Source organism: Pararge aegeria, chromosome 22 (assembly GCF_905163445.1).
Source record: "Pararge aegeria chromosome 22, ilParAegt1.1, whole genome shotgun sequence".
NCBI classification, from domain to species: domain Eukaryota; kingdom Metazoa; phylum Arthropoda; class Insecta; order Lepidoptera; family Nymphalidae; genus Pararge; species Pararge aegeria.
The window spans coordinates 8,672,897-8,961,254 of record NC_053201.1 but is presented as its reverse complement, the minus strand read 5'-3'; the positions used below and the strand labels follow the sequence as shown (position 1 = coordinate 8,961,254).

The following is a 288,358-nucleotide window of genomic DNA, read 5'->3' as shown; positions in this document are numbered from 1 at the left end:
AAATTCGATGTGGTGGAACCCACATCTGCGACGCGATATTATTTGCCAATTACCGTAAACATTTTTGTTCGGCAAATTAATTCTGTATTTATTGGTATTATAACATTATCTTCTGGTCTGAACCAACCTTTACGATGTTTATTAGAAATTTATCATCCTGTTAACCACAGATAGAGACTTGTACCCTTCAAATGCATAGTGTCGGTTTCGCTTTGTGTATTAATACACAACGTACTATAGGTGATGTCGCCAAGTTGTTGCCATTAGCTTTGTAATCCACCATTATCATAATCACTCACAGTTTCGTACGGTGACTCTCTCAATCACGATGAAAATATGAACCAGAGCGATAACAATCTCAATCAAGATTGCAATACCAATGTAGTGAATCGCACAAAGGCTACAACGCATAAATCATGGATATTTTTCAGGCTATCCGAGATCTGGCCAATTTATTTCTGCAGTCCGCCTTTTGAACATCATAATAGCACTTGTCAGCCTAAAGGACGGAATAAATATTGTATTTACTTTCAGTTTTCTATACGATATATTTTTATATCGACGCTCTAGGCTACTGAGCTAACGAGCCAGGCCGATAGCCCAGTGGGTAGGACCTCGGCTTCACTTTCCGGGGGCCGAGTTCGTATCCGCACCGCTTACTTTTCAAAGTTATGTGCGTTTTTAGCAATTTAAATATCACTTGCTTCAACGGTAAAGGAAAGCATTGTGAGGAAACCTACATGCCTGAAAGTTCTCCATAATTTTCTCAAAGGTGTCCAGTCCACAAAACCAGTCCGCAAAAGGCCAGTTTGGTGGACTACGGCCTTCACCCCTTTTTATTGTGGAAGGAGTCCCGTGCACACTACAGGGCATGGGACTCCTCCAGGGCACGGACGGACTCTATAATGATAAAAATCTTTCTTACACACCAAAAGTAAACATAAGAATTTAAAAGCCTATTCCCTAACTTAGGGTCAGTGGCGTGCATAGAGGGTATGCATAGGGTATATGCATAGGGTATGCAGATGATATAAAATAAAGAATATCTCCTGTCCGAGTTTTAAAAAAACATAACTATAGACATTATAAGAGTTATTAAACGCCTACCCTTAAGTATTTATGACTCGTACTGGAGATTTTCTTCATTTTATTCCATTTGCATACCCTGTGCATACCCTCTATGAACGCCACTGCTAAGGGTGTAAAGGCCGCCCTGTCACTGATGACATCTCTTCCAGACAACCTCTAACTTTTTTATTAGTTACAATTGACTTAACAAACGCCCAACTGATAGTAAGTAGATTTAAGATCTTAGGAAGTAGAGCTGTTTATAAGTATAGTAGGAGTATCACTTCAAGACACTTCAAGCAAACCTGCAAACAAGCAGCCCTGTGTCCATCAACCGGCATGTGTGCTAAGCCATGCAACCAAAGGTGTAAAAGGAAAAAAACATACGAAAGAGGTAGGTGGTGCATTCAATAAGATTTAAAAATTATATAAATACAATATATATATATTCTAGTATAAGATAAATAACAAAAGAAGTATTTATATACAATATCTATCTATGTATATATATATATATATATATATAAAAGAGAAAGTCTATGGGTATGTTCCGTATAGGCTCCGAAATGGCTGGACCGATTTCAATGAAACTTTCAAGGAATCGCCGGATTGACCTGGCGAGTAATCCTGTATAGTTTGGTGACGATCGGAGCACTCCTATTTTTGAACTGTCAAACTGTCAAATACAGCTTTAATTTACTATGTTAATATTCTATTGTTGGGTGTACATGGGTGTAGATAATGATCTTCACCCGCTCGAGAAGAGAATAGAAGAGAATGAATACGGAGAGAAATAAATGATTTAATATATTATGAGACTTAAATTAAAAAAATTAATAATGTAAGTTTATTGTTTAAATAAAATAAAGCAAAATCTAGCTCGGCGAAGCGGGCTGGGTACGCTAGTATATTATAAACTATACAAAATCCATTTAAGATTTAAATAACTCTGCGCAAAGCTTAGAAGAGCAACCTTAGTTGAAAAGCTTAGTTTTAAAATACCACAATCATTAGTCTACAGGTAGAGGTGATTCACGGGACGACGTTGACCCTTGTAAGCTGCGTTATTTTTCACCCTCAATCACCACGCTTTATCACTGAGACCCATCTTTGGGGCATGCAGATATCTATTTTCAGTTCGGATATGTTAGACCTATATTAGCGACCTCTATTTACTCACCAGTACGAAAGTACTTCAAGAATTATCAACTTTATTTATATATCAAAACCAAAAGCTTTTACGATTAGTATTACGTATCCTACGTCTACTTATGTTATATTAAACTTGATTGATTGATTTCAAAAATCCTTTATTATTGTGCGGTTGCGTCATAACAGAAATCTACTGTCAAAATTCCAAGAATCTAACCCCAGCTATTTAGGATATGCGTTAAATCTCTGTCAGTCAGGACTTTGAATTTTATATATGTAGAAGAAACACTTTAAGAAGAAGAGACAGTAAGAAATGTACAGGAAAACACATAGTAGGCATGCAAAGGCGGCCTTATTGCTGCAAATAATCTCTTACAGGCTCTTTGATATAAATGCGAAGGTTTGTAAAAATTGATGGATGTTTTAAACTCTCGCGCGCAAAAAAAAATTAACAGATTTGGATACAACTGTACAATTATATAGGTTATTTATACATAAGGTTATCACATTCATAAAAATATTGTGTAAATTGGTCATAATATAACAATAACTTTCATGTAAAAAATCGAAAGGAAATTATTTCGCTTTTCAAACAAAAAAAAACAGAATCAAAATTGTTACATCAGTTCGGCAAATACAATGCTATAGACAGACACATACATACAGCCGCGTCAAACTTATAAAACCCGACGTTTTTGCTCTAAGAGCTATCTTTGCGTGCGCATGCGTGCATGAATCGTTTAAGTTTGTACAAAATAATGTATGTTAGGATTGTACTCTTGAACAATCCTAAAAAAAATAGGATATACACTCTTGAATAGTTCTAAAAAAAATACCGCAACTGCATTTATCTTACATGTTTAAGCTATAACATGCTCTCCGAGGTACGGAGATGGAATCCGCTAACTTTCTAACTCAAGGTTAGAATTCCTCAGCAATGAACAAAAATATTTTTGGTCCGACCTGGGAGTCTGGGAGTTTGGGAATTCTTAGGGCCTCGTGAACCGAATAACGATCATAAGTAGATACAATTAGAGGGCATTTCTAACTTTATTTATCTGTAAAATCCTTGTAACATCCATCAAGCGATACAGGCGGTTATAAATCCCGTAACATTTTTCAGACTCGACCCAACTGTGCCACTTTATCACACCGGGCCCGCCTTTTCAACATACAGATTCCTGTTTACAGCCTGAAGGATATGTTACGTCCAAGGCCTTTGTGATGGAATACATAAATCACAAGCGGATATTTATTTTCACGATATCTGTACCTAGTTTTATACTAGATGTAATGGGGATTCTATGTTACAAAAAGGCAGTGGCGTGCATAGAGGGTATGCACAGGGTATGCAGATGATATGAACTGAAGAAAGTCTCCAGTACGAGTTATAAATACTTAAAAGGGTAGCCTTTTTGTAACACTAAAAATGCCTGTCCTTAGGTTTTTTAAAACTCGTACTCTTACTTCTGTGAACGTAAACGTGTGTGGGGTCCACCACACTGGCCCAGTGCTGATTGGTGGACTCAACACACGTTTTAGAACATTATTTATTTATGTATTTATATTCTTTATTTGTGCATCACATTATTCAGAAAAAAAAGAATAAACACTTCAAGAATGTAGTAGAATACAAAAGGCGTCCTTATCGCTAAGTAGCGATTTCTGCCAGGCTACCTTAGGATTAGGAAAACTAAAAAGAAAGACGAAAATCAGGCATTATGTCTCAGGCAGGTTTCGTTACGAAGGTTTCTTCCACCGTTGTAGCATGTTATATTTTAATTACTTAAAACGCACATAACTTTAAAATTATAGGTGTGCGCTGGGATTCAAACTCGGCCCGCCGAAAGCGAAGTCAAGCTCCTACCCAATGTGCTATCACCGCTTCAAGGCAAGTAACGCCTAATAAAAGAAAATTGCTAGGATTCCTAGAATTTACCTTTTACCAATCGATTTTTACTAAGCAAATCATGTAGCCTAACTTGTCTATGATTCTTGCCACAGGGTGTGGTATTTTGAGATTATAATATTTATCATCTTTCGTATGAATTTAAAAAAATAAAACAAATTTATATATTTTTTTATCTGTCAAGTTTTAGTTTACAAGTTCCCTTAACATTACGCACCGATTCGGTGTCGTAAATTTAAATGGCGTTCATAATCTAAGAGTACAAAATAACGTTATAGTATTTATTAGTTTATTATTATTATTATTTTTAATATTTAAATATTATGTATTATTTTATTTGTGTAATCTAGTTTAAGTATTAGTATGTATTTTTTTTTTAATATGCACAACCTGCAGTATGTTATCCTTTTGTTTTCCTTATCATAAGGTTGCCTGGAAGAGATCGCTACAAAGCGATAATGCCGCCTTTTGTATACTTCTTCTGTCTGTGTTTTCTTTTATTCTTCTTCTGTATTTTTATTTGTGTGCAAATAAAGAGTATATAAATAAAAAATAAGAGTTTTTTTTTGTCCACGCATCACCCGAATCATTAGGCATCCGATTTAAGGGTTTTCTTGTTTTAGTGAAAAAGGGCATAAATGTCTCTTATTTTTTTTTTGGCTGAAGATAATTAATTATCTTCAGGCAAAAAAAAAAATAACTTAAGAGGCGTAGATGCTAATAAAAAAAAAGAATATGAGAGTAAGGGAACTTTTATATATTACTAGATATGCCCTGCGGCTTCACCCGCGTAAATTTTCGGACGCAGCGTACTGCTACATAGTCTACACCTATAGTCATACATGAGATTTTTGACAAACATTTTTTTAACTTTCATAAAAAATATGTACTTATATATTTTTCAATAAAAAGTATCCTCTGTTACTTTCGATACCTCCAAGAATACGTATACAATGTTTCATGATGATCGGTTTAGTAGTTTTCGCGCGAAAGCGTAACCAAACAAACTTACATTCACATTTATAATATTAGGATTATTATAATATTAGGATAATAGCTCCAGCGTAATCTTTGCCACGTAATTGATGGGCAGTGCAAAACTTACGCGTAAACGACGAAAAAAGACTTTTACTAAACTGACAATTTTGCAATTTACGTTTCACTCACATACTCTCATCGATCGATAAGCAAGTTAAGCCCTACAAAAAAAGTCGTGCCACTAAGCGATTTACCCCAATAAGTTAGCACCTTAGACTGCACCATCACATAACATTAGATATGATTAGTCAAGGGCTATTTTTTAAAGTCAATGCCATATTAATCCATGACCAAGTAATGAGGTCATGTATTAATATGGCAACAGAAAATATATAATATTAAAACAATTTTCGCAATACGTCCACACGCACACACATACACTTGTTAATGTGAACACAATAAGTTTGAAGATTAATAGTAGAACATGCTGACCACTACACCAACGAGGCAGTAGTTAAATTATGTATTTAAAAAAATACTGTTAGCACAACATAAATTGCTTTAATGAAGCACAAACAACAAACAGAAAATAAACGCTAAATCTTCACTTTTAAAAGGTCTGCATTTTTATCGCACACCAAGTTAGAATAACACTTTATAGCCAGTTTACACGATACGGACGAATTTTTCTATTCATTCTTTAATAAGCCATATAATACGAAGTATTTCATAATTGAAGCGGTGATAGCGCATTGGTTAGGAGCTCGACTTCACTTTCCGGTAGTCGAGTTCGAATTCCAGCACGCACCTCTAACTTTTCTAACATATGTGCGTTTTAAGTAATTAAAATATTAATTGCCTCAACGGTGAAGGAAAACATCGTGAAACCTGCATGCCTGAGAGTTCTATATAATGTTCTCAAAGGTGTATGGAGTCCACCAATCCGCTCTGGGCCAGCGTAGTGGACTACGGCCTTAGCCCCTTCTCGTTGTGGGAGGAGACCCGTGCTCTGTACTGGGCCGGTAATTGATAGATGATGATGATGATTTCATCATTATCATCATTATTTGATCATAAACCCATTAAATGGTTTAGGCTGGTCAAGTGCGGATTGGTGGACTTCACATGATTTTGAGAACATTATGGAGAACTCTCAAGCATCCAGGTTTCTCACGCTGTTATTCGTCACTTTAAAGTAAGATTTATGTAATCGTTAGAAACACATACTTTTATTATTTAAGTATTTATTTATTTATTGGGTCTACCAGCGATTTTACATAAATAAAAATAATATTACTTATCATATAAAAAATATCACTATCTATATATTTTATTGTAAGTTTGTTATATGTACATATTATATTTGTATATATAGGGTTTATGCATGTTTATTTGCAACACAGTACAGTTAAATGCACCACCTACCTCTCTTCTTGAGCTGTTTTTAACGCCTTTGGTTGCCTGGAAGAGATCGCTATGTAGCGATAAGGCCGCCAAATTGTATACCTTTTGTTAAATGTATTCAATACAAGTGTATTCATTCATTCATTCATATAAACATTACACAGAGTATGCAGAACCATTTAAAGGTAAACACTACATGCTAATTTCGCTTATGAATACCGCCAATAGTCTATAACAGTCCACTGCTGGGCCCAAGGTCTCTCCCAAGGGTTTGTCCATAATCAGCACGCTGGGCAGACGGGTTGGTTATCGCAGTAGATGGTAGTAGTAGCACGGAGCAGATCACTGCTGCCCGTTCTCTGGTATATTCCCTGAATAGTTTCGTACGACACTAGTATGTAGAGGAGAGAAGGTGACAACTGTATTTTGATCTGCCTTCACACACACACACAACTTTAAACGCACATAACTACGAAAGGTGAGAGTTGCGTGCCGGATGTTGAACTCGGTCTCTACGAAAGTGATGCCAAAGCCTTATCCTTAGGGTATCACCACCACTTTGTGTTGACTTGTTAATTGTACTGGCAGATGAATTACAATGAACATACATCTTTTTTTGAGAATACTCTTAATCCCACCCAACTCCGACACCTAGTGGGGGTCTACAATTGCTGCGTTTTAGTGTTTTCACCATACATTCTTCAGGCATCATGCCATATTATATTGCGAGGCAAGTAGCACGGATCCCGCTAAGTGGGCAGATCACTTTAATACGTTCCCTGTCCCAAAGAAACCAGGCCTACAACGCCATGAGGTTTTGCTGGCTACTCCAATTTTATGGCGTCCTGGTACCTCCAACCCAATAACAGCACGCTCCGTCTTATATGTTAAAAGTCAATTATTAAATATGTTGCGATCGCATACAAGCTATTATAAAGCCTGGGTAGGTATACGTAAACGTGCGTTATCGAGTCGAATATGTAGGAAGTAGGAATGGACAGTAAACGTGTTAAGCAAGTCGTAGAGAAAAGCTGGACCTATGCGGGAAAAAACTGTGGAGTGTGAAATTACTTATAAAATAACTAACTCAAGCAGTAGACGTCTTATAACAATCATGAAGATGATAATTTCTAAATTTAATTCGCAATTCTTCAAACTATATGGGAATCTCTATTACAGCTACGATTTCTCATTTCTGATTCGTTGACATTGATAAACTCTAAATATAGCTCTCTTCATTGCCCGCTGAGTAATACTGAGTTTGCTTATCAATCTCATAGTAAGCGGCCGTATTTCAACGCAATAATTATCGCTGTATGAATTCACTCAAATAAGCAATTCACAAATTACTGAAACGTGTAAAGCAGATAATAAATTGTACATGTAAATGCAGATTAAAATAAAATAAATTGTTATTGGTAGACACAAGACCATGACCACCATCTACATTAATAAATCAAATTGTAGTGACTGTTTCTGTTTTCTTCACTAAAAGTATGACAAAATAGTAAATTGTACAAAGCGTTCTATTCATCAGCGACTCGACACGTTTTTATTTCGTTAATTTGGAGGAAACGTTTTGAGCTATCAATAATAACAAAAATTAATCTTTGTATTGCTTATACTTTTTCCAGAACCGGAAAATATATCCTAATTAAACTAAATAACGCAGTACAAATATATCTAACAATGTACCAAATGGCAAAGTTCTAGGGCAGTTGTGCGCTTATTTTCCGTTAAGTACATTCCTTAGTCGACCCATTGCGCCTTTCCTCACACTTAGCTTAACTATTGTGCTACCAGCCAATATGTCCTCTCTTATTTTATCTTGCCTTGTGATCTTGCGGTAAACTGTCAGTTTCGGCGACCTATGCTGAACTCATTTTTTATGATATTGTTGAGTTTATTGATCTTCAAGAATTACAGGTACTAGGAAGAAAAAACGACCAACGAATCTTGGGCGGAGTAAGCGAATTTAATTCAAATTTTGGTATTAAAACTTTTGATCATCAACAATATAGAATAATAGACTTAGGCAGTTTCACATTATCTAGTCACAAACATAGTTAGTCAAAACTATCAGCTTAATCGTGCTGCTGTCATTGGCGCTGTCAGTTGTCCTTCTGTTAACCTGCCTACACATAAATTTCATTTAACTTGACTACTCTATAGATATATGGATATTAAGTCTATGGATATTAAATCAAAAGATCGTTCCTCAAAAACATTTCATGCATCCAAATATCTCAAGAAAACCGTTAAAGCTACCTTGAATTCCATTTAACAATACCCTTACACAAGAACAGATAAAGATTGTCTTAAAACACCACTTTTACAATTCCTTAGTTTATCCGGATCCGGGTGCTGCGAATGCAAGATTTTCCGGACCGTGTAAACCGGCGATTATTTCCTATCGCTACAAGCTTAACCATTGTCGAGATGTTATCTACCGGCCATGATGTATCAATTTATCTTGCCGCGAACCGACAGCTTCCGGCGGGCGACGCTGAAAAATTAATGTGCAGCGCTGCGAAACGTTCAGGCTTCAGTGGTATCGAGTAAAACTTGGTATGTTATAAGATAGAACCCTTTTAAACCCCTCCAACTAACTAGGGTTGTACTCAGTTTAACAAATTTGTCTAACTGTCTCATGAACTTAAAGTTTCATCATCATCTTCTCAAATCTATTAATGCCTTAAACGCAGCCATTTTTTCTGGTAGGCTTACTTATAACCACTTTAAACGTGAAGTCCGTTTGTTTATACTGATCTGGTAGACTCTTAATAAATGATCTGTTACATTCAGTACAACCACTCGGAGTTAGGAAATGTTCGAGCGATCGAGACGATGCCCACCAAACATAATTTTGGGCCAAGATGTTGGTCAAAGCTTTGAATTCCACTCTTTTACGAAAACCAAACAGTTTCTCGTCCACGTTTATTACGGTTTTTTAGAAATCCCGTGGGAACCATTTATTTTCCAGAGATAAAAAGTAGCCTATGTTATTCTCCGTCCTTTCAACTTAGCCAAAACTCAAAATGATTGATTGCTTAGTTAGGGCATGAAGGTTGAACAAACAAACAAACAAAGACACTTTCGCATTTATGATATCAGTAATAACTAGCTGTTGCCCGCGCTGCTTTTTTTTTTTAGTCCCAGAAAACAAACGGTTCCCACGGGATTTGTTTATAGCCGTAATAAACGCAAGTAGCGTATGTAACGTCCTTTCGACTAACTTTAGGCAAAAAGTCTTGAATAACCAACCAAGTACTTGGTTGGTTATTTACTTTGAGTAGGAAGACTTCCAGAAATCCTCGCTTAGGTAGGGCATGAAGGAAGGACAAAAAACGAACAAACTTTCGCATTTGTAGTATTAGTATCTAAGGATATAAACAATTCTTGTATGAGGAAACGTCAGTAAAGATGTCACAAAATAAATGCATATCAGTTAATTTAGTTTTTTTTTTTATTTATTTATTTTACGGCTATGGATTCAAGTCCTCGTTGCTTAGTTGATGGTTAAATATCATAGAAAAACAAGCTTCTGTTCAACCTCGACACAAGCAATCATAGCCAGGGAATCATAATATGACACGCCAGCATCTATTAGAGTGCGAGGCGACTGACACTTTGGTGCGAAAACATTTCAGCCAATGATGAGTATGTGCTGCGTTTGAACCAATTTAGCCATTTCTTTTACCCGCTGCCATAGGGTTTTGTTTTTCGGATGTATGTATGTATGTATACTCTTATTTTCTTACATGTTTTAAATTAATGTTAACAATCATTAACATAAGGAAGGTAAAGTGTGCATTACTGACTACGTATTTAAGTGTTTAGCGTAGTCAGTAAAATACTGACTACGCTTTATTTGTGTCTTGGAGTAAAGTATGAGTCTATGCTATATAACACTTTCCTATAATCTCTCATACCTGTGCCTAGCAGTGCATATTTTATAGGCTAAACATGATGATAATAATAAAAACAAATAGTTTCGTTTAGGTGTGGTAGCTAACAGGCTAGCTAACGAGGGGGTTAGCGTAAGGGAATTCACACTTCCCTTACGAGGGGACCAAGTTTGATCCCCGGCACGCGCTCATTTCGGAGTTATGTGCGTTCAAGCAATTAAATACCACTTACTTTAACGGGGTAAGAAAACATCGTAAGGAAATTGGCATGTCTGAGACTCCTCCATATATTCTCAAAGATGTGTGAAATCCATAAATCACTATGGCTTAAGCCCTTTTCATTCTGAGAGAGAACCTTGCCGTGTGGTGAGCCGGTAATAGGTTGTTAGTAATGATTAAATATTAGTGCAAAAAATCTCCTTGCTTTAGAGTGTCATTAACATAAGATTATTAACCGTGTCACTGTTGTGGGTGGTATTAGTAAAATTGTTGCTCGGATTACTAGGCACCTTGTTTATTCGTGGGAGATATGGAGCACTCACATTACAAGTCGGTGTTTTAGCGCCAGCTAACTCGCCCGCTGGGACGGGGCACGAGATAGTATGTGCGAACTGTGAAAGCACTTAGTGTATTTCCCCGGGGCGGCCACTGTCACACTGACTGATTGACGGGTCGAAAGGATTTGCCTTCACGGTACAACACACAAATTTCATCACACTACCACAGACTTGCAGAAAGATAGACAAGTAATGCATGCTTTTGCTTCCAAGCAGAATTGCAGTGTTCCGTGATGAAGAGCATGGTTGCCAGTTTAATTATAAGACTTTACGCTTACGCCTCAGGTAAACTAACACTGGACGGCACTTTGTACGACGCTTCGATTTTAGGCCATCGCCTATAAACAAACCTATACATTTTTTGCATAGGTTTGTTTATAGGCGATGGTTTTGGGTTGATATGACGATGATAATGATGATCATGATTGGTTTTAATTTTTTTAAACTGATGGTAGAAATTGGATTAGGTTTGACTATTTCATATATACGAGGGGGTCGACCGGACTTTGTTAGCGAGATCTAAATAAAGCGGCACTTGATAGAGAGACTTTTCGATTGTTGACCGCCAAACTTCAATTTAAAGAAGATGGCACCCGATGAAATTACACGAAATATATGCTATGTTCTCCAATAAAGCCCGGCTCTATCTATAACGTATAAAAAATATTTAGGTTATACAGTGTGTCTATACATGTATAAAGTACACACAAATCAGCAGGGATTATAAACAGCGTCTTCTGTCTATTTTTATCCTAGTCTTTGCACACGATATACTTTGGATAATTTAAGCCGGAAAAAGGTAACATGCTTTGCGCTGACATAAAAGTTATAAAACTTTCAGGAAAGTTAAAAAATTTCATCAGAATACGAAATTTTTCATTTCATTTAGAATATGCAATGAATAAATTGCAGTGGCAACATTTGTTGATGAAACTACGCTTGACATTTATTTTCGAAACATATTAATTAAACTAGCATAAATATTTATTTGGTCTACGGGTTAAATCTATGGTTTTTTAAGTCAGAACAGTGTATGTTTACGACTCTCAAATCAATGCATGACTTTAGGCTTCAGGCTAAACAATCTTAGACTATATTATAGTTACGACCGTAGTGGGACTAACAATAACACCTGAAGCAGTGTCGTGCATATATGTTATGCACAGGTTATGCAGATGATATAAAGTAGAGAAATTCATCTGCATTCCCTATTCGATTTTGTGACAGTTAACTGCGATTAAATATGAAAAAAAGAGCGCCATCTACAACAATAGTGGGAAACCGTATTGGAACTAGATGGCGCTAGATGTAAATCGATTTCCTACATGAGTGGTCAGAGTGCCTCGTGTGAGATTTTCTACAAAAGTTTACGTATTCGATCGCGTAAAGAAATGTGAAATTTAAAGGAGTACAACGCTACAATAAATTACCCACGGAAGTGAAAAATGCGAAGTCGTTTACAATTTACAAACGCAAACTAAAAAATCTACTATCTCAGTTGTAATGTTGTAATACCGCTTATGACTACACTATGGCAACGACTTCGCATTTCGCAACATACGGTTATCGAAGTTTCTGAGGGTAGATCTTTAATAATTTAAGTTTAATATAAATGATTGCTAATCAAATAAAATAAGTTCAATATGATTTCTCTGTAAGTGAATATGTAAATTTCTCTGTAAGTGAATATGTAAATTTAAGAGAAATTAATGATTCTTTAACCTGGAAAGTAACTTACGATATATAGGGAATCGAAAGAGCGGCAACTCAACAGTATTTTATTGGAAAACAGTATTTAACTAGATGGCGATGGATAAACGTCTAAATCCTAGAGTCGTCAGGGTGCCTAATGTAAGATTTTCTACCTACGTCTACCTTTTTGATTGCATGAAAGTTAAGTTACAAAACTGGGAAATATTGCTACTACGATCACGACTAATCGTGACGAAATCGAATATGTAAACGTTGGTAGAAAATCTAAAACTAGCTAGCAATCTAATCTAACACTCGGATGTTCTTATTCCGATTTCAAAAATCTAGAACGCTAGCACGTAATAACACTTCAAAGTTTGTTTTGATTTTTTTCTTTTCCAATCTTGTTATAATGAATTGTCATTAAAGTCAGTGGGTCGACCCGACCTCACGCATGAATAGGACACGCAGCGGTCAAAGGTTGCTTAATGAAATGGCCTTTAATAAATGTTTTAGCGATACAACCGAAGGGATATACGATATGAATAATTTAATCCGTGTTGTATGCTCGATTTAATTGCTTACACCGTTTTTGAAGCTATTATTTATTCATGAATCTATCCTTACTAGTACTTACGGCTATCAATTAAATTCGCATCTTTATATGGTGCCGTGTGGTGACGGCAGATCAGAATATGGTCGTCACCACCCCTTCTCTTCACGTGGTAGTCGTACGAGGCCACTAGAGGTATATAACGGAGATTGGCAGCGTCTTCTGTGCTACTACCACCTACAGCGATCACAATCAAAAACCCTTCTGACCAGCGGCGTGGTGATTCTAAGTTCAAAAAATTCTGTTATAGGTTATTGATGATAAAAAAATAATGTTCACTAACCTCCACTAACGTAATACGAGGAGGTTTTCCATTAAGAATAAAATTATATTATAGCAGCCTCGAATATGCGAGTACTATTTGGAATCCTGCTTACAGCGTGCACTCGCAGCGCCTTAAAAGTATACAGAGCGATTATACTCGGCACCAGGCTTTTCATGTCAGTGGCCTTTCACACAGGCATGAGGCAGCCATATAATCAGCGATTGGCAGTGTTTAAAATGACATCACTTCGAAACAGGCGGGATATTCTTGATCTGTGTTTTTAACATAAAACCTTCTCAATCATGTATCTCTGACTGTCCCGCACCGGTACACCAGAAGTTGTAAATCCACAAAAAAAATTCATATACCGTTAACTAAATCCCATCTCGGAAAACAAGCGCCTATTATACGCATATGTGCGAAATACAACGAGTTATCTAAACCGATACCTGGCATCGATATCTTCCATAACTCACCCACAGCTTTTAGGAAAAACTCACCGTGCACTTATCGGTGAGTTGATTTTTTTGTCAAATTAAGTTCACATGACGCTTTATCAATGCTTTGTGCACTTGTAGTTGACGTGCATATCAGTCCATGTTTTTGTGTGTGCTATATTTCAAATTGTGTATATAAAAATATGCATGTTGTCACTGCTCTTAATAAATAAATCAATACCTCCACTAAATGATTTATACATGTTTTAATTAACCCATAAAGTAGGTTCCCAGACCATATCCCAGGCATATTTAGCGGAACACAAAAAAAGGTTTGATATCAGTATCATATAAGGTGTCTGGCTGGTTTATACGTCAGTTAATTTAAAAAGAAATATTTTCAAATTAAGAAAACAACTGAACATAAAATTTTATGCAATTGTTTTAATTTTATTCAAATACATTTTATCTGGAGCGAACTTCGAGTATTTCTTCCTTCTGAGTTTGATTTAAAATTTCATTGAAATACTGTTTTTTGTTAGTTTTTTTTAATAGCGTATCTTTCTGGAATTATGCCTGACTTAGCCCCAACGGAGATTGCCAGGACTCGAAATGCGAAGAAATGGGCAAACCTACAGAGTGATATCCAGAGATCTTCGTCGATTAGTTTCAACGGTCCTAGTACTACATGATACGCTTATGTTAGTTTCTAGAATAAATATAAATTCAACAAATCTTCAAACAGCGAAAACTGATGAAGTAATAAATATAGTCATACCAGCTAATATAATAAATAACTTTTATTTAATGTCAAAAAATATGAATAAATCAGTTTTATTTTAAACATCCAGGCAACCTCGTCAACGTTGGGTCCGGCTGCTACTAGGGCCGAGCGGGCCAGAACCGCAAATATGAAAACCCTGAAAGCAGTTTAATTACTGTGATTTTGGGACCGTGGGGAGAGGGGGCTCGAGAGTCTAGCGGTGATCTTAATATGGGCTTTATTATATGAATAAAACATCTGTGAAAAATCATGTAAATGATGGTTGAACCCGCTTCAAAATCTGTTGCAAAACGCCTTAAAAACTAACAGATGTTGATATTAGCAAGAAAATAAATGGCATTCTAAGGAAGGGTACTTTTAGATCGGGAATACTGAAAATTCTAGTGGGATTTATATAATACGTAAAACAGCTTGTTAAGTTAATTATAATAAAAGAGTTCTGACGTTAGTTGCGGGAAGCTCAAATTTCTTCAGTTGCTGAATGCTGCCAAATGAGGAAGAAAGTTAATATAATCTATGTACATTTATGATAATCGTTCAGCTTAAAAATAACAAAGCCCTATATAATAATAGTACAGACACGGTAGAACAAATCGAAGATATTAAAATTGTGTCTCATTTTCAAAATCGTTTAGTGAAAGCATAACAGCTAGCCTGCAATGAGCTACAATTTTTACGTTATGCTCTTTTCTAAGGAGCCCTTTTGAAATTAATTTTCTAATCAAATCGTGAAGTTCTTAACAAAAATCGAAATACTAAGAATCTAAATTTTATTTTTATTACCGAAGAACGGGTTTAATTAAAATTCTCTTCAGAAAGTTCACCACACACTGACGCAAGAGCCGCGAGAAGCTACAAAAATCACAGAAACCATAAGCAGGCTTCTATCACTCCGAGCGTATATTTAACTACCAACAATGTTTTCTACTTCGAAGCACATAAGGTTACCATTTGCAAGTTTTTTTTGGACAATTTACACATTACCTAATCCAGGTTTACTATGTTTTGACTTGTATTTTGCTAGTTATTCAAACTGATTGGATTAGTTTTGTATTTTGAACACCTTTGAAGGTGAAAATGTCAGGCTACTAAAAATATACGAGTATCATGAGAAAGAGCCCATGAGTTGCATTAGTTACTATGTGCAGATGAACGAGAAACGCAGCAATTTCTCTAAACAAATCATCTGAGTATACTCTAAGAATACATCTGAAGAGTTAGTTTTTGTTAAATGCTCTAATTTCATGAACTACCTATCAAATTCCATAAATAGTATTAATATGAGATATCCCTAAACACTACGAAACCAAATAAAAAGGTAAAAAAACAGAAGTACCGCTTACCGCTAATAAAATAATATTAAAATTCATACGGTTAAATATACTCTTACGAAATGTTTTGCGGGAACTGTTATATGCAAATCGATTTGTTGCCCCTATTCAAATCTCGCTTTAATTACGAATCTTTAAACTCTTGCAAATCTTGCACTTTGCAGCAGTCTGTGATCAAATTAATTTTACCTCAGCTTCATTTCAGTGCCCGGGAAGGACATTAAATTTTCATCAAACCGACGGCTAATAAAACGTTTTCCGAATATGATAATAATATTTAACTAATGAATTCTCTTCCGTTGAATTATTTTATAAAACTAGTAACTTGGGAAATAGAGTACCGACTGTACTGTAAAATTCTTGATTAAATAAAACGTTTTCTGAAAATTGTAATAAAATCCTACGAACTAATCCTCTTCTATTGAATTTCTATTAACACTTATAATAAACGTGATAGTGTTTTTGTTGGTTTGTCCTGAATGACACTTGGGGACGTCTCTCTACAAATTAAAACTTTTAATAAAGTCCTATAGAGATATTACAACTAATAGGATCAAAAAGCTTAAAGCTGCTCTATAGTCTTTGGTGATGCTGTTACATGGTGTCCGACACCCCAACCCCCTCGTGGTCGAGGCGTCACTTATACCCCCGTCCCCGACGTCGAGCTAAAGCGGCGATGTTCGAAGCATGATAAAATAACTACTGACAACGTGTCCCAACAACACACACACACGCAACAAACACAGCGGCGAAGACGAGGGCCCCGATTTCTGACGTCATCCGGACGTGGACCCTCACCACGGTCACGGGGGCGTTCGGACTAAACAATGATTAGTCCAAAAGTCCACCAACAGTCAGACTAACGTCGAACCGAGCCGAGGTCCGAGTCCTCGCAAGAAGCACCCTCGGGTCGACGTCTCCCACCTTCCACCCGATGTCGTCGAGCCCTGGGGCTCTTCTCATGGCGAGCTCTAGCGCTCGCCCCACTCCCCGGTGACGCCGTAGCAACCCCTCAGGTGGTTAGCGGCAAGTGTCCTTGCGAAAAAGTAAAAGTGTTACATGGTTATAACTAAGACAATTTGTTTTGGATTTCTTCCCAATCCAGGCGCATTTGGAACCCCATCATCATCATTAAACTACAGGACTACTCACTACAGGACACGGGTCTCCTCACAGAATGAATAGGGATTAGGCCGTAGTCCACGCTGGCCCAGTGCGGATTGGTGAACTCCACACACCTTCGAGACCATTATGGAGAACTTTCAGGCATGCAGGTTTCTTCACGATGTTTTCCTTTACCGTCGATGCAGTGATATTTTTTATTACTTAAAACGAACATAACCTACAAATGTTAGAGGTGCGTGCTGAGAATCGAACTCAGCCCCCAAAAAGTGAAGTCGAGCTCCTATCCACCATTCTATCACCGCTTCATACCCTTTACCTACTTAACTTTAAGCTATCGTACCTTAATTACAAGTATCTTAGTCCTAATTTCTAAGGAATATTGCCAAGGTTGGAAAACAAACATGTTTCAATAATTTCTTGCTTGTAATATGTACTAGATAATTTGGATTCGATTTGATTGAATTTGTAACTGGCTGGCTCGAAATTAAATGAGGTATGTAAGTATATTGGTAATATTGTGTTCAATAAACATTTTCTCTTATGAAAACACCCATCAATTCATTATTTGGTAAATACGATATCCTATTTAACATTTGTCACCTGTTTTCACAAAATGTTATTCTGGACGAACTTGTCTAAACAAGTCCAGTTTATCGAATGGGCAAGTTTAATTAATATTCAGTGGAACTCGTTATTGCAAGGACCACAATGTTTATATTATTTTAGAATCTAAACGCGTTCGTTCCAATTCCATTATACAGTTTATTTACTAAACTTACACGTTTTTTAACATATAAAATGTAACGTATTTTTTTATTTGTAATTATAAATAACTAGCCTTACCCGTGGCCTCCGTGGATTTTAATTTAATTTTTGTCTGTCTGTACGTTTATCTGTCTCTCTGTCTGGATGTCCAGGCATCACGTGAAAACTACTGAACGGGTTTAAATAAAATTTGGTATAGTGGTAGCTGATATTCGGGGTCAACATATAGGCCACTTTATATCCCGATAAACAATAAGTTTCCTCTGGGAAATGGGATGAAATTTTTTAACAAATTTACTTCATAGCTCCGTTATATTTGAACCGATTTTAATAATTCTTTTTTTATTGAAAGTATATACTATCAAGCATGTTTTGTCTTATTTTAATAAGGATCTGAGAAATATTCTAGGAGATAAAGGACATAACTCTTCACAAATAACAGCAAGTGCCAAGGCATATGGAACAGCGATCGAATGCATGATTACCATCCTACTAATAATATAAATGCGAAAGTTTGTGAGTATGGATGTATAATGACAACTAACCAACTCAGTATACATCGTAAAATAATAGTAGGTACATAATAGTAGGTACATAGCTAGCCACGATTATGATGTTAGCATCAGATCTATTCTAGCTTATCGATTGACTCATATGCGACGAAGTCGCGAGGGTCCGCTAGTCATGATATAAAATACTATCTACGCTTTTTGTTCATGACACGATCTATAGCTACATTGAGTTAATTGTAGCAGCGTAGCGGAGTGCTACGCGGAATCATACAAAACAGAATTGATTCGATGATCATTCCTATTTTGATCTATTTGCAATTCAGCTTTAATTTGACTCCCAATATGGCACTAATTTTGAATTAACATTTTAATTTTTGCTCAGTTTTGAATCTCATCGTAATAATCACTTTCATTGAAAACAATCAGATATCACATTTGGCCTTAATTAAGTAGATCGCGTATGCCCAACCAATTTTGAACCCGTTCGGAATTCTTCTGAAGCTAAACAAAGAAGCATGACATTTGGTGGGGGATACGCCGACCAAAACTCCCGCTAGCAAAACAAACTTTTTTGTAAATTATGAAAGCCATTGCATACCAGCTGCTGCCCGTCATTTTGTCCTCTATAGCTTCGGTTGCTTTTTAAAATCTCGCGGAAAGCCCTTTTTTGGCTTAAAAGTCTCGTCGGTCTCCAAGGAGCAAGATATCTCTGTGCTTAACTTAACCCCGCCCAGTTTCGCTTCTAAGCTAACAAAACAAATACATAAGACATTTGTTTACATTGCACGGCACGGGTCTCAAAATGAGAAGGGTTTAGGCCGTAGTCTGTCACGGTTCCCAAGAATCCGCATCGTGGACTTCACACGCGTTTGAGAACATTATGGATAACTCTAGGACACGCTGGAGTAGTTACGATGTTTTCCTTCACCGTCCGTTAAATCCAATTAAGAAAGCACACAGCTCTGAAAAGTTAATGGTGTATGCCGGGAATCGGACTTGGTCCCTTTGACCTTTCAAAGGCAAAGCTCTAACTAATGAGCTATCACCACTTTTACATATAAACTACTCATAATAATAAGTATGGATTGTAAGAATTAAACAATGAGCCTTTAAAGTTGACCCACTATAAGTATATTTCGCCAAACGTAGTCAAGCCGAAGTACAAGCGAAGAAATGCTATATTTATTGCATCATATTAAAACGTTAAAATATAAATTCCTTTTTGTCTTTTCTTTGCTGCATAATAACTTGTTGAATAAACGTACGCAAGAATAAAACTGTATTTATCTGCGAGACAAAGGCAGTTTATAGAGTGTACACTCGGAAACATAATTGCTTACGCGCTTGGAGTGGCTAGCTTGCACTGGGCAGCCTGGTAGGGTTACCATGATACTGTTAATACTTATACTCGTATATATACATACTCTCAGATATAAGTTTTTTTTTCGACAGTCCACACATCCTTACCTAGCCCCAAAGTAAGCGTAGCTTGTGTTATGGGTACTAAGATGACTGGTTAATATTTTTATAAATAATATACATAAATACTTATAAAATACAGATAAACACCCAGGCAATGAAAAACATGTTGCAGTTGTGAGAATCGAACCCTTGGTCTCGTAAAGCAAGGCCGCTGCCCACTGCTCCAATCGGCCTTTAACAATCCTTTTAATACTAAGTACTAATGAGAACATAAATGAGAGTAGATACATTTTGGCAATGAGAACTTAGCTCGACGTCCCAACCGCGAAATCTCTAATATGACCACGATTCAGGCCATTACCGAGACTACAATAAAAGTTATTTTTCGAATCTGTAGTGACTTTGGTTGTGGCTACGAGTATAATGTATGAACAAGGTTATTAAAACGATACCGCTTAGGAACCGATTAGGGGTATATCAATTTAATTAGTGTAATTGGTGTTACCCATACAAATTGAATTAAAATAAATAAAAATAGCCCTGATAGGTTAGCCTACTACAATCTTCAATTGCATTTTTACTAACCACAAGCTGAGGTTGTAAGTGATGATTCAATCTACAATGATAACGGGCTAACCTGTTATAGTATATGACAGTGTTAATATTAAAACGGGGATCGAACCCCTGATGTTCGCTTATAGGAAAACAGCGCTTAGCGCTTCGCCAAGAGGCGTAAAAGTGGAATAATACATTTTTTTTTTATTATTCCACACATTGTCAATCTTAAAAACTGCAATTAGTTGTATATATGCTCTTTATTAAGATATTCACATGTCGGTAGGTAATGGCTGCAAGATTTTTTTTCTTTCATCTCAAAACTGCTCAGTTTACAGCACCCGCGTAATTTTACATGTTAATTGCTTTATTACAGAAAGTACGGCGAGTTTACTTGGTGTCTACACAAACTCGTTTCCGTGACACCATTCTACCACAGCACAAGATGCCGTAATTGGTGCAATCTGAATTATTATATTTATTTGAGATCCAATAAAAGTCTTTTGGGTCTGAATTTTATACACAACGTACGAAACGTCAAACTTATAAAACTTCTTCGTTTTTGCGTCAGGATTTAAAAAAGGTAACATCATCATAGTCTTATTTTAAAAAAGGTCGTGGTAACCCTACTTATAACAATACTGCATGCGTGGTGTTTTCAAACAGCATTCAAATGGTTTGCTTAGATGACAGCTGGATTTATGGGCGTAGTGCATTCATAAACGTTTTGGTAGAGTGTAACTAGGAAGCTACAAATTTTATAGAATGTTTCAGTTGAAATATACATTTTATTTTTAAAAAATCTATTAGAAATCTTTATCGGTTTCGGTCACTTTTATAGTGACTACCTAATTAAAATGGTTGGCGTAAAAAGTACGAGTTTGTTCTAGCTACATTTCCGTACTTTGGGTTTACAAAAGTTTTATATCCTTTAAAAAAAAAAAACTGAGCAGAACATAGCTACGTAAAAAAATATCTTTTTTATCTTTTTTAAAATTTATCTTTTGTACTATTGTCCACCTTGTTTAGACAAGTTGTTCTCAAAGGTGCGTGGAGTCCACCAATCCGCACTGGGCTAGCGTGGCGGTCTATTTCCTAATCCCTTTTCATTTTGGGAGGAGACCCGTGTCTTGTAGTGGGCCGCTGATACCTTGTAATTTACCTAACATCCTCTAAGTGGACATAGGTACGCACGTAGCCACGGGTAACCATTAGTGCGAATGAAGCCCGTATAAACATTGAACACATTCCCAAATTTAGCATTGCCATTAAAAACATACATGTAAAAATTGCAAGCCATTTCGCTAAAATACGAGAATCATTAATAGGTACATGCACCACCGGGAAATCAGAATACATGCTTGATGAGCTGGCATCAAAATAATATAAAAAATGCACACAGAAAAATTCATACAATCATGCAAATTGTGAAACAATAAAACTCGATTCTAATTGCGCGGCGATAAAATAATTTTCAGGTTGATTTCGTTTCTTTTGAATTCTATTATACTTTTTTATTCATGTGTAGGTATTTTCAGCTAGTTTCAGCATAAAACCGGATATAAATTCTCTACGATTTTCAAATATATTTTATATGGGTGGTGGTGGTATTTCAAATATATTCATATGCCATAGGTATAAACCCTGACTGAAACTGCTTTTATAGGCTCTTGTGCACAAAACTATTTTTATTAAAACCAGAACCTCATGGCAATTTTTTTTTAAATGAATTTCTTTGTGGCGTTTGCGGTAAATTAAATGGAGGTCTCCCTAACGTTTAGCTCAGGTAGATAGAAGTGTCGAACGAGAAGGCTTCGCTCTTGTAAAATCTATTTAAAAGAAGAAGAAAGAGGAAGAATAAGAAATAATTTATTGCAGAAAAACATCAAAATATACATAAAATAAAGAATAAACAGAAGAAAAAGAATTGTAGGCATGCAAAGGCGGCCTTATTGCTGCAAGCAACCTTACAGGCAACCTCTGGCAGAAGGTAAAACTGCAAGAGAGCGGGATAGTGCAGTTATATATACACACTAGATGTGCCCTGCGTCTTCGCCCGCGTAATTTTGGGAGGCAGCGTACTGCTACATAGTCTACACCTATAGTCATATCTTTTTTTTTTTATACAGAGAAAATGCCTGACGCATACCACTCCGTTGGGGGTAACGGAGTAGTTATGTGGGACTTGCACCCACTAAAAACTCTGTGTGTCCCGCGATAGCCATATAAGTGAGAGCACGGGGTTCACTTGCGTATTCACCGCACTCACCTATAGTCATATCTGAGATTTTGAGATTTTTTCACAAACTTTTTTTTTTCTTACTTAATTTTTTTTTTCAATGAAAAATATGCTATATTATTTCTAATACCTCCAAGATTGAGAAGAGTTTCATAAAGATCGGTTCAGTAGTTTTCGCGTGAAAGCGTAACAGACAAACTTACATTCACATTTATAATATTAGTATTCGAAAATAAATAAACATTAATAGGTATAAAATAAATATAGATTTAAGAATTGTGGGATTTGTCACTATACATACGATAAATATCGACTTGTCTGGTCGGAAGTCACGTATTGATGTTACAAGTGCGTTGCGATTACCACAAGAGGGCAATAGATACTGACATCTTTAATAATAATCGTCATTGGCCATAGAAAATACGGGCGTTAATTTGTATGGGAGATTATTTTGTCGCCGCTCAGCATCCTGGCAGCCGCTAGGTCATCTACGGCTATCTTACTCTTAAAAAAAGATTTATTTTAATGTTACTTCACCATTTATTTTAAAGAGTTTGCCTTAGATTAAATACTGTAGCCCTGCTTTTGAATTATACTTAGTACCTTTGTACCTTTGTATAACTACGGATGAAGTTTCCCACGATCACACCAAAATTAAAACATTATAAAAATGATATTTATTATGTATACATATAAGACATTTATTAAATTTATATGTTAATTGTATCTTTTCTAACCATTCGATCTACGAAAAAACATTTGTATAGTAAAGCCGCCGCCGTCTTAAATAAGTTTTAGGTGAAATTCAAATTGCTGGTATATTTAAAGTAAACTCAGTGCTCAGTATGTTAACATAGTAGCCATTCAGTATTCAAGCTTTCTAATATACCCATTGTTAGGATTCAAATGTTATAATTGGCATCACTGGATCGCCATTGTAATCATCCAATTATATCCTACTATTTACTCAAGTTAGAATCTTGGAATGTGAATTTGGTTGCACATAAATCACTGCAACTGCCAGTCAGTAGCGAAATGATCGAATAAAAAGTGTATCAGCCACTGCTGACTAGAAGCAATTCATTACATGACGGACGTGGTTAGAATATCGAGACGTGAGAACCTCTGTCCACAAGTCTCTACCGTACATCCAACCAAATGAATTAATTAGCAATCGCATTATTTTTAGCATGTGAAATCTGTAGCATTTAATTATTGCATATTTATTTGCAATTAATTTAGTTAAATTAATTGAAGTTATGAAATCAGTATCTACTAATATGGTTGAATGGTTGGTTTTTTTGTTTGAACTGTGGGATATTTAAAGGGTTACAATTATTTTACTATTTGATTACATAATTCTTGAGAAAAGTTATAAACTATGTACATCTACGCTTCGACCCTTGAGATCCAAGCAAGACGAAAAAGACAGAATGATTGCGAAACGAAAACGAAGCTCGAGTGCGTTAATGGAAACGGTAGTTCAAGGGCAAATGTTGTTAATAAGACAGTTATTTATTTATTCTAAACAAGCAAAAAATTACATAAATTAGAACAATAGTTCTACTTTTTGACACAATTTTCGAGATTATAATATTGTTGCTGCGGTAAAGTTAGTTTGTAATAATATATTGCTTCGTAAATTAGTGCGTGGTACGTCACGTCGCCGCATGCGCTGCGCTCTGGGTTATAACATCATAGTAATTTAAATTGCTCCATGATGCGACATCAGCTCACGTTTATCGCCACTAAGTTAAATTGCTTCACGCCATGGTATTCACTGTGTGCTCATCATAGCTACGAACTTCGAATCTTCTTGTGAGAAAATTACACGTAAATCGGAAATTAGCATAGCAATAGCAAATCATATGCTAAAGCACGATAGTAAACCAAATGAATTATACATTTTTTTATGCGTTTTCGGCGTTCCTTTGTTACCTGACTGCCAAGGAAATGTTATGAAAATTAAGCTTAATTTGCTATACTCCGCGAACAGCCTCAGGAGATGTTGACTTTACAATGAATAATTATTAGGTCATTGCAAAGTCAACATCTCCTGAGGATGCTCCGGTTTCAGAGCGAAACTTGCGTAGAGGGTAGGTACATTGCCGAGTGTTCTGTGGTGATCTGTTTGGTGTGGAGTATACGGATTGAATAAATTATAGATTACACCATACAGATTCTCCTGCTATTCGGGGAGTATAGCAAATTAAGCTTAATTTTCATAACATATTATGGATTTCCGCAAATTAAAAGGAAGTTTTATATTAAGTTCCCTGCTTCTACTCAAGTAGGTGTTATATTTTTCGTGCATATCTTGTATTTCTGTTGATTTGTTGGTTTAGTAATGAAGCTTAAGTAAATGAGTAAATATACTCTGCAACGGATAGAAATAACACTCAGAAGAATTCGCAGATAACTAGTCTCTATCTACACGTCTATACAGTTTAAAAACGAAGCACATTGTTTTTAAATATGAACAACGCTATAACGTAGCGAAAGCCAATCATGCCGGTAACAACCAGGAAGCCGATTTCCTATTTTTAGCGAGGTAATATTTGACAGCATGAATAGTTAAGCCCCGCTGTGGAAAGGTGAGTTACTGAACCTCGCTAAGTTATGAATTTTGTATGCGATCCCGTATCCGCACCTTGATGCGACTTCGTATTAGGAAACTATCTTCAGTTACAGTTACTGGTCTGACGACCCGGTGCAGTGGTGAGGGCTCTGGTTTTATGTTAGAGGTTAGGGTTCGAATCCGTGCAGGGGCCATTTAGGAAATTTTGATTTCTAAATTTTCTCTGGTCGGGCTGGAACTCCGCCTCGTTTATTTCTTCGGGAAGCCGAGTTTGAGTTCGAATCCCTGCACGCACCTCTAATTTTTCTAAGTGACGCGCGTATTCAGCAATTGAAATAACACCTGCTTTAAGGGTGAAAGAAAACTTCATGAGGAAACCTGCATGCTTGAGAGTTCTCCACAATATTCTCAATGGTGAATGGAGTCCAACATACCGCACTGGGCCAGCGTGGTGGAGCACGGCCTTAACCCCTACTCATTCTGGGAGGACTCCCACGACTTGTAGTGGGCAGGTAATGGGTCGATATGAAGATAAAGTAATGATGCAGTCTAAGGTAAGGAGCAGGTTGTTGTTCTGCGGGTATGGCAGTTATATTAAACCTTATCGGTTTCCTAGCATCATCGTCACGTAACGCGGCTCGTTTTAATGGGTTGTGATAACTTCCGAATTGAATGCCGATTAAATTCCGATTGGAATGAATTCTGAAGTATTTATAAATAAATGATGATAAAATTATTTATTTGAATAAGAATGAGTTCTTCGATACTTATGCAACTTATTTTTGTTTCTACCGACGATCCAATAATGAGTACTTTTATCATGTAATACATTATTTTAATAACAATAACTCGGGTCTTGTGGTTAAAATTCCGGAACTTTAAAAAACTTATTGCCGTAATCCATATTCAAATATACTCACTAACTAGTTACTAATTATTAGTTTACGAAGCAGTTGTAAATATACAAATCCATATCGTCATATAAAAAAGCCCAAAAAATAACGTATTATTACAAAAAAAATTAAATGATCTAAATCAAAATAAATCCACAACAATAAAGTGGTATCTTATGTTAGAAAGCAGTGGCCAGTTTAGATAAATACTCACTTCGAGTCTTCGTTATCTAGTAGTGCAAAGAGTGTAAATCCGCTTCCAGATCGATTAAATCTGCATATAAATCGCGGTGGCTGGCAGTGAGAGGCGACAGGATCGAATTGAAAGTAGATTGGCACCAGATGTGGAGCGTTTCGTTGCTAACTGACAGCGAAGAGGCGATGAGTGCTCGATATGTGTCGCCTGATGCAAATCACTCATTAACTTTGTTAGATAATTCAAAATATGTACAAAACAGCTACTTAACTAAATACAGAATCTAAAAGGCTTCTGATTTTGCTTGTTGCTAAGATTAATACAGATTAACAGTTCAAAGAATAGAAAGAAGAAGATGTGGAGCGTATCATTGTTGACTGAGAGCGAAGAGGCTTGTTATGTATCACCTGATGCAAATCACTCATTAATTTTTTGAGATAATTTCCAAAATTCTCAGTACCACATTAGAATTAGTAAATTTTTGCACGATGAGCGGGACACGGAAAGCACGATTGGTCCCGTCGGTCCCATAACAGAATTAAAAGTCGATTGGCACCACACATTGGCATTAGCATAGACCACGTAATTTTTAATTTTAAGTGAAGGAAGCATACATTCGCAATACGTTCTGCCTGATGTAAATCACTCATTAACTAATGATTAATGAGTGATTCATATAACAATTCTTCAATGGTTTATATGTTAAACAATTCCTCTTCAAGTTATTTTATGTACAAAATGGGGGTTCACTTTATTCGCAATTTATTGAAACTAATCGTAAAACGAATAATCATACTGCTCTAATTTTAATTAAAGTCCGTTGATAGGTCACCAAAATACAGCTTAGGGCCAGCTGGCCCCAATAAGTCAAGCCAGTTCATGATATAATTGATGACGCAAGAAATTATCATTTATTTGATTCCTCCGGTATTCTGGATGGAGTAGATAATATATGATAGGACAGAATACAATATACCTCACTCATAAATTACGACGTCGAGTATATTAGAACCGGAGGTTTTAGAATAACGTTACTCCGGCAAACCCACTATAAGCTTAAATAAATGATCTACTGTACCCCGCGATCTGTGTCCCATAATCCCTATGTACATTATTTACTTACATTTCAACGATTAACAGTGGATTGTTGCACATCTGCTGTTAATCTATTCGCTCTATACAGTCTCTGCCACACACAATTTATATGCAGATTTCCACTTTGTAGTTTTAGACACAATTAAGGTTCTAAAGTATGCACTTATTTAAATTAACTATACCACACTATCCTATGACCTCTCCAGTGTCCTTAACATAACGAAAACTATAACGGTTTCAGTTAGTATATAGTTTGTTTATATACGCTTTTTTTAGCTTCACCTGTATGTTTGTAACCGATTGCTTTGGACTTGATTTTGACCCTCTTCAAACGGTCTTATTTCGTTCAAACTTTGTAGGTATATCGAGGACCGATGACAATATACTAATTTGAAGAGATCATTAAATAAGATTTTAGTTAATATATATAATTTTTATCTATAGTCGAAAAGGCAGGAATAATGTTAATTTTAATTTCCACCCATATCATTACCCAATAACCCATTCATTTTTTCTCTAATAAAAATAATAGTTTAAGAAAAACTAATAATCACGCTTTTATGAATAAACTAAACTTAAAGTTAGAAATTAGTTTGGTTTTTTAAACCGAGCGTGCTTTTAGTTTTTTTCAATTTTAAATTTTTTTAATTCATTATTCAACTACAAGTTAGCGCTGTTGGAATCTCACCTGGTGGAATGTTATGATACAATCTTAAATGGTTCCTGACTCCTGTCGAGGGGAAAGCCGTTAGTGAATCCCACATTAAAATATTTTACACGCAAAATGAATATTACCAACTAACTCGCCCGGGGGAAATCAGATTGCAGATTGTGCATGCTGAGGAAACTGAAAACTACTGAAAACAATAGAAAAAAGAAATGTAGATAAACGTGTAGTGCAGTCTATACATCTATATCTATACTAATATTATAAAGAGAAAAGATTTGTTTGTTTGTTTGGACATAGGCGTACCCATACAATTTGTACATAGGCTCCGAAAGTTCTAGGCCGATTTCTACCAATTTTTTGCCAAAAGAAAGCTTAACTATCACGAATAAGCTATAATGTAGTTCTAAAAAATTGGATATCCTCTAGAAAATTGCAAAACTGTAACCCAAAGTAGCAATATCTTTCCTATAAAATCAATTATTTGGCGTGCGCTGAGAAATCTATTGATAATGAATAACTATTGATATGAGTATATAAATGATTTATTACATCATTTAAGTAGTCATTATTAACTTCAAAAAAATTGCGAGGGAATATGTTTAATTTGTAATAACAGCTTTTGTGTTTTTAAAATTTTTTTAGATCGCAGGTAAAACAAAAGTGTGTTACATTAGTATCGCAGTATTAATCAATTCTTCTTTAAATACATAGCTTTATTATCAAGGGCATTTATACAGTAGTAAAATTATTTTTAATTTATTTTAAACGTGCATTTAATGTAGAAGTTATCTGGAGTTTAAAAAAGAATTTAAAAAAAGAACTACCAAAACAAAACTTTATTGAAAAAGATTTTTTTTTTAAAAAACTATACCTCATTTTTTTATAAAAAAAAAACAAACGCCGTCGATTGATCGCCGCCTTGTTTACAGCTAGTGTAGTATAAGCGACAGAGCCATCGCTGTCATTTATTTTGTGCCCATAAACCTATTGGAACATCGATACGTACCTACTCTAGTTTTAGCTGTCGCCCTGGTCTGTGCGAATTTATTTTTGCTAAATTTTTCTCTGATCTGTTCTCGTGGGCAGGCTTTGGCGATGGCTAATTACCTCTAACTTAAAATATCACTTGCTTCATCTGTGAAGGAAAACATCATGAGTAAACCTGCATGCCTAAGAGCCTTCTATGTTCTCAAAGGTGTGTAGAGTCCACCGATCCGCACTGGACCAGCGTGGTGGACTACTGCCTTAACCTAACCCCTTCTCATTGTGGCAGGAGACCCGTGCCCTGTAGTAGGTCGGATATTGATATGACAATGATGAATTTTATACAATAATAGTAAACGAATGAACAAAGAAAACTAATCTCGTCATTAATTCAAAACTGTCAACGCCTCTACGAAATTCCATCAGAAATAATACTTTTGAATGGGATTAAAGCGTCAGTAACGATTATGTTAAATGGGGTATCAAAATATTACTCTCAATTAGTCGGATGTCGTTGGGCACACATTCAGAGCCGCTATTCCAGCTATTACCGCCTGAAATTATAATTGTAACCTTCTGCCGGCTCTTTGTGCTATTTAAGTACCCACGCTTTTGAATGTTATACCAGTTTTAACCGTTTACATCTTTAACACTAGCTTTAATACACAGCTTTGCCGGTGTTTAACTGATTTGAACTTACTTAATTTAAATTTACTTTTGACGACCTACCTGGCGCAATGACGAGCCCTGTGGTCTGTAAGTGAAATCTCCAGAATGTAAGCTTATATGGCTTGCATTCTGGAGCTATCCCATTGGGTAGAAGCTCGACTTCACTTTCGGGATGCTGAGATCGAATCCCAGCACGCACGCAACTTTTCTAAGTTATGTGCGTTTTAAGTAATTAAAATGTAAGTAGCTTCAACGGTGAAGGAAAACATCGTGAGGAAAACTGCATGCTGAGAGTTCTACATAATGTTTTCAAAGGTGTCTGGAGTCCACCAATCCGGTAGTGGGCCGGTAATGGGTGGATGTGATGATTCTGGAGCTAGACTAGCTATGTGGTTGAACCAAAAGTACCAAAAAAATAGACAAAGTCAAAGTCAAAGTCAAAAATATCTTTATTCAAGTAGGCCCATAGGTAGCACTTTTGATGCGTACATTACATGAGAATTACACGGTAGTGAGATGATGGCGAAAACCATTTTCGTAAATTTAAAACTAAAGCTACGAGGATTCCAAACGCGTCCTGGTCTAAGAAGACGGCCACAACAAACTTAGCCGGGTGTTTTTTTTTTGGTTATCACCATATCATTTAAAATTATTAGAAAAGCAATAATTCACACACAAGCTTTTTTATCGATTACGTAGTCCTTTATACTATAATATGACTTTTCTATAAGCTTACTTTTAATACAAACTTTGCACTTTTTAAGAGACATCTCCAAGATGTCAATGGGTAGTTTATAGTAGAATTGTATGAAATTTCCTTTAAGCGAATTATGAATTTTATGTTACCTAGTGTATTATTGCACTGTAAGTTTATTCTTGCTTCTAATGTTTAAACTATTGCAGTCACATTTTTTCTTAAATTTAGAAATGTTTTTATGAACATACATTAAATTTTCAAATATGTACTCGTAATATAGAATAAACAGTAGGTTGAATTTCTCGTGTAGTGTCACGTATAAAAATTAAAAAAAAATATTGTAAAGCCGGAGCTTTTCAAACGAAATGCATATATTTTAAGCATTCATTATTGCAATGATAGGATCTCATTGATTCAGTTCAGCGCTTTCAGATATTTTATCAGCAAATTTCGAATGAGCTGCGTTCACGATAAATTACAATTGGTTGGGTTATGTAATATGGCTAAAAATTAGCACCGCATTAATATAATTATTACATTCGTCATGTTTTATCGTTTGTAAAGAACGCGTAAATGAAATAAGAAAACCTAGAGGCCGGTCACCAATATATGACCAGTGGAAAGCGTCATCGTGAAATTCGTGCCGATTCAATACAATCCCCAAAATGGCCTCCAACGGAATCCGATGCTGACAATTCACCTACTCGAAGCTGTGATCTCACCACGATCTTCAGTAATGAAGGAACGACCATTGAGCGAGGGAGAGTGAGAGATTGAAGAAATCAATATAAGATTAGAGAGTCACATATTTCTTACTGCAAAAGACTGGTAGCTTAACGTGCTATCCCAGGTAGGTACGGGGATGAATGCCATCTTCCAAACTCCGGGGTGGTACTAAGAACTTTTTGACAGAAAAGGCTACCATTTATTAATTAGCCCGGCTCGGGGCTCGAACCCAAGACCTCGTAATCTGCAGTCAAACATGTTCACCACTAAATCAACGAGGCAGGTAGTAAGTTAGGTAACTTAGTAACAGTAGGTAAGTAATGTAAAGCAATAACGTATATGAAATGTACCAGAAAGTTAAACCAACAGTGAAATTCTTTTCAAGTTCATATTAAATTCAATATTTCGCGACCGACTTTAAAAGTCTCGAGACCAGAAAATTTAATGGCAACCTTTATAAAATCGTAAACACATATTTTGGATGTGAAAAGATAAATCCTAGTTTCGCAAACACGGTAATATCCCGAGGGGTAGACTTTGCAGAAAATTCATTTGATTCTTGGAATTTGGTTGAGTCTGAGAAAATATTAAAACTTACGGAACTCCGAAATAGAGCAAAAATTTAGATAAATCTAACAGTATTTTCCATATTTGATAACCATGGGGAAAGCCACATTTTTATTAACAACATTCTTGATTTGAAAGTAAATAAAAATTAATAAATATACTACGACAATACACACATCGCCATCTAGTCCCAAAGTAAGCGTAGCTTGTGTTATGGGTACTAAGATAACTTATGAATATTTTTTATGAATAATATACATAAATAATTATAATAAACCCAGACACTGAAAAACATTCATGTTCATCACACAAATATTGTCCAGTTGTGGGAATCGAACCCACGGCCTTGGACTCAGAAAGCAGGGTCGCTGCCCACTGCGCCAATCGGCCGTCATAAGTAAGTACTCATATAATAGCACGTTGGGAAAATGGATACTGGAAGGGCATTCCAGATCTTTGTGGTGCTAATAAGAAATGAGGATGCAAAGCGCTTCGTACGCGTCAATGGTATATCAACAACGTAGGGGGTGCAGATCTTTACGGTTGCACGCGGTTTGATAGTAAAATGATTTGACTATCAAACGTGAATGGTCAATGAAAATACCACTTTTAAAACGTTCAGTAGTTACAGAATGAAGTCAATTGCCTTGGTACAAAATGTATAAAACTATTGAATTCCTTAATGTCAAGTATTCGCAGAAAAAGCGGCTCCGCTTTCGTCTGCATACAAAACTGTAGTTGTCGTGAATTTAATTGCAAAACATTTAACAGAAATACAAAATCTTTCAGAGGAAAGTTCAAAGTATGTGAGCCACTTAGATTATATCAATCAATATATTTGTATGTTTAAAATTGAATTTTTTTGTCATTACATCCTGAATAAAAACGTACGATATTTTTTTTTAATTTATCCCAGGGATAACTTAATCCGAATACCGCGAACGCAATGCGGGCCTATTCATAGTGCCAATTTTTAATTGATGAAACTTCTTCATATAAAGAATGTTTATATTTGTATGCAAAAAACAATCTAAACCTAAAACATGAAAATTGGACAAAACCTCCAAATCCGCTGCGAATAACAAAGTTTTTGTGGCGCGCCAAAAATCTAATATTATTGTGTTCAGTTGCAATGGGTGCAGATTACATTGCGTGACACGGATTGGAGCGTGGAATTGCGGGTCACCTGCCAGCGGCGGCCATTCGGTTTTTTGATCTGACAGCTCACGCCCTGTGATGTTATATTCACGCGTAATAACGAGTAATCCGACACTGACCTCGAACAGGGCGCGGTGTCACTGCAAACGACTAATTTTATTCTGAGGTGGGGTGTCACACATTGACAATACGCTCTTGTTCTTAGACAAGAGCGTATTGTCAATGTGTGCGTGCTCCCACCATCCACCCATTCGAATTTGTAAATTGTTGAGCATGGACCAGATGGCATAGTGAGGGGTTGTCTTGAGGCGTCTTTCTACTGTCTATAAAGTAGCACAGTCTAGAAAAGATTTTCCTTACAAAAAAATGAAAGCGTCGCTGTTAACCATGAATATAAAGCAAAAAATCTAATATTATTGTGTTCAGTTTCAATGGGTGCAGATTGCATTGCGTGACATGGACTGGAGCGTGGAATTGCGGGGCACCTGCCAGCGGCGGCCATTCGGTTTTTTGATCTGACAGCTGCACGCCCTGTGACGTTATATTCACGCGTAATAACGACTTATCCGACACTGACCTCGAACAGGGTGTGGTGTCACTGCAAACGACTAATTCCATTCTGAGGTGAGGTGTCATTCATTGACAATACGCTCTCAGAGTGCTCTCACCATCCAACCATTCGAATTTGTATCTTTTTGACCATTGACGGTGAAGGGTTGCTTGAGGTGTCTCTCTACAGTCTATGAAGAAGCACATTCTAGAAAAGATGCAGATTCTTATAAAAAAGCGTCAGCGTCGTAGTTACACGTGAATATTAAGCATGTTGCTAACGTAACAACGACTACACAGATACATTTATTTCCATTATTTCTTATCGCGGCTTAAACCGATTAACTGAGGCTTAATTGAATGCTTAAAATTATTTTAGTAACACTAAGCAAAATATACCGATAATTTAAAACCAATTAGTTAGAGCCTTGGGTATCAGACTTGTCTTAAGGTGTGTTGGTTTTTCCTTTAGCTTGAAAATAACGAAGTCGCTGTTTTCCTCGTAAAAACGCCTAGGCCACAGTGCACTTTTGTGCTCCAACGAGCTACCAAAAATACCAAGCTTCATTCATATAAATTTAAAAGTTTATATTCATAATATCATTCCTCGCTAGAAGACGCGCTGCGTCCTATGGGAATTACTGGCTTTTGTCCGTGACGTGAGATTTCGGTACAGTGTCTATGAATGCATTATAAGCCATGCATAATGCACCATAGACTAAAGAGTAATAATGCATTTACTATGTACCAGCACCGTTGGTCTATTGGTTAGCACAAAGTAACTTATTTTTACGCTGTGGAGAACTTCGTGTAGATTTATTACTTAATAGTTTTTGAATATTATGTTTTAATTTTGGTTTAATATTTTTTAATTATCTTTTAGTTTGGCGAAATGTGTGATACATTTATTAATTCATTTTTTACTAGCTTCTGCCCGCGACTTCGTCTACGTAGACTTCAGATTTGGGTCTTGATCTTACCATAGAAACTATTTGATAGATTGGTATAGAAAGTACATGTCTGACATGCATACCAATTATCAAAGCGTTCTACCCGCGGCTTAGCTCGTAAACAATTTTCAATAAGGAATCGGGATAAAAGGTAGCTTATGTTATTTTCCATATCAAAGGTCAAAATTTCATCTAAATCCATTCAGCCGTTTTTGCGTGATTGAGTTACAAACATCCACACTATTTTAGCTATTAACACTTAATACTTAACTTTACTTTTTTAATTAACTTATTATTAAACACTTTTTTAGTTATTAAGTTTAGGTTTAATGTTGTAATGTTGTAATGGAGCCAGAGAAAGTTGTGTTCAAGGAGAAGCGAATGGAATCCCTCGGCGACGGACCCGTGGAGTTTAAGAAGAGAAAGTTTAATAATCCTAAACGAAATACGAGACAAAAAGTAGATGATGATTATTCGATAAGTACCATTTACTCAAACCTATTCCATTTATGTCCTTAAATCTTATTATATATATATATATACATATAGTATTTATGTATATATATGTTCATTTATATGCACCACCTACCTCTTTTCTTGATCTGTGTTTTACGCCATTGGTTGCCTGGAAGAGATCGCTATGTATAAGGACGCCAAATTATATACTTTTCGTTAAATTTTTATTTACAATTTGTCTACATGTTTATGTGGTTACAATATAAGTGTATTCATTCATTCATTCATCTTTTCTAATAAATGTTGTAGAGCAGTTGCATAGTAACGCAATGTTTTGTCTTCTTTTTGCTTATGTCAAATTACTGATGATAAGTAGAGAGCTAACATTGTATCACATATCAACAGCTTTACCAATTTTATAGGTAACAGGCGATTTTATTGATACAAATTACAGACCTAAGAATAACAGTGATCAGTTCATTGTTTCATTATTTATTTATAATATAACGTTAGTTTTGCATACACTAAAAAAAACATTAATTAATGTAATCGCAGCATTGGCAGACAATTGTAAAAATGGATTTACTGCGCTGGTCGGTCGGCGGAGAGATTTCTATACTGGACCTAGGAGATGCGATCTACATAACAAAGACGCACGACGAATTTTAACGGCCGACTGGCGCAGTGGGCAACGACCCTGCTTTCCGAGACCTAAGTAAAACACCGCACCAACCATGCCCTTTGCAATCATCATTAGTCATCGATGGACTATACCAGACCACTGCTGGGCTACAGGACCGCCGAAGGGAGCGTTTTCTTTCAATGTAATAGAAAAGGAGTGCCAGACTATACATTAATACTATTTAAAAATCCTTTTATTCATCATCATCTTTGTCATCATCTGGTCTCCTCTCAGAATAAGAACTATTTAGGTCGTACTATTCAGTGGAGGACATAGCTCGGAGAACCGATGGACGTTGGGGTCTTAAGGTGCTGGAATGGCGACCCCGCACCGGTAAACGCAGCGTAGGTCGGCCCCAAACGAGGTGGACAGATGACATCAGGCGAGTAGCTGGGAGCCGTTGGAGGCAAGCGGCCCAGGACCGTGCATTGTGGAACTCCCTACAAAAGACCTATGTCCAGCAGTGGACGTCAATTGGTTGAGATGATGATGATGATGATGATACAGTGGAGAACAATGAGAGATCTCTCAGACATGCCGGTTTCCTCACGATATTTTTATTCAAAAAGCAAGTGATATTTTTATTTCTTAAATTAAAAACTTTTTTGGTGTATGTGTATGGGAATTTCTTAGTGACAGCTAAACTAATAAACTCTTATACACGCTGTGTATATATACACGCTAATAAATTAATCACCACGCTATACAGACGGGTTAATAATCGCGTGCCGTGTAGCGCAAGCCTATCTGGAGGATTTGGCAGCGATCAGGCCATTGATGATAGGACCCGCCATGAACTGGGGGCCAAAACCTTGGCGAGAGTGCGGTGAATACGCAAGTACTCTCACTTATAGGTCTATCGGGAACACACAGAGTTTTTAGTGGGTGCAAGTCCCACATAACTTCTCCATTTCCCCCAACGGAGTGCTATGCGTCAGGCATTTTCTCTGTATAAAAAAAAGAAAGAAAAATACGGTAGTAGTAGCACAAAGGATGCTGCTGCCATTTCTGTTCAATTTTAATTCAAATTCAAAAATTATTTAATCATGTAGGCCACTTATGCAGCGTTTATGCATATATGTTTACATAATTGTAAGGGGATAGTGATAACTTCGTTCGCCAACTTTAACCTAAAGCTACGTTTAGGGTTCCAAACGCGCCCTGGTCTAACAAAGAGGCCACAACAAACTTAACCGGGTTATTTTTTGTTATCACCATCTCACTAATAATATTAAGCTATGAAGTTAGAGCAATTAATTTATATTCCCTGTATCACGAAAAGAGGAAGGGTGGTGGTAACAGTATTCATTGGAGTGCACGGGGTTTCTTACCAGGGTATGCATACAGCAGGGAAAATTGCGTAAAACGGCAAAAAACCTTCTCCTATACAAGTTATTTATCAATTTTAGGGTAGGCAGTGCTTTTGTGCATGTATGAAGTGCATGCCACTAAGTGTATTTTTATCTGCCGTCAATACACGGCAGACAAATGCTTTTCAGACCGGATCACAGCAATGCTGCTTGGCGGCAGAAAAAAATATGGTAGTACCTACTTCCCCAAACAAGCTCTGTCACAAAAAACCTCTACTACTACAAAGTCAAATCTATAATACTCAGTTTGCGTGGTATTCTATTCATGGTAATCTTTATATATATAAAAGAGAAAGGACACAGGAGACAGGACCGATTTCAATGAAACTTTCAAGGAATCTCCGTATTGACCTGGCGAGTAATCCTATAAAGTTTGGTGACGATCGGTATTCGGTGCACTCCTATTTTTGAACTGTCGAACTGTCAAATACAGCTTTTATTTACTATGATGATATTTTATTGTTGGATGTACATGAGTGATAATGATCTTCACCCGCTCGAGAAGAGAATAGAAGAGAATGAATACGGAGAGAAATAAATGATTTCATATATTATGAGACTTAAATATAATGATGTAAGTTTTTTGTTTAAATAAATTAATGCAAAATCTAGCCCGGCGAAGCGGGCTGGGTGCGCTAGTATCTTCTAAATTTAAATTCCTCTTTGTGACCCGCGTTATTTATCTGTGACTAATAACTACTTGTCTAGCGCCAAATTTGAAATAAGTAGCGCATTGTTTGTATTAAAAACCGAAAATCCGGTCTACCAAACACCGCGATATCCCCCGAGGCAGACTTTTCGCGCTAGTTTGATTTGATTCTTCGGATTTGATGCCGGCGGAGAAAATATTGCAAATTCAGTTTGGCGGCGAATAGTGCCGAATCAGACATAGTAAATCGAGTTGTAACAATATTGAGACTTCTGGTTCAACTGGCTTTTCTTTTCTTTCAAAGTAATAGAAAAGGATTGCCAGACTATACATTAATACTATTTAAAAATCCTTTTATTCATAATCATCTTTATCATCAACTGGTCTCCTCTACGAACAAGAACTGTTTAGGTCGTACTATACAGTGGAGAACCATAGGGAGATCTCTCAGACATGCCGGTTTCCTCACGATATTTTAATTCAAAAAGCAAGTGATATTTAATTTCTTAAATTAAAAACTTTTTCTTGTTCTTCTAGTGCCATCTCCTATTAGATGTTGGCGACCTTAGCAGCTGCTGTAAACAGTGAGTTAACAGTGACAGTCAAAGTCGAATTTCCAGGCTGATAAATACTTGCCCGACGCCGAATATTTTTAACCTAAAGACAAAGCAATTAATTAAAATGAATGTATGTGTATGGGAATTTCTCAGTGACAGCAAACTAAATATCCAACAATATATATTTGTGTGAGCATAGGTTCCAATGTTATATCTCGTAAACATTATAGCAGAACAAAGTTATATTATCTTCCCCAAAACTATAATTCCTTGCAATACACAATCTCATAAGTGTGATGCCTTTAATGATGCCTAACCCAGAAATTGAAAATAATAACACACCATTTAACATAACTGTTTTCAGAAACTCGCTTCTCTATAATGCGAAGTCATAAAAGACTCCATTTTGTCGAAATGTCATTATGCTTATGGCTTTTAAAATGGACGAAGTATTCAAAACTTTTGAAATTTCAAAAAAGGATGACATTCTCAATTCAACTGGTTTTTTCGTGTTTCGTGGTATAATAGGCAGTTATAAACTCAAATGTCAATAGTAGTTCCATCAAAGCTTTTATTAAAAAATACGACCCCTGTGGGTGGACAATTGGGGACGACATTTCATATTGGCTATGTTAGGGGTATTTTGTCCGAACATTCATAAAGTGCGTTATTTCGTATCGTAGCACTAGAGCATTTTTGAATATTTCTTACTCCGTACTACCACCAAAAATAAATGAATGAATGAATACTTTTTTATTGTAAACCAAAGAAAAAGTAGGTACAGAGATATAAATACAGAGCAAGAGAGTACAATTTGGTGGCCTTATCGCTACATAGCGATTTCTTTCAGGCAACCAAAGGCGTAAAAGGAAAAAAAACATAGAAAAGAGGTAGGTGGTGCAATCAATAAGATTTAAAATTATACAAATATATAAATAAAATATATAACTATAAAATATATATTTATAAACTTATCCATAATTAATGTAAACTACTAAAAATCATATACAACATGTATAAATATGTAAATATATAACATATTACATCCTCAATGTATATGAAATACATAAATAATTAGAGTTACACACTTAAAATGATCCGCTTCAGCGATGTTCGGCTGATAGCTTGCTTATTTCTGTACAAAACAGTATCAAAACTTCAGATTAAAACTAACAAACAAACAATGACTAAATAGAATAGAATCTATATATGTCCAAAATCCTATTATATCTATGGAACACTAACTGGATTTGAATTTTGATGTCAATTAAAACTATGGCATGCATACAAAATAACAAAACCCATATTCAAATATGCCTTCATATTTTTGAGCTAAATCAAAATAACGTGTGTGATTCAACCGTATTTATCAAAAAAAGATATTGGAGCGTGCCAAAAGAAATTCCATCCGTGGGGATGGCAGGAGGCCTTCAAATGTTTGGCTACAGAAAACTCGAAAATGTCTCGACGAATAAGGTTTTTTTTGCTGTTTTGTAAAGGGTCTACAAAACAAGTCTTACACACACACACGTACACACACACACACGCACCCACACGCACACCAAATAATTCATCGAACAGACACTGAAAACGGCGTTAAGAAAACTCGTCATCTATGATAGCATTATGCCCTACGACATTTTATTGTATTATGGGATAATGCTGCCGATATTGTTCATATATTGCTACTGCAGAAGAGGGCTGTTCGTGCAATATATACAATGGGCCCAAGAGAGTCATTAAGGGATACATTTAAAGAAGTTAAAATAATACGGTGCATAGTCAGTAAATTTATTTTCTGGCCATAAAAATATACCAAAGTTTCTAAAAATAAATGGACTGTTACAATATGAATATTAGAAGTAAAAATAAACTCTTTGTGCAGTTTACTAGGCTACAAAAAATTGGTAATTCATCCAGTTGAAATTCGTATATTATTTTATAACAAATTACCTACCGAATATAATTTGTCTCTATATTATATAGTATATAATTGATGCCTGTGATAGGCCAACATGAATAAATATTTTTGATTTTGAATTTGGGTAAAAGTTACCCGAGAGATTAATTAAATGCCATTATTAACCTACCTATGTTTCGCTTTACTGCGTAACTTATCATATATTGCATGTGTATGTCACTGAACTCATCCTAAACGGCTGGGCTGATTTGAATGAATTTTTGGTATGAGTTTGGGTGGCACCCTGGATGGTTTAGATTCATAAGTCAGCCCGACAGATGGCGCTGGGGTCCGCTATTATTAATATATACTTGTATAATCTTACTACAATCACTGAATACATCATCATGATTAATCTATTGCAAGGCCACTACATCTCCTTTTAGAATAAGGAGACCTGACAAAGACTTGGCCGTAGGCCACCACGCTGGCCTATTGCGGATTGGTAGACTTCTGACAAGTTTGAAAACGTAATGGACAACTCTGTGGTATGCAGGTTTTCTCGCGATTTTTTCCCACACCATTAAAGCAAGCGATATTTTAATTTTTTTAAATTAAAAACGCACATAACTCCGAAAACTGTACTGTACTTAATATATGGTATAGTTTAAAAGGTTTACGAACAGATCAGTGAACAAATCCAGATTAACTTTTTAGCAATTTAAATTATTTGAATAAAACCGGAATACATTAACTTCGGTAGTTTCGTACGTAAATGAACAGTAAAAAAGAAACAAAGTATATTAAAAGCAGATTAAATATAAAATTGGCCACTGATTAATCTCCTATATAGAAAGCAGCCCGTTCCGATTTCAAAATAAAAATAAATTGTAGAATGATGTTTGAATGATGATTCATTTAGCTTTACGAAGGTGGTAGAATTACTACAAACAGCAAAAATATATAGCATAAGAATATAAATTATATAATATATATTTTGTTATTTAATTTATCTTTTTATATTCTAATAACTGGGTTTATACCTTTCAATAAAGATTATTATTATTATTATTATTATTATTATTATAAAGCTTATAACCTTATAAATTACTTTTGAATTTAAACATGCATTATTTCACTCTTCCACGAAAAAACTTCATTTTTGAATTCATCATATTGACCACCTCTTACTGTCATCACGAGTTATTTCTGTCTTTCTATTGTATACTAGCTATAATGAAAATTAAGCTTAATTCGCTATACCTACGCCGCCAAAAGCAGGAGAATCTGTATGGTGTAATTTATAATTTCTTCAATCTTTATACTCCACACCAAAGAGATCTTTGACAAAGTAACCTCTTCGCACGTTTCGCTACAAAACCGGAGCATCCTCAGGACATTTTGACTCTACAATGAATAATTGTTAAGTCAACAACTTATTAATTATTCACTGCGAAATCAATACGATAAAAATTTAAGCTTAATTTTCAGAATTTATTTCGGAATTCCGCAAAGTAACGCCTGCTTTTATGCAATGTATACTAGCTGACGCCCAAGACTTCCTGTGTGTGGAATATATGTTTTTAATAACGTAGTTGCATACTATCTTCCTCATATGAAGGCTAAAATCATTCAGCGAGGAGAGCGAGAAGAGAGCTTAGCTAGGAGTATCTCTACGTGATCAAATTTAACGGCCGAGTGGTGCAGTGGGCAGCGACGCTGCTTTCTGAGTCCAAGGCCGTGGGTTCGATTCCCACAACTGGAGAGTGTTTGTGTGATGAACATGAATGTTTTTCAGTGTCTGGGTGTTTATCTGTATATTATAAGTATTTATCTGTATTATATTAACAAAGAAATATTCATCAGCTATCTCAGTACCCATAACACAAGCTACGCTTACTTTGGGGCTAGATGGCGATGTGTGTATTGTCGTAGTAGTATTAAAAAAAAAAACAGAAATGTGGAGATCCGTAGAAAAATTAGAGTTACCGATATAGCTCAGCGAGTCGCGAAGTTCAAATAGATTGTCACTTCAGCTTCGCGACTCACAGGGCGGGGCACATAGCTCGGAGAACCCATAGACGTTGGGGTCTTAAGGTGCTGGAATGATAACCAGACACCAGTAAACGCAGCGTAGGTCGGCCCCCAACGAGGGGGGCAGACGACATAAAGCGAGTCGCTGAGAGCCTGGGTCGCAAGCGGCCCAGGATCGTGGATTTTGGAACTCCCTACGAAAGATTATGTCCAACAGTGGGCGTCAATCGGTTGAATGATTGATGATGAATAATCTATTAGGCACTGTTTAATTTACATCTTCGCTATTTATAATAACACTAGCTGTTGCCTGCGACTTCGTCTGCGTTTGTTTTTGTTTTTTGAGACACATGGTGAGATAAATTTAGGTGTAGTTGTACTGAAATTTGTATGTTGTGTATTCTTATAAAAAAAATCTATTCGAATAAACAATATCTGAAAGAACTAACTGTCTTCACCTCTCCCAAAGGAACTGAGCTTAATTTCGGGATAAAAAGTATCCTATATTACTTCTATTACCTCCAAGAATATGTTTCCAAAGTTTCATATTGATCGGTTCAGTAGTTTTTGAGTGAAAGCGTAACAAACAAACTTACATTCACATTTATAATATTAGTAGGTATGCGCCTAATACCAATAGTTAATGTTGGTTTATTTTACAATTTATTGCGTTCTACTTTATAAATTTAGAGTGCAAAGATATAAGGCTGTATATTTTCTAAGTCTGACATATACGGCGCTGCTTTTATATATACGACATACGGAAAAATTAAAGTATTTTTAGCGGTAACCAAAAAGACAAATGGTCAATGCGATTTTTAGCAATGTTACTCCATATTCCTATCAAATCTATACTTATTTTTGTGGTTACACTTCTACGATCTTGATTCTGTGCGGAACGCTAGATGATTTGGTTGCACGTATTTTTTTGTCTTAACCTTTGAGTTGTTTGACCAATAATGTTGCGGAGGAAAGATCACACAGCATTTACCGTTATAACCCAAAAAAACTTTACAAAGTTGGTCTACACTTTAAGAGCGAATTAAGGTGTAGCTTATCTACTCACATTATACAACGTGAAAATTTAAACCGACATAATACTTTACAGGCTTTAGAGGTACATTATGTAATGTCTCTGAGGCTTATCTGTACCGACTGAAAACGTAATAGTTTTTGAGTAAGCCACTGCCATAGCTTTTACTGAAAGAAATCAGATACAGCCCTAACATCACATGCAAAATTAAAATCAAGTGACTCCTGCCACTTTATTAGGTACGCGTCGCGTAGCGCAGGTACTATGCGCGTATTGGTCTTTTATCTTCAATAGAGTTGTCTTAAGTAAACAATACGTTTGTATGGAAAACTAAATGTACTTCTTTTGATTAATATACTACGACAATACACATTCGCCATCTAGCCCCAAAGTAAGCGAATCTTGTGTTATGAGTACTAAGATGACTGATGATTTATTTTATGAATAATATACATAGGAAATACTTATAAAATACAGGATAAACACACTGAAAAACATTAATGTTCATCGCAGAAACATTTTCCAGTTGTGGGAATCGTACCCACGGCCTTGGAGTCAGAAAGCAGTGTCGATGCCCACTGCGCCAATCGGCCGTCAAACACAGGATGTTACAGTTTAGTTTTGTTTAGGTTACAGTTACAGGATGATTCCTTATGAAATATACTTATGCACCCTTCAATATTATTTGGTAATTTTGTTACACATTGTATAGTTCATTCACTCCAGTACCGCCATTTGGTTATTTTCAAAACTATGTGCAAATAAATAAATACCATATTTTTAATCAAACTCTTTTACTACTGTTTAATGAAACAACGAAAAATCTTAATATTCCTATTCCTATAGCTTACTTTTGTAAACTTTATTTAACTAGATAGCTTTCACATTTGTTTTATAAATATAACCTAAAATAAACTGTAAAACTGTGTAAAACTAAATGAAATGTAAAACGTCTTCGAAACCAACGCAGCGAGGCACAGTTCCTAAGATGCTGGCACCATTGCCCCTTTGGATGGTCAAACCAAATCGTTGGCCAAGAAACTGCCCGCTCTAGGATCACCGGTAGACTTGATTATTGATAACCCTTTTCAATAATTCTTTAAAAAGAGCTCGTGCCTCCGGACCCCACGTTCCCAAAATCTCTACTCCAAAGGCACAAAAATGAAGGTATCCAGGTTTTCAAATTTACGCCTGGCCTGCTTGGCACTGGTAGCAGCCGCACCCACTATTGACGAGGTGGCCTGGATGTGTTATGCAGCTAGGGTATCGACACAAGTTGCATCCCACACAAGTGACCTTCCCAGCCTCCAAGGAATGAGCGTCATAGCTTACCTACAATTGCTATTTGCCATTATTTATTTAAAAGGACTAATAAAAGATTTTGTTACTTAATAAACCACTTAGCCGATCGTGATTAAATAAAGCACAACTGAGGACCAAATGGTTTTTTTAATCATATAGGTATTTGTGTAGTTAATGTGTAAATGTAGTTTGTATATTCATGTAAGTTGATTTTATTTTTTTGTAATATACTTTATGCACCATCCACTTTCCACTTTTTTATCGGCCTCGGACACTCAGGTTGCCTTTAAAAGATCACTTTTAGTGATAAGGCCGCCTTTGCACCCTAGCACTAAGTACTATTACTGTTTTCCTTGTATTTTTCCTATTGTGTTGTGTTGCAATAAAGTTTTTTTATTCTATTCTATCACCAACACAAACGATAGGAATTCGGGGGTAACAGTTCTGACAAAACATTATGCATTAACCAGATCAGAGCTCTAAAACAATGTTTTTATTAAACAGAAGCTAGGGAAATAAACAGTTCAAATTGACAATATACTGTCATATTTACATCGATGTCGATGTGATGTCGATGTGGCCGTGCCCACGCCTCTTCCCTTGAGGGCGTCACTTGAAAAAAAAACTGGAAATAAAATTAAAATAAAATTTAATTTTCTTTGTACATAAACTAATGTCTACTATTACTAGGAACACTGACATTACAATAAAAAAGGGTTCTTATAAAAGCGGTGATAGCCTAGTGGGTAAGGCTTGTGCTTTTCATTCGTGGAGACCGATTTCGAGCCCGTGCACGCACCACTAACTTTTCGGAGTTATGTGCGTTTTTCATTTAAGCAATTTAAAATATCACTTACATTAAACGTCGCGAGGAAACCTGCATCGCGAGCATGCCTGAGAGTTCTCCATAAGATTCTTAAAGGCGTTTGAAGTCTACCAATCCGCACCTGGCCACCGTGGTACCATCCACCCTACGATACGACGGCCACCATACGACGGCCTAAGCCCTTCTCATTCTAATGGTGCTGATAGGGCCGGTACTGGGTAAATAGTGAAGGTTGTTTGTTTATTTGTTTGTTACCCATGTGCAACAAAAACAGGCTATGATAGTGGGTAATACTTTAACTTCTTTTTCAGGGAGACAGAATTCGATCCCCTGCATCCTACTCTAACTTCTCGGAGTTACGTTTGTTTTGAAGCTGTTTTTATAGATAGGTATATATCCGTAATATATAATTTTCTGAACTAGCAATGCAGTTATTGTCAGAATATAATACAATTTTTAACAAATATAAACTTGGCTAAACAACTTATAAACAGATTATAGATAAATAGCATATAGAAACTTGACGGTAATCAATCAAATCAAATTTGCTTAGAAATAGTTTGCATCCTAAAGAAAGGAGTACGCATACATGGGACTCACGAAAATAAAAGTTGCGCCGTTATAATATGATGTCTAGAACTGCACATAAATTGTGCAACTCTCCCAGCAGAATTGCTCCACAGTACACAAGTAGGTACAAGCTAGTCTTGTAGAGGTAACGGGCGTGAGGCATCACAGGTTATTTATTTGACAGTTGTAATATCATTCAGATTTACAACGGGCCCCGACTCTGCTATAGATCATCTGAATAATTCGCCAATTACAAACGGCACGATTCGGCCATTATTCATTTGTGGATTAATAATTAACAATAACAAATGATTGTGTTTGTCACGAGGCCCGATTGCCGTGTCAATTGGTAACGGTAATTGGTATTGTTTGATAGCAAATGAACTAATCCTCATTATGAGGGTGGATACACGTTGTAATTTTTGAAGTTATACTTCTTTATGCGCGTTGGGGAAAAATGATTTGAGTAAATTTATACGATGCGCGCGCACACCGTCTCAACACCGGCACCGTGAAGCTTGACAGTGTACACTTTCAATTGTCTAAGTCTGCGGGCGCATTAAATAGGATAATATTTATTATCCTATTTAATCCTTAATATATATAAATCTCCTGTCACGATGTTTGTCCGCGATGGACTCCTAAACTACATAACCGATTTTAAATTAATTTGTCACACCATGAGCAGTCTGGTCCAACTTAAGAGATAGGATAGCTTAGATCTTTAATTATAGTCGAAATTATTTTATTGCAAATTATTTGTCTTTAATTAATTGACAGTTACATGTAATATATATACTATACTCATTTCAGGCTTAGCGATACTGAATACTTTAAAAACAAAATCAAACGCAGACGAAGTCGCGGGCAACAGCTAGTAAAATATATATTCCAACCAAGTCCAACTGTTAAAGTGCTTTATTGAAATACTTGAGTTTTTTTCTTATAAGTAGTTCCATAATCAAAGACAATAGCTTCACTCTTATTTTCTAACGTAATAAGTACTAGAGTTGCTGGTTAAAAATAAATGTAACCCATTAAGACCGAGCAAGTATTAAAAATCCGCTTACAGCCAAACGATTACAAAGCTTCGGGCGATTAGCAGCGTTTCCCGCGTGGGCCAGCAATAAACACGGGTTTTATCGGTAAAAAAGTTTCAGCTTCACATCGCACACGTACAAGCAGAGCTTGCAGTAATGTCTTTATTTGTCTACTTATTCGCTGTTGCTATATAAAAATAATACCACCGCCGGACTGGAGAATAATATTTTTAGATTTGCAAAAAAATCTGATCCTTAAAATATATCGTGTTCTATTACGAGCTCCTACTGAATTGTACTGAGTTCGAGCACCTGCGAACCTATACTCAAAGTTATGTGCGTTATAAACAATTAAATGTGGCATTAACAGTGTAGGAAAACGCGAGGAAACGTGCTATCCCATGGGCGTATTTACCTGAGGGCCGTAAGGGCCAAACACTGGGGGCGGCAGGCTGCGAGGCGCGGCGCTAGAAAAAGTTAGAGTGAATACCCTTTTACTCCCGGGAAAAGACATAGTTCCTCAGGATAGTGGTAAAGCGTGATCCAGACGTAAACGCTTTTGCATTTATAACATTAGGTGGGCAAATAAGGATACAATACTGTTGTACACGTACTAAATGTAAATATTACATCGGACGAAGAACTTCTAGTATTGAATAAATGTTTTAGTTTCTTTCTTTATAGCTTGTTTGGTTTCATCATTAAAATCAAAAAACTGTTGGATACTTTTTTTTGATTTATGATTAATGATTCAGTCAATCTTGACAGCCGGTTGGCGCAGGAGCGACCCTGCTTTCTGCGTCCAAGGCCGTGGGCTCACTTCCCACAACTGGTAAAATGTTTGTGTGATGAACAAGAAAGTTTCTAGGTATCTATATATTATAAGTATTTATGTGTATTATATTTATAAAAATATTCATCAGTTATCTTAGAATCATAAGACGCTTACTTTAGGGCTAGATGGCGATGTGTGTATTGTCCTAGTATATTTATTTATTTTTTGGCTCTGGGCGCTGAATCTTTAAATACGCCATAATGCATGCCTTAGAGACGAGAGTTGTACGTTTGTTACGTCTCAGAGGCGTCTGAAGTCCACCAACCGCACAGCCAATATAAAACTCATTTTGGAGGAGGTATGATGATAAATGTCATGAATATGAGTGTAAACTCTTTTCTTTCTTTCGCTAGAATCGTCGCACAGGCTAGTGGCGTTGTTACGTAGGGTGGTCTGGCCGTAGCATAAGGTTACAAAGGCATGCGAACTTTTTCAATAAAATGCTGGTCATAATAGCACAGCGCACGCTTAAACAGCTTTATTGGTTGCCATCGGGCTTTATTGCAACAATCGCAATCAAAATAATCACCCATCCGATTTCTCGGATGTGTACGCTATTCTCGCGCCTACCCTTTGTAAATCGTGATCTGCCTTGATGGTCTAGTGATTAACATATTCGAATATATATTGTGAGATGACGAGATCCTTAGGTAGATTCCCAACACTACATTTCTTACCAAAATTTGCGAAAACTTCTTTCAAATTAGTAATCGATGCGTTAACGAATCTATTAATATACACTAGCTGACCCGTGCAACTTCGTCTGCACCAAATCGTTATTACCGGAAAACACGAATAAAATACATTATATTATATTTTGTAAAAATACATCCAGCTAGATCGATTTATCGCCCCCGAAACCCCCTGTATACTAAATTTCATGAAAATCGTTGGAGCCGATTCCGAGATTCCAATTATATATATATAATATATATATATATATATATATATATATATATATATATATATATATATATATATATATATATATAGAATATATATATATATATATATACAAGAATTGCTCCTTTAAAGATAAAATATAGAAGTCAAAGTTTGTAAGGCCTATCCTACTGATGTTAAGAATTTGAAATTTTGTAAGGATGGATGGATAGATGGATACTTGTTACTCTTTCACGCAAAAACTACTAAACGGATTTCATTACAACTTTTCAGTAATATAGGTTATACATCAGAGGAACACATAATGGTTTAAGATATTGTGTCTCTGTCTCTGGTCGTTCCTTCATCACTGATTATCGTGGTCCTGGTGAGATCTCAACTTCGAGTGGGTAAACTGTCTACATCGGCTTCTGTCAGAGGCCATTCGCCATTCCATTTAGGCGATTTGTTAAAAGCGGCACGAATTTGACTCTTTCAACTGTCCAGCCCATCTCGTTGGGGACCGGCCTCTAGGTCTTTTGCCTTCTGATGCGTTCATTGATATTGTGTAAATTGGCTAAAATGAGTAAAGAAAATAAATTATCAAGTTTCTCTGTGATAACAGAATGCCCTTAAAGACCAAATTCAAATTCAAAATTCATTTATTTCAAGTAGACCTAATTTATAAGCACTTTTGAAACGTCAAGTCAGTCTATTTGTAGTGACTCTAACACCGGTTCCGAACGCAGATTCCACTGAGAAGAGCCGGCAAGGAACCAAGCAGATTGCTCTGTTCCAACATCATTTTATAGTTTAAGGGAAAGAAAAGGCCAAGGGAAAGGTGTATAAAACCGCAGTTCGCCCTGTTTTGTTGTACGGCGCGGAGTGCTGGGCGACAAAAAGGACTCATGAGCAAAACTGCACGTTAACGAGATGAAGATGTTGAGATGGGCAGCAGGTGTAACAAGACTCGATAAAGTGCCTCTGAATACATCAGAGGCACTTTATAAGGTCGCCCCCATAACCGACAAAATGACGGAAGGCAGACTACGGTGGAACGGGCACGTTTTAAGGCGGTGACGATCAAGCCGTGCAAAAAGCCTTGGCACTACCAGAAAATAAAAGAAAAAGAGGACGCCCTGCTTCAAAGTGTTGGACGACGGTGGCCAAAGATATTAAAAAAGCATACCTGATTGACGTGACAACCCAAGACAGAGAGTCCTGGCGCAGAAAGATGAGGAGCCGACCCCAAATGATGGGATAAGGCTAGGGCAAAGAAGAAGTAAAGTTTCAAGTAAGTCGGAAAAATAACTGCCATCGTAAAACCACCTTGGTGCACTGCATAAACCTATCGGTATAGTATATGTTAGTACTATATGTTTATAATTTTTTTATTAGTGTTTTTACCTACACTTGGGGGGATTATCAATTTTATAAATTTTAAAATGCATATAAAAATAATCGGAAACGACAGGATTTGAACCTGCGACTCTCGGGCAATCGCGGCCTGAGCGCTTCCACGAATTAAGCTACGGCTCTCCTACCATCGATGCCGAAATTAGTATATGCCTTTCACATCAGTCTTATAGCGACTGTAGCGTCATCTAGTAGGAAACGTTGCAGTTTCGATCTCCTTTTTCAAAGGTCCATATTACAATGAGACACGTTTGAAACAAGAGATGACACATTGCTTTTTTAAATGTTTATAATTTTTTTTTATTAGTGTTTTTACCTACACTTGGAGGAATTATCAATTTTATAAATTTTTATGTTAGTATTGTTAGGCGATGATTATAATGTAAAGATAAACATATCTTTAACAGTTAGTCTCAAGTTCCTTAGTCTCAAGGGAAATCAAAAATTCTAACCAGACGTGAGCATCTTTCATCACTCTTTATCATACTAACATCTTAGGGTGACTGGAAGCGGTATGTTAAGAGACAGGCTTTTATTTCTTTAAATAAATAACAAAAGTAATAAAATACAGCGAACCCTTTTTATGAAGTCGGTTAAATATGTTATCATACGAAAATGTTATAACTTAAAAATTCGTACCTGCAGTTCCTACAGAATTGAATTTTCATACGTTACATGAGCTATTTTGGAGAACGGCTCTGTATGCCAGTTGGGAAATCTTTAACAGAAATTGTTTTGAAATTGCCCGCTCGAACTTGACTGTCCTCCAGAGGCGGTGTAATGTAATGTAGATGCTAAAAGCTTCTCTTTTGTGCTCTACTTACATCACTCCTTTATCCTTAGTATAAACTCCCTCGTCATCTTCTTTAGTAGTAGTTCATAATTTCTGAATATGTCTGATCTTGTGGGAGGCGTCTTCCGTGTCTAGTTCCCACCCTACCGAGAAAGACCTTGTAGAAGAAATTGTATACGCTGAGTTGAGATATTTTTTTCTGTTTTATTTACTTTTTGTTTACAATATAAGTATACTCATTCATTCATTCGTAGACATGCCGGACTTGAACATAGGACACGGAAGAAGCCACGTTCACGATTCGTCATGCTAACCACGAAGTTATCGGATGGTCCTCGCCGAAGAGTATTTTGTACAGATCAATTCTTTTGCTATTTATGTCTGTAACTCTTTTAGTGTTATCTTAGATCCATCTATATATAAAAATTCATAATAATAATGCAAAATCTATCAACCGATAGACGTCCACTCCTGGACATATGTATTTTGTTGGCACTTCCAAATTTTTCGTGCCGCTTGTGTCCAGCGCTTGATATCTGTCCACCTCTTTGGGGGTTGACCAACGCTGCGTTTACCTGACTGGGGATGCTATTCCAGCGCCTTAGGTCACCAACGTCGATCTGTTGGTTAAAAAAGTAGAACCCCTTAATATACAGACAGACGAACCGAGGGCGGTATCGACAGATATTTTGAAAGTACAAAGGTTCCTAGTACGAAACCTTAAAAAATATAAAAACCGATATCAAGACCTACTCGAAACTTCGCTGATCCGAGAGCATCGAAGGAATAAAGAGGAAGTTTCATACTTCGCGAGAAGCTAACGATGTGCGGACAAACTTCCAACTGAACACGAAGTTACAAGTTAATCAATTCCCAACAATCATAACTTTCCGCAACTTAAAATTACTCACAAAGGGCCCCCCTACACGAGCGCGGCAGCGGCATGACATCAGGCAGCTTTATTATGACATTACGGCATGTCATTGCCATCGGTGGATTGTGCATGGCCTCAGTCATCATCATCATGCCAATATTGGATAGAAACAGGCATTACTCTGAATTCCATAATATACTATGAAAATTTAATTTAACTAGCGAAAAGCAGGAGAATCTGAACGCAATTTATAATTTCTTCAATCTTTATACTCACTACTGGAGATACCCCGAATGTATGTATGTTATGAATTCAGCCGAATATTGGGTCCAAAATTTACCGAACCGAATGATTCGGCCGAATTAGTTTCGGAAAAAAGTTGTTACTCAAAGCAGTATTCGTTAAAATTGACAATTTCGTAGAAATTTAATTTCTCAAGTATAGTTCAACGGGTACATACCACGATAATATTGCGGTTCATATAACAGTTCGTGAAAAACCGACAAAAAGAACAAGAAAGCGGGTAGTCAGATTCTGCCCGTGACATCCAACTTGACATCTACGCAGTCCTGTCGTGACCGCGACCCATGCAACTGGATCGAAATATCGACAAATCCAAAAATATTATCGTGGTAGGTACTCGTATGTACCCGTTGAAATTTATTTAAGAAATGTTGATTAACCACAAAAACCTAAGTTTAAAATCTTTAAATTTAATTTAGTTTAATTGAGATTTACGTTTTAGATTTAATTTATCATTTGTAAAAAAAAAGCAGTTTAATTGTTTAAAATTTTATTTAAATTGATTGTCAAAAAAATCTCTTAAATTGGTACAAAAAGTGGTGTTTCTTTCATTTACAAAAAACTATTTACAACCTTCGGAATACAGTTCCACCACACTTCTTTAGAAATAAGTTAACCTTACTGTTTAATAAAATGTTATTACATTAGTGACTGATCGTTTGTTCGAGAAACCATTCTAAAGTGGAGTGGTTTTTGATAATTCAATATTAGCCGCAAACACGGTTTCTGTATGTTCTTAATTCTGTGTATTCATCATATCAACCCTTTACCAGCCACATGGCAAGGCTCCAGAATGAGAAGGGCTTAGGTCGTATTCCACCACGTTGGCCCAATGCGGAATGGTGGTCTCCACACGCCTTTGAGAACATTCAGGAGAGCTCTCAGGCATGCAGGTTTCCTCATGATGTTTTCCTTCACCGTTGAAGCAAGGGATATCATAATTGCTTAAAACAAATATAACTTTATTTTGTGAAAATACCCTATGTACGCAGCACGCATTAACATTAGGTACAGTAGTAGACAATGAAGACAAAACTCCAGTTCAAACTCAAAATTTCTTGTCGTAAGAAAGCGAACATAAATAATAAATAATAATAAATCGCAATCGCCATCTAGCCCCAAAATAAGGGTAACTTGTGTCATGTGGCAGGTACTTTGACGATTGATGAATATTTTTATGAATATACCTACATAAATACATATAATTATAATATAATACTTATAAACACCCAGACACTGAAAAACATTCATGTTCATCACAAAAGCATTTTCCAGTTAATCGAACCTACGGTTTTGGATTCAGAAATTAGGGTCACTGCCCACTTCGCCAATCGTCCGTCAAATAAAATAACAAGTTAATCAAATCGCAGCAATCATAACTTTCCGGAACTTAAAATTACTCCCAAAGGAATAAATAATAATAATAAATAATAATTACTCCCCGCACGTGCGCGGCAGCCGCATGTGTAGCCCTGTGACGTCATGCGGTTTCATTATGACATGTCATGGCCACCGGTTTATTATACATATTATACGTGACATTAATTAATTACATGTAACTGCCTCGTCTAGTGGTAATCATATTCGACTGCAAAACATGAAGTCCTGATTCGAACCCCGAATCCGAACGTATAAGTAGTGTTTGATGTGAAAGGTATTTTCACATCAAACACTACTTATACGTTTAACACACTTTAAACATAAAACTTTATTTTACACGCTTACATCTGCATAAAAATATGGTACAATAGGCGGAATAATCGCAGAAGAGCGATCACTATCGTGCTCATGTTTATGTTCTATAATTTATTTGGCATATCACGTAGTGTTCATATTTTCATTGGCCTTATCTTTAAAGGTATTCGCTTCATAGCCCAATCGTAGGTACTATTTTTCATTGAAGATCTCCTTCGTGCTCCTAAATAGGATGTAGTAACAGACACTATGGTAATTTCCTATTTTTTTTTTAACTTGCCATCAGATTCTAGCAATTTATCCACTTTTAAGCAAAAGACCATAAAAAGCTTTTTTAGTCCACCTACACTAAGCACAAACGAGATTTCATTATAAAGAACATGAAAGGAGAAAATATCACTATTAGTCACATGATCACGGCAAGCATGGTCATTAATACACAATCTTAGTATTAATAGCGAGACAATCTCCGACCCGTCAGCATGTTCCATAACCCGAACAAAACTACTAAAGCTTACCGCACGTTCCATCCCCCAGTAACCGCGACTTGACGTACGAACTAACTTTGGAATTAACACTACACTAGGAATTAATCAACTCCGTCGGAACTATGTCTATGTGCTCCGACGTGGCATGCGATTTTGTAACTTTTGCGAGATTCTCTTCGCTCTTCGGCGTTATACTTTCAACTCAACTTGTACACTGTTGTGTACTTGTATGCAATATTTTGCACAACATGAATGTAGATTGCTACCTAGTTATGTACTCTTGTTTTGCCATGATAAACTAGTGAAAAGAAATAAATCCTATACGGCTGCAGCCTGCATTGTTGACCCAGTACGTATCATGAGATCCGAGGGTTTGATTTCTCAAAAATAGGTTTCTGTCCAGCCCAGGATAAGTTTAAAGATGTTAAATGTTTTGTTTTATGATGACCTGTTGGTTTCGATATTTAACACTCCTTCTTTTTGAAGTGAACCTTCTTTAGAATCAGTAATGACGTTGGCGACAGCGATATTGAATTCCACAATCAGAATATGACAATCTGTCGAATAATATAAATGCCCCAACCAGCTCTGCCACAAAACGACAACTACTAGCTTATAGCTTCCTCACTCAAACTGATTTACTATTATATTGAAAATCTATTCTTTTATACAAGAAAATAATAACAAACACAGTAGCCATTTATTATTGCAAAAGTGCTCCATAAGTAGATACACAATAAAACCCCAAACACAAATGATATGTAACTTAGCTCGACGTAAATCAAATCGTAAGATCTACGCCAAAAACGAGCGCAGTCATTGAATTATGATTAATTGGTCGGAAGAAAACGTGAGGATACGTCATGGTGCTGGCGGCCATCCAAGTAGAAATAATGCTCCTGTTTGAATTTGGCGTATACCGCACTCGCCTGACGGATTAATTTTACTGCCCAAATTTTTTTTTCTCACATTATGATATATTTTCTTACATTTTATATGCTTATAATTATTATTTCGTAAGATACAAATTTTTTTAAAAGAACAGCAGATCTGTGATTTGATGCATCGGCCGCGCTGTTCTTCCTTAGATACACATAGATAAACAAAAACTAAAAAATTTAGAGACATAATAATTATAACTAAAAATTGATAATCTACTATGCATTGTTAAATCGCTTGAGGCCACTTAGGATGGAATTTCAAGTTCAATTTAATTTTTTTTATTTGCATGGCATGCAAAAATGATTTCTTAAAAACTATGTCTTTATTTGCTCATTCAATTAAATTCTTATCAAGTTTTTAAATCAAATAATAATAATATACAACAAATCTATTCATAAATATATGTCAAAGTTACATAAAATGTCACATAAATATTCTTTAATATCATAATATCGCTTTTTAAGTAAGAACTCTTTAATTTTACGCTTAAATGATATAACATTCATGTTTCTGTCCGCCAAGCGTCATTATAAATAATAGGTGCCATATTAAAGATGTTTTTGCCCAAAAATTTTGTATAATGATGGGTATGACATAGTTTATTCTTTCTACGTTCGCTGTTAGAATATCTAAATAGTTGATCATTTGTTTTAACAAATATAAGCACCAAAAATATAAACATGGATCTGAGTTTATCATGTCGGTGAGCTTCGCATCAGAGACCGCAGCTCGTAGGGGAGCGGGGCGCCCCGAGGAGCCTTCAAAGGAACTGATGGTCCAGGCCGAGTCTTCCGAAGCGGGGACATAAAGAGGCAAACAAAAAAACAACAAAACAAAAACAAAAAACATTTCAATCTATCATTATAGCAGACGAGCAGGGCAAATACCTCGAATACGACTCCATATAATAATGCTCGTTACAGTAACAACCGTGTATCTGCTGCCAAAGCTACCGGAAATATGAAAATTATCCAATTTTATTAACAAAAATCAAAATTCTGTACGTCTGTTTATTTTATTTCAATCATATCCCATTGTGCTGTTTTCCATTGTTTATTTTCTTTCTTGGTATTGTTATGTGCCTGCAGAGTAAAACAGATATCATTATATATTAATCTATTCTCGGCCCACTACAGGGCACGGGTCTCCTCCCACAATGAGAAGGGGTTAAGGCCGTAGCCGACCAAGCCGTAGCTAGTTGACTCTGTTCCGTTTCTCCTTTGTGGTCATAGCTTCTAAGAAGCGAGCAAAATTTATAACTATTTTGTAGGGTTGGCACACAATTTAATAAACAATAGTTATTTGTTCAACAAGATGGCAAAGTTTGTTTTTCTTATGATTGCCTAGTTTAAATCCGAGCTAGTGATTCGAGCTAGGAAGAATTAGGTAAATTAGAATCCGGAGTATAGTGAGGCATTCCAAGGCACAAGGAACAAAAAACTTTGCTATCGCGTGATACATAAAACTTTTCACTTCAATAACATGAAAATACAAGATGTAAAAAATATTTATTGAAATATTAAGGTATTTTTACATTTAGGTACATACTTACTCATTTAATATTACCTAATAATTTAAATTTGGAAGGTTTTTATGCGTACACTATATTGATAAATATTTACAGTTTATAATATCTAAATAAAGTGCATATCATTAATAAAAAAAACAAGTAAGTAATAAAAAACCAGCGCCATTTGGAAATTCTTTGGTTAATTGACCGATTTCGTTAAAAATCGATATTTAGGGCTCCCTGGGATCACAAAGCAGAAAACTGTTACCAAAAAACGTCGGCGCCACTTAAACTTTCTTTGTTGTTGTACCGATTTCGTTCAAAATCGATATCTGAGGATTTCTAGATTACGAAACAGGAAACTGTTACCAAAATTAAAAGTCCGCGCCATTTTAAAATTCTTTGTTAAGTAACAGATTTCGTTCAAAATCGATATTTAGGGCTCCCTCGGATCACAAAATAGGAAACTGTTACCAAAATTTTAAAAAGTCGGCGCTGTTCTAAAATTCTTTGTTAGTGTGCCGATTTCGTTCAAAATCGATATTAAGGGCTCCAACAGGAAACAGGAAACTTTTATATTATATTTTAAAAATGATGATTATTCTTCCTATTATTGTTCATACACACTGTACAGTAAACCATATTGACACTTTTATATTAAAACGATAGGTATTATAAAATTAAATTTAAACACTACTTAAAATATTAAATTATTATCATAAACATTACATACAAATGAAAACACGACGGCGACGGCGACGGCGACAGCGACAGCGAATGTGGTGATAGTGATTGTGACTGCACGTCGAAACTACCCCGATGCGCTGAAAGTTAAAATGCAAGGGCTAGCTGAAATGTAAGTATATGATAGCTGCAAGACTATTATGAATAATGCCAGCTCGATATCGAAGATCACTCAAGTGACAAAGATCACTTCGAAAGCGATCTCACATAACCTTGATATGATATTCTCTAAACACCTCATTCATGACCCAGCATCTGTTCCCAAGTGCTTTTCATACAAGTGTGTAAAACATAACATAAGTTTGAAATTTAAAGAACCCCCCCCCCCCCCCCCCCTCCCCCCCAACTTTCAATATATTGTATACTACTAGTCAAGTTCCTGCATTTGATACCCGCATTGGGTGAGTTGTGAAAAAATTGGTAATCCGCCATTTTGTAGCGGCGGGGCGGCCAACTTGGACCGATTTTCCGACCGATCAAACATAGTTAGAAACCCCGACTAATTTACCTATAAATCAAAATCGAAGCAGATTCATCTGGTCGTGAGCTACGTTGCCATAGGCAGACAAACAAAAACACACAGACGCGTCAGACTTAAAACAAACACAACGTTGCGTCGCGTCGTTGTGTCGGCGGTTAAAAATTATTTATTTAGTTAGATTAATACATATCGCATTGTCATTTTATTGTAAGTGTGTAGTTAAGTTACAAATTAGTTTTTAAAAGTGTTGTAAACTTCTTCTTCACAAGAAGAAGCTTTAGTTTTACAAACTAGTTAATATTTTTTTCAAAGCTCGTCCTTGAGAACCCCACTTAAGCCGACAGAACCCGCAGTTCCCAGGAGCCCAATCAAATTAACATCTCAATTACGGTCGCATACTCTCCATCCAATCTTGATTTAACGTTGTTTGGATCAGTCGCCTGTCCCACTCGGTGCTTTTAAGAACAAGATTAACGACAAACTGTCCAACGACGTTCCGGACGCTGTCGGAATTAGACTGCCGTAACTGCTGTATTACATTAGGTACCTACGTTGGTGTTAATCTGAATTGGATTAATGCTGAAGTGTCTTGTTAGTCGTTACAAGAAGACGTTTTTACTAAGCATTGAAGATGTACCTAGTTGTAGAATTAAGGACGTGTGCTTGTGTGTTGCAATGTAGTTGTAGAATAAAGGATGTGTGTGATACCTAGATTGTTTAGCAACTAGAATAAATACTTGTTGTTAAAATATGGAAGAATAGCTGCGCCACGCGGCACCACCCGCGTTAATTGACGGAAAACCCTACTGAAATACATTACAATACTTTCAAGAGGTTTTTTTTTATTTAGCTCGCAAAACTGACAATCTGCTGCTTACTCTAATATAAACTATAGCACTATTTGGCATGTGTATACAATTGTGCCTTCCCGATGCGAACATGCAAATCCTTGGGGTACATAAGGCTGCAGCAAACAGCTAAAAAAAACATTAAAATAATACAAAAAAAATTAAATTACTAAGAAAAGAAAAAAAACTGAGATAAATAGGATAGTAAGATATTCATTGAAATCCAATGATGCCAAGATCAATTTAGTTCAAAATTAAATACTTAGGATGGATAAGGATTAATATCTTTATAATAAATACATCTTCGGAAATAATGCAGACGACTACCTTAACATGCTCGCTGCAGACGGTATGCTTCCCGCACACCATATTCCCACTAGACTTAACAATTGCCTTGACCATATCATTTACAGATCTCCTATCCTTTTTTATTGTGAAACGAAAGTTAGAATACCAATGTCTAATCGGACATCCCTAAAATTAGCTATCCGAGGCATTGTCCGGTGTTTGGAACAAGAAAATTTCTCTCCCATTTTAACTTCTTCTGACCCCAATATTGCGGCCAGTACCCTGATTAAAAAAATTTCAGAGGCAATAAAAAACAACAGTCACATTCTTAACATGCCTAATAAAAAACGAATAATTAAACCCTGGATTACTCCTGGTCTTCTTAGATGCATACGTCATAGAGATAATTTATATAGAAAATCCAAAAAAAACAACACGATAATTTAATTCTGAAAGCTGTCTTTATTCGTTACCGCAATTATGGCAATAACCTTCTTAAAAAATTAAAACGCGAATATAAACAGGGTGATTTTCAGAAGTTCAGAAATGATCCAGGAAAAACCTGGAACCTAATCAAAAAGGTGGCTAACCTCAATCAAAAAGAATCAAGCCCTTCGGAGTTGTTAAGATTATGTAGTGATCCACATGATTCTGTTGCTACCGTGAACAACTTTTTCACCAGTGTGGGTAAAAGTCTTGCAGAAAATATTACTCCACTACCTCAGGGTCTGACTACAGATATTTCTTCTCCCAGCCGTGGTGGGATTAATGCATGCAATGCAATGGCTTTACCTGAAGTAGAATTCGGGGAAATAGAAGAAGCAATTCGCAAGCTTACAATACATGTGCCAAGGGTTGGGATGGCATTCCTGCTTCTATCATACAAGCTAGTGCGCATGTTCTTATTCCTATCCTACATTATCTTTTTAATCTTTGCATAAATCTTGGTATTTTCCTCCGTGTTTTTAAGAAAGCTGTTGTGCACCCTATCTATAAAAGTGGAGACAGATGTAGGCCTATAGATATGATGTCAAACTATAGGCCTATTTCTGTTCTTAATACCTTATCCAAAATCTTTGAGAAGATGCTAAATAAGAGGCTCCTTAGTTACATAAATCAAAATAATTTATATCAGAAAATCAATTTGGATGCCGAAATTGCAAATCAACCGAGGATGCAGTTTTAAGAGTATCGGAAAATATTATTAAGAACATTTATAATAAGTTAAAGTCCATTGCCATTTTATTAGATATTTCAAAAGCCTTGACACTGTCTCTGTCCCCAAATTGCTAACTAAGCTTGAACAAATTGGTGTTAGAGGTTTCGCTCTTATATATTTAAAAGCTATTTGACTGAACGTACTTAGTATGTTCGGATCGATAACTTTCAGAGTGATGAGACTTCCATTAATTATGGTGTTCCTCAGAGTAGTGTACTCGGCCCTACCCTTTTCCTTATTTATATAAACGCTATATGCTTGCACTTCCAAATTGTAAAATAATTACTTATGCAGATGATACCGTACTTCTTATTCAGGGTAAAAACTGGAAAGAAGTCCAATATTTCTCCGAATCTTCATTAAAATCGATCTTGAGATGGCTTCAGCTGAATCTACTTAATTTAAACGTATCTTAAACAAAATTCGTTTCATTTGCTTCTTCTTTACCATCCCAAGCACCGCCTACCTTCACCATTCGGACCCACTCCTGTTTTAATGACAATTATTATATTTGCAAGTGTGAACCAATTGAACGCTTTGTGAGCACCAAGTACTTAGGTGTAACAATTTATGGTTCTATGACCTGGAGGCAACATATTGACTCTATTGTTCCTTGGTTCACGAAACTTATCTTTGTGTTTCGGCGACTAAAAATTTAAATGCGAAATTAGAGCCAAATCAATGTTATAAATATGTTCTGGGGCGAGGCATTTCTCGAAAGAATCTGAAAGGAATTGTCATGACTATTCCTTTTCGTTCCAAGTGCAATGGTGGAACGAATTGGTGGGATAACGAGGAGGAAGCGTGCAAAATGCCTTCCAGTATTATATAATTATAATCTATGTTTCTGGCTTCAAGCCTTACAGGTTGAACTTACCACGAATAGACAATAGTCTAGTGTCACTGTCACATTTCAGTTCGTTTGCCAATCAATTGTCAGCTGTTAATTAATATAACCTCAACAGTCAACTGAAATGTAAAAAACATTAAATAAAAAGATTTACTACTTAATTATGTAAAGAAAAAACTGACAAACGATTAGAATAAAAAGTCTTACAGTGCATTAACCATGACTTTAAATTTGAAAACGCGCTATATTAGATATCTGTATCCAACCTGCCGCAGTTATTGCAATAACAAATCAATTTACGAACGTGATGAAGCTGGCCCGCAGCCGCGTAAAGTCCACGGTAATCTATACCCAGAATGGCGCCGGCCTTGGATTCAACGCGACGGGGAATGGAGCAGCAAACTGTCAGTTTTTGTGGAAAAAAGCCCAAGTATGCACGTACTTAATGCCATGCAAAAAATCCCCGATTTAACGGTGCAAGATGTAAAGGAATGGTGGGGACAGATGAAATTGATACAGGAGATCGAAAACCAAAGGTATTTGCCAGAAAGAGTTGCAGCTTTGGGTGTAAATTTAGGAGCAGTGCACTTTTTCACATATCGTCAGTGTGCAGTCAGGTAATTCAAATTCTATTACATGGAATCTCATATGTTCCAACACTAGGAATATTTTATGGTTATTCTTATTCCACTACATTGGTTAGCCCTAAACTGAAATGATGCAGTCTAAGATGGTAGCAGGCTGTCCTGTTAGGGTCAAAGCAGGGAATATGGCAGTAATATTAAACCCATACCCTAATCTGTTTCTACGCAACATTGTACCAGAATGCAAAATTGCTTAGCAACACATCTTTGTGGATAGGGTTGTAACTAGCCACAGTCAGTCAGTTTAGCAGTTTACAACTGCTAAATATTAAAACTCTGCAGATTGGATAGGTGAGGGTGACCAAAGTCAGGACTCTGAAATAATATTTTGTTAAGTCTGTTGGTTGTTCATACACACAATAAATACACCAATAATTTTGACAGCCGATTGGCGCAGTGAGCAGCGACCCTGCTTTCTGAGTCCAACGCCATGGGTTGATTCCCACAACTGGAAAATGTTTGTGTGATCAATGTGAATGTTTTTCAGTGTGTGGCTGTTCATATGTATATATTATGCATAAATATATTCATCAGTCATTTTAGTTCCCATAACACAAACTAAGCTTAATTTGGGGCTGTGTGTATTGTACAAAAAAAAAAAAGTAATAGTTCTCATAACCATCTAAAACATTCCCATTCAGTTTCCTTAGGGTCGGGAAAGTTATGCCTTTAGTTCCTCTAAAATTCTAGATTATCTTAACAAATAAAACAGGCTGTTTTGATCTAGGTTATAATACTTCAAATTAATTGGTGACAAGCAGGTGTAAACTTGCAAAACTCTATGTTATACAATTAAGATTAAGCTTAATTTGCTTTATAATTCACATATTTGCCTGGTCTTTGCTCGCAGATCTATGAGATAACTGTATACATTATAGCTAGGTGTATTAATACACTTAACTATACTGTTAGTACACTGTATAATATTTTTTCTTATGGATATTAGTATTTAATCTGGTATAATTTAATTTCATATGTATTCAATTAGTGTTATTGGTGTTCACTGTAGGTGATTAAAATAAATTAAATAAATAACAAATGAAGCTTAATGTTAATTGTTCATTCAACTAAGACAAGGAATAACTTAATACTAGTAGTCAACTGCGACTTTGTCTGCACCCACATTACAGTCCATGTGCAGTCCTTTTGCAATCAAACTGAAAAAAATACCATTAAAAACAGTTCAGTCTTCCTAGAGGTAAGAAGTTCTAAGTCTACTCTCATGAGAACTCCCTTATCTGCCTGTGAAAAACACAATAGACACATCAATAATATTTGTATGTACTGATTTACATAAATATCGTGCTAAAAGCTCCCATCCTTTACCTTTTGTAATTGTAATTTTCAGAGTCAAGGGACAGACCGAATGGATTGAAGGTGACATAACATCATTAAATCTCCCAGATTCATTCAGAGATGGTTATTATGTTGAATCTATTGACTGCACTAAATTTCATCACAATGGCATAAGATATGAAGGTCTACAAAACCTGTTAGGCTTAAGTTTCCTTAAATGGCTATCCTTGAAGAATAACAGAAATGTTGATGTTTGGTGTTTAGATAGAATAGCTGGACAAAATGGAAATAGCTTGGAATTTTTGAATATTGAAGGGTGCAACTTGTGCCCCGGTGGAGTACATGCAATTGCTAGAATGGAAGCGCTCAAAATTTTGGAAGTTAGTGATCCAGGTGACAATATTCAACTACAAGCAGCGCTGTCAATCCTTGAGCAGGAAAGGCCTCATCTGTTAATCAATGCAAGTACTGCAACTGAAGATAACGCAGAGTAATGAAATTAAGTTTACTGTTATAGATTAGTCTTGAAAGATTTATATAAGGACTGTACATAGTTAACATATTAAATTGATTCAAAAGTATATTTGTTGTTAAATTTTCATTACTAATTAATATCTTTCATATGACAACTCTAATAATAGTGCTTTCATGACATGTCATAATAATCATCAAATGAATTCACTGACATCATCAATGCTCTAAAAGTTATTAACTGGTATACAAACCTAATACCAGTTATATTTGTAACAGTTTGCAGAAAGTAGGATGTAGAGGCGATATCTTACATTATTATTTTTATTGCATACCATGTACTTCAGGTGATGCCTAACCTCGTTGGTCTAATGGTTAGTTTGTTAACTACGGATCACGAGGTCCTTTCGAATCGGGCCTATTATGGTAAGGTATCGTGTATTTTTAGTAACAGCCCTGAGTTCGGAACTTGGCGGAGGCCCCGTGCCTCGGACGTAAAGACTTTGGTCCTGGTGATTATATCTTACTGTAATAATAATTGTTAAAGCCCACCAATCCGCATTTGACCAGCGTGGTGGGTCTATGCACTAAAACCATCTCTCCAAAGAGAGAGACACCTGTGCCCAGCAATGTGAGATTAATAGGTTGCGGATGATGATCTAACCTGATAAGCTCAACGGAATAAAGGAGGACCCAAGTAGGATAAAAAAAACAAAAGACGATAAATGTTTTCGAGGTTTTTATGTTTTAACATAAGTTCGTACAATGATCCAATATGCTTGAACAAACTGTCCACATTTGTATGGGTTGGTTGTCTACCAGCACAAGGTGAGTTTCATCTTAGTGTATTTGATTACAATCACTAAATTGCTATTTATTGGTCCATTCAGTTGGATTCATAAACATTTAAAAAAAAATCTTCTCCTAGGTCAGTTACGAGTGATTACTGTTTCAGATATTTCTCTTAAGGTCATTTTGTCTAATTCAATCTAGTATACATTAAAATTGAACACTTAAATCTAAATAAACTGTCTAAACAAGATATTTACATGTATGCCATTTGACTAAAACAATTAGACTAATGCCTTATTTAGAAAGAAATAAATAACGAATATGAAATGCTTCATTTAAAATGTCCTTTTGAAATAATAGCAAATATTCTTAAAATACAACATTATATAACTTGTTATAAGCAACAAAGGTTATTCAGTCTAAAATAAACTGCCTATTACACTCTTTATTGACTGACAAAGCCTAGACTTCTGATGTTAATAGTATAATTTTAAACTTAATTCTGATATATTACAGAATAAACCATATTATACAGAATTAGCACTATTTCATAAATAATTTGATATTAGTTCTGAATATACAGAGTCAACACCATATTATAGACAAACAAACAATATATTATGGAGAGTGAGTGAACACCAAATTATAAAGTCTACAGTAAGATCTGAGAGTCAATAAGGCACTAGTAATATGCAGCAATAAGGTTTTCATATTTGTTATTATGCTAACACACTGAAAGACGTCCATTCAATTCAACATAACATACTAATAGAGACAAACTTAAAGGTATGGGACAATATTAAAGCAAATTGAAACATCAAACAAACAATCACAAGCAAAATATTAACTGTTAAATCATGTCATATTGAAATATTGCAACTAAAAGTTGATTATAATAATATAATTATTTATCAAATTAGAAATTAATGTTTATAACTTAGTAGTGACAGTAATAAATACTATTTACTGTCACTTTATAGAATATTTAAAAGAAGTGATTTATTTATTTAGTAAAATTGTTAAAAATCATGCCACAATATAAACAGAAATACTTGTAATATAAAATAAATCATCAGATGATAATTTTGCAGTGTGTGTTTAAATCATGTATTATTAAGGTATAGATGTTGCGTTAAAATACATATTAATAACATATTACCAGATAAAAATATTTTAAAATTTATTTTATATTAGGAAATTAATCAATTTAATATAATGTAAAAATTGTAAGATAAAACGGAATTAATAATGCCTATATAGAGTTGATAAGCACGTACAAGCACATCAAAAACGGAATTTTTAATTCTAAAGAATGTCTTCTCGTGAATTAGTTTACCAAAGTCAAAAAAAGGAACATTCAAATGGCATGTAATTTTATTCTACAGTTCGGTTAAACATAAAACTTTCATATGAGTACAACGGCTGCAGTAGTCCTACCTACAGAAATCCTTTCTAGAGTTGCGTACATACGCTTTTGTAAAATAATCAGAAAGGTAATTTTGGACCTGCCAATTGGATGAATTCAAACTACGCAATAAAACACAATCAAAAGGTACACACAACTGATGATTTTTTTAATTTTTTGAAAGCAATCGACTCAGTTTTCCACTTTACAGAAGACGTTTTATTTTTAAGTTATTAGATAGCGGATTATTAAATGTTGATTTTGGAAAATGGCAACTGCAGAGATTCTTACCGGTTTATCCTCAGTGGAATTTGAGTTTCCTATCGGTGGTAGAGCCATTACAGACAAATTTAACGATTTTAAATAGTCAGTTATGTGGACGTGCTTGAAGCAACTGACTTCTATATTTTAACTAAAGTTTAGATAACAATTTGAGGGATTTATCATATATACAAATTCTTGCCGGGTCCGAAATTCACAAAGCTTTTTTAAATATATATGTTTCATTCTGTATAAGTTGTAATAATCAAAGGATAATTAAAAGTTACTAGATGTATATAACATATTCAATATTAACTATATTCTGGTGTGTATGACAAAATTACATATACAGCAGTCAAAATGACCCAACAATAAGATTCTCCGATAGACCGTAATATTTCACAATGATCGTTTTTTTCCATATAGAAAAATTCGTACACTATTAAGTTCGCTCGAATCGAAATATAGCTATAACTATTAAAATAGAACTAATGGATTTAACCATGAGACATTATTAATTCGATTTATAAAATGTACATGAACTAGGCCCTCCCCAATGAGCCGTAATTATATCAGTATCCCCATGATACTTGAACGGTCGCAAGTATTGTATGTAGTACTGTTTTCCGTTATAGAAACACTTATGACATATGACATAATGAAGTTAAACCACCTTGCTTAAGTTCGTCATAACTTTCGTTTTTTAATCCCAGATAGTTGTTTAGCATTTCAAATGTTGTATGTTTTCCATTTTATAAATAAACCTACCAAAAGATATTATAATATAATAGTTAAACAACTTCATACTTTTAATAAATTTAATTAAAATTTCATCAATTCACATCAAATTAGAGCGCACAGAAAAATAAATATTACCGTTACCAAGTAACGATCCAATAATTAAAGGTTCCGATGTTACAAATATCTGAAAAACAATAAAAAAAAGAACTAGCAACATATTTTTGAAGTTAGATATTTGCTCCTGTCATCGGGAATTAAAAAACGCAATTTAGGGGAACGTTAGTAAAAAATGACCAGAGGTTCAAATTTCTAACAATAATTAAAGGTTCCGGTATTAAAAATATCTGAATAAAAAAAAAAAAATAGCAACATATTTTTGAAGTTTGATATTTGCACATTTTTTAATTGCATCCGGAATTAAAAAACGACGCCGGACGGACAAATTTTTGTCTGATCTGTCTCGATACTCAAAAGCGAGTCTACAGCGGCAAACATCAAAATACCTTCCAAGGACACATCAGTATATCATAATTATGTGTCTCTTGCTCGCTCAAAGTACTTATTAACCAAGAACGAGAAAGCGATACCGGAACAATACGATAGTCGGGATTCGGTCATCTATTTAACTGTATATGTATGTGTAGATATACTATATTATGGTAACAATAATAATAGTTGCAATATGTGCCAGCAATAATATTAACCAATTGACTATACAAAACATTGATGTCAATTCATGTGTACCAAAACTAAACCAAATTTAAGTTATATCTGTTTGAAGTGGCGTGCATAGAGATGCACAGGGTATGCAGATGATATAAACTGAAGAAAAGCTCCAGTAAGAGCTATAAAAACTGAAGGGTAGACTTTTTATAACTCTTTCAATGCATATCCTTAAGTTTTTTTGTAACTCGTACTGGAGATTCTTTTCATTTTATACCATCTTCCCGCTTAGTGCATACCCTATATGCACGCCACTGTCTGTTCGTAACTATCAGAAACCAATCATGAGTACATAAACTCAGGTTTATTGGGATCGCTCTATAACATATCGTCCCCTAGCTAACAATTCCGCGCAAGTCTAATTACAAAAGTTTTCGTGACACCAAAAAAAAAACATTTTATTCAAAAATCAAACAGATAATGAGCCCATTGATATTGCTGAGAAAAACTTTCATGTATATAATGAGATTTTTGTTTGAAATTATAAGTCATCTGTTTGTCTGTATTGTAACTTCTAAAAACTACGCTTTTATTTAACATGCGCGGTATTCTTAGTTAAGCGACGATATCATAAACTTACTCGAGCCATTTACTCTATAAATATGTATGAATTAATATCAGTTTATTTTAAACACCTGAATCAACATCATTATTTATTTTACGGATAAACGCCGAAAATTTCAAAAACAACATCCAAAAATTTAGTTTTAATTTTGTCAATACCAAACTACGCTATCAAAGATAGATTTAACAGTGCGAAAATATCTCTTACGTTATAGACATTAAATATTATTATTTTACTTTTTATTAATAAATTCTCTTCACTTCCGGACTCCTAAAGCAATTACCTATACGTAAATATATTAGTAGAAATATAATACATAATACGCCAGGACGAGATCATTTAAACAAAAATACAATTTTGTAACGGTTGCACAAAAAAATGGAAAGGTAGAGATCCCCATAAATTCCCCCCCAGGAATTTCCTTTAAACTTAATGTTTTTCATACAGTCACAGTGGAAAAACCTTTACGATTCAATGGCGAATAAATTATACAACTTAAAATACGCGTAGGCACATATAAACACTTGCATGGCCGAAATGTGTAGAGTACTTTTTAAAAAAATGCATTATTTCCGTTAGCACTGCCTACATAAAAGAATACCCTAATTACTTTGAGAGCCAGGAAAGCTTACAACTATAGATAATAATATAAACTCTAAATTATTTACATTGAGATTGTTAATGTATAAATATTGATTTATCTAATGTCGTTTAATGATTTGAGCTGATTTTCGTGAATCACGATCGCTTGATATAATATTATGTTTGAAAATCACTACAACTTACAGTTAGAAAAGACATATTAAGGCTTTGTATTTATTTAAAAAAAAAAAAAAAACTATCGTAACTTTTATTTCTTTAAAGTTCGTAATACAATAAAGTCGTATTCAGCCTGACGGATTTTTACGTGCGATTATCCATATTATCACTATTATGTAACTCTGCGACAGTGGGCTGGGTAAAGATTGCAAACTTTTAGCAACTCTAAAAAGAGATCTTACCTCACAATAAATTAATAGTACGCAACCGTACTGTAAGGAAATTGCGCGATACTGTGCGGGCACATTATATTGTAAACCAATCTAACCAGTTAAAAGTAGGGCAATTCTTTTCTTTGTAGAGAAGGCTAGCACCATATTTAGGACTTGTCAGGGTCTCTGTGAGTGTGAAAACTGAGTTTCAAAATTCTTCATACGAAATCTGCTGGAGCTTACGTCATACGGTTTTATATAGCCTTATGGATTGTGACGTAAGACACGTAAGCTTGCTGCATATCGGTCGAGGCCTACCTATTATATCATACAAATCATGTTGACAAACAATCGCCCCTGTGATCAAATAAACACAATAATTTTGTGGTGTATAATGGCGTTATATCTCAAGTTATACAGCATAAACATCAATAGTGTCATAATGATCCGAAACAGTTTATCGACGGTATTTTGTAATACTAACGTAAAAAATGAAGCAGTACATCAGTCGTCCAGTTAATTCTTCTCTGCGTACAAATACCCAAACTCTTATCAAAATCCGTCAACCCAAATATGACCTAACCGAACGGATATGGTATAAAAAAAATTCAAACCACTCCACTTAACTTAAATCACTGTACACAATAAGATGTTAAATTAAATAAGTAGATATCCATTTATAAAAATGTTTTTTTTTAAACATGTGGAAGACCAACATCACAACATAAATAGAAAAACGATACAATTCAATGACTTAAACAATAATCAATATGTCTGCACCAAAGTTATAATCACATAACTTACATTTTAATAATCTTTAATCGACCACGATATTGCTTATAATTTTGAAAAGCTTTATTTAAAGAAAAAAATAAGGAAAATAATTTTTTGATTCTTATTGCAAACCCCATCTTAAAAGTATAAAACAGTACGTAATGTTATTGCTTTAGCATTTGGTACTGTAAATGCAACGGTTTAAGGCTGTAATCTTTATAGCAAAACTAAACGCACCCCTTTTCACACTGATATTTCACCAAAATTAATAAATATTTATTACTCGATGCAACATAATAAAATATTTAATGAAATACTCCATCCATAAGTCCACTCGCATAAATACTAAAAATGAAAATCTTATATATCGACAATAAAATATTACATACAATTAAATGTATTGAGATCGTGCCCATATGAGTCATGTGCTAGCTATATTGAAGAAAGTAGAATGAATATCTATATCTTTTGGAATTTAAAACTTTCGTGAGTCACATTCTTATTGAAAAATATTATAGCAGCAATACCCATTGCGTGGAACTAAGAATCGCTCGACTTTTTAGACGTTACTGAATAAATACTGCTGACAGTTCTGCACCCTAGATCACCCATTATGCTAAACACGAAGTTGCCGGTAGTAAGCCGAACATACCTACCACCATACATACCATTTGGCCACGCTGAAAATAAGTCACGATTGGCTATCATTTTGGCAAATTAAATGGTGATATTGTACGTTATATATGCGCGACTCCGAAAGCAGTGGCGTGCATAGAGGGTATGCACAGGGTATGCAGATGACATAAAATCAAGAAAATCAACAGTAGGAGTTATAAATACTTAAGGATAGGCTTTTTATACTTAACTCACTTTACCTCTTACAATGCATACCCTTAAGTTTTTTATATCTCTTCCTGGAGATTTTTTTTTTTTATCATCTGCATACCCTGCGCATACCCTCTATGAACACCACTGTCAGAGAGCAAACTTCAGGATGGCCAAAGAGCAAAGGTATTTTATGCAACATCGCTTCACTTCGGTTCGAGACTTGCACCATTCCGTATCGGATTTATTCGTCGAGTTCGAACGAAGAACTTCTCGAGACTCGACTCGAATCGGCTGTGTGACTAGTTTCTCTCAGACGAATGGGATTAGTGCGTTTCTTCGCCGAGAGTGTAGTTTGAGTTATTCAAGGTCATCGCTCGCTCATAGTTCAAACACTCGTCATAAACCGACATAAAAGCTCTAATTCTAGTGTAGTTGGTGAAGAGTCGAAGTCGAGTCGATATGGTCGCAGGCCTTTAAGCTGCTATTCCACGAGTAAAGTGCGACTGGTGTGTGAAAATTCTACCAGAATCGCAGAATCGCTTAACGTTTGTAGCTTAGATTTTTACCAGATTCCAATAGCAGTCAGCAAAAGTCGAGCGAAATTTTACAACCACATTGAAAGTGACAAGAAATATAGTGAAATCTTAAACGCGGATTACAACTACCAAACCTAAAATGTGTCAATTGAAAAATACATAATGTGCATTATTGTAGTATGTATAAAATATGAAATTCATACAAGGTTAAGTGCGTTGGACCGATTTTGGAACCGAAGTTTTTAGAAATCAGAATATTTCTATTACAGTTGAGGAATTAAATAAGCCGAAATATGTCATAATATTGTTACGTTTTGAAATATCACAGCACGGAAAACGATTCTGTTTTTCGTTTCATTTTCTTCGGGCTTTGCATAAATCGGGGATTAGCCTAGTCAGTCACGAAGACCTATTTCTTAATCGGACAATTGCAAAATCGGTCGCACGCCCCAAATCTAAGTCCATCTCACATCGCAAACACATTCGCACTCAATCCAACAATTTTTATTTATTTTTTCTCGTTTTATATTTCTTAAATGTAGTTTTTATTTTTAATATTTAACATTATAACCAATTAGCGCGTTAAAATACGCTTCATTTAAATGCATCTAGGCATTTTTCACATTGAAATCTCACATAATTTTCTCAAAGAGATGCTGAACGAAACTTTTTTGTACTCATTTCGATCAACCATTCTTTGTTATTTTAAATAACTATGTCATATTAGGTACTCGTGTTTGAATATTTGTACCTTTACAACTCCATTGCGTAATTTTGATTATTTTGTATACACAGTTGGCTAAACCGAAGCCAGTATTACCCCCTTATTCACAAACATTACTATAAAGTATTGCCGTGTAGGTCATATACTACTGGCCAAAAATATTGTAAAGTTTGCTTTATTTCTCATAACAAAAAGATGACATCCCAATGCTTTAATTTCAGCAGTCTGTGCGAAGGCGGATTAACACACTATTTTACAATAAGCAGATAGTTGAATCCTTCACTGTGCGCTCGGGTCCACAGTGAGACATCATAGTAATGTATGTGCAAACAGGTGTTTATAGCAGCAAAAATCTTGATAATATTATACTATTGGACATTAGCTAATTTAAAATTCATTCTTAGCCCATATCACATAATAATGAGAATTGATATTGAATAATTTGTAATTGCACTTTGATTTACGAATCTATTAACACGAAAAAATTCAGTATTACATCAGTTTGTTACAATAGAACAAGAGTGACATACATGTCTAACAAGTCCATTTTATAAACAGACCGATTCCTAAAATCGGTTATGTTACAGCCCAATACCAAAAAGTTATGAATTGCCATCTCAATGGTGTGAATGTGATGACAAGGAGGTAATGCCAAAAACACGACAAATAAAACGCAAAGCATCCTTAACTTTTACAATTCTAGTCAGTAGTATTTCGGGCTGTATGTTTTCAAGTTAACTAACGTGTCAGTAACCTTATGGCTATCTGAAAAGTAAGTATCAAGTTTGGTTACAAATGTTAAATTACAGATACAGGTAAGACCAAACAAAGGCGCCCTAAACAAGCCGCAAACAGTGGCGTTCAAATTCACGAATCACAGGGCACGCTGATATGAACAAGACCTACCGATTGGTCGCAAACAGAACGCAAATTTCTATGCAGCAGCGGACGTGATTCGACTTAGTTCGGCAGTGCTTTAACGCAGACGCCGTTGTGACGTTAATTAACTGCAAAATATTAACGCTAAGGGCACATATGTAGTTTTTGTTTAAAGTTGTCTACTCTCGCACCATAATGGAGATGACGTATCCGTATCGCTAACTGGCCGTCGAAGTCGGTTGCAACGCAGCCGACACTATCGGAGAATTTACATCTGTGAACAGAACTCTCTTTCAAATTACCAGCCTTCTGGAAGGATTGTTTACATGCAAACTGAAAATCAGTAGAAATTCCTACTTTATTTTATTAAGTTCTAAAACGGCTTTTTTTTTCACTTTTTTATGTTTAAATCCTGGGGCAAAGCGTTTTTCTTTATGATAATTGAGTATCCTTTATCCTACAGGATGCAAGCTATATATTTGCCCAATTTACAATGGAACAAGCACTCGCATTTGTAATGCAAGTATTGAGAATGAAAGTTTTTCGGAAGTCTAGGTTATATAATTAACATTAATTAATTGCACATAGGTGCGTCGTAAAGTCAACATCACCGTGTCCTGGATAATGGTACCTAATTTCACAATTGCATTAGTAGGATTTTGGGGACAAAATGCGTCCTGTGTATTTTTTCTAGAGTGCTTTCAAAGGGAATTCGAAAGGGAAACTAACGTTTTTATAAAACCATAAAATAAATTTTTTTTTGGTTTTATAAAAACGTTAAAAACGACAAAAAAAACGACTTTGTTATACAACTAAAAAGCAAAAAATTCGTATTCCTTTTTATATTAAGTAGCAAGGAAAATAGTTCGTAGTTTTCTAAATTAAAAAAAAAACTCGTTCTTAATAATATATCAAAAAGAATGCTCCGTCTCGTTCACATATATTTATGTGATGTGTCAATCACTAGACTGCAACCGTCCACTGCTGGACCAAAGGCCTCCAATAAACGGTAGGGTTTGATCGCAGTAGATGTTAAAAGCGGCACCGACTTGAAAATTAGGTAGAAAATATTTATTTCTTGCTTTTTAGTTGTATAACAAAGTCGGTTCTTTATTATCAAAAAGATTTTTTCACGCTTCGACGGTGGCCATCGCCTATAAACAAAGCGACACTTCGCGAGGCATGTAAGGAACATTCCCCCGAGTGCCGCCCTGTGTCCATCAACCTGAGGCGTAGGTGTTAAGCCTCTTGTGCCCGTAATTACACCGGCAAACGCGCTCGACCGATTTCGATAAAATTTAAATGGGACCATCTGGAAAGTATGCCCTTTAAAACAAAAAAATAATTTTTCAAATCGGTCCAGGCGTCTTCGAGTAATCGGGTAACATACATAAAAAAAAAGATTACGATGAATCGAGAACCTTCTCTTTTTTGAAGTCGGTTAAAAATTAACCGACAAAAGCTAATATGATAGTAAATAATTTTCATTAGCTGTAGTTATCAAATCAACCGATTAACGTCCACTGTTGGACATAGGTCTTTTGTAAGAAGTTGCAAACTCCACTCCGTTTCATATAGTCTGACCACCAAATAAAGGGCTGAATTCACCGTATGGATACGGCTACGGCTACGTATGGATACGGCGGATACGGCTTTTGAAATAAAGAATTAGTGAGGAGGGCTTGAAGCCAGGCAGTCATTCGGACGTAAAAATATGCCAAAATCAAACAACACTGTCTGTCTTACAGTCGAAGAAGACATATTGTGTCCACCCGACATAACTTGGAATGTAGGCAAGAAGAAGATCGAAGAAGTAGTTACTCACTGGTAGGTGTGTTGACCTCAGAGTGCGGTGTCAGATTGGATTGCGCCATCAACTTTTGACGTACCTCGCGAATCTTGAGTTGCAAGGACGTCTTTGTTGGGAATATGTCTGTATGAGCCGCCTGTTAAAAAAAACTCGTTCTTAATAATATAGCAAAAAGAATGCTCCGTCTCGTTCACATATATTTATGTGATGTCTCAATCACTAGAATGCAATCTTTCGGAACCGACAGGATTTGAACCTGCGACTCTCGGGCAAATTTTTTTATATGCATTTTAAATTTATAAAATTGATAATTCCTCCAAGTGTAGGTAAAAACGCTAATAAAATTAGAAAATGTAAAAAAAAGCAATGTGTCATCTCTTGTTTCAAACGTGTAATATGGACCTTTGAAAAATTAGATTGAAACTGCAACGTTTCCTACTAGATGACGCTATAGTCGCTATAAGTCTGATGTGAAAGGCATATAGTAATTTCGGCATCGTCGGTAGGAGAGCCGTATCTTAATTGGTGAAAGCGCTTAGGCCGCGATTGCCCGAGAGACGCAGGTTCAAATACTGTCGGTTCCGAAATTTTGTATTTGCATTTTAAATTTATTATTATTGTATTATTATATTATTATGAACCTCATACAAACCTGGAAATGCGTGGTGGCCTGAGTGGTGGGGAACATGCCGTGGTCTTGGAACAGCTTCATGACGAGGTGTCGCCTCTGCTCCAGCACGCGCCGGTGGCCCGCCTCTCCCCGCGCGCCCGCACTACCCCCCGCCGCGGAGCACGGCGTGCGCGGGGACATGTCCTCCATGCTCTCAGCCACTGCGGGCACCGTAGTGGGAATGGACTTTGATAAATACTGTTGCGGAATTATTTTTAAAACTTCGTCAAAGGATTTTTACTAATTCCCTAGGAAAAGTTTTCCAGGGATAAAAAGTAACCTATGTTACTCCGTCATGCCAAAAATCGAATATCTACCCATTGCCGGCCAACTACAGGGCACTTCTTCTTCTCCTCCCACAAGAGAAAGGGTTAAGGCCGTAGTCCACCACGCTGGCCCAGTGCGGATTGGTGGACTCCACACACCTTTGAGTAATAGCGTAGTGTAACTCGAGATTACGAAACTATATAGTTTATGGGTCGAATAACGAAATTCTGAGATTAGACTATTTGATCATTTGCACTATGAATGTACGAAATTGCAAAAAATTACCGGCCCACTACAGGGCACGGGTCTCTTCTCACAATGAGAAGGGATTAAGGCCGTAGTCCATAACGCTGGCCCAGTGCGGATTGGTGGACTCCGCACACCTTTGAGAACATTATGGAGAACTCTCAGGCATGCAGGTTTCCTCACGATGTTTTCCTTCACCATTGAAGCAATTTAAATTTTAATTACTTAAAACGCACATAACTTTAAAAAGTTATAGGTGCGTGCTAGGATTCGATCTCGGCCCCCCGAATATTAAAAGGCTTAATAGGCTAGGGCTAATAAATAAAAAAAATAAGGCTGCCTAGTTAGGGCGTGAAAGAAGAACAAGCAAACAGTTTCGCATTTAGAATATTAGTTAGTATTTTAAATACACTTATACTATGGAGGGTAGAGGTAAGGAGAGTCATCTGTGTATATGAAAAAGTGTCGTCAAAATATATTAAATTAGGATGCCAGGACGCCACATTTGCATCAGGGTAACTCTTAAAAGAAGCGCCAATTATAAATACCGTACTATTTATTGTTTACGAAATAAAATCACTCTAAACGCACGTTTGATTATAATAAATCTGTAAGGTTATATTTACCACAATATTTTGTACAACGTAAGTTGTTGAAATTCTCAATGATTAACTACTTTAGTCGATAATGACATTAAATTTTTTAACTCGGCATACTTCAATTCATCTACGATTGCTACATTCATACCATACCCTGTGCATCCACCAGCGCCATTGTGGAGGATTTTTGAACTGTTATTTAGCGCAACAACTGGACACTTTTTCAACTTTTCTCCCATATAAGATGACTCTCCTTACCTCTACCCTCCATAACTTATACTCATAGTTCCTGTACCCAGTGGCGTGCATACAGGGTGTGCACAGGGTATATCCCGCATACAGATGATATAAAATGATCTCCAGTATGAGTTTTGAGCTTGAGGGTGGGCATTGTATGAGTTATATAAAGCCTACCGTTAATTTCTTATAACTCGGACTGGAGATTTCTCCATTTTATATCAACTGCTCGCTTAGTCCCAAAGATAGGTACCGACAAAAAGCTTCGTTCTAGTTTCCATACTACTTTAATATATTTACAGTGGCTGCAATTTCAAAAGAATTTTTCTAAACCGTAACCGAAATTTCCGAAAAACTCGTACATGCGTAGCTTAAATGAGACACGTTATGTAAGATTTTAGCCTGTTCATCGTTGGGCCATTAATTGGTAAACATTAATTGAAAGTGCCTTTTGTTATATTATAATTTCAACTTTAGATTCAGTTTGGCAATCTTTAGTTAAATCAAGATATACCGGCACGAAGCTATCAATAAAGCATGCTCGGTTTTATGTTTCTTTCGGTGACGCCACAATGAATTCATATTATGTTTTGGGATTTTGATTTATAACTCAGAAAAACCGCGGAAAAAGTCGACATGCTCCATCTAGTAAAGTAACTCACCTCTAAAGCTGTCGATATTGAAGTCCGGTCCGAAGAAAGTGTTGCCCACCAGTTTATGCGGGGTACCGTATGAGTGCGGCGTAGGCATTCCATTCCCGTTTATCACTTCCGCTTCGATTTGCGGCGTTACTACAGTCGCATCCTCATCTGTCAAAAGGTATCAAAGTAATAAAAAATACTTCAATTAACACCTACAATTTTCAAGGTCAAAATAGAAACTCCTTATTTATTTATTTATTTGCATTCATGTACATGTCTTAATACTGTCATGAGGTCCTTTCAGGGCGTAGCAATAATAAGTTTCTCCTCTTATTCGGATATCAACATCAACAACTCATGACCGGCCCACAATAAGGCCGGTCATGAGTTGTTGAGTTGTCCTCTCAGAATGAGAAAGGTTTTAAGCCTTAGTCCACCACACTGGCCATGTGCAAATTGGAGACTTCACCGTGAGAACATTATGGACAACTCTCAGGCTTGCAGATATCCTCACGCTATTTTTCTTCACTGTTGAAACAGGTGATATTGAATTGCTTAAAATGACTATTAGTCCAAAAAGGTGCCCCCGAAAGGTAAGCAAAAGTCTCTCCTACAAGGCTATCGCCACTTCATGTTCAGATATACAAGGCGCAATTAACGAAGTTCTAAAATTCCACTTACCCATAGCAGTTTTGTGTTTCTTTCTTACGTAAAGCTGTGGACTTCGTGGCACTACGCAGGCGCTTGGACTGCACGCCTCCGGCTTGAACTGAGGCAAGGTGCTGAACTTCTGCTCGAAGTTCACAGTCTCTAGCACCCTGATGGAAAAAATATTATTTATTAAGATTGGGAAGGTTACATAAATTCGTCCACTTTTATTACGGTTTTTTTAGAAATCCCGTGGAAACCATTTGTTTTCTTGGTATAAAGAGTAGCGTATGTTACTCTCCTTTCAAGTAACGAAAAACTTATGGATTCGCGTTACCGATGGCCTCGACATGCTCGTGACGTATATTATAATAAATATAGTTAAGTATGTACATATATGCATACGTATAGTATATATATATGCACTGCATATTATAATAAATCTATATATATATATATATAAAAGAAAGTCGTGTTAGTTACACCATTTATAACTTGAGAACGGATGGACCGATTTTCATTATTTTTGATTTGTTTGATTCCTGTTAGTCCGGAATAGGATAATAAGTATTAAAATATATAAGTAATTTCATTAGTAATAAAACACAACTGACAGCGCACGTAATGTTGTCTATGAACGTAGAACAATTGATGTGTGTGATGTGTTAGAGAGTTACATTAATCCGGAGTAAGATGAGTTTTACGTATTGTACTTTACAAATACATTGTGATGTAAAAAATATAAAGGCGAAATGAAATTCGCGGGGACAGCTAGTTGTATATACAATAATTTATCATAATCGTGTTTGACTTTTTGTATGGACAAAATGATGATATTTAGCGTCACCGATATTCTCGTAGCTGTGCATCTTCATCTACAGGTTAGCCTTTGACTGCAATCTCACCTTATGCAGTTTAAGATAGTGGCAGGTTAACCTGTCAGAGGTATGGCGTATTGCTTCCTAAAAATATATGTGATTGTAGAAGGCAAAAAACCACGTCATAGATCAATGGTGCCGATCGACTGAGGAGAAACTGTCACCTGTACCTGTTCCAATAATAATAATTGTATTTATTGAAAGTTATAAACACAGTAATTAAAATCCAAAGAAATAAATACAAATTTAATCTATAGAAATTGTCAGGTACAGGATTACTAGCCAAAGATCACGATCTTCAGCTTATTATGAGAGACCGACAAAAGATTATTCAATGCCCGCAGATCCTCCAAGGTACAAGCTATTGTTCTGCATGCAACACAGCACCGATGCAACTGAAACCTAGATAGGGAGGGAACTGGATTTTGAACGCGACCATCTTAAAACAAGATGGTACCTTAACTTGTGTTCACTGCCCTAGATCTTTTAGCGCAAAGAAAGTGAACTACGTTCATATGAGGGCGCCCTTTTAACAATACCGAAGTCTAAATCGGCATGGGATTATTGTCCTATGCACAAGATTATTTTTATTAGATGTATTTCTGGTGTAAAAGGTATCCTTCGTCCATCTACAGGATATTTGCCTTTGATAATCAAAGTCGGTGCAATTGTCGAGCTAATTATAGGTACAATTTTTTTTGCATCAAACGTACGTTTGATATAGACTGATGCAAAATAACATTTATAAAAGTTTATAGAGTACGCTTACTTGTCCCGACCGTCCTCGTTACCCTTCTTGAAGAGGCACTTCTTCGACAAGGGACTCGGCAGGTTTTCCATCTTCTTGGGTGATTGAAGCGGTTCTGGAATCTCATGCGGTGTGGTCGGTCCACTCTCAGAACGCGGGATGTTGGGTTCGCAACTGCCGGCCGAGCCAGTTGATGTACCTTTACAGAGTTTAATAACCATTAACTACTAAATATAATTAAATATGACATGACATTTTATTAACTATGACAAGTTTTTTTTCGAGCTCAATGTTTTGGCAATATTAAGTCAATTTTTTTTTTCAATAGCTTTAGGTACATAGATATGGGCGCAAATCGCCACCTGTCGGCAATAATTGGCGACTATTGATATTTACGTTTTAGTTTATCGTTAAAGTGAATATTTTATTATAAAAATATCTGAAATATATCGGATTTAAATTCAAATAGTTATTTGTAAACATGAAACCGCTACTTATTAGGGCCTGATATTTAATAGACACTGTTTTGACTGTTTGAATGTTTTAAAGATGTTTGATGTTCCATTTATTGTTAAACTACTTTATTTACTGTGGAAATGTTCAAATTAATATCTTATAGAATTAATATCATTATTCTGTATCAAACTTTATTATTTTATGCAATAAGTCTTTCTTTAATTCATTTTAAATCTGGCCTGCAGCGCCATCTTTAGACTGACTAATGTTTGTTGCAATTAAATGAACAAATCTCTGTATTATATAAATGATTAATCATTTTAAGTAATTTAAATTGATTAAACATTTATTATAAATATTAAGGAATATTTTAAGAATTATTTTGCAGTACCTAATTTTATTTGTTTGTTTCAAAAGAAGTTGTATTTGCTATATCCGTTTTAGCCATTGTAAGGAAACTATAAAAGCGTTTAATTTATGTAAATCGTCTCTGTTCTATACTAGCAATTGTGCGAAAATAAACTACGTGATATTTTGTGAGTTATTTTATTATAATGGACACCGAGCGTGAAAACCCTGGCGTATCGCCGACATAGACTTAATATGACAGCCACAGATTTATTATGATACTGCGTGTGGACCAGCCACAGTGGCTACACCGCTTTATCTTTAGGACATAAACATTATTACCTTAAAGTTTTCGTTAAACTTTCAAGATATAAAACTTACGTACCTCGACTGAGTCTCTTCTGTAAAGGTGCTCTGCCAAGTTGAGCTGGAGTAGGTGCGAGAGGGAATGGACGGGCCTCTTCTATCGGCGTGTCCCATTGCCTGCGAAAACATTAAAGAGTTATATTCTGTTAATTGTACAAAAAAACGTAGTTCGTAACATTCATATTTAAAAAAGTGCGTGCAGTTACCTACTATACGTAATAGAAGTGAAACTCCTTAAATAATCTTTATTTAAAATCATATGATTTAATGACGTGTTATCTCTATTTCTGCGTGTGATGGTGACAATGCGGACTATAGCTATATTTCTCCTCTCTACTATATTTTCTCTCATGTACTAACGAAATTTGCCTAAATGTGACCTTGCGATATCTTTTATTGAGAGTGTAATTTCAAGGTCACATTTATTCTCGTCTATAAAAAGCCCAATCGCCGTCTAGAAAACTTTACTTTAAAATCAAGTACATAATTTGGTTATAAACCTTGTTTTAGAATTTTACAGTACAGTACTCACGTCGTATTTGTCTTTGGCACTGTGTGGTTATTACTTTGCGACACTATCACAGATTGTCCACTTTGTACGTTTTGACTGTTCTTATTAATATCAGCCTCTGAAAAAAATAAAAAAAATCATCGTTAAAAAACCTGATATGAAGAGAACATTGTGGCAACTTTAGACTATATCACTCTCCAGTGTCTATATTGGATCTCTATGAAAATAAAAACCCATTCTGTTGCTCAGTGGCATCTTATTTGCAGAACAAACCAAGGAACTTATGGTAGTATGCCTAATATATTATTAAACTACCGGACCCGGCCGACATCGTCCTACCAGTTAAAGCAACGCCCCGTACCCGGTCCAATTGTTTACAAGCCATCCAGCAACCCATTTAAATATACACACAACAAAATCGGTCCAGCCGTTTAGGAAGAGTTTTTTTCTATTTCCATATATTCCAATCTATGCAGCTGTTATTATTTAAGAAGAACCAGTCTAAGAGTATTAAAAATAAAAAATAAAAATGGAAGAAATCGGCCAAGTTGTTGTCAAGTTGTGGCGTGGTTCATTCTGAGAATTCCGTACACAAGAATAAAACGGGACCCTATTACTGAGACTCCACTGTCCGTCCGTCTGTCACCAGGGGTTATCTCCAGAAACGTGATGCTTGACAGTTGAAATTTTCACAGATGATGAATTTCTGTTGCCGCTATATATAACAAATATTAAAAACAATACAACAGACATAATTTTTCTGAAGTACGGGACCCTTCGTTCGCCAGTCGGCCTCGCATTTAGTCGGTATATTATATATCTAGATTAAAGATTACTAACCTGTGGCAAAAGGCACGTAGAGCCTCTGTAACTGGACGCAGTGTAGTGGCTGAGAGTCACTTGGCTGGCTGTCTGCTTGGCTGGTCTTTATTACAAGATTACCAGATGCGTCCAACGATAAGGTGATTGGGCCTGTGGACACAAAATTTAACTTTGATTAAACTACATATTAGAAGCACTGGGGATCGGAAACTTTGGAAGATATTTGGAAGTATTTTATTGTACACCACAAAAAATACAGAAAATAAAGTTGAAACAATCTTTCACAATGCATACAATTTGGCAGCCTTATCGCTAAATAGATATTTCTTCCAGGCAACTAATGCCGTAAGAATCGGAATGTCGTTCAGAATTTGTTTAGGAATTACTTAATAGCTCGGATAAATTACCCAATTTATCATCCTCATCAACCCATTACCGACCCACTACAGGGCACGGGTCTCCTCTTAGAATGAGAAGGATTTAGGCCGTAGACTGCTACGCCGGCCAAGTGCGGTTTGGTAGACTTCTAACACCATTAAGAACATTATGGAGAACTCTCAGGCATGCTGGTTTCCTGGTGATGTTTTCCTTCACCGTTTAAAGCCAACGATATGTAAATTGCTTAAATTAAAACGCACATAACTCCGTGAAGTCAGTGGTGCGGGCTGGGCTTGAACTCGGTCGCCACGCAAGGAAAGCCGAAGCCTTACCCACTCGGCTATCATCGCAATTAATAAAAATACTTTAAGATATAATTTATTGAAATATAAATAATTATAATACACACACAGACAATATTATGTCAATACAACCCGTATTGACATAATATTGTCTGTAATACCGAATATTGTCTATAATATGACTATAACCGAAAACGTATACAAAGAGTCAATTACCTGTAGAATTGTCCCCAATATTTCTCTTGACCAACGTGACGCTTTTCAGAAGTGTGTTATTTAGTGATGTTGTCGTTGGAGTGCTCGACATCGATGCGCCGGGCATCGAAAGCGAGCTCGCCAACACTTGCACACCACTAGTGGTGGGGCTTATTATCGATGCTATGGCGTTATCAAGTGCTTCTTGCGTCGTAAGATTCGGCGTGCTTAGCGATATACCCTGGACACTATTGGTGAGACTCTGCGTGTTTGCCGATAGAGATTGGCTTGGATGGGGCGAACTTGGTACGTGGTTCATAGTTGGCTTGTTGAGTGACGTAAACGCAGTCCATTGTCTATGGTTATCACCTGTAAACAAACGTAAATTGAGACGTCAAGTGTCGTTTGAATGATGTCGGATAGAATATCGAAACTATTTAACTTAGCTTACAAAATAAATTACCAGTATCAGCGTGTGTTGATTTAAACGCACCGCCAGTGGGTTGGAACACTTTTGAACCACCAGGACTCGACGCTGTGATTCCTCCAAGTAGATTATCGGATGATCCAGCCCTAAACAAATTGTTGATATTAGTATACAACGTGTAACAGAATTATGAAGTAATATTGAATAATACTTAAATATATTTCATAAGTAATTACCCTGTAAAAATGTTAAATCAAAAGAAGCATTTTCCATCAATTTTTTATTTTTCCATACAAACAATTTCAAAATATTTTAAGTGTTTATTTATGACAACCCTATTATTGAAGATAAAAGACCGACACGCGCATAGTACCTGCTATAGCCTACTACCTAGTAATTTAGCATGTGATGCTTTTTTTAAAACTATAGCAGTTATTTACTCAAAAACTATTAGGTTTTCGGTTTCACAAATGTCCCAGAGACGATACATAATGTACTTCTAAAGTCTGTAAAGCTAAAGTCTGTCTATATTATTTTGGTTTTAATTTACACGTTGTATACAAAAAAAAGGTTTCAACTTTAGGCAATTTCATAAAATACGTGTATCTATCAAATAAAACAATATTATAATGCGATGAAGAGGAATAAACAATATGCAACCGCTGACCTTGCTTTGATGGCTTTAGGACGTCTCGTGTGGTCGTGGTGGGTCATGTAGTCGCGGGCGTCCAAACCTTCGGAGTCTGAATCCGTGACTTTTTCGCCGCATTTGAGATCTATCTCTATGTTCGGAAGTGGTACAGCCGGCTCGTCTATCGTTTGGCTTATCTGCTGCAAATGTGAATGAAATTCGTTATGCTACTGTTGTTGTGGCATGGCCATACACTAAGGGGATTTTTAAATAAATTAAAAGAAAATAAAAAATAAATAATGATTTTATGACCATGAACACATCGCCATCTAGACCCAAAGTAAGCGTAGCTTGTGTGTTATGGGTACTAAGATAGCTGATGAATATTTTAAGAATGTAATACACAAATACTTATAATACACATATAACCACCCAGACACTAGAAAACATTCGCATTCATCACACAAACATTTTCCAGTTGTGGGAATCGAATCCACAGCCATGAACTCAAAGCAGGGTCGCTGCCCACTGCGCCAATCGGCTATCAAAATATTGTCCTATGCCGAGGAGAAAAATGTTTCCTGCCGATGCTAGCCGTGTTAGTATGGTATAGCTATTGACAACTTTTTTTTATTGTAATAATTGACGGACCAACCATATGACCCACCTGATGGTAAGTGGGATACCATCGCCTATAAACAGAGCACACTTGCACAGGACACGCAAGGAGCACGTCCTGCAACATGCCACTCCATCAATTTGAGGCGTAGGCGATAAGCCTAATATGCCTGTAATTACACCGGCAACCACGCCCTTCAGACCGGAACAAAGCATTGCAATAATGCTGCTTGGTGGCAGAAATAAACATACTTCCCGGACAAGCTCTGTCCAACAAAACCTCCTTCCACCTTGAACTTCCTATATATATTCCCTCAATTGCTTTATTTAAGCTATAATCAAATTATTTAGCATTATTCCACATAACTTTAGGCATTATAAATTACAGCTTTATAGATTATATTATATATTGCGGTCGCGGTATCATTCAATTCATTCAATCAATTGCGGTGTGTAATTCAATTGCCGCTGCCGAATTTCTAAATGCAAAAAAGGTAATAACTAAAAAAAGGAACACATTATGTATATATATACATAGATATATATTTACATATACATATTATTTATGTTTCTTTTTTTTAGTTATTACCTGTTTTGTGTACCTAACAACAATAAATAAATGAATAAATATAAAAAGTATTATTTTTCTATCATTCACATTAAGCCTTACCATTGGTTCATCATCGCTGAGCTGCGGTGATCCTACGTGGTTATATTGTGGTGCATTAATAGACATTTCTGCACCGCTTGTTGGTATACAAGGGTTCGGGCCTTCTGACGGTGTGCGAGGGCTCTGCAATAATTTTATTATTGGATTAAAGCAGGCGTTACTTTGCGGAAATCCATAATATATTATGAAAATCAAGCTTAATTTGCTATACTCCGCTAACAGCAGGAGAATCTGTATGGTGTAATTTATAATTTATTCAATCCTTATACTCCACACCAAACAGATCTTCGGCAATGTACCCTCTACGCACGTAAGACAAGTCTTAACAATTATTCATTGTAAAGTCAAAATCTCCTGAAGATGCACCGGTTTCGGAGCGAAACATGCGTAGAGGGTACATTGCCGAAGATATGTTTGGTGTGCCCGGTTACTTTTTTCGGGCAACAGTTAATGTATCCAATTTCTAATATTCATTAGTAAAAAATATATAGTAAGAAAATTGAATTAACAGCTTGGTGTTTAAAAAGCATCTTATATCGAGAGTCAGCGGCGCGGTGCGGTTGCGTTATCATTCAATCAATTGCGATTGTATACTTCAATTGCCGCTTCCAGATTATTAAATGCAGAAATTAATGTTTTAATTTTTCTGACTGGAAGGTAACTTTTTTGCTTAGAGTTACTGTAGATCGGATAGTTGCATGGTGTATTTATATCAGACTAATGATACAGTACAAGTACTAATATTGTTTATATCAAGTTAGCATGCGAAAGAAGTTACCTGCGAAACATTCGCTAACACTACAGCAAAACTGTCGGAATTTAGCGAAACCTGCGAACTATTCCCGCGGTATTTTCAAAATACCGAAACAAACGCGAGCGAAGTCGCTGACAACAACTAATATATGATAAATGACTTTCAAATAAAAAAAAAGTGTTATGTGATATTCATTAGAAATTACCTGTGGCACAGATCCTGTAGGATCTCTACTACTGGATGACTTGCGTCGATCTTTATTGCACCATTTCCATTCCGGATGTGCCTTGAAGTGGGCTTCTTTCACCTGTTGATAAATAATAGTAATGAATTTCAACCCATTACCTCCAATAAACAGTTTTGCTGATACTTAAATCTTTGTCTACGATCAATTTAATTATAGTAAGAACTCTGCCGTGTGCCATTTGCTGACGGCAGTTAAGAATTATTATTATTATTCTTATTCATGGTATTCGTTTAATTTTAATAACACCTTACACTGTACAACTGTAATCTTATTAATAAAGGAATTATGATTAGTAATATAAAATAAACTAACCTCACTGGCCAGCTCGTTGTACTTCTGTTTCTCCTCGGGTTTGAGGGAATACCACCATTCGCCTAATATCTTGCTGACTGTGCGGTTGTCTTGATTGGGATGTAACTGATGCACCACTTGACGGTGCCGTTTTGAGAATATCATGAAAGCATTCATCGGACGTCTTATGCGACGCTCCTTCTGCGAAAAATTTAAGAAAACCTTTTTCACCAAACTGTCTACGTAGTTATAGTTGTTGCATAGTTATTATAATGACACAATCATCATCATCACATCAACCCATTAGAGGCCCACTACAGACGGGTCTATTCCCACAATTAAAAGGTTATGTCCGTCGTAGTCCACCACGCTGGTCCAGTGCGGATTGATGGACTCCACACACCTTTGAGAACATTATGCAGAACTCTCAGGCATGCACGTTTCCTTACGATGTTTTCCTTCACCGTTGAATTGATATTGATCGTGATATTTTAATTGATACAACGTTTATAAAAGTTCGTGGTGGACTAAGGCCTTAACCTCTTCTGTAAGTTCTGTGTTCTCTTGCCTACAAAGGTTGCTTGTAAGAGATTTCCTGCAGCAATAAGACCGCCTTTGCATGTCTACATTGTTCACTGAAAACTCATTACTGTTTCTTTTCCTGTATGTCATACGTGCAGTAGTGTTTTTTCTTCTATTCTTATTGTAGGAGATGGATCTCATGGTCTGTAGGGGGTTGATATGATGATGATGACTAGAAAAACTGTTGAAAAGGCTGTCAACTCACCTTCTCCTGGCCGGCTGATTGCTGGTTGATTGAAGACAGACATTGCGACCGCCTGTTGTTATCGCCAGCGGTACCGCTGTCTTCACACTCGAACACCTCGTCGTCTTCGTCCGTACACATCGCCGTGGTGCCATCTAAAAATCGAAGTTACTACACAGCTTGTCTATGACAATGATGATACGTCTCAAAATGTAAAACTTGATAGGAGAGCATTTTTTCACTTTGATTTAAAGTCTTGCATACATACATGAAAACTCCCACACACTTAAAAGCCTTTATCTTACATATTCGGGAAATATCCTTGTATTGTAGCTGAAACATGATTTTTTTATATAAACTTTTATAATAAACTAACCTAATCGCCTTTTTTAGTTATTTCAAAATTTGTCGCAAATGAGAAATTGCGAAAAAATTTGTTGTAAAAAAAAAACAAAGAATTATTAATTTTAAAAAGGTGTTATTTTTTCTAATAAGGAATAGAGATATAATTAACAGTGTTGCCCACGTTCTTCGTCCGCGTTTATTACGTCTTTTTTCGTGGTGTAAAAAGTAGCCTATATTACTCTCCGTCTTTACAAGAAACTCTTTGCACAAATCAAGGCGCTTAGATACTTAGTTGGCAAGTTAGGACAAACAAACAAACAACCACTCTTTTGCATTTATAATATTAGTATGGATTTATTAACTTTTCTTACCTTCAGTCTTGATCTGATCCTCAGTCTTGATGTGCGGTGTGTGCGGCGTGTGCGGCGTGTGAGGCGTGTGCGGGGTGTGCGGCGTGCGCGGGGTGCGCGGCGAGGGGGGTGCGGGCGCCGGCGCCGCGGGAGGGGAGCTCGCGCGGAACAGCGGCACCAGCGACTGCCACGGAAACACCGCGTTGGAAACACCACTTGTTGATACTGTGGATAAAGTTGTTATTTTTTAATTATCATAATAATATTTACTGCGTTATACTTTATAAAAATAACAATCTATATATAAGCAAAATTGGATATGGAATGTTTACCAACAAAACGTTGCTTAGCAGTAATGTGGAGATATAAATAAATCATTTATTCATTCAATGACACGCAGATGTTATGAACCTAATGACAAATTTAGACATTATTTTTAATAATACTTCATATAAATTAATCAGCACGTTATAATATTATATATAATTATCTATATGTTTTAAATTTCATGACAATTAAAACAGTTTTAAGACGAATAAATCGCAGATTTCCGGGCTCGCTCTATTTGTATGCCAAGGAAATTTCACTACCAAGTTCAAAAAGGTAAGCGAGAAAAAAAAAATTGACGTATGATCAACAAAAGACCAAATGTTACTAATAAGCGAAATTCTATGATGAGTACTACTAGATAATATAGAGCTGTTAGACATGAAGTAATAATTAAAAATTTGTAAATTTGTGTTAGGCTTTTTTTCTTAGGTATTATGAACGCCCAGTGCTGTTCGTTCATTACTGGGCTTTTATCTTTCAGAAAACGGTGTTATACTAACAATTTAATGTCTACTAAAAAATGGTGATAAAATTAGAAGTTTTGATTATCAAAAGTGTTAACACCCTATACATGGTGGTGTTTGATTTATTTATATAAATTCCACATCGAGTTCCACACTATAGCACTTAATAATAAATTTTTATAACCTCAACTTATATTTTAATTAATATCTAAGAATTAGTAGGACGAATAACTTACCATAGTTGTCATACAATATTTCTAAATCTATAAATTCATACAATAAAACTTAATTTTGTGGCATCAAAAATACTTATTAAAAACCATTAATAAAATTAAGCTTTACTACGACTCATTATTAGATTGCATCCTAAAGGATTAATTGTTCTCGCAGAACTTAAAAAAACGAGAACTGCTATTACCAAAATAAAATGTTGAACAAACTAAAACAAAATTCCAAAATAGTATCAAAAAAATTTTTTTTTTTTTTTTTAATAAAGATGCAACTCACCAATAATAGCTGTATGAGAAGTGGGCGGAGGCAATACCGGCAGCAACTGACTCGGATGAACTATCACTGCACTGCTGTTTATGTTGTTGACCTAATAGAAAAGCGATGTTTAATAAATACACACTGCACATAAAGCTTATACCCAGCATGCTACCCCAGAGTGGGTTGGCGGAACTTTGGTAATTAAATGCAATTATAAATACCTATGTGACGATTATATATTATAGGTGGCAGGTGGTTATATATAGGTGGTAGAGTAGGTGACAGTCATGTTTCATAAGAAAACAAAGAATCCATTTTTTGTTCATTTTTATTTATGACCAGACAGTGTGGATGGATGGATTATGTAAACAAAGAGTAAGGGAGTGAATAATGAGTTAGTGACTGACTGAAATAAGTGGAAGAAGAGCAGGCAAAAAGAGTGGAGAACAGACAGTGTGCTGCAGGTTAAAAACTGGGAAAGCATAAAGCGGGAAGATAAGGCGTGCACAGAGTTTTAGCTAGGTATGAATAAAGCAGGAAGATAGCAGAAAGTGGAATAATCCTCTTTCGTTACGATTTACACATTTTTTAGGGTAGGCCGTGTTTTTGTGCATGTATGATATTCACTCCACTTAATGGATAGGGGGAAAGGCTCAAAAAGTGTCCAAAGATACAAACTTTACTTATAATATTAGTATATTACTATCTGATGAATTGTTTGAGTAACATACATGATCGCCGTTGTCCATACTGCGTTGTTCGGCTGGTGCGTGGTCGGGTTCATTGTTGTTCAACTGTTGAGGCATCTGGTGCTGTTTATGCTCTATCTAAAGAACAAAATAATTTTATTATAGTATGATTGGCGAACACAGCAGATGTTCCACAAATTCCTATAAACTGAGCAAAACTTTGCTGGGTGTGCAAGGAACCCGTCCTACAAGGGCCGCCCTTTGTGCATTGATCTGAGGCGTAGGTTTGAAGTCTCATGTGCTGGTAATAACACGGACAACCACGCCGTTCCAAATAAGAAATAAGCATGGAAATAGTATTTCCTCGGACGACCAATGTCACAAAAAGCTCTACTAGTGTCCCTGAGTATTTATCGGTTCACATCAACACCCCACTACAGAAGAGAAGAAGGAGTTAAGGCCGTAGTCTACAGACCAGTACGGATTGTCGGACTTCACACAACTTTGAACATTATGGAGAACTCTCAAGCATGCAGGTTTCCACACAATGTAACTCTCAAGCATGCAGGTTTCCTTCAACGTTGAAGCAAGTGATATTTTACTTGCACATCATTTAGAAAAGTTAGAGGTGCGTGCTGGGCTTCGAACTCGGCCCCCCGAAAGTGAAGTCGAAGTCCTACCCACTGGTATATCATCGCTTCTATTTACCATTTATTATACTATAATACCGCCCCAAAAAAATGAACAGGTTGGGGATCGCAGTAGATGGTAGTGATCGCACAGAGGTCACTATTGCCTGTTTTCCGTTGCAATCCCTCAGTAGCTGAGTACGAGCTAAACAGTAACTCGGCTGGGTGATAACAAAAAAAAACCTGGCTCAGTTTGTTGTGGGCTCTTCTTAGACCAGGGCGCGTTTGTCATAGCTTTAGTTTTAAGTTAACGAATGCATTTATCACAATCACCTAACATTAGTGTTAACATGTTAAATGTGTGAACTCTTCATAAGTGCCTGTGATAAGGTCTGACATTAATAAAATATTTTTTTAATTTGAATTTGTTATTTGAATATTTGACACCCACGGGAAGAGAAAGGTGGTGACAACTGAATCCCGATCTGCTTTGAACCATGCTACACGGTACTGTACGGTCTCAACTTACTTGAACGGCGTCAGGCGGTTCGTTTTTTATGAACACGATCTTCTTATCGAGCGTGTTCGACGGTAGCACATAGAACCTCTTCATCGGCTCCTTAACATCTGTCTCCACGAGCGACACTAGCCGGGCCTGAAGCGGTGCTGGCTTGATGATCCTCTTGTCCTCCAACAATCGAGCCTCGGAAAGCTCTAAAGGCCGCGGATCCAAACGGCCGATGTGTTCGGTCTGAGGCACGGAATGGTCCTCATCCTCATACTCCGAGACTCGTCTATTCACAAAATTTTCATGATTGTTCAACGGCGACGAGACCTCCGTCTCGCGTCTGTACTGATCCTGTATGCCGTTTCGTCGCAGCGGATTTCTGTATATGTGTTCAAGGTCGAAGCCGTTCGTCGTCGGCATACGATGCACGACCAAGTTGTGGGGAATGTCGTCTACTTTATTGCTACGTATCGACGCGATACTAGTCTGTAGATTCTGGCTGTTGATACTGTTTATTATGGAGATGCTCGATGGAAGGTTAAGCGATGATTGCATCGTTGTGGGAGCGTTTAAATTGCTCTGTATCGTGCTCTGGATGTTGAGAGACGGCTGGAGTCCTATCGTACTCGTCTGTGTGGACTGGAGCCCGGTGGGACCGTTGCGATTGTCTACCTGCAAACGGAGATTTACTTCTTGGTATTATTCTGTACTTTCAAGTGTATGACGCGGATTTTCAGCGATAAATACCTGATAGTGGTATGTCGGCGCCGGGGATACTCGTATAACGCTAGTCGCAACACTGCTCACGGGTGATCGGACTCTGTTCGGCCGCACTAATTCTGGCCTGTGTGGAAGCAAGAAAGTTTATAAGCCAAACTATGTATCACAAATCATGAAATGTTTATTTTATGGGTATATGTGCACCACCAAACTATATTCTGTATTTGGTTTTTCACCATTGGTTGCCTGGAAGAAATATCACTATGAACGGATAAGGCCGCCAAATTGTTATACTTTTCTTACTATAATATCTGTATATCTATACGTTGTTTTATTATACTTTTCTTTTTTATGTACTTTTTGTGGTGTGCAATAAAAGTAAATTCATTACATCATACCTCCTCCAGTCCATTTTCTTACTTAAAAGTCTTTTCATTACTCTTAAGTGTAAGGTGCGTTTAGTTTATCAAAATAAAAAATACTGTAAAGAAAATTCATTTTAAATTTATGTTTTTTCTATTTTAAAGCTTTTTAGTGTATATAACATATACTCAATAAAAAGTTATGAAAATATTAAATATAAGAAAAAACAGAGTATAACATACTAGAAGCATTTTGTATTAAAAAATTTGGAATTTCTCTTTTTAGTAAACAATAAAAGTGTAATTATTAGTTCATTTCTATTTGTTCTGATAATAATGGTTATAAAAGTGACAGCGTAGAAAATGCCCAGATCAACAGACTAAAGTTAAAATAATTTTTAACAATGCAAAAAAGCATCATACGATTTTCAATACATTTAAGTAAACCAGCATTTCAAACTTTGACGGCCGAGTGGCGCAGTGGGCGGTGACCCAGCTTTCTGAGTCCGAGGCCGTGGGTTCGATTCCCACAACTGGAAAAATGTTTGTGTGATGAAGATGAATGTTTTTCAGTGTCTGGGTGTTTATCTGTATATTATAAGTATTTATGTGTATTATATTCATAAAAAAATATTCATCAGCTATCTCAGTACCCATAACACAAGCTACGCTTACTTTGGGGCTAGATGGCGATGTGTGTATTGTCGTAATATATTTATTTATATTTATTTAAACTGCTAAAACGAATCCATATGGTCAGAGCACACTAAGGGCATTTTAATCTGGACTCAACGTAAATTCATACTTAACTTAAAGTATAACAAGATACATATTCCTGTGTTACAGATAGCGATCGACGTCGTCTGCAGCTGTCTTTAAATTCTACTCATACATAAAATGTCTAAACTTCCGGACTATATATATACATACTAGCTTCTGCACACGACTTTGTCTGCGTGGACTTCAGAATTGGGTCTAAAGCTTTGCTCGTTAACAATTTTTAATCCTGCCAAAGGAACTTTTCGAGTCTGTATAGAAAGTACATGTCCTTTTCCATAGCAAAGGTGAAATGCATACCAAATTCCAAAGCGCGGCTTAGCTGGTAAATATATTTAAATGTTTCCTCGGGAACTACTTAAGGAATCTGGATAAAAGGTAGCTTATGTTCTTTTCCATGTCAAAGACTACATGCATGCCAAATTATATCCAAATCCGTTCAGCCGTTTTTGCGTGTTTGAGCAACAAACATACACACTTTCACATTTATAATACTAGTAGGATATACTAATGTATTATTGTATATACCTGATGAGATGATGATAAGTTGGTGCGTGCGGCGGTTGGGGAGAAGAGATCGGCACGAATACGTTTCCGCGCAGCACTGGGGACCCGCCAACTGGAGAGGCTCCCGGGCTACCCGACCGCGAACTGCCCAGCGATACTGGATACACAGACGTACATACAGTTTAAACTAATTGCAAGGCTAGTTGGAAAGGTGGTGGCCATGGAGGAAAACATCGGAGTACACCTGCGTACCTGAGAGTGCATATTTTTTGTATAATATTAGTTTCATCATATCAACCCTTTACCGGCCCACTAAAGGACGCTGGTCTCCTCACACATTGAGAAGGGGTTAAGGCCGTAATCCACCACGATGGCCCAGTGCGGACTGACGGACATCACACACCTTTAAGAATTTTATGGAGAACTCTCAGGTATGCAGGTTTCCTCACGGTGTTTACCTTCACCGTTGAAGCAAGTTATATTTTGATTGCTTAGAGGCATGTGAAGTCTACCAATCTGTATACTGCCATTCTTTTAAAGAATTAAAGTATTGATAAAAAATATTTTCAATGTTAATTATAATGTTTAAAAAATTTACTATGAGATTGTAGACTGGTAATTTAAGTATTAACACAGAAATAACTAACCCAGCATATTAGCGGCTTCTGTCTCGTCGGGATCGAACCTGCCCGTGACCCGGTAGTTCGGTGGTGTGGTATCAGACTCCCGGGACGTCTCATCCCCTTCCACGCCCGTGCCGCTCGACGACAACGACTTGCTGCTGCTTCTAGAACAAATGTGGTTTACAACAGGGAAAATAGTATTTCTTTTAATAGTAATAATTGACGACCTACGCATTGTGTCCACCTAATCATAAAAAAAAATTACTATTACTATTGGAAGGTAATAAGAAATGTGGCTAATACAAAAATTTATTTTTCTTGTTGTTTCTGTAAACAAGTGATTGTTCTTTTTGATAAATACCAGAAGTTCATAAATATACAAAGAAGGACAGGTAAGTTTTTTCAATTTCTCAAAATACGGTATACATGTATCTGTGGGAAAATGTTGCTTAGCTGCAGAAATGAGTGGTGGTAATACTTCTCCGGACGAAATGACATTGAAGCTCAACTACAGTTTTTTATCCTAAACGAATAAAGCAATAAGCCTTGTATTTATTAGGGGATAAATGTCCTGCACACGTTTCTAAACATTTCAGCTTGACATAAAAAAAAACTCCGGGACATATCTCTCTTATTTGACACCAGGCTATGATCTTATAACCACATCGACTTTATCGAACCGAGATTTTAACACTACAATCTTTTCAAATGTACCAGGCCACTATAAAGCAAAGGCTAACGAAAAGTATAAAAATATAAAAACTATGACGTTAGTGGCATACGTGAAAATAAAAGAAATACAATCTGTCCTTCTCTCTCTCTCTCTCTCTCTGTCACGCAATAAAAGGTGAGGTTAGTTCTAATATCTGGATTGATCCTATTTTGGACTTTGTTTAGTTGGCAATATATAATGATTGTGACAAACACAATCATCAGCATTCATTAAAACCAAGAAATCAGCTTACCTTTGCTGCGGCGTATGACCAGATCCTTGCGCCAATGGAGTGTTAGAAGAGCGAGTGACTCCCCTGAGGGAAAGGTGTCGCGAACAAAAGCCTCTCCTTTGACTTTCCTTCGTGCAGCCATCCTTAGAGCAAAGTCGTCGCCATTGCTTGCCGTTAAACTTCTTCCGTATACCAGTGGGCGTTGATACCACGTCGCCTTTCTTGTATTTGTGCGGTGTTGCCGCTTGAGATCTAGAAACGTTCAATGGTAGGTACATTTAAATCCAATGAAGACTAAATCGGCCTATAAAATATATAACTCGTTCTTTTCAGTAACCGAAAAAGAGCTCTTTTTGCAAAAGTAGGACAAATCTGAACCTTAGTTTTAGAAAATGGTTTATTTTTTGTTAATAATTGAAAGACCTTTTTAGAAGAGATTAATTGAAGACGTTTTTTAAGTAATTAAAATATCACTTGCTGAGAGTTCTACATAATGTTTTCAAAGGTGTGTGTAGAGGTAACCAATCTGCACTGGGCCAGCGTGGTGGGCTACTGCCTTTACCCCTTCTCATTGTAGGAGGGGACCCGTGCTCTGTAGTGGGCTGATAATGGGTTGATGTGATGATGTTGATGATGAATTGAAAGACCAAGCGGATAGCCCACCTAAAACTATCGCCTATAAATAAAACAAGACTTCAAAGGGCATAGAAGACGAAGAAGAACACTTTACTCCACGCAAACCATAAAGGAAAAGAGACAGTAAGAGGTTTGCAGTAAAGAACATATTAGGCATGCAAAGGCAGCCTTATTACTGCGAGTTATCTCTTACTGGCAATTTTGTAGATAGGACTTTAAATACAGCTACAGAACGGAATAGTGCCAAGAGCAAACTAATATACATCCATAATATACTGCTAAATGTATACATACACAATAAAAATTAGCATGTAAAAAGAGAGTCCATTGTAGGTGACTTACCTAGGAGTGGGGGGTTGAGATCGTGGTGTGAGACTGCCTTCTATTAGACTGGACGTACTGCCTCGGCTTTGCAAACTACTTCGTTTGCTGTTATTGCAATCTGTACAACAATTTTGGCTTAATTTTAACATACAATAAATGGGGTAAATACTACAAAAGTAGCTGCGGCCCCGTGAAGTCGTTCGGTTCCTTTGTTATGACTTGAATGAAGGAAGATATTTGGTGTAAACATACAATAATGTGCCTGTGAACCGTGAATTTTATGTTTTATCCAAAAGAAGTCTATGTTACTTTCGTTCTACTCTCTCTCTATGCCAACAATTGAGTTTATTGTTTGCGTAGTTAGGGCGTAAACTTAGCACAAGCAAAGTAAGGACCATAGTACATGGTCTGCCTGCCCACAATCGAATAGTCGTTTTCGAGTATTAAACCGGATCGCCAAAGTAAAATGGACATAATGACAATAGTTTTAGAGTCGCAAATTCTTCTATGAACGTTCTGTCAAAAGCCCGAGCCATGGTATTGTAGGCAAATTTGAGTTTTAAATCAAGAAACAGAAGATCCATATTACTCCGATGTTCAAGTATTTCCACGCTCGAAAACGACTCCACGCTTGCGAGCGAGCAAATCTCGTACTGGTTATCTACATTCACTTAATTTGTTTTTCTTTTCTAAATGTAACGAGTGTAACCTATTTTCTGTCACGAAACTTACCCATATGTGAGTCTGTCGGAAACATGATATTTTCACTGGGCAGATCGTCATCACTCTCGCCGTAGTCGTCGAAAGGTCGGGAGCCGTTGGACAGAGCTCCAACGGTCACCATCTGGGAGCTAGGCATGGGCGATGACGTAACAAAATGGTCTCCGCCCAACGTGTACTGAAATGCAATATTTGAAAGAGTTTTGGAACATAAAATCTACACTGTTCGTACATCTATGTGTCAAAAAAAGATGTTTTCATCTCCCATCGTCATTAACTCTACAGTATCATCGTAAGCTCAGAAAACAACAAATGAAACAAGTGCTGAAGTTAGATACGTAGTGACATTTCTGATTTTTTCGGCTACCATTCTATTTTTCTTTGTTATATACTTCAACTAGTTATTCTACTACGATTAACCTGCAATTGGGACTTGGGAGTGCGTTCTAGACCTTGGACTGAAAGTTGATTGAAGTCATAACAGAGTCTTTAATTAATCGTTCTAAAAAACTAAACAAACACGCTCGGTGTAAAAAGAACAAACTAATTTCTATCTTTTAGTTTAGTTTATTCATAAAAGCGTAATTTATGAACCGTCCGAAATTTATAAACTATTATTTTTATAACAGAAAAAATAATCGGTTACCCATTCATCATCAAATTTGTTATTATTAGAGAAATCGGCTTAAGATAATAGTCAGAAAATAAAATTAACATTATTCCTATACATAAAGATTATATGAATTAAAAAAAATCTTATTTTGCAAATTGAAAAATGGAATAATCTTATTAAATTTTTTGTACTGTCATCGATTCTCAATATATCTCCACTAAGTTTGAACGAAACCACAAACGTTTGAAGATGGTCAAAATCAAGTCCAAAGGAGAATGTTACAAACATACAGATGAAGCTAATACAAAGCGTGTGAAAACTAATTTTCAACTTACCGGCACAGAAGACATATGCTGCACCCTCATATTGTGCTGCGTCAACAAGGCGGGCGAGGGGTGCGACCCTGCGTCCTCAAGCTCGTCCACCCAAGGGGGCTGTAGGAGACGAATGTCCGGTCGCTTTACTTCCACCATCTCCTTGCAAATGTTGTCACCGTCTGTCACCTGCTTGCAACGGTTATTTGTTTTGTTAAAATAATGAAATGGCATTCGAACAAATCATGATTGGTGTACAGTGGCGTGCATCGAGGGTATGCAGATGATATAAAATGAAGAAAATCTCCAGTGCGAGTTATAAAAAACTTAAGGATAGGCTTTGTAAGAGTTACAAAAGGCCTACCCTTAAGTTATAAAGTACTGGAGACTTTCTTCATTTTATATCATCTGCATACCCTGTACATACCCTCTTTGCACACCACTGATGGTGGACCACCTTGGGTTGGCAAGGCCTTCAAAGTACAAGTTTTACTCGCTCGCAAACGAAGAGTCGTTTTCCAGCATGGAAAACTCGAACAACGGATTAAATAGGACCTTATTAATATATCTTTGAAGCTCAAATTTGGCTAAAATTCTTTAGCTCTGACTTTTTACAGAACGTTTGTAAAACAAAACACAGAAGTACCGGATTTGCGACTGTAAGATGAGTTACATAAGGTTAATTTTAGTTTGATATGCGTAAACGACTCCTGGATTACGAGCGAGCAAATCTTTGTATTACCAAATATTTTAATTGCTTGTTATTGATTGATTATTTCTGATCAATAATAGGTAATGTAATGTATTAGGTCAAGGGCAACAGATCAAAATCGAAGCGTTACGAGGGGCTACTATCATAAGTAACACACCGCCTTCATTAATCATTTATTAACAACAAATTGAAATCAACGCTCTAATAATATTAACGAAAAGAATACCTCACGAATTTGAACAAAAAAAAAGCCTTTCAAAATCTAGAAGGCGGAATACTTTTTGCGCTTCACAAGGTCATTTGTACAAACAGCTCTTTGATGCGTTCCGGCTAAGCGCCTAAGAGTCAGTTTTCACCGAAAGCCTTTAGACTTAGTACAAGAATTTGCTCGCTCGCAATCTGGGAGTCGTTTTTGGCATATCAAACTCTGTATCGTCAAATTAAAATGGACCTAATGTCACTCTTTCTAGAGTCGCAAATCATGTACTTAGGATTTTTGTTTTGCAACCGTTCGCTCAAAAGCCCGAGTTAGGTAGAGGCCGCACTACGGTTTTTTCCAGCGAGCGGTTAGCCGCTATAACCGCAAAACCGCCCGAGAATCACACACTACGATTAAAAACCGAGAAATTGCTTCCAATTTTCGCAGTATTGAAGATGGATTTCAAGAGAGCAGTATGTATTGTTGCTCTAATACTAAGAAATAGAAAAAGAAGACGTCAGCGTAAATTTCGCAAATATTGGGTCCAAAGTTTATTTTTCTCGTTTCTATCACTATACTGACGCAAAGTAGTATCATACAAAGCTGGTCTTTTTTGTACTTCCACTATGATTTTTTGGGATAAACTTTCATATTGTGGATCGTGTGAAACAGACTCTGACTCGGTCGACGACATAGTTACAATAGCGTAACCATACAACCACTCTTCACGGCGGTCTGCCGAATACTGGCAAAAACCGCCCGCGGTTAACGAGATAGTGCGTGCGCGCTAAGTAAGTTCTATGGATTACAAATTATAGCACGGTTTTTACCCGCGAGCATTTTGTAACATTCCACGGTTTTAAAATCAGTCGCGGGAAAAAACCGCAAGTGAGGCCGTAATGCGGCCTAGCACTTAAAGCGTTGTAAGTATATTTGAGCTTTAAAGCAATTTAAATAGGATCCATTTTTTCCGATGTTCAAGTATTTCCGTACACGAAAACGACTCCTCGATTGCGAGCGAGCAAATCTTGTACTAAGGCTACTTAGGGCATGGTGAGATGGCAGGAGTTAGCCGCGTTAGGTTTATACACGGTGATTTATTTTAATAAAATCATTGAATAAACTTAACTAAAATTATATTTGTTTGAGAATAATGACTAATGGCCCTGGAAATGTGTCTATTTTAGGGAAAAATTTAAGGAAAATTGTAGCGCAAATAAAGTAACTGTGGTCTAATCTGTTTATTTTAATATAATTGATTGGTTTTCATTGATGTAGACAAAAATTGATTTTCGTTCCATTTTCGAATATTGGAGAAGCAGGCGTTACTTCCATATCACGTTCTTAAAGTAATTTTCTACTTTACAAAGACTAAGCTAAAAACCATGCCATTTCCTTTTAAATTTTTTAAGTCTGAAAATTTTTAAATTATTTTAAGAACGTGACATGAGCGGCCAGTATTAACTAGTTTTTTTAAATAACCAAAATTATGAGTAGTGTGCGTTTATGGTATTTTTTATTTACTTCCAAGTTTTTAATAACTTCTTGAAATTTAATAAAAGCGTACCTACATCAAATAAGATAAAATCTCTCAATTTCATTTAGCAGCACACTCAGAATTTTAAGATCATGCCCTGCCTCTTCTGGATAGTTAAGCTATAAAAGATCATTTCAGAATTTACACAAGAAAAAGTTATCGGGAGTCTAGCTATTACCCACATGCGCCTTAACACTATGTACTGTCTCTTTCTTTGTATTGTGTCTTTGTGTTTTGTTGCAATAAAGTTTTCTATCAATTTATCTTTTTTAATATCGGATCGAAAAGCACCTGCAAAAGTGCTTTTCTCATGTAACAGAGTGGAGGGAATACGTCGAGTTATTACTCCACCAATAAGATCAAGAGATGATCATTTTACACGCCACCTTTAGATAGTTGGGTGTGTATTTTACTAGACTTTTCCATCTTCTCAACTTTATTATTTATTAATTTTTATTATTTGTCACATTCACCATATTGGATACACCATACACCACTACATACCATACATTAGACCTCATTATATAAAACTTATAATTAATTTGAAAGTTTAATGAGAAATTAATTAAAATATTAAAATAATTAATTAAATTAATTGAAATGTTAAATTAATTAATTAAATTAATTGAAATATTAAATTAAATAAATAAATACGAATTGTGTCGCCAACTCACCTTAACCCTGATCCTAATAGGCGAACTGAGCACTTCAAACACAAGTCCTTCAACAAACACATTTTGCACACTTTCCCGGCTCTGGTCGGTAGGTCCGGTAGTAGTCCTAATAACACACGGGGACCCTATCAAAAGATGACTGAGCTGTGGACTCGCGTCACTAATCACATCGTACTTGTTCCCACCAAATATGTCACTGTACTCTATCACCTCGTTTTCCTGACCGTCCAGTTCCACAACAACTTTGCAGCCTTCAGCTTGGCGTATCACCCCTGGTACGTACAGCCCGCGTTGCTTGGCCAATATCCGGTGGTCCCGCCATTCGGATAAGTTAATGTTTGGATAGTGGAAGTCGTGAGGCGACGAGCGTTGGACGATTGGCGATGGTTGGAGTATCGTCGTTTGGTATATTGGCGGCGCGTACTCTATCGGCGGCGGTGCTGATACGGAAACTGTAATACAAGTTCTCTCGGGTATACTGGACATGCAGTTCCGTTCGATTTCCTCTAGTTCTGACGGATCGAACTTCCTCTTCTTGGGTAGATTCCGCACAGGTGCCTGTGGTGGTGTGTGCTGCGTTTGGCTGTTGCTACTGCTCCCATTTCCTGCGTTAGTTGGATTTGCCATGGCTATGTTTGGCGTGAGGTTGGTCGTGGATTGTGACAAGCTCACCGTCCCGACACTGCTGATTACAGATGCTGGTATCTAAAAAAAAAAAAGTTTTAATTTATAACGTTAAGTCAAGGTTGTTAGTTATAATTATGTAGAGCGATTCGGATGGAAATTTTAATATGTATTCCTATTTTATTCTCTGATTCCTGATCTAATAGGAAAAAAAAACATGTCGATCTATTGCTCTGTGAAAAAATAAACACAAATGTGACCCACGGGAACCGTTCATTGTCTGGAATATAGGCAATTTTTTTTTTTTTAATAATTATACTACGACAATACACACATCGCCATCTAGCCCCAAAGTAAAGTAATCTAAGCTTGGGCCTAAGATAACTGATAAATATGTTTATGAATAATATACATGAATACTTATAAACACTGAAAAACATTCATGTTCATCACACAAACATTTTCCAGTTGTGGGAGTCGAACCCACTTCAGCTTCAGACCCAGAAAGCAGAGTCGCTACCCACTGCGCCAATCGGCCGTCATCTTTTGTCAATACACTATTGATTAAAGACAGATTTAGCTGTCCTAACTTTTATGAGGAACCATCCATCCAAACTTTTCCATTAATAGTAATAATTAATAGTTAATGAGCATAGTATACATAGACTTCTAAGTTTTTTATATTTTCAATATAGAACGGAATGTTGCGGTATTGCTTTAAAAACTCTGTATTGATCGCCGTAATTACAAAGTTAATGCAGACTAAGGAAACGCCAGCTCGTCTATCGAAGATAGAAAAAAAAACCTATCAAGTCCTTGGCAAAGGTGTGCAGCATTAATATTGAATAGAAATCGATGCATTACTTAGCATTTATGGTACCGCACTGCGATAGCATCATTCACGTTGAAGACAGAGTTTAACAAAATAATAATCAGTTGGTACTTTCTTACTAGGTACGAAAACGTAGCGTAAATGTAATCCCTAGAAAATGTAGACTCTATAAGGAGGCTGCGGAGATGCCGCTGCATTTAATCTGTTCCTGCCCCTCGTTGATGCATAAACCTGGGTTTATGCATCAACGCGGGGCAGTCTTTTGGGGCACTCTTTTGGGGAAGCATATAATACAACCAGAGGATGCTAAATTTCTTCCAGCAAGAAAAGTGCTGCTTCCTTACGGCGACCAATGCTTGCTGGGAGATCTAGACAGCGGCGTCACAAATAGATCATAGCCAATCGACGTGACACCAGGAACCAGGCGAACCTGAGCCGCAAGCAGAAGAAGAAGAATCCCTAAAAAAGACCTACATGTCCAAGAAAGGCGGTCGTTTCGTTGGATAATGATGATGATATGATCATGATGACTTCCTTACTGCTCTAGAGGGTGGCATGGCCCAGTGCTGGTTTAGTAACGTTGCTCCAAGTCTGTTTTCGCATTGTTGAGATTTAAGAAGTTATATGGCATTTTTCTTTTCTCCGTGCACGTTGGTCTCAGATAACCTTTAGCAAGAGTCGCAGTTCATTACCTACGTCCAGTTGCAGTTCATCACCGTGCCGATACCAAGCGTCGCTCAAAAATTGTAAGTTGAAGCATCAATGGTCATAGTAGCTGCTTATGTAGGGTAGAGTTGTTGCGAGCGTTAGTTTGGTAATCGCCTGGGGATGCGCTAAACAAACGTTGCGAGCCCGCTACATCGCCTCGCCGGTACCACGCGTCACTTAATGCTCGCGAGGTGAAACATCAATGGTCATCAAAATTACCTGCTCATCGATGTCAGGGTACAGGTGTTGCGAGCGGTAGAGCGGCCGAGGTGCGGTCGGCTGCGGCTGCAAAGCGCCGCCCGCGTGAGCCCGCTGCATCACCCTGCCGCTACCACGGGTCGCTCATTGCTCGTGAGTAGAAGCCTGAAAAAAAAAATAAGTTAAGTCACTCATTCCAAAGCATAAAATTGCTTACCGAACAGGCCAAAATGGCGGAACGGATGTGGATAAAATTTAGCACACAGTTAGATCATAGTCTGAAATTGCAGAAAGGCTACTTTTTGTCTTGGTAAAAATTACGGTACCCGTGGGATAGATTTGTGTTTATTTTTCACACAGCCAGAGATCAATACGTTTTTTGGTTAGTTCAGTGGTCAGCGAGAGTTAATTCAGTAGGTATTATTAGGGTTTTATACGAGGTACAATGCAGTTAGATGGGCAGTTGTTAAATACGATTTGTATGGAATCGATAGAACGCCATCTAGCTACAATATTGGAAAACCGACAGAAAAAATGCAAAACCAAGTCAACCCGGGCAGCTTGCTTTGCTACATGACAATATACACAAAAAAATATAATAAAATTTCAATTCTGAGAAAGAGGAAAACCGATGACTAACCTTATTTAATAATCGTATATAAAATAAAATAAATTAGACAGTAGATGCAATGATTCAGCTCAATTGTTAACGATAATTGAACGGTATGGAATCGTTTAATAACAAGTTAAATAACCAGAAAATGTTTTTTTTTTTTTTTATAAAAAGGGTTTGTTCAACTCTGAACATGTCACCCTCATAGGTTTACACTTTGTTGTATCTACATGTACTTCTAACTACTCTCTACGCCGCATTGTTATATAAATCATTTTGTATAGCATTCTAGCCTCTCGTGATAACGGAGAAGCTAGAATGCTATTACAAATACCAATATTCATACGTTCTAAATTAAACTTATTAAATAAATTTGTTCTTTCCACCTCGTTACGTACACTCGTTAATGGAGGAAAAGTTTTTTCTTTTATTCCCCGTAGTCTAGACTGATGGATGTAAAATTAGATAGTTAATATCTCAAGGTCTCGATAATCTAAGGGATCGCCCCAGGTATGATCGAGACCGTCGCCTCGCAACCGATAAATCCTAAATGTTTCCCTGACCAATATTCAAAGTGTTACTAAACTCTTTGAATAAATCACACAGGAGATCATTAAGATCTCATCCTGGAGATTGTGCGCCGTTTACAGCAAATGGGCTGTGAGCCCCGCTCTTGGCATCACCAGGCCCAAAGTTTGTGCACCACTGCAATGCTGTCAGTCTAATGGCCACTTTTGGTCCGGTAATAACCAGTGGGGGCTTTTTGACGAGGCAAAGCCTATTGGGAAGTCGTGATAGCCAAGTTGGTAAGATTTCGTCTTCACTTTCGTGGGGCCGAGTTCGAATCCCATCGAGTTTTAAAGATGTTAAAATATCACTTGCTTAAACGGTGAAGGAAAACATCGTAAGGAAACCTGCCTGAGAGTTCTCCATAACGTTCTTATGGGTGTGTGAAAATAGGAAAGGCAATGGGCCACTGGGCCAGCGTGTTGGACTACGGCCTTAGCCCTATTCTCATTATGGGAGGAAACTCGTGTCCTATAGTGGGCCTATTTATTGTTATTGTGTTGGTAGAGTCACTGCACACAGACAGACTTGACGTTTCAAAAGTGCTTTTATTAGGCCTACTTTAAATAAATGAATTTTGAATTTTTTTGCATTTATTATTGATATTATTATTATTTATTGTTTTAAGTTTAAAGAAAAAGTTCAAATTGTAATTTTAGGTTATGTATTTACAAAAACATACTTTACAATATAAAGACGTCATATGAAACCATGTTATCCATATAATAATATCTAATCAAAACAAATTTGGCACCTTTCTGAATGACGCTTATCAGGTACGAGTTTACAAACGTAAATACCTAACTACCTTATTTAGCATTCACATCAAAATACTAAACGTCTGATAAAGCTATCTACATAGTATCAACATTACTATAGATATAAAGCAACGACTTACTATATAGAACCTGACATAAATTAACATCGTCTTATTGCCTGTGGAAAGTACAGAAATCCTTTGTGGAGTTGACTGCTTAGAATTGAGATTTAGATGGTACGTAATTATAGACTTGCCAAAGCAATGTGTTATAAGCTAATTAAAATGAGATTACTCTATATAATAATAATGAGTAATTAATTTCCTAATTATGAAAAAGTATACAAGCAATCAGCTCAGCTTTCATCTGCTCTCAAGACTAAAATCATTTTTAGTCAGCAGATGAAGCGAGGGAGTTAATATTCTAATAAAAAGAGACAAGAGTTGTCGTTTCCAACGTGCCTGTAAAGTAGGCATAATACGTACATTGTGTAGATATTTAAACACAGGCGTATATGAAAATTTTCCAGTAGTTGCTCTTAGATGTGAGATAGCTATTCTGGTTTAATTCGAAATAGATTGAGCCTGGATCAATAACCTGAGATAAACGGATGGCCCTTTTAACAAGAATGACATTCCCAACCACATTTTGCTAACTGTTACCTAATACTGTCCAGGAGGTCATAAAACTTTACTTTTATTAATCAGACAGTAACCCCTTAGGAGGCCTTAAAAATTAAATTAACATAACGTCGGAATATATTTACTTTTTCACGCTCTGTCATTCGAAAGGTGCTGTCCGGAAGGAAGTGGTGATAATATAAGCCCAGTGGTTAGAATGTCAGCTTCACTTTCGGGGACCGAATTCGAAATTCGGAAAGTGAAGCTGACATTCCCCACCAGCCCGCCCGCTTTTCTAGGTTTACTAAGTTATGTGCGTTTTGAGCAATTAAAATATATTACTTGCTGGGAGTTCTTGAGCCCAGTGCGTGGTGGGATTCAAACTCGGCCCTCTAAAAGTGAAGTCGAGGTCCTACCCACTGGGCTATCACCGCCTCCATGAACGCATATTACTAATTATTTATTTTTATACAACTCATATTGATTATTTATTTATTTATTTATTTATAATGGACAACCAACAGTAGATACATTATTACTTGCTTTTTTTTAATCAGTCACATAGTATATGTTCAACTATTTACAGGTTATTACAGCATGCATTAAAATATAAAAAGTCATTCCTATAAATTATTTACAGTTAAATCTTAGTCTGTTAATATAAACCTTTAAAAGTATAAACATAAAAATATTTAAAGCTAAGTTACAATTAATAATTTCATTAGTTTCATACGATTGTAATATATAATAGTACTTGTGTTGTACAAATAGCATAGCAATGGCATTTATCATAAGAGAATTCACAGGCGAATGGAATCAACGTTAAACAGCAATTAATACCAGCTAATAACTACAGGTACCTAGGTACATAAAGCTAGTAATTTATTTTTATGAAACACGAAACGAAAGGCTTGCCTTGCTTAGCAACGAAAGGGTGGGACCGTTCTTTTGTGGTTTTTTTTGCAGACTTTTTTGCAAAAGGGGCGGCGGAGACTGGAGTATTCTTGTATGCCTAATGATAATCAAATCGATATAACTAGGATTGCACGTGCTATTTGTAGAATGGAATTCCTTTGTCTATACTTTATATCTTTAGTATGTTAACAGGTGATTTTCAATCGTCATTGGGCATGGAACATTTATCCTTACAAAAATTTATCATCAAGACTATTTAGAGAAACTTTACCCTTTTTATCATATATTGGACACATAGGTAGTTCGGGGGATAATTTAAAATTAAAATATCGCGCGCCTTTCCGGGGAAGTGTAATTTGGTAGTAAATAGATTACCTATGTTTCTGCGTTGCTATCGCTGAATAGCTATGCTACATGAAGTGTTGATGGAGCTAAAATCGTTATTTTAGCCCAGAATTCTTTCTTTCTTTCTAATATTAAACCTAATGATGCAATTAACGATCAATCTACCTATTATATATATTATATAAAACGAATAGGTTACATTGCATAGCCATAAACCACAGGATATATCAGACTAAAAGGCATACAAATACCTTATGTCCTAGGGCTTTTAAAATATGTATAAAATTAAAGCTTACCAAAGCAAACATAACATAAAATCGGACCCCTTTTCTCCTTACTACGTAGTAAGTAGGTGATCTCTTTTAATTCTAGATAGGTAATTTCATAATACACAATTGAATTGGAATTAGTTATTCGCAGAACATAAAGAGCTAAGGCAAGTTCCAACATGTCCATTACACACTAAACTGACCACAATCTTTGTATTGGAATAGGACTTGCGGCGGCTACAAAGAATTTTGAATTTAATTGTGATTTTCTGGAAGACTATTTCAAACAATGATTTAATATGTTACTACCGGTTTGAATTAGGCGATATTATAACAATAACTTGTTTTGTTTTCGTTTCATTTACACTAGAAAGAAAAATGGGAAAATAAATATCAGATTGGAAAAAGATGATATAAATAACGACAGCATAACCACTTATCCTATGACCTATTGACGTAAAGTTACGAATAGAGAAAATTAGGTCTTTAGTATTTTGTATATTGTGTTAGCGCAATCTACTCGTAAGAAAGAACAAGAAACTTTCTGTCTAAAAATAACTAATGTGTGCGAAAAATATAATAGGTTATGTGTGCAAAACCACTATTCTGTTCAGGTTTATTTGACACAAATACATTTATTGTGGCTGCAGCCTACCTACTATTAAAAATACTAATCTTATATACATGAAGCTAGAGTCAACGGGAGCTTTTAATAGATTGTGAGCGATTTTTACTGTCACATGCACTCTAATCACAAACCTAATATAAAACCATATATAGACGGTTACATCTTTGTGCGAGGCAGAAAATATAAGTACTATATTGCACGCGGATATAAGCAAACCTATAAACTTTATTGACGGACGAAGCAGGATGGTAAGTTGAAAACCATCGCCGATAAAACAAGGCAACACTTCGCAGGGCATGTACCTAACATGCCCTGAGAACTCCTACATATGCCGCTGTGTCCATGAACCTGAGGCGTAAGTATTAATTGACAATCGTCATGTGCCTGTTTACAGCGGAAAACTTGCCCTTGAGACCCTTGAGACCGGTACACAGCAATACTGCTAGGCGGCAGAAATAAGCATGGCGGAAGAACTCCCTCCAACGAACACTGTCACAAAAATCTCTACTACTACCTAACAAGCCTTCGAACAAACGTGATCAGTCAAGATAAGATAAATATATATATATATATATATTTTTTTTTTAATAAATTACATTTGAAGTATTTTTCATAGCATAGCATAATTTGTAAAATATTCAAACTTTTCAACCATAATAAATAATAGTTTAGACAGTGGTGAAAATGGGACAATCTAGAGCAAATATTAGAGCAAGTTAAAAAGGCCTTGATAATGTGCTAGCATGTTTATAAATCCTCACTTAGTCATTGGTCAAGGATAATTTACGAGATAACATACTCATCTAAATATTAGTTTGCGGTTTTGTCTATAGGCAAAAAATATTTATCAAGAATGTAGAACTTTTGTTACTGTTTGAGGTACGAAGTCTCGGGCAAGCACCTCTGGTTTTTTAAAACATTATTTGCTCTTTAAAGGCTCTTGTGATTTGTTCAAGGTTTTATATTAAAAGTATATGTGCATACCGATGATAGTCATAGTAGCGTTTATGTCTATTTTTGTCAATTGGATAAACAAATTTCAGTTGTTTTCTCATAAAACGCACTACCGGGCATATTACCGGCCCACGACAGGGCATGGGTCTCCTGTCTCCGAAGACAAGGGTTTACGCCGTAGTTGACCACGCTGGCCAAGTGCGGATTGGTAGAAATCACACGCCCTTAAGAATATTGTGAAGAACCGCACCGTTTTCCGTCATCGCTCAAAAAAGGCACATTACTCGGTAAAGTAGAGTTGCGTGCCGAAGACCGAAATCGTTCGCAGTGAAAGAGTAACCGAAGCCATACCCACTATCGCTTTACGATATTATTATATCAAGCACACAAGTAATCAAGAAAAGAAAAACTTTATAGTTTGTATAATAGTTTTCCAACAGTACCTACACATCGTAATCCGACCTCTCATAATCTCTACCATATACTAGCAACTTCATCTGCGTAGTAATTAGATAAAAGCCCAACTACTTTCTAAACTATTCGGGGCTTTTAGTCATAATAAAAACGATACAAGTTTGCGCGTATGAAATCCCGGGCAAAACTTGTCTTAAATTATAAGTAAAGTTTAAATCCTCAAAGATATTTAAGTCCCCACAAAAGATAAAGCTTGAATAAACTACTGACGGATAAAGAATGTGAAGCCATCTAAGTATTACTTACAAGGATGCTCAAATCCGGGAAACCCGAAACGTCGAACATATGGCAGGCATAATTTTACCGGTAACGTGACGTGCCTCGATTTTCCATATTAATCCTAAATAATCCAAATCCTATTTATTATAAATGCAATTTTGGACTCATTTGTTACAATTTTAAGCCATAAGTTGCAAACTAAAACGCGACCTAAAAGCAGTAGCAGACGTGGTAGCTCCATGCACTTTCAATTTTACATATTTTATGTCATATTTTATGGTACCTATCTATTTTTTTATTTTGTACCAAAATTTGAATAAATAACTAAGAAAATCTTACGGATCATTTTTCCTGTTTTAATAACCAGATTATGGTCTAGAATATAAAATCTTTTCATATTGTGAGATTGTATTAATGGATAATAATACACTCAGAATACATACTCTTATTACTTACTCAGTATCTAAACTACTTAACCAATCATCATGAAATTTTGCATCCACGTTGTTAGGGTACACAAGAGAACATAGGGCATCTTTAATCCAAAAAAGGTCTGGCAGACAGACCATGTCATGTCATGGAGATGATGTCATTAGTTAGTGTCTCTATCTCCATGACATGGAAAAATAACTTTTATAAAAGGACAACCGGAATTAATAGACAAAATCTCCGCCGAATAAAAGCCGCAGGCAAAAACAAGTTATTATTTTATAAAGGGATTCCAGATAATTATAATTTCAAAAAAAAAATCTTGACTTACAAATAGATCAATTAAAAACATTGACTTTATGATGGGAATTGGGTTAAGGGGCCTTCTCGTGACGAATGAAAATCACTGGTACGGGCAGCTGTACCAGTGATTTCTGCAGTAGTTACTTAATTATATTTCGCAAAGCCCAGCTATCAACAATCCGAAACTTTACAGGAGAATAATTCAGTGTCTAATCTAATCTGCAAAATTGCGACTTGGATGCAGTTTTGCACGGTTAACTGCATGAAAACAGCCGACTGCTCAGTCTGTTTGCAGTTCTATCGACGGCACGTTAACCGCATGCCAACTGCATGATTTTTAAGCAGTTAAATCAACTGTAATAGAACTTGAGTTGGTGGGTAGATACTTGACGGTTCACCATAGATATGCAGTGCTATTGCAGTTGATTCAACTGCATTAGGACTGCATATTAACCATGCAGCAGGCATGCAATGCGTGCAAGCCAAATCAGTCGGTCAGATTGCAGTTTTGATGCAGTGATGCCAACCGCACTAGAACGGCATCCGAACAGCAATTTTACAGCTATTCTAATGCAGTTTATGTGTGTAGTCTTAAAGTTAAAAACCGATTAAGTGCAATATGAACTAGCTCACGGAGTGTTCCGCGGTGGAATAATAGTCACCACACAATTTTGGTATTATTAAGAGCGACATCGACAGACATAGCTAGTGCAAAATTTAATAGATAACAAACTAGGTAGTTACTGTTACGTGTGCCAAGGAAGGGCTTGAGAAAAATGCTAATTGCAACGTATGTCAATAGTTATAACTACCGTTAAAAGACAACCGTTTCTAACGGAACTGCTGAACAATAACTAAACTGTGATAAAAGTTACTTCACACACGCACATTACAAATCTTTTAATTACTTGGCTTTTCTCTACTACAGTGAACTACATGTAAACCTTCCGCTTCAAAAAATCTATCGATTGTTAAAAAGTGCAATAAAGTCCGCTGAGTAATATACAAAATCTAAGCGTACAAACAGCGGAAGCGATTTCGTTTTATCTATACTAATACTAAAAAGAGGTGAGTACTCCGTCAGTAGTAAAGCTTGTGAGTTTGTGACACTGTCGGAAGTAATCTCTGGAACTAAAGAAGTGAGTGAGTGAGTGCCATAGGCTAAATATTAAGCTGAAAACTGAAAAGAACTTTTCGTGGAACTTACAAAGTAAGTCAAAAAACTGTCGAACGGAAACGCTGCCTTAAGGACGAGAGATATATGATTGAGTTCTATAGAAAAGTTGTAGAGCTTGAAAAATGCTAAAATGCTAAAAAAAAAATGTCTCTTTAAAAAGTGTAAACTGCCTTTATTTGCACATTAATTATATATGAAATGAAAATACACTTCCTTATACACCTAACATAATTAAATTAAAAACAAAAACACTAAATATAACACACAGGTACAATGGGCGAATATACGAACAATAACTTCGTATATACTATATGTATTATATATACACGAAGTTATTGTGGTATAAAACCATATCAATGTAGCTTGTTTATGTTTATGTGATAAAAAAAAACTATAATATGTGTAAAAGTACCGTTTGTTTCCATAGAAAAGATAAAATTATCACACAAATCAGACTAGATATTCATCATCATCATGTAAAAACATTACGGGGCCACTACAGGGCAGGGTCTTCTCCCTCAATGTGAAGGGTTTAGGCCGTAGTCCAACACGCAGTGGCGTGCACTTCATACATGCAGAAAAGCACTGCCTACCCTAAAATTTATATATAACTGGTGTTAGAGGAGGAACTTTGACGTTTCATGCCATTTTCATGCTGTATGCATACCCTGGTAAGAAACCCAATGCACGCCACTGCCAACACGCTGGCCCAGTGCAAATCTCTTTACTCGGCGGACTCTAGAGGCAGGAGGACTTAATTGAGATTAATTCATTTCTTAAATCAGGTAAGTAGGTATCTAGATTTAGGTACCTGCCTACGTGTACAATGACGTAAGTTAGCGTGCCTAAAAAATATCACCTCGCAATAATAATTATTATGCCAAAGAACATTGAAAGAGGATTCCAAGAAGTTAAATCACTTCCGGACGAACTGTACCTATAGTGAGAACAAATAGCTAGCTATTTGCCTAGTCAATTTATAAGAACTGGATTAGTTAGTTATACCTATTCGATATTTTGCATGAGATTTTCCGTAGGTATAATGTAAGACTACATAAGAACGCGACTGGAACGAAATCAAAACATCTAGTGTAGCTTACTCTAGTCACTGAGTGATAGCTATACTTTTTATTCAGTACTCTTAATTATCGTCAGCCTAATGCGCCACTCTCAATAGGGTTAACCGGACTTGGGAACATAGACTCTGTATGCGGCTTTAAGTACAAAATTAAAATTCTCAAATAAACCATTGTGGTTTTACTTATTTTTTTTAATGTTTAGTTTCCGAAAGGTAACTAAGGTACCCGGACGGATGGACATACTGACAGCTGAGGCTTGTTAAATAAACAAGCCTCAGCTGTCAGTATGTCCATCCGTCTTTCAGAGAACTTTATAGGGTTAATTTATAAATAGTATGTACATATATATATACATTTGAAACCCATACAAATAATCAAGAATCAAAGCCTGATTTGCCAAAAGGTTCTCGTAAAAACGATGCGTTTTCATCATTCTTTCAGCGACTATATTTAGAACAAAACTTTTTATTGTTTATAGCGTATATTTAAAAAGCCTTGGCTTTTATCGCCATTATCATTATCAACCCTTTACCGTTCCCTTACAGGGCAAGGGTCTCCTTTCAGTAAGAAAAGGGCCGCCTCGTTGGCCCCGTGCGGATTCCAGGTTTCCTCAGCATGTATTGCTTCATCGTTAAAGCAAGTGTTATTTTGATTTGCTTAAATAGTACTTTTCGAAGTTATGTGCGTATTAAACGCACATAACTTCGAAAAGTACTCGGTCCCTCCGAAAGGGAGGCCGAAGCTATAACAAATAGGCTATTGCCGCTTTTATAGGTAACTACTTAAAAAACATTTTTATTAACAGATCTACATTTAGTGCTTTTAATTCAAATATCAAAGGTCGTAGTTTTCAATAGTGGTTTAGAACTATTAGCAAATCGAAAAGTTTCGGCAATGTATGTGATTTATAGATGAAAAAGCGCAGTTGTTTTAAATCCTAGGCATTGCTTATCAGATATTGATTATGATATTCGGTGCACAGTCCATTATGTACTTGGTATATTATTTTTTTGGTTAGTACCAAAATAATATATATATTGCATAGAGATGTGGATAAGGAAACACCTATCAAGTTATCATTATATAAGATTTCTACCAGACTAGATCTCTAGTTAGTGGGAGATGGAAAGAGAGAAGCAGAGTATTTACAAATATAAAAAGTGGGACAAGCAAATACTGATAAAAATATAGATTTAGTTGGAAGTATAAAGACCTGAACGACAACAAACGGTAATGTGTTGATCATCAACACATTCCCGGCCCACTACAGGGCAGAGGTCTCTTCTCAGAATGATAAGGTTTTAGGTTATTGTGTGCATTAAATGATTTCACACATTGTTCAGAACATTATGGAGAACTCTCAGGTAAGCAGGTTTCCTCATGAGGTTTTCCTTCACTGTGCACTGTTAAAGCAAGTGATAAAAATTTTCAATTAAAAATGCAGTTAAATTGTATATTATGTTCATAATAGCTGACCCCAGCGCCATCTGTCGGGCTGATTTGTGAATCTAAACAATCCAGGGTGCCACCCAAATACATACCGAAAAATTCATTCAAATCGGTCAAGCTGTCTAGGAGGAGTTCAGTGACATAAACAAGCAGACAAGAAATATATATATGAAGATAAACAGACATTATTTAGTATTATTTAAAAATTGCATAACATTTTACTTTATCTTCAACAGTTTACATCCACAAATATTATTTGATATGATAGTTAATTGTTTTTGAAATAATTATCTGTGACTTGTTATGTTGAGATTTTTTACTTCAACTTAATTTTTAAACAAGTGTGTATACATAAATACTTAAGTTGGTAACTAATATTTGCTTGTTTAATATTTGTTTATTATTGCACTCTGGAGGTGAGTTAAGATAAACCTAACATTAGTTGTGACTTGTACTTAAGAACTTGAGATCTACCAAAGTCCTAACGTTTTTATTTTTATTTGAAATTAACAACAAACAAAAAAAAAAAAAAGGATGTTGGTGCAGACTGGAGCGTCATGGTCCAACAGCCTTTAAGAACATATACAGGAATGTGCCCAAATATCAAAGCACAAATAAGTTGAAAGAGTAAGGACAGCCCAGCAAAAAATAATAAATAGTAGGACCTTTCAGATTCCACAATGTTTATTTTACAAACATTTTTCCAACATCATTTGGATCTGAGAGGTTAATTTTTTTTATGTGTAACAATTGTAGTAAAGTTTTATGTATCTAACACATTTCTCAGGGTTAAACTAGCTACTTGTCAATCTCTCCATCTTTGTAAGGAAAAAATATCTAATACCTATATTTATCAATGGGTTCTGGAAGAATTCTCTTTAGAGATAAGTTGTCCTTGCGCACACTCTGTCCTTTTACATGGTAATTTTAATATTTTGTACTAAATATATAAATAAACTGCTAATAAAGAACTTACTTGTTTGGAGGGTACATCCCTAGTCACAACAAAAAGGTTTTAAAAACGAAAGGATCAAACACTTACAGTGTAAGTAGTATAGCCGTCTCCAACTCCACAGTCAGTGCATGATTATTTATAAACATTTCATGTTGCAAGGCTGCCAGTGCATTTATGTAGTGTAATCAGCTGATAAGCGCGATATGGCCGCCGCGGGCGGTGGGCGCATGCTTAGATTCTAGTCGAAATCAATTTTACTCGGCCGGAGTTCGCGATACGTCGAGTTGGCGTTTGCACCACTATGACTAATGACTATTAGCGTGAAGACATCGCCCTGGGCACCGTGGTCTGTACACCACGACTGCGCCGCTGCACAAAATCGAATACTATTACTTATTCAGATGCAAGATTGTCGTGTGCGGTCTAGTGCATAGAGCTACATGCGCACGCCTCGCTATGTTCTACACTCCCGCGGATCAACTCACCGTCGCTTTCCATTGTCGTAAGCACAACGCAGTGTAAACAACCAAACCACATAATAAAACAAAATGGATGTCAGTCTCTCCCGCACTGAGATGAGAAATTTTATGAGCGCCCCGAACTCGAACGACACCTCTATAGTTGTAAAACGTTGTTACTATCCTATCCTATCGTAGTATTTCAGCAGCCCCCCACCAATTTATTATCTGCCTTCACTGCACATCAACCGTTCACCACCACAAAGAAATAAGTCCACTCGAATCTAGAAATACTGCGTTTAGAGTAAATAGCGTTTTACACCAACTTTACGTCCACTTGAAAATAATAATCACTGAAGCGTTTGACAAATCGAGACAAAACACCCACAGTCCCACACCAAAAAATTCTACATGGCGACTGGCCTGGCCATAATTTCCACAGTCCACTAGAATGTATTCCTATTTCGCTCGTTCACCATTCATTTAATTATTTCTCAATACGAGTGACAGAGATGGAAATATATAAATATTTCCTAAGTATGAATAGAATCGGTGTTGTGAAGTGTCCCTCCCCGGCGCTGCCCGAAACCGAGTTGAATGGACCCGAGACGCGCTCAACCATTGGATCGATGACGGTCACGTGATAAAAATATGTCGCGCGGCACTTACGCCCCGCGATTTTTAAACAAAATGTGCCTCGTTGCCTTAAAAGTATTTAACTAGTTACTACTAATAATAATTACATTGCCTTTTTTTTATTAATGAACCTTTTTTATTATAATTAAGTATTAGCTAAACTATTATCATACTATTCAAGGAGTCCAAATTTGCACAGTATAATAAATCAGCTATAAGTAGATATTCTGCGCAGCAAGAAACTTATCTTTTTATATGATTACAATACGTACATTAAAAAATCAAGCGTATGTTTATGGTTTCGATCGCAGTCTTTACGAGTATATAACATTATTTCGTCCGAGTCATAATTTAAATGGGCAGATACTTTTGTAAAAAGTATAAATTATAAAAATGCAACGTGTCGTCGGTTTCTAAAATCCTAGAATGAGATTCTATTTTTTTTCTAAGTTGTGCGAAGTGACAATGTTTTCTTCTAGATGGCACTACATCTAAATATAATATATATAAAAGGATATAAAAGGCATCACATTTATAGCGCTCAGCGATTGCCAGAGAGTCGCAGGTTCGAATCCTATTGGTTCCAAAATTTTACATGGATTTTTTTAAATTTATAAATGTATTACTTTGTATATGTCTGCATAGCAAACAGTACCTATCTAATTACCTATTACATGTTTGAATTTATTCCATCGACACAAGCTGAATATTATGCATTGGCAGATTGTGTTACCTACAAACAGTGAGTTTACAAATAGTAACATTTTAAATCAATGGTTACGGATAGTTACATACGTGGTTGAGAAGCGTTTCCAGTAATAAGTGTGCTAAATTATTTAAATGTTTATAACAACAGAAATTCTGTACTCGTTAGTTTACAAATTCGAAATTCAAAAATATTTTATTTATGTAGATCTTATCACAGGCACTTATGAAGCGTTTGTACATTTAACATGTTAACACTAATGTCAAGGGCGGATCCAGCTTTGGCGCCAGGAGGGGGTCACATAGTCGTGGTCAAGTCGAGAACTTATAATTTAATTTAATTTTAGAACAATTTAATAACTTGGCTCCCGGCATCAAAGTTTTAAATGATAAATCACTTCGTCTCCTAGGGGCACCTATACTGGAAACGTCAGTCCCACAGTTTATTGACGATTTAATTTCCAAATTTAGCAACACTTCCGATCGTCTATTCGAAATTAATCCACATGGCTTTAACTATTATTCGCTTTTGTTTATTTGTTCCAAAATTTACGTATTTTCTTAGAGTCTCACCTCTTTGGAAATTTCATTTTTTAATGGAAAAATTGGATACTTTTATAAAAAATATTCTTGTTAATATTATAAATTGTCCCATAAGTAATCAGGCATGGACCCAGAACTCACTTCCGATAGGGTATGGCGGTCTTGGAATTCGCAAAATTTCGAGTGTTTCGCTGCCAGCATTTCTTTCCTCAGTGTACAGTACACTCTCTTTTTCAAAAAATTATTTCCAATTCTTTGGGTTTCATAGAAGTGTCGTACTTTTCAGAGGCAAGAAATAGTTGGTCTGCTCTTAGTCCCAGTATTTTGCCGGTTTCTTTTTCTTCACAGAGACAGTGGGACGACATTATTTGCAAAAAAACTTTTGACACACTTTTAGACCAAATGCCATCTAAAAGAGACCGTGCTCGTCTTCTCGCTCTCTCTGCTAAGGAGTCCGGCTACTGGCTACATGCTCTCCCTTCAGCTAACCTGGGCACTATGTTAGACCACACCACTCTGTCGGTGGTGATTGGTCTTAGGCTTGGCGCCTCTATAATTCAGCCTCATCGATGCCACTGGGGTGACAGCGTTGACACCTACGGTCACCATGGACTCTCCTGTTCAAGAAGCGCTGGTCGCTTTTCTCGCCATAGCACCATCAACGACATCATCCGACGATCTCTTGCTACCACAAACGTACCAGCTGTATTAGAACCTATTGGTTTGGCGCGGAGCGATGGCAAGAGACCTGATGGTATGACGCTCATACCTTGGAGGCTTGGAAGGTCACTTCTGTGGGATGCAACTTGTGTTGATACCCTAGCTGCATCACACATCCAGGCCACCTCGTCAATGGTAGGTGCGGCTGCTTCCAGTGCCGAGCAGGCCAAGAGGCGTAAATATGAAAACCTGGATAGCAGCTTCATTTTTGTGCCTTTTGGAGTAGAGACTTTGGGACCGTGGGGTCCGGAGGCAAGAGCCCTTTTCAAAGAATTATCGAAAAGGGTTATCGAGTCTACCGGTGATCCTAGAGCGGGCAGTTACCTTGGCCAACGAATTAGTTTGGCCATCCAAAGGAGCAATGCTGCCAGCATCTTAGGAACTGTGCCTCGCTGCGGTGGTTTCGAGGACGTTTTAGATTTTATTTGGTTTTAAATAGTTTGTTTTAGGTTATATTTATATTTTAAAGAAACAATATTACTATAATAATAAAGAGTATAAATAATTTGATGACAATAGATAGAAGTAAAAAGTAGGTATTTTATTAATGTACCTAAGTAAGTACTGTACTTAAATTTTTTTCATTCTTTTTTGTAATGCACGATGCACTTTAAAAGACACAAAAGCTGCACTGTACAAGCATTCTAGAGTTCCGATGCAGCGCCAATTTATTTGAGATTGCTGTAGGAACTCCAGAACGGCACAGCTTTCGATGGTGTCCAACCCTTTTTTGTAATCCACAAATGTGAGACACACAGGCTCGTTCTACTCGTTGGTTGGTGCTGTAGCAGCTCCAATCCCATACATCCACCCATCCTGCTCTGGCGGCTGGAGAAATTGAAGTTTTCGTGACAATCAGTTCTTTAAGACCATTGGAAACCACTTAGATGTGGCTTCGGACGATTGTCTTTTAAGAGACACGCAATGTTGCCTGTTTATCGGTTTTTTACCGGAAATATTTCGGTGAGTGGGCTCAGGAACTTCACAATCTTGTTCCTCCTTTCCCGTTCTACCACAGAACAGCGAGATACCGTGAGCGGTGGCATCCTTATGTGGTTGATATTCCATCAACACGCACGAAACGTTTTTTATCCACGTTTCTGATACGTGCCGCTATGTTGTGGAATGTGTGGAGTACCTTCAAGGCTAGAGTGAATAGGCTTTTTCTAGGCAAGCGTTATCCAACCTAGATCTCATCATTGCTTTCTAACGGGCATGATGGTCGTCAAGCGCTGGCCTATCGTTAATATATATAAAAAAAAGACTACTTCTGAAGAACTCTTAGGTTATCCCATCTTCAACAAAAGACCAAAACGATCTCACCCACACTTACTTCAAGAAGATCATCTTCGATTTACAAATCTTCATTATTACCGTATATATAGGTGACTGCACAGTTGTGATAGCCCAGTAGGTAGCACTTCATCTTCACTTTCGTGGTGCCGATTCCGAATACAAGCAGGCACCTCAAATTTTTCTAGGTTTTCATAACTAAGTAAACTATCACTTGCTTCGACGGTGAAGGAAAACATCGTCAGGAAACCTGCATGCCCGAGAGTTTTTAATGTTCTCAAAACCAATCCGCACTGGGCTAGCGCGGTAGACTCAGTGGCGTGCACTTCATACATGCGCAAAAGCACTGCTTACCCTTAAATTGATTATAACTCGAGGATTTTTGCCATTTTCCTGCCTTATGCATACCCTGGTAAGAAACCCAGTGCACGCCACTAGGTAGACTACTATCTTAACCCCTTCTCATTGTGGGACGAGCCCTGTAATCGGCTGATAATGGGTTGATATGATATTGATGATTATGATAGGTATACTAACATATAAACTAGTGTCTTAAGGGAGCTTTCAAGTGTCACTGTTTTAGTCTTCATTTGATTTGGTTATTCAAATCAAGTATAAAATATTGTCTAAGACAAGAGTTCAGTTGTCATTTGTTTACATAATTGTAACGGGATGGTTATAACCTCGTTCGCCAACTTAAATCTAAAGCTACGAGGGTTCCAAACGCGCCCTGGTCTAAGAAGAGCCCACAACAAACTTAGTCGGGTAAATTTATTTTTTTGTTATCACCATCTTCCAGTAAATTTAAATTAAGCTATGAAGCGAGAGCAATTCATACCCAAGCTTTTTTATCGTTTAAATAATCCTTAATATTATAATAGGATTTTTCTGTAAGCTTACGTTTTATATAAACTTTGAACTTATTGAGAGACATCTCAAAGATTTCATTTGGTAATTTGTTATAAAATAATGTACAATTGCCCTTGAATGAATTTGCAATTTTATGTAGCCTAGTAAACTGCACAACGATTTTATTTTTGCTTCTAGTGACAATGACAACAATGGGCATGATATTCTTCTTCTATTACCTGGGCTTGTCTCCACACATGGTTTGCCGGAACAGTCTGTTGTACGTTGTGCCACTGGTAATAATAGAGGCCAGTGCTAAACTTGCAAACCGCAAGTTCGTGTACACGGACAGGGGCCTATCTTCACAGCATCGCTCCAGCTCTATTGCGGCCTATGTTCTACCTCGGAAGCTCTCTAGCTTTTGACAGAACTTTTATAAATAAAAATCTAGCAGGTGCTCCTTGAATGCGCTGGTAACGTCGCCCTACTTATAGGCATTACCATCAGGCGAGCCATTTTCTTGGTCCGTAAAGTATTACCAACAAAAGACTTGTTCCAATGTGCTAAAGGACGTCAAAATAAATTAAAGGTAAAAAAGAAAACATGCCACAGGTTTTTCATTATTATGTTTATTGTGTACGAAAATATATTATCCTACTTACTTAACATTAAGTAATAACTTAATTTCGATTGATAATGTAAGACATTTCAGTTTATTTTGTAAATGCGGTCAATTTTTAAGAAATACTGGAAGTGTTATTAATGATTATTATTAATATTAATCAATTTTAATGAAATTTTTAAATGGTATGTTTTAAAGCGCACTATTGTAATCACATAGTGTTTGCATTAATGCTTTAAAAAAAACCTATATTTTTATACCATTATATAACAATTTTTAATTGTGATTTAAATTTAATTTATAGTCATTACAATTAGGAGTTCAGTATAAAGCAATATTATACTATTGCATTTAACATGAAAATAAGTACTAATTTCAAAGCATGCTTTAAAACTAAATAATTTGTATAGTGTGCATTGACAATGTTTAACAGAACATAAAAAAAATTCGAGCAATTTTATATAATGTAGATGTTTTATATGTTTTATAAGATGTATTATATGCCAAGGCCAAACACAGAGACAATGCAGTACATGGTTTTGTTCTCCCAGCGGACTGTGCAGGAGCCGTCGGTGGTGTTGTCCCAGAAACAGGAAGAAGCTGTATGTAAGCCTGCACCATTTTTCTGCATTATTGTGCATGTCACTGCAATCGCAAAAGGAAGATTATCATTAACTGGGCTTCATACATAAATGGCTTTAAGGAAATAAAAACACTCAAAAAAGCGGAGTTTGAAGTTCTATACAGAACTACAGTGTACTAGAACTGCACTCATCTGCAAAATTGCAGTTTTTTTGTTGTTGCAAAATTTCTGCATGCTAACTGCATGTTTGTCCTAGTGTTTATGCGACTAGAATGTAGTTGGTTGATGATTCGCAGTTTCAATTCAGTATTACTACCTTTCCTGGTAAAATAATAAATAAAAAGTTAAATTACTCTACAAATTGTTTTAATTTTCCTTTCTCTCATTTGTCTATCGGAGATCAGCCTCTGGACTGTAATCAGATGTGAGGTGTTTATTTATTGGATTATTAGATTTTTTTTTTTTATAGATTGTTCCTTACTGTGGGTTCCAACCAGTAGTAACAGTAGTTTTTATAACAAAAAAAACTGTAAATTTTACATTATTTAATACTATTGATGAAGGAAGGTAGTTACAAAAAAAATAACAAATGTTTTATTCAAGAGTTTTCCCAACTTATGAGAGAAAGCCGATTTTTACGTAACAAATCTGATTTATTTAGAAAGACCTCTTTTTATGTTTGTCAGATAAAATGTTATCCTTAACTGTAAGTATAAATTATAGACAATACCAACAAGTTTAAGTCTCATCTTTAGAACTAAGTTCTACCAAATATCGGAATTCGGATGAATAACATAACGAACTTTATTAGCGGTTGCTTGCCTGTATTGTGCTACTTACCGATATATTTATAAGGTTTTTGCAACTTTGTAAGTTGACTTAAACACGATTCCACAACAGCGGAAGTCCACTGATTTACTTTATTATGTTGATATGCTGTACCCCCAATGGAATTTTCGATCGCTTCTTTAATTATTTTACTCACATCGTCCACTATAAATTGATTCTGAAACATGGAATGTCGGGTAAACAATCAATAACTTTTTGTTAAAATGTTAAAAGTAAATTTTAACTTACTTCTTCTGTTAAATCACTACATTCCTTCACTTCCATTATTATATTTTGTAATTAGCTTGAGAGTTCTAGAAAATATGAAAACAACAAAATTTGACGCTATTGCAGGATCTCAAATTGGCATTCACAAATTGACATAACAGTAGACAGCTCACAGCACTATGTACCTATAATATTTTTAGACCAAGTTATTTTAAAAACCAACACTTCGACCACAGACACGATTCTGTATAATTATACTTTACTATTCCAATGCCTTATTGCATTGACTATACGCACTACATTTTATTGTGTTGTTAATCGACTTCCTTAGAAAGCGCATAATTCGACTACAATAGTATTAAACTCATCGCAAAGGTACCTACATATCCACAGATCAGTATTTTATTCTCTTGGTAATACGTTTTAAATATCTGACAGATTTACCTGAAGTTACTTGTGTTGTAGAAAGATAAAATAAGAAACTATGGAAATAAAAGTAGTGGATACTTTTAAATATGATGCGTACTATGCGAGCTACCGCGCCGCGACAGCCGCATCAGACGTTGTTCTAGGTGCCAGGTTCGACAATGAAGTAACCGTGTTGATAAAACCCAATTCACAGATAACCATCCAGAGTCTCAATTGTTTTTAGGGTCACGGCTTATTTCTTATTTCCCGAGGTATTAGTAACTTTTTCTGCGAATTGCACACGATTCCAATAATATAGTTTCCACCACAGTCACACACCAGGTATATTTCAAAGGTACTCGTTAATATTCGAAAGGAAGAAAATACCACGAAGAATAATAGTATTTCTTTTGATTCCTTCTAAATAACATTTGTTATTTAGTAAATATATATACAATTGATATTTAATATATACATATGTATGGCTAATATGGCAATTAATGCTGCCTTTAAAAAAGGCATTTTTGATGTGGTAAATTATACATCTGTGGTATATCGTATACTTTTTTTTTCTGGTCAGTGCTTTATAGCCTGTGCTTCCAACAGCCAATTGTTTTATCTTTGGCTTATTTTCAGTCTGTGGTAAGAGGCGAGGTCTATGTTCTTAGTTCTGTTGTCTGCTGTACAGTCTGTGTTTTGTGGTTCAAGTGGAGTATGGATATTTTCATAATAAATTAACATTTAACATTAAATGGCTTCATCGATGCAAAATAATAGAGCCTCGCATCCGGGATATTGCGTATGTTGCAGAACTTGCAACATGTGGTGCTGGAGAGCCTTTAAATGGCTCCCAGTACTGTTAATAGTGGCTATTGTGACATGGTCATACTATGCCTACGTTATCCAGTTGTGCATTTGTAAGTTACTGAATCACCAGCTTAAGTTGATTGTGTATCAAGCTCATATCAATTAGAATATTCTTTTTTTCAGTTACCATTGAGAGTACAATTGAGCAAATTATATATCTCATACTTTATCACATACTCCTGATTATGTTTGCTTGGTCGTATTGGCGAACTATTTTCGCTGATATCAAACCAATTCCAGACAAGGTAAGATTGAACATTTAAATATGGTCCTATAACTTCTGTCGACTGCTTCTGTGTGTCTGAAATGCCTTTTATGACAATAAAATTTAGGTTAATTTTATGACACTATGGGTATACTATGCTAAATCAATGCACAAATTATTAAGAACTAGCGAGTTTCTTTCAGTTTTAATAAAACTTCATGGTAATGATCGTTAGCCCTTGACTGTGGTCTCATCTGACGCTAAGTGATGATTCAGTCTAAGATGGTAGAAGGCAGTTATATTAAACGTATATCCCAAATCGTTTCTTGCGCAGAAATGCTCAATTGCTTGGTGGTAAATCTATGTCAGTAAAGTGGTATTTAGCCACAACCAGAGGTTAGGTGTTTGAGATTGCTTTAGTAAATAAACACACAGATACATTTCAATTGTTTACATTGATTATGTGTTGTGTGTCCTACATCCTATCCTTCTAATAATATAAAAGTGAAAGTATGTGAGGATGTATGGATGTTTATTAATCTTTAACACAAAAACTACTCGACAGATTTAACTGATATTTAGAATGGAGATAGTTTATACCCTAGACTACTTTTTACCTGGTGAAAATCCACAGTTCTTGCACAATTTGTGAAAAACTTATTTTTATGTTCATGAGCTATAACTCTCTACTATTGTTAGCATACCTCATCGAAATTAGATTGATACTAGCTGCACCATGCAGTGTTCCATCAGAGAAAAAATCAATAATTTTTAGTGAAAAAAAATAAAGTGTACAGACTTATTCATCATAGAGCACAACTAGCCTATTATACAATTACTTTGCATATAAGGCTTTGCATAATATTAAAAAGGGAATGTAGTCAAAAAGACATATAAGTTGTAAGCCATATCGATATTAGAAAGTCTACAAGTATTGAATAAATTCTTGAACCCCATACTTCTGCTTGTGGCTCAGGTTTGCCTGGTTCCTGGTGTCACGTCGACCTATTGTGACGCTGCTGTCTTAATCACCCAGCAAGCATTGGTCGTCAACAAGAACAGCAACACTTTCCTTGCTAGAAGAAATTTAGCATCTTGTGGTTCTATTTATTATATACTTCTCCAAAAGAATGCTGCGATTATGCATATACAGCGGTGCCTCCGTAGCCTCTTTTCAGAGTCTGCATAGGTCTGTGGCCTGCAACCTTAGGTTGTACATAAGTGTTAAGCCCACATTCATAGGTTTTCTCTATTGAGAAACAAATGCCTCAAACGGGGCCCTTCCGTTGAATGGTTTTATTTGCACTCAAGATTGGTTTATTCCTGGGAGTTGTCTCCAGCAAATGATTGTATGGTAGTTGCAATAGGTTTGTAGGGTGAGGCGTGCCTGGCTTTTGGGTATTCACATATTGTCTGAAAATTGTGTGAGTAGAATCTACTTACAATGCTTTAAGGCACTTACTTTTAAAGTTATACTTTTGTTTTCTTAATGGCACCTTTATTGAGCTCTAGTTCTACCAGTCAGCTCTCGCGGTTTATGTATTGAGGTTAACTGTGAGAAGGTTCATTGTCACCTTCCAAGAGAGGAGAAGCCATAATAAAATAATATTAAACCAGCAATAATCACTCGGCAATATGAAATGAAGAGACGCCATGAAAAGTAAAAGGTCACATGTGTTGTGTTCTAAAGGAACCAAATATACTAGAAGTCCATATAGATTACTATAAGTCTACAATATATATATATAATATATATATATAATATATATATAATATATATATATATATATATGAATGCATTCCTGCAAGTGATTGGGTATATAAGACAGCACTATTACTTTATTTTCTAAGTTTCTTCTGTATTTGTGTTTAATTTATATAAAACTAGCTGTTGCCCGCGACTTCGTCTGCGTTTGATTTTGTTTTTGGATGTGGCATTCAATTTAAATGTAGTTCTAAAAAAATTTGAAGTATTCAGTATTGCTAAGCCAAATTAAATGAGGGGTTTGCTGCTGTCCGCTGAGGAGTTCTGTCCTCTATTTCCAACCACATTCATCAGATCTACACAAAGTTTGGGCAAAATTAAACACATATTATAACCTCTATAGTACAAAAATAATTATTTAAATCGGTTATAATTTGTCGGAGTTAAGGTGTAAAATCGTCAAACACTTTCACCTCCTCTCCAAAGGAACTGAGCTTAATGTCGGAATAAAAAGTATCCTATATTACTTCTAACACTTCCAAGAATATGTGTACAAAGTTTCATGTGGATCGATTAAGTAGTTTTTGCTTGAAAGCGTAACAAACAAACTTACATTGACATTTATAATATTAAGTAGGAATGTGTGTGCAATAAAGACTTCAAACAAACAACAAACAAACACTATACACTGGTTTGCCACATGCCATTTTCTTTGGCTTTGTAACCTCAGGTTTATTACAAATTCAAATTTAAAATTAAGTAGGCCTACTTTACAAGCACTTTTGAAAGGTCAAGTAAATCTGTTTGAAGTGGCTCTACCATCGATTCGGATAGCGTATTCTACCGACAAGAGCCGGTAAGAAACTCAGTAGTTACTCTTTTCCGACATCAACATTTACAATCATTTTTCTATCTTGCGGGAGCTGAGAGCGAAGCTGGCTGCTTCAAATCTACGTTGTCATTAAAAATTCATCAAATGTATAGTAACCTGGCTGTGTTAGATGTGTTTTTACACATTTTTTAAATGTATGCATTGGTAGGTCCGAAATTACCTTAGGAATCATGTTGTAAATGCGTATACTCAAAGTAGAGTTCTGCACCTTTCGCAGACGATATGCAGATATCACTAATTTATGTCCGTTTCTGGTAAGTCGATTGTTAATATCAGCTTCTTGTTTAGAAAGAGTAATATTTTGTCTCACTAAAATTATATTATTACAAATATATTGCGAAGCTACTGTAAGTATACTTATTTGTTTAAATTTTTCACGAAGCGATTCGAGGGATCCAAGTCGTCTACGTCTCTGATGTTAAGTTGAAGGATCACAATCTATTGTGACACCACCATCTGCATTTCCCAGCAACTTCCAGTTGCCGCCATTACATAACAATCTTAAAAACAGATGGACCAATTGCATTTGCATTTACAACATTATACAGTGGGTGTAACTGTAAAATACTTCTTATACTTATTTCTTATTAACTAATGATAAATCAAATTAAAGTATTATTTTGTTGCAGTATAAATTGCCTGAGGCAGAATTGGAAAAGTTGCTTAGTGCAGAAACAGAGGATGCACAAAGGACAATTTTAGAGAACTTTGCAAAAGATCTCCCCATAGTTACAAGGTATTAACTTTTTTGCTACTTAGCTACTTTAAAGCTTGAATATATAGACGGACGGTTTCTCGTAAATAATTACAATCTTTTAGCTTTTCCAAGGCCAATGAAAAGTTTCATAATAAACAAAAAGCATTCAAAATCCCTTTCCCCCTTCCCTTCTCATTGTGGGAAGGGACCCGTGCTCTATAGTGGGCCGGTAATGGATTGATGTGATGATGATGATGATGATACAAAATGTAAAAATAATTCTGACAGATTCACTGCATTTATTTTGTAAAAATGCAGTGAATCTGTATAATAAACAATATTGTTTATTATAACGATTGTTTTATTATAACATGTTAGTTTAATAATTATAACACTAAATTAAAAAGAAATACTAAAACCGATTAATTATATGATGTCCAAATGCCTCTTCAGGCATTCCCTCAATAATAAATAGGTATTTTTAGTAGTACAAGTCCATGATATATAAAAGCTATAATACATTAGCACTAACTCTCATCCATTTTTAAAAACTATCTACCGTCCAGATGGATAATCTTCAAAGAGTTATTTTTACTCGACGTAAGCTACCTCTATCTTAAAAGCTTATTAAGAGTATTGTTTAGATATATCGAGAGGATACTACTCTATTTAAGTATATTTATTGCTGGATGGTAGCCTGCAAAGTCTCATCTGAATGATTTGCCAACTTAGACAGCTTGGCGACTGGCTTCCCTGGAAGTGGGTGATCCCCAATATATATTGGAGATCACCCACCTCGTATAAGCAGTGGCTTGCACTGGGTGTCTTACCAGGGTATGCATACGGCAGTAAAATTGCATGGCTATTTGCCATTTCCTTCCTCCTCCTATAAGAGTTCCATCCATTTTAGGGTAGGCAGTGCTTTTGCACGTGTATGATGTGCGCGCCACTACAAGTATTTATGTTTATTATTAATAAAATTATCCATCAGTCATTTTAGTAAACACAACACAAACTTAGCTTACTTAGGGGCTAGACGGCGATGTGTGTATTGTCGTAGTATATTTATTTATTCTTCAGATATATATTATTGGAAAAAAAATCTTATTCTTCATCATCATCATAATCATCATCAGCCAGGCCTCCTCTCTCATAGGAGCATAGTCCCGTCATGCTGACATGTGACTATAACCAGGCCTGACGGCTTATAATGCTCTTTGTGTCACGGGTGGACGGACACCGCCAACTTCTTAAACTCACGCTGGTACCGAGAGTAAATATTTTAAGCGTTTCTTTATTTATACTGGTTAATTTTCTCAATCCTAGACTCAAAATAGCGATACGAAAATTCAGCGAATGTTTCTTTAAGATTGAAACCAAAAAAGAAATATTAGAAAATTTTGCTAAGTCTATACCAGTTTTAACCAGGTATGTGTTTTGTAGCTACAATTTAGAAAATATTAAGAGACTATTCTCATTGTAGAGGGGAACCAGTGCTCTGGAGTAGGCCGGTAAAAGGTTAACAGGATGATAATGATGATGATGGACTGTGTTATTGGAAAAAACACACACTACAGAGCTTGGGTCTTTTCTCAAAATGCTTAGGTAGGCTTAGGTAGTGCTTCACCACGCTGGCCAAATGCCGATTGGCGAACTTCGAGAATAATATGGGAAACTCTCAGGCATTCAGATTTCCTCACGATGTTTTCCTTCACTGTTAAAGCACGCACATATTTAATATTTAATTGATTAATCCTCAAACAATAAAAAGATTTGTGGCATGTTCGTATTCGTGATCAGAAATAGTTCACAAGTATTCTTAGAGATGGCACTGATTTATTTGTTAATGTTTGCTAATGTTTGATGTACCTATGAAATGTTGAAGATATATATATATGATGTAGATCATTACAATAGTTTTTATCCATTTGTGTAAAGGGAACGTCTAATAATAATTGAATTCTAAGCAAGTGATATTTAATTGCTTTAAACATAAAGTCAGAAAAAGCTAAAAGTGCGTGCTGCAAAGGACTGAACTCGACTTATGTCTAAATCTAGAATCTAATGAGAGCCTCAACTCCTTATTAGGATATAACCGCTTCATGTACCGCCATTCCTTAAGTCACGCTATTAACACCACCAATTACGTTAAGACCGCCACTCCGTATCTCTCTCTTATAACAGAAGATCCAAACTTGCTGGTGCTGGTGCTTAGATGGTAGCGGGCTACCTGTAAGGGTTATGGTAGTTATTTTAAAATTTAAAACCCATACTCCAAATCGGTTTTGTTTTGGGGAAAACCAAGGGGGGTTTTAGGGGCCAAATTGCCTCCCACAAGGTCAGACCAGAGAACATATAGAAATTATACATTACAATACAATATTTCTGTCTTTTAATAATTTATCATAAATTTATCATATTGCGTATATATAACAAATTGCCAAATCGCCGGAAACCAAGAACCTCCACGTTCGAGAAGTCAAAACGATGATGGTGATGAAGCGTTTTTGTTGTCAGGACAATGTCCGGGTCGGTGCGCTACTGCAACCGTTGTGTGCTAGTCAAACCTGACAGAGCCCACCACTGCAGTATCTGTGCTCGCTGTGTGCTCAAGATGGACCACCACTGCCCCTGGGTCAACAACTGTGTGTGCTTCCACAACTACAAGTTCTTCATGCTCTTCCTAGGCTACGCGCTGCTCTACTGTCTCTTCATCATGTCCACGTGCTTGCCTTACTTCATAAGATTCTGGAAGGTAGATTCATTATACTCTACTACTTCTTTTATTTTTGTGTTTTTTGTGTTCTTGCTTTGTCGTTCATTGCGTGCGAGAGAAAAGGAAGGATGACGGTGACTTATTTATATCGTACAGCTGTGACCCAGTTAATCTGTTCAATGTCTACTATTAATTGGTAAAAAAAGTAAACAAAAAAAAATTTAATGTTAAGAAGCATCCTATATCGAGTGTAAACCTCCATCAAATCTAATTGATAATTGAAGCATAATTTCATCAGCTGCTTCCTTTCTAAATGCAGAAATTAATGTTCTGTGGCTCGGATAGATTAAAAGGCTATAGACGTTCGATGGAGTTTTCTCTGCCACGCAATGATCGTCAAAGTTTGTTTACATTCTATCACGCGTCTCACTGGCTTTGTTTGAGTAACTAATGACGATCCGACTTTTTCGTTATAACAAAATGCAATTTTATTAATTCTTCATTATTGTAGGTATATCTTGGGCGCAATATAACAACAAATACTAAAACGCAGAATTAAACAAAAATTTTAGGGGGTACCCATACAAGAAACGTGATATTTTCCTTGTTTTTGCTCGACTTTGGCAAGGTAAACGCTTCAAATATTCACAGATTATTCAATTAAAAAATAAATAAAAATAAAATTTCAGGGGGCTCCTATGCGACTGACATAATTTTTTGCCCTTTTTATAGATAATGGCACGGAAATCTTAGTGCCCAAGTCCGACTCGCACTTGGCCGGTTTTTTATTTTATATTTTTATAATATGCCTCATTAAAGCGTTATTTAACGCACATATGTTGCATATTTGAGACCCTTAGAGATAAAGAACTTTATTTTCCTCTATTATGTATTGGGATAGTTTTAGTTAATACTGATGGTATCTTACAGATTTATAAGGCATACCAGCATGCCCACTGCGATCGTATGATTGACTCCCGAATATTTTCTAAACAATGCATGGACATACAGAATGTAACTCTTCCTAACTCTCTTTATTCACGCTTAGAGAATTCGCATAAGGCGATTTTTTTCGTGCAGTTGACGACGCGTTAGTCACGACTAAAACGCGTTACAATCGCTTTAGTACCAAACTTAAAAACCTCGCAAGCGTCGATCACCAAAAGATTTTAACGTAAGAGTAAAATGAGCGTAATGCTCCTAATTATAAAGTGGTATTTTGCGTACGCTGTATGAACCAACTCTAACTTTAAAATAAGTAGCATTAGGTTTATTGTACTTTGACGTTATTGTATTTTGGTACAGTACTCTGTTGTTCACAAATATCAAAACTAAACAAAAATTACAAGTCCAAAAACATTGCTTGGTTCTTACTGCCGCCAAGTTTTCCGATCTGAAGGGCGTGATTGCAGATATAATTGCAGGCGCATAAGGGTTATAACTTACGCATCAGGTGGATGGTCTCAGGGCGCCACGTAGCAGGACGTGTTTATTACATGAATTGTATAAATTTAAAGATGTTAAGAAAATGACACTCTATAGCCAATTAATATTTGAAAATTTTATGTATGTTCACAAAAATATATCAAAATTTAAAAGAAAATCTGACTGCAATAATTTGAACGTTAGAAGCAAAAATAAACTTGCAGTGCAGTACACTAGACTACACAAAATAAGCAATTCATTTAAAGGAAATTGTATACAATTTTACAATAAATTACCGGTTGATATCTTGGGGATGTCACTAAAGAAGTTCAAAGTTTGTATTAAGCGAAAGCTTATAGAAAAGTCCTATTATAGTATAAAGGATTACGTAAACGATAAAAAAGCTTGGGTGTAAACAATTGCTCTAACCAGGTTGCTTCTTAAATATTTTCTAATGACAATGTGAGATGGTGATAACAAAAAGAACACCCGGCTAAGTTTGTTGTGGGCTTCTTCTTAGACCAGGGCGCGATTGGAACCCTCGTAGCTTTAGTTTTAAGTTTACGATTGTAGTTATCGCCATCACTACTCACTGCTATGTACACATTTTGTTTATAATAACGCATCAAACGTGCCATCTATGTGCCTATTTGAATAAAGAAATATTTGACTTGACTTGACTTGACTTGACATGCCCCTCAAAATTTTGCTCTGTTTAGAGGAGATGGTTTACCAGTTAAAATCAGATGGGCCATCAGTTTGGTCTCTAAATATTACTGAAATCGTTATTGTGGAAAGGACATCCCTAATTTTAGATTCAGTTTAGAGATTTGTGTACATCAGCATCGGTGCCAAAAACCTATGATGCTTCCGAGTTTTGCAGTCCAGTTTTTAGGGGTATTTAAAGTTTACCGTTTATAGCAGAATGCAGCGTCGTTGACGCGCGGAAATGTCGCCATGTGCAAAGGCGCTTAGACATCATTTAATATAACTATAATAAATATATAGTATCACTAGGTCTATGATCGCGGTAGATTGTTTAGATTCCCGTTGGTCAAAGTACGAAAGTACAGGATCCAAGTCTGCTATTACAATTGTTGTATGTCAGTGGTCGATAAATGACAAAAAATACTAATTGAACACAAAAAAAAATCAAGAATATCGAACCATTTGACAATGCATAAAATTTCCGTGAGTACCCACACTAAGTAAAACTAATTATACGTCATAATCCTAGTTGCGTTTTCTTTTCGCTCGGTTAACGTATGTATTTTCGAAATTAACTATTAAAACGAATGCGTGCATTGCCCGTTTAAATATTTGTTTCACATGAAATTTTAATGATAAAAAAGTTTTTGAGTTATACTTCTTTTGACGCGTCAGGGAAAAATGGTGAGAGTAATTTTTTACGATGCGCGCGCACACCGTCGAAAAAAACCGACACCATGAAGTTAGCTATAGTCAACATTTTAGTTTTTCTAAAAAAGGTGTGACAGTTGACTTTCTATAATTCAAACAATACCTTTTTCTATTGATATAATTTTTGAAAACATTTTTTATCTTGTTACGCAAAAGAAATATAACTTCTAACGCGTGTACGTAAGTACACACACGTTTTTTTTATTTTTTTTATTAGTACCTTTTGTCTTTGATTGACCACTGAGACACAATTGCATTAGCAGACTCGGACAGTATTCTTATGTAATATGCATTCACATTTTATTCATTTTTCATTGCTTGGTAAATAAATCGCAGTAGTATTGAAACAAAAAAAATCCACATTGTTTGAATTATAGACTGGGAGTTATCGCAGTGGGAATGCCTTTTGACAAGCCAACATGCAATTTATTTTTTTCATTATTTAAACAGTGTGGAAAAAATAAGCTGTTCGAAATTATTCCGACATAGGACAGTGGCCCAGATCTTACCAGGAAGAGTATAAAGTCAATGAATGTATAAAGTCCTTTATTGCTCACCAGGAAGAGTATAAAGTCAATGAATGTATAAAGTCCTTTATTGCTCAAGTGATTCGTTCAGTAAATGTTTAAAAATAGTATTTTTAAACCACTTCCTCTTACATACGTATTACATACCAATCGAGTTTGGGCTCATTGAATCGGATTATTATCCATGCTATTTTACTCTTATGCATTAAATTTAATTAAAAAGAGTGTTTTTGTGGTCCACTGGCCAGCCGGCAAAGATTAACCCCGTTACTTACGTTTCTTCTTTCTTTTCTCTTTCTCTCGTTATAAATTACAATAGTAGCCAATTAAGAGTTGTTATAACTTACATTTGGGATAGTTATCAGACCTGCAATTAATAGTAGAATCTTCCTATAATAGATCATGCTGAGTTATTCCTAAGCCTTTCATTTGAAATGAGAAGCCTAGATTTAGTGGTCCGCTGGCCAGACGGACTCTATAACGTGCCACCCGGGTTACGCTTTGTTTCTTTCATTACAGCAAGAATAGTGATTTTTGGTTCTTGATGGTTATAAGTTATAATAGTAACCAACTAAGAGTTACAATAATTTGCACTTGGCATATAAACCTTAGTAACAAGCAGCAATTAATAGTCGAATCTTCCTATAATAGTCCATGCTGAGTTACTCTTAAGCCTTGCATTCGGAATGAGAAGACTGATTTCGAGGTCCGCTGGCCTGACCAGACGGACTGTTTTACTCTCGATGGTTATAATAGTGTCCAAGTAAGAGTTTAAATAGCCACCATTAAAGTTCATTATTTATCCGACCCTAGTTACAAACCGCAATGAGTAGAACCCGTCGGGTCGTTTCGAATAAACCCAAGTATGTTGGAAAGGTATGCAATAATACAACTAACGAAGTGAGTTCAAGCGCATTTGATAATATTATAAAAGCTCTTGGCATGCCCGTTTCTAAACGATTTTTTCCTTAACCGTTTTACGGTGTAATAACATATAACAAGTTAAAACGCACGTTAATTGTTTAAAACTCACAAAAAAAGTAAGAGGTGCGCGTGTTTGAACTCCATCCCACTCAAAGTCAAGCCAAGTTCTAAGAACGAGGACGTCACCTCTTGCAATATTAACACATTTATTTTTTAAATTTTGAAAATCTCACTATTTATATTCTGCCTCACAGTAGTTATCCGTAAACCCATTATACATTTGATGTAAACACAGCTGACATAATGGTTGTCATCGCGTATTTTTATTATAAGTCCTTGTAATATTAATCCTAGGAACGTGAGTTTATCATGATCAACAATACTGCAATCCCTATAGTACCTTTTCTGACTAGTCTTTTATACAACTGTATCATCAACATCTTCATCACTAAGAATCAATGCATTTCTGATTAGTTCTACATACTATTAAATTAGTTTTCCAAAGCTTTATGTATCTCACAAAAGTAAAGATATCCTCTAATTAGAGCGAGTAGTAGTAGACAAATTGTGAGTGTTTATGTACTGTCTCTGAGAGTTATTTGTGAAACCGAAAACCTAAAAGTTTTTGAGTAAACCACTGCCATAGTTTATACTGAAGGAAATCAGATAGAGCCCTAACATCACATGCAAAATTGAAATCATGTGACTCCTGTCACTTTGTTAGGTATGCGTCGCGTAGCGTAGGTACTATGCGCGTGTCGGTCTTTTATCTCCAATAGGGTTCTCATAAGTAAACACTCAGAATGTTTTGAATTGATTTGTATAGAAAAATAAATATGCTTCTTTGATATCATATTTTTACAGGGTGATTCCTTATGAAGTACACTTATGCAACTTTCAACATTATTTCGTAATTAGGTTACACGTTCTATATTATTATGTATTAAAATTGTCTGTTTTAAAGAAATATTTTTGTTGGTGTACAGGGTGACTTTGGACCATCGGGTAGCGCCGGGCGCTACCACATAGTGTTCGCGTTCTTCGTGGCACTAATGTTCGCGATCTCGCTTGGCTCCCTCTTCGGATACCATTGTTACCTCGTCGCACATAACAGAACAACTTTGGGTATGGTGGTCTTAATTTGTACTCCTTACTTGTTCCTGACCGCGTTTAGGATTTTTTTTAAATCCGTTTGTTTTCTTGCGAAAAAAGTAACCTATGTTACTCCCCGAAAATCAAGTCCATTAGTTGCTAAGTTAGGGCGTGAAGTATGGACAAACAAAAAAACAAACTCACTTTCGCATTTATGATAGTAGTATGAATATACATAGTTGAGGTAACTGCACAGCTGACGAATTTCCTAAAGCAGGCCGCTCCGCTTTCATCCCTCACAAGTAGAAAAAAATATTGTTAAACTGTAAAATAATTTTGTTAAGAAAGAAAGAGCTCTGCTGAGGTTTTTGTCACTTTCTCCTCGCAGCATCTGCCTTCCGACTCGGTGGTAGAGTCACTTCAAACAGACTGACTCGAGGCCGATAAAGTAGGCCTACTCTTTCATAAATGAATTTTTAATTTGAATCCATTTTATTATAACGAAAACTCCAAGAAATTACTAGTTTTTCTTTCACTACAAACAGAGTCTACGATCGTAGCGGTTTAACCTGTTAGGGGTAAAGCAGGTAAACCCATATCCGTTATCGGTGTCTACGCGGCATCATGCCAGAACGCAAAATCGCCATGGCAAAAGCAGGACTTCCACTAGGACAGACAAGAACGTTTAGAAAGCAAAAAATTCTAAATTGTTCTTGCCCCGGAGATTTAACACGAGACCTTACATAGAAGAGGTCTCGTGTTAAATCATAAAAGAGACCTACATCAAAATCAATGATTAAGTATTTATTAAAACTTTTTGCAATGTTATTTTCTTACCAAACTACAGTCATTGGACATATTAGTTGAGTAAAACCGTAAAGAGAATGTAAAGTGACTGCAATTACTATCAATATAAATGATAATTTAGGTATTTTGGGTTCCGAATCTTGTTAGGATTATCAGATTTGAACTAGGAAGGTATTAATTTAGGACTGCAGATCTTTGAAACCGCAAAAAACTTCGTTTTCGGTCATTAATTAAGCCTGATATTGCAATCGTTCCGTTAAGGTTTCTGTAAAAGTGCAAAACCGTAAGAATTATATTCCGCTCATTAGCAAAAATAAACCGGTAACCCTATAATCCCAACTCTTTTTGTGACATATCACTTGGAGAAATCAGCAGTCATATTTTAGATCACTTGTTTGGCACTATTAATTAATACACGCACGTTTATTAAACGTTTCGTAATCGTTTGCTTAACTATCGGTTACCAATCTATCGGTTTCTTAAATATCGTTCAATCAATTAACCGGTTAAGCGCAGAAAAATATTTTACCGATTCTGAGCCCAGCTCAAAAGAGGTGTATAAGGTTCGCACCCATACTTTTTTTGGTTTATTAATCTTGAAATATCTTGAAATCAATTAACCGGTAAAACGATAAACAATATTTCAATGATTCCGGGCCCACCCCAGATCGCTTGCAATTTGCCTCAACCTCGAGTTGAGTAGAATCAACAGCTATAATGCAAGTTTGTTTTTCAGATATGCTGGTAATATATCGCCGGGAGGGCAGCCCGACCGGTCAGATTATAAACAATATGATTAGAACCATGTTCAGTGGTAAATGCGGTCACTTTACCAAATTGTAGAGTTGATGTTTTAGGGTCGTACTTTTTCGTAGATTAAAAGTAGGCATAGTTGTTGTAGGTATACTTCTGGTATATAGTTTATACTTGTTAATTCTTCCTACTTTCATAGTTTTTGTAATGAACCATTTCAAGCAAGCTTGCAGAACGATACCCTGATGTTATGTGGTTACCACTACCAGCGGCGTGCACTTCATACATGCACAAGAGCACTGCCTACCCTTAAACTGATATATAACTCGTATAGGAGATGGATTTTTGCGATGTATGTAATTTTCCTGTTTTATGCATATCCTGGTAAGAAATCCAGTGCACGTCACTGACCAGAAAACCGCGTGAAATAAATTTAATGGATATATAAGTACTGTGATGAACTACATTCTCGTCCACAAACAAAACTCCTACATTTTGACTTTACAGAAGCGTTCCGAGCGCCGATGTTTCGCGGCGGCGCAGACAAGAATGGCTTTTCCATGGGCGCCTTCAGCAACTTCAAGGAAGTTTTTGGCGTCAGTCCCAACCTGTGGATAGTGCCAGTGTTCACCAGGTAAATGATAACTATTACTTTTTAACCTCGAACTGACTTGGGAAACGTAAAATCTCTATTAATAACCCACCTATAAAAAGTAATAGTAAATTTATGAAATAAATGGCCAAAAGTGACATGATTTTTTGCAATCTAGTAGTTCATCAACTAGTTCGGTATCCCTCCGGTGGGGTTTTTCATCATCGTAAGCCTTTAATATCCCACAGATCTCTTTTAATATGCGAATGAGATATAAAGCTTACCCACCTCGTAGCTCCAATGCAAGATAGAGGGCTTTTGTTACTTTTTGAGACTATTAGTTTATGATTGTTATCAGATATGAATAATTATTATCAAAAGTAAATGAAAGTCCAACTGATGCGTTTCCTGTGAGCCTCTTCGGAATAGAATAAGTATTTGGAACCTATTGTTGAGTCGTACTGGTTGAGGAACTGATTGACATACTGACTGACTGGTTGACTGATCTATCAACATACAGGTATACACTTAACGGATTAGGCTGAAGCATACATACATGCGTAGGCTTCTACTAAGAAATAATTTTTTAAATAAATTTTATTATTATTAAATATTTTATATTTAAGGCGACAAAACGAATTATTCCTGTCTGTCCCCCTGCTCTGTCTCCTCATGGAGTCGAATTGGAATAAAAAGTGCGGTTTGTCCCCCTGCTCGCGACAAGGTGACAGATAAAACTGGTTTGAATATGATATGATATGATATTTGTATATGCTGGCTTAATGTGCTCTTAGAGACTATTAGGGAAAGTAAATTCCAAGCCAGAACCTTACAAATCATACACACACCGACTTTAAGCCGTTTATTTATAATTTTTACTATTTATATGTTTACTGTTACTTATATTATGTGTAATATATTGTTGCTAGATACTATTATCGTTTGAATTATTTGCTGTCTAAGGTTCTTCGGCTAAACAAAAGCTCGGACTGTGGTTCTAGCTTTGATACGGATATTTCTACGAAAAAGACTGTTGAAAAAAAAAATTTAACAGTTACCACATTTTTTTATTAATCGACTAAAAAACATCGATTCGTCGCCGAATACACTAAGGTGACATATATTAAGTAACTTAATACATGTATTAAGTTGTCAAGTACGAAAAAATAACTGACTTAGTTTTAAGTAAGTGTTTACAATATTTTGATTAGTCCGACCAAGATTGGAACTCAATGTTAAAATTGGTATTCAGTGATATTTTGGATGAAGTAAACAACTTAATAGTTGGAGAAGCGACGACACCTACCTAAAGTACTGTGTAATTTCAATTGTATTACAAATTCGCCCCGCCTAACTCATGCATTTGTTGACTAAGTAATTTATGTCCAAAAGCGAACAGCGATTAGTCAGTCCCACTATTTCTGAATTTTAACGTGCAATTACTTTTATGCATTATGTTACTTTACAACAATCTAGTAAATTGACTACTTAATACGTGTATATCGAGCTTAAGACAAAGTAACTGTAATTTCCATATTACCAATTTAAAAAAAAAACATTCTTTCGAGCGTTTCATCGAATCCAGTTTCTGAAAATATTGCTCATTGCCCTGCGCGCTTCGTATGACATAATATCTTACACATAATGGGTGTCTAGGGGTGTTCATATTCTATGGGTGTCATTTCATTGTCCATGTTGTGTTTTAGAATGTTATTAAAATATATGTGTACATTGTTTATAATTTAGATGTTAGTTTAATATTAAAATTTTAGGCATAAATTTCTTCGTGTTATATTTCTTATGATTTTCTAATGTAAGGATTTTTGAACGTTTGCGATTTTACGAGATGCAAGAATTGTGCCTCTCGGTATTAAAAAAATAATACAAATAACAAATAACGCATTTACGCATGTGATATTTCACACGCATGTGTGTGTGTTAAACGGACTTTGGGCGTGTATGATCATAGACATTTGTGTGTTAACATGTGCATGTACAAATGTATGAAAAAAGAAGTGAATGACATATCTTAACCGACTCGATTTTGTAGATTTAGATCATGGATTTGAGGATGCAAACGCAATACTAACTAGGCATGTCTGATGATACAGAAACTGTTATTATATATTAAAAGTGGTGTATTTAGTTTTTATCTAGGCTCCTCAGAAAATGTTATATCTATTTTAACTCTGTCATAAGTTATTGGTGCATATATTTAGGTCATTTAAACTTAATTGATAAGACTGGTGTTGTTTAAATCAAACTAGCAATATTATTGCATATAACGGTGAACTAATTATCTAATGTAGCATAAGTGGCATCCAATGCCGATAAGAACTTCACCTAAGATGGTAATGAATAATGGCACAGACTACAACCAGCGATTTTGGGGAATCCCCGACCTAACTATTGAGGCATTAACTATCAGAATTTGGTACTTCTTGAGATAAAAAAGTGTTCGTAAAAAAATATCACATAAACGTGATTATTTGTAGACAAAAAATAAAATGTTAATGTTGATGCTCTACCAATAATGTCTACGTCAAGCCACTTTTAGCTTAACTTGCTAGAACATTGTTTTTGTACAAGTTAAACCTTAACAACACCTAGGTTATTCTAACGCTTCACAAAGCTATTTTTACTTTTTACCCGGCTCTAAGAACTAATCCAATTAAAACAATCGCACGGTTAACATTTTAGGTCACCGCCATAAATAAATTGCATTTGCAGTTGAAAGATATTCTCATTCATTCATTCACTCATTTTATATTCATTAGATACAACGCGGAGGCTGAATAATCATTGTAATGTGTAGTTCATAATAGTCGGTATGACATAATCAACGCCTTTCGATCCGGTTATGAAGAGTCTATAAGATCTATGTAGTGGGCGATGTACGTACTTACTTGTTAAGAATTGTAATAAAAAACACATTTATGGGTACAGAGGGACGAATGTGTAGATAATCGCATTTATTTGACAGCTTATAGTTTAAAATGTGTAACAGCTGAGGACATTGGGTCAAAAAACTTGACGCAAAGCGCAGAAGGGAATTGAAGCGCATCGAAGCAACAATATTTTTAAAAGTGCTATGAGAATATTCACTTAATTTATCCATATTATAATGCTTATGAGGATGGAAAGAGGGGACGAGGACATCGGAGACTGGCTTTTGTGGGACAAATAAAACGAAAGGTTGGAGTGACTTAAAGAGGTAAAAGAGAGGACCATGGATAGAGAAGGTTGGAAAAGGCATCGACAAGAAATTAGCTCTTAAGTTTAAGAAGATAATGCTTATATTGGCTGCCATGCTTATTTCTTCCGCCAAAAAGGCTGTGTTCCGGTCTGAAAAGCGTTCTTGCTGGTGTAATAGATGCATTTGGGGCTTAACACCTAAGCCTTAGGTTGACGGGCACACAGCGGCATTTTGCAGGAAGTGTTCCTTGCATGCCCTGCGAAGTGTGGAAAACTCCTAGTATCTTTTATCTTTGTTATCTCAGTTAATTTGAAGCAATGTGTTGTGCCATTGACATAGTATGCTACGTTAAATCATATATTGTCGCTTCGATGCACTTCGTTTCTGTCAATTCAAATTGACTCTAAGGAACAAACCTAGAGTTTATCTCTGTCAAGCTAGTGTATTTTGCACGAACAGTTAAATAGAGTTGCGTATAGTTTGTACTATTTAAGACACATTCATTCTATTAGCAACTCTATTTGAATTATATAAGGTTGATATTAGGTTCTACGTGTGAGAAGTGCTCGGTTATGCTGTCTTTTGCAATTGAATCTGCTCGGAGTTGAGTGATTTTTTAAACTAACCAAACTTCTAGTGCAAGAAAGAGCGTTTTTGTTAACTAATCTCCTTTCTGCTATTCTAAAGAGTTTGCCCTGTAAAAGTGTTTTTGTAATTAATAAGTCATAGTTCTGGTAATTTATCATGGCATAATGATGCCTTATCATTATTTCACGGCACCACAATCATGAATCACGCTATAAACAAACATTTACATAATTTGTATCCAGCTAGGATATTATAATTATTAGACACTATTAAAATAGTTCTTACTGTATTATCGTATATATATATATATTTTGTTTATATGTTTACCAGCTTTCTTTAAGATATAGTTAAAAAAAAGTGGTGCGGAATATTAATAGGATGAATAATTATAGGATGAATTACGTGCAATCGAAAATATGTTTCTAATTTTGCTTAAGTGCAGCTTCGATAATTATAACAATGAACAATAACATTTTTTGTTCCACTTCAGAGCACAGGAATTCTCTCTTATATTAGGAGAGAGGTACAAAGAGCTAAGACCTACTGGACTAGATTAACTTCTTTCCGAAAAAAAAAATATATCAACCGCTAAACTTTATTTAATTAGTTGTTTGCAATTTTTAAAACAATAGAGTGAAATCTTTGCCTTTAACATGGCAGGAAGAAGAGGATTAAAAAGACCAAAACCAACGAAAAATAACAGCTTTATTCCGCACTACTTAGCCTAGAGACTAACTTACGCAGAACCGCGTCGAAATAGCACGTGCCTACAAGTGCATTTCGATTTTAAAAAACGCCATATCTGAGCAAAAAAATCTTTTTCCGTTTGTCCGCGAGATCGTTTCAGCAACGCATAAACTGAACTTTTTTGTCTTGCTGAGTTCTACTCCTTTATCAAAGCAACCGAAGCGGTATTTGTAATTGCTACGCTTCGATTTGTTGACTGGTAGTTGAAGCGAAAATCAAATCATGTAATTGCTCTTTCGGAGTTTCGCTGGGTTCGTCTCTAGTCCAATGGCCAGCGCTACATTACCTAGGAATTTCGTCGCCACTGTTCCGCGGTGTAACGCCAATGTAATTTACTGATATCGGGTACCAAAGACGGAGAAGATCGTTTGTTTATCTGTTTTACGAACCGTCGCTGGAAACGTCCGATCTTTCCTTGGTGCATTGAGGTGACAGTAGTGGATCCAGCGCGGTGGTTTAAGGGCTTATTATACCCCAGAAGCATCTAAGAGTCCTCCCTGTAGAATCCTAGTTTAGCAGAATACAAACGTACCTTCATGAGACAATCGCAGAAGACAGGTTGAAATTTCTAGCTGTACTATGTATCTGGCATCTTAAAATATAAGTCATCGAAGAACTAGCAAAAAGTAATTCCAGCATACAGTGATAATTTTGCAAAAGCTTACCCACTACTAAATCAGGCCACTTCGTCCTGAGTGTTGATCCAGATTTTTGGATCCGCCACTATACCGAAAGTATCAGATCGACAATGACGCTTTATAGCTTATCAATGCGTCGCGTCGCATTCTACGGCTATTTTGATGGTTTACACGGAATTCTTGGTACTCATTAATTATTTATCTGCCACGGAATATTGAATGTGGCTAAATGATCGGGTGCGGATTCATGGTGACGTAAGTTCGGTGACGGAATTTAGTGGCAACGTAGTGCTGGCCTAAATGGTAATGAATTAACCGTGGTGTTGTCAGCGCGGGGGACGGATGCGATTTCCCCGTACGCCGCGAGCACCAGCTGCAGACGTTCATCGCGCCACCTGACCACAGCTACGACGCCATGGGCACAACACGCTCCAGGTCAGAGCAGGACGGCGATACACCCGCCACCCTCCTACCCACGCTAGCGCCCTCCTCCCGGCACATACCTTGAGATATATCTGGGGTTCTACTCGCGGTTTACCGTTATACCGGATTTTATAATACAGTTTATCTAGCGCATAGACCATCGATCAATAAACGCATAAACGAAGTTCATAGAAAAGGGATAATAAATGTAAGCAAACTTTGACATTATTTGCATAAGCAATAAATGGAAGTTAATATCTGTATCCTTTTCTCTAGCACGTCACTATCGTCAAAATTTGTTTACATTAATTGTTATCTCCTTTCGAAATACCTTTGTGTAGATAAAATATCAACGCGTCAAAAACGGTGCGAACATTTGACGCTTTGCAATACCTACATACGGAAATTGAGTCTTAACACTAAAGCATATGGTCGGTTTTTGTGAAATGGTTGTAGTGGCAATGTTAATTTTATTATGTATACCACTATAGCTGTAGATGTTTAATCTAGTATTAGTTGCTCAATTGCATAGAGCTTTTAGTCTCAAACTTTAAAAATTCTATTGATGCTATTTAGACATTTCCATACAAATATAAAGATTAGTTTTGGCCAATTAGCCAATATTCAATTTAGTAGTTTTCACATTTCGATGTTTTCACTCATGCACCTAGCGTGAAAATCCCGCATTTTCATTAACTACTTCAGTAGTACTGCACATTGCGTAACATTCCGCTACTAAGCCGTTATATTACACAGAGCTCCGAATAGCGTAGCGTAGCTGAATGTTACGCAATGTGCAGTACTACTGAAGTAGTTGCTGAGTGCGGATTGGTATACTTCAAACGCGTTTTGACAACTTTATGGATTACTCTCAGGCATGCAGATTTCGTCACGTTGTTTTCCTTCACCAAGAGTTCACACTTTAAAACAAGTGATATTATGTAATGCCTGCAGTGATATTTAGAGTCACAAATTATCACTTGATTATTTTGATGATCATTGCAACATTTTAATTACCTTACCTAATATAATAGTTACAGATATATCTACAGAATTTTACTACAGGTGGAAACCTAAATATACAAAATTATTTTATAGAATAGTATAAATTGATAGAAATATATATACCACAATAATATGTTAAAGGAATCGTAATTTCTTACAATTTAATTGGTGCGTTATTAATATTAAAAAAAATAATTTTCAATATTTGTTTAAAATAACGAATATATAACAACACAAAATATAAATGTTCAGTCATATTAAAATACATTAACTTTTTCTAAAACAAATGTTTTATTAAACAACAAAATTATTTAAGACTCCGATTTGCCTTTACTCACCGAACTTGCCTTTCTGTGCCAAATTGAACTTGTTGCGTCCAGTAAAATACTTAAATATATTTTGGATAATTTACAATATACTTAGTCAATATTTTTATGATAATATAATACTTTTTAAAATATTTTTATTGGACAATTTCACTTAGATATTTAAAGTTCTTAATTTTTTTTTAATGATAATATTCAATAAACTACTCGAATTTATTATTGTAATAACATTCAGTAGATAACTTTTAATATATTAGGATGTATTTTTTATCATAATTTATTGTGTAAAACCGGCTTTAACAGTGATGATTATTTTATTGTATCTAATCTAGGTTATTCTACATATAAATATAGTACGACTATTGTGCAGTATCGTCAGCAGGATGAATGTAACTATTTTATGAATACCCTGAAAATAAGTTGTATAAAAAAATCCACAATATTTATTTCAAACTTGAAGTACTTTTGACATTTATTTCATTTCTCCGATATCGCTCAAGTATGTGTGGGGTACGAGGATGACATTTTTGTAACTACAAATAATGAATTTATTTAAATTTACATTTCGAATCCATCGTTATAGTCAGATTGCTTGTTAAATGCATTTATTTTTGGAGCTATTATACAACACACAAGACTGATGAAGTTAGAATGAGTTCTGTTTGTATTTTGTATGTATTTTTGCACAATAAACTTGTTTTGTTGTTTATTTTTGGTTCTTTTATTTTTTTTTAACGTTTAAGCGTTATCTTGTTCACAAATGAGCGTAGCCAGGTCTTGGGCTACACGGGGAGTATAAAAAATGCAGTTTAATTCTTGTGCCAAATTTTTAAACGAAATTATTGCCTTCGCTCAAAATGCAAAAAATATGTAATTTGTATAAAAGCGTCGACGTAATAAATTGGATGTTTGCGGGTTTCTCGAAAATGTAAGTTCTTAAACACCATTTTTGGGTTGGATAGGAATTACCCCACTGGCTACGTCCATTACAACACAAACAATACAAACTCCGCACACGCAAGTTGGCACGCAAATGGATACAGTTTTTCTTTTTACTACATATCTGCGGTCTGTGTGATGTATAACACATTGATTTATTTTGCTCTTAGTTGGCTGCTTCGTTTTTAATTTCTTTACTTTAATTAATAAAACTTGTCAGGTTAACATTGTTCCATTTAAATAAAAATAAACCCTCAAATAGAGTCTCAATATAAGCATTAATGAAAATTATAGTATAATTAATTAAGGATGTCACAAAATTAATAAAAAAAAATATGTGTATGAATTCAATAAAAGATTGTGTATTATTATAACTTAAGCATTGCGTATTTTATAGTTTAAGGCTTTTTAAAATAAGTAATCAAATATAATAAGTATAGTAACAAATACTTCCAACGCTTTTGACAAGTACGAATTTAGTAAAGCTTCATGCCTTACTTTAGTTTGCAGGTAAAGGATAATTTTTCAATTTTTTTTATTTGAATTAGCTTTTTGGCACGATCAGCCGATTAAGAGCAAGCCGATTATTTGCGCAAAAGTCAACAAAAGTTTTTTTCCATACTTTTTTCTCATTCTCTCTCACTCTTCTATTTTTCTTTCATCTTTTAAATCTTATGGTGCTTCTCTTATTTAACACTTTTAAAACTGGCTGACGTACTAGATTAACAATTAAGGCACGCGCACGAAGCAGAATTTTGTTCATTGTCACGTATATTTGTATTTCTTTTGCACATTTACTCCTTTTTTTCTGAGAGCGAGAAAAAAATATAAGTAAGCGTGCAATAGAAATTAAAAAACTGATCGACGAGGATAATATTTCAATAGGGGAAGAAGGGTTAGGACCCCCAATCCCGATGTCTAGTTACGCTCCTGGAATTACTCTACTGTTTGTTTTATACGTGACAGTGAAGCGTCAGCCGTCTGAACGCACTCATGAGTATTTTATATTTACGGAAGCACCTTGAGTTTAGGTATATTTCTTTTCCAAATTTTATTCCTAATTATTACTTTACGCACAATGCAATAAAGTACAATTTCGAATGAGCTTTTTAATATTTTAGCGTGGAGATGGCACACGAGAGTGAGAGATGGAGACTTTGCCCCAGAAGGGGCCGGACCGTCCCGCAAATAGTATAAGGAAAAAAATCGTATTTCATATATAATAATTAATTAATTCTTCTATTCACAATATTTTTACAACAGTATATTTAAATAAAACCATAAAAACAAATAAACATGCTTTTCATTCATTGGCAAACATCCGAGAACCAAAATTTTTTCTCAATAAAGTCATTCACTTCTTTTGTCGTACTCGGTTGGGATTTGTTTTTTAAACATAAGAGTTGTGTCCTTTTGCATGCTAATTTTGTTTAGCATATGCGTTCATTAATTATAATACTCATAGCCGAGGCCTTAGAGCTACTTTAGTAATATAGCTAGCAAATTGTATTAGTTTTTCAGAAAAATTCAAGAGTTAACTCTGAGCTAAGCATTCGGTGCAATACTGTCACTTTTGTAAAGAAACAAGCAAAATTTAGAATGTTTATAATTTGTAATTTTTTTTATCCAATTTATGTTTACTTTAATTTATGTAATGTTGTTATCAGTTAATTTAATAAGTTTAATCATGCTCTGTCCTTTCTAGTTAAATAACTATAAATGAACTAATGATGTCACTTCATAAACTAATATATACGCATCTAAATGATAATGTGACTTAAGATAATATTATAACCATCTCGCCTAAATCGCGTAAGACAAGTGACATCATTAAATATATTAAGATATTTTGCAAATGCGGCAGTGTTTCTCCGAGGGCTAGAAAGTTATGATTTGGTAAAAAAAATTCTGTGATCGCTTTTATACATGAATTTAGAAAATCGTGGATTTTCACCTTGTTTTAATAATTCATAAAAGCAAAGTGATCATAAAAGTAGGTTTGCTTCGATTGAGGATAATTAGGCATTTGTGCCCGCACTGTAGTTAAGTAGATTAAAATAGCATTAGGTATAGCACATACGAGTATATAGATGAGATATAGACAATCATATCAAGTGAAAAGTTATTATTGTAGGTATCACGTAAAAAGTACGCTAACACATGCAGTGGTTTCATTATAAAATTGCATGCTACGCGTTCAATTTTAGTAGTTTTATGAGGGATACTAAAAACAAGATGTATGGAAAAGGAGCTTGCTCAATTGAGCTGTACACAATAGCACTGGTTTTCAGCCACTCTTTGTTCATCAACAAAGGACAAAAATCATTTATTCATTTTGATTTGTTTATTTCCCAATATCAGTGAACGTCAGTGCACTTTTTTCTTGAAACCTACTAGTACCATGACATAAATTATGCATTCCCTAAAACGCTTTATAACACTTCTGAAATTCGTTAAAATAATTAAATGAAACTCATTACCAAATTTATAAATAGATTTATAGTATAAAATTAATGTAGAATTTCATATAAACAATAAGTCGATTAATATCCATTTATTTGTACTGTACAAAACACTAGTTTCATTATAGATAAATTAGTACCATCTATTATTTAACCTAATCTATGTTGTAGGTACTCGGAATTAATGAATGTCGTTTATCGAATTTTAATAGTTATAAGTATATAATAGGTAGATATAGAAAAAAATATGGTTTCAGTGATTGGTTAAAAGTTTAGTTAGTTAGTTAAAGGTTAGTACTTTAAAAAAACACTTACACAGTTGTAATTATTTTAAGTCTTAAACATTCGATTAGCTCAGTTTGGGTTCTGCCAATCAAAGCAATGAAAAATTACTTCTAGTCATATTTTAATAATTTTTGGCTTTAGGGCCTTTGTACATGGTGCATTTTTTACGCGCCGACGACGCGCGTTTTGTCACTGTAGAGGGCGTTTTCGAGTATCAAAACACTTTAATGCCACGGTGAAATGGACCTTATTTCCATATTTACTTTCGACACTTCCAATGTTTACCCATACTCTATATTTTCTTCTTACCTATCTCATTGTGTGAACAATCCTTTTATTTATTTATACTTCGTTTTGAAAAAATAAAATGGAAATAAATAAGTGTGTTAATGTGATTTTTTAAATATTTTAGAAACATACTTTAAAAATAAGAAAAAATAAACCATACTTTCTACTTGGAATTCGTTAGAAGCGCTCTAACGTGCGTCGTCAGGGCGTAGAAAATACTTCGTGTGCATAGGCTTTAAAGGACACTATGTGATTGAAGTGCCCTGTTAGTGTGAAGTCGAACGCGTGAGTTTTTTTTTTATTTTGTCGTAGACTTAACGGTCAATATGATATACAAAATTTTAGAATGGATTTGTACTCTTTGTTTCAATAGATGAATTGAATACTGCTATATAAATGCAAATGATACAGACATTATCAATAACAATGGGGAAAATTGCTCTAAAGAAGTCATAGATAGAATGATTTTGTCATTGTACAGTTACTTCATCGTTTTACTTCGTTTTACAAATTGATATTCATTTGAGTCACATAAATATTTAATAGAATGAAAATAGTTATATTTTTGTTAACGCTTGGATATATATATTTAGTGCGTAGAAAGTAGTACATTTTCTTTAACTATTGTTAAGATTACCTAATTTACACTTGGAATGTAGCTGCGGTGACGGCATCATCTATCCCCTGCCAACACAAGACGAAGACACGGAATCCTTGCTCAGTTCGGAGCGATGGGACCGCTGGGGCGAACGTGCAAGGCCCTTCGACGAACGCGCAAGTTCCTCCTTCGACGAGCTATGAGTATACAAGGCTACTCGATGCAGGCATATGCTCAGTGATTATGTTCTCCTGGTATCATTGCATTTGAAAATATTTAACAGTTTATGTATAATTTACGCTACATGATAGATTTTATACCGTACGCATGTACGATGTTGTAATTTGTTAAGATTTTCTTAGTTTTATTATGCAATATTAAAGCAATTTTAGGAACGATTCTAAAAGCTCTTCTAATTTCTCTTATGATCTTATCATTACATAACAGAATAAAGAACAGGTAATCTATTTATTCAAACTTTTGTTACTATTCTGTTGTAAGCATTAGAAATTGTTGTTCTGTTACAATCCTTTCCTAAGTATCTCAGATTAAGTTTATTAACAAATATAATATCTATGATTATTCGAAAATGCATTATTTACAGGTAGAAAGAAATATTTATAACAGTTCCATATTTCTGTATTTATGACTGTGTATAACAATCCCTTAAATGTTTATGCCAATATTGCGGATGAGAGACAAAAGAGAATATTAAAGTACTGTAATTAGTTTGTACGCTTTCCTTTTTATTTAATCAAGCACTTTTGTGCTACTTTGGAAAATGTGTTCGTGTCAAATTGTTACGATATTTTTAATTACTTGATGTTTTAAACTTTTTCAACCAAGTAGTAGTACTACTGCAAGGCTGCGTTGTTAATATGTGGCCGTTAGGTGTTTAAGCCAATTGGAGACCATTCATCAATTACGTCACAAAAATTTGACTCCCTCCCTCCACAATACCACAAACACTCCCTCCGTCATTTAGTTTAAAAAATTCAAAAATAAAACGTTTTTTTTGTACTTAACTACTGTGTAGTATATGATATTGATGTAAATTTGACTTAAATCACATAGGTTTCTGAGACTCAATAATATGAAGTGAAAGTAAAAAGCTTTCTATAATCAAAACGATTTACAGAAGGCATTTTTGACACGCAAAATACATGCAAATTTTCAGTTATAGTGACGCAGTTATTGTGAAATCCATTCGTTACATGAACCATTGCTTAAAGCAAGCAGTATTAGTTTAATATTTTTGACGTTTTGTTAGAGAGTTATAATCCTAAAAACATAGTTTAAGGATGTCAGGATATGTCAGAAAACTGTCATTTTAAGATGATACTTTTACTCAATAGTAAAGAAGCCCATTTTTTGTAACCTCAATCATACTGAGCACTAATAAGTAATATTTTCTTAAGTCAGAAGGAATGGGGTATAAAGCAATTCATATCCAAAATTTTCTTGTTTACCTTCTTTCCTATATTTTATAATCTGATATTTCCTTAAGCCTGATGACTCGTAGGCGTAGGCTTACAAATACTTTGATCTTAGAAAGAGACATCTCCAAGATGACATCTGGTATTAAATAGTACATCATGGTCATTACATTGTCTTTTCGTTTACATATATATCCTCAGCCTTTTAATATTTATCACCCCTATAATAATAATTATAATAATAAAGCCTTTTTAATTCCTATTTATGTGTTTTATGTAATACATTTATGTTAATTATCTATTAAAATTTCACTTAATATGAAAATTAAGCTTAATTTGCTATACTCCGTGCAAAAGAAGGAGAATCAGGTGTAATTCATAATTTCTTCAATCCTCATACTCCACACCAAACAGATCTTCGGCAATATACCCTCTACGCTCGTTTCGCTCGAAACCGGAGCATCCTCGGGAGATGTTGACTTTACAATTATTGAATGAATAATTGTTAACAATTATTCATTATAAGATTCTCCTGCTTTTCGCGGAGTATAGCAAATTCAGCTTAATTTTCATAATATATCATGGATTTACGCAAAGTAACGCCTGCTTCTATCCAAAATTTCACTTATAATTATGCACATTATTCACTGTGGGAACCCCTTCTTGGGCCTCTATTAAAGGCCTCCCCCAGTTTGGTCCAGATTTCCCTATCCTCGGCTCTTTCGATCCACTCCTTTCCCCTACCTACCCAATAATGTGTACGTAAATTAATAAATGGTCCATTTAGAAAAGTGTGATAGTTATATAAATTGAGTAACTGGTGCTGTCGAATTGGTATTGTAGTGATTGTTGAGGAGATGATGAGAAAATATTTTTCCTGTCGAGATCGGTTGTCCGATTTTGTAACTTTTTGAACAAAAAGCCAATCGTTCGCTTCTTCGATCAATAGTTTACTTAAATGTCACCGTAAAATACCGTGCCATGCCATGCCGTACATAATTAACAGAAATTTTCGGGGCCCAAAAAATAACGTACTTTCTTTAATAAAATAAAAAAAAAACTGCGTCATTTTTTGGGGATTACTGTTTATCTTGGCTATATTAGCAAAAAAAAAACGGTAATTATAAAAGTACGGAGTACATTTTAGATCCATTTTAGATTGTATGTTTTTATTATTTTCTTACATTTTTAGAACTTAGTCTACGTTAAAAAAAGTTATAAAATATAGTCTATAGTACGTTACTTGTCGAAGCTCACATGATGCAGATTATGAGTGGCCCTGGTTATTAACTTTCAGAAAAGTTACTGAATACGGTGGCAGCTGTACATAACGTTACGCTACGTGTAAATAGATGTATTTAGATGCATTCTACCTGTAGCTATTTCATCATAATCAGAATAAACTATATACTGATTACGATGATTTTTATTCCTTATCTAAGTGAAGTCCTTTTGATTGTGACAGGCTTATGTAGAAATGCTACAGTCAAGAATGAGTAAAATGAATTTATGGGATTAAAGTATCTTATTTAGAAATTATAAGTCAGCGGGCCTTTATTTGCAATTGGAAATATTTTTAAATGATTGATACACTCCAAGATCAACAAGTATTATGCCTCGCTGCACGAAACCACTGAATCCATTCAAAGGTTACCTAAGCTGAAGGTTGAAGGAATATCTGGAGTATCTGCCATGAGGTTTCTGGGTCCTATCTTGGGCGCCAAATCAATTCGTCTAATAAAAATAATAATATATTATTATGATGCGATGTAAATAATAAGTGCTATATTAAGACTGCTGTAAATAAAGTTTGGCGGTGTGAAGAGTTTTATTAGAATTTCAAAACGTTAAAATTCTTAACAATAATAATTTCTTACTTAAAACATAATGTAAGTTTAGTTATGACCGTAAATATTTCTTGTTAGGTGATATATTTTAATTACAATAAGAAACATCAAAAACAATCAAGGACTTAATCAAAACTGCTACCTGGTTTAGACACAAGCAATCTTCGAAACGTCGTTACGTCAAAGAAAAATGGACCTAATAATGTTGCATGCTTTAGTTTCGTAAATTCTTGAATACACATTCCATAATAATAATAATTAAAATAAAGCGCGCCAATGTCTGAAATTATCAGTCGGATTTGAAAAATATTTTCAACACGTGATAACGCGCTAGAACTCTAGGAAGCAACCAAAAACAAAGCAGAAAAAACGCTTTGCGAACCTTTTGTTTGTTCAGGAAAAATTTACTTTTTTAAAGTTGTTGTACATTTAGTTCATTTTATAGAAGTGCTGATAAGATAACATGAAGCGTGAACGAACTTACGCTTTAAAACGAGTAACATTAAGTCCATTTTACACCGACAACTGAAGCGATTCTACGATTGACTGCTTTTAAATCTGCTACCAAAAGGTACTCAATTGAAGAGTATCTTCTAAATATCCTGCACCATGTTAAGTTATAAAAAAAAATTTAACACATTCTATTTAGTGTCTATTTATTTCTAGAGTCAATATATAAGTATAATATGTTAAGGGCGAAATTAGACAGTTCATCTGTGAATCATTTTTTTTTTTTAAATGAAGGACATATTAAAACTATGAATACATATAAATGGAAGCGTTATTAATCGTTATTCATCGATTTGGCATCAAAAATAATACCGGTATAGAACAGTCTCATTCCGCCCTAGTAAAAAAATGATATTTTTTCTATCAATTAAGCAACGTTAATCTTGTGCCTGCACTCGGGCTTATACATTAACTAATGTACATTTGGTGCCTTAAGTACAAGAATTTTAGCTAAAATTTAAAGGAAATTTTTTATAGTACCTATTCATTCCTTACAATCAAATATTAAATGACAACGCATGTGGTCTTAGAGGGCATAGGGAATTTGTGAGAGTGTGTTTAGAAAGTTTTAACTTCTCTAATCTTCTCTATTGATGTTCTTTTAATATTTTCTAATTTAATAAAATGCATATTTATTTTGAACATCATAACTGTCGAGAAAGAGGCTAGAGCATGCAGTGGAACAATTTGGCTAGTGAAATCCGCAGAAGTAATTACCTTGCCCTCTTTAAATGTCTATTAAAACACTTATAATATTTTGCCTTAGAAAAATGTAACAATTTGTATGTATGTTTATTTGCTTGTAAAAGTAAATATATCTATTATTATATAAATGTATATTTGTTTATATTGCTATATTTATTATCATTGCATCGCTAATTTGCCAATTTTAATTTAAAATGTAGACAAGTAGGAACTACGAACTTTCCATGCTACTATATAAAAAGGCATTTTACTTGGCACCCACCAATAATGTTGTAGAAAATATTTATTTCTCTCCTTTAAGTTGATTTACAAAGCCGGTTTTTTCTTTGACAAGAAAATTTTGTTCATGCTTTTTAGTGGGGTAAGGTTCGCAAATATATCTATGTTATAATAGCCAAATGTCAACTGCAAAAAGCCGGAGCGAGCGTTAATGGTTGAGGAGTCCTCCAAGCACTTCACAATGAGCTGTGACGGACATAAATTGCTACTTGTATAGTAATATACTATAACCATTACATTTTCGAAAGGAATTTCACTCACTACACTAAAATAGTCATATCGGTGTGCCTATAATAATTTAAGATTTCACTCAATTTTTCTAGGTAATGTTCAAAATATTTCTTGCTTTTTTCGGTTTTTTCTTTGTAAATTTTTTTGTTATTTTGAATAACCCTCCAAAATTACCCACGCCCTCTCAAAGCTAAGAATGGATGTTGTGGATATAGTCACATCGTCATATCGAATTTTGATAATGTCGTGTTGACACAGTACGTATCTAACAATGGGTTAAATTGCTCAAATTTCTTCTGCACTCCATCAATTGTACGCGACAGAGCTCTCTATATGCATATGGTATGCTATAAACGCATCATCTATAATGGCATGCACAAATATGTTATTTGGTAGCATAACAATAATATACACTATAAAGAGTATGGGTGACAGAACTGACCCCTGCGAAACGCCAGCATTAAAAGGCTTCGAGCGCAAATCGTTGAATGTTATTTTCATACTGCATTTAGGAAGCTGGTGCTCTAATCGTACCAATTCTCGGATAACGACGGTACTATGGTTTCCCGTAGAATGGTAGCTTCGAAAGTCTAGCCTTGTGCAATACACATTTGGCCATTAGCGATTGGTAATGTTGGAAAGTCACCGTACCAACACCACTGCCGTGGCCACAGACTACGCCTTTTTGTAAAATACAAGATCTTTGTTATTAAATCAGTCTTTAAGACTTTTATAGGTGCTTACTTGTTTTGAGTTTATTAACCTAAACATTTCTAAAAAATTAAAATTCTCGGCAATTGGGTTCTAGTTTTTAAACTTTTCCTTTATCAGCATTGAGTCAGTACAGTTTCAACTCGGCATAGAACGTAGAGCTTCAGCTTTTTTTAGTATTGCATTTTTCAACATAATCGTTTAAGCTACCGTGAGGCAAATGTTAAATTTTATTCATATAAGAATAGCAATCCCTAATGTATAATGTTAATTTTATAGATTATATGAATTTATAGCAATGCCTAGTCAATGATTGATTTTTACAAATTATTTTATTTATAGTTGATAAGTTAAAATAAAATATTGGTAAGATTTTTATATACGAACAGTTGTTTTTTTTTATATTAAATAATTTGATGAGTAATCATTATATATTAAGTTACTATTTCTGTGGGTTTTAAAGTCAATAACATTACAGACATGTCAGTCAGTATTTGGCGATAACAGCAAATATTTAAGTACCTTTAGGTTATACTCAGAAAAAAAAAAATGTCATAAAATGCGAAAAATTTTGAAGTTATGCAAATTGTGTCACTGACTTTTTTTTTGCTGTAAAGACCAAAAATATATACATTCCAGCTGTTTTATACTGTCTTTTCTAACAATCCACCTTTCGTCATATAATTCAATTGAATTGAGAGTGGCAGTTGTAAACAAGGTGTGATGGTCGCAATTCATTTCCGTTTACACTGACATACTGACATCCTTACTAATATTATAAATGCGAAAGTGTTTGTTTGTTTTATCTTCCTTCCCTCCTGCCCTAACGAAGCTACCAATCAACGTGATTCGTGATTTTTGGCAAAGACGGAGAGTAACAGGCTACTTTTTATCCCAGGAAAACGAGAGGTTTCCACTGAAATTTATAATAAATCGTAGTTAACGTTGACGAAGAAAGCAGGCAACAGCTTATTATTCGATTATTTTACAATTTTTTGCGTCATTTTCATAAATTGTAACAGTAGTTAGATTAGCATAATATATATCAATCGCAATGAGATAATCACTTGTTTAACAATCGATCAAGTTTTATGACCTTCGCACACATCGACGCTACACCGACTCGACTGTAATTAAAGATTGGGTAACTTTTCTATATTTTTGTGACACAATACGACGCGCTAGCAACACAGACACACACTTAAACACTTTGTCATAAGATATAAAGCTCATGTTTCAATGTTTTAATTTAAGTTGAGTCAAAGGAAACAGCAAAAATATTGACAACCCACTAGGATCCTGTTACTTGTTTAAAATATGCAATGATTTCGATTTAAGTATACCTACCTACATAATTTAAATTTTATAATTTTATAAGAAACATTGGATGAAGAGATATAATTTAAGCTCATCTTTGAAGTGTGTATAAAATAATTGTGATTTAGTAATAAAGAATGAGAAATTTAAATAAATTGTTTTTTTTTATTACTCTTCGTTTGTTACAATGCGTATTTAAGAAATGCTTAATCCATTATATTAATTTGTTTCTTCTAAGTAGGATCGCGATCGTTCCTAAACGATGGACAGTACAAGCAGACGAATTTGATTTTTTCAAAAAACCTCAGAAGTCTTTTATCTTTCTATGTTTATATTTAAACAATAATAATTATCATTATAAAATGTATTAATAAATTAGTAGTAAGCATTATAAGATTCTAATTCCCGTTTTCACTAAACCTAGGCATCTCTTAAATCTAAAGTTTCATGTTTCACCAACTCTTAGGTGATAACTATTGGTGAAATGTTCATGTCTGCCTAGGAATCTCCTTAGATTAGTTATTTAAGTAACTTATTTAAGCATTGCCTTGTTCGTCGAAAAAGGGCATAAGCTACTGAATGGGCCAAGGCTGTTCAAGGGAGTTCAAGGAAGTTGGACACATGACGGTGGGCTACGAAGAAATATTATTTATCTATGCTAATGTGTGCATGACGGCAGATCAGAATACTGTTATTACGACCCTTCTTCTTCCCGCGGGTGACGTAAGAGTTGATTAAGCGAGCAGCGTACTCTGTGCGACTACTACCATCTATTGCGATCACAAACCCTTCTGTTGGAGAGCCTCGAGTTCCGGGAGTTCGGAGTTTTTTATTGGAAAATTTCTTAAATATTAATAGTTTATGAAATATTGGCAAAAAACAAAATGCCTTTTTTTTACAATACACCCATCGCCATCTAGCCCCAAAGTAAGCGTAGCTTGTGTTATGGACACTAAGACGAGTGATAAATATTTTATTGAATAATATACATAAATACTTAGAATATACGTATAAACACCCAGACACTGAAAAACATGAATGCTCATAACACAAACATTTTCCAGTAGTGGGAATCGAACCCACGGCCTTGGGCTCAGAAAGCAGGGTCGTTGCAAACTGCGCCAATCGGCTGTCCTCAGTTTTTTCATCTTCAATTGTTTTTAACTTTTGCAATTTTTTATGTGTAGGTACACGCTTTTGGCACGTTTTTCTAGGCGTCATTCCGGATCCAATGAGCTATCGCACATAATTTAAGGAGCATTGTCTCTATTTTGTACCATTTTCAACATATTGACTAGACTATCTTATAGAATTTCTATGTTCACTTCTATGTACATACAGGTAAACAAGAAAATGCAATCATATTTTAAAAATATTTATTGATAAAATTATAGACTAAATTTACGTCATTCAATTATATTGCATAATCACAGCATAGATAATAGAAAAAATACAAAATATTGAATTAAAAAAAAAATAACATCAAACAAATTACATTGAATACAAAAACATCATCCAAACTACCACAACAGGGCCTTCGATCGAGACTGATATACTTGCCAGTGTTTTAGTCAAATGTATAAGGGATGACGAATCCCTTAAAAAAACTTCAAGGCTTCCCCAGACCCCATGGGGTTGGAAAACACTAAAATAATATCAAATATAAAAAAGAGATTATATGGCATCAGACAGAAGTAACATTTTAAATGACTTCTCATTTTTTTAATTAATATCATATTTACTTCTCACAATCATAATCATATCAAGCCATTACCAGCCCACGGGTTTCCTCCCACAATGAGAAGGGGTTAAGGCCGTATTCCACCACGCTGGCCCAGTGCGGATTGGTGGACTCCACACACCTTTGTGAGCATTACTCTCAGGCATGCAGGTTTCCTCACGATGTTTTCCTTCACCGTTGAAGCAAGTGATATTTTATTTGCTAAAAACGTGCATAACTTAGAAAAGTTAAAGGAAAGGCGTGCTGGGATTAAAACTCGCCACATGTTTGTATCACCACTGATCTACCACTGGGCCATCACCGCTTCGTCTTGACAACCAACATTATGTAAATTAATCCCAGCTGATAACTTGGTGGGATTGTAAATGTAAAAAGTGCAACAAGAGTTATGAAGCACAAAAACAGCACTTAACAGCACATAACTTATCTAATCAACTTAATTGTATAAATTCACGCAGCAAGGCTACCTCGGGCAGGAGACAAAAATTATATCCGCTGACAAGGGATATAATTAACGTGTCCGTCTGCTAAAGTCACGGGCACATGGAATAGGAGAAGTCTACCCCCGTTTATTATTACACATATATTATGTGGATATTATTTCCACTCGTGCGCCAGTGCTCTAAGAGTTGATAAAGAATTTGGAGAAGATACATTTTCATCCTTTCCCCGGGAATATAATTGTCTCCTGCCCATGCTAGCCGTGCTGAGGTTTTTAAACATTTCCAAAAACAAACTTAATTGCTTATAAAATTTGCTTTAGACAGGTGTCTGTAAAAAGATAAATAGCTCTTTATGGCTCGTAAAATTACTCAAAAACATAGAAACAGTACCTATATGGGAAAACGTAATCAGTTTTAATTATTTATCAAACAAATCGACATTAAACATTGAGATTTTAGAATACCAAAGCTCTATTGAATTTGATTAACCCCGTAAAATGTTGAACACTCATAAAAGTAAGTAAGAATTATTTGAGCTTAAATTATACATTACAGAAATAAACTTTACAATTAAGATTTTCAAAAGCTCAGAGCTGCGAACAATATCTGTTATTCGTTTGGAGGAAATGATATCGTTTCCGGGACATAGCATTTGGCACTTTAAGTTACTCAATAAAAGTAGGTAGCGAAAACTTAATGAGTTTTATTATAGAACAAACAAATCAACTTAACAATAAAACTTTTCAAATACTCCTTTCTCTCATTTCCATAAATCAGAGGCGCTATTCATTTTTAATATTTGCCTAAAGGCGCGAAAATTTGCAGCCTTTTCTAGATTCCGGGAAACATATAAAACTAATTAATAAAAGTACGTTACAAAAACTTAATAACAAAGAAACTCAACAATTTTAAATGCTCAAAGCCGACAAAATTTTCCGTAAATCCGAAGCGCTATTAATTTTGAGTATGTCCCTAAAGGCGCGTACACACGTGGCCTCCTTCTCTAGATTCCGCGACACTTGATGTGCACGCGCAGTTATTTCCCGGGGGATTCCCGCGAGTCTCGCCGCATTGAAGCCATAGGATTTGGGACAGGCTCCCGGGGACAGTTTGTAGAGGAATGTGATAGTTTCTTCGGGTATAGTCTCGTCATTATCGGGGGTCGTTTCGTCTGTTTCCACCATGCAGGCCTGTTGTGGATAAAAATATATAAAGGTTTACTTAATTTATACAGGTACTATGTAAGTGTTCAAGTAGTCTTGGACACTTCTTGCAAAGTCCTGTTTCGGTAGAACTAACTACCTTCTCACAAAGTCCGAATAAAATTATTTACATTTGATTATTAAGTGCAAGTTATTAACATGGTCGCAAGTTTGACGTGATTTAGTGTTCTTTTGGCAAGTAACAACTAACATTCCGACAAGAAGTTACTGGCATAGTTTTCGGTATTCTACGATTAAAATCTTTGAATAACATCAATGGCGTGCAACGGGTTTCTTACCAGGATACGCATACAGCAGGAAAATTGCATAAAACGGCAAAAATCCTCCTCTTATACGTGTTTTACATACGTTTTAGGGTAGGCAGTGCTTTTGTGCATGTATGAAGTGCACGCCACTGAATAACAACATCATCATCATCATCATCATCATATAATCAACTAATGGACGTACAATGCTAGACAATTTGTTAGTTTACTAAATTCTTAATTTACTTTTTGTCCCACTTGTGCCCAATGATTCCATGCGACTCGTTTGATAGCGCCAACATCACCTGTCTTGGCGAGGGGACACCACTCCAGAACATTGGGACCAACACGTCCATCGGTCCTTCGATAGTTGGTTATACAAAAAGCGTCTTACCATATGGCCCAACTGCACGCCAGGATGTGAAGCCAGATGGTGCACCAGCGAATGATAATGCGTTGAGAACACCACTCGACAGCTTCTCTCCGCTAGCTCGACGCATACACCCGATGCTATGGCCGTACCGTCGTAGGTCGACGTGCCTCGACCTAAGAAATGTAGATAGATAGATAGTTATATTTATATATTTGTATAATTTTAAATCTTATTTATTGCACCACCTACCTCTTTTCTATGTTTTTTTCTTTTACGCCATTGGTTATTCATTCATTCATTCAATCATAGATATTTAGACAGTATAACTTTATTGCAACAAAACTTCATCATCATCATTAACTCATTAAATTTATTACCATCCCATCACAGGGCTCTATGATGAGAAAAGTTAAGCCGTAGTCCACCACGTTGGCCTATTGCGGATTGGTGGACTCCATACGCCTTTAAGAACATTATGGAGAACTCTCTCGCATGAAGGTTTCCTCACGATGTTTTCCTTCGCCGTTAAAACGCACATAATTTAGAAAAATTAGAGGCGCGTGCTGGGCTTTGAACTCAGCCCCCCGAAAGTTTAGCGAAAGTCCATTAGAGTACACCGCTTCAACAAAACAAGGAAACAATACAAAGACAGTACAGTTTTATCTTTAAAGCCGTTCGCTTAAAGTAAACGGCTTTTAAAGACAAACTAAGCAATGTATTGTTACAAAGAACCAAACCGTACACAACAGTACTTGGATTTATCGTTACATTGTGTAAATACTTTAGTAAATAAGTCTCTTAACTAAATTAACAAGTCTAAAAACACTGCTTCTTTGTGGAATGACACAAACCTCTCCCTCATGAGATTTAGATTTTATTACACTTAAAATTAGTCCTACTGCCTTGATAGTGGAAGCCATGCTTATCCGTTCTCCTTTACTGGTTTCTAGACAACATAGAAGAACAGCAACTGCTGAGTTTCTTGAAGCCGACGAAGCCGTTCTTCTCGGTGGAATCTGTGGTACAGACACTACAAACAGACGTACCTGACGTTTCAAAAGATTGTGTTGAAGAGCCAATAACCATTGAGTCGAAAATAAATACTTAAAATAAATCAAGTATTATCGGTTCATTAAACTGCATTTACAAGCACTTGGCACCATAACTACATACCCAATTCATCAAGCAGGACAAGTGAGTGCAAGGTGGCGTGTTTGACGATCGCTGCCGTCTCGTTCATCTCCACGAGGAAAGTCGACTGTCCAGATAGTATATCATCCGACGCGCCGAGGCGAGTGAAAATGCGGTCCACTAAACTGAGGCTGCACTCTTGAGCTGGTACATAGCTGCCCTGGTAATTAATAGAGCTATAATTTTTTACTCCATTACATATTAAACTGCAAACTCATGACTGTAAGTGATGATGCAAAAATCTTGTCATTACTTTAACATGATTTATGACAAGGTTGCTTGTAAGCTGGCCGCTCCGCTTTCATCTCACACAATATAGAATAATAGATGGCGCTATTTCGATATCATGTAAATCGAAGTTAACTTTTACGCGATTTTATAAAGTGAACGTAGGTAGAAAATTTCACACTTGTCACTCAGACCAGACCAAATCATGAAATTATTGTTCCTAAATAATCGGGAGGTGTAGGAGGAAGTGTGAGGTTCTATCTCCAGAACCAGCCACATCATAGCGCTGACGACTACGTCTATGAGGTTGACAATAAATGTCCCATAGCTGGTTTCAGTTGCACAGTCAGTGATACAGGCATGGAGTGGACAAATAATTTCTAGACACTTTTGATAGCGTAACTCCACGTAATCAGGGTTCTACCAAAGGTAGGTTTCAGAGATGGGGTGGCCAGTCAAAAACATCGGGACCCTAACGGCAAGGGTCATACAAGCTACCTACGTATTTATTCATCACCTGAACCGATTGACGTCCACTGTTGGACATAGGTCTTTGTAGGGAGTTCCAAAGTCCAGGGTCTTTAGCCGATGGTTTTCATGAGTGGCGTACCTAGGGTTTTGAATTTGAGCAAGCCCAGTTACCTAAAGTACAAATTTAACTCGTCATGATCTCTAAGTCACCATTCTTGCTGTGCTAAAAGACAAACAATATCAACAAATCTTTGAAAAATACTAGGTACGATTAAGTCAGCACGCGAATTATGATAATATAGAATTTTTTTTTAAATTAAAAAGTAATCATAGAAATCTTGTAGTGTTTCTTTGAGTTCTGCTCTCTTTAATTCTTATGATGCCTGGTAATTTATGTCGTAACCAGCCGCGTTCCAACCATTCTTTTCATTAGAAAAAAAATATGCAAAGCCAACAAACAATTTTTAAATTAATAAAATTTACCTGTTGTTCGCCAATTATTTTTTGATTTCGCCACAGAAACAATTTGCACACAATTGGAGCTCACATTTAACAATATTTACTATAATTTGTAAGAAAACAATACAGTAATATTTACTATTCAACTCAAAAAAAAAAACAATAATAAACTCTTAACTAGTTACTAATAAATAATAATGAATCTGTCAAGTGTCAACTAGTTGTAACGCAAATAATAAAACGCGTGAAGTTGTTTCAATTCGCTCGCTGGTCAATTTCACTAACTTCAACTCGCAATCTGGCATTTGATCTCCATACTAAATTATTAAATAATCTAGATTGTCTCTGCTAAATACATAGAAATTTATATGAGAGAGAGCAGTAAAATAAAAGCCCCGTATAAGCAAATGAGTGTGAGCGAGACAAAGCGGGACCTCCGATCGCGTACGAAGACACGCGAAGAGCGCGATAATGATAGTTCGGCGCGGCGTCGCGCCGTTCGGCTAGTTGCTACCACAAAGTCTACCTGCCAGAGTAACGTAGTGCTTGCAGTAAAGTAGACAAAGAGATATTAAAAAGATGATAATAAAAAGGTAGACAAAGAGTTTATGCATTTTGAGCAAAAGTTAAAAAATTGTATTTATATCCTCATTGCTATCAAGTTTTAATTATTTTGTTAATTTCATTTCGGAATAGTCGAAAAAAATTTAAAAGAGATATTTATTGTAACGCAAGCCCGGCTTTTCGGCTTGTATGATAGTACCGCCACTGGTTTTCATCAGCCTGCCATCTGATGTCGCCTGTCATCTTAAGACCCCAGCGCAATCGGTCCTAAGTTCTTATCTGCCCCGCCAACTCAACATCAGGTTCCCACGAGAACCATTTTCTGGCTAGATATCAGTAACTGGTTCTCCAACTCATTTATATTCTCATTTATAATTCGATCACATAGAGATAATCCGAGAGTGGCTCTGTGATAACTGTGACTTTTATGAGACTCGTGGTCAGTGAATATGTTTCAGAAATGAACTTACCAAGTGCGCCAGAACGGTGAGTAGTCCCACTTGCCTCATTAAAGTGGATTTACCGCCCATGTTGGGGCCCGTAAGCAGTAGTAATCTGGCGTTATCGACCCCCAGTTGGGTGTCATTCGGTATGAAATCGTTCACGATGGGAATACAGGGGTGTCTACCCTCCACTATGTTGATGTATGGCTGGAAAATAAACGTGAAACATTTACGTGAAAGAAAGAGAAGAGTCACACGGAATGGTGGTTTTGAAGTGAACTTTTGTTACATTTTAATAAGCAATAAAGTTGTTTCAATAAAATCAGTAATAAATGACAGATGATTTTATGCATATTTCTGTATAATGGATGAACTGAAAACTTGCGCGAGTGCGAGTGCGAACTCTGAGCGAGTCGTGGCTTTTAATGGACTGGAATTACTTAAGCACTGGCCTCTTCTGTCATAGCGAGCGAGAGAGCTTTTTGTGTAAGGTTAATAATTAAATACTGCAGTAGAATATAACACGAAAAAATATAATAATAAAATGCTTTATTTGGATAGAATAGGCGGCAATAATTTAGGGGATTTCGGGATTCCATGATATTCTACTCTTTAAATACTCGGTGGAAACCTGTCAAGAGTCGAATGGTGAAATTTATAACTTCTTCAATACCACCACGAGCTACCATCATATCTCCTGAGAATCCTCCGGTGTCAACGCGAAACTTGCGTTGATTGCATTTTGGAATGGTGAAATATACAGTGCATATTTGACTGGTTTTCGTGCAAAAAGTTTATAATTTAATATGACAAAACATGTTCTTTTTATTATCTAACCTTTTGCCCTTTTTCAAAGGTGACATCTGGTAAACATACGTCCCCACTTTGTTGCCTCGTGAATTCAGTAAACGACAACAAAATATCCAGTGTTGCTATGCACTTTATAGCACTCTCCCATTGGTTGTAACTCGAGGAGAACTTCTCGAATATTCGGCGACTCAAGTCTTTTAATACGTTCGTTTTCTGCTCCTCCGCTGCAGTCATTCTTGCTAGAAATTCCTGGTGTAAATGATGATGTTGTTAGACAAAGATTAAGTGTCACGAGAAAGAAATAACTTATTTTGGTTATATTCATACGCATTAACTCCTCCTCTCTCTCTCTCCCTCTGTCGCACGCATAAGAAAGAAGTGATTATACTTCTCTAATTACGCTTACTTCCCTTCTCTTAATCTCTAATATAAGCCAAGATCTGGCAACTGCATTATTTTTGAATGTGACTAGGTTGCTAATGTCACATATTTTACTATTTCACCAACGTTTCATGCACATAGTTGGAATTTAATTTTGTTACATGAAAATTAAGCAATAACACCCATATACAACTGTTATTATTGTCTTAATATACTAGAATATTAATCTACTTTTTCTTTTATTAATTCTAAATGTCTAGGCCAAATTGAACGTGACCTCGAAGCATTTGACACTCTGGATCTTACACCTAAATTCGGTATAATATCTATCACACTCAATGATCCATTGTTAAGGTTAAAAGTTACCTTCGTTTCGGAGGTCGAAAATTTCTTAAATCCTTTCCGTGCTCCTTCCAAATTATATTCGGAGCCAGCTCTCGACGCCGCATTCTGTGGCACTTCGATTTGGTACCGTTTCTTATCCGTACCCACGTAATGAAGCTTGAAAGAAAGATATGCATATATATTATTTTCTTTTAATATGAGACGCGTATATCTGCGTATATCTTATTTTCTTTAAATTTGTGTTAGGTTTACAGACTATTTGTTCTATTAAAAAGTAATAGATTGAGTTTGATACTATACAGAGAAGATATTTTTTCGGACGATATAACTTCTTGATTAAAATAGTGGAGTACTTAAGAAGGATTTTTCATACTTCGTCAGTTTGGCTCCAACTTGTAACCTCAACTGGATGTTTTTAAGATGGAAGCTGGACTAAATACTGCGTGGATAACCTTCGTTACTGACTTTTACTACAATTCCTCGATCTTTAAAACTACTTTTTAGTTTGTCAGACATGCAAGAGGTCCTATAAGGGTTCTAGTTACCTTCCGTTCACTAAAAATTGTAAATACCGTAGCGTAACACTAAAAATAGTAAAACTTAACGCCCAAAATACATTTTCAGAGTAGATACGATTTTAGAATCACAAAATAGATATTCATGAATGAGATCAATCCCCCAGGATTGATCTCATTCATGAATAACATCATTGTTACAGGAATGTATTGAAAAGACAGCATCATGATCATCATCATTGTGATGGCAACCAACGTACTTCAACTGCTGGACATAGATATTTTGAAGAGATGACTTGGTTAGGAATCTACCAATGCTGCGTTTACTGGTGCGGCGTCGCTTTGAGTAACCTTGGAACCCAAGCGTCTATCGGTTCACTGAGATATGTGCCCCGCCCGTTGCCACTTAGGCTATGCAACTAGTGTAATTCTGGTGCTGTTACGAATATCCTCATTCCTGAACTGAATATCATGAGCAGCATAGTCATAGGTCTTCTTAATATGGCTAGGATACTTACCCTACATTTAAAATATTTCTCTTGCTCTTCGAGGTATTCTTTTAAGTCTTCTTCAATTTCTTTGATAGTTTGTAGCGTACTGTCGTATTCTTGGTCCACGCCTTCACCAGGGAGTATACGTCCTTCTTTTTCCGCCTCTTTTTGGTTAAACGCTTCCTGGTGATATAATATTATTTAAGAATACGCTCCATTGTAGATAGTGATATGAGAGATAAATTGCAGGAAGCCCGTCTCAGATAGTACAATCATATTCTACTAAAACTTGCGCTCATCCAAGGCTGGACATCGTGAAATTCGATTTGATATTTCAGACCGTGTTGCTTAAGAATGGGTAAAGTAGGCTAGAATATGACACCTAGTGGGATGATGACTTGTGAAAGAAAACTCCAGAAAGTTATTAAAACTGGCGATAAATGTGCAGATTTCGCCTCAACATAATAATAGCTGTAGTAATAGATTTGCAATTTTGTGATTGCAGGGTTTTTTCGTTTTCGTTTTCTATTATCAAAATACTACAAAGTCAAGGTCGTGAGTCTAGTTTTAATGATGTACGTTTTGTACCACTAATCAATATTTAACAAATGGTCTACACGTGAACAGTTCTGAAAGTACATAATGGGAAGTTAATAAATAAGCATTCTACGACAATACACATCGCCATCTAGTCCCAAAGTAAGCGTAGCTTGTGTATGTGTACTAAGATGACTGATGAACATTTTTATGAATAATATACTTTAATTCTTGTAATATATATATCAACACCCAGACACTGAAAAATCTTCAAGTTCATCACACAAACATTTTCCAGTTGTGGGAATCACACGGCCTTGGACTCGGAAAGCAGGGTCGCTGCCCACTGCGCCAATCGGCCGTCAAAACGGTTTCTAGTGTATCAATTTGTACTCGGTTATTACTCAGTTCAAATATATACTTCCGATGTGTTAATTAATTAGCCTTAGCTCGTAACACTTATCCGCTTCTTTTATTTGATACTTTATTTTTTATTTCACTACAAATTAGCCCTTGACAGCAATCTTACCTGCTGGTATGGCAGTTATATTCAAATCAACTCAAATCACGCGACATCATACCGTAACGCTCAATCGCTTAGAGGTACTTTAATATTATACACATAGAACTTGTACCATAAGGTACCTAAATTTGTTATGAAGATTCTAAGAATTGAAGTTTATTAACTTTATTTCGACCACCGACTAAAAAGACACTTACCTTAAAGAACTTTAAAGTGCCTCTGTAGTCAGGAAACCTCCCATCAGGACTGAACTGTGTTATTCTCTTCAACATATCGGATTCGGTGTCGCTGAATAGTTCGGTCAGTTTCAGCGCTGCAGTAAAACCGTTCAGCACCGATATGAAATCGAGGACTTTTCGTTTGGAGTATTTTTTCTCCTCATAAAATATTGCTCGAGAGTCAGGATGGTTCTTTGATTTGTTGAAGTTGCCTAGTGCGTGTATTCTAAAAGCAATTTTATTATGGTCACGTATGTTATTTAGAACGACCACAATTGGCCGGTAAAATCTTCAATGGGTTGGTGGAGCCATAATAGATGTACTAACGTAAACCAATGTATCTTCTTGCATTCACGTAATAACATGAATGCAAGAAGATACATTGATTTCGATTGGTAATAAATTAGCGAATGTATATTTGAGAAGTGGGAGATCCTGGTATCCAACCACAAAGTAACAGTAAAAATCTCATGGGAATTCGAAGATATATTCTAAGAATCCTAAAATGTTGAGTCGATAAGATTGAAGATCGTAAGATTCGACTCAACAGTTATTATTATTTTACGGACCTCCTTATTCTGGAATGGCTTTTAACAAGCTTATTAATTTCGCTTTAAATTTTAAATAAATAAATATACTACGACAATACACACATCGCCATCTAACCCCAAAAACATTCATGTTCATCACACAAACATTGTCCAGTTGTGGGAATCGAACCCACGTCCTTGGCTCAGAAAGCCAGCGCCAATCGGCCGTCCAAATTTTGAATTTAATACTAATATATAATTTAATACTAATATATAAAGCTGAAGGGTTTGTTTGTTTTATTGAACGCGATGATCTCAGGAACTAGTGGTCCGATTTGAAAAATTTTTTCAGTGTTGGATATCCCATTTATCGAGGAAGGCTGGCTATATATCATCATGCTGAGACCAATAGGAGCATCAATGAAGAATGTGACAAAATCGGGTCTTTTTTCCTTTTGAGAGCTTTCATGTATACTCTGCATAAACGGTTAGTTTCGATAAAATCATGTATGAGAAAGTTGTACCCCTTCAAAAGTTCGAAAAAAAGTCCTCGACAGCATATATTGTCAATCTTTTAAGGTTAACTTATACGAGACGAACTTGCGAGGGACCGCTAGTATAATATAATATCGATGGCGAAAATTTTGATTGAACTAAAAAAACTTCATGAATAGATACATCAAAAGAACAACACGAACTCACTTTGCCAATAGTCTATCCAAGTCTGGTAAAGTAGTCAATATATTCTTGGCGTCCTGACACAGCTCTTGGTTTTCGAACATCGCTTTTATGGCTTCCTGTCTCTCCTTGACCACGGCTAAGTCACAACATGGAGAACACACCCATTGGTACAGTAACCTGGAAATGAGGTTACAATTTTATACCTTTAGAAAAATAAATTAAGGTATAAAGAGAAATAGAACTGTCTAATACGCTAGAAATTTTATAACAAGTAATACAGAAAAATGGGCATAAGATGTAATGGAATGGTGTCCTAGATATAAAAAGGAAGTAAAGGCAGAGGAGAAGATGATATTAAAAAGGTGGCAGGAACAATTTGGAAGAGTAAAGCAAGGGATAGATCTTCGTGGAGAACACTTGAAGGAGACTCGTGACTCGGGCTACTCTACCCCATTACCGACTGGGCTGATATGAGGATAAAAACTGTGAAAAAACTTACGATAACGATCGTAAATCAGACACAATTTGAATAGGCACCTACGCTACAGGTTTGCCTTGTGTGGTTACTAACGGAAATGTATTCACTTCAGTCAAATGTTTTAGTAGTAATAGACGTATTTTCATTTTATTTTTCCAATAGTAATTTTTGCGACTTATCGACCTGGGTCTCGACTAACCGAGACCCAGTTTGAATACGAGATTCCGGGCCGATTCAATGTATTTTAGAATAGCGATACTAACATCTTCTGTCTTTCCTGCAGTACAGTCTTCTAGATTGATTGATTGTGTTAACTTCTTGCGATATTAAACACGCAATTTTTTACACATATATCAAATAATATTTACTTCAAAATTATTAAAATTTTATGGATATACACAGACATTTTTATAAATCAATAACGTGTTTTCAGATGTTTCTAGCGTGTCTGAACAGACAATATAGCAAGATTTGTTACGAGTCAACAAACATGACGCGGTAACTAGTTTAGATACTAACCTTTTACCCATCGGCGTAGAACAGAAATTTACTTTATCATACAAGCACCCTTCATCTTGAACAATTCTCAAATTCCTCAAGGTTATAGCATCCAACACCATCGTATTACCGCCCCTCCATTGATTTTCAACCTTATCCTCAGGGGATAAGGTGGTGTTTAGCACGTCTGGAGGTGAATACTCCTCGAATTGTGCCATACCGAGGATTTGTATGTCCAACAGACAGCCTGTGAGGTACGATACACACCCACCAAGCGCTTTGATTGCCAAGTAGCAATTCGCAGCTGGTGTCAGACCTAATGCATCACCTGAAATATTAAATGCTTTGTAACACTAAGTTTTGAGCTTTCCGTTTGAGAAGAAGAAGAAGAAGAAGAAGAAAAAGTCTTTATTGCACATACAAATATAAAATCAGGTTAAAAAAAAAAAAAACTATACATATGCACAAAGGCGGTCTTATCGCTTGAAGCGATCTCCTCCAGACAACCTTTGGTTGAAGAAACATATTAGAGAAAACGGGATAGTGCAATAATTAAATTGTGCTAATTATAAACATTACATACTAATACTACATATATATAGTAAAACATATATATTTATATATTTGTATATATATATCAATATATAAACTTAAATACATATTACTATTTAAATATACACATAAAATACATAGATATTTTGCTACATACTAGACAGGAAATAGTCTTTTAACCGTGATTTAAAGATGTTTAATGATTTGGACTGTCTTATATCCCTTGGCAGCTCATTCCATAAATTAACCACCTTTACCGTAAAAGAATTGCCATACGCCGATGAACGACTAGCAGGAACGTGTAACAAGCTGTCGTTATTAGCTCGCAGATTTAAGTGAACATTGCTACCAAGAAAGGTGAATCGCTCTTTCAAATATGGTGGAGTTTGCGGATAATATAAAATGGAGTAAAGGAGAGAAAGAGCGTGTAAGTTTCTACGAGAACGAATTGGTAGCCACTTCAATTGAGCACGATACTGAGACACATGATCAAATTTACGTATGCCGAAAATGAACCGTATACACAAGTTGTGAGTCTAATTAAGCCAAAATATTGAATAAGAGCAGATAGTTTATCCAAGAAGAATATTTCGGAAATGGTTTTTTGAATAAATACCCAGTACGGATAGAAAAGGTAACTAACACTGTGCCTCCATTAGATATATCTATACAGTAGCTCAATCTTACTAGTTTTACTCTTACAGTGGTGCCAATTCTTTTATATCTAAGCCAACGCATAAACTGCACTAAATTGACATGTCAAAAATAAAGCTAGCCTTTTCCGAAATAAATAAATATACTACGACAATAAACACATCGCCATCTAGCCCCAAGGTAAGCGTAACTTGTGTTATGGGAACTAAGATGACTGATGAATATATTTATGAATAATATACATTATACATAAATAGTTAGAATATACATATAAACACCCAGACACTGTGAAACATTCATGCTCATCACACAAACATTTTTCAGTAGCGGGAATCGAAACCACGGCCTTGGACTCAGAAAGCAGGGTCGCTGCAAACTGCGCCAATCGGCCGTCAAAAGCTAACATTGTAATAAAGCCGGAATTATTTTAAAACTTGTCAATTTAATTTTGTTTCGAGATAAGTGTACAATAGATTTAGCAAGATTATAGTTTACCCATACTTCAAGACCGTAGTCTTATGCTGTTTCACGACAAAATCATCATTATTATCAGCCAATAACTGGACCGCTGTAGGGCACGGATCTTCTCTTAGAACAAGTTTTAGGCCTACCAAGGCCACATTGCATGACCAAGTACGGATTGATAGACTTAACACAACTTTGTCAACATTATGGGGAACTCTTAGGCATGTCTTCCGACATCGTTAAACCAAAGTGATACTTTAATTGCGTAAATTAAAAACATAGATAACTCTAAAAGAGGTAAGTGCCCGGGATCGAGCTCGGTATCTGCGAAAGAGAGGCCGAAGCAATACGACTGGTCCAAGAATAATTGATTATAACATTTTTAGAATAATTGATATTAAAAAATAATCAGCTATAATCTTGGGGAAGTAGAAGTATTGATAAAATATAACTTACCATCATTCAAAAATGGTTTAATCCCCTCTGGCCAGTCACCATCTGCGTTAGTTTTGTAATACTTTTCAGCTAAAGTTTTGAGCGTCTTCTCGGGTGGCCACATATTAGCAGGCTCTCTTCGAGCATTATGGCAATGCGTGCTAAGAAGTTTTTTTGTACGTGCGGTTGTGTGTTTACGATCGAAGACAATCTATAAATAATACTTAAGATGTAAAAAATATAACCGTTTAAAGTGCAAACATAAGATTTTGTGTGACAATACCCAGAACTAAAGTACCAACAGAATGTTTCAGCAATATGATCATCTCCGGCCCATATCCTACTATTATTCTGATCATCCTGGTATTAGAAAAGGATTTAGAGCTAAGATCCTCTACGCTGCTTTTATGTTGATCAGTGGGCTTTAAGGTACTGAGTGCTGCTATGAAGTTTATAAACTAAACTATTAATTAATCCATGTAATTTTAGACAATGCAAAAAACAACACATAAAACACAACACATTTACATTCATGTTATTCCAACTAAATGGTTTAGGTTTTACAGGTTTAAGTTAAAATAAAAGACAAAGTTACCTGTGACAAAAGTTTGATGTACTTTTTAAGTTGTATGTTCATTTATTAAAATTTTGGGATAAAAGTAAATACTTATGTAGACATTACTGAGTTTATGTGTTGTTTTACTTTACATGTTCATACTTTATTTTACATTTCCTCCAAGTGTAGGTAAAAGCACTAAAAACTGAATGAAACGACTAAAATCAAACCCGGGCATTTCACTATGTCTTAAGGACAACAAAGAACAATAAAGATTATCACATGTTGTATAACTGATGTGTGTATATATATATATATACGTATATATACATATATATACGTATATATATATATATACGTATATATACATATATATACTGAATAAAACTTCTTGTAAATGGCTTTAAGCGACTATTAACGCCTGTTCGTTGTATATATATTTTTGCTATAATAATAGCGGGCAAACCAGCAAGTAGGTCACCTGATGTTAAGTGATCACCGCCGCCCATAAACATCTGCAGCACCAGAGTAGCCACCGATGCGTTGCCGGCTTTTATGGATTTTGTTTATATGCTATATCTATATGTATATTGTATATGTATATCTGTGCACACAAAGTTTTTTATATATGTAGAAATACTAAACATACCAATGCCGGAGGGTAGTGCGCCAGTGTAGTGAGTAACCTGGAGGAATGTTTGTCGTCTGCGAACTGCCCCATGTGGAACTGCCCTATGGTTGTGTCAAGGAAGCAAACGCCATATGTGCTGCGACCGTTATTTTCCTGAAAACAAGAGACAAAACTCCAATAAAACTGCAAATATATATATATGTAATTTTTAAAGTGACGTAAAATTGTGAAATTGTGAAATTCGAAAATCGATATTTAAGTTTATTGAATGTCTATTGTCGCTTAACTGAGTGACATGGAATTTTTAATCTGACTTGGCCCATCGCCCGGGACGGAGTTATCGTTGAGTTTTGTACGCTAAATAAAAGCCCGCCCGTGTCAGTATAAAATAGGAGACGTAACACGATTGTATAAATCTATACCTCTTCAGCGATCGCAAGCATATGCTCTGAGGCCGCTTGCGCAGGCCCACTGTCCTGGAGCCCTAGGGCTTGAGCACCGCGGAGACTCACTTGGCAGATCTCTCGACGAACCACTTTATCATATTTGCTCGTTAAGCCATCTAAAATAATAAAAGTAAATTATTTTATGCCCCCTATTATCATGAGCCTAGTAGCTTGGTCAGACTAGCTACTTTTAGCATAAGCTACTTTTAGAACTTGCGACTGCATCTTTTATCGTTAAAGCACGTCAGATTTAATTACTTGAAGCGAGTATAACTACACAAAGTTAAGAAATGCCTTCCGGGGAGCGGATCGATCCCCCAAAAGTAAGACCGAGGTATTAACCTCGGTGCTCAACTTGTTTGTATACTCATTAAGAGTATCGGTGCGCAAGCAAAGCCGAGATGTCGTACTGCAGGCGTCGCCAGCAGGCTTCGCTCACTATGTACTCAATGCATTTATTATTATGCCATTGCCCAACTGATCGTAAGTGGTAAAACCATTGGCTTTGAACAGACCAACACTGCACAGGCATGCAACGAATACGTTCTATTAAGGGCTCTGTGGCTGTCAACTTTTGTTGTACGTGTTAATCCTAATGTCCGGCATCACACCGGCAACCACGCCCTTCAGACCAGACACAGCAATGATGCTTGGCGTAAATAAGCATGACGGTGATACTTTCCTAGACGAGTTCTTCTAGTAAAACCGTAAAACTGCTTAGTTTATTCATACATACAAAATACGTAAGAAAAAATAAAAAAACAGTTAAAACTTACTCTTTCTGCATCTCTCCTGCATCATATCTGGTGTTTCAGTTTGTTCAACCCTCGCCACCTTGTATCCCTTGGACACCAAAGTGGACACCATACGAGCGTATGCGCTTTCGGGGAACCCGGAGTGTGCGAATTCGCCCTAAAAGACCAATAAATGATGGAGGCATCTTAAAGACCATAATATTGACTTTGACCTTGAGAATAGCACTACCATAACCGACAGACAGACCGACAGATCGACAGCGGAGTCTATTACTAATTGGTTCCTGTTCGTGGACCATCCATAGAAGAACTAGAGTTACTGCACAGGCAGGGCACATAGCTCGGAGAACTGATGGGCGTTGGTATTTTAAGGTGCTGGAATGGCGACCCCGCACCGGTAAACGCAGTGTAGGTCGGCCTCAAACGAGGTGGACAGATGACATCAGGCGAGTCGCTGTGAGCCGCTGGAGGCAAGCGGTCCAGGACCGTGTATTGTGGAACTCCCAATAAAAGACTTATGTCCAGCAGTGGACGTCGATTGGTTGAAATGATGATGATGATATTACCACACCACAAAAAAAAAAAAAAAAATATTCAAGGATAACGGCAATAGGTATAATATATATATAATTATCATACGAATAGCCTCATTAAAGCATTTTGGGTCTTACAAATAAAGTGGAATGACTTCTGCACTTAGAAGTTATTCCACTTTATTTGTAAGTTATTCAATGTTCTGACACACACTGACATTAATTTACTTAATGTACAGAAGTACCGGACAAAGTTGCATAAAATCGATATTTTTTCTTTCGATTCGATTTCGATTTAAATCTATGTGACAAAATGACTTGTTGTAATATTTATGTAAGGATGGGGAGTTCTTTTATCTATGAGGGTTTTTAATTGCTTACCTTCATATAAGAGAAGCCAAGTTCGTTGACACCAACAGCTGCATCCATGTGGTAAAGCTCATAGAACTTGCCAACTTTGAAAAACAGCACACAATCGTAATGAGACGATTTCATCTCCCACCATTGCTTATGTGCCTGAAACACATATTATCGTATTAACAAATTCTTTTACATGTTTATATAGTTTTCGCATAACTAGAAAGTTATTGACTTTACACAACATTGCATTTTTATATTAAAGTGCTTTTGTATCACTTGAGAAGTGGTGATACCCCAGTGGATAGGAGGAGCTCGGCTTCATTTTCGGGGGATTGAGCTCGAATCCCAGCACCTCTAACTTTTTAGAATTATGTGTGTTTTAAGCAATTAAATTATCACTTTCTTCAACAGTGAAGGAAAACATCGTGAGGAAACCTTCATGCCTGACAATTCTCCATGTTCTTAAAAGCGTGCGGTGTCCACCAATCCACACTGGGCCAGCGTTGCCCAATGGAAAAGCAATGATGATGATGATGATTATGATATCACTTGTATGCCAAACTTCTCACAGGAAAGTGAAAAAATTATTATAAGATTGACTGACACAGAATGCAAACATTTAGTGACCAAAGGAAGTTTCGGTTTTCGCCTAGTTTTTATCCTTATTTTATTATTTACATCCCTTTTTATCTTCCTAGTCCTTGTGTAAGGATTTTTTGATAATGTTGTAACCCTCTCACTTAGTAATCTTGGTGTAATTTATTATAGTTCATACACACCGGTGTCTGGGACTTGTAAAACTCGGGTGGTACATATAATGTAGTTGCATCATAATCAGGATGATCCGCCTTCCGTTTCTGGGCATCACGAATTTTGTCCGGCTTCAACCAATCTAGTTTGCAATGTACCCAGTTTCCTTCATCCGCTAACACTGTGGAGTCTTGAGGTTCTGTTTTTGTTTGAGGACTGAAAAGGAATTTAAAGAGTAAGGTTCAGAGTAAGTCTATCAGGGGCAAAGTGTTCTTTGAGTATATAACTTGTATAGGAAAATATTATGAGAAAACCTGCATGCCTGAAAGTTCTCTGTAATGTTCTCTGGTGTGTGAAGTCTAACATGTGTTACTTTCTAAGTATGGGTGCAATAAAAAGCCATTTTAAAATATAACTTACACATCATTTGATATAACTCTTTTGGTTTTACTGCCTTTTGGAGAGTCTCCGGGTTCATACTTAAAACTCTCTTGTAATTTCTTCTCGAGGGACACTTTTTCTTTTGATGTCTCAATTTTGTTATCTACTGAAATATTTGACTTTATATTAACAAATTAAATTTAAGCAAGTATTTGTATCACTTCAGCTAGAGTTCTTGCCAGAAAATGTAGCCTAAATCCTTTATAAAGTAACTTATTAACAAAGCAGAAAGTTGTTTTTAAACTAAACTGGTAGTTACCTGACATTAAAATGTCTAACATACAAAAATTTTTTTCTTTTATCTAAAGTTTGGACTTGAAACACCAATTCTTACATGTTAAATATTTGAAACTAAGATTTTTGTTGTTAATCAACATTTCTTAAATATAGTTCAACAGGTACATACCATGATAATGGTTGGGTGCACAAATGCATGGGTTGTGACCCTATCCATGCAACTGGGTTGAAATATTGACAAATCCAAAATATTATCTTTATATCTATTACTCAAAGTACACTCAAGTTAAATGGGGCAGAAACACCAATGTTGACCAGCATTCAACATATCAGCAGTATGAAATGTGGGCCTAAAATGTACTGGTTCAAGGGCAGAGGAAGGTTGTGTGCAAAGGTTGGAGCACTGTAGTTTTATGTGGGAGGTCCCGGGCTCAATCTTTGGGAGGGAAATTTATAATTTGTGATTTTTCCCTTTCTTCTCTTCATCAAAGATCTAGTGGGAGGCTTCAGCTGTGGCTAGTTAATACCCTACCAACAAAGATGAGCCACAATTGTAGCCAGTACAATGATGCAAAAAACCAATGAAGGGTACTACTAGAGTTTAATATATCTGACATACCTCTAACAGGTTAGCCGTTACCATCCTAGATAGTATTACTTACAAGCAGGTGAGATTGCAGTCAAGGGCTAACTTGTAGCATAAAAAAAAATTACATTATCTTACCTTTATTTTCCACATCTGAATCATCAGAGTCTACAGGATTCAATCTTATCCTTTTCCTCTTTTTGTTAGATATTCGAGCCTCATCCTCACTGCCGCTAGAATTCTTATTTAACTCCGGAGATTTAGTAGGCTGTCTCTCACGTTTTTTACCTACATGTTTTGTTTGATTATTAAACAAACACGAAAGATACAGAAATAATTTCTATGTCATGTTTTAAAATTGTTTACTTATTTCAAGGACAGTAGTTATTTAATTTATATTGGATATTATTTTCGTAAGAACCCTTATTACTTAGTAAAACTATTCCCTCGACTAGGTACAGGCATCTTGATCGTAAGATTTTAAGTTCTAAAACAGTTAGGTACAAAAGTTAAGTAAAAATTATTATGAGATGGTACTGGTAATGACTATAACCAATCTGCTGTTGATGGTCTCCAAGGCATAGAGGCAAGGAATAGTCCAATTTTGTCCTTCAAAGCAGATTCAAGTATATTATGACTTGTGGGTCATACATGGACGTGGCTATGTTAACTTTAGTGCAATGCTGCATGAATAATGATTAAGGGTAACTATGGGTTTTTTATAATTGCCATACCATACAACAGGCAACCCTGCTCCCATGATCAATTACCACCAGTTACAATGCAGTCAAGGTCTAACTGGAAGTGGGATACAGTCTCTCATACATTAACCAACTTGGCAAAATTATAATTTGTTTTTAATATTATTTAAAATATCTAGACTAGATTTGACTATGCTCTTTTTTTACTATATTGTTATTATGTAAACAATGTTATTATGGCATAAAACAAAATTGGTTCCTTATATTTGTATACTTGTCTTATGTACGTTATAATAAGAGTTATGGTATATCTGGGGTCATGTATACACTTACACTTACACTTACTTTCAAATTTCTTCTCCTTACAGCTCACTGGAGAGTTTAACTTGGTAGAACTTTCGGCATCTCCATTTAGTTTTGCTTTCTTATTACTGGGCGGTGTTTTGGTGAAATAATTAAACAACGTATTCGAAGCTGGGTTGCTATTACGTTTAGACATATTTTTTCAATTGAACACAAAAAAAAAACAAATATAATATATCACAAAACACCTTTGTCGCTATAAATTAAAGATTTTGCTATGCCGGTGGCCGTTTTGGCGCAAATCAAAACAAATGTCAGGCTTCATTGTCACTGTCAAGTGTCAATGGGAATAAAGACGTTAACGTTGAAAAACCGATTAAATAATACATGACTCGAGACAGAGTTCACCTCTGAACAGAAATGACGCGACTATATTGACTTGGCGAGAATATAAAGACTCAAAAAGCAATTTTAATGCATCACAAGTTGTGATTAACACTACAACGGATTCAGGACTACCCACGCAGATGAAGTCGCAGGCATTTGCAATACTGTTTCTGTTTTCTGTGTTCATATTCTAACCCAGAAATAACTAGTTTGTGTGTTGTCTTGTCTGACTGTTGCCCTTTTACCGATTAGAAATAAACTTGATAACAGTATATATAATCTATCTAACTGGAAAAGTATGATCAAAATGAGTTCACCGACGGGTTTAAAGATACTATAAGATGAAGAGACGACACAGACAACAATATTATAACATGTGTTTGAAGTTTACTGCCGTTGAAATCTTATTGACTTCCAAATAGCATTTATCTTGGCACAACATGAAGGCAAGGCTTATGAAGACTATAATATTACAATTGTAAACTCTTGAGTATTTTTGAGAGGTAAATAAAATACATAAATATGAAAAAAAATTTATTACACGATAATAAACACTAATAGTTTTTTCTTAGAACTTAAGTACTTATTATAAAATTACATGTTTGGTGTACATTAACGGCAGCTAGAATGTTATACCAGGTTCAATTTCAATAATATTATGTCTGGAATGATTCACATCTTGTTAAACAAAAAGTCCCTTTACATAGTAGCCATAGAACCAACCAATGCAAAAAATATATTAAGAAATAATTCAATTCTGTTGTACATAAATATCTCAAACTTTATTATTTAGACAAGCCAATTTGGCTTGTCTAAAAATAGTGCTTTCTTTTTCCATGGTGTAGCCCAGTGCTCTCTTTTTCACACAATCAATTAAACTAAGATAAGAGATTTGTGTACAACAGCATCAGCACCAATATAACTGTTAATAAAACTATGCAAATAAAAACTAATATTTTTTTATAGGATATAGGTACATAAGATATTATATTTTATAATAAGAAAAAATCTCTTAAAAAGCATTATATTAATAATGTATGAATTAATTAAAAAGGCACAGTTACGTGTAAGGATAATAAAATAACATAGCATTATGTTTCAAGTGTGTAGTCACTTTTTATATTATAAGCACTAAAATTGTAATGTATCTAACAAAAATAATTTATTATTTCTTTCATAAAAAATAAAATTCTCAGATAAGTAAATAAAATATAACACACACAAGTATGAAGTCATGAAATTATGCTTATGAAATATTTAAAAATTAAACCATATTGTGCAAATTATTGTATTATAAATTTGGATCTGATATTAACTTCTATGTGTTTCGTGTACAGTGGGAATCTCAATTTAGGTATTTTTAAAACTTTAAATAGGCTTTGCAAATTGTCACTTTCTATAGCAAATTTTAGAGGTGCGGCATAAAGCTGACCACCAATCATGTACGTGAAAATTCTGTTTCGACATTCGCATCGCCCTCAAACGACGAATAAATTGCAGTTTTTTATTCATCAAACTCAATTACACTTTTTTTTTTTAAGTAGTTTTTGGCGCGAGCGTCCGTCGTCAATTTACTATCAACTTGAGTCAGTAACTCAAAACTATATAAAAACTAATTTTGAAGTTTCTTTTACATATATGTCGTTCTTCCTAAGTTCTGAAAGATATAAACTGACTTTCAGGCACTTATTAAAAATGCTTTTTTATCACATTTTCGTCGTCAAATGCATTATTAGTACTAATTATGTAGTAAATAAATCTCCAAAATAAATTAATTAACAGGTTTAAAGTAGTGATATTTTTTTCACAATGTTTGCAGTGGAAAAGGATAGCTCTAATTTAGACTTGTAGGTTTAGTTTACTTTACAGTTCTATTTACAACCGAATTGGCAACATCATCTGTTTATTTTAAATAGATTTTCTTTAATTAAATTTATAAATGCGTAAGCGATCTCTAGCTGTATATTTTTGCTCCATTACTTGTCTGTAGCTATTAGACTACAAAATTGTATTTACTGCGTTTTTTTTTGTATATCTGTTTTCGATACTATTGTGAGGTGTAAAATAAAAAAGTTTTCATTAATTCACACTTGTTCCGATCAAGTAGTTTCATAGCCGAGTTAAACAAAAATAAAGTAGGTATGAGCCAGTACAAAAAAGGTGGTGGTGCTTATGTATAAGATGGCCACTGACTTATACCTCATCTTTACAATCCACTGCTTTCCGCTTAAACTCGTTAATAAAATCAAAATCAATGAATATAAAAAAATTTGAATCTATTTTGTTCCCCTTTTTTAGGACCATTTTGTCCATGCAGGTACAAAAATGTAGGTCACACCAGTAATCCGTAAAAACGTTTATCTGTCACTTTAATTTGTTTTTCTTTACTCTTTCCCATAGGGAAAAGGCAAAGGTAAATCACCGAACAGCCACCTGTCAATTTACAATTGTTTTGTCACCTGTTTTTGTGATTTGTCCTTTACATTATCTACATTATAATCTGTGGTTCGGGCACTGATGAAGCGATGGATTTATGCGGAAGGACTTGCCCCCCGTTGATATAGAGTTCGTCTTTCACTATGACGTCTTCGCCTAGTACTGTACAGTTCTCCATTCTGACCCACCGGCCTACAACGGACCGCCAACCGACTATACAGCTGTCAAGCCACGCGTGCTGACGGACGCAAGCTCCTCTGAGGACTGTACTGCGTTTTATGCAAGCTCCTGAAAATAATTTATTTTTGTTAAGATAATGACAGCTAAGCGAGTCACCCGTCTCTGTAATCTGTTTATCTGTATATTATGAATATATTTATGAATATATTATTCATAAAAATGTTCATCAATCATCTTAGTACCCATAACACAAGCTATGCTTACTTTGGGACTAGATGTGCGTATTGTCGTAGTATATTTATATTTTTAACAGATCTATTTGATGTCGAGTATGAAGATTGAAGAAATTATAAATTACACCATACAGCTTCTCCTGCTTTATGCGGAGAATAGCAAATTAAGCTTAATTCACATAATGTTTATTATCATAATATTTAGCATATGGACATTATAAATAAAGATTGTGCTGTTTTTATACCCCCATAAATAACCCAACCATACTAATCAATTCGCGTCGAACTCATGCTGCAAACTTAAGTCAAATTACCGTCTTAAACTGTCATTGTAGCATATTTATTTGTATTGATTGATAAAAAGTATCTTACCATCTTCAACAACAACGTTGGGTCCTATAGTGACATTGGGACCTATCCGGCAACCTTTGCCAATGGTTGCAGTCGGATCAATTATCACATTTCCCACCACACCACCGCCTTCGTGTAACATATCTGAATCCTTCTGCCGTAGACTGTTCAGATACAGACACATGCCTGTCAAAATAAATCATTTTTTTATTTATACTTTAACAATTTCTCCTTCCCATTAAAGGGAAGGATGGACATTGGGGTCCCAAGGTGCTGGAATTGCAGCCCCACACTGGTAAGCGCAGCGTTGGTCGACCCCAAACGAGGTGGACAGACGACATTAAGCGCGTCGCAGGTAGCCGCTGGATTCAAGCGGCACAAAGCCGTGGAATTTAGAACTCCCTACAAAATACCTATGTCTAGCAATGGGCGTCTATCGGTTGAAAATTCTTACGAGGTGATGTATAACGTTGTCCTGGCACCTGAAAACGCAATGTGTGTGTGTGATCTGTGAGTAACTCGCAGGAATTGACATGACCTACGTCCATCGGTTGAGACAACTATTTTAATTTTCACTTCGTACTATTCGACTGAAGCGTTGAGAGCGCAGTCGGTAGGAGCTCGACTTTACTTTTCTAAGTTATGTGCGTTTTAAGTAATAAAAATAACACTTGCTTCAGCGGTGAAGAAAAACATCGTAAGGAAACCTGCATGCCTGAGAGTTCTCCATAATGTTCTCGTCTGAGTCGACCAATCCGCACTGGGTCAGCCTGTCAGGTTCTGGGAGGAGACCCGTGCCCTGTAGCGGGCCTGTAATTGGTTGATAGGACAACTATTCGACTTTTCTTGCAATTTTGGACATGCATAGTACAAATGGACAAATAGTCTACTCTCGGAATTTATTAATCGGCCCATATACGTAACTCATAAATATAGTTTCGTAAACTCGACTTATACTACGCTATTTAAATTCATACTAAGATAAGATAAACTATGGTGTTAGCGCCGCTATTGCACAGTTTAATGTAGTATGAAAATAGCCACGTACTCTGGTTCGAGGATTTGGAATAAGAACAGCTCTTTAAACAAACAGTTAGTGACCCAGTCGCAACGTATGCCACTTTTATATCTGAGGCCTAGAACCTTTTTTCCAAAACGAATTCAAAAACTATTAATTTTTTTACTTTTCTCGGTATGACTTTGCTGTTTTGTAGGTATTTAACTACATACTGAATACCTAAACGTTGTTGCCACGCGCGATTATGAACTTTACGGTCCTAGTAAGAAAGTTCTTTGTAACAATATCTTCTTGATGCAATGCTCTTTTCATTGTTGACTAGCTACATGATGTGTAACATCGGCGCATGTAGTTTTTGATGTTAAAAAAAATCACTCATCTGATCATAAATACCTGTTAAGAAATCTTTTGGTTGTCCAACATCCATCCAGAACCCTTGCAACTCCATAGCATACAGCTCCCCATCCTTGGCCATGAATGGGAACACTTCCTTTTCTATAGAGGTTGGCTGCAACTCTATTCTATCCAGGACGGATGGATTCAGAATGTACATTCCTGAAATTAAGTAAAGTTTTATTTTTAATTATATTTACCGAGTCTCGAGAATGACTTTAGTTAGTTAGCTTTTATTGCGTCTTCACATTCTTCATTATGTATGACGTCAAGATGAAACGCAAATTCAGGACATAAAAAACAAAAATATGCAATGTAAAATAATTTTAATGGAAACCAATTTTTTGATTTCAAAACTCACAACATTTATTTTTGCTTACTTATATCTGGGTCAAGTATAAACCGATTTTAAAGATTTTTTCTTTATCTACCTAGTTTGCTGTCTGATGAAGATCTTAGTAGAGAGAGGACGGGAATCAACGAAAAGGGCATATTACTCACAATCGTACATATTTAAGTAAATATTATACTTTCAACATAGTTATGGGCAGTCTAAGTTATGATAGGGAGAAAAAAATTTGGGTGAGATGTAAATTTGGGTGAGATGTAAATTTGGGTGAGATGTAAATTTGGGTGAGATGTAAATTTGGATGAGATGTAAATTTGGGTGAGATGTAATTTTGGCTGGCTTTGGATGTTTTAAAAGGCTTTTTTAAATTTAAAAGTGCATCTGGTTCCAACTTAAATCTTTTAACAGACCCATAAAACCTTTACTAATAGAGGACTGCTGCAATAGACTTTTACCTTTATAAAAAACAAAGTTTTACTAACCTGCATTAATTTTGTTAGAGATGAACTCCTGAGGTTTCTCAATAAACTGTTTAATTTCACCATTTTCCTTGTATACCACAACACCATACTTTGATGGCTCTTCTACTTTTGTCACTACTATGGTCCCTTCCTGGGAACAAAGATTTAAATAAATATTGTTATTTTATGATCAAGTTCAATTTTACCAATTAGTGAATAGATTAAATAAAAATTAATTTATTTCCCGTGGAAGGCTTCTATCGTGGCTAGTTAGGACCGTACCAACAAAGACATGTCTCTAAGCGATTTAGCGATCTGGTATAATGTTGCGTAGAGATTACAATATATAATGCCACCTGCTAAGATTGGAGTCATAGGCTAACATGTAGTAGAATAAATAAAAAATACAGTTGCTCATTATGGTATCAACTTTAAATTCAAATTCTCACATATATGTTAATTTCGAACTTTGTGCATTTGTATTATTTAAAAAAAGATTGTAATAGTCATTATTTATTAGCAAATGGTAAAATATAAGTGATATTAGTGTTTAGTCAGTTATCTTTTGTAGTTTTATGAGTTATCCTTGTTATTTTTACATTAACAAGTTTACATTAATGTTATCAGTTTTGGTTTTCCTGTTTAAAAATCTTTAATTCAACTTATAATAAAATAAGGCAATTAAAAATGTTGCTTCGTTAATACCTTTCCATGGCTTCTATGAAATTTGGCTAGATCTTTGAATGGAAATTCGCAAATAACATCAGAATTTAGTACAAAGAACGGTTCAGGGCTCGCACTGAGTAAATCACGCGCCAGTGCCAAGGGCCCTGCTGTTCCAAGAGGTTCAGTTTCATGTGAAAATGTAAGCGTCACACCAAGTTTGGACACCTGCTCTGTTAACTCCTTTTCCATATCCTCGGCTCTGTACGAGACAGCTAGAATAACCTGAAAATAAAAATATATTGTAAGAATTTTTATTTTCTCCCAAGTGGCAAAGGTGTATGGTGTGCATACGTTGTACAAGTTCAAAATCTGCCATACAATTTACTATATTTTTACTAATCTTCTGTCTATATGTTCCATTCACTTCTAGAAAAGTTTCTACAACTTCTAATGAATTGCATTTACAGATGTATTCTCTTTTAGAAAATTCATCCATCTAACTAAAGACTAAAGAGACTATAGACAGAATTTCCACGAGACCTATGTGTAACTAGGGCACTCCATCGGTTAAGATAGTTGTGATGTTGATTATATCACAGTCAAGTATCACTAAGTTATACCAATAAAAGGATTACAAAATTATGCTTTTAACTAGTCATATAGATTATGCGAATTTCATGCTTGATAGGAAATAAAGATAAGATCAAAGAGTACATAAATACTCATTAAATAACAGTTTTGTAATGCATTCAAAAATCATGTAAAACAAGATAAATGTAGTACTTTTTAAATTAACCTTATCATAAGCAACATTATTGCTTAAAACTATTGCACATTATCAAAGGGCTTTCAACCATAGCAATACTTTTTCTTAGCAGACTCTGCAACATTGTACTTCCCAGAACAACATCCCCATCAGATTCAATGGGGTTCAAGGTATTCTTGAATATTTAGTGTTCTGAAATGTGATACTTTACAGCCTATTATACCTACACCTACACAATATATGAATAAAAAATTTCAAAACAATGGAGTGCTACCACAAACAAATGCAAGATTTTTATTTCTTCTTTTTGGTTTATTGGTTCTGCGCGCTGAGCGATTGAAACATAGTCAATTGCTTATACAAGATTTTTATTTTCATAATTAAATTTTTGAATCGCAATGCCTTACACTTTAACTAGGCTAAGGCTGTGATCTATAGAGTGTGTTTTGTGTTTACATAGTCAAAAGTATTCAAATGAGACAGATTTAAGTCTGTTAGCCTGTGGTAAAACTTACCATGCTTTTTATATCTCAGCCTAACTACACTAAAGCTTTTATTGGTCACGTCAATTTATTATTGATGAATTCCGATAATTTGATAAAAAAAACAGCACTTAGTAAATCACTGACCAAATCCTTGTTAATTGATTAGAATGAAATTTAACATATAGATTCAAAAACTGGAATATTGCTTCAACTCTACAAGAAAATATTAATCTTTCACTGACAAAGTAGCTGAGTTAAACTAATTATTTTATAATTTACATAAAATTCTATTCAAACAAGGAACAATTCAGATGCTGTAAAAAAGGTACTTTATAGGTAATAGACTAATAAAGTAATTTAACCACTGTGCACAATCTAAAACAATGTGTGTTTTGAACCCACACTGTTTACATATTTTGTCTTCACCGTTTTCATATTTAGTATTGAGTAGATGTATAGCAGTGTAAACAAATGTTCTTATGCAGATAGAACAATGATTGTTAAATTTTATAACGATGTTGGAAAAAAGTAACTGCTGAAATTCTTGGCGGCTTCTTCTTGGAAGAATCTTCCTTCCGAACCGTTGGTAGAGTCACTACAAACGTTGGTAGAGATGTTTCAAAAGTGCTTATATTAGGCCTACTTGAAACAAATGTTTTTTGAATTATTTTTTTAGATTTTTACTTTAGGAACCCTTTATTTTCCGAAAATGAAAATTATCCTATATGTCTCAAGGTACAACGTTACAACAAACATACACAATATCGGATTAATAATACCTCTATCTGAAAAAGGAATTTTAGAGGTTGATATTGAGCATAAAAACCGGTAGATTAATGAAGTTACAATATGAACTTACCTGCGTTACTCCAGCGTCCACTAATGCCTCAATCTGATGCATTAGAATAGGTTTATTCGCAAATTCCACAAGTGGCTTAGGCCTACTCAACGTCAAGGGTCTAAGGCGGGTCCCATAACCGCCAACGAGTATGAGAGCTCGTATATCACCCAATTTCTTATCAGAACCGCACATATTTAATGATTAACGTTAAAAGTAAACTGAGTATATTTCTATTTGTTTATGTGAACTATAATAACTACGTGTGTAAACTATGTGCAAATTGCAATGTCTCATTTAATATCTTTCATCAGCTCTTACGTGGCGTTGTTTTAATAACTATAATCCGTATCGTAACAAAATACAAAGGAGAGGTGATAGAATTCATAGAATAAACAATTTATCAGACCGTATATTACGGAATTTGCGATTAAACTTTGCAAGTTGCAACTAATATCAATGAATGTTATTGGTGGAATTGAATTAACTCTTGATGAAGGTGTGAATTTCGACCAATCAGAGCTAGGTACCGCTAAATTCAACATCGAGTGATTGCAATTGTCATATCTATTGCATTCGACTATGAGTTTTGTAATACACGAAATTCAGACAAATGATACGTAAAACTGTCACTCAAAGTGCTAAACTTACTATTTTTTTTACGAGGTTAATTAATTTAATAACTTTGGGTTCTTGCCTTTTTTGACTGAAATGAAAGTGTATTTATCATATATGCATCTTCACTGTGTTCATATTTCAATTTAAATAGATTTACATATTATGAAGACGATGGGAAAAATCTTGTTGTCCTTTTCGGATTTTAGCGAGATTGCGAGAATATGGCGATTTTTTTCTAAAGAAATCGACTACAGAACCTCTTTTATATCGAAACCCAATAACTAATAATGAAAAGATCTGGTAGCTGAGGAGTTCAATAAATATTTTCATCTGTGTATTTTGAGTTTTGATTTTCCGTTTGCAATGACATATTTTGTCAAATGTCAGTGTGACATTACGTAATGGCTGATGGCTGAAACTTGGTAGTTTATCTGTCTCAAAAATCATTAATAATTCCCCTAACCTGTTATACAATGGCTTTGCCGGTTCGGATTTTATCTCGTTGCAAAGGTAAATGCTTATTATTTATATTTTCAAACTCAAGTCTCCGACATATTGTTTATTAAAAATCAATTTTGATTTACCTATTTGTGATACGTTTCGATAATTTTTTGTGTAGCCGTGACACTGCTTTAGTAACCTTGTAATGTGATTGATTAATTTATAAGGTAGCAGTAATATAGGACGATTTTAATCATTCGCATATACATAATTTCGCGTAGCATTAAAAGTAGCTTAGCAATTTTGTTGCTAAATTTTACGACACCAATGTCATTCTTATTAGGGATAACCTTCGTCTAAAAATACAATCTAACGATGTATTCGCTTAGATAACTTTTTGTAATTAATATGAAGGGAAATCCAGACATAACTATAATGTCCTGTAGAAATAGTAAAGGCCTTGCAATGAAATAAATTGATGAGTGGATCAATATGGTGACCTTTGGACAATAACATATGACAGCTTATCTTACTTATGTTTTGTTGTAATTTGTGTTATTACATCTCGATAAACTTGTTTTCATTGTTTTACTTAAGTCTTAAATAGCAGTTATACTTATAACAATAAAGAAATACTAGAAAATGGGTGTGGTTGCAATATTATGACAGTTAATTAAATGAAAGTAGTACCTATAGTAAATATACTTATTTGTTACAGCATGGCATACTTGACTTCAATTCAATTTTGGTTTTATTGCCAATACTGTATTCTAGTCTAGTATGCTATGCCATATCTAATAAGTAAATTAACAATAACTGTAGCTTGAGAAATTCAATTGTATTAGTTACTCAATGCTATGATAATTTATGGCAAATCTTTAGTTGCTAAAGTATTTAGGTAAATATCATTACTTATAAAAGTAAATTCTAAAGTTTTAAAAATTACATAACCTTTATTATTGCATCCTGGCATCATGAAACCAAGACAAATCAATGTCAAATCAATAATCTGTGGGTGCATAAAGAAACTTTAAAATTATCACAACTGTCTTTTACCTTGTAAATTTATAATACTTGCTTACATTTTGTATTTTAGCTTAAAGAATAGTGTGTCAATTAGAAAGCAACAATTTTTAGAATATAATAGAATAGTGCCTCTTCTAGAACGAATTATGAATCCAATACTTTATAATAATAAAAGTTTTAGTTAGAAGTTTAGTTACATTAGATTGTTGTGCCATTGATGTAAATTATGCTACTAATGTAACAACACTGGTATTCTATGAGTATCAGGTTCAGAGCTGTCCTGAAGATTTGATATGAAAAAAAAGAAAATTAATGTTGTTCAAGCTGCCAGTGAAATCACAATTGATAGTGACATTGCCATTTGCTACATTCCGCTTTTTGAACCGTTACTTTTAAATTGTCTCTCTCATTCTATGACCACCTACTAGCAAACCTAAACTATTCTGATAGACTATATGATTTAACATGGCCTTTCTTTATGTTATATTTTCTTTTCTAGATGGCTTAAAGCTTGGCAACATTAGATATTCAAGTAACACACCATACACACAGACTCGGAAAAACTTGGCACTAACAAGTGAGACCAAAGTCATTGTGCAGGGCTTCACTGGCAAACAGGGTACTTTCCACAGCCAACAAGCCCTTGATTATGGAACTAAAATTGTTGGTGGTGTGTCACCAAAAAAAGCTGGTACAGAACATCTAGGAAAACCAGTGTTTGGAACTGTAAAGGAAGCAAAGGATAAGACTGGAGCAGAGGCGAGTGTAATCTATGTCCCACCTCCGGGAGCTGCCGCAGCAATTTTAGAAGCCATTGAGGCAGAAGTACCTCTCATTGTGTGCATCACTGAAGGAGTACCACAACATGTGAGTGCTTAATATATTTATTTGCATAGCTTTAGCTTGTCAGAAGCTTGGAGAATCAATTCTAGACTGGTTCTCTAGAAGAGACATTGGGGTCCCAAGTTATTAGCAAATAAAGCTTGTCTGCATTTAATGTGCATGAGATCAGTTGCAACATCAATATTATGGTTAACATACTTTATGATCAGTAAGTACTAAAGAATTTGATTCATTTTCTATGTATTTTCCTCAAAATACAGTGTAATAATTGCTGTTGACCTATTCATCTTGAAACTGAAATTGTAAGCCAATTGAGCTTTGTTAGGTTGCCCTTAATTGATCTATTATTGGTTTGCGCAATGCTGAATGTTAATCTATGTATGTTTTGTATGGACCAATTAACTACATAACTGTTCTTAATATCCATATTTTCCTGTGAACTATTCTCAAAATAGTAATTTAGCTATTACTATTAAAAATAAGAATGTTATGACAGTGTGATCAATCAATTATATTTGGCTGTGTGGCTTATAACTGCCATACCTCTAACAGTTTAGCACGCTACCATCTTAAACAAAATCATCACTTATAAGCATAATTTATAAGCATTTTTGAAACGTCAGATCAGTCTGTTTGTAGTGACTCTACCAACGGTTCGGAAGGCAGATTCCACTGAGAAAAGCCGGCCAGAAACTCAGCAGATTGCTCTTTTCCAACATCAATCATTTTAAAGTTTAACAATGTTTAGAAATTTTCTGTTTTGTGAGAGATGAGAGCGGAGTGGCTTGCTTCCAAGCAGCCTTATCGTTAAGGAATTCATCAATCGTGTAGTAACCACGATCACGTGTAGTTACCACGTCAGGTGAGATTGATGTCCAGGGCTAATTTGAGCTAAGATGCTTAATTCTACTATTATGTGGATCTTCATTTCTGATTTTATTTCACTGAATTTAGCTTTCGCTATGTGAAAAGGAGATTACTTGTTAGACCTATAGAATAAAAAAAATATAATTGGAATATAAAATTAAACTTTGTAATTTCAGGACATGGTGCGTGTAAAACATGCACTACTTCGTCAGAACAAGTCAAGGTTGGTGGGTCCCAACTGCCCTGGAATTATTGCACCTGAGAAGTGCAAAATCGGTATCATGCCGGCTGCCGTACACAAGAAAGGCTGTATCGGCGTTGTGTCTCGATCTGGTACATTAACGTACGAAGCTTGCCATCAAACTACTATAGTAAGTGGTGTCTTATAATTACTACCTGTTACCCGCATTATTCATCCGCGTTTATTATGTTCTTTACAAATTCCGTGGGACCCTTTTTTTTTCCTATCATATAATGGTTGCTTGTTAAGGGCGTAAAGGAAGGACAAACAAACAAATAGACTTCCGCATTTATAATATTAGTAAGTATTATAATAGTAAATCTTTAAGCACTCTGATAAAATATACAAATTCGGAAAGCATATACGACTTATTTAAACTCTTTATTTGTACACCACTACACAGGAAAATAAAGGACGAATAGAGAGAAACACAAAAACTGGAGTAGAATACAAAAGGCGACCTTATCGCTTAAAAGCGATCTCTGCCAGGCAACCTTAGGATTAGGGGACAACAAGAGCGAGAACAACTAGTTGGTGTAAAATTAATTAATACAAACGAATACATAAACAAAATTTACACAAATAAAAAATAAAATAAATATATAAGACTATATTTTCTGTGTGAAAAAAATATAAGAAACTTAAGTATTATAGTAACAATAATTTTAATTAAAGTCGCAACAAGCTTAAAATAAATCCACTCTCATGTGTTTTAAATCTAATGGACTTTTTTTAGATTTTTTGTCTGGCTTGTCGATATACAACGAGTAACCGAACTACGAAATACTGTTTCGCCCTTCAGCATAGTTTGCGCAAGCATGTTTCATAAATATGAAATAAAAAGAAGCATATTTATTTTTCCATACAAACTAATTCAAAACATTCCAAGTGTTTACTTATGACAACCCTATTGAAGATAAAAGACCGACACGCGCATAGTACCTTCGTTACGCGTCGTGTACCTAATAAAGTGCCAGTAGTGTCTTGATTATAATTTGCCATGTGATGTTAGGGTTGTATCTGATTAATTTCAGTAAAAACTATGGCAGTGGTTAACTCATAAACTATTAGCGTTTCGATTTAACAGATGAGTCTCAGACAGTACATTATGTACCTCTGAAGCCTGTGAAGTGTTATCTCGTTTTAATTTAAAAGTTGTAGACTTTTAAATTATTTTGGATGTATACGACGTCTCCAATTTTACTGGTCTCAAAATTGCTTGATTTCAAGCGTGGGCAGTAATTTACTGTAAATCACGTGATCATGCAAATTTATCGGATACCTAACCATTAAGGTGATGCCTAGATAAAAAACGTTTCACCAATTCATAAATGATGACTAACGACGTTAGGCGCCCTCCTAAGTTACGACACCGATATGGCAGTGCGTAATGTTTAGGGAATTCTTAAACCAGCACTTACCAGATGAAAAAAAATCAGCTTTTTTAATAACCTATAATCATTCCCAAAATGAAAAAAATAATAATATGAATTACAAACATAAAAATACAACAACTTGTGGCAGGAATCATAGACAAGCAAGGCTTTATGAGTTCCCTAGTGAAAATCGATTGGTGCAAGGTAAATGTATGCCTAGGAATGTCCTTACATTAGTTATTACTCACTTAGACATTGCCTAGTTCGTAGTTAGTGAAAACAGGCATAACATTCTTAGGCAACGATTTTGGGTACTATCAGTTTAGATTTTTATTTCCTATTATTTATTTACAGACTGGCCTGGGCCAAACGCTTTGCGTGGGTATTGGAGGTGATCCGTTTAACGGTACAGACTTTATCGACTGCCTGGAGGTGTTCCTGAACGATCCGGAGACAAAGGGAATCATCCTCATCGGTGAAATCGGAGGAAACGCTGAGGAACTCGCGTCTGAATATTTGATTCAGAATAACACTGTAAGTGGGACTCTATTTCTCTTTCTATTATATTATTAGCTGTATAAAGATTATACCAGAAATTGTAGTCGCATTTATGTTATGTGCGGGTCGTAGGCATTGCTGAAGTAGGCAGATGATATAAAAGGGAAAAATTCTTCTCCAATAAGTATTATCAAGTATTTTTCACTTTATGAGTAAGCAGTGGTTTTCCGCATACATAAGCTTCTAAGTTTATTGTGGTGCAATGCATACAATATTATTGAAGACATATTTTGTGCATTGATCAACAAATTGAATGTGTGGTAGGTCCGACAGCTTAACACACCAACGAGACTACTCGATTTAACTTGACTCAACTTAAGTCAATAAGTAACTATGCTTTAGCCAACCTCCCTGCGAAGTGGTGAGCGCAATGGTCAAATAAATGGGAGGTCCCAGGAAGAAAATTTAGGAAATTATGAATTATCTCTGGTTTGGTCTGTCGGGAGGTTTCGGCTATAGCAAGTTACCATCCTACGGATATAATTTAACTGTCATATCCCTAATACGTTAGCCATCACCATATTTGACTACCACTGAAGAATTTAAATAAATAAATAAATATACTACGACAATACACACATCGCCATCTAGCCCCAAAGTAAGCGTAGCTTGTGTTATGGGTACTAAGATGCCTGATGAATATTTTTATGAATTATATACATAAATAATTAGAAAATAAATATAAACACCCAGACACTGAAAAACATTCATGCTCCTCACACAAACATTTTCCAGTAGTGGGAATCGAACTCACGGCCTTGGGCTCAGAATGCAGGGTCGCCGCAAATTGCGCCAATCGGCCGTCAATTTTTAATTTAGTCGAGATCTAACTAAAAATAAATGCTGCGCCATTTATATATAATATTTTTTATATAATAATTGACGGACTAAGATGGACCACTAAGTGGAAACCATCGCATCCACACATAGCAACACTTCACAGGGCATGCAAGGAGCGTACACTGTAACATGCCGTCTTGTGTCTGTTAACTTGAGGCGTAGATATTAAGTCTCATGTGCTTTCAATTACACCGGCAACAACGCCCTTCAGACCGAAACACAGCATTGTAACAATACTCTAGTACTACTACTACTAATTAGAAATAAGAATGGCGATAGTACTTGTCCGGAGCTCTGTCACAAAAAAGCTCCTTATTAAAAGACTATTGAAAGATAACTCAGTTTCTTATGCTAATATTTTCTTTTAACAGAGCAAGGTAATAAAGAAAGTACTGCGGCGTAAAAAGGTTTTATCCGGCAATTATTGTTTTTGCAATATCATTCTTATTTTGTTTGTTATAGAATAGTTTTAAATGTGTGTCGTTTCTTGAATAGATTTGTTAGGTGTGAATTCGAAGATCATGTAACACTTAGTTTGTAAATATTATCACTTATATGAATGTTGACAGATCAATCATCAACCAACCTTGCATAATGTATAAATCATTTTGATGATTTTTTTAAAGAGTTTTCTTATCATTGTAAGAGCGTCTAACTTCATGACAGGTCGAAACATATCTTGCAAACAATGCATTGTTTATAGACTAAAGTTAGGTTTAAAAATAAAAACGCTCGATGTATTAAAAAAAAACGCGTTGTGGTAGCTGTAATACATGAACATAACATAAAATTACGTTTTATATACACACTAAATTAGAATAAAAAAAAAATTATAATAACAATATTTTTAATTCATATAAAATCCATACACAGCTTGATCATATTAGACACAAATATTAAATTAACATAATGTAAATGGATCTATAACTGTTCAACTTTTAAATGAAAACCGATATAATACTTCAAAGGCTAAAGCCTTACAGAGGAACATTATTTACTGTCTCTGAGACTTACCTGTGAAACCGAAACGCAAATAGTTTTAGAGTAAACCATTTTCATAGTTTTTACTGAAAGAAATCAGATACAGCCCTAACATCGCATGCAAAAGTAAAATCAAGTGACTCCTGTCACTTTATTTTAGGTACGCGTCGCGTAGCGTAGGGACTATGCGTGTGTCGGTGTTTTATTTTCAATAGGGTTGTCATAAGTAAACACTTGGAATGTTTTGAATTAGATTTTGTGGAAAAGTAAATATGCTTCTTATGATTTAATATTTTTACAGGGCGATTCCTTACGAAATATACTTGTGCACCTTTCAAAAGTATTTCGTAATTCCGTTACACCTGGTATACATATAAAAATAAACTTAAATACAACTTATAGCTAACAGAAATCGTTAAAAAGAAATTTCAGATGACACAGGTTGCATTAACTTAATATTATTTTACCTCCGAGATTAGTCATCAAAACATAACGCCAACCTTTCAGCTACAGGTAAACTAACTATAAACAGAAATTCTATTTCTGTCCCAGTGAATAGACGGTTATGACTTACTTTATGAATGTCGAGTCTTTGCATCTAAACATCGTCTTATTGTGGAATCAGCTTCCATCTGGGATAAAAACTACAATTATAGGGGCTGTCAAGCAAATGTCTTAAATGGCAGCCACGTGTGGCTCCTTTAGAACTGCTGATGTTTATGGTCGGCGGAAATGATTTGGGTGGATTGCTTGCTATGTATATTATAATGTTAGGCTCAACCATCAAAAACGCAAATTGAACGATGCGACAGCTCACAACGCGTTGTTAACACTAAATATCCAAATCGCGATAGTAGAATATGTATGGCGCCTATAAAACCGCCTGTTGATAGTATTTTCCGTTCTGACATGAATCATTTCAGACAGAAGGAAAAATACCCAAGTTGTTTACTGCATTCGTTTAAAATAGGACTACAGTAGGACTTAAGTAATCGGCTTTCGTATTTCACTACAGATTAAATTATCTTAAACATCGATTGGTATTTTGGACGTTACATACAACTACTATTGTTATCATGAACATCGATTGGTTTGATGTGTGGTTTTAGATTCGCAATGCCCATACAGCATGTCACGTACTTTTCGAACAGATATGGTTTAACAAACATGGTTACATTTTCATTAGGTGTATATGCAAGTTGAACATATTGTAGTTAAAAAAATGCCCTCATTTATTAATTACTAATTTGTCGATATCAGACCCATATTCTTAAATCACCTAGTTAATAATTTGTAATCATGTTGTCCTTGAGCCAACTTGAGTATCATGCAATATTGTCTTATCTTCTATATTTGAATGAGCCACTTTTGACATTTAGTCGCAGTAAGTCACGTTTACGTCAGTCTGTCATTTAATTATGGAACATGAAAACATCAAAATTTTAAATCTCAACCTTTGACAGATTCCAGATTCACTTTACTCCATAGTTAAGTTTGTTACCTGTCCGGTGTCTAGTCTGAGGACAATTTTTACGTTATAGTTTCGATAATTTATAAGAGGTTGTAATTTCACATTCCATAGCCTATAACAGCCGACTAAAGGCCTCTCGCGACGGGAGGGTTTGCCATGCTGCCAGGCTGGGCAGACTTGGTATCACAGTACATGGTAGTAGTAGCACAGAGGCTAGTACTACCATCTGCTGCTGCCCGTTCTCTGTTATATTCCTTTAGTTGCCTCGAGCGATACTGGCGGGAAGAGGAGGTGTGGTGGATTTACTGATTTGGCGTCACCACACAGCAGCACAATAACTACTGAAAAATTATTAAAAGTTCTCTTTCTTTAAGTAACAGCTATGTTTTGTAAAAATTAAAGATGTCCGATTTATTTTAGTATCGGTGACAGCTGTCAAAAATGGCCTTACATAAAAAAGACATATAACTCTGGCCTTAATCATAGTTACGATCACAGATGGGTCGAGATATCGGCAAATCAGAAGTGAATTTTTCCTCTCACGTATTCTATGCCTATTCTTTACAGGGTCAGAAGGCCAAGCCCGTGGTGTCGTTTATTGCTGGTCTGACGGCGCCTCCGGGAAGGCGGATGGGCCACGCGGGGGCCATTATCTCTGGCGGCAAGGGAGGCGCCATGGATAAGATTAAAGCGCTCGAGAAGGCGAATGTGATCGTCACACGCTCCCCAGCGAAAATGGGCGTCGAATTATTCAAGGAAATGAAACGATTAGAAATTGTCTAAGTCCGCGAACAGTTTACACGCTATTGTCCATTTACTTTGTATAGACTTTTTAGTAATTATACACAAAATATTATTTATTATCTACCGTTGTTTCAGTTGGCGAGTTACGATGTATTTTGGATTGTTGTGCGAACTTGATGCTTATTACATATGGGCGTAGCCAGTATGATATACCACGATGGGCAGAGTGTAATTTAGCTTTGTTTATTGTTGAATGACTTTTGTATTTAAATTAAAATCCGGAACCGTTTTTGTTACACGCAACGGTAAGGTTTCGAGTCAACTGAAGTTTGTAGTTATATTAATCCGAAATATTACAAATAGCCAGTCCTTTTTTTTATGGACCTAGTTAAAGTCCAGGATATTATTAATAAACGTAGCATAACGTCGCAGTTGTAACGCAATGTTTTGCCACACTTCAACTATCGACATCTTTAAAATGGCAGAGCGTGAAAAAACAATATATAAGCATACCGACATTATACCACGTTTATTAAGAATGTCGTTTTATTACATATTGCGATATTTGATACGTTAGTTAGTATGCAAGATAAGTTTGCGTGAACGCCTCATCTGTCAAAACTATGACTGCTGTTTCTTGTAAAGACTAAGTGACTGTTTTATTTTATCGTACATGCCTTTATAGGCCCCCCTTCCCCGCCGAGTAAAAATGCTAACCTTACAATTAAGAACTTAGTACCCCATCTGGTTACACCCATGTAATATTTGGAAATTTATATTATCATGTGTTCAAAATCTCATATTATAAAGCACGGTTTAACCAAAAAGCACTCAATTGTATGTTGTTAAATGTAAGTGATAATCTGATAAAAATATCCACTCCTATATGCTGCCATACAATATTGATTGTGTGGAACGCTTGAATTGTTGTATTTTTAAATATAATGTGTATATTCTAATCATGCATAAAGCCTAATAAGACCTATTTCAACTTTATTGATGTGAAATAAAAAACAATTATTAGATGTTAGTTTTATTTCAAGAAAAAAAATAACAAGGTACATTCTCTGTATCACACAAAACACTTGATATTCAATCACAAACAAGGAAATATATATACCGTTGATCTGATGGAAAGTATGCCTAAGAAGTTCAGATTTCGTCCGGGGATCTTAATCATAAGCTCCGAAATTTAAGGCGTTATGTAGGGAACGCCGCTGACAGTTTAATAGGTGGCTCTATCTCCTGACGGCTCCGACGGGTTGTCCCCACAAACCCCATGATTTCAGATGTAGGTATATTTATTTCAATTGTGATTAATATTACTCAAGACAGGTAAAACATTATACACCGCGTTTAGACAATCTAAAATACTTAATATAATAATCTCTAATGCCAAAGAGTAAGGGGGAGCAACTCCCGAGAAGTCTTAAATAAGAAAATATTAAAAAATAATGGGGTATGTCCAAATTCAAGCCCACGAAAGACATTTAGTTCGCTTTAACCAGTCCACACTTGACCAGGTTGAAACCATATATTGTAAACTAATTCCGTCAACCCGTAAATTAGCAGTTTTCTTGCTTCATCTTCATATTTAGCAGCGCAATATTAAAAATGGAAATACGCTTAAGGACTGGCTTCCTATGAAGTAGAACGATAGATTTCTTTTTAGTGATTGAGATTCTTTTACATTGTTGTTAGGATAGACACACATATTGCAGTTATAAAATATACCATGAAACATATGAAATAAATATAAAAAAGCTTTTTTTTCGTCTTATACGATTCGGGTACTACTACTTTTTAAACAAAAGAAATCCCAAAATTCTGTACAGTAGAGAAATACCTACATTTCAAGTATAGGTATAAGGATATGGACTGATCGGATCGATCGGAAATGACAGCCCGAACATGTGTGTACATACTCTTACAATATATAGAATTACTTATACAAATCTTAGGAACAAACAATTCATAGGTATCTATTACCTATCTTAATACTTGAATGAAGTAAATGCTGCCTAAAACTAATAATATTAGTAAGTATATCACAGTTAAAACCAGGTAATTAATTTTTTTGACGTCCTTTCATTTAGTCCAAATAAGTTATTTTGATTCGTTTTCTCAAGTGCGTACTTATTGGATTTAGTCTGGCTGTGTTATCGAATGAATGCCTTTAAGGCTGCGAACTATAAAGCTTTACCTCAGACTTAAAAGGTAAAAAAACACAGACTTATGTATCCAACATAAATTTGTATCGTTCATACCTACACTTGCCAGCCGAGCAAATTAAAGTACACTTTTATCTCAGCCTAACACTGCTCTTGTTATTATTTAATCAAAAGCACAAAAAAACACAAGCTTTTAACTTTCAATTATTGTACGGGCTTAAGGTATTTTGATGGGATTTTTGTTTAGAAATTTGCTAGGCTCTGATATACCCCAACCAATTTATATTACGGGAAAGATTGTACCGATTACGACGGGACTTTTCCAGTAAGGTGAACACAAGAATTTGCAAGTATTTTAGATTATTATTTACCGTGGGAAACGCAAGACCAATGAATTCATAGTGGCGTAATAGCAGGTAACAGGTGGTTATTAATGTTACTGTTACTGTTACTAATATTATAAGTAAGTAATTTTTTACTCCTTTACACCAAACTTACAAGATCTTGGAATCCTGATACATGTTACATTTATTATCGGAAAAAATCAAAAGCACACTTAAACCGAATTTCACGCACACGTCGCACTGAGAAAACACTAACTAGTAAATACAATACAACTTAAGAAATCACTGAACTTGTGAATATCACACAAGGCAATTATATTGCTGTTGGCTGGAATTGCAGCATCTAGCCACATAAAAGGCTTAGACTACCTACAAAAGATTGACTTGGTCAACCCTGTTATAAAAATAATTACTCGAACAATGCAACATAGGTTGAAATTGGCCTGTAGCGCGGATATTACTTTATGCATCCACCATTCACATTAACGATTTAGCCAATAATATTTTTTTTTACCCTGTAGAGAAAAAATGCCATGCAATTTTTTTTTGGATTTCTTGTCTACTAACTTTATGATTTTCAATATGACAATAATTCTAAAATAAATAATATATTTAAATGCATATCACTTAAATCCACGCCTGTATAAGTTTACTTGACGGAAAATTGAAGTTTTAACCACATATTTTTGTCTTACAGTAAAAAAGTTTAATATTATCAAATTAATAAATTTTGTACCAAAATATTTATCAATTTCCGACTCCTTTATCTTAAAGGCTAAAACGTTGGTTAAGTCTAATTAACAATATATATATATAGTCAACTGTCAGTTGTATTATTTAATACAACTAAAAATTGAGTATGAAAATGTATACATATTGATTGATCTTTGATTTATCACTGTAAATCATATGTTGTTGGGAACTCCTCAGCAGCAGCATTTAAAGTAAAATATTCAAACAGTATACGATGAACATGTATGGCATAGTTAATAATTTTCCAAAAGCAGCAGATGTTTAATTTTACAAAGAACTACTGCAATAGCTTTATGTTCATTGTATATTATTGATTTCCCCTAGTTTGTTGTAAAGTATTTTTTTTAAATTTATGCAGTGATAGCTTACTTCTGCTAACTGTAGTAAAAGTAACTGCTTCATTTCTATCAACTTTGTTCTCTGGCAAGCAAATCTAACTTTCAGAGCAGGAATTAAATATACCTTAAATACCTAATATTTAAGTAAGGTAAACATTTAGAGGTAACCTAATTGCTTTAGAGTTATCCCTGATGTTCTCAAGGGTCTGTGAATTCTACTATTCCACACTTGGCTAGTTGTGGACTACAGCCTAAACCTTGCCAAGAGTAGACCCATGCCCAGTAGTGGATTAGTAATGGGTTTATAAAGTTCCTTTACACTAGTGTAAAGCAAAATTTGTTTCATTAACAAACAAAGAAAAAATATGTTATTCATAAAATTAAAAACATTAAATAGTATGCTACTATAGAACATTAATGAACACATAGTTTAAAACTGCACACAAGCATAATTGGATTCACAATAGTTTATACCCACATCACTCTGTCTGAGTGAAGTGAGTCTTTTTTCATGAAAAGTCATCCAAATTAGGCATCACAAGGTAGCTAATGTTATACAACCACCAATGAAAAGCTAAAGGTGGTATTTGAAACTGATGGGGAGACCAAAACTGCTTGTATGTTGTGTCATTATAGTTCTCAAATAACTTCTAAGGCATGCTTAGTCCTAGAGAAACCTACAAGGAATGCCAAACAGTTATGCTATGTAAACAGAATATATGTCAAAATTAATAATAATCTCTTCTGCCTCTGCCACCTCGTCCCCTCCCACCTCTGCCTCCTCCACCATCTTTGTCTCTGCGGATTTTCATAGCTTCAAATCTTTCAGCCATTGACAGTAACTCATTAGGTACATCTTGATTAGCTTCCTCTAATATCTTAATAAGTTCACGGGCATGTGCCCAATCATTTCTTGTGACAAAGGATAATGAGATACCAGTTTTCCCTGCCCTTCCAGTTCGGCCCACTCTATGCACATATTCCTCAATTTGACGTGGGAAATCAAAGTTTATTACATGTGTCAAGTCCTTTATATCAATGCCCCTTGAGGCAACATCTGTTGCAACTAATATGTTGACTGTCCCATCAACCATGTCACCTAGAGCAGCTTCACGATCACTCTGGTCCCTATCTCCATGTAATGATTGACAGCCTATTCCTTTCACACACAATTCTGTTGAGATATGCGAAGCTGTTGCTTTTTTACCACAAAAAATTATAATCTTGTCATTTTCTTTCATGTTTCCGATAAAATCTAATAATGTAGCTTCTTTTTCATTCTCTTCAACAAATATTATATTTTGTGTGACTGTATGAACTGCAGCAAGATCTAAAGATCCTACATTTACTTGAATAGGATCCTTCATATAAGTCTCTGCAAGGCGGCGTACTCCAGATGGCCATGTAGCAGAAGTCATCACAGTTTGTCTGTCTGGTCTTACATCAAACAAAGACTTTCTTATCTGCGGCTCAAAACCCATATCCAACATTCGATCAGCTTCATCTAATACAATATATGAGAAGTTTATAGCACTTAAATGTCTGGCTAACACAAGATCATTAAATCTTCCTGGTGTTGCGATGACAATGTCTACACCTTTAGCAACAACTTTGATCTGTTCTTTTCGGTCACCTCCGCCATAAACACAAACAGATTTTATTCCTCTGTATTGATATTTTGAGACCTCTTTTTCAATTTGCAGTGCAAGTTCTCTTGTTGGTGCCAAAATAAGAACAGTGGGACCATCTCTCTGTTCTCTGGGTGTTGGTTGACCATCAATATGTATTAAAGCAGGCAACAAGAAAGCTAATGTTTTTCCAGTACCAGTTTGGGCAATGCCAATCATATCATCACCTCTCAGTAGAATAGGCCAAGCTTGGCTTTGAATAGGGGATGGCTGCTTAAAATCCTGTTTATATATTTCCTCTAGAATGTCTGGATAGTGTTGGAATGCTTGTTCAAAAGTTAATACTGGGTTTGGTATAGGTCTAAGCCCAGGTTTATCATCAAATGTCCTTTTGACTTGTATATCATGGTTAGCTAGACGCCAGCGTTTAACATCGGCCCCAGACATATTACTTACCTTTGGGTCTTCTGTATAAAAATCCTTTATGATTTTTGGCAACTTACTCCATTTCTCTTGCTGTTTCTTTTCGTATTCATCATTCAGCCTGTCCCAATCAACTACTTCATCACCATTTTCATTGACAGTTACAAAATTGGAATTGCCACTAGCACTATCATTGCGACTGGTGTTGGTGTAATTCTCTTTTGGAGCAGCGGGCTTACGATCTTTCATAAGCTCATCTATCATGCTTTCGACTTTAGTTATAGCATCATCTGTACCAAATAGAGACACTTCAGTATCGTTTCCATTAGAGTCTCCAATCTTAATTTTGGCTTCAGATTCAAATTCGAGATCACGTATCTTTGAACCCCCCTTGCCGATGACACGGCCAACTTTATTAGAAGGAATTGATATAACCTTTTTATTACCATTTTCTTGACGAAAATTGCGCCGGGGTTGACCATCGTCCCCACCGCGTGCTCTCCAGTTAGTTTCGTTGCTTTGGCCTCTTCCACCACCTCTGCCTCTTCCACGGCCTGAATTATTACTGTACACTCTGGTATTGTGAATAAAAGTAGTAGGTGCCGGTGCTACAGCTACCGGCTCGCTCTCTTCCCAATCATCTTCCCAGTCCGCCATGTTTTATCTCCAACAAACAACTTTCGCGACTTAGAAGTTGACGCAAATATGATTTGATTTAAGTATCGTCAAAGCTAATTATGTTTATGTTGTATAATTATAAGTTAAAATTAAATGGCTAATTCTAACCAATACAACACAATTTAAATTTCAAACCCTAGATGAAAAACCCACGTAACATATTGAAACACAGAACAATGGTTGGTATAAACACAGACTAAAATGACTTAGCACTGACATAATAAGAACCCATTTCTAGTCAGCGCTCAATAACGTCGAACGTCGAACGAACTAAAAAGTGATGAAATGCCGTGCAGGCATGACAAAAACCCAAAGAAGAAGAAGAAGAAGGTGATGAAAACGCAAAAACGGTATGAATTTCGCACCATCATTCTTCATTTGTTCGACAAACATATTACATGTACAAAATAGCATCCTGCGTGGTAAAAACGTAAAAATTACTCATTTAAAGTATGAAAAATGATAGCGTATTTTTTTCCAGGAAGTAAACGACTGTTTTATAATTTTGAACTATTTTTTTGCTTAGAAACACAGAATTTAATAAAAATGAAACTAATCAAAATAAATCCTGCTAAAATCAGTACAGCTGTTTTGGAGATTAACCGGAACAAGCAGACAGACAGATAAATTTTAAGAATGGTTTTGTTTGAGTACTGTTTATTATACTTTCATAAGCATTTCATAGGTTTTTCTATTACGGAAAACGGCAACCGGTACGTGGCACTCACTTGTCTGTCAATGTTTCTCATCACTATTGGAGTTATGTAGGAACAGTGACAAATACAAATATGATCTCTTTATCGTACACTATATTTGTTTAGATTTATTATTCTTCTTCTTTTTTTGCTTTTTTTGCTTTTAGGTGTGCCAAATTAGATTACTTATTTAAATTACTTTTAGATTTGTTATATTGTATTCATTGTATTGCAGATAATTGATATTTTGCAGATACAGACTATACGTGGTATGGGGTTTATCATATCGATCTGTGGTTTAATTTAAGTACTCTGTTGTCTCTATCAAAGATAATATAAACCAAAGATATAAACATACCTACTCAATACCTATAAGTTACAACCTACCTCAGAAACAGACAGTACTTTTGGTATTTTTCGAAGTAGGTATACCTCTCGTATACCTACATTGTTCTTTTGATCGAGCGATTTGATTTTTGAATCGAAAGTGTAATAAAAATAACAAAAATGGAGGTGGATTTAAAACATGTCTTCAAATTCCTTTCATTTTAAATGAATTTGTTTGTGAAACGGCATTGTCTGGTGTATTGTTTGTGATGTTAAGAATTCAGAAAATGCTTGTAATCAAGTGGACACACTAAACGCATTCATCGTTCTAGCCCGAAAGATTTACTTCTCCAAATAAGATGAGCAACTGGGCGAGGCGTATGCACCGGCGAGCAGCTACATTGAGCAATGTAGTCACATCGTGTGGGCATCCAAATTCCTTACCATATCCGCGGAGAATAGAAAAAGTAAAGTTTGGAGTTCCACTAGACGAAGTGTGTAAGGATGACATACCGGGACCTTTGCTTGTTAGTATTTTCATTTCATTTCTGTTATTTAATTAATGTCATACATAAATACGTAATTCCTCAAATGTTACTTGTCGTTGGTACTTTGTTCACTACTGAATACTTAGATAAAAAAAATTAAATGAAGAAGTTAAGGTTATTCCACTCAATTAAATAATAAAATGAAATCTTGCAAATGATGATGGAATTTAATATTAATAAAATTATATTTTTATTTAACCTATTTACTACGAAAAATATTTAAAATAATTAATAAATTTATATAATAATTCAAACATTTAAATGTCAAATATTAATATAATTTCATCTTGGGTCACATTTACTCTTTACATCAGGCGTGTATCTACTTGTAATTTAAAAAGTGTATCTTTATTGGCATGGTACCCAAAATGCCAGGGTTTATTGCCATTTTTAATTTTGAGGCTGAATCATTGTATTCACTACAGATTTTTAATTTTGTTATGGCAATGGACTGGTGAAACCATTGTCCAGAATTGTGGAGTATTTACAGAGCTTAAGCATTTAAGTGGTTTTAAAATCATAAATCATATATTTTATTAATCTCTTTGTTTATTATTGCTACTTAATAGCAGATTGTGAGAAAGATTTTATTGTGTAGGTGCTGATTTTAAAGCTTAATAAAGAGGCACCGCTGCGCCGTGATGTTTTCCGGGCCCCCGGACACCAAGGGGCCATGAAGAAGTTGATACACTTCTTACAAACTGGCCGGCTAGTTAATGTAGATAATTATTCGGTTTACACTATTGCTAGTGTGCTCAAAAAGTTTCTAAGGTAAGCTTCTGTTTTCTCTATCTTAAATAATGTTTTATTATTGATTCAAAAATAGGCGTATTCAACTGCTTTGTCATCATATTGCTCAAACAGTTGCACAAATTTGGATGCTGTTGCTGCTCACTTCTCGGATTCTTTCTGTTTTTTAAAGAAAATATGTTAATAGGGCAAAATTATTTTAATACTGGCTATGCAGTAAATTATGCAAATCTCTTTGTACTAAATTAGCTCATCTTGTTTCTATAATCTAGAAATGTATATTTAATACTAAATAAATAAGGATTATGCGTGATTAAAGATTAAAATATCTAATACTTATCTGTTATAAGGTTTTTATAATGACATTAATATTGATTAATATACGTATCATCCAGTTAAGTACACCTTGTTTATATATTTCTGACAGAGCCCTTCATGTCTTATCTCCAACTGTATTTTCTACTACTTGATTATATATAGATAGTAGAGTTATCAAGTAAGATGTTGTTTGCAAAATACAAAAAATTATTCCATCATTGAGAAAATTAAAGAGTTCAGAGTATCTTAGTAGCTTTATACTTCATCTATTAAATAGTTTTAGTCAGTTCATTATTTTGCTGTAAAAGTATGATGTCATGCAGTATTGCAGTTATAAGTAGAAGGATTTTAGTTTAGTTTTCAACTCCAACATTGTATTGTAGGAAAATACCTGGGGGTGTGTTTGGAAGAGATGGTGAAATGGAGCTGTTTGCTGTTGTGGAGCTCCCAGCTGAACAGCAAGTTGATGCTATCAGAAGGTAGGTGCAGTAACATTAAAAATTTTGTTCACCTCATGAAAGTTGGTGTAGTGGGAAGTTCCTGCACAAGTTACACACAAATACAATTCCATGAGTGCGACATCACACTGGAACACTAATTTGCTTAGCAGTCAGTAGCAAGCCACTGCCAAAGCCTCCCACCAGGCCAGATCAGAGAAAATTCAGAAAATATATATTCCAAAATCGACCATGCCGGAAATCTAACCCGGGAACTATGTAGGCCTTAATTAACAGCGCTCACCAGTGTGCCAGGGAGGTCGTCTCCCTACTAACAGTGACAAACGACAGCTTGTGTTATAGGTTCTAAGTTACCACCCTGCCAACAAAGACGGGCCGCTAAGCGACTTAGCCTTCCGGTGCGATGTCGCGTAGAAACCGATTAGGCGTATGACTACCACACTCCCTAACAGGTTATCCCGCTACCATCTTAGAATGCATCATTACTTACCACCATTTGAGATTGCAGTCAAGGGCTTACTTGTAGGGAATAAAAAAAATAAAGACAAGTGGGCTTTGTGCCTGTTACTAAGTTGTGTCCGAGGCTCTTTACTTTATGATGTTAATGTGGAGTCTGGTGACTTTTTCTATCACCTTGGAACAGGTTATTCGATGTGTAATATAAGGTTTTGAGCCCGAGGGGGCGCTGAGAAGGTTTGTCTTTATAAGAGGAAGGTATAAGAGTCTTTTAAAAATTTAATGTAATTTTTGGTATTCAGTTAATTAACATGTTATATCAAAAGGCCCCGATGTCACGTCATACGAATTCATTATCATACATTAGCCTTCTATTACCCTCTAATACTTTGTGTTGATGACTTCTAAGTTATTGTCATTGATTATGCAAACTGTTCATTTCTATCCTGATCAGTGGAGATGGATTAGTTCCTGAAATATTTTTTTAAATTTATTGTTTCATTTATAAACAATAATTAACTTAAATAAACTGAATAGTTTTTTGTAATAAATTTACTAGTTATTATTTTTAAACAATTGGTGGTCCAATGTCAGTTGTGAAAATAGGGGTCCCAAAGGGATCTAGATGAGGACCTTTTGTTTTCTTCATTTACATAAAATACCTTAATACGGATAGTCACGGAATAATAACTTTTTGCTGATTATACAAATAACTACTAATAAAAAACTCTTCTGAATAAATTAGATTAGCTAAACTTTAAACCTTTATATGCCATAAGGATCTAAGTTGTAAAGAAAAAAACTACCAATGGTTTTGGAATATTTGCAATACTTATATTTAAAAAAGAAAATTCCGTAGTTGATAACAACTTTCAGATAAATCTAAGATGATTAAGCTAAAGTGTTAGGCTACAAAGGTTACTAAAGGGTACTACAGGTCGAAAGCGAAACCAGATATTTGAATGGCTACTTCTAGTAACTAATATTTTGCATGAACTTAATAGGTATTCATCAATGGAGCTTGGCTCATTGTCTACCACAATGGGCGATGGTGTTTGGACGTCATGTGCACACAGTGTCGATGCAGAACAATGCGTGTTTACTTACTTGAATTTTGATGTCTTTATGGTCACAGGGTTGTAGGAATCCTAATTAAATATTTACAGTTATAGCTGTTGCCCGCGACTTTGTCATATTATCAGAATCAGTTAAGCTGTACAAAGCTAACACTTTCAAATTCCGTGCTACCGGTCTCTGTGTAGTTTCCGAGATGAAAAGTATCCTATGTCCGTCTTCAGGATGCAAACTATCTCAGTCGTGTCAAGTCTTACATCAAGATCGGTGCATTAATTAACCACTAACCTAATCCGCAACATCCGCGATAGACGTCAGAGCGAAAGCAAGTCTGTCTGTTTGTTACCTTAATCAGAGGTAATAAACTGACAGACTTATTTATCATTCATAATATTCTTATCTACATATAGTATAAGTGAAGTTTGTTTAATTTTATACCCAAATATAAGGTATAACATCAACCTGAACCTGTTCTGAGAAAATTTATTATTTGCCTATAGCTTAAAAAATACCAGTAAAAGGATACTACCTTTTACTGCTGGAAATTGTAACCGTACGAGATTGAACCGCGATTTTTTTAAAATTGTAACCGTACGAGATCGTGTACATATAAAGAAGGTTAAATCAACTAAGGTTACACATGAAAGTTAAAAAAACGATAAAGATGAAAAAATAGCGATTGACGCAACCCTATTCCTTATTTATTTTGATAAATTGAATCGAACCTTATAATTGTTCTTCTCTTTGCGACATTCCATAGTCTAAAATATATATTTTTAAAACAAAGAAACAAAAAATAACCATTCTCACAACCCTATCTTGCACTAAAGTTGCCGATTTGATAAGATTGGCCATTGTATTCGCCGGTTTTATTATGTGTACAAATGTTGTTAAAGATAGCGATTATGATTATCTCACTTATTCCCTGTAGGCGATTCAAGATTCCAAATCAAATAGCTTTATGGAAATCCTAAGGTTTATCATTAATAATTATGTATAATCAGCGTCCGTATGTTTGTGTATGCAAAAGTCGAAAAGTTATCGATTGACTTGAAATATTGAACACACAACAAAAAACTTTGTATAAATACATAATATTATAATTTTTAGAAGTCTGATCATTATCGCATCGGATTCAGTCGGATTTTATCTCATAAGTTTAGGTTCTTATCTTGCATTTATAACTTTAAGGATATTTAAAAAATCCATTTTATGCAATTCGATAATAAATTATTAGTAAAAGTATAAATATTAATTCACTTAGAAAAATTAAATCGCGCAGATCTGCAAGCAATCGTTGGATAAATTTTTGTAAATACAAAAACAGGCTCATCTTTTTTCGGTCTTGGCTAGTTTCCACCCTACCGACACGTGCCGCTAAGCGATTTATGTCCGTTTTCACTGACAAAGAAAAGGCAATGACTAAATAAGTAACCTAAGGAGATTCTTAGGCCTTCACCGACCTTCAATAGTTATCACCAGTGAAAAGTTTTTGAAGTTATACTTCTTTTGGCGCGATGGAGAAAAATGATGAGAGTGAATAATTACGATGCACGCGCACACCGACACCTGAATTCTACATCAGTACAAACAGCGTGAATAAATGAATATTATTTTGGTGTTTTTATTATTTAAATAAAATCTTTTTGATTTATTTTAAAATTTATCGTTAATAACTAGCATTTTTGTTTTTTTTCCATACGCCAAAGAAGTATTACTTCTAACGCGTGTACATAAGTACACACACTGTTTTTTATTAGACTATCCTATAGACGTCGCCTAAATTATTAAGCATTCGATTTAGGCGAAACTCGGGTTTTGTGAAAACGGTCATTAGTGCTCCGGATGCCAATGTTGCGGAGAAACCGATTACGGGTATGACTACCATACTCGCTAAAAGGTTAGCCCAATACCATCTTAAGACTGCATCTTCACTAATCACCAGTTGTGATTGCAGACAAGGGCTAATTTGTGGTGGAATATCAAATCCGTTTCACTAAAAAAAGCGAGAAAAAACGAAATGACTAACGCTGTCCAAAGTTACGACACCGATTCGGCAGATCGTAAAGTTTAGGTGACACGTCAACTGACACCAGATAAAAAAAAAATATTAATTCGGTTTTTTTAATCAATAAATAAATAAATAAATATACTACGACGATACACACATCACCATCTAATTAGCGTAGCTTGTGTTATGGGTGCTAAGGTGACTGATACATATTTTTATGAATAATTTACATAAATACTTATAAAATACAGATAAACACCCAGACACCGAAAAACATTTACGTTCATCACACAAACATTTTCCAGTTGTGGGACCCGACCACGGCCCGAACACACGGCATTGGACTCAGAAAACAGGGTCGCTGCCCATTGCGCCAATCGGCCGTCCATCGCTATATTTAATAACCTTAAATCCATACGCAAAATTAAAAGTATGTCACAATACCACACCTAGTGTCAAGAACCATAGACCAGTTAGGCTATATGAGATGCCTAGTGAAAATCTATTAAGTAGTAAAAGGTAAGGTATGTCTAGGAATGTTTTTTTGATTAGACTGTCGTTAGTGAATAGAGGGCATAAGACTCATTTTGAAAACTGTAAAAACCTTAACTTGAGTTTCTGATAAGAATAATTAAGTAGATATATTTATTTCGTCCCTCGTAAGTTTTTATTACCTTTGTGGCATTGTAGATGTGAGATTATAACTCCATTATCCAATTATAATGTTATTTCGTCTCATGATCTAACATAATTTTGTGTGGGTCTTTCATGGCGTCTGGTCGTTGACCCCTTGTTTATGTTTTGTATATCTCTTAATTTACCCTATAAAGTAGGTCGCAACGATCGTATTGTATTATACAAAATACTATTTGTATTTGTATAGAACCAGGCGTTATTTCAAGTGTTTTTACGTACTTGAAAACGATTGCGAGCGATCGAATCTTGTACTAAGGCTACTGTCGTCATCGTCATCATCATAATATCAATCCATTACCGGTTCACTACAGGGCACGGGTCTCCTCTCACAATGAGAAGGGTTTAAGGCCGCAGTCCCACGCTGGCCAAGTATTGGTGGAGTCCACACACCTTAGAGAACATTATGGAGAACTCTCAGGCATGCAGGTTGCTATAAACCTTCATAACTTCGAAAAGCCACTGGGCTATCACAGCTTATCAAGGTCAATATTTTAAAAGACAAATGCGAATAGCACAGCTGACGAAGTCTGCACTTCTATTATGAAATAAAGGTTTTAGTTTCTCTTTTTATAGCCTGTTAGCATGTTTAGTTTCCTCATTCGTTATCATCATTCAAATGAACAAACTCTTGTATATGTATATTTTTTTTTCATTAATTTTAGGGGACGGCCAATCTTACTCACTCAGGGCGCTTAACATTTGGTTTTGTTCTTAGGCTACTGATGGCGTTGCCAGTGTGTACGCAGAAGCTACTGGTGCTGCTCTTCGGCACGTTTCGCGTGATGGCTTCCAACGCTGAGAAGGCTGGTGAGTTGATCTGATAAATCAGGGTCAGAGGTTTTTTCGATTCAAGGCCACCGGGAAATTGATCGATAAAATTAATACTTAGATGACACGACTTAAATGCCACCACAAAATGGCGGTTTACATATTTTTTCACAACTCCTTCAAAATGGATGTCAAATTAAAGGGCTTGATACTAAAATACTATACACTACTATACACAAATTGGCGAATTATATTTTTTTTATTTTGTGAACTCCCTCAATATGGGTATCAAATAACATGCCTTGACTAGTACAATAATGTACTATATTATATAATAATGTAACTACATTGAAAAGCGGAGCTTGAGCATGCAGTTGAGCATTATCAAAGTTTTTTTTATACTTTAAGTCAGCCCTTGACTGCAATCTCACCTATTAAGGGATTACATTAATAGGACTACTCTAATGCGCGGCTGCGGCCTCCTTCTGGACCGGACCAGAAAAATTTCAGGAATTATTCATTCCCTTCCCGGAGCTCGAACTCAGGATCTCCCACTATATTAAATCACAGTGTTTACTGCTCTAGGAAGTACGTCGTATGGTGGAATTAATATAAACTTTCAGCTTTTAATCTATCCAGTTGCCGAATTGTTTTAACTTTGCTTTTCTTACATTATAGTCTCTATCACCTAAGCTAGATCAAACTGAATTCAAAAGCCGATGTAGCAAAACAAGCCCAGAATAATATTTCTCGCTGCTCAATTTCATTCGCGTGCGCAGACAAAAAACGATGCATTCCGTTGGTTCATTGAACATGATAATAACTAACTAGACTAATTTTGCCAATTACCCGTGTAGGTGTAGAACAGGCCGATTCAGTGATGCAACAATTTCAGATTAGAGGAAGTTCACACCAAGAAGAGATGTATGATATTTATCACAAACTTCGACATAACTTGCTCATATTACGTTTCTTCGTTCATACGTGTTTGCATGATCGAATGTATTACTCTGAACGTATCGCTCCCGATCAGAAAGATTCAGATTCTGAAAATGATTGACTACATACTATCTACATAGAGTCTAGCGTTAATATAAATAATAATAATAATAATTTATTGCAAAATACAGGTGTTGTTATTGGTTTAGGGTACAGTGTATTGCCATTAATTTAGCATGCAATGTTACACAATAGGTTACAAACGCCAAATTGACTGATAAAAAAAAAAATTATTACTTAGTCAGATGAATGAATTATCACATTAATCAATAGCGATTGAGATATAATTATGATATTAAACATTTATACTATTGGGCACATTGGAAATAAAAAAAAATGTAAATAAAAAAGTCTTATCTATTTAGTAAAACGTTTTCAGAAGCAAGTCCTCAGATTCTCAAAATGTCTGGACACCTAGGTACTAAAATAAATAATAATACAAGAATCTCGCAACGATCTGCAATATCTGATTGATGGTGTCTAGTGTAATTTAATTTCATTGTATTCTTCATAAAGGATTGAATATTCTCAACGGAAGACGTTTCCGAATGTTATAAAATGCCATGATGCCACATAACAATTATTCATTGTAAAGTCAACATCTCCTGAGGATGCTCCGGTTTCGGAGCGAAACGTGCGTAGAGGGTATATTGCCGAAGATCTGTTTTGTGTGGAGTATAAGGATTGAAGAAATTATAAATTACACCACACAGATTCTCCTGCTTTTCGCGGAGTATAGCAAATTAAGCTTCATTTTGATAATACACATTGTTAATGTTGATTTTTGAACAGAGCAAATGCTGAGTTTGTTGCCGGCTTCTTCGCTGTAGAATCACCATAAGACATGGAACTAGACGTTTCAAAGTGCTTATGGAGTACTACTTCTAGCTACTTGAAAGTAAATAAATTTTGAAATTTTACCTTTATAACCCCAGCGGTAGTCTATGAATAAAAAAAATGTAGCGGGAGTTTATTGTACATTTTTAGGCTAGTGTGTCGATGCATCTTAGTACGCGTTGTGCAATTAAATAATCTCCAGTTTCGAGTCCGCTCTCCTAATGCCTCGTTTGACCTATTTCGGACGATAAGGCCATGTGTGGATCTTAATACTGTTCCGCAAAAATGAGCAGAATAACAAAACAAAATAGCTTTGTAGAGTATTGTAGCAGTTCTCGCAAAACTGAGTTATAAGGGATAAATTATTAAATAAAATTCAATCGATTGAGTGAAATTAAATTAGAACCGGTTTCTCTGTTTAACTGGTTAAAAAAACAAAACCGAAACTTTAATCGAAATGATTCTAATGCCGGGGTTAGTGACCGTAACCGGCTAGAAGCCATGACTAGGACCATACACTTCATACTATCCACAAAAACTATCACTAATAAAATGATTGTATTTTTAAAAATTTCATTTTGCTTAAAATAGCTAAAAACCAACCTCCACTAATTGTAATTACTTGAATTCGTATTAAACGTGTTAGTTATTGCGAAATATTGTTTTAGTATAATTGCCATATATTGTCCTTGGCCTTATTTTGGACCTCAAGAGAAACAGCTGATGCTATGGTTGTCACTGCGTATTTTATGACAGCATAGTCATAAAAAACACAGTTATTCGTCTAAAAGTATTGATCTAAGGAAAATGTGTTTTCTATATTACATATGTATTATTACCCCAACAGCTTAGGGAAGCGTTTTCCGACCTCTTTTGTATTGTATATTATAATATTAAATACGCGCTAAGCTATGCTATCCTTCAGATGTTCTAAAATTCCGTAGTACAACTAAAATATCGAAGATTATAAGCGGTCAAGCGACTTGATGTTCCATCCTCCTCTTGCATGGGTAGACTCAATGCGCATATTTTCTGAACAAACTGCGAAAAACTTCAACACTGAACACTGTTCTTACTACATACTATGGATGTTTATTCCGTTCTGATGTACGGGATACTAATATGGTTAAATTCCACGGATAAAAATAGAGTATTTATTGCTCAAAAAAAGTGCATACGCGCAATGGTAGGAAAGGCCCCATTCGATTCGTAACGACCAATATTGAAATGTTTAGGAATCCTTAAACTTCCTAGCATATATATTTTAGAATTAGCAACTTTTGTTTGATCTAACCCAGATCTCTGTAGGGAGTTTACTGATTTATTTCCAAAGCGCACTTGAATTTAAGACATACATATTAATATTCAATAAGTGCCCTAGGACAGCCATGTATTTGAAAAACTGTAGTGCCATGTGTGTAAAAATATTTAATGCAATCCCAAAATGAATAGCCGTATCGACAATTTAAAAGTACATTGAAAAAGTGGCTATTGAGCAATGTATTTTGTTAAATTGATGAATTTCTGCAATTTCAGCCTCAGAACTAGATTGTTTATATATAATTGACCAAATTTTGTATGTTGGGGTTGCCTGGCCGGATATGTTGAGACTTTTTAATTTTATCATGTATTCATACAAATAAATTATGACGGCCGACTGGCGCAGTTGGCAGCGACCCTGCTTTCTGAGTCCAAGGCCGTGGGTTCGATTCCCACAACTGGAAAATGTTTGTGTGATGAGCATTAAGTGTTTTTCAGTGTCTGGGTGTTTATATGTATTTCCTAAGTATTTATGTAAATATAATTCATAAAAATTTACTTTGGGGCTAGATGGCGATGTGTGTATTGTCGTAGTATATTTATTTATTATTTATTTATTTATATTATTATTTATATTTAAATACATTTCTATTCAAATAGGAAAACGGACTACTTGCAGTCTAGTTTGTATTTATATGTTTAAAATTAATAAAAGTGCAATAATAAAACGTAAATATTTTTTTTTCAGCGTACCCAAAAAAGCTTAATTTTTTTTAAATGCCTCTTAACATTCGTGCTTACACGCAGATAGCTTTGTTGTGCAAATAGGAGTAACCACAGGCTAGAAATCGATAATTTTTAAGTGTGTTGCTAGTTAATTATAAATAACTAATTATTTCCTAAAAATGTTTATTGATAAATATACGTTTCACGTTTCAACATGCTGACTTAGATACCTACATTTTATATATTCATTTTTAATTAATGTCCGATTGCCTATTGTTTTAACATACCGCTCGTTAGTTATTTGGAGTGTACATTTCCATTTTAATAAGGTATCCGTTGGGTTTGCTGTGTCTAAAGCGTTCACATAGCATTTTCGTTAATGGTTCTGTCATTCGTGGAGTCCATTGGTCTTTATTCTTTACCTAGTTATATCACAGAGTAAGACATAATATAGAGGTCCGATGAATCCGTCTAGACGGAGCAGTCGGACGGTGAGTACGGAGGGTGGACGAGGTAAAAACCTATACTACGGACTCCAGTAAGGGTCCCCGCCCCGATATACCTAATGGCGCGACGCTATTTAGACGATGTCGGTATTTACATAGAGATCAAAGACTTCCAACTATCGTATCACTTCATTCTGCGGTTATGTTAGCTACGGTAGCGGGTACGTAATGTAAACAGTATACTTATTTACCTGGTATTTTTTTTAGGTTATCCTTGAATATTCCTGCATGGGGGAAAAAATTAAAGTTTTATTAACTTATACGATGGTTTCAGTAAGAATACCGGCGATTAAGCGGCGGTTATTCTATACTTGGTATTGGAAAAAATATTGTTTTCACTTCTCCTGTTCTTAAAGTCGTACTTTAGGCTATCTGTAGGCGGACTAAAACTCAATTTTATGCACTTGTGTTGTTGTTTTATGTCCTTTTAGCACAATCTACTATTTTTCGAAATCCCAATCGCCAAGAAATATTTTTTTAACAAACCTAAGGAGTACGCTAACATCGTCAATTCTGAAAATAAACTACATAATTTTCATATCTGTATCTATCCAATGTACAGGATGTTGTTATAGTTAATAGGCGGTTATTATCAATAGCGGATATCACTGAGCGGCTCTCGGAAAAACTATTTTAGCTACGCGTCAAATTTTTTATGTCACGGTCAGATGATATGTTTTGAATGTAGTAGCATAGGCACTCCTCGGATAGGTATATAATAATGTTTGTAAGATATTTCTGCTTGCGTTCCGCTATGAAGGGTGGGAGTTATTGGAATATCCATACATACTAATCTATAAATATAAAAGAAAGTATAGTTAGTTACACCATTTATAACTCAAGAACGGCTGGACCAATTTTTATGGTATTTGTTTTTTTTCATTTCTCTTAGACCGGAATAGGGTGAGAAGTATTAAAATATAACATTCATTAAAAAAAATGTGTTTACATGTCATTATTATTACTATATTTTATGTTAATGTCATGGTCACTTTATCAATATAGATAAAATTATATCATAGCATACCCTGTACATACCCTCTATGCACGCCACTGCAAATACGTATTGTATTTAAGATACGTATTGAGTATTAAATTGTATTTCTACCATTTTATACTTAAGAACCCATATCAGATCAGGGGTTTTTTTAAAGAATTTTCTGCGGTCCCCGCGCTTGCTTAATCAGGCTCTGAAGACGTAGGTATATAACAAACAGATACACTTTCGCATTTATATCTAATAGTAAGTGTGGATTCAATAAACGTGACACACCTTATTTATTAAACCCGCAGTTTATGTGACATTTGAAACAAAATGCCACCCAATGGCGAGCGAGTTAAAAGGGGGAAGAATGAAACAGTTTAATGGAGCGTGCATATTCACGGAGCTATCTAGTGTGAAAGTACTATGGGCTTTTATAGCCTTACAAACCTGTATGACGGTTGGATGGCTATGTAGGTAAATGTACGTACTACTTGATGAATGGTGCTGATCGTTTTTATTGAATATCCCCATCATTAAACTGTGTCCGAAACCGCCTCGGTCCGCGTATGCTGTTCTAAGTTTCGTACAAATGAGACCATCACTGCAACTGATGCAAACTGCCTAAGCGGTATTTACGCCGCATTGTAACGTTTAATTGCTTAGCGGCACGTCTTTGTCGGTAGGGTGGTACCCACGACCGAGGCCTCCAACCAGACCAGAGAAAATTCAGTAATTATTATTAATTATTCAGATTGCCCCAGTCGGCCATCGTAACCGTGGGCCTCCCATTGAAAAAAAAAAAGAATAATAAATAATAATCATAAATAAATATACTACGACAATACACGCATCACCATCTAGCCCCAAATTAAGCGTAGCTTGTTTTATGGGTACTAAGATGACTGATGTATATTTTTATGATTAATGTACCTATAATACTTATAATATACAGATAAACAACAAGACACTGAAAAACATTCATGTTCATCACAGAAACATTTTTCATTTGTTGGAATTGAATCTACGGCCTTCTACTCAGAAAGCAGGATCGCTGCCCACAGCGCCAATCGGCCGTCAAAAATTACTTAAACCGGGAAGGTCGTCATCTAATGTTATCACTTATCACTTATCAATGCGAAAGAAACATAGTCCAATATCCGACGGGTTCTGTACGATTGTAAAAGATATACCTTCGTGTCTAAATCCGACTCGCACTTGACAGGTTTTTTATTATTTATAGCGGCAATAGAAATACAAACTCTGTGAAAATTTCAACTATCTATTCATAAGATAAAAATTAAATACCCGCTAACAGACTAATGGAAGGACGGACAGACGGATAGCCGAGACTTATTAAAACCACAAAATCAGAGATACGCTACGAGAAATGTTATTTAAGATTTAAATTTAATCATTCAACATAATATCCTGTTTAATTTAACAGTAGGTACATTCATCTGTAAAATCATTTAAAAACTCCGTCATACTGAAAAGAGAAGTTTACTTATGGTGAAGGGCAATCCGGTCTAAGATCGTGTCGTGCCCTGACACTGAGTATGCCTTTCCACAAAAAAAATTTTTACTTTTTACTTTTATCTAAGTATTTATTATATGGTTTATAGTTTATTATTAGTTTTTTTTTTAAATATTTACTATATATTAGATGTATTTGTGTTGTTATGTATTAGTATTTAGATATTCGTATGTATTTATTTTATGCAGTTACTTCTCCCCTTTTTTTCCTAATTCTAAGGTTGCCTGGCAGAGATCGCTACTAAGCGATCTTAGTTCTTAATGTGGTATACAAATAAAGAGTTATAATAATAATAATAATAATAAATTAACCTTCTGCTTTAACATTTTTGTTTTGGCGGTAACGCTAAGTCGGTGTTCATGGCTCGATGTATAAAAATCCGACCAGTAATTTGAGCGTAAAGAGATATTAACAGTAAAGCCTGGTTACTGTGCATTTTTCCGACATTAAAAATAAAAAAATTACCTATGTCACTTTATGCAAACATCAGGTTAATCAATTGCTTTGTTGCTACGCGATCGAAGGTTAAACGATCCAACGTTTTTTTGTTGGAAAAGCAACAAAAAAACTCAAGAAGAAGAATAAATACTTTATTGCACTCAAACATCAAAATATACATAAAATAATGAATAAACAATAAGAACAAAAATTGTAGGCTTGCAAAGGCGGCTTTATTGCTGCAAGCAATCTGTTACAGGCAAACTCTGGCATAAGGAAGAGCTGCAAGATAGATAAATAAATAAATATACTACGACAATACACACATCGCCATCTAGCCGCAAAGTAAGCGTTGCTTGTGTTGGCACTAAGATAACTGTAATATACTTATATGTGTTCATTACATGAACCCGCCCGGCTGAAGATACTACTGGGCAGATTGAATAATAACATAATCTCGTATTGCATTCGCTTAATCAATCTCTTAAGGTTTAGTTAGAGTTTACAATTGATAAACGACTAAGACACGGGTGGTATCTTTGGTCCATGTAGGACTGGAGTGTATTGATAACGCAGTCGTATTTATATCAAAATACCCACCAATTCTAAAAAACTAATAAGTAATTATTAGCGTATTTGTAAAAACCCTAATCAATTTAATAAAATATCTGGAAAGTATGAATTTATGCTTATAAAATGTTTAATTATTGACCCACTGTATAAAATTCCTGTAACACAATGCAAGCGCACAAAAATATTTTTGTTTCTTTGCGTTTCTCCACAGTAATATGCAAGATTACTTCATACAAAACAATCCTTTTCAAAAATCAATCTATATATCGCGGGAAATCGCATTAAAATCCTTTGCGTAGTTTAAAAGATCTTAGCGTACAGCGGAAGCTTGGTGTTATTAGTATAAAACATACATAAGTAAGATTTTGTAAGAATAAACTAATTGGACAAGCTACAAGTGTTTTACTGTAACGGATATTTATGTTACATAAAACTTGATTTAAAACCATGAACCGAGTCAGCGGGAACAAGAAAAATTTGTACCTACAAACTAGCGTACCGATAACAAGTTTTTCGCACGCGAAACCGCGATCACGCGAGGATGTTTATGGATTTCCCTCATATCAATAATAAAACATGCCGCATGTGATTAGGTTTACGTAAGTGATAGAAAACACTTGCAATTTCAATGATGTTTTGATTTAGTTACCTGAGTTTTTTACATTAGATACAAAAATTATACCCCCCCGATCACAGAATTAAGAATATACAGAAACCATGTACACTAGTAATATTGAAGCATAAAAACCACTCCACTTTAGTAGTGTTTCTCGAACAAACGTTTAGTTACTTCATTCCATTTAACAGTTGAAAGTAACTATTTTAACTCTAAAATTTTAAACGTTTACACATTTCGCGCGGGTAAAGTGAGGTGTGGTCGGGGCGTTTTCACTGTTTTTTATTTAACACAATGCACTGCATTGTATGCATGTGAATGGCTGAATGAGGATTCTGTATGTTCTTAATTCTGCGCCCTTAGATTTGACATTGACATTGAATGGCCGTAATAAGAACGTTCCTATTTACCTGCCTGATGTCGTGCGTATTTACACAAATAAGCTCTTTAAAATAAAATTGCTGGAGTTCGCAATAGTAATTTGGTTAAACTAAAAACTATATATACTTATATACACTTATACACGTGTTGATAGTAGGTACATACAAGGGGACAACATAAACACGTCCGTGAGGTTAAAAATGCGATATCTACATCGATTGAAACACAGGTCAAGAATTAGAACAAAAGTACAAAACTACCGTGGCAGCAAGAGTGCGCCCTCAAGACTCTTTACTTTGCTGGTGTACCTACTAAGTGGTGTTTGCTGCATCTAGTAAAACTGTGTGTGGGGTAGTGCGGTTAGGAACCCTGATATCGCACTTCTTTATTACCTGATGCTCTCATTTACTCCCCTACTACTAGACTAGACCTAGACTAATTCAATCAGCAAAATTCAAGCCGGAATTGTTCCTACGTTCAACATGGTACTTATAAGGTGCCTTCTTGGAATTTATCTCATTTTGAAGGGTTTAATAATTACAATAAATTACCAAAAACATTAAAACTCTAGTTCGCCGGATTTCAGAGTTACATGCAAATGAAGTTCGTGAATTAAGGTTATTTTTGACACATGCGATTATTGTACCTACCTATTGATGGTACTGTTCGCAATATATTACAACCACTAATCGATTTCATTAAAAGACTTTTAAAGTTAAGGCTTGGGATTTGACAGGTTTTAAAAAAAAAAAAAAAACTTAATTTTTGATACCAACTTAAATGAGGCACCAAACGAAACCGTGTTCCGGCATTCTCCTTTCAGAAAAATCAAGACTGAAGTTACGCAACGCATTTCTAACCCATTTCCAATAATTTATAGGGACTGGCATGACATCAGAGGCCCTAGGCGTGTCGGTAGCGCCGTCGTTCTTCCACTCGTGCGTGTCCGACGGCAAGACCGCCACAATGGAGGATGTACAGAGATTCAAGGTCAGTTGATTGTTCCGATGCAATTCAATATCGCTCTCATATCTCGCTCGTTGCAACTATTGACTCTTTAAGTGGATAATGCAACGTTCCCGTGTGACTGCGTGCGTGTAATGCTATTTAGGGACGCACTAATAAAATATAATAGGGTCACCTTTAATTCGTTAATGATTGATTGTGTTTTTTTTTCTATTTTACAAACACCTTTGAATGTTAAATTGTTTTCTTTACTGGGTACTAAAAAATGCTTGTTTAAGTTAAAGGGAATATGTATTGTTTTTGGTGTTCAGTGCATTCAATAAACGCAATAAAACCATTATAAAAATATTAGTTAGGTAGCCTTTTTTATTATTCATCCAAACGTAACTTGATAGAGTTATAGTCATGCCATAAAACCCAAATTCCGATACGGTTAAAAGATATAATGAACTAATTCGGTGTTTGTGTTCATAGCATAAAAACTGTTTTAAGGCAAATTATTGATTCTTCAAAACTATGAACAAACAATACAGTGTTCAAATTGTGGACTATGCTGTGTCACCAGAAGTATTTTATAATTCTACAAGAGAATTCCGCCTTTAGATTGTAGTTAATAATGAGTATTACAAAACAAACATTTGGCAATAAGTCATTAAATTCTTAGTCGCTTGATTTTTAAAGAAACGCATGATACATTAAAACAAAGGCAAAGTTTAAATTTTTTTGTGACATACTGTTTTTTAAAGTGTCTTATTGTCTTGCGAATTCTTCACTAAAAACCTTATTGTTTAATCTCGGTGCGTCACTGTCGTTATTTCTTAGTTTCCTTATCGGTACCGTTAAGATCTTACCGTTCTGTTATCAGACAGCACAATTCAATTTTAAATGCGGAGTTAATGGCGGTAATCTGATAACTGCAATCTTTACTAGTTTTCTACACCAATAACAAGTACAGATGTTATTTTAACATTGGAATGCAAATTTAGCCTGAACGATTGTTGATTTTGAGTTATGACAGAATGCTTAGGTAATTATCATTTTTGTAAAGTGAACGTTAGGCTGACTTGCTTATTGGTAGGAAAAATCCCAAATTAAATTAAAACAAGGAAAAATGCAAATTAATTACAAAAGGTTTGTTTGTTGGGTTATGCTTGGTGATATGAATGGGTGGTAATTACTAGTGTCATATTATATTACCTAGTTATATATCTTATTGGATTCCTTGTTTTATCTAACATTGCATTATAACTATACTATTACCACCCGCTAGTGTTGTAATTTAAGCTCAAATATAATAAGGTTGTGATCGTAAAAAAGGTCTAAAATGGGAATTTGAATACTTTTGTTCCACCACAAAAATAATATGTATATAATTTTTGAAGTTATACTTCTTTTGGCGCGTTAGGGAAAAATGATGAGTGAGAAAACCGACACCATGAAGTGAGTCAACATTTTAGTTTTTCAAAAAAAGCTTCGACAGTTTACACTTTCAATTGTCAAAGTCTACGTGCTAATTCCGGTGATTTAATTGATTCAACTGTAAAAAGATCTCGAAATTTAATGTTGTGTAATAATAAGTCCGATAATAAGACAACTAAATGATGCGTTATAATAAAACTTTCAATGTATTAAATACCTTTTTTCATGACATGAAAGATGACATTGTAAAAAAGATTTTTATCTTTTAAGTTTAACTTCTAACGCGTGTATATAAGTACACACACGTCTTTTTTATATATACCTATTGTATTATATATCTGTAAAAATTATACTTTCCCTAAATGTGAAATTATTTAGTTTTCCGTTGCCGCATTTCGTGCATTAATTAGTTCAAAGTTAATTGTTCTATTAAATTGTTACCTGAAAAGGATAACATAAAAAGTTGGCATTGAATGCGGCGGTGTAATTTAGTTTACTTCTTTTATATGTAAATAGCTTAACATATATATGCTTACTAATCTATTTAAATTATGCTGCTAAAGGCTGAAGTATCTGTAAGTACCACAATACGCAATACGTACACCTTAGTTCTAAGTACTTTGTTATTTAGATTTTACTGAAGTCGGCTAGTTAGATAGTTTCAGAATCATCACATGACATTTTGACGAACTCTGACTGCTGTTGTTTATAATGGGCGGTCCTGGGTTCGATCCCCGATTTCTGAATTTTCTCTGGTCTAGTCTAGTGGGGGGCTTCGGCAATGGCTAGTTACTATCCTACCGTCAAAGACGTGCCGCCATGCGTTTCAGCGTTCCGGTAAGATGCCGCAGCCATACCCCTAAAAGATTAGCGCGCTATTATCTTGGATTGCATCATCAAGAGTAAAATTGTAGTGGTAAAGAAAAAAGTCTCGTTCGTTTCCTGTAAATATTTAAAGCACGAAATATTTGTAAGTTAAACATCAAGCTTAGTCACGATTAAATTTTACTTGGAGCATGATTTTTGACACGCACCATTTTTTACAGTGTAGATAAGCGGTTGATTCACAAATTGAATTATGAGTTACTCATATCCCATCTCACCCTGAGTCATTTGGCTTCTTAGATTTAATTTGAGCCACGGGACGGAAGTTTATTTTTATCATTTCATAATTTTTTTTAAGGCCAATATAATAGAATTAAGAACATACAGAAACCGTGTACACGACTTATATTGAAGCATAAATAACCATTCCACTTTAGAAGTGTCACTCGAACAGTTAGAACTCGAACAGTAATTAGTTGAAAGTAATTATTGTACCTCTAATGTTCTCAACATTTACTATAAATTGGGAAAATGAGAAAAAGTCAGTGAGCTAGCAACATGCTCATCAATGCAATCATGGCTGAATAAGGGGTGTTCTTAATTCTATGGCAAAAATAGCCTTTATGATATGAAGTAGAATTTTATGCATTTACGATTATCTATGTTCAAAATGCAGATGTCACTCTCACATTAGAGTGTCAACCTTCGAAATCTCAGTTTTTTTTTTGCCGATATGGTAAAGGATTGTGTAATGTAGCTATGAGTCAATCGGTTAACTATTGTCACTGAACTGTTGGCGCACAAACTGCGATGAAAGAAAACGACCATGAAAGTTTTTAATCTGTAATAGTTAAGTTTTTGCTGATTCCCTTCCGCTAAGTGAAATATCCGCTTCTTTTGTTTGTTTCAACAAGTGACCTTAGAACGGTAGAGTAAAAAGTAGATTATATCTAAGCTTAGTTTGATTTTGCATTCAATACGTTTTTTTAACATACAAACGTCAAAAAACTGCATTAAGTAATCGCGTAAAGGTAGCCAGCCACTATATGGTTGCAAGCTCTTGAAATAAATTCAAAGTACCCTTTAATGGGACTTCTTTAAGAGCCGATTTTTTTTATGCTAATACTGATCTGTAATCTGTATACATATTCGATCGAGTATATAGCCGTTTAACATAGTTCCCTCGTCGTTTAAAAATAGAATTACCATGATGCCCTCCGCCTCATTCTTTACAGTAATTTGTAAATAATTAAATGAATGAGTATTCCATTTACGAATTTTATTCACCTTTAGTCGAAACGAGTCGCCATCTATTACTGAGATATTAGAGGGCATAATGGTAACTGCATGTTAATGTTAATTTCTTTGTAAATATTCTATCGAGTTTAAAGTATTATAATAGTCGTAGATAGCCCTAATGATTGCCAACCTTCTTAAGGAGACGGCACCCTAAGGAGAACAGTCGTTTAAAATATTTGCCTCTTCGTCTTTTAAAAATAGAACAACTGATATTAGGTGGCGACTCGCATAATGCGGCAACTCATCGAGCAATTCAGCGCGGGGGATCTGTTCGGCCGGAAGAACTACGAGTACTACGCGCGTGTGACCGGACGGATATTACGGGTGAGGGACGAGTGGATCTGCTCGTTCCGGGACCCGCCCCCTCCGCGGCACCATCGCGACCAGGAGGCTTATGCTAGTAAGTTTCCTTCCAACCAAAACGTCATTTATCATATCCAACTAAAATTGTTCCAAATTCGAATTCAAAATTTCTTTATTCATGTATCGTATCGTATATATCACACAGTGGTGTATATAGAGGGTATGCACAGGGTTTACGGATCATATAAAATGAAGAAAATCTCCAGTAGGTACGACTTATAAATACTTAAGGGCAGGCTTTTTATAACTCTTACAATGCCTATCCTTAAGTTTTTTATAATATGTACTGGAGATTTTCTTCATTTTATATTACCTGCATACCCTCTATGCACGCCACTGCTATCACAGGCATTTATGAAGCGTTCATACATATGTTTACATAATTGTAAGGGGATGATGATAACTTCGTTCGCCAACTTAAACCTAAAGCTACGAGGGTTCCAAACGCGCCCTGGTCTAAGAAGCTCTCACAACACAACAAACTTTGCCGGGTAATTTTTTTTTGTTATCACCATCTCACAGTAAATTGTTATCAAGTCAAGAGCAATACACACCCAAGCTTTTTTATCGTTTAAGTAATCCTTAACGTTAAAATACGATTTTTCTGTAAGCTTACGTTCTATATAAACTTTGAACCTATTGAGAGACATCTCAAAGATTTCAAACGGTAATATGTCGTAAAATAATACACAATTGCCCTTGAATGAATTAGCTTAGTAACTTAGTTTTATCTTGAAGTACTAAATCGCCACTGTCGCCATGCTCATTCCTGCCGCCAAGCAGCATTGCATAGCATGCTGTGTTCCGGTCTGAAGGGCATTGTTGCCGGTGAAATTACCGGCAAATGAGGCTTAACACTTACGCCTCATGGACACAGGGCCTCACCTCTAACTTTTCTAAATGATGTACGTTTTAAGTAATTAAATATCACTTGCGGTTAAGGAAAACATCGTGTGGAAACCATGGCATGCACCTTTTTTTTTTTTTTTTTTTGTCGTGGTGGACAAGCTTTATGGCTACCTCTGTCCTTTTAGGCATGACGGAGGTTATGTGGGACTCGTTTACCCGAACTAAAAACCACCACGGCATGTCCCTCTCGTTGGCTTTATTGGACGTCCAGGGAACCCGTTGTATACTTCCCAGATGTCTACCAACAACCCCAACTGATTGCCAGGGCTACTAAGCTAAGGAGGAGGGGATCAGGACAGCTTGACCCCCCCTCAGATAGAAGGGAGACTCATATAGGGACGGGTAGCTAACCATGGCATGAACCTGAGAGTTCTCCATGATGTTCTCAACGGTGTGTGGAGTCCACTAGTCTGTAGTGGGCCAGCGTGGTGGACCACGACCTTAAACCCTTCTCATTGTGGGAGACCCGTGCTCTGCAGTGGGTAACTTTAGGGTTGATTTATGATGGACACAGGGTGGAACTTTGTACGACTTGTTGCTTGCATGCAAAGTGTTGCTCTGTTTGTATGCCATCAGGTTAACTATGAAAAAAGAACCTTCTTAGGATGCCTCTCCGATTAGAGAACGTAACAGTTCGCTTTGTATTATGTATATTTTTCGCGAGGCGAAATAATTCAGCGACACTTGCGATTCCAGTCCGTGTATGTTGCGTAGCCAGGTCTTTTTCTGCATCAAACGCCTCTTTTCCAGAAACTTTTCCCATCATGATGAGTTGTAGGAGTTCATTTCTCTCGTGGCTTAGCAAGTGCCCCAGATATGCGACTTTTGTAACCATAATGGTGTGCAAAAGTTAGGGTTTCGTCACATTGTATCATTGCTAATAATGATCCAGAACGGTTCGAAACAATGTGAGTGCGACCACGTAACTGATTTTATTAATAAACTCGAACCCTGGATGTTTGTTAAATTTATTGATGTTACATATAATATTATTAACGCCGATTTTTTTAATATATTAAAAAAAAGCAAAACCTATGCTGTGTCTAAGTAAATGTCTACAGCAAATCTTAGAGTAATAAGGTGCGCTTTTTTTTCATTTCCATTACACTTCGAAGTGTTAATAGGGAAGACGTTGCGGAAACGAGATGTTCTTCTACGTTTATATTATGTCCCTCATTATATGGGTATATCCGTTGTCATTTTCTACGTTTCCTACGAGCTAGGTATTTCTTTCATTTGTTTTTTTTTATCAATAGCCGTATAATGTGAGCAACATAATCTGTAAGATAAGCTGTAGAAATTTTTAAGAAGACCAATCATAATCATCATCGTCATCATATCCACCCATTCCTGGTCCACTACAGGATATGGGACTCCTCCCACAATGAGAAGTACGCCACGCTGGCCCAGTGCAGATTGTCGGACTCCACACACCTTTGAGAACTCCCAGGATGCTGGTTTCCTAACGATGTTCTAAAGCATGTGTTATTTTAATTGCGAACATAACTTTGACAAGTTAAGAGGTGCGTGCTGGGATTCGAACTCGGTCACCCGAAAGTGTATTCGAAGTCCATCCCACTGGTTAACCACCGCATTCGCAAGAAGATGAGTAACGTCATTAAATTAGTGTTATTTTGTATGGAACAAAGTTAACTTCAATGATAATGATAAGTAAGATATTTTTTGACCAAAAAGTTGAAACAAAAATGTAAGAGTTATTCGAAACTTCGAGGTTAATACACACCTCCAGCTGACATGCTTATTACTCGTGGTCAGAACTTGTAGCCCAAATTTAGGATTTCCACTTATTATACAACATTATTTTTATTTGTCAGATCTTCGCGTCAAGACAAACTACTTTGCCTTTAAATGTCACTTAAATTACGAAATTCCTTAAATCAAATCTTACAGTTATCAGACAAAGCGCCTTAATACATAATTCTGCGACATCAATTAAGTAGTTAAATACCGCTATGAGCCAATTCAGTTGTTTAAATTGCACAGGATTATTAACTCAAAATGAAAACAATCAAAAGATGCATGGTGAGTAAAATCAAGACAGCATGGAAAATATAACAGTATGTACTATGATCAGAAGTATCGTCAACTGCCTGATATGCTTTGCGTGGTGTGTGGATGGATATTACAAGTAAAGTCTACTTGTAATATCCATCCAACACCACGCACAACAGAACAGCTGTGTTATGTGGCATCATCATATCATATCAAGACATTACCGGCCCACTACAGAGCCCGGGTGTCCTCCCACAATGAGAATGGTTTAGACCTTAGTCCACCACGCTGGCTTAGTGCGGATTGGTGTTTGACAATATTATGGAGGAACTGTCAGGCATGCAGGTTTCGACACGTTGTTTTCTTTCACCGTTCAAGCAAGTGTTTTTTAATTGCTTTAAACGCACGTAATTAAAAAAAGTAGCAAGCGCGTGCTGGGATTCAAACTCGGCCCTCCGAGGCTATCACCGTTTTTTTTTTAATCTGATCAACAGCTGATTGTAATTTCCTTGCAAAATTTTAAATGCTACCTAAAAGATGGAATCTCTTTTAAGATGCACTTAACATTAAATATTTAACCCGATTCCAACGGTACAAAGGGGTTATTTGTGACAGTCGTAAAAACATTCTAGGCCATCACAATTAACGAGTTAATAGCCAGCGAGATCAAATCCTGTTGTAGCAATTGCTTTGGATTAATTGATACGGACACTTGGTGCAATCTTCATGTGAAATTGTTAATGATTCTTGGAAAATTGCAGGATAGTTTCCTTACTTTAGGTCGTTAAATATAGCTTACAGCTGCAATACCAGGGGTCAGCGCCGGTTTATTCTAGTGACATTATCTAACAGTGTGTCACACACACACACACACACATGTGTCTTAAATATACATAAACTAACAATATAGAAAAGATCCAGCCCTTGCTCGTCAAATGCGAGTTACGCGGCTGCTGGCACCATTAAAAGAACAATGGTGCCAGCAGCGTAAGAGACCATGTCAGCTAGTACAGTTTGACCGTTATCTGGTTAGTGTTATGAGCCGCTCTGCGCAATGATGCACTGCATGTCAAGGTATTGTCAGTTCATCATTGAAGGGTTCCGTAATTTTTATGTCTCTAATCTTATGTTTGTTTGTATCTAAAGAACCATGCAGATTTCATCACGACCTTGATTTTTTGTTTCGGGAAAATTATTCGAGCGTTTCAACTTTTTTGTTTCACTCTTTTTATTTTTCTTTAGGTGCAGCGGGCAAGGTTGGTGGGACGTTGTGTTTTCAATGATTACTGTGTTCCATGCATAATAATTATTGAAACCAAAATACCAAACAATGTAATGTAATGTACCAAAACCTATGTAAGATATCGAAGGTTATTTTTGTTTTTTGTTATGTAATTAAAAGATATTCTCAATTTTTTCAGGGCAGTTATCATTGGAGGCGGAAAAAACATGGCTTCAGTGTGAATGCGACCGTTGGGGCAACAAGTTCAATCTAGAAGGTAAGGAAGCCATACAATCCAATATAATATAATGGAGCAAGGTGGGCGCAGTAAGCCGATGTTATTCACACAATTGCATTATAATGATTGATGTTATAAATGCTCAAGTGCTTCTTTGCAGTTTCACGGTAAATTTACTTAACATATAGGCGTGACAGGTCTGAAGCGAAGGGCGTGGTTGCCGGTATAATTAAAGGCCAATGAGGCTAAACATTACGCCTAAGGTTGTAGAACAGCACTTGAGTCGGAACTTTGTAGGACGCCCTGCGATTTTTTTTTGTTAATCGTTTCTAGTGACCATAATGTTTCCTAGTGTTGTATCTAGGTGGCGCTTTTTCGATTACATACAAATAGTAAATGTGCGGAGGAAATCTCACAAGGTCTCCCTGGTCGATCGATAAGCGGAGGTGAAACTGAATTTTTGTTAACTAGTAGGCCCCTCCGCATAACCAGTAGGTACAATCGGCTTTTCAAAGCAGCATTGTTGCAATGCTGTGTGCTAGGCTTAACACCTCCGGCCTCAACTTGATGGACACAGGGCCTCACCTATAACTTTTCCAAATTATGTACGTTTTAAGTAAATTAAATATCACTTGCGGTGAAGGAAAACATCGTGTGGAAACCATGGCATGCACCTGAGAGTTCTGCATTATGTTCTCAACGGTGTGTGGAGTCCACTAGTCTGCACTAGGCCAGCGTGGTGGACCACGACCTTAAACCCTTCTCATTGTGAGAGGAGACCCGTGCTCTGCAGTGGGTTACTTTAGGGTTGATTTATGATAACGATGTGACAGGTTTAAGCCGCAGGCCAAGTGCGGGTTAGTAGATTTCATGCTCCTTTGTGAACATGGAAAACTATCAGGCTTGCAGGTTTCCTGACGAAGTTTTTCTTCACCGTTAAAGCAAGTGATATTTAATTGAAAACGCACATAACTCCGAAAAGTTAGAGTTGCGTGCCGGGGATCGAACTGGGTCCCCCGAAAGGAAAGCCGAAACCTGGAGAACCCACCAGGCTACGTCAGCTTTTTCCTTTTAAAAAAAAAAGTTTTAATGCAATAGAATATTCAGTAAATTTATTCCTAAGATCATGAATTTTCGCAGGTCGTGACAATTCAAAACCACAATAGTCCACGTTTAAGTTAAAAAAAATGCAAATTTTATTAAGTTTTCGTATAGTATGATACAGTTTGGTGAGTCAAGAGATTTACTTTAATCATATCATATCATTTTGGTACATATGTAATTTTACACATAGTTTTATAATTAACTGGGATGCGGAATATGGTAGCACTTTGTATATTGTGTAAAACAAGCGAAAACAAAAATAACATTGGAAGCTTAGTAAGAATATGTAACTATATACTAATAAAATTGGATTTTTAGAATTTCACATATTATAAAGCACCATTTTGTATTAACTACACTTTTAAACATAATTACTATAGACATATTTTATGTATTTTAGCATCGCATTTTAAATGTGCAGTTTTCTGTATCCTTATCTTAAATAAGACATTGGTTTTCTCACCACGTTCCATACAAAATGTAACTTATTGTTAATTCTTTCTCGTTCTCTGTTATATACTTTTAATAAAAACACGCTACTATTACTATATCGGTCCCGTATATTAATATCACTAACATGAAGTGATAATAATCGTTAGAGCCCACCTACCCGCATTGGAGCGGCCCGGTGGGTCTAGACCTCGCGATCCGTTGTTGAACTTAACAACGCTATACCAACGAAGCATAGGTTCTGTCGTTATACGTCTGATAAATGTTCGGATCATTATTTAGCAACGCTTAACCAGGTTACTGTTGCTAAGACTGAGTTTTCTTTCTACTGGAGTTAATTCGCCGGCTTATAACATATATTATGTTTTTTTTATATAAAGAAATATATAAAGATATATCATACTACAATTTAATAGCTACCTTGGCACTGTACGACTTTTCAGAGTTAAAATTGTTCTGATCAATAACTGAGTCTTCATTGACAAACATAGAATAAACGCACCGAAATTTTAAAGGGCATTTTTTTGTCAGGGTTGTCAAAATCAGAGGAGTGTCAGTCAATGCCAACATTAATGAGTGCTGTAGTAGGAACGGGGGCGGGCGCAGGACTCGGTATCATCCCTGAACATAGTCTGCTGGATTCCTGCACGCGTCTCTCAATTTCACTTGAGGAGAGCATTTTCAAGGTAAGCATTTGCTTTCTCGTGTACATCCTTCTCCTGCTTTGCTAGTACCTACGTCCAGAAATTTGGAGAGCTTTATGTCGTGTGATAACGTTTTATGTATTCTTGGTGCTTTATAAATGACAAGTTTAACACAATACAGCCAAATCTTCAACTTAACAATTGTTGACTTAAGAATCATTTATTGTAAAGTCAACATCTCCTGAGGATGCTCCGCTTTCGGAGCGAAACGTGTATAGGGTACAATGCCGAAGATCTGTTTGGTGTGAGGATAAGGATTGAAGAAATTATAAATTAAACCATACAGATTCTCCTGCTTTTCGCGGATTATAGCAAATTAAGCTTAATTTTCACAGGAACAGTCTGTAATTTCTAGGCAAGGGATGCACGACGTGAATAATTCAGTGTTGTAAGGAGACGTGAGCTTATAGTGTGCTAGGTTGAGGTTTACTGTAAGGTGACTCAGGCGATATTAAATAGTGTATTATCAAAAAAGTATCGCCCTTAGCTTACTGTAAATGAAAAGAAATATATAATTAAAATATTATATTAATATAGCACAATTTTTAGTCTCAACTTATTCTCTCCATTCGGTGCCAACATCACATTCCGAATGCTTCCAGCAGCTTAATTTCCCTCTGTGTCATTCTCCAAGTCTCGCATGCATTTACTGCTATGCTCCAGATGCAAAATTTTATGAGCCGTTTTTTATGTGTGTGGCCATTTTGGAATAAGCAAACAAAAATAAGCTATCGCGGTTCATCTCTTTATCTATAAAAATTGCAGGTGTCCGTCAGTTCATCATCACAATCGTCGCGTAGCAACTCCAGTCCGCACATGACTCTGGAGGAGCTTCGGGCAATCAACAAGTACGCGGAGAGTACCAAAAGTCTCTCCTATCTGCCACAGGTAACGACCGCTTCCAAACTGCTTCTGTGAACTTAAGTGTTCTGAGTAGAATTTTATCTTATTTCAGCGATCATCGGATTCTAGTTTGCTTAAAACAATCGAGATTTACTTTTTTTGAGTGTCCAAGCTTTCTCGAAAGATATGACGGACGCAGCACCTTTCTTTAGACAGTATAGGCTAGAGTATTACAAAAACCCCGCCAGTATTCATGATTTGATGATACCACGTTTTTATTATGTTAATTCACGTATGAGTTGACTTTTAATTGTAATCATAAAACTGACCTTGAGGGTTGTTTTGTTTTGCTATCTGTACGGAGTTAACTAAAATTGTATTTTCGATTGTTGCATCCGATGATCACTGTAGCTAAACGTGAGTTATCGTTAAACGTGATTTTCCCATTATTTAGACTTCCTCCTATTCCATAATGTTTCTATTAAACAATGTAGAGTTGGTAAAGTATATCCATTGTAAGGATTTTTGGTCAGTATGGTTACATACGGAATTGGAGTACTTTGACATTCCAAAATTTTCTGATATGCTAATAGGTTTCACATTGAAAATAGTTTTTAACGAAGATAAAAAGGTTTTGAAAGTTCATTATAAATATATATATGTTTGAATTCTAGCGCACACTAAAGGATTGGTTGTTCTTAAAGCGATGGTGATGAGATTTAACCCTTAAACTGTAGAAACTGATAAAGAAAGTGAACTCTGTTTATTTCTTGTATTCCCTGTTTCTGTGTATGAACCATTAGCAAGCTTAAGATTTTTTTTATGTTAAGTTGAAAAAGGATTTGTTTTTTAACAAGTTACTCGATATATCCACCATTTGAAAATCGGATTTTTTTAATGTAAAATTGATCAATAAATTCAACAAAAAATAATAATTTAGACATAAATAATTTAATTTCAATAATGTTTTATTATCTCAGAATTTGGTTCCTACCACGAAATGCATGTCTAATATTTGTTCACTCTTGACGTATAGATAGGGTGATCTGGCTGTATTTTAGTTAGATTCTTGTGTGGATTGGATTTAAAGCAACGCTTGTTAGTTGATATGCGTATTTGATGTGAATTTTATTTTCCCAAAAGTATGTTACGAAAAGAAAAATAAATTCTATTGTATGTTAATAAATTGGATTATTTCTAAAAAAATAATACATTTCGGATTGCATAACTGGTGGGATAGAAGTGATGAAACATAAATCTTGTATCTTCGATCGATAAGATCTACACGATATCTATTAGATGACGCTATAGCCGCTTAAGCTGATAAAGATACGTATTGATAGGAGACCGATCAGTCCTGGGCCCAAATTAAAATAAATTGGAAAATCCTTTACTGTCTGATAAACAGCACAATATTGCCAAAAGTTTAAAAAGCACACGATGATTACCTTATATTGCCGACTTTTCAATGATTTAATAGTTTTTTAAATCACAACAAATAATAACACAACTATAGGATTATAATCGTTCTAAAAAGGCTATGGTGTTTAACTTCATGACAAAGTTACGTCGTCGTTACTTACGATACATGACCCGTGGCAGTTCATAAGAATACTAAGAGAGGGCGCTGATTAATTTGTTGGTGAAATAGTTATAGGTGTTTTTCGCAGGAACTTATTGATTGATTTATGTTGATGTAAAATAACTGATTATATAACTATCGTAATAATGCAGCTGAAAGTAAAGCTAATGTTATAATCTAACAAATAACACATTTTTTTAGTTATCATAATTTTGCTCACCGAATTCTGGCCTCAAAAATATATGGGATATGGTCAGTCTCCTTTCAACATCGTCACGCAAGCAGGCAGAATTTATCAAAGCGTATTAACCGTGATAGCTAAACAGACAGATGCCGGTTCTTATTTCACAGGTTGCGCAATTTTGTTATGTATCCATATATTTATTTAGAAATATCCTCAAGAGTATTGTTAAAAGTACTATGATAGATTAAAAAAAATCTAATCGATATATTCAAGTTATTCGAAATGTTAATGTCAATTTGTGGTTGTTTTTCATATTAAAACATCGAATAATAATCATATTAACACTCGTGTTACTCTTTTAACGGTAGTGGTTCATATTTAATTTGCTGTATGTAACTTAACCTAACGGTTTATGTAGTCGTCTAATATTAATCTATTAACTATTAATGTTTCTAACATTTGATTAATTTTAACATACTAAAATAGGAACAACAATATTGTAGCGGGTCATTTGATAATAATTTTAAGAATAATAATAGATTCCTCAGATGTTGGTGTTATACAATAAAACGAATATAATAATCTACGTTACATTAAACATAGTAATTGAAATAGAAGTATTTCTAATGAATTTCTTAGACAATTTAATATAATGTTGGTAATATTGATATATTGTCATGTATATAACCACCAGTAAATAAGCACTTTTAAGATTAAACAGTAAATAAAACTCGCCCGCATATATATAAACAACCTTTCAGTTTGATTAAATACATCGACACACAACTAGTAAATCTACTAAGAGTAGGTATTCACGTGTGATCCACGATCGATACAAACAGTTTTTGTTTTTTACGCGGTAGCGGTATATTATAGGCACGTCTATAGGACGTGCCTATAATATACCGATTCCTGTCTCAATAATACAGATACAGGAATAAAACATTAATGCTTCGTGCTATCACAACCCCTCACAAATAAACTATGCACATTGCACTGACAATAAAGCAAACAACGGAGCAATGGCGTGCATTTTTCGGGCAGGATACGCGTATATATTTGATAACCTTCCAATGCGAGTTACAAAAAGGACTTTTGCTTAGGCAATGCTTTTATGCATTTATGAAGTGCAACGCCAGTGCTCCGTTTTATCCACAAAACTGGGTTGTTGTGTCAATGCATAATAATACGCATATATCGCATCGACTGCGTTTCCTATGTCTATATTACTGAGACGACGAGCGGTACACAGTGCTTGCTGTCACACTGGTATATGGTCTTGTTTCGGATCCCTTTTTTAAACATAGTTACAAGTCTTTCAAGGTCTCCAAGATACAGGTTACCTAATGTGGTGACTGCTAGCAATTGATTGTTTTTTAAACCTTCTTTGAAAATTAAATTATTTTTATTTATTAATGGGTTATGGTTTTAATATTTACCATCTGCTTGGTCTGTCAATTAACTATTACTGTTAAAAAAAAAAAAGTATACACATCAGAATTTCCACGCAAAGAAAACAACTGGTGCTTTCATAATCCGTCGCAAAATATTTCAAATCAAAATAGCTACGGAGCTGACAATTGATTGAGTAAACCAATCTGAGGTTGTTTATATATTCGCCGCGAGAGGGTGTCGGTATAGCGGTAACGGTAGGGTGGTCCGCGGGCCCCGGTGCGTAGGTCCACGAGCGGCAGCGGGCGCGGATGCGGACGCGCTCCGAGTGGTTCCTGCAGCCCGCCGCCTCGCTGGACGCGGCCCGCTCGCGCGCAAGTACGCCCCCGCCCCACCCGCCCTCGCCCCTGGCTCGTTTGCCCCCGCCCCCGCGCCCGCCCGCAGCGTGCGCCGAGCGCGAGAGCACCGCTCTCTACGTGCTCGTCGCCTGCCTTGAATTTTTGTTTTGAAATCGGATGCCTCGTGCCACCGGTACTGAGATTATGTGTTACGCTTGAGGACTAACGGTGGGGACGCTTCTCTTTCGGACGCTTTCAGGGTCATCCATAAATCACGTCACATGGTTTTTAAAGCTTTTGTCACATTTTTGTGACCCCCTAAGTCACAAAGATGGTCATGTCTAATATTGTAATTGTATCACAGTGTTTGATCAAGTGCAAGAAATTGGCAAGGATTTTTTAAACTTGAGCAGTTTAAAAATCACTCGCTTTAACGCTGAAGGAAAACATCAGCACGGCTAGCATGGGCAGGAGACAATTATATCCCCGGGGTCTTTCCCCGGGGATATAATTGTATATAAATATAAATATAATATAAATTAACCTTCTCCACAGCTTTATCAACTCTCAAAGCACTGGCACACAAGTGGAAATAATATCCAAATAATATATGTGTATTAATAAACGGGGGCGAACTTCCCCTATTCCATGTTCCAGTAATTTAGCAGGTGGGCACGTTAATTATATTCCTTGTCAGGGGATATAATCGGGGGACATAATTTTTATCTCCAGCCCGTGCTAGCCCTGTAGTAGTTAGAGAGTTCTCTGTAAAGTTCTCAAAGGCGTGTGAAGTCTAGCAAACCGAACTTGGCCTGCGTGGTGGATTACGAAGTCGTAATCCACCACGCAGGCCAAGTTGGGCCAACCCTTCTCATTCTAAGAGGAGACCCTGTCGTGGGCGAGTAATGGATTGAAAATCATAATGTTTCCTATAATCAGTGGAAACTTTTTTTCTTAAATCATTTACTGTGAAAAACTTATGATAACCGAACACAAATTGAATAGGCACCTACGATACTGGCTTAGCTAGTGTGGATAACCACGGTTTTTTTTCATTAGTACTTTTGTATACACTAAACCATTTGAATTTCGTCATTGATCGTTAAAGTAGACTCGCCGTACATTATTTTTGCGTAACATTGAATACCACTAAAAATACATCAGAATTAAAGTTAAATTTTAAATACTGTATACATGTGACGCCAGGAAACTTATGACCCTTCCTTCTACCTGACACATAATTTTACCTTTTGTTAATTTCGTAATTAAGAAGTGACGCAATTTATGGGTGACTCCTTTTTTTGTTTTTTTTTGGAGGGGGCTACGTCGAAACACATGTGTACAACCCCACGCTGCGTCGTTTACTAAGCCCAAATTAATAAAAGTATTTTATACTCAGCTAGTGGCGTCGATGGGGTGTACATATGTGCAGTCTTTGAAGTACTTTTTAAACTCATTAGTCCAGTTATATATGCGATAAAAAAGTTAAGTATGCTAGAAATGGTTTACCATAATATACTAAGTATAGTTTTCTCATAGATGTATATATGTATATATTAAATTAGGTCCTATTATTAAACGTGAAATAGTATCTTATGTTTTTGAGAACACTTTAAAGGATCGAATCTTTTCACGAATTTATTTCTCGGTTGTGGTGGTTTGAATATAAAGGCAAACTTAAATATGGATTTTCTATTGTTAAGTGTATAGTGTGTTTTGGTTTATATTTGTGCCGAAAGGGAGACGTCTCTAACGCTTCATTAACACAATAAATGGGCGAAGGTGGTCGCTTTTCCTTATTCCAGCTTATGCATGCAGTGAGTTTTCTGTAAAGCACGTTTTCTGCACTTTCGCCATGTTTTATTTATACAAATAATTGGTATAATTTTTTTATTACTTTAACTTGCCACTTTGGTTTTATACAAAGCATTTGTCGTAAGTTTTAATCTGTTTACCAGTAATAAGAAGTTAGTGATTTTTTGTCTTATTAAGTCGTATAAAATGCTTTGTTAGTGCCTAAATAAACGTTTATTAGTTTAAGAGGAATGCGTCATTGGCTTGAAGATCCTTTCTCCCAGCATTTTTCATTGAAAATACTTACAATTCACTGAATTAACGGAAACTCAAGACTTGTTTAATGAGCCGATGTCATTTGAAAACAGTCAATAATAAAAAGAGATGTACGCGGACACGTTTCTAGTATCATAACACTAAAGCGACGAGAAAACTGTACATAGTTGGTTTCCTCGTTTTAGAGTCGTCAATTCGGTACGAAAGATTTTAATTTTACGAAAGTTTCGCCAAGAGCGCTGACATAAGAACTGCAGACGATTTTGTGCTTTAAAACAAAGTTAAAAACCTCCATTTTACTTTGTCCATGTTTGCTTCTTATGTCGCAGCGACCGCAGTTCTGGTGTTGTTAATTTATTCAAAAAATCCAGTACCCTTACTTTACGTGCTCGCAATCGTAGCGGCGTGGTATAGAAACTCAACTTTAAAGTAAAATGGATTTTATGCTGCTCGTTTTGAGTCCCAAATTCTGTACTACTGAAGGTCCCCGTGTTCTGAACTGTATGAATTCTGGCTTTAACAAGATAAACAAGTTTTATTTTATTTAATCGTTATCCATAAACAAAGTTGAGCTTAATACAATATAGATAAGTACTTTTTTACTCTGACATTCCAGTGTTGCGAAGACGCGATTACGATTGCAAGCGTACAAATTTTATTCAGTAAGTACACTTACTACGCTAACAATTGTAGCCTTTTTCAATTAACGAAACTCGTAAGTAAAATAGAAGTTATCTTTATTGTTTTAAAGTACAAATTTGTCTTTCAAATCTGTCCACATTACATTTTTAAAATAGGTATTTTAAAATCGGTAGTGCAGAATTTACGACTTTAGAACAACTGGCATTCGTTCCTTTTTCCATGACGGCATTATAAATGTAAAAGCGACATCACGTTTACGAACGTGCAAATGATAAAGTAAGGGTACAGGGTACAGTGTACCCAGACATACTATGTTTGCATCTCAATTTCCTGTGTCGAAGTGTACACAGCTCTGAGCTTTTCATTGTTTTGGGATGTGATCAGTGGCTTGCACGTCATACATGCATAAAAGTTCTGCCTAGCTTAGATTTCTTCCTTACCATATCATCTGTGCACACCACTGGTGTGCCTGCTCTAAGCCGCTCATTATTGAGTACCATTCATTTTCGTTAAATTGGCATTATGCTTGGATTGATAAACGGATATCCTGCTCGATGTTGTGTGACGTAATATAGTCTTGTTTCGTTCGTAGTATGTTTGTATACTCTTTATTACACATAGCTTTAAACTGTTTTTCACACAGTCAGAGTGGTGCAGTGAGCAAAAAATATCTCGGAAGAAAAAGTTTTTTTTTGCAGTTGCAGAAATATTTTTCCTTGCCAATAATGTAAAATATTCGAAATGCTTAAGTGCGGGTTGCAGATCAAAAGCAAAGCTGAGTTAGTTTAGCTTAACTTGCACAGCTGGCGCAGATTGTCATACTTTCGTGCAAACTTCAAATAATATCTCTTCTATCACATTTATAAATAATAATTACAAAGAAATCAAAAAAGTTTGGAGCTTTAACCATATAATATGTTGAAAAAATGCGATTATTGTTAGATATTGTTTTGCTCACAGCTCTAAATCAGCGTAAGATCGAGCAGTAACTTTTTGTTTGTATCTCGCTTACTTTATCTGGCGAGATACTTATGTCGAAAAAGTGTGATCTTACGTTGACTGGCTTCTCTGTGTTAGGGCGTAATCTCGTCAGGTGTATAGTTAAGGCTGACTATTTGTCTAAATTTATTTTGATTGGAACCCTTAACGTATACGTACGTGGCAGTTTATGGTAAATCGCTCGAAATAATGTAATCGGCTATAATGTAAACAAGCGTAGCGGTGTAATGCTCGAATATCTTCATCGTCTTACTAACTACGTAATTAAGAGTTTATTCCCTCCATGCTTCTGTGAAGCGAGTTGTAGGGGCTTGTCCACCGATTTATCATCAGGATGGATAACGACAATTTAATATCTTCAAACTATCATTAAGTATTCCTTCATAAAAAACCAATGTGCATTATAAATGATCCAAGATAACACCGATTTGAAGTTTGTTTTTTTAAGATTAATTCATTCTTGCAAAATTGTTGCTTCGCTCGTTTCCGCTACAGTTGAACGCTTACCGAAATACACTGCATTAGTAGTGTTCCATTGGTAGTTGTAGAATCAGCCGAAAACTATATTCCTGTTGAGTTTGCGTTCTCATAGACTCTGTTACGTATTCCATCGCATCGTGTTCAACGCACATGTCCGTGTGTACAGGCGGGTCGCGTCGTCGCTCTAGGCGCGCGCGCGTGTGCCGCGCCCTCACGCACCCCGACACTGAGGTCCCGCTCGCTCTCCAGCCTCGTCAAGTGACCGCTTGACCTTGACCACCGCACCAGCCGTGCCCGCGGCAGACGCACCGCACACGCAATCCCAACTGGTGACCATACTGCACTGTCACATGACACACAAGTACGTCATCATCAAGTGTCCGTATTGTACAGTTATGCAAAAACGTTCCAAAGAAACAAGTCACGCAAAAGAGTGTCAACGTGTCATCTCGACCTTTGTTAAAACAGTGTATTATTTCAGTCAGAAAATAGTCCTCAATTTATATATTTACCTTACACACTTTGGAATAATTGTGGATTGGAACGTTCTTGCATAACTACGTTATATTAAGCTGCATATTTATATCGAGCATCTGCAACTGATTCAATTAGCGATTCATTTGAGTGTGCCCAGATGAGCGGAGTGCGTTCGTGGTTGCGAGGGATGTCACGAACGATGAACCAATTTGGGATGCGAGGTTGTTGGCTAACTGATATAAATTAAGTTCCTCTTATTTGGGGAAAAATTATATTAATTGTACACCAAGCAGGGCTTGTAATCCGGTTTCGGTAACGTAGAAAGTTTTCGGAATCATTTTATTAACCTCCGTTAACAGATTCTTATCGGTGTATAGAAGTTATTAGAAGAAGTTTTTAAATAGCGGCATAAACCGATAGCTTACACAAAAGGGTGGACCTAAGTCATCCGATTTTGGATCAAAGAATATAGGAAAACTGAAGAATATTGAAGCATTTTCTTGTACCTACGGATTATACAGTTGCAGATGTTTGTGATCGAATATAAAATTGATACGCAGCTTTAAATCCCTGTCATTCTGTCTTACTTATAACTTTTCATGCAGCCCAATGTTAAAATTTACATTCGTTTTCATGTCAATGTTTATAACCGATTTGTTTTTATTCAGACTTAGGTTAGGACCGAATTTTTTAAGTTTCTAGTTGCAAACGAAAACTAAAAATCAAGAAGTCACAACGATTAAATAATATTTTTTACTGTAAAACACAATTTTGTTAGCATTATTTAAATTTGGTCCTAAACTATGTAACAAGTATGTAACATTAATCAATATAACAACATTGGGCAAAACACTATTGTTTAAAAAAAAAATCATAGTCACTTTGAATCAACTTTGAATCTTTCGGTATAGAAATCAAAACTAGCGCTCTCTGAAATTGTAAATGTGCTTAGTTTCTAGCTATTAGTCTAGATGTGTTACTACGAATTGCCAGTAAATATGATAATATAAACAACAATTAATAATGCGGTTAGGCAATTCTTATACGTCTATTATAGTAGGAGTTTAATAAATAAATAAGTGTTTAAGCCACAATTGCGCATGACTCAGTACAGTGCAAGTGGCTGTGCAGATACATGATTCGATGGATTCATTGTAAATCGCACATGCGGGAATGTAGTAATCAAAACAATTTGAGAGCCAATTTCAGACCTGTTAAGTAAGATTTTGAAGTTCTGTCTCCTTTTTGTCGATATATAAGGTTTATATCCGATTCAATCAATGATTCATTAAGTTTCATTCTATTTTATTGAAATCTGTTTAATAGTAATCTAAATTACCATGTCTCAAAATGGTTATACAGTGTGTAAAGGACGGCACTACTTTTAGACCTGTTAAATTAGTTACGAGTTTTATGTACAAGAGAATCGGCACCTGTCCCCGTTCATCTTAGGGCTTTTTAAAGACTGCCCACAGCCCTTTCATCAGTATAGCTCTTCTGACTTTACATGTGCAAGTGCGAACTTCCAGCGTACTTCAGAGGTATTTATAAAGAATAACGAGACAACTGTACTAAATTGACATTGTAAATTACAAAATAAATATATAATATAATCAAATTTATGACATAGTTAAGCGCGTAATATCAATTTCTAGAAAGACGTTTATGTTCACTATCACAATTTATCTTCACTATAAATATAATCGGTGCCATTAAACATTATGTCAAAATTATATTATGTCCCTGAATTTCGTAAGTTATTTTTGTAAGAATTTAAATCTGGACAATTGATATAAAACATTCCTGTTTATATTTTATCTAGTTAGTTTTTATGTAATTGAAGGTATTTTTAAAAGATAACGAGTTGATAAGAATTATATGAAGTGTGCTAAAATAATAAATAAAAAAAATATTATTTACATATTATGTGTTATGAGTATACAGTTAATCAACTTCTTTGTATACTCATTGAGAGTATCGTTGCCAAAATAACATCGAGGCGACCTAACGCAAAAGTTGCGAGCAGGGTGGCACTCCGTACTCCTCCGTACTGCACCCATTCGTTGCCTTGTCGAGTGGCTAGGTTGACTCACTACACATATGGTATTTATATAAAACGCTGCATTTCTGACTACCTCATACATTCAAATCTAGATTTTTCTTCTTCATCGTGTTGAATGTCAATAATAGAGACGGAAACACTTTAGCAACCTACTTATCAAACACCACGCATATGTGCCTGCCTAATGGACAGAAATAGAGAGTAAATATTTTTCAATGTAGTGCTTGTTACAAAGTTGACAAACAATTTGTGAACAAAGTTATTTATTTAAACAAATTGAAATTATATCGAATACAATTTTATGGATCTTTACAATAAAATTACTTAGTATAGCAATAATGACGAAACACCAAATGTCCGAAATTAAAGGGCAGTCGAGTATTCATGAGTTTGCGTTAAGCCCTGATACATCGTCTAAAACTTATTACATAAAACTGTTTGTAAACGGCATTTTGTTTTATAATTTGGCCACATACCTACGAAAGACTGAAAATGTTATAGAAAAAAAAAACAATATTCTCTGAACATATACGAATTTAATTTTATGGTAATGTAATTTGTGATGCCTGTTTAATATAACGATATGCAATTTGTTGTCTATTAAATTATAGTACAAATTTCCTTACGCCTATCTTTAGGTGCCACCTACACGCTCGAAAATGTTGCGTTGTTGTTACTTGGCGATAGGATGTTCAATTATACTAGATTTTTTTTGAGTAATAATTGTCCAGCAAGATCTCCCCCTGTCAGTTAGTTGTAGCAAAAAAGAGAGAACTTTGTTAATTTGGATTCATGCTTATCGTGTTAACGTTTCAATAAAAGATTTGCTCGTTAACCCTGTATCGTTAAAGTAAAATGGACCTGATGTCTCTGGTTTTAGAGTCGCAAGTCCTGTAGTTTTTTGTTTCAACAAAAGTTTTGTCAAAAACCTGAACTTAAGGATTCAGCTTTAATCAAATGCAGATGAAATCCATTTTACTCCGAATTTATAAAAGTATTGTGGTGGATTTACAATGGTTTTTTTTGTTGGGGAATATTGTCAAAAGATAATATTATAAATTTAACTTAAAAGTAGTACAGCATGTATGCCTCAGCAAGAAAACTTAATCCGTGGCAAGCGATTGTCCAACTTTTACCTGAGTTTGCTTAATATCCTTTAAATAACAAGTGACGTCGTAATGCCCGTCTAGAATTGAGCAATTTTAGTTGCCCGTATAACTAACTACACCTGTATATACTTCCATTGCTTCCAATAACTTAATGCATATTCTTGTCGTGTAGGTGGCATTTAATGATTATACTATTTCTATTAGCTATGCTTAAACATAAACCGTGTCAAGTTTCTAATATAATTTATAGGTGCTAGGTTGATTGTGAAATCTCTTGTAATAAAAAAATTACACATATAGTTATTAAATATCACTTTAACTATCGATACATTTATCTGATGTAAACTATTATAAATAATGTAATATTTTATTATTAGCTTTATTAAAATGTAATTTTGTTAATCAACTTTTAGAGTTAGTGTTCTTATAATGTCTGGGGGTTAATAGTACCGAAGTTTGACAGCGACTTTGTGATAATCGCAATGCATCCTTCTACATTTATTTATAGCTGTCGGATGATGTCTGTGAATCATACTGGCAGGCTAGGTATATTTTGTGTAAATATAAATTACATATTATTCACAAACCCTGTTGCACGTTTTGGGACAATTTGTTTTAGTATTTATAGTCAAATATATTTTAAGACTGGCGGTTTTATAAATAAAAACTGCATGCTCGCTCTGCGTTTAATTTTTGATATTACTGTCAATAATTGTAACACATCAGCACATCATCTGAAGGTGTTGGTGTCGAGTCGTAGTTTGTTGTTTGCCCAAAAACAACCAACATATGATGTGACGTGACGCCTCCACACCAATTCTTGAAACGGTGTGCTGATTAAATACACACAATGTTATCTGTCCCTCAATCAGAAATTGCACTACGCAGCACTATTGCAGTGTACACCATTGCACAACATTCCACTAGTAACTTTGTCGATTACTAGTCGAATGTTGACACGTCGCGTCGGGATGGGTGTTGCGTACGCGTATTTACCACAGTTTTAAAACTAAAGTGTTGCAGGTTTTATTTGTAAGGTCGCTAGAGTTAAAGCTCGCCGCTTGGAGGTTATAATTTAGTTGTTAGTCTGACTAGGTTATTTATAAATATATAATCAAGCTAGCGTACACTTAGACAAGGCAGTACATTAAATGCCGTAACGTTCTACTGAGAAATATTTTATAATTAACGCGCATGGAAACTTGTCGCTTTCTTGTAGTTCCTTGAAAGTAGTTAACAGTTAGCAGGGCTATTGTAACGAATTCTTTACTTCTGTTGCAACAGCACATGTTTCCATAGCGCAATTTTACCTGTCTTTCACAGGTTTTAAATTTAAATTACTTTATTCCTTAACCGACTTGGCATAGATCATAGAACGAAATCTCCTAGCCTGCTCCTGTATGGGCGGTACCAATGCGTAGACTTTTGAGAGGATAACCTATAACGACCTGTTTTTCGTTTGGTTTGAACTCCTTAGAAATGCATTTTATGATAAAAATTTCGACATATTCATCAGAGGCTATAACGCCACAAATTGTGGCTAAGTATCTGTTAGGATAAGAAATTTATTCAGTTCATTAGGGCCTGGTTTCGGTACGCTTTACAGTAGGGAGTGAGGGGAGTCTGGAGTAGAACTTAAATGTTTTATCTCTCTCGCTCTTTTTCATTTAAAATAAAGGCGATAAACAGGTAAACCGTCTTGTACGATCAGTCTTGGCTATGTGTACGTCAGTTATGTTACGCGGGAACGTGTAATGCCGGGGGCACACTTGTGCCAAGCGTGTTTATTCAAATCAAACAAACACTAAAATGTTGTCCGATAGTCGATGCCTGGATTTAGTTTGCCATGGACAACGTCGTTACTGTATCTAGGGTAGCACACATCTGCAACCTTAACATACTAGGGACTTCACTGGCAAATACGAGTCACGATGTCTAAAGTTACTAGAACATCATCCACAGGTTAAGGGAACTGTGAATTAATCTTAGTCCAACCATTCCACCAATCCTAACACCTTTGGATATGCGTTCCATGGATGAGTTCTAGAGCTCGAGTTATAAAAGGGTTTTTGGATTCAGCCCACCCACTCCTGACACTGTATCATTTAGCCCGGTTGGTGAATGCGTTATATTAATTTAAAAAGTTGGTTTGAACACGCATAGCTTGAGGTGACAGTGGCACGTAGTAAATTCAAGGCTCATTTTCACTGATCGATAGATCCCGAATTCGTACGCGACGAAAATGTGCCTTAAGGGACGCTGCAATTTTATCACGTGATCACTCAACATTCTGATAGGTATATTCCTGCACTTTTCCAAGTGGGCCAAACCCATTACTGTACATTTGAGTACAATTTAATTATGCGGAATTTCAATTTGCTATACTTTAATTTAGTCACGCGTAAGCTCAATTTATTTATGAATTCCTTGTGGTTGTGGTGTAGCAGCTACGCGTTAGGCTTTTGCTGGCCATATTTTAGGGTAATCTAATCATTCTTATTAGCATTTTTGCACTTCATGAAGTATAACTACTTAAGCTACGTCGCGAGGCAAATTGCGTATATTTAAAGGAATATTTATTATGAGGTGGGGATTGATCTGTGTAACATTAAGTGTTATAAAACCAGCTTGAGCAATTATGAGTTGATTCCTTGGCGAATCTGTAGCCTTAGTACAAGATTTGTTCGTTCTGCAATCGAGGAGTCGTTTTAGCATATCAAACTCCGTATCGTCAAAGTAAAATGGAACTAATGTGACTCTTTTTAGATTCGCAAATCCCGTACTTCTAATTTTCTTTTACAAACATTTAATCAAAAGCCCGAGCTTAAGAATTGCAGACGGATTTAAGCTTTACAGCTTAATGCAAATAAGATCCATTTTACTCCGATTTTCAAGTATTACTATACTCAGATACGACTCCTCGATTGCGAGCGAGCAAATCTTTTACTAAAGCTAATGGTGCTTTTACTTGACGTTTCTCTTTAAAGCTGACCATGGCTGAGAAAGCCGGCCGGAAAGTACACTACGATTACCGCAGAAGGCTCATAAGCGTACAGACACGCACACCTCTTTTTCTTTCTTTCGATATCTTAAGATCGGTATCTTTAAATTTTTGAGTAGTCCTTTGCAATAGAACGATTTAAGGCTCAAGGTCAATCCTCTCTTACTCCCTTTAAGCTTATCGTACATTACGAGAGCCGCAGCCAACGCATTTTTCTTCGAACTTAGAATTTACTATACGGCTCGGCTCGGGTGTAATATGCGAACGGCATTGTAGTTAGTAAAAGTTATCTTGGACATTTGTAATCCGAGTTCCTGTGTTCATTGGTTAGCTATAGGATTTGGATAGTTTAATTGGTTAGTAATGTATAGAATAATAGTTAATTTGTATTTTATTATAAACGTTTGTTTTTTTTTTCCTATAAAATTTAATTAAATAATATGCGCACGTCGAATATGAAAATAACAAGTTAAGGTCTTATTAATTCCAGAACTAATTAGAATTAATTCAACGGTCAACAAGATGGCTCATTAAATTAGCTTTTTTTTGTTTTTTAAAAAAAGTCTGTTTACAAATAAAAGTAACACCAATCTTACCGAGTGCGCCACGCAATTGATATCTAGGCGAAGTTTCAATTTCAATGTATTAGAACTGCCGGCTAATTCTGTAAAGGTATTTTTAGACGGTATTTACTTACTTTACCAGTATTGGGGTCGTAAGTCGTAGATTGACAGCGAAAGGTAGGGACGTATGCTTTCTAAAAATTAATAAAAGATGGTTACAGTTTTAAAAAAAAAATATAACAAACCAATAGGTATTTATATTTTTTTTAATAAAATTCAACTGTATGGTATAGACAATTTGTACACTAACAAATATTTATTTCGCATAAGACTGTTTTCGATTATTGTGTATGTATTTTAATATTAACACTCGAATTATGTAATGGAGCTGTTGAATTAATAGCTCTTCAAATCATTCCACCGACTTAGTATTGAACAAATTAATTTGCTTTGAGTATTATTATTAAATATTATTTTATAATATTTGTTTTGTTCCGATTCGATATGTAACAAAACGTTCTCAGTAAAGCTAGACTAAAATAAATAGTTCTTTTTTTTAATTGATATATATTCAAATCACAATTTGCAACGTGACATCTGTCGAGCCGCATCAATTGCGCGTCAATTGATAGTAAAAATTAACATCGTTACGTTATTTATTTAATGAATAAAAAGTATGATGATTTTATCCGTCTTAAAACGTGTTGCGTGGCGAGTTACAATTATAGTGATAGCGATAAAAATTCGGATCGGAACAAACTTTAGATCTTGAAGCTTTGACTGTCAATCAAGGCAAACTTTTTAGTTTTTAGTTAGAAAAAAATTGATTTCGTTAATTTTATAAACTGAGGTAAATGATTAAAATTATTTTGTTATACTAATTAATAAGGAATTACGTTATAAGTTTCTGGAAAGTTCTTTAAAGATGTTATGTCGGAAAATAGTATTAGACTTATAAATTATAGGCACGGGCACATAATATGGAATACGCCACCCATCATTACGTTATACCACGCGTGCTACCTCAAATTAAAGCTTAGTATTTTGGATGCAAAGGTGCGTTTGTACCACCTTATAATATATCCTTATAATATATCTATCAACGGTTACTAATGTTGCTGTGGGGTGGCGTCAACAAAGAATTGTCCCGGCTTTTAATTTGTTTTTAAAATATATATACTATGGTATTCGCTTTTGTGTATTACGTTTTTATAGATTGTCACATTATATTTGCACATTTTCTATACAAATAATTATAAAGAATTACACAAAAATAAAAAGAATATGAAAGTATTTCTGTTTTTTATTGACAGTTCACGAACCCGATAATTATTGTCGTTGTATTGACATATGAAGAGTGAGGGGGGAAGAAAGATCCTCTTCATAATTAAATAGCTCGGTTAATATTCTGTTTTTTAATTGCAGTTCCATGTTTTGTTATTTTTATCACATCGCGCTTAACACGTTGGCTGCTGAAACACAACGTTTGTGTTTTAAAACTACGTAACGCGTGTGCGGCTCAAACACGCTAGGCGTGTTAAAATAAATGTACCTACAAGGATGCGGCCGAACACGCTGGGCGTGTTTTTCCGGCGTTCTGCGAGTGCGGCAAACACAAACGCTGTGTTGTTTTAATATACTGTTAGAGCGGCCTTTACGCAACAAGTGTGTTATACGTTACCGCAAGTACGTTTTATTAAATATTACGTTTTATTATATAGACAGTATACCTACTTAAAATTCGTTGTTTTGTGAGTTATCTAATCATTATACATGAGTGTTTTTCTTAATAATTCCCATGCCATCGAGAAAATCGACCATCACACGTATAACTAACAAGTTCATATAAAAAAAAATGTTTTCGACCAAATATTTGCAACAATAGAATAATACCATCGATCACTAAATAATACCCACCTAGATAATTGCATTGTTTTAAAATATTTTATAGGGACGCGAAATAGATATTGATATCGATATAGGATCGTCGTCCTATATTTTAGCATACTCTACAATGTTTTTCTGCAATAAAGGTATCCGCAACATAAGTTTGACGTCTATTTGTATATTTTTTAATATTTGTACGCCTGAGTTCGCCTGCACTATTTTCATTGGTATCGGTATCGTCAATAATTTATTTTATAAATATCGGTTTGCATTCTTTTATACCGACAGAATTACAAAACGATGCATCCGCATCCTTATTTTTTCTTATCGTCTTAAATAAACGTTATCGGTGCGGCCAGGTGTACCAATAAACTACTCAGGAATGAGTTACTATTGTTTCGAATTTAAAAGTAAATTTAACAATGGTTCTGTATATTTACTGGAAGGATTATTATATTTAAAATGCATATTATTTTAAAATTTGCTTCTTTGTCGGCAATCCGCATTCGTATGTAAGTAGGTATTTAATACTGTTTTTTTACTTATTTATTTATCATGATTCGTAAATGACATTCACAAGTTACACACAGGTTGACGTTGCCGCGATTTTGAATATAGTAAAATAGTGTACCTACCAGATGTAAAGCCACTATATTTAAAGCTCTTTAGAAAATGATTATTTTTGAAAAAAAGAAAATCTGTGTTGACTACATTAAAGTTTTATTCTATTTTATCCAACAAAAAAATACAAATTGCTATTCAAATGCGACAAGTGTTGGGTTTTCATGTTGTTCAATAAATAAATGAGAAAATACGAGTGATGTAATAACACACCTGTTGCGTAAAGGCCGCATAGCTGTCGCGATAAGTTTAAACACGCCAGGCGTGTGGGGCCGCATGCTCGTAACGCCTGTTTCGAATACGCTTCACCAGTGCTGAAAACACGCCTAGCGTGTAATCCTGCCGCACTCGTGTACCGTATTTGTTAATGTTAGGCAGAAGTCAACGTGTTAAATATAAGCCAGCACGGCTAGCATGGGCAGGAGATAATTATATTCCCTGGGAAAGGATACAAATGTATCTTCTCCCAATGCTTTATCAACCCTTAGAGCACTGGCGCACAAGTGGAAATAATATCCACATAATATATGTGCAATAATAAACGGGGTAAGACTTCTCCTATTCCATGTTCCCGTGGCTTAAGCAAGCGGACACGTTAATTATATCCCTTGTCAGCGGATATAATTTTTGTCTCCTGTCCCTTGTCTGCAATCAACTTAACCCAGAAAATATATTAATACTGATCCTTATTTCCCCGTGCCCTTCATATATGTTGTATATGTGTTACTCTGAATGTCTGATATTAGTGCATATTCTAGATGCACTGGTGTATGTTTACAGTGACTTTGGTGGCAATTGTGGTGTACATAAATCTCTACATTAAACTATATTGACAGGCTGTTCTTGTGGAAAATAGCGCTGAGCAATTATTACATTTTTAAGGAGCAGTTATTACGCCGAGTTTTCGATTAAAGCTGCTATTATGTGCTAGGGTTCGAGAATTAGAAATAAGAACACATGATGACTTGTTAGACTGTAATCTTCTCTTCAATACAAGGTGCCAGAGAGCATTTTCAATCCCAGGTCAATCGTATTCCTGCTACCATGCAGGACTACGATTGACCTGGGATCGGAGCCAACGAGACCTAGGCCACTTGATTTAACACGATCACTATTTTCGCTATGCTCTCAGAGATAACTGATTCAGTCGCGACGTACCATTAGTGGGAATCGAACCGGCCTTGGACTCAGAAAGCAGGGTCGCTGCGCAAACTGCGCGAATCGGTCGTCATATTACAATGATAAATGGTCCTTCAAGCCGGATTTTTTCAATCTATATATTAATCCAAATTCAATATAATCTTAAGTTCATAAAAAAATAAATATATTGAGTATTTTTTTAATATTTTTATATAAAATATATTTTTTAGATTTAAATACACAAACTACACATTGTAGAAAAAATATAAAAATATTGATTATATTATTTGAGCTGATTTACAGTTCTTATTTAATTATCAACATGGTTGTATAGAACACATAAAATATAACATAGAATGTATCTTTATAACAATTTAAAATCGTTTACAATCATTTATTTTTTTGTTTAAAATCGTTTATAGTTACTTTGATAAGCCACTTTGACATCTGTTACTGATTATCATGTATTGGCATTAAATAAAATATCGATTCGTTTAAGAAATAATGTTTTTAAAAAGATTAACATTGTCTTATGTACTTTTTGTCCCATTGGATGAAAAGAACTAAGGATGTGAAGAAATTTGTTCTAAGGTTCGATTCCAGGGTCAGATTAAAAGTTAACATTTAAATGAACGATAGAATGGGTTTCATGACTGAACTTGACACTGTTTTTTATTTCGATTACGAAGAAATAAAATATTGTATATAAAATAAACCATATCTAAAAAATAACAAATCAACTCGTAAAACGAAAAAATACAATAGAATAGATTTAAAAAAATTACTACATAGGTACAAATATAATCTCAGATATAAAACCCTTCTCCCTACTTCCGGGAAATTTCAAAGGTTAGGTTAACATAGCACCATCGTCATAGTATGTCGCCCATTTGCGATAAGAATGACATATAAAAAAAACTATTTTTTCATAAACCTAGGTACAGAATGACGCATTTATCGAACACGAAACGGATAAGAAAATGTGACTTTATAGCACTATTCTTTTCCTTCTTATAATATTTTTATATAACGTTAAAATATTCTCTGTAAAATTTCACCTTTTTTATCATTGTCGCAAACATGCGATGTCTAACGTGAATTTGTTAATTGCATTGCTCACTTTGATTTTTCAAGCACTGTTTACATAATTTTAACAAGGTAGTAGATTATCTGTCTTATGATATAGGTAGATATACTAACCAAATTTTAATCATGAAGAAAAAAATGTATCATACGCTTCTGCTGATTTATAGTACGGCAGTATATTTTTAACGATCCTTCCATTGATGTAAACCTGTACGATGTTTCTGTCGTCGGCGCAATAGACAAACCTCTGTGCTTTGTCCACGATAGCGTCTGTTCCAGCAGAGGAGTCCTTAAAGTTGTCTATGGGACCGCGCGGGTCGGTCACATCTAATATCAAAGCATCAAATTGTTTGCCAATTTCGAATGTACCGATCTTATCTTGGAGGCCCAAGGCTGGAAAGATAAATTTGCGGTAAAATAAATGTTTTAAAAATAACACCTATCCTAGACTAAAGTCCCATGGCTGGGCATAGGCTTTTCTGATACGAAAGAGGGTATTAGAGCATAGACCAGCAGGGTAATAACGTACTCACGATAATTGCGGTCAATCTCACGATAATTCTGGTCAAACGTCACTTTGCACTGTGCATACAAACAAAATAGCCTGTCGTGAGATACGTAACTAGTCACCCTTTTCACGCACGCGATTATTATCCCATGGTAGATCTAACAACCCGGATCAAAGTATTAACGTGCTCTTCGAGACTCCGCCAATTTCTGAACTCTGAGGTCCCTTTCTAAAAAAAAACCCAGTACAGTGGGGCGATCCAGTGATGCGTATTTGAATAGCTAACTGTAATCCTGGGATTAGGATAAAAAGATTATGAGATAGGTATCTTATTACTACGTAAAAAGTGGTACACCCCTCCCGGACTTCCGCTTCGACCCTGCACAGTTGTGCAGGGTCGATAAATACCGCGTAGTTTAGATACAAATTAAAGCTATGAGAAACGTTAGTGCCGTAACTGGATGGGTGACCTACGTTGGAGATCCTAAGATCTGAGTAACACCTTTAGTCGATGATGTTAGGCCGTCAGTCCCGGTCATTATAACTCGTGACTTTCAGTATAAGCACAGTAGTTTTATAGAATATATACATTAGTTCTTGCAGTACTGCAGCCTTCGTCCAAAATTTGCTCGCTCGCATTCGAGGAGTATGAGAATAATTGAGCATCGGAGTAAAACTGATCTTATTTGCATTTAATTAAAACTCAAATTTGCCTAAAATGCGGCTCGTTCAGAACGTTTGTAGAACTAAATTTTTGGGGACTTTAAAATGACAATGTGAGCCGTACGCACTGTTACAATGAGTCATTTACTATCAAGGCAGTTAAATTGTGGAATGATCTTCCACGTGACATTCGTTACGCTAAATCACACAGTATTTTAAAGACTCGTCTAAAGAATTATTATTTAACACTGTAAGTATGATTATTATATTCCACATTTACTTTCTGTACCGATAACATTATTATATGTAGTTTTAGTATTATTTATTTTACCATATAATATTTTATTTTATTTTATATATGTACCGTTTTTGTAATAATTATTGTAATAATTATTTTATATGTGAGCCAATTCCTCACAATGGTTGCCTGGAAGAAATCACTATAAGTGATAAGGCCGCCTTTGTTACACAAATTTAATTGTACCTTTGTTGTTTTTGTCTCTTTTTTTTTTTCTTGTGTGCAATAAAGTATTTTTGATTGATTGATTGATTGATGGTGATAACGATAAAAAACACAGTTTGTTGAGGGCTTCTTCTTAGACCAGGGCGCCTTTGGAACCCTCGTACCTTTAGTTCTAAGTTTACGAATGTAGTTATAGCCATCGCTACTCACTACTATGTACACATTTTGTATATAATCAACGCATCAAAAGTTCCATCTATATGACCATTTGAATAGAGAAATATTTTACTTTGACTTTGAGTGACGTTAGGTGCATTTTTCTTTGACGATACACAGTTTTAATACTCGAGAACGACTCCTCGATTGCCAGCGAGCAAATCTTCTATTAAGGCTACTGAGACCAGTGAGATCTTACCTTGTCTCGCAGTTACATCACGACTATTACCTGTGACGATATTACCTACCTTTTGCGCCACCCACAGTGGCTAGGTACAGGGCCTCCTTCCAGCTGAGGGCGGGTCCACCGTGCCCCGTCAATAGCAGATGTTCCGACACATCCATTGCGCGCCGCATTGCATCTAGTATACTCGCATTATCGCCTCCAGACACATCTGCGTGAAGTAACTTGCTTTATATCTCGTACTCGTGATATGAATAAATAAATAAATATACTACACACATCGCCATCTAGCCCCAAAGTAGGCGTAGCTTGTGTTACGGCTATTAAGATGACTGATGATTATTTTTATGAATAATAATAAATACTTAGAATATACATATAAACACCTAGACACAAAAAAACATTAATGCTCATCACACAAAACATTTTCCAGTATTGGGAATCGAACCCACGGCCTTGGACTCAGAAAGCAGGGTCGCTGCATACTGTGCCAATCGGCCGTCGAATATGAGACTAATTATCTACCTCAAGGAGTCAGCTAGGTGTAACATATTATCACATTATCAAAAGCCTATAACAGTCAACTGCAGCATATATAGTGTATAAATGCTATAAATTCAAAATGGCGGACGCAAAGCAGAAACAAAGCTACACATACCGGTTCCGAGACCGACGCATACTTTGTTGTCTAGGAGTCTCCTGACGGGGCAGAGGCCTGACTTTAGTCTGGTGTTGGAAGCGGGGCAGTGGGCCACGGATACGCCTTTGCTAGCGAACGTAGACATCTCTGATTCGCTTAAATATATCGCGTGCGCCATGATACACTATTCAAAGAATAATATTGCATTAAACATTCAAAAAAAAAGTGTGTGTACTTATGTACCGCTTTAGAAGTTAAACTTCTTTGGCGTAACAAGATAAAAATCTTTTCAAAAATGTTATCTTATTCTACGTCTGTAGAAAAAACAATAGAAAAAAGGTATTTAATACATTGAAAGTTAAATGTAGTTAAATAAAGTTTATTTAAATAACACGAAAAAAAAATCTACATAATTAGAGAAATGGACATAATAAATATAATTAAATTTGGAATACTAATAGACTCATTATCGGACCACCAAGTTTTACTCAATATTCGAATTTGAGATTCTTGTACAATTAAAACAATTAAATCACCGCAATGAGCACGCAGACTTTAACAATTAAAAGTTTACACTGTCAAACGTTACAGCTTCATAGTGTCGGTTTTTTGGGACGGTGTGCGCGCTCATCGTGAAAAATTACTCTCATCATTTTTCCCTAACGCGCCAAAAGAAGTATAACTTCAATAAGGGGACAGTTTGGGTTTTGGATATTGGACAGAAGCTGACGTTACTTTGCGGAATTCCATGATATACTGTTTTGAGTAGTGGGAGGCTTTGGCCGTGGCTAGTTACCAGCCTACCGACAAAGACGTGCCGCTAAGCGATTTAGTGTTCCAGTCTGATGTCGCGTTGAAACCGATTAGGGGTATGACTACCATACTCCCTAACAGGTTAGCCAGCTACCATCTTAGACTGCATCGTCCATACCCCACACCACACCAGCTGAGTTTGCAGTCTTCTTGTAGTGGAATAAAAAAATACTATGATAATTAAGCTTAATTTGCTATACTAAGCAGGAGTACGGTATTATTTTTAATTTCTTCAATCTTTATACTCCTCACCAAACAGATCTTCGGTAATGTACTCTCTACGCACTTATCGCTCCTCGCTCGCTCTTTAACTTTGTGTGGAGTGTACGTAAAGATTGAAGAAAATATCAATAACACCGTAAAGATTCTCCTGATTTCAAAGCTTAGATGGGAGGTTGATGGTCGAGATTGGATACTTCCGTTGATTATCCGTAGAATTTAGCTAGCCAGTTTTTCCCGCGTTAAATGTTATTCATTGTTCATTTTTTTTTTTTTTTTTTTTTCTCAATAAACAACTTTCGATTTGCAAGCCGGTTCGAAATTTAAATAAAACCTTTGCTAGTTTACCTCCTTCGTTGGCATGTTTCGGAGCTATAATAGATCGTTCCATTTTTAAATTACACGACAGATGTGAGTTTACAATGTATTTATCTACATAAAATATTAGTAGGGAACAATCAAAGTTCAAAATAACAATACCTTATTGTTCAAGATTCCACATTGATCGTACACGTCTGCATAATTAGCACAGTCGGAATTTGTTTGTAAAACGTATTCTACTTCTTGTTTGTTTTCCGATATGTGACTCTGTAATTAAATTTGTAGTAAAATGTAATGAAGCGGTGATAGCCTAGTGGATGGCAGGACTTCGATTTCACTTCGAGGGAAGCGAGTTCGAATCCTGGCACGCACCTCTAACTTTTCTAAGTTATGTGCGTTTTAAGCAATGCTTCATCGTGAGGAAACCTATATTCTGAGAGTTCTCCATAATTTTCTGAAAGGTGCGAAAGTCCACTAATCCGCACTGGGCCAGCGTAGTGGACTACGGCTTTAACCCCTTCTCATTGTGGGGGGAGACCCGTGCCCTGTAGTGGGCCGGTAATGGATTGATATGATGATGATGAATAAAAATTTGGTAAACAATGCAGGCACTGAGTTTTATTAGGTTTTATCATACAGCATGGGCGGGTGACATAGAGTGCACAAAATGTTTATCCCCTCCCACTGTTTTATCCATTCTTCGAGCATGGACGCACGGGTGAAAATAATACCATCATTACCATCATGACAACCAATGGACGTCCACTGCTGGATACAAGTCTTTTGTAGAGGACACAGAATTCAGATCATACAGAAACCGTCTATACATCTAATATGGAAGAATCCAAAACCACTCCACTTTAGTAGTGTTATTCATTTCATTCCTTTTAGTATTTGGCAGTAATTTTTTACAGCAATGGGAAAAGTTTGTGAGCTAGCATCATTCCGCGGGTGAGAAGTGTGATGTACGTGCCTTTTTACTTTTTTATGACACAATACACTGCATGCAATAATGGTTGAATGAGGGTTCTGTTTTTGATTCTGCGGTAGAGAGTTCCAAATACCACGGTCTTGTATTGCTTGGGTCCCGCCGCTCTGAGCTAAGCGCAGCTTGTGGTATGAGTACTAAAATGGCTGATGAATATTTTTATGAACAATACTTATACATAAATATTTATAACATACAGATAAACACCCAGACACTGAAAACATTCAGGTTTATCACACAATCATTTTCCTGTTGTTGGAATCGGCCTTGGACTCCAAAAGCATGGTCGCTGCCCACTGCGCCAATAGGTCGTCAAACTTTGGCACCCGAACGTCCATCGGTTCTCCCAGCTATACTCTCCACCCATTTGTTCGTAATGGCAGCCTCTGGGGAACCGTAATATGATGCTAAATGGCTTCAGCAGAGTCTCTAAACACGTATGCGTAAGACGAAGATAATGATTCCTTTCTCATGTTCCGCTCCAACCTGTCATCATTGAGAGAAGTGCACTCGATATAATCGGCGAATTACCTGGACCTAGGAGTCCTAGGACAAACGATCCAGTTATCTACGACTCCGACTGTAACTTTAAAGTTTTGAGCAGAATAAATTGTTTACCTGAATCATGCAATTATACTTTCTGGCTAAATTGGATAGTCCTCTCATAAGCTCACTGTCACAGCTCACTGCAAACCGTGGGGTAATTATAGGCCTGACCAAATCGTTCTGAAAACAAAGTAAATAACATAGTTGTGAAATTAAAGTCACCTTTAAAAGCTGTAAAATATTTTTTTAAATTTGGAAAATCCAAAAGTGTCCAAAATCCTAAAACAAAAACTCAAGTTTTTTTAAATGAAATAACAAATAAAATTAATATCTTTATGTCTCACGCGATTTTATGAGACGAAATTTACATAGCGCATGCGCGAATCTTGATCTTGATTTCCACATACTCTTACATATAGAAAAAATAGTTTTTGATAAATTATAATTAAACGACAATACTTAGAACGCTAATATTAACTAGGAAACAGCACAGTGCATTACTTTATAGAATAAAAAAAAAAAAATCGTTAAGATAATTTTTTCGTCCAATTTATCTGCCACATACACGGATCCGTAAACACAGACACACGGACGTCCAAGAATGATTAGTTTAATTATTATTTACTATATTGAACAATAATTGCTTATAAAATATATATCATATGTGCTAGACAGATTATTTAACTTGATGTTAGTGTACTCATATTATCCTGTAAGTGTTCTATTAATAAAAAAAACATCATTTAAGTTTTGAAAGACTGGGTTTTTGACACGTCGAGAGTAGAGCATCACCTCGAGCTCCGCTTGTGAGGCGTGCAATATGCTTCTAGTAGGATTTTTTGGCGTTCCTATTTAAACCTTGATTTGTGGTGACGGCCCATCAGAATACAGTACCTTTTGTACTTTTGCTCTTCCTGCGGATGTGAACGAGGCGACTAAGGGAATATAACAGAGAACGGCCAGCAGTTTCCTTTGTGCTTTCCCTACTACCATCTACTGCGATACCAATTAGCGAATTGGGAGAGGACTTTAGTTCAGCAGTGGACTGTTATAGGATATGATAGGATGCCCTTGTCAAACCCAGGTCTCAAAATATTGTTTTTAAATAATATTATGTGTACCAACCTTATATTCGTACACTTTATCAAGAAACGTTTGAACATCTCTTAATTCGTCAGCAGTATTGTTAAAGTAACCTGCATCATTCTGTACGTTCATGCTCACTTTACCCACCAACGCCCTCTGGTGGTATTTTATGACGTTCTTTACTAGTTCCAATGTGCCTTCCAAGTGCAGTGATCCAAAATAGCAGGCTGTGGTTGTACCATTATTTATAAGTCTTTTCTGAAAAAATACACACACTTTTTTTTTATTGTACCGAAATAATATTAACATTAGTAGTATATACTTAAGTGTGTAAATTTATGTATTGTTTATTGTAATTGCGATTTCCCGTCTCTCATGTATTATTGTGTACTATCGTTAAGGTTACCTGGCAGAGATCATTTTTAGTGATAAGGTCGCCTTTTGCTTTTAATTTTTTTTAAGTAAATTTGTAATTTCTCCTTTACTACGCAATAAAGATGTTTAAATAAATAAATAAATAATATGACTGGAGATCAATTGGACATTGAACTGTTTATCAACAAAGTTAAAATTCACCCTGCAATATAAAAGAATTCAATGAATTGAATTAATCTTAAAAATTAAGTGGAATTGACAGAAATACTAATCATATTCGTAATACGCAGGTTTGGGAAGACTTTCGATCGTACTTTCATCCCCTGTTCAACCGTCATAAGGCTACAATTTCATAAAATTTATATAGCCTATACTATTTCCAGCAATTGAGCTTTCACAAAAAAGCAAAGAAAGATTTTTACACACCTGATTGGTAATTCCAGAGATAGGTAAGTGCGATCAAACAAACAAAAAAAGGTTTATTCTTTATCATAAGAATAAATATAGATGGATAGATGAGTATTAAAGAAATTGTAATACTAACCACAACTTTTTCATAAACATCTGCAGCGAACTGTTTATCTTTGTATTTTGTTTCCAAAGGGAATGTATATTTGCTGAGCCACTCAAGTAGTGGGCGATCCAGACCCAGTCCAAGGTTGGGGAACTGTGGAGCATGGGTGTGGCAGTCGATGAAGCCTGGCATCACAAATTGATCCGGTTTGAGAATACTAAAGTCCATCTGCAGCCCTTCATTGTTTTTTTGATCAAAAGCTTCTCTGTTGCCAATTTCTGTTATCTAAAAAATATTTTTTGATAGTTTTCAGTTTGGGGTAAAATTGGATTGGTGCAGTCTTATGTATTTGGGTGGCAGTAAAACACCACTCAGAAATAGAATCAGTGCAATGGTAAATATGTACGTATTACAGTGTAATGTATAAAGTGTTACAAGTAATTGTGTAACAAAATAATATAAATTTTTAATTTTTAATGTGTTTTTACCTACGCTTTTGACTTTGAGGAAATATTAGTTCTCTAAATTTAAAATACATATAAAAATTTCCACAACCAACAGAATTTGAACCTGTGACTCTCTGGCAATCACAGCCTGAAAGCTTTGACCAGTAAGCTATGGCTCTTCTAATGGTGATGCTTAAATTAGTATATGCATTTATATCAGTCTTATAGCGACTGTAGCGCCATCTAGTAGGAAACATTGTAGTTTTGATCTACTTTTCAAAGGTCCAATGCATTTTAAATTAATGAAAAATATGAGTAGATTATAAGAAATACACCAATTAAAAGAGCTGGATATTATGCACCTGCATTCGCATTTAAAAAAGCAGTGATAACCTATTGGTTAGAGCTTTGGTCTCCCTTTCGGGCTGGACAAGTTCGGACCCTGACATGCACCTCTTACTTTTCAGAGTTATATGCATTTTAATTTTTGTTTCTATTTCTTTTTTCTGTTGTTATTCTGCGATCAGTCCTTGACTATGATATAAAATTGTCATATTAGGACTGGTTTAGTATTTATTTTGATCAAGAATATTTTTTCTTTTAAGCCGGCTGAGACAATCTGGTACTGTGAGTTGAACTGCCAGCTGGTTAGGATGGTGCCTAAGTCGTATTTTGTATTTACTACTACACTGTTGCAGTTCTTCTTTTACATTCCTGATCCTCAGATGCTCATGGATTTCATTGTTCTTGATAAACCAAGGGGAGTTTGTTATTTGTTTGAGAATTGAGTCTTCAGCTCTTTGGATTGTTTTGATGTTGGAATCTCAGGCGGAGCCCCAGAGCTGTAATCCGTATGTCTACATGGGTTTGAGTGCTGTTTTGTAAATAACAATATACTCCTGAGTATGTTGTTTTAATTTAGGAAATTTAAAATATCACTTGCTTTAAAGGTCAAGGAAAATCTGTATGCCATTGAGTTTTCCATAAAAGTTTATTATTTATTGTTATTAGGTACACAAAACAGGTAATAACTAAATGTAGATTATGTAATAACAAGTTTTGTTCTAAGCTACATCCCAAAGTATGTGTACACAACTTTGAATTAAATTAAACAAAAAGTAAAGATAAAATTAAAGTTGAAACAAAAAAGAAACACTTAAAAAATAATATATACATGATTTCCCTAAAGATTATGTGGTATAGTGCTTAATGATTTGATTTTTAAAAATATTTATCCTTTCGTTAAAAATGTCAATATTACGATTACTTGATACTAAATCATTATAAAGCCAGCACATGTGAACGATGGGATTGTAAAAGGAAGTATTGTTCTTGTAGAAACTTAGGACAAAGGGATTAAAATATTTTAATATGGTATTAACGCGAGTATTAATAGTAATGAGCAAGAGTAAGACGGAAGAATCAATTTGGGAGTTAATGAGCTTAAATAAGAAGATCAAAGGAAAGTATTTTCGACGAAATCGCAAGCTTTGCATCCCAAAGTGTACAAGCCTGTCATGGTAAGTTGTACGTTTATGGCCAAAGTTATGTTGATATGACAATATTCGTAAAACAATTTTTTGAACAGTTTCTAAACGATCGCAATGAATGGTATAATACAGTGACCATATTAGTGAGTTATACTCCATTATACTACGGACCATAGTTTGATAAAGTTGTATTGAGCTTGATGGTTTTGTAAAATCTCTCGTTGACCTTATAATGTTCTCAAAAGGTGTAAGAAGTCTCTCTCAAACTCTCCTCATTGGAGGAGAGGAGAACCGTAATGGGTAGATAATGATGATGATTCATACTGATAAGTATTATAATTTTACTTAAAGAAATAATTTTTTTCCCTGTATCATCTGCACCTGGTGCGATTGCAGTGAAGGGCTAACTTGTCGTAGAATAAAAAAAATAGGTTGACGTTAATTAAAATTTTAGAATAATCTTACCGTTCCGTTCTCCACTTGAATGTATCCATTAAAGCATTGTAACTCATTTTCAGAGGTTGGCGATACAAAATCGCCGACTAGGATGAAGCTAGTCATTTCGAAATTCACAAAAGCCTATTAAAAGCTAATAGGAAACTGAAAAACTAAAAAGCGACCACTATTTAACAAATGTTATGAAATATGAATCGAGGTTACGGCAAGTTAAACGGCGAACTAAAAAGATAACGGAAAGACAGATTTATAAGTTACGGTTGACTTTACATTATATTAATAGGTATTTATAGCTATTTTTATAAGATATCACGAAATGTAAGTTTTGTTTGATAACAATTATTTGTTTACATTAAGACTTGAAATGTCAGTTGTCACTACTTGAATATAATCTGTGCTGGTCACCTATCAGTCACAGTGTAGGGAAGTGATTGCTTTCTGTGATTTATCAAGGTTAGCTGCTGGACATCGATGTTTAGGAGATAAATATCGATTATTTTAGACATAATACGAAATATTTATATTGGTACGAAGTATTTGAATTATAATATAGGAACCTTACAATAATATATACCTATATTATTGTTGTTTGTATCTCGTAATTCAATGTGTAACACTTTTATAATTTCATAAATAAGATCCATCTCGCTGCTGATTTATGTCGTAGGCTAGAAACCCGTAAGGAAGTCGCAAGGGCTTTAGTACCATAGCCCACATTCATATGCCGCGGCAGGTTTACAGCAGACTGAAGAGTACCAACTTTGCTTAGCGTTTAAGGAGTAAGAGAAAGCCTTCGATTCCTTGGAAACTTACTTAGGTTTAACGTCACTATTTGTACAAAATCTTTACTATTCGTATACATGATCACACTACGGAGTTAATCCAATTGCAGCTAGTAGTATTTCATGGAGATGTAATCTATCCGAAGCTGTTTACCGCTGGCTTGGAAGACGGTTATAAGCTTTTGGATTGGAACAGTCTGGGCGTTAAAATTAACTACTAATAATACATCGCTCAACTTCGGTTTGCTTGTGTACGTGTAAATACCTGAATGCTGTAACGTAGTGTTGGTAGACCCCAGACGCAATGCGACAAGGTGGACAAAATATGACATCAAACAGTTCGCAGGGAGCAATCGGCCTCATACGGCACAGCAGTGGACGTTCATTGGTCGACGAGATGATGATGATGATGATGATAAATTAGATATAACGATCGTTATTTTTTTTTCAGATATTAACGTTAATTTTGAACGTTCGCAGCGAATCAGTTCAGAAATAGTTTTTGGTATGATAGTTTTCTAACTGTTTATTGAGGCATGAATCGAATCATGGGTTGTTGCTATATTCGATGTCATCTTTGATTGTGGTTAAATTTAATGGTGCAAAGTTGAACAGGTCTAAAAGTTAACTGTTTCTGGGATAGCGCTTTTTATGCAAGTCAATTTAGTTTATTTTAAAAGTTTGTCTACAACAGAATTTTTACGATTTAACGTCTTTTGACGGATCGTACCGACTGTGTAAAAGTGGATTTCAATAGAATAGTTTTCTTCTGAATTAGTCATTCTAATTCACCCTCAAAAGTAGCATTATGCGTGATGAACCTATAATTTCTCTAGTTACTGATTTATTATTAATTTATTTTTGACGTTTTCAGTGCGAGGTCGCTACTCTAGTCAGAACTGCGAGCTATCTTCCCCTTTGCTACATCGCAACCCGTCGCTTTATACGATGTGAAAATAAAATATCCGCTTGATTTCTATGTTCCATGTTACTTATATTATACAGTATTATTGACGATTAGTAGTTATTTTATATAAAAGTTCATGCCAAGCTGTGCGTACTTTTTCGGCACCCACGGTCCAATTAGGGAAATTTCCACTGCGCGCGCTTTGTATCCAACAGCGGAAGTTGGATGTGGCGGCTGTGGCTAACGCCTCCTCAAGTCGGTTGTGGGTTCGTCGAGACTCTTCTAATGCCTAGAAAGAGAACACTTGGTTTGAAATGACGCAAATATGACAAAGTACATAAGTAAGGCCTCATACTGCAAACATTTCAGAGGATTTATAGTTGAAAATGGAACAAATAGACAGCACGAGGAAGCATGGTAGGTAATAATTGAAAACTTATATACAAAAGTCAGGTATGCCGGAGGAAGGCGTTTTCAGTACGAGTTTGAAGCTTACCTAGGGCATATAATAATAATAAACTTTATTCAGCTTCCACACATAAGTAAACTAATGAAAACTAATTACTAATTACATTAAAACTAAATTAAACTAATTATACACTATTTTACAAAATAAATGCCTTATCGAAAGGTGCTTCAGCTGAAAAGGCTGCTACCTCAGCATGTTGCTGCAGTATTTGACAACTGCAGCGCTGATTTTCAGGTATAGCCTTGATTGGCGTCACGGATTTGCCGGGAAAAGTTTAAAAAGAAGCGAAGTGAACTTGACAAGAAGCGGGAGTATACGGAAAAATAAAGTAAAATAATATATATATAAAATTATCAAACGATACAATAGAACCACCACCACATAAAAGGAAAAATATATATATATACATATAAACAGATGTTACGCGTAAGCCCGACAACAAGCAATTAGTCTGAAAGATCCGGAATGTCTTTTTATTGATGAGTTTTTTGATTATCCAAAAATACCTTTTTAATGGCATTCTTGAACGAAATCATTGACTTCCTCATACGGGCTGGAGGTGGAAGGTCATTCCAGACCTTACAGGCAGAGTACTTAAAAGTACCACGAAAAGCAGCAGTTTTATGCCATCGCATTGAGATCCGAGGCGCAGACCTTGTGCTACGTTTTCCATTTTCGTGAGCCCATTTTATTTTTGAACGCAAATATGCTGGTTTGCCTGTGGACATTATGCCGAACAGCATAGTAGCTAAATGGAGGCTACGTCGAGACTCCATGTTTAGCATATTTGCGCTATTAATATAAGGGCTGACATGAGAACGAGGAGCTATAGAAAAACAAAATCTGGCGCAGGCGTTTTGGACTCTTTGCACTAACTTTGCTGATCTGGCCAACATACATGGCCCGTAAACAGTATCAGCATAGTTAAGTTTTGAGAGGACTAGAGCTTCACATAACTGTATTCTAACGTCGGTGTTGAGGTATTGGCGCATTTTATATAGAACTTTTAACCTATATAAGCTGTTTTTGACTATATTTCTAATATGAGTTTCAAAGTGTAAGTTAGCGTCAAATATTACCCCTAAGTTTCTGGCCTCATAAACTCTTTCCACTACGTCGTCTTTAATTTTTATGGACGGCATATACGCTTCAATCTTACCGACTGTACATTTAGATCCTAAAATCATCAGTTTTGTTTTATGAGGATTGAGATTGAGAGAGTTTATTTGAGACCAGTTTGATATATTTTCAAGGTCCTGCGATATTTTTATTACAGCTTCATTTGTGTCTAGTGGATGAAATGAGTGATATAGCTGAACGTCATCTGCGTATAGGTGAAATTTGCAATGTTTGATGGAGCGGACCATGTCTGCAGTGTACAGTGCGAAGAGTATAGGACTCAAGACTGATCCCTGAGGAACTCCTCTGAGTACTGGAGACGAGACAGAGGCCAACTTATTGCCATTAACTTGATTTATTTCGACAAATTGTTTCCGATTCTTAAAGTAGCTGTCAAACCATTTTACTGTGTTGTTAGTAAATCCGTAATAGGCCAACTTAGATAGAAGTAATGAAGTATTTATTGAGTCGAAAGCCCTAGAAAAGTCTAGTAGGACTAGTATAGTTCCCATGCCTTGATCTTGTGCAGTGAGGATATTATCAATTACGTCCATGACGGCAGTAGTTGTACTATGGCTTTTGCGAAAGCCCGATTGGAATTCTGGTAAAATATTTTTCTTTTCAATATAATCGGAGACTTGCTTACATACTACCTTTTCCAAAATTTTTGATAAACATGGCAGTATACTTATGGGTCTGAGATCTTTGAAGTTGGAAGGGCTGTCAATTTTTGGAAGTGGCTTTACTATAGCTATTTTCCATGCGTCTGGGAATGTTGATGTAAGTATGGACCTATTTATCATGCTTGTTAAAGTGCTAAGGCTTTGCGGGAGTGTCAGTAGCAACATATCTAAGGAGATAAGATCCGAACCTATTGCATTAGACTTTAGTCCTTTAATAATTTTTAAGACTTCATCCTCGTTTGTTGTTCTAAGACTAAAAGAGTCATTGTTGTTAAACCTTTGGAATTCGAAATATGTGTATGTAGATAGCTTTATGGTGGTGTTATACGGGACATCTAAGAAATGGTTATTAAGTATGTCGGGATTGCTCAGGGATGTAGGTAAATGGTGATCCTTCTTCTTATTAATTACTAGAATATTTTTAAAATGTTTCCACATTTTTACTGGGTTTCTACTATGCAAATTTATGTAATATTTATAATATGCGCATTTTTCCGCCTCCATAGCTTCATTAACGATTTTTTTTAGGTCTTTGTAGTATTTTTTGTGTGATTCTTTTTTTGTTGATTTATATCTAGTGTGACTCTCATTTCGTAACCTCATCATCGATTTTAAAGTGAATGTTATCCATGGGCAATTCTGCTCTTTTATAACTACTCTCCTATACGAAGCGTGGACGTCAAATATGTTTAATAAATAATTATTGAAAGATGACACCAAGTTGTTAATGTCCCTAATATCATTAATATCTATCCAGGGAATATTATTTAAATGTTGGTTAAACAGATGATGATCAATATCCTGTAGTGGCCTTACAATAGCCCAGCTAGGTTTAATTTTATCTTTTTTCATATTTAACGATGCTATAATCATAGCGTGGTTTCCTAATTCTGGGATATGTTTAACTGAGACTTCCCGTACTTTTGCATCAGTACAAAACAAGTCTATAAGAGTTTTACTATGGTCAGTGTAATGAGTAGGATCAGTGACCAGTTGCGCTAGATTTACGCACTGAATAAAATCATTGAATAGCTTAGATTTATTATCGTATGGGTTCAATAGATTAATATTGAAGTCACCCAGCAGCACAATATTGTCACAATCCGAGAAGTTGGTCACAGACTGAGTCAGCGCCTCCAGAAATAAATTAACGTCCTGCCAGGGGGGTCTATACGTTGAGCCTATAGTGATTCGTTTACCATTTATTTTTGTTGTGAGCCACATTTGCTCTACCGGTTGAAGATTAGGGTGGATATCGGAGTTTGAAGCACGTTAGACCTAATGATACCGTAGAATCTACAATTTTATTGTTTATTTAATGTATTTAATCTATTAGAATACCGGTCCAGATAAAACCTGTGGCTAATGAAATTATGGGTATTTAAAGTTTATAACTTAGGTAAGGTAAGATCAACTGACGGAAGAGCCGAAGCCGAATTCGTGGTTAAAAAATCACTTAACGGCTGTACTTAAGGTAGCGGTTCATAAAGTTCAATCTTCAATAGGAGATGGTACTATAAGTCCATACCTGATTTAAAAGGGACGTTGCTGCAGTATGTCGGCCAGATAAATTGAGTGAAGCGGCCTTGAGCAACATCCATCGCGGGTAAACAGCCCGTAAATCACGGGCGTCATGCTCTAACCTCGATAGCTCACGGTCGGCCAAAGAACGCAATTCCACGAGATCAACCACCTTTAAAAATTAATATTTTATTTAAGAAAATAATATTTTAAGAACTTAGCCCTAATTCTCTAAGGCGTTGGAATATTAATTAATTGCGCAGGAAGTAGATTTTGTGATTTATATTTTCGAATAATTTACAGTTTCAACTTTCAATCTTGGCGCAGTAAATTGCTCGTTGGCGACCTAACTAAATCCCAAACCGAAATAAGAAGAAGAGCTTTAGTTGAATGTTTTGACTTAAACGCGATAGAGAATACTTAGTAGTGCCCTCGTAAGATTATTTTTAACTATATTTTCAAATACCTTTCTTAAGTCATCCATTTTCCTAGCTAAACTCTCTAACATTCCTTCAGCCAGACGCGTTGAACTTATCATAGTCTTTAAAGTACCGTCTTCTTCATTGCGATTCGACCAAAATAATGCTTCAGTTTCGAATCGCTTAGCTCTAGTCTCGGAATCAGCTCTTAACCAATAAGTCCATAATCCCACGACAAGTCTTCGACGACTTTGTCCTGCTGCTTCTCCTTTGTGAATAGAACATTCAGCGTAAAGGCTTATTTCATTTGGGGATTCTAATTGCAGCCCTGCGTCTAAAATCAAGTCAATACTAAGAGCGTAGTACCAGGTTTCACTTTCAAGGGTCGTTTGATTTTCAGCTAAATGCAAAAGTAATTTGACGACTTCTACAGCTTCTACGATACGGCAACGTGAGATTAACAAGTAAAATAAATCCGGTATTAGATCCATCGATATACTATGCGCATGTAGGAAACGACTTATAACTAGGGCCCGGAAACCTGATCGAATAGAATCTACAAGTTTACCCCGTGCCAGTCGAGCACGAAAAACTGTCATAAATAATTTTCCAATAGCAAATAATTCTTCCGCTTGTATAGGGCTTTTAATATTTTGCAAAGAATTAACCGCCATTTTTTCCAAGTTTAAAGTCGATTCGGGAGTTCCCCGATCAAGCTCCATTTGAATGGCGTTTGTAAATGCATCACTTAAGTCTATGACACTGCATCCAAGTCGCTGTACCAGACGAATAGAGCGATGTGCTGCTATTCTAGAGGTTTGTTCATCGTCTAATGAGGCATATAAGACAGCTGCAACATTTAAGAAAAAGATTGAATCTACCTTCATACGCGCGTGATGCAGACGATGATTTTTGCGTTTAAGATTCATGATTACCAAACCTCGTATTTGTAGAATATCTGATATTTTATTTAAGTTTATGCGATATATTTTAGCAGCTTTAACTATATTTATTTTAGCCAATGTTAGTCTACCACTCATTAGCAGTGCAGCTGCTTTCAAGGAATATATTTTGCCTAAAAGCCGCTCTCTGTCATACCATGAGATGGAAAATGTACATTTTTCTTGGCAGGTATCCTCCGCTTCTTCAAGTTTTGGTATTGCAGCATCAAAGTTGTTTGCTAGAACATTTAAATAACTAAATTGTATTTGAAATTCTACCATTTTAGTCTTAAGATCCGCTTCTTTGGAGTGATATATAAGCTGCTCGTATATAATGATATTAAGCTCTGCACACGTACACCTATCAACGTTTATTTGGGATACACCTTTTTCTATGTGTATGCAAAACGATCTATTTTCTTTATCAATAGTGTTAGCTTTTACATTATCTTCACTGTCAATCACACCTAGATGACGCCATGCCGCTATTTGGTCAGCTTCTGTTACAGCTCTGAACATATCAAATATAGTTGGAATGTTTATTTCTTCAAAACTTTTGGTTGTGATAACCATGTTTGACATAGTAACTCTTTTAGTGGATCTTCTTCGGGCATCAATATCGTCATCATTAATTGGCTTTATTTTCAAAATTGGGGTTGTTTTATTTAATATTTCACTTTTTACTGAAGTTGGTGGAGATCTACTCGTATTAGGCATTTTAGAATAAACATCTGATCTAGATCTTCGAATATCAATTGATTCTTGCTTTGGTTCGACCGACTCACGTTTACTATATTCTTCTTCTTCTATTTTAAGACTCTCGTTTGGATAATATTTGTTCTCATAAGAGGTTTGTTGAAATAAATTCATTGTTGACTGGACAACCATAACTGTACCTCCACATTCTGGGCACTTTTGTTTATTATTTTCTAGATAATTAACGATACGTAAATGAAATTCTTTCTTCTGATTTAAAGGCAATAATTCATAAAATGATTTTCTTGAATTTTTATTTCGAAATTTCATAACCTTGCAAAAAGCATACTTTGGCAGATTATCACCATTCTCAGTTTCATAATCAAATACACATTCGCAAATTAAATTTAAACTACCAGAATAATTTGAGATTATAGTTCCTCCCGAAGTCGTTCTTTTGTTATTTGCACAAGTCAATATACGCATTGCAAATAATCTCTTGATTGCTTTTGCTGTAGTTGAAGCATTATTATTATACATTATGTTTTCCAAAAGCTCTCTTGAAAGTACATTTCCTATAACGGAAGCAATTTTTAAAAGAAGCTGTTGATACGGAGTTAATGAATCCATTTGGATCATGATCAAAGCGTCAATATTTTGGACATTTATATCTGTCTTAAGCTCTTTCTTGTTTGTTACTAAACATATTGAGATTTCTTCCGTTTTATTTTCTTCTAATAATTGGTCCAAAGTAAATTGATCTCTTGCATTCAATGCTGTTGGACGTAAAAAAATAGGGTCCGGAAACTGCAAATCTTCATCTAGCCAATTTTTCAGTTCACTATTATGAATTTTATTTAACTCTAAGGCTCCATTAGAGAATAAATGAACAATAAAACTTTCAACTAGCCCGGGCATTCCATTACATTTTATTTTAAGGGCATCACATAAATCATTTGGTACAGCTTCTACGTCTAAAATTTGGCAAGCCAGTGGTGCAATCCAATTAAAGCGTAAAGGGCCTAAGTTTATTTTACGTATATTATGTTCAATAAAAACAGCGTAAAGCCAACTGTGTACTGAGCTAAACTTACCACGAGTGACCGTTAATACGGTAAACATTTTCATTATATCAAATAATATAGCTACAAATTCCCACGAATCTGGATCTAAATTTTGTAAATCGTCAAACAATATTACACAAGGATATGGTATTGATAAAAGTAATTTCTTAAAAATCTTTTTTGCTTTTTCCTTACGTCCATTTTCATTTTGGGAATAAATATCTTCGTTATAAGCAAAACGAACATTTATTATATTATTTAAATAACTCAAATCGTCGCTATAGTTTTGTAGTAGTTCAACAATTTTCTCTTCCTTTTCAAACCCAACTATGGGCTCCTTAAGATCCATTATGTTTTCAATAAGTTGACTTAGTGCCAAATATGGCGTTGCTGAATGTATCGAAGTTAAGCTCAAATAGCATACTTTGAGATCTTTATTCCTAGCGTATCGTGCCATCCATTCTAATAATCTCGTTTTGCCAATCCTACTTTCGCCAATAAGTAATAATGCATTAAAATCCCTATAAGATAAATGGGCTTCATTAAGCCAATTTTTGAAGTATTCCATTTCGTCATATCGGTTTAGCAACGGTGGTATTAAGGGGATACCAAACAATTCTTTTATCCTAATCTCTTCCGTATATTCATAAATCTTGCCTGGATGAATAATTCCTTTGAGTTCTGTAGGTGGTTGTAAGGTAAACCCGTTACTGGACATTTTACTTTTAACATAAGTTGCTTCATCGCAAGTAATTTTATTTCGAAAATTGCACATAAATCTTGCAGCTTTATTAACAATTGCACCAATTACCGTAAACTCTCTTCGCAGAGGATGACCAACCACTCCACAATATACTTGACCAGTAGTGACGCCAATAGACACTTCTGAGACACCATCAAGGGCTGAAACACTTTTTTTTATACTATAAGCACATTTTAAAGCAGCTTGGGCTTCCGATTCATGTTTAAAACCACGTAACCCAAAAATCACTAAAATCATAACATCTTTATCAAAAAGAATAATTTTGTTTACGCAGCCCATAGACTTGTATACGATATCGCTGGTTATTTGGTATGCGTTATTTACTATCGTTATGAGTTGCGGGAAAGGACATTCTTTAGGCTTCAGGGTAACAAATAAAATAGAGACTTGTCTCATTTCCGTCAGGTACTCTAAAGGTTGATGAGCATCGATTTGGGTTAAAACAGGCCTGATCATAAATTTTCTTATTTCTGAACCAATATTCCTTCCTTCCGCTTTTAATATTGTTTTACGTAAATTTAGTACTTCACTTCTCTTAGATATATCTGCCGTGCTTATTTGTGCAGAATCATTTAAAAGAAAATCTGGTAGATTTTCTAAAGTTACGAATGGTTTGTTAATTTGACGGATCATAGTTCCAAAGCCGAGAAAAGGCTTACTGATATCTTCTTCCCGTGGATCATATAGTATTGCTTTTATTGTAACGTGACCATCGTTACTGATATCATGATCATAGTTTCTTGAGTAACAGTGCCCCCACGCTGTAGGAGTCAACTTTACTTCTCCAGATCCACATAAACTCTCCGCTATTTTCGCTTCTATTACAGGCAGACCAAAAATTATATAATTCATGTCAATTCCAGATCCGATGGGCGAAAAAATGATGTTCCCTGCTGAAATTGCTAGCTTAACTTTAAGATTTACTTTAACGTCAGTTTCATAAGAACCAAACGAATGTTGTATTATGAGGGCGCACGCGATCGCTGTATGAATGGTGTGGCATAAGAAACTTCTTTTATCTGTTTTCCAAAGAGCTAAGAATGCATCACCAGCAAATTTTATTATATCACCACCATGACTGTATATAACTTCTATAAGGGATCCAAGGTAAGTGTTCAGTGTAACTGTCAACCTATAGGTACCTCCTTTTCCTGTGTTATTGTATCTTTCTGATAAAGCTGTATATCCTGACACATCTGCCATCATTAAAACGCCAACAAAACGTTTTGTTTCAACTGCTTGAAAACTGTAATAAAAATTAAACTCAATTTAGATTATTCATAAAGTTTGATACAATTAAATTTCAAGAACTACTTTGTTAATTCCTATTACTTATCCATTAGAAGTATTTCATCTGGTACCAAAGTGGCTAAAACTAAGGTTTGTTTTTTTGTAAGGTTAACCTCCACATCTTGATCTGATTGGTTCGAGACCGTACTTTTTCGAACGAAGAATTCATCAACCCATTCTTTAAGCTCACTAGCTCTAGGCATATCGTCCTCCGAGTCTTCATCCAGACACTCATTTCCACGGCGAGAAAACTTTCTTCTATAGTTACGCCACTTCTCAGTAGAAACCATTATGTTCATTGAATTCCGACGCGACCTAGTTCGTGATCGTCGGAAATTCATATTTTTTTTAATTTTTACTAATAATTTTTCTTATATACATGTATCCAAATAGAATAAATACTTTAAACTTAACCTATAACAAGGGATTAAATCTATATGGTCGTGGTTGAAGAAGTATTTGTATTGCCTTATCTTATTAATCTAATAAGTTTTACACAATAACTAACACAGATTATTTGACTAATTAGTTTTTAAAATTTTCGAAATTAACTTTATTCCGAGATAAATATCGTAATGTCGTATGTCGACGCATAAGTTTATACCTATGAATTTAGATAGATAGATAGATAAAGTCTTTATTGCACAAATTAAAAGCGAAAACAAAAATAACAAAACAATAAAAAAAAATATATAAGATGCTGATATATATATAATGATGATTTAATTTGTACGACCAAATTTTATCGGACATCTCGTAGTGATTAGAATTTATAACCTTCAAAGAGAATATAAATGATACTACTACCTCTTTGGACTCATTAAACATGATATGAAAGAACTGCAAGATTCTTCAAGACCCGACAGGCGAATCGTAGGTTGAAATGTAAGGCCCGTATTAGAGGTATTATTAACCAAAAACTGATATCGAATTATTAAGAGCAGGTTCTGCTTAACTACGGCTGCCAATCCTATACTTATATTGAGGATTCTACATTACTTTATATTTTAACGACCTTCTTGGCACAGTGGTTGCAGCAATTTTATATAAATAAATAAATAAATATACCACGACAATACACACATCGCCATCTAGCCCCAAAGTAAGCATGGCTTGTGTTATGGGTACTAAGATAGCTGATGGATATCTTTATGAATATATTACAGGTAAATACTTATAATATACTGATAAACACACAGACACTGAAAAACATTCTTGTTCATCACACGAAATCGAACCAACGGCCTTGGATTCAGAAAGCAGGGTCGCTGCCCTCTGCGCCAGTCGGCCGTCAATTTTGGAACATATAATTTGTGATTTTTTTCCAGGATTTGTCTAGTAGGATGCTTCGGCCATGGCTAGTTACTACCCTATCACCTAGTAGGGTATAAAATATATACCATTAACAGCTAAGCCCGCTACCACCATAGACTGCATGTTTTCGCTTACCATAAAGTGAGTTTGCAGTCAAGGGCTAACTTTTATTAATAAAATAGAAGTGAGAATCTATTTGAGTTTATAAAGTGACTCTGTATTCAAGTGAATATTTACTTATACATATACAGCATATGTGTACAAAAGCATATTTGTGTAAGAACGAGACGTTCCCCCGCAACATCTAACGGGCTACAATACAAACAAATTTTCTCTTTGTAATTAACCTTTGATGGAATTTGAAATATGCGCATGACAAGAATCATAGATTCCGGGATTTCCACCTCTTAAACTGTCATAATAAGTATATAGAAATACACCAGCTGGATACTTAAACACGGACATATAACATAGCATAAGACTTTGTTAGTGCATAATGTTAATCGTAATAAAGTAAATGATTGTAACAAACAATGTCAATTGCCGTTAATAGAGGTTTTCCGACTCGAGCTATTTAGCACTGCAGTCACGACCGGTTCTCTGGTCGAACCGCACACGTTTGAATATCTATAGTTTTTTATCGTTTACGCACGCATTCATAATATTTGGTTTACGACTATATTTTACTGTTAAGGTATTTTTTAAGCTAACTTTAACTTGGAGTACGTGGGTTTGCGTAAATGTTGCATGATGGAGTCAAACGGACACACGTTCTTGGACAAAGTGTGGGGTATCGTAAAGGAAGAGGCCGGTCATGATACTCCGCTCATCCAGTTTAAACATCCAAAGGAATTAGAGGTAAGGATTAAAATATAACGGAGTAGTATATAAAGTTTTGGAAAGATGTAACGTGCATGCAACACCTTGTGACCCTAACTTCTATCTTTCTGTAATATTCTTTTGTATATTACGATGAAAATTTCAAGCATTGCATTATTTAACAATTGGCGTAGTGGGCAGCGACCCTGCTTTCTGGCCGTGGGTTCGATTCCCACAACTGGAAAATGTTTGTGTGAAGAACATGAATGTTTTTCAGTGTCTGGGTGTTTATATGCATATTATAAGTACTTATGTATGTTATTGATAAAAATGTTCATCACTCACCTTAGTACCCATAACACAAGCTACGCTTCCTTTGGGGAAAGATGGCGATGTGTGTATTGTCGTAGTATATATATTTATTCATTTTATTTAATAAAAATTCGTGCGGGTGATTATTATCTACCTACATTTTATTAATTCTAAAACAAATCCGAATTATAAAATTATTGTTATTACGTAAATAATATTCATTTTATGTTTAAAAAATAATGAAATTCAATCAGCTTTTTAGTATCAGAAACCTTAAAAAAGCTGTAACAATAAAAGCAAAGTTATAAAGTTTTCAGTGTCCACCCCTAAATGAAAAACGGAAGTCTAAAAATTAACAAGTGACGTCCGTCTCGGTCGGAACATACTTTGAAACCTTAGTCTGGCAATTTTAGCTTTATTATTTTAGATGGCAACTTATTAATGCTACTCAGCTTAACACAGGTCACCGATTTTATGAGAGAGGGACTTTTGGACTCCATGCTGCTCCAATCTAGGTTGACGGGCTTTCACGATTATTATCACAAATTCCCAATAAAATATACACAACACCATCATTTTCAACACCAAAAACTTTTCGCGGGAATTCAAACCGCCAAATATTTTGATGCCGTGTTTAGTGATCTGTATACAATTGTCACTACCCCTCCTTTTCCCACGTATCTCGTACGAGGCGACTAAGTGAACATAAGGAGAACGGGCAGCAGCGTCCTTTCGTCCGATTTCGTCCGACGTTAGCGTCCGATGTTTTTTATTCACAGTTAAAGCGAGTGATATTATAATTACTAAAATAAGGATATAGAGAACTCTGAAGAAGTGCGTGTCGGGGATAAAACGCGTTCCCCTAGAAAAGGGGGCAGAAGCAGGCTATCACCGCTTCCGATATATATCCAACGTGTAAATGAAAACCGAAAAAATACTTCACATGCTTCAGAGAATGTACATTACGTAATGTCTCTGAGACTTAGCTGTGAAACCGAAAACCCAATAGTTTTTGAGGAAACCACTGCCATAGTTTTTACTGAAAGTAATCACATACATGATGAAAAATGAAAATCATGTGACTCCTTTCACTTTATTAGGTACGCGTCGCATAGCGTAGGTACTATGCGCGTGTTGGTTTTTTATTTTCAATAGGGTTGTCATAAGTAAACAATAAGAATGTTTTGAAATAGTTTGTGTGGAAAAATAAATATGATTTTTTTGATTTAATATTTTTACAGCGTGATTCCTTATGAAATATACTTATTTATTCATACTTCAATATTATTTCGTTATTCTGTTACACATTATATATATATTGTTGTTATAATATTGTTTCTTTAAAATATAAATATAACCTAAAATAAACTATTTAAAGCTAAATAAAATCTAAAACGTCCTCGAAACCACCGCAGCGAGGCACAGTTCCTAAGATGCTGGCAGCATTGCCCCTTCGGATGGCCAAACTAATTCGTTGGAACTTTTCGTTATATATATTTTATATTAATAGTTGTCGGACAACGAGGTGGACAGTCGATTTTAAGCGCGTCGCAGGAAGCGGCACAGAACCTATGTCCAGCAGTGGACGTCTTTCGGTTGATATGATGATGATGATGATAATGAGTTATCAGACCAAGCTGATGGCCCACCTGATGAAAACTGGAAAACCATCGCCACTTCACAGATCAACACTTCACAGGGCACGCAATGAGCACGTCCTGCAGCAATCCGCCGTGTCCATTAATTCGGGGCGTAGGTTTTAAGCTAAGTTGTCTAACAACACCGGCAACCACACGCTTCATACCGGAATACCGGAACACGGCATTGCTATAATTCTGCTTGGCGGCACAAATAGCTGCCACAAAAAGCTACTACGACATGTAAGGAACAAAAGGTTTCGTCGGCCGTCACATTTTCCTTAAGTTGCAACACAGCGGTATTTTTCAGACTTATTCTTACCAATACGATAAGAAAGTTCTGATAGATTGTGTAATGCGAAACATTAATTGTAGTAATGGGTGGGTTTAATTACGGCCGTATGATTTATATGGTTTTAATGTTCACTACCGGGTTGATAAAGGCAATGCAATTATAATATTGTTTATTTAATGAGTAATTAGTACCTTATAAAATAGGTACTTCTATATCTTTATTTTCTTCGTTGCCCGGTTAGTTCCTGGTTCAGTGTATGAGGTACCTCCGTTTTTTTCTTAGATAATTGGAATAATTTAGAACTGAGTGAATGAAAGAATATTAAGAACTGTCCTAATTTATTATTGTCATATTATAGCCCAACGTGTCAATTCCACATTTTCTGAGTAACATAAACATAAAGAGTCAAAAATAATAAAAAAACCAAAATTCATTTTATTCCTAGTAGGCCTACTTTATAAGCACTTTAGAAACGTGTCTGTTTGTAGTGACTCTACCACCGGTTCGAAAAGCAGGTTGTCACCGGCTAAAGTTTTTTGTTGGATTTGTGTATATCATTGTTTAGCAGAATTATAAGTGTTATTTGAAATTGTACGAATTTAAAGTAATTAACTAAGGCCAAAGCAGAGCAGCCCAGAATTTTGAAATGATTAACTCCTAAATTACCCGGCCGGGCATCGAACCCGGTACTTGCAATACTAAAACCGCAGCGATCACCACCGCGCCAGACCAGACCAGAGAAAATTCAGAAATGATAAATTCTCAAATTACCTCTACGGGGAATCCAACCCGGGACCTCCTTTATAAATTCACAGCGCTCACCGTTGCGCCAGGGAGATCGTCAAAAATCATCAAAAACTTCAAACGTTTTTAATTATTTATCTAAAGGTACTTTAGTATTGGAAGCTTTGATAGCTTAGTGGGTGGGGCTTTTAGAAATCATAAATTCCTAAATTACCCGGCCAGGGGTGGAACCCCGGACCTCCACTAATCACCACCAGGGAGGTCGTCGAAAATTCCAAGACACGCGAGATAACATTTGCAAATTTGCAGGAAATATTACGCGAAGATCTGGACATATCAAAGCAGCTAAACGATAGCCAACTCGAGAAAGCTGTGCGTAAAGTGCTACAATACAGCGTAAAGACCAACAAGCCAACGTTCAGAAATCAGCTGTACGGTGGGATGGACCCCTACGGCCTCGCTGGAGCTTGGGTTGCAGAAGCATTTAATACTAGCCAGTAAGTATTGAAGTATTTTTTTATATTCCACTACAAGTTAGCGTTTGACTGCAATCTTACCAGCATCGCTAGCGGGCGGGGCACATAGCTCGGAGAAACGATAGACGTTGGGATCTTAAGCTTAGTTGTTGGAATTTAGGATATAAAGTTCCTACATGTATTCTGCTAATACATTAACATGCAAAATTTAAACATTATATTATATTTATAAAAATCTTAATTAATATAAATTATATAAAATAATGTTCTGCGATTTATAGTCTGTTATATATAAATCATTAGTGTTTAAATAAATAAATAAAATAAATATACTACGACAATGCACACATCGCCATCTAGCCCCAGAGGAAGCGTAGCTTGTGTTATGGGTACTAAGATGACTGTTGAATATTTTTATGAATAATATACATATATACTTATAATATACAGATAAACACCCAGACCCTGAAAACATTCATGTTCATCACACAAACATTTTCCAGTTGTGGGAATCGAACCCACGGCCTTGGACTCAGAAAGCAGGGTCGCTGCCACTGCGCCACTCGGCCGTCACCGGCTCTCGGCACTCGGCCGTCTCGGTTGGCTCGTTTGTTAAACAAGAAGTAGGTATTCCCACCCAGTTTTATACAAAGCTGTACTGTTGTGACGGTACATCCCTTAGAATTAGCATCCCTTAGACAGCACAAAATTACCAAGGTACTACGCTTAAATCTTTATTCATTGCATACTAGCATGGTTAAACACAGAAATGTGCGATCAACTGCATTCTAATACACGGCCCATAAATGCGGTCTTGACTATATAAGGTACACGCTACCACTAAGTAAATATTTAACATAGAAGTACGGCCACTTTATTCATTTCCTATTTCCAGATATACATTTGAAGTAGCGCCAGTGTTCACTCTCATAGAGATCAAAGTTCTCGAACACGTTCTCAAGCTTTTTGGTATCCCTAACGGCGATGGCATCTTCAGTCCCGGTGGAAGTATATCGATGCTTTACGCGCTGGTGGCAGCTCGATTTAAGGCGTTTCCTGAAATCAAGAGGAAGGGGATGCGTGGTTTACCTGAGTTGGTTATATTTACTTCGGAAGACGTAAGAAAAGATATTTACTTGTATGTTTAAAAAATGAGAATCTGGATAAACGTTTTTTTTAATTAATTGATGAAATAAGCAGAAAGGCCACCTAATGGTAAGTGGGAAACCATCGCCTATAAACCGCAGAGTAGGTACCACTTCCATTGACACATCCTGTAAAGTGTGGCCTTGTTCCATCAACCTGAGACCTCATGTGCCTGTAATTACACCAGCAACCAAGCTTAGCGGCAGAAATAAGCATGGTGGTAGCGGTTCCTAGGACGAGCCCTGTCACAAGCTTCTACTTCTACTAAAATACTAATGCTAAACGGATTGCATTAAAGTTTTAAATAATCCAATTAGAGTTTTTTGGATAGAAGGTTGTATGTTATTATATATATTAGTTTATTTTTATATTTATTTATTTATTATATTATTTACTTTTTATCTATTTGTGCACACTAGTTTATGTATTAGCATGTAGTTATTTGCATGTATGTATTTTAATATTTGTCCCACCAGCAGTCTATTCTCCTCTTCTTTTTTTTTCCTAATTCTAAGGTTGCCTGGCAGAGATCGCTATTAAGCGATAAGGCCGCCTTTTGTATTACTACTTCTTTCGATGTTTCTGTTTTTGTTATATTTTAAATATGTTAATGTTGTGGTATACAAATAAAGAGTTCAATAAATATGATATGTCGCATGAAACCGAGGGAACATTTACATTTTGGGAAACACCTAGGACTATTGTATACTTAGAATCTAAGACTGGTTTTTTTTATCCTCAATCTTCCGAGCTAGGTATATGTATTAAATATAGTACTTCGCTGAGAAATGCATGAACGAAACCCTTCCGCAAGTAACGAATAAATTCTTCGTTTTTCCGGAAGGGAATACCCATTAAAACTCAGTGGAGTCATCTACGCCGAAAAAGGGGACGTCACTGATTGGCTTTCGCATGCGGCCGCGTCAAGGAAGGTGTTCATTACCAAATGCAACTTAAAATTTAATATTTATGTTCTAACCTAAAAATTTCCGATTTTGGCTAAAACTAAGAAAGGAATACTCTTTCTTAGTTTCCAATTATTCGCTACTTTACAATCGTCCAAGGGGGTTTCGCAAAGACTGTTTGTCCAATTATCCTGCAACGTATTACTTATACATTCCGTGCGAAGTCTGGAGGAGTTAGTAACTAATATATAGTAAATAATAGATAGTAGGTGCAGAAGTACCAGAATATTTTGACTATAGTGGTCATTTGAATTGTTTAGAATATCACAACCTTGAAATCATTATAAATTGTTAAAATGCATATAAAAATTTCGGAACTGACCGGATTTGAACCTGCGACTCTCTGGCAATCGCGGTCTGAGAGTTTATAAATTTGATATTTCCTCTAAGTGCAGGTATCGTTATAATAAATGTAATAACCTCGAAAACATTTAGTAAAGTATGTCAAAATTTCTCATTAACGTTTTCTTTTGTCATTACAGAGCCACTATTCAATTTTGAAAGCAGCACATTGGCTTGGATTTGGTACAGAGAACGTTAAAGTTATAAAAACGAATGATAGCGGTCAGATGAAGTCATCAGAACTTGAAACAAGTCTCCAACAAGAGTTGGCACTTGGGAGGCATCCTGTCATGGTAAACGCAACTGCTGGCACCACGGTTCTTGGAGCCATTGATGAATTGGAGACTATGGCAGCAATCTGTGAGAAATATGGTGTTTGGATGCATGTCGACGTAAGTAAGGAATTCATATTATACAAAGCAATGCAACTAACATTCTGGTTACTGTTCGTTTTACGTGGACATCTATTACGACGGAGAGATCTGCAATGCGTTGCTGGCGCCAAAATAATTTATTTATGTGTTTTTAAGGCAAGTTTTTTCCAAAACTTCTTTCCTAAAAAAATTCTCTTGATAGAAGTAACATTTTGGTCGGTACTGAAATTTAAAAATATATTTTTTGCAGGCGTGCTGGGGTGGAAGTTTAATGCTGTCTAAAAAGCTTCGTTCCAAGTTAAAAGGGATAGAGCGGTGAGTGAGATGCTTCTTCTTAAAAAAAATTTTGCTAAAAAGTAGAGACTGGAAATCTAGATTTACTAATTATAAAAGGGAGAAGGACTAACATTTATGTGTCTATACAAACAAATATAGTTTTCTTATTTGTCTGTGTTATTAAAATAACTGTCTCTTTATACGTTCAGGGAGTTAATTGAGCTACATTAGCAAATATTGTTGACCCGACACAGATAATAAACGATCATGAGAATAAAGAGAATGAGAATTCAGTGAAACTAAACTAAACATTCTGATGATTACTAACATTATTCCGTTATTAGCTTAAACCTTTAAGCGAGAGTATCCAATCAATGCTGCCAACAAATATGATAATCGCAATGTTATTAACATTTTAATAAAGGTAATAATAATAAATATTCTTGGAAAGACAACCCGGCTTTCTAACTTTAAAAAGACTTGGTTGCTTGTTTGACCAGGCAAATTTTGGAATATATGAAGCTATTTTGCCAGGCTTCTTTTGTTAGAGCGCTTTCGCAAAGAGTGTTTTAACTTCTAGGCAGGACTCTCAGATCATGTGCGACACGTAACTGAGTAATTAAAATTATGCCGACTAGCCAACACTGGGTGGGTGGTACAGTGCCCTCAATGCCATCGCTTAAAGCATTATTATTTTAATAATAATGTTGCCTTTTTTTATCCAATTATAATCCTTATTTTTGGCACTGGAAGTATGTTAAATAAACTGTTATTTTAAAATAATCCTGTAAACGATGTTAGTAAGTACCCAGGCCTCTTATTTTATTTATTTATTTATTTGGTATCTATGACTTATATTATGGTACATAGTCCTCTATCATCCGCCACGCTGCTTGCATTCGAGTTGTCTAATTTTTAATAATAAATAAATATTTTAGTGCAAACTCTATATCATGGAATCCTCACAAAATGATGGGAGCGCCACTACAATGCTCAGTGTTCCTTCTTCGCGAAAAGGGTCTATTGCACGAAGCGAATGCGGCCGCAGCGCAGTACTTGTTTCAACAGGATAAGTTTTATGACGTCAGCTATGACACCGGGGATAAGAGCATACAGTGTGGAAGAAAGGTAATGTAAAGCTAACAAATTCTAATATACTACTCAATTTGGTGCTACCAATAGTGGTGTCCCGTAACGTACCTTATTGAAGTTTCCATGCGATAAAGGCTAGTAACAAAGAGTATTGCACCGGGTTAACCCAGGTAGCTGTCCACAGTGTCCTGGTCCTGCCTAAATCCTGAAGCCTAAGTTGAAAGGCATATTATTTATCGAATGTCTTTACTCTAATGGCGTTGTAAAATCAATAAAGATATGAAATAGTAAATGCTTACCTTAATTATTAACTAAAAAAGATCTTGTTTTTTACAATTGCGTCTTTGACCTTCGGGGATTCTTTTTTATGATACTAAATGTATGCCTTAAGATGTCATAATATTTCGTTATTAGCTAGTATACAATTTTTATGACTGTCATCAAGCTTTTCATCATAACCAAGAACAATTAAATAGTTGCAAGAACATTACAGATTGATGCATTCAAGCTATGGATGATATGGAAAGCTCGTGGGGATATCGGTCTTAGTAACCTCACAGACCACGTTATGGAAATAGCAGAGTTCTGTATACAGACAGTTGCTCGGAAAGAAGGCTTCAGACTAGTATCGGCACATATACAGTGCTCTAATGTATGTTTCTGGTACATACCAACATTCATGAGGAATCAAGAGGAAACCGAGAGCTGGTGGGACACCATGCATAAGGTAAATAAAGAACAGTTTGTTGAAATTTTGAAATATCTTTCTGGTTTTCTAAATCGTTTTGTATAATTATTGTCAGACGTTGAAAACTAGAAACCACGTTCGAGAGGTCAAATCAATGAACTGTTGTAAAGTCTTTTTCGTTGAATTGTTCAACTAGCGAGATAAATTATAAACTAAGACAAGGTTCTTTTAGCTCAACAACAGCTCATGTTGTTTTGGGAGACTATTAATTACTATACTGTGATAACGAATTCAAAAACTAAAATCTTAATCAATAATGGTACTGACAACTTCCATTTAACATATGCAACGTGTAACGCAATTAAGAAATACTGTTGAAGGGCGCATAAGTATATTTCATAAGGAGTCACCCTGTGAAAATATTAAATCAATAGAATTATTTTAATTATTATTTTTTGTTTGACCAGGCAAATTTTGGCTATTTTGCCAGGCCTCTTTTGTTAGATGGAAGATTCCACAGTTTTTCTGGGCATGACCTTGGATTGTAAGCTTCAGTGGGGTACCCATATAGATACACTAGCAGGTAAACTAAGCTCGGCTGCCTACGCCGTCAGGAAAATTAGACAGATTACTGACGTAGAAACAGCAAGACTTGTTTACTTCGCGTACTTTCGCGTCACTTTTTGATGTCTTACGGGATCTTAGTATGGGGCAAAGCTGCTGATATTGAAACTATAATCACATATAAACTTAAATCACGTGAATCCCTCCGTGAAAAATTTAAAGAAATTGGTATACTTACGGTAGCCTCACAATACATTTATAACAATATAGTATTTGTAAGACAACATATTAGTCTATATAAACAAAAAGTGGATATAAACAGTCGACTTACAAGAAATGGTCATAAATTAGTGACATCTGCATATCGTCTGCGAAAGGTGCAGAAGTCATTTGTGGGATTGAGTATTTGCTTTTATAATATGATTCCTAAGGTAATTTTGGACCTACCAATGCATAAGTTTAAAGAATGTGTTAAAACACATTTATTACAGCGAGGTTATTATACAATTGATGAGTTTCTTAATGACAAGGTGGCTTGGAAGCATCCGGCTCCGCTTTCATCTCTCACAAGATAGAAAAATGAATGTTAAAATATAAAATGTAAATTTTTGATGTTGGAAAAGAGCAACTGCTGAGTTTCTTGCCGGCTTCTTCTCGGTAGAATCTGCCTTCCGAACCGGTGGTAGAGTCACTACACACGGACAGACTTGACGTTTCAAAAGTGCTTGTATTAGGCCTACTTGAAATAAATGAATTTTGAATTTTGATTTTTTTTTTTTTGAGAGCACTTTCGCAAAGAGTGTTTTAACTTCTAGGCAGGACTCTCAGATCATGTGCGACACGTAACTGAGTAATTAAAATTATGCCGACTAGCCAACACTGGGCGGGTGGTACAGTGCCCTCAATGCCATCGCAACCTATATTTATTTTTCCATACAAACTAAATCAAAACATTTGACTGCCGATTGGCGCAGTGGGCAGCGACCCTGCTTTCTGAGTCAAAGGCCGTGGGTTCGATTCCCACTACTGGAAAATGTTTGTGTGATGAGCATGAATGTTTTTCAGTGTCTGGGTGTTTATATATATATTATAAGTATTTATGTATATTATTAGATAATAAAAATATTAATCAGTCATCTCAGTACCCATAACTCAAGCTAACGCTTACTTTGGTTCTAGATGGCGATGTGTGTATTGTCGTAGTATATTTATTTATTTATTTATTTATTTTAAGTGTTTCCTTATAACAACCCTATTTAAGATAAAAGATCGATACGCGCATAGCACTTGCGCTACATGACGACGCGTACCTAATAAAGTGACAAGAGTCACTTGATTTTACTTTTGCAAGTGATACTAGGGCTGTATCTGATTTCTTACGTCAATGGTCACTCAAAAACTATTAGCGTTTCGGTTGCACAGATAAGTCTCAGAGTCAGTAAATACCTCTAAAGCCTAAGTATTATTTCGGTTTTAATTTATACGTTGTATATTTATTTCAGATTACCCCAAAGATAAAGGAACAGTTGACGCTAAGATCTCAAGCGATGATTGCGTACTCTCCGCTTCGACAACGCAAGAACTTCTTCCGTTTAGCATTCACCTTTCATCCTGTTCTAGAAGAGAAACACGTGCTTGAAATACTGCAAGCCATTGAGAAATGCGGAGAAACGATTACCGGATCTATGTTGTGACTTCATCTTCCTTGAATACTAAAAATTAAGGGAATTGCGTTACTGCGTGCTGTTTTTACCGAATAATTTATTTACAACGAAACCAAGTACAAGTTAATAATCAGCAACAAACTAATTTAACATTGACAGAAACGAGAATGCGAATGTGTGTAATTGCCTTAAAACGGGTGCCTACTAAAACATTTGACACCAATAACTTTGATACACTCGATGAATTGAATTGCGAGATCCATGAAGCAAATATTTTATCTGCAATACTGATTTCTAAATATTTTATATAAATATAAGTTTTATTGTTAAACACAGTTACAGGATGGGCCAATGGACAATATTAATAGCGTGGGCGTGCAACACACTGCAGTTTTATAAGGTTAAACAAATTATAGAGCAAATAATATAATAAACCCCTTGTTTAATTTCTTACACCAATTGTGTTATAAAAATATCGACATCTTTAGCCTTCAATGAATCTTAAGCTAAATTTGGTAATATCTTCGAGAAACAGGAGGATCTGTACGGTGTAATTTATAATTTCTTCAATATTTATATATTTATCCACATCAAACAGATCTTCGGCAATGTTCTATCTACGCACTTTTAACTCCGACACAGGAGATAAAGCACTTGTACATTGTAAAGTCAATAACTGTACAATAAACATTTCTTCAACTTTCGTAGAACACGTAAAAAAATACTCTAAAATATTTAAGAATGTTTGCACTAATGCGAAATCGCTACACATTAAATATAGTATAATGAAATCTGATAACAAAATACAAACAACCTGGAAAATAGTTAATTACGAGTCAGGAAAAACTAAATCTCGTGATGTGGATTTTGAACTTATTGTTGATAACAATAAAGTGACGTCTGACAGGGAGGTTGCTAATACTTTCGAAAACTTCTTTCAGAATGTTCCCATTTTGTTAACGGATTCTCTAAGCTCTTCACCAATAGCAGCTCAGCGTATATTGAGAGATAATGTTAAAGAGTGCAATGTTTTATTTAATTTTAAACATATATCTGCAATAGATATTGTAAAGAATTTCAGGTTATTAAAGTTGAAAAAAACCAGTGATCTGTGGGGTATGTCGGTGATGGTCATTTCTAACATTATTGACGTTATTGCCCCTTATCTAGCTGTAATTTTTAATGAATGTGTTGATATGGGTATTTTTCCGAACCTAATGAAATGTAGTAAATTAATACCCCTTTTTAAATCCGGTCATAAAAATGACCTTAACAATTACAGGCCTATTTCAATCTTGCCAACTCTTAGTAAGGTCTTTGAAAAAATTATACTTTATCAACTTTTAAATCATTTTAATGTACATAACTTACTTCTTCCGGAGCAGTACGGCTTCACTAAAGGTCGTAGTACAACGGATGCAGGCGCAAGACTCATAAAGCATATTTACGATGCCTGGGAACGTTCGCAGAATGCCATTGGTGTTTTCTGTGATCTGTCCAAAGCATTCGATTGCGTTGAACACAAAACGTTGTTATTAAAACTAAGCCACTATGGCATCAAAAACGTTGCACTCAATTTAATTGCCTCTTATCTAAGTGATAGAGTTCAAAGGGTATGCGTAAAAGACATAAAGTCTAAGGGATCATCTGCCTTAATGGGTGTCCCACAAGGCTCAATTTTGGGTCCCTTATTGTTTCTGGTGTATATAAATGATCTGCCACACCATGTCAGGGGCACTTGTGAGATTGTACTGTTCGCAGATGATACATCTCTCATTTTTAAGACTGATAGAAACAAAGATAATTTTGACGACGTAAACCGTGCTTTGTCACATGTGTCAGACTGGTTTACTGTTAATAACTTACTTTTAAATGCAAAAAAAACTAAGTGTTTGGAATTTGTTTTGCCTAACGTAAAAAAAATTGATAAAAACATCATAATAAATGGAGAAACACTTGAAATAGAAAACTCCACTGTTTTTCTAGGAGTGACCTTAGATTGTAAGCTACAGTGGGGTACCCATATAGAAAGCCTAGCGAGTAAACTCAGCTCAGCTGCATATGCAATCAGGAAAATTAGACAGCTTACCGATGTTGAAACAGCTAGGCTTGTTTATTTCGCATACTTTCACAGTATTATGTCCTATGGGATCTTGCTGTGGGGAAAAGCTGCAGATATTGAAAGTATATTTATACTACAGAAAAGAGCCGTACGATCAATATATAAACTTGGATGACGCGAATCGCTTCGTGAAAAATTTAAACAAATAGGTATTCTTACAGTAGCTTCGCAATACATTTATAATAATATAGTCTTTGTGAGGCAAAATATTACTCTTTATAAATCAAAAGCTGAAATTAACAATCGACTTACCAGAAACGGTCATAAATTAGTGATACCTGCATATCGTCTGCGAAAGGTGCAGAACTCCTTTGTGGGGTTGAGTATACGCTTTTACAACATGATTCCTAAGGAAATTCTTGACCTACCAATGCATACATTTAAAAAATGTGTAAAAACGCATCTAGTACAGCGAGGTTACTATACATTTGATGAATTCCTCAATGACAAGGTAGAATGGAAGCAGCCAGCCTCGCTCTCATCTCCCGCAAGATAGCAAAATGATTGTAAATGTTGATGTTGGAAAAGAGCAACTACTGAGTTTCTTGCCGGCTCTTCTCGGTAGAATCTGCTTTCCGAACCGGTGGTAGAGTCACACAAACATGCATACTTGACGTTTCAAAAGTGCTTATAAAGTAGGCCTACTTGAAATAAATGAATTTGAATTTGAATTTTTGAATTTAGGACTTAGAAATGAAAAATAATTAATTCTAAATTACACCGTACCGATTTTTTTGCTTTTCGCGCTTAATTTTCATTGTATAGAATTCCGCAAAGTAACGCCTACTTCTTTCCAATATCATTAGCCTTATTAAGGTCAGACTGCTGAATACCGGCATTCTTCTCCTAAAATAGAGACAATGCTTAGATAAGGAACTCTGTCACCGGTCATAACACAAACTGTGTAGCTGGTCGTTCAGAGGCAAGAAAAAAGTCAAATCCAGACTTCAAAACACCGTCACCGAAGATGCAAGCGCAATCCGGAGCGGGTGTTGTATTATTGAGATTGAAATTAATGGACATCAACTCTTTTATTTAATTACAATGTATTTACTGTGACAATATTATGTTTATTTAATGCACTTCAAAACTAGATACACCTAGGTGTCACATGAGAAAGAAGGGTTTAGAAGATGGAGTTTCGTAGAATCCACTCGAGGTATCTGTCGACGCGTGTGTAGAGCCCAGGGTGGTTGGGCTCTCCGCAGCGGACTCCCCATGAAACCACGCCAACAACTGCCCAGCGTCCGCTGGACATCTGGTACATGAGAGGACCACCGCTGTCACCCTGAAATATAGTTACGTGAGCTTAGCTTTAATTAGTAGCTGCAATGGAAAAGGCTGCAGTTTGACTTTGAATTATGTTATTCACAGTTATCCATTTGGTTTAGTTTTCCGTACTATTGGACCAACCAATAATGGAAATGGAAAAAAATTTGCGTCATTTACTAACAAGACTCACGAAGTAGAAACAAAGCGTTTAAATCGGCATACAATATTAACAACGCGTATGGATAAAACCATAGT

At 35.6% G+C, this 288,358-nt stretch overlaps 13 protein-coding genes across 29 annotated transcripts in view; 5 read left to right on the top strand and 8 right to left on the bottom strand.

Moving 5' to 3' along the window:
• The first annotated feature begins 61,100 nt into the window (after positions 1-61,100).
• LOC120633921 (distal membrane-arm assembly complex protein 2) lies at positions 61,101-63,556 on the top strand. Of its 2 annotated transcripts, XM_039904327.1 has the most exons (3): positions 61,101-61,652; positions 63,028-63,455; positions 63,489-63,556. In XM_039904327.1, exons 1-3 carry the CDS (start codon positions 61,255-61,257, stop codon positions 63,527-63,529), a joined length of 867 nt encoding a protein of 288 aa, XP_039760261.1. In that variant the 5' UTR covers positions 61,101-61,254; the 3' UTR covers positions 63,530-63,556. The 2 variants fall into 2 exon arrangements, with proteins under 2 accessions (XP_039760261.1, XP_039760262.1); XM_039904328.1 differs by having other exon boundaries at positions 63,028-63,556.
• Positions 63,557-70,583: 7,027 nt separating this feature from the next.
• LOC120633625 lies at positions 70,584-115,634 on the bottom strand. Of its 7 annotated transcripts, none has more exons than XM_039903883.1 (30): positions 115,239-115,634; positions 103,021-103,164; positions 100,638-101,342; positions 97,537-97,707; positions 96,601-96,766; positions 95,887-95,986; positions 94,930-95,160; positions 93,989-94,128; positions 93,363-93,498; positions 91,723-91,819; positions 90,997-91,647; positions 89,881-89,976; positions 89,168-89,258; positions 87,888-88,091; positions 87,193-87,326; positions 86,427-86,606; positions 86,073-86,174; positions 85,114-85,236; positions 83,862-84,025; positions 83,219-83,340; positions 82,789-83,136; positions 81,911-82,042; positions 81,092-81,188; positions 80,579-80,676; positions 79,411-79,588; positions 77,797-77,933; positions 77,137-77,283; positions 75,108-75,295; positions 74,471-74,591; positions 70,584-72,919 (listed from the first exon to the last, which is right to left on the bottom strand). In XM_039903883.1, the coding sequence occupies exons 2-30, from the start codon at positions 103,117-103,119 to the stop codon at positions 72,864-72,866; spliced, it is 5,214 nt and encodes a 1,737-aa protein (XP_039759817.1). In that variant the 5' UTR covers positions 103,120-103,164; positions 115,239-115,634; the 3' UTR covers positions 70,584-72,863. The 7 variants fall into 7 exon arrangements, with proteins under 7 accessions (XP_039759817.1, XP_039759821.1, XP_039759822.1 ...); XM_039903887.1 differs by having other exon boundaries at positions 75,108-75,286; XM_039903888.1 differs by having other exon boundaries at positions 83,231-83,340.
• Positions 115,635-121,075: 5,441 nt separating this feature from the next.
• Positions 121,076-122,395, bottom strand: LOC120633715 (dynein light chain Tctex-type 1). The gene is made up of 3 exons (XM_039904035.1): positions 122,240-122,395; positions 122,003-122,168; positions 121,076-121,224 (listed from the first exon to the last, which is right to left on the bottom strand). Exons 1-3 carry the CDS (start codon positions 122,273-122,275, stop codon positions 121,076-121,078), a joined length of 351 nt encoding a protein of 116 aa, XP_039759969.1. The 5' UTR covers positions 122,276-122,395.
• A 923-nt stretch (positions 122,396-123,318) lies between these two features.
• Positions 123,319-149,324, top strand: LOC120633650 (palmitoyltransferase ZDHHC15B-like). 3 transcript variants are annotated; one of them, XM_039903943.1, is made up of 8 exons: positions 123,319-123,543; positions 123,617-123,738; positions 126,925-127,031; positions 129,510-129,747; positions 134,990-135,128; positions 137,163-137,289; positions 142,747-142,851; positions 148,804-149,324. In XM_039903943.1, exons 1-8 carry the CDS (start codon positions 123,378-123,380, stop codon positions 148,943-148,945), a joined length of 1,146 nt encoding a protein of 381 aa, XP_039759877.1. In that variant the 5' UTR covers positions 123,319-123,377; the 3' UTR covers positions 148,946-149,324. The 3 variants fall into 3 exon arrangements, with proteins under 3 accessions (XP_039759877.1, XP_039759876.1, XP_039759875.1); XM_039903941.1 differs by lacking the exon at positions 148,804-149,324 and adding an exon at positions 146,231-146,337 and having other exon boundaries at positions 123,378-123,543; XM_039903942.1 differs by lacking the exon at positions 142,747-142,851.
• Positions 149,325-158,171: 8,847 nt separating this feature from the next.
• LOC120633775 (probable DNA mismatch repair protein Msh6) lies at positions 158,172-177,840 on the bottom strand. 4 transcript variants are annotated; one of them, XM_039904119.1, is made up of 19 exons: positions 177,608-177,840; positions 176,706-176,855; positions 175,724-175,850; positions 175,333-175,519; positions 174,575-174,709; positions 173,682-173,817; positions 172,882-173,021; positions 172,478-172,612; positions 171,294-171,483; positions 169,188-169,494; positions 168,212-168,367; positions 166,959-167,205; positions 165,729-165,884; positions 164,717-164,851; positions 163,997-164,218; positions 163,187-163,366; positions 160,977-161,154; positions 159,825-159,976; positions 158,172-159,152 (listed from the first exon to the last, which is right to left on the bottom strand). In XM_039904119.1, exons 1-19 carry the CDS (start codon positions 177,765-177,767, stop codon positions 158,871-158,873), a joined length of 3,375 nt encoding a protein of 1,124 aa, XP_039760053.1. In that variant the 5' UTR covers positions 177,768-177,840; the 3' UTR covers positions 158,172-158,870. The 4 variants fall into 4 exon arrangements, with proteins under 4 accessions (XP_039760053.1, XP_039760054.1, XP_039760055.1 ...); XM_039904120.1 differs by having other exon boundaries at positions 158,871-159,152; positions 175,724-175,847; XM_039904121.1 differs by having other exon boundaries at positions 158,871-159,152; positions 177,614-177,767.
• A 1,645-nt stretch (positions 177,841-179,485) lies between these two features.
• LOC120633711 (mannose-1-phosphate guanyltransferase beta) lies at positions 179,486-186,571 on the bottom strand. Its single transcript, XM_039904029.1, has 6 exons — positions 186,156-186,571; positions 184,085-184,327; positions 183,401-183,530; positions 182,570-182,731; positions 181,180-181,344; positions 179,486-180,682 (listed from the first exon to the last, which is right to left on the bottom strand). Exons 1-6 carry the CDS (start codon positions 186,327-186,329, stop codon positions 180,447-180,449), a joined length of 1,110 nt encoding a protein of 369 aa, XP_039759963.1. The 5' UTR covers positions 186,330-186,571; the 3' UTR covers positions 179,486-180,446.
• A 560-nt stretch (positions 186,572-187,131) lies between these two features.
• Positions 187,132-197,165, top strand: LOC120633589 (succinate--CoA ligase [ADP/GDP-forming] subunit alpha, mitochondrial). 2 transcript variants are annotated; one of them, XM_039903802.1, is made up of 6 exons: positions 187,132-187,262; positions 188,719-189,086; positions 190,106-190,300; positions 191,901-192,080; positions 193,316-193,321; positions 195,964-197,165. In XM_039903802.1, exons 1-6 carry the CDS (start codon positions 187,226-187,228, stop codon positions 196,177-196,179), a joined length of 1,002 nt encoding a protein of 333 aa, XP_039759736.1. In that variant the 5' UTR covers positions 187,132-187,225; the 3' UTR covers positions 196,180-197,165. The 2 variants fall into 2 exon arrangements, with proteins under 2 accessions (XP_039759736.1, XP_039759737.1); XM_039903803.1 differs by lacking the exon at positions 193,316-193,321.
• Positions 197,166-197,905: 740 nt separating this feature from the next.
• LOC120633588 (probable ATP-dependent RNA helicase DDX43) lies at positions 197,906-202,639 on the bottom strand. Its single transcript, XM_039903801.1, has one exon. The coding sequence runs from the start codon at positions 202,452-202,454 to the stop codon at positions 200,475-200,477; it is 1,980 nt and encodes a 659-aa protein (XP_039759735.1). The 5' UTR covers positions 202,455-202,639; the 3' UTR covers positions 197,906-200,474.
• A 930-nt stretch (positions 202,640-203,569) lies between these two features.
• On the top strand, positions 203,570-246,670 carry LOC120633587. Of its 4 annotated transcripts, none has more exons than XM_039903798.1 (11): positions 203,570-204,024; positions 204,644-204,816; positions 205,497-205,592; positions 210,524-210,615; positions 220,312-220,421; positions 222,380-222,391; positions 224,157-224,340; positions 228,647-228,724; positions 230,771-230,925; positions 231,709-231,831; positions 239,640-246,670. In XM_039903798.1, the coding sequence occupies exons 1-11, from the start codon at positions 203,857-203,859 to the stop codon at positions 239,733-239,735; spliced, it is 1,287 nt and encodes a 428-aa protein (XP_039759732.1). In that variant the 5' UTR covers positions 203,570-203,856; the 3' UTR covers positions 239,736-246,670. The 4 variants fall into 4 exon arrangements, with proteins under 4 accessions (XP_039759732.1, XP_039759733.1, XP_039759731.1 ...); XM_039903799.1 differs by lacking the exon at positions 239,640-246,670 and adding an exon at positions 232,461-232,667; XM_039903797.1 differs by lacking the exon at positions 222,380-222,391 and adding an exon at positions 235,232-235,475 and having other exon boundaries at positions 203,857-204,024; positions 239,640-239,662.
• Positions 246,671-250,694: 4,024 nt separating this feature from the next.
• Positions 250,695-261,705, bottom strand: LOC120633893 (guanine deaminase). The gene is made up of 8 exons (XM_039904286.1): positions 261,357-261,705; positions 258,986-259,240; positions 258,106-258,324; positions 257,053-257,160; positions 255,606-255,713; positions 254,112-254,277; positions 253,518-253,664; positions 250,695-251,812 (listed from the first exon to the last, which is right to left on the bottom strand). Exons 1-8 carry the CDS (start codon positions 261,450-261,452, stop codon positions 251,544-251,546), a joined length of 1,368 nt encoding a protein of 455 aa, XP_039760220.1. The 5' UTR covers positions 261,453-261,705; the 3' UTR covers positions 250,695-251,543.
• Positions 261,706-263,126: 1,421 nt separating this feature from the next.
• LOC120633781 (adenylate cyclase type 10-like) lies at positions 263,127-272,361 on the bottom strand. The gene is made up of 4 exons (XM_039904128.1): positions 272,044-272,361; positions 267,295-271,957; positions 266,836-267,000; positions 263,127-263,325 (listed from the first exon to the last, which is right to left on the bottom strand). The coding sequence occupies exons 1-4, from the start codon at positions 272,340-272,342 to the stop codon at positions 263,137-263,139; spliced, it is 5,316 nt and encodes a 1,771-aa protein (XP_039760062.1). The 5' UTR covers positions 272,343-272,361; the 3' UTR covers positions 263,127-263,136.
• Positions 272,362-273,938: 1,577 nt separating this feature from the next.
• On the top strand, positions 273,939-285,137 carry LOC120633779 (glutamate decarboxylase 1). Its single transcript, XM_039904127.1, has 8 exons — positions 273,939-274,173; positions 277,432-277,619; positions 278,494-278,716; positions 280,192-280,443; positions 280,676-280,740; positions 281,640-281,829; positions 282,287-282,520; positions 284,548-285,137. Exons 1-8 carry the CDS (start codon positions 274,063-274,065, stop codon positions 284,737-284,739), a joined length of 1,455 nt encoding a protein of 484 aa, XP_039760061.1. The 5' UTR covers positions 273,939-274,062; the 3' UTR covers positions 284,740-285,137.
• A 2,721-nt stretch (positions 285,138-287,858) lies between these two features.
• The window catches only part of LOC120633889 (venom protease-like), a 9,314-nt gene continuing 8,814 nt past the window's right edge, over positions 287,859-288,358 (bottom strand). The window contains exon 8 of the mRNA XM_039904278.1: positions 287,859-288,119. Coding sequence (XP_039760212.1) covers positions 287,958-288,119 — 162 coding nt within the window. The 3' untranslated portion in view covers positions 287,859-287,957. The remainder of the gene's footprint in view (positions 288,120-288,358) is intronic.

Coding starts and splice junctions, on each gene's coding strand:
- LOC120633921 (XM_039904327.1), top strand. CDS start 61,255: ATGACTTTAAATTTGAAAACGCGCTATATTAGATATCTGTATCCAACC. Junction 61,653..63,027: donor TATCGTCAGTGTGCAGTCAG/GTAATTCAAATT, acceptor TGTAATTTTCAG/AGTCAAGGGACAGACCGAAT. Junction 63,456..63,488: donor TGCAAGTACTGCAACTGAAG/ATAACGCAGAGT, acceptor AAGTTTACTGTT/ATAGATTAGTCTTGAAAGAT.
- LOC120633625 (XM_039903883.1), bottom strand. CDS start 103,119: ATGCAGCGGGCTCACGCGGGCGGCGCTTTGCAGCCGCAGCCGACCGCA. Junction 95,987..96,600: donor TCCGACAGACTCACATATGG/GTAAGTTTCGTG, acceptor ATTGTTGTACAG/ATTGCAATAACAGCAAACGA. Junction 91,648..91,722: donor CGCCGACATACCACTATCAG/GTATTTATCGCT, acceptor CTCCGTTTGCAG/GTAGACAATCGCAACGGTCC.
- LOC120633715 (XM_039904035.1), bottom strand. CDS start 122,275: ATGGAAGTGAAGGAATGTAGTGATTTAACAGAAGAA. Junction 122,169..122,239: donor GTAGTGATTTAACAGAAGAA/GTAAGTTAAAAT, acceptor TCCATGTTTCAG/AATCAATTTATAGTGGACGA. Junction 121,225..122,002: donor AAAACCTTATAAATATATCG/GTAAGTAGCACA, acceptor TTGCGATTGCAG/TGACATGCACAATAATGCAG.
- LOC120633650 (XM_039903943.1), top strand. CDS start 123,378: ATGGCTTCATCGATGCAAAATAATAGAGCCTCGCATCCGGGATATTGC. Junction 123,544..123,616: donor CGTTATCCAGTTGTGCATTT/GTAAGTTACTGA, acceptor TCTTTTTTTCAG/TTACCATTGAGAGTACAATT. Junction 135,129..137,162: donor ACATAACAGAACAACTTTGG/GTATGGTGGTCT, acceptor TTGACTTTACAG/AAGCGTTCCGAGCGCCGATG.
- LOC120633775 (XM_039904119.1), bottom strand. CDS start 177,767: ATGTCTAAACGTAATAGCAACCCAGCTTCGAATACGTTGTTTAATTAT. Junction 174,710..175,332: donor TTTACAAGTCCCAGACACCG/GTGTGTATGAAC, acceptor TATGTGTTTCAG/GCACATAAGCAATGGTGGGA. Junction 161,155..163,186: donor TCACCGTTCTGGCGCACTTG/GTAAGTTCATTT, acceptor ATTAATTACCAG/GGCAGCTATGTACCAGCTCA.
- LOC120633711 (XM_039904029.1), bottom strand. CDS start 186,329: ATGTGCGGTTCTGATAAGAAATTGGGTGATATACGAGCTCTCATACTC. Junction 184,328..186,155: donor TGGACGCTGGAGTAACGCAG/GTAAGTTCATAT, acceptor TTTTATTTTCAG/GTTATTCTAGCTGTCTCGTA. Junction 180,683..181,179: donor CAACGTTGTTGTTGAAGATG/GTAAGATACTTT, acceptor AATTATTTTCAG/GAGCTTGCATAAAACGCAGT.
- LOC120633589 (XM_039903802.1), top strand. CDS start 187,226: ATGGCTTTGCCGGTTCGGATTTTATCTCGTTGCAAAG. Junction 187,263..188,718: donor GATTTTATCTCGTTGCAAAG/GTAAATGCTTAT, acceptor TTTCTTTTCTAG/ATGGCTTAAAGCTTGGCAAC. Junction 190,301..191,900: donor CTTGCCATCAAACTACTATA/GTAAGTGGTGTC, acceptor ATTTATTTACAG/ACTGGCCTGGGCCAAACGCT.
- LOC120633588 (XM_039903801.1), bottom strand. CDS start 202,454: ATGGCGGACTGGGAAGATGATTGGGAAGAGAGCGAGCCGGTAGCTGTA.
- LOC120633587 (XM_039903797.1), top strand. CDS start 203,857: ATGAGCAACTGGGCGAGGCGTATGCACCGGCGAGCAGCTACATTGAGC. Junction 204,817..205,496: donor GTGCTCAAAAAGTTTCTAAG/GTAAGCTTCTGT, acceptor ATTGTATTGTAG/GAAAATACCTGGGGGTGTGT. Junction 228,725..230,770: donor CAACAAGTTCAATCTAGAAG/GTAAGGAAGCCA, acceptor TTTTTTTGTCAG/GGTTGTCAAAATCAGAGGAG.
- LOC120633893 (XM_039904286.1), bottom strand. CDS start 261,452: ATGACTAGCTTCATCCTAGTCGGCGATTTTGTATCGCCAACCTCTGAA. Junction 257,161..258,105: donor ATAAAGTGTACGAATATAAG/GTTGGTACACAT, acceptor CTTTGTTTTCAG/AACGATTTGGTCAGGCCTAT. Junction 254,278..255,605: donor GTGGAATCTTGAACAATAAG/GTATTGTTATTT, acceptor TTCTTTGAATAG/TGTATCATGGCGCACGCGAT.
- LOC120633781 (XM_039904128.1), bottom strand. CDS start 272,342: ATGAATTTCCGACGATCACGAACTAGGTCGCGTCGGAATTCAATGAAC. Junction 267,001..267,294: donor AAATGGATGACTTAAGAAAG/GTATTTGAAAAT, acceptor TAATTTTTAAAG/GTGGTTGATCTCGTGGAATT. Junction 263,326..266,835: donor CAACGTCCCTTTTAAATCAG/GTATGGACTTAT, acceptor TTCTCTTTCTAG/GCATTAGAAGAGTCTCGACG.
- LOC120633779 (XM_039904127.1), top strand. CDS start 274,063: ATGATGGAGTCAAACGGACACACGTTCTTGGACAAAGTGTGGGGTATC. Junction 277,620..278,493: donor GAAGCATTTAATACTAGCCA/GTAAGTATTGAA, acceptor TCCTATTTCCAG/ATATACATTTGAAGTAGCGC. Junction 278,717..280,191: donor TTATATTTACTTCGGAAGAC/GTAAGAAAAGAT, acceptor TTGTCATTACAG/AGCCACTATTCAATTTTGAA.